Raw genomic sequence first — 288358 nt, 5'->3', positions numbered from 1 at the left:
GACACTAGCTGTTTGTCCCTGGGCAAATCACTTCACCCTATTTTCCTCAATTTCCTCATCTGCAAAATGAGCTGGAGAAGGAAATGGCAAGCCACTCTAGTATCATTGCCAAGAAAACCCTAGATGGGGTCATAAAGAGTCAGACAGGACTGAAACAACTGAACCAACAACAACAATGTGCCAGTAACTGAGTTAAGCAACAACAAAATAAAGCAAAAACTGCCCCTGCTCTCAAGAAGCTCACATTCTATTGGAAGAAACAACATGCAAACTATAAATGCAAGATATGTAAAAAGTTATGTATCAGAGATGGAATTTAAACCTTCCTCCCAGGCTATCTCCATAACCACTACAAAGACTCTCCTATAACACTTTAGGGTTTACAAAGTGCCTTGCTCATAGCAATTTGTAAGGTAGGTAATATAGGTGTAACAGGTATAATCAGGGGACCCCTTTTTCCTCCCATTGACTCTAGCCAGAGCATTTCCTGTGAAGCATGCTAGAAACGGAGCCCCTTCCAGAGCTACATTTGCCCTAGCATGTACTGGTTCAATGGTGAAAGACTTGGTTTTGGGATAGTGCAGAAATCCCTTCATCACCATGACAGCAACCAGGGCTGCAGTTTCAGAATTAGACACCGAGTCAAAAAGTACTAACTACTCACCGGACCTTAAAAAGGGTGACCTTACCCTATGATGCTCTCTTTTTCTTTCTTTCAAGATCATGTGGCATGTAAAACTCTCTCCCCACTGGGATAGGGGAATGGCACATGGCTGCTAGAATAGGGGCTCATCCAGGTGATTCGGAGTTGCTTCTGTCTGCCTTACCTGTTTAATATCTCTTTCTCTGCACAAACATGCCTGAACAGTGATCATAAGAGAGAAAATTTTGGTGAATGGCTACCTAGGGAACTCTTGGGTCCCACAGGTGGTGCCAACTAACTATGGGAGAGAGGTACCTCCTACAACTACTACAGTGTTTCTTGAAGATCTCCCCTGCCAGAAGGAGGAGCCCTATCTTTTGTCTGGCTTATCAGAAACCTTGAAGGAGCTGAGGGGAAGATGAAATGTCAGTTCAGTAGTCTCATATACTGTCTTATGATTTAATGTTTTAAAATTCAACCTCCTGGAAAGCGTGACATGAGCTGCTGCTTTATACATGTCTTTATCAATGAACTATAGTAAGTCTTTTAAGTATTTCTTTGTGTCAAGAAAATAAATAGCTGTCCAATAACTAATTTACACCATACACCAAGTACTTTTCTACTTCCCTTTTGTGGAGGTCCCAGACAGGAGCAAAACCCAAGCTTTGAGTGTTTTCCTCCACTGGGGCTCTATGGTGGTGGTCCAAAGAGCTAGTGAGTTTGAGAAAAAGAAACTGCTTTCCAGGGACCCCCCCCCAATTAAATATGATTTGATGTATGTGAGACTATGGTTAGGGACCCCTTTTGAAGAAGAAGCTGAGCACCTTGGCATCTCTGGGCATAGTGGTGGTTTTGTATATTAACCCCATTTCAGAAATGTATAAACTGAGACCAAAGGAGATGAGGTGATATGCCCAAGGTAACAAAGGAGAAAGTGGCAGAGCTAGGATTTGGAATCACCATCATATGACTCCAAGTCCAGTGCTCTTTCAGCTACACTGACTCACAATAGGCACTTATTAAATATACATTGTGACCAATATAGTCTGGTGCTCCCCAACTTTTCCTTTCTGGTGTGTTTCCTTCCCAAGTGACCATCACCTTCTTGTGTCCTCTGCCCACTTAGGATTGTCCCCTTACATCGTGGCCTGCATGTTGACCTTTCCTTTCTCCCCTCCTTATGACCATGTCCTCAGAACCATGTTCTCTTCCAGAAACTGCCCCTTTCTCTTCTCCAACATGACCCAAGCCCTCTCAATTTTGAGTGCTTTTCCTGGCATCCAATTCCAAAGATATTAGGAACACACCAGAAAAAAAAAGACTTGTTGGAAGACAGGTTTGGAAGGGAAAGATTGAAGCTAGTAAATATAGACAGTAAGCTTGGAGGTCTTAAGAAATAATTGGGGTGTATAATAGAGGGGCTGGAATAAGGCTAAGAAGAACAAAGACAGGATTTGGAATGAAGATACTAAGCCTTGAATCCTAACTCCACTAGCTATGTGACTTGAACCTCTTGGATACTGGGTTTGTTTACCTGTAAAAATAGGCATAATAACACAATAGCACTTGTACTACCTCCCTTATAGGGTTATTGTAGGGAAAGTACTTTGCAAAGCTTAAAGGGCTTTTTAAAAAAAGTAAATAACAACCTAGGGAGATCATGTATGCAAAAGTGCTTTACAGAGTATTATGCAAATGTTAGCACCACAATTTACTCTATTATTTAATAGCATTTTTACTATAATATTCAGATCCAGATGGAGACAGCCTAGGAATCTGAACTTAAGAGCCTTGGGAATAGCAATGCTTCCAGTCCAGCATCTGTAGCCATGATTTTTGGAAGATGACCCCTGAGGAGATAGAGCCTGTGGCTGCTCCAGCAAGTGCTACAGCCATAGCTAATGAAGATCAAGAAAGGAGGGTTTTCATCACCAAAGTCCTTGGCATTGTCAGAAACTGATATCATTTATCAGTGGAAGTAATGGTAAAGAAGAAACATGACCATCTGTTTTGCCACTGCACCCTGAGGACCATGGAACCTTGCTATCTGACTTGCCACCCAGAGCTTCCACAAGTGGTGTCTCTCCCATTAGGAGGTGAACTCCTTGAGAGCAGGGACTGTCTTACCATTCTCTTTTTTTCTATAGTGCTTAGCACTGTGCTTTGCATACTGTAAGTACTTAATAAATAAGTCCTTCATTCATTCAATCTGTAGGATAATAATATCTCTATCAATGAGGAAGCTTGGAAGTAAGGGTTATGATTCCCCTTAGTAGATGTTTTTGAGCAAAAACTAGATGATCACTTGACAAGTGTAGAATCATAGATTTAGAGGTGAAAGGGATTTCAAGGGTTCATATATGTAAGATCATAGCTTTAGAACTGGAAGGGACCACAAAGGCCATCCAGTCCAATGTATACCCATTTTACAGATGAGAAAACCGAGACCAAAGGGAAGGATAAGTGATTTGCCCAAGGTCACACAAATAACATATCAGAAGTGAGATTTTAATCCCTCTTATATCAAAAGCAGTGCTCTTTCCATTGGCTAGCTCTTTTCCATTCCATTTCATCAGCCAAGAAATCCATTTATCCAAATTGGTTGCAAAACAGAAATCGGAGAAAGTGTACATAAGAGAATATATACCACACAATACAGAGCAAAGAAGCTCTCCCACTGAGAGTGGGATAGCTCAGCTCAACCAAGAGAGAGTCCTAGATCTCACCTAAGGGGTAATTTCCTGAAGTCTTTAGTGTAGCAAGCTTTCTATCATATCACACTGAAGTCATTTAGTCCAACCCTTTTATTTTACAGATGAGCAGACTGAGGCCCAGAGAAGTTAAATAACTTGCCTGACATAATAAAGAGAAAGCAGCAGATCTGGGATTTATACACAGGTCCTGACTCCAAATACAGTTCATTCTCCACTTTTAAAAAATACACTTTCCTATATTTTGATTTGGGGTTTCCTTTAAGCATATGCCTTGATGTAACTGGCTGCTAACTTGCAGTAGTCAGATTCTCATATTCTGTGAAACCACAGATCAGAGCAATGAAGTGACTTGTCAAAGATTTCACAGGAAGTGGCAAGGATAGAATTCAAATCCTTCCCTCAAAAGCATTTACAAATTTTTCCTAAAACTTAATATCTCAATCTACATAGTGTACATGTGTCGGGGTGGGGGGGGAGTGAGATTAATGATAAACTGAAGCATTTTGTAATGGAAAGAAACAACATAAGAATATCTTGATTGCAGTTCTTTTTTTTCAGGGCAATGAGGGTTAAGTGACTTGCCTAGGGCCACACAGCTAGTAAGTATCAAGTGTCTGAGGCTGGATTTGAACTCAGGTCCTCCTGAATCCAGGGCTGGCGCTTTATTCACTGTGCCACCTAGCTGCCCCCCTGATTTTAGTTCTAAAACTAAAACTAAGCTGAGTGACTCTGGTTGAGTCACTTACCCTCTCTAAACCTCAGTGTAAAGTAACAATAATAACCCTTGCATAATCTCATAGAACTATTATAAGTGTAACCCCATCCCCAAAGCTCATTGGTATGAAATTCTCTACTTATTGGTGGAAATCTATCACCTATGCCTGCTTGAGGGTTGGGGTAGAGTTGGTGAGAGTGGGAAAGAAGAGAGTTCTTCAGTTTTCTCTGAACTTTTTTGAACTTGAAAGTCTTTTTAAAATTCTGCAGTCATTTTAAGGCTTCTGGCTTTCAGCTTTGATAGAGAAGAAGGAATATGTCAACTCCACTTCAGGTTGCTGACAGAAAAGATTCTGGGGAGAAACTGATGAGAAAAGCTAGTGATCTCCATCATATCCCTATCCCCAGCTTCCTACACTAGAGACTTCAGGAAATTTCCCCTTACGTGAGATCTAGGACTCTCTCTTGGTTGGGCTGAGCTATCACACTCTCAGTGGTAGAGCTTCTTTACTCTGTATTGACTGGTATATTCTCTCTCTCTTTTTTTTGTTTTGCTTTTTTTCTTACTAAGCCATTATACTAAATGTTTTTGGTTTTTTTTTTGGTGAGGCGATTGGGGTTAAGTGACTTGCCCAGGGTCACACAGCTAGTAAGTGTCAAGTGTCTGAAGCTGGATTTGAACTCAGGTCCTCCTGAATGCAAGGCCAGTGCTGGTATATTCTCTTATGCACACTTTCTCTGACTTTTGTTTTGCAACCAATTTGGATAAATGGATTTCTTGGCTAAGGGCTTTGTATGTTTACTATGGACCTGGTATTTGGCAAGAAAGGAGTAAAGCCTTGGATATAAAACTTAATGTCCTGTTTCTCCCCTTAATGAAACAGTGATCAGAAGTTAGACTGAATCTGAAAAATCAACCCCCCCCCAACAAATAATATTTAAGGGAACAGATAAACATAATTCTAGACCTGTGACCCCTCTCACTGAGGAGAGGAGAGTAGCCAAACTTCTGGATTCCATACCCTGGAAGGAATTAAAGCCTTCCTTGGAGAAAGGTTTGGGAGAGGGGGAGAAGAGGCTAGAGATGTCTACTCTGCCCCCCTTTAAGTCATATTTGTAGGGAGACAACCTTCAGCATCATAAAGAAAATGCTTAGTAAACCTGTAAAGTACTATCAAAATAGGAGATATTTTCATCCAGTAAATTACAATATGTGAAAGTAATTTGTAAAGTATTATCTAAATGTAGGGATTATTATCAAATTCTGTCTAAAAATCAGTCTTTCACTCTCTGGAACCAATCTTCCTCTCTATCTTTATTTCCTATTTCTTCCCATCAGACAGTCTAAGCTCCAGCCAAACAGAACAATACCCTGTTTTCTGAATGTGACTCATGGTTTTCTATGTTTTTGTTCATATTGTTGCCTGGGCCTGAATTGCCCTCCCTCCCACTCTTTGCCACTGAATTTCTATCTATCTTAATTCCATCGTCATTGTCTATACCACAGGAAGCCTTTCTGACCCACTCTTGTAAATAATAATCTCACATAGCACTTTGCTAATGTCCTTAGCCTATAACATAATATATTATATTTATTTAGAGTGTAAGCCTCATGAAGGCTAAGAAAAAAATCTCCAGGGCCAGATGGGTTTGTAAGTGAATTCTACCAAACATTTGAATAACCATTAATTCCAATACTGCACAAACTATTTGGGGAAAATAGGTGAAGAAGGAATCCTAAAAAATTCCTTCTATGAGACAAATATGGTGCTGATACCTAAACCAGGAAGAGCCAAAACAGAGAAAGAAAATTATAAACTAATCTCCCTAATGAATATTGATGAAAAAATTCTAAATAGAATATTATCAGAGATTGCAAAAATTTACTTCCAGGATAATATGTTGTGACCAGGTGGGATTTATACCAGGAATGCAGAGCTGGTTCAATATTAGGAAAACTATCAACATATTAGACCACATCAATAACAAAACTAACCAAAATCATATGATTATTTCAATAGATGCAGAGAAAGTTTTTGATAAAATATAGCACTCATTCCTATTAAAAACACTAGAGAGCAGAGGGATAAATGGAGCTTTCCTTAAAATAATAAACAGTATCTATCTTAAACCATCAGCAAGTATTATATGCAATGGAGATAAGTTAGAGGCATTCCCAGTAAGTTCAGGGGTGAAACAAGGATGTCCACTATCACCACTGTTATTCAGTATTGTACTAGAAATGTTAACCTTAGCAATAAGAGAAGAAAAAGAAATTGAAGGAATTAGAATAGGCAAGGTAGAAACAAAACTATCACTCTTTGCAGATGATATGATCGTATACTTAGAGAATCCTAAAGAATCAACTAAAAAACTACTTGAAACAATGAACAACTTTAACAAAGTTGCAGGATATAAAATAAATCCACACAAATCATCAGCATTTCTTTATATAACCAACAAAGTCCAGCAGCCAGAGATAGAAAGAGAAATTCCATTTAAAATAACTGTAGACTATATAAAATACTTGAGAGTCTACCTGCCAAGACAAACCCAGGAACGATATGAATACAATTACAAAACACTCTTCACACAAATAAAATCAGATCTAAACAATTGGAAAAATATAAATTGCTCATGGATAGGCCATGCTAACATAATAAAAATGTGAAGGGTTAATTATGAAATGAGGAAGATCTTCCCTGTTCACGAAAATATAGACTTGCTGAGACCCTTTTGTTTTTTTAATCAATCAGGATGATTGATAGGTTTGTTTTCTTTCTTGAAAGCCTGGCCTGCTTGCCTGGAACAAAACAGAACCTTTGCAGAAGTTCGGAAACAGATAAATGTATTCTGGTCAAAGCAGGATGTTCTTCCTATCTCACAGGCTTGGCTGGCCTTTGAGAAAGGAAGATAACATCTCTGCTGGTCAAGCAAGCAGTTGACTTAATGTCTTCTTTGTTTAAACCTGTATATAAGTCTTCACTGGGAAAGCAGTCTTTGGAATCTCACCGATGGAGAGGACGCTCTGCCTGGGACCTTTCCCAATCAGAACTCTGGAAGCTGTGAACCAAGATTCCCCAGTTAGAAATCCAGATGTTGGTGCTTCCCTGATTTGATGATGTATGTCTTTTATTACTGTAGTTGTGATTGGAATTGTTATTGTGTCTTTGTTTCTCTATTTCTATGCTTCTGAAACTTATTGTCCTTGTCTAACTCGCTATCCTATAATTAATAAAGTTCTTGTAACTCTAGAAGTGTGAGTGTGCTTATTATACCTCGAAAATCTCAAAACTTTTACAATACAAAATGACAATCCCACTCAAATTAATTTACTTATTCAGTACTATACCAATCAAACTACCAAAAAATTATTTCCTGGAGCTAGAAAAAATAATAACAAAATTCATATGCAAGAACAAAAGGTCAAGATATCAAGGGAATTAATGAAAAAAATGCAAAGTAAAGTGGCCTAGCTCTACCAGATCTACTATATTATAAAGCAGCAATCATCAAAACTATTTGGTACTGACTAAGAAATCAAGAGGAGGATCAGTGGAATATGTTAGGCACACAAAACACAGCAGTAAATGAATATAGCAATCTCCTGTTTGAGAAACCCAAAGACTCTAGCCTCCAGGATAAGAACTCACTATTTGACAAAAACTGGGAAAACTGGAAAATAGTATGGCAGAAAGTAGGCCTAGACCAACATCTTACATCATACACCAAAATAAAGTAAAAATGGATATATAAGATCTAGACATAAAGGGTGATACCACAGGCAAATTAGAAAAGGAAGGAATAGTTTACTTGTCAGAACTGTGGAAAGGGGAAGAATTTATGACCAAAGATAAGACAGAGGACATTATGGATGCAGAGAGAATCATTTTGACTACATTACATTAAAAAGGGTTTGCACAAACAAAACCAATGCAAACAAGATTAAAAGGAAAGCAGAAAACTGGGAAAAAAATTTTACAGACAGTGTTTCTGATAAAGGCCTCAGATCTAAAATGTATAGAGAGGGGGCAGCTAGGTGGCGCAGTGGATAAAGCATTGGCCCTGGATTCAGGAGGACCTGAGTTCAAATCCGACCTCAGACACTTGACACTTACTAGCTGTGTGGCCCTGGGAAAGTAACTTAACCTCATTGCCCCACCAAAAAGAAATGTATAGAGAACTGAAACAAATATACAAGAATACAAGTCATTCCCCAATAGAGAAATGGTCAAAGGATACAAACAGGCAGTTTTCAGATGATAAAATTAAAACTATCTACGATCATTTGAAAAAAATGTTCTCAATCACTTCTGATTAGAGAAATGCAAATTAAAACTACTCTGAGGGGGCAGCTAGGTAGCACAGTGGATAAAGCACCGGCCCTGGATTCAGGAGTACCTTAGTTCAAATCCGGCTTTATACACTTGATACTTACTAGCTGTGTGACCTTGACAAGTCACTTAACCCCCATTGCCCCACAAAAAAAATTTTTTTAATTTAAAAATTTTTTTAATTACTCTGAGGTACTACCTCACATCTATCCAATTAAATGTTGGAGAAGATGTGGGAAAATTGGAACACTGATGCACTGTTGGTGGAGCTGTGAATTGATCCAACCATTCTGGAGAGCAATTTGGAACCATACCCAAAAGGCTTTAAAACTGTGCATACCCTTTGACCCAGCAATACCACTACTAGTTCTATATCCAAAGAGATCATAAAAAGGGAAAAGGACCAACAGATACAAAAACATTCATAGCTGCTTTTTTGTGGTAGCAAAGAACTGGAAATTGAGGGGATGCCCATCAATTGGGGAATGGCTAAACAAGTAATGGAATACTATTGTGCTGTAAAAAATGATAAGCAGATGGATTTCAGAAAAATCTAGAAAGACTTACATGAATTGATGCTGAGTGAAATGAGCAGAACCAAGAGAACATTGCACACAATATCAACAACATTGTGGGATGATCAACTATGATCAATTTAACTCTTCTCAGCAATACAATGATTTAAGACGATGCCAAAAGACTTTAGGTGGAAAATGCTCTCCACATTCAGAAAAAAGAACTATGGAGTCTGAATGCACACTGAAGCATACTATCTTCACTTTTGTTGTTGCTTTTTTGTTATTCTTATTTATTCTTTCTTGCATTTTCCCCTTTTTTCTGATTAATGTAGAAATATGTTTAACATGATAGATATGTATAACCTATATCAAATTGCTTGTTGGCCTCAGGAGGGGAGAGTTAAGGGAGGGTGGGAGAAAAGATAGGAACACAAAAAAATACTTTTACATGTAACTGAGAAAAATTTAAAATTTTAATTTTAATTTTAAAAACTCATTATTCTATACTGTGCAGCCTATTTTTCTAGAATACAGTGAATTGGAGATGTTGCGACATATCCATCTTTTCTGGTTCCTTCCTTTTCCTGAAAACCACCAGGTTGAATCTTTTATTCTATACCACTAGTATCAAACTCAAATAGAAAATAGAAAAAGGACCATTAAATTGTACATAAGAAGGGCAGCTAGGTGGCACAATGGATAAAGCACTGGCCCTGGATTCAGGAGGACCTGAGTTCAAATCTGACCTCAGACACTTGATGCATACTAGCTGTGTGACCCTGGCCAAGTCACTTAACCCTCATTGTCCTGTCCAAAAAAAAAAACTATAAGAAAAAAATTGTACATAAGAATCCCTGTAGATTGCATATTGACTTAGAAAACCACATATTAACATTATCTATGTTCTATAATTTTTGGGGGGCGGGGCAATGCGGGTCAAGTGACTTGCCCAGGGTCACATAGCTAGTAAGTGTCAAGTGTCTGAGGCTGGACCTGAACTCAGGTACTCCTGAATCCAGGGCCGGTGCTTTACCCACTGCGCCACCTAGCTGCCCCTGTTCTATAATATTTTTATTTATATTGTTAAATGTTTTCCAAATACATTTTAATCTGGTTTGAACTGTACTCTGGAATGTTGCAGCTGTATTTGACATCTCTGTTCTAAAAGAGCACGCTTACCTGTGCAACTTGTTCATCTTGGAATAGTTCTTCACAAGTCCTACCTTCTTCTCCCATTGATGAGTTTCTCTTGAAGTCCCTTGTGGGGGGTCCTAGGCTAGCTCACTTTCATTTCTTCCCCAGACTCGTTTCTGAGTACCTTCATTCCTCCCTATCCCGTTTCAGCTTCTTTTTTGTTGCCTTCCTCAATTAGAATGTAAGCTCTTTAAGAGCAGGGACTCTTGTTTGCTTATATTTATAGAAGCAAATGTATAAGTATTCCCAGAACTTAGTACAGTGTCTGATACAGAATAAGCATGTAATAAATTCTGGTTTCCTTCTTTTCCTTCTGTAAACACAAGTTCAGAGCTCTCTCCATGGATAATTTGTCTACAGCCTAGTCTTCTCTCCAAACTTGTTTTTCTTATCTACCAGTCACCAGAATACTCTTCCAATCATCTCAATGACTAGGATCTGATTCTTTCTTTCCCATGCTATCATCTTTAGGGATTTCATTGTTCACATTGATAATACCTTTACATCTTGGTCATAAAGTAAGTTTCAAAGATCTCTTACATCTCATTTCAGTCACATACCAACAAAGAACCTTATACCATGCTATCTCATGGAAGTATACCATCTCCAAGATCCTGAGCCTTGAGATTTCCCTCACTAATCATAAACTCTGCTTCCCTCCTCACCCCCCTCCTTTCCCCCAACAGACACACTTAATTACCTCATCATCAGCAAGATCTCTGGTCCCTCAATCCCTCTGTATTCTCCCAGTTAATTTTTCACCCCCTTTGGATTCACTTGTTCCATATCTAGTCCTGATTCAGGGTTTTATCTCATTGTCTCATTTGATCCTCACAGCTCTGCTAATCAGATATAATTACCCCCATTTTAGAGAAAGGTTAATAAGATTCTGACGCTTTAAGTGACTTGCACATGGCCACATTGCTAATAAATCTTAGGAGTAGGATTTGAAACTAAGTCTCTAGTGGGGGGGGGGGCAGAATTCTGCTATACTTTACTAACCTTGAAATCATAATATTAAGCTGATTTCATTTAATACAAATTTATGTGATGTAACTTCACCCATATAGTTTCTCAGAAGTAAAAAAAAAATCACAAGCTCAGAATCTGAAGGTATCTGGGAAGTCATCTAGTTTAACCTTTACCTAAATAACTATACTCACTACACCTGTGGTGGCAAACTCGAATAGAAATGAAGTCATTAAACCATACAAAGGATCCCTGAAGGCAGTATATTGACTATATACATACATATACATATATATATATTTATGGGTGTATATATATATATGCACATACACATACACATTATCTTTATTCTATTGTATTTTTATTTATTTCATTCAATATTTCCCAATTTCATTTTAATCTAGTTCCAGGGGCACTTTGGGTGTGTTGTGGGCTGGGGGGTGGGTGTGTGACACTTCTGCTCTCCATTAATTCCAACAAGCAGCTGAATTCATTAGGCAAACTGATTGTCTCATCAAAGAGGAGGGATACCTCCTGTTCTGAGAAAGAGGAGAAGAAAAAATCAGTAATGATGCTAAGAAATTATGAATATAGGATGGGAAATCTGCCTAGTAAAATATGAAGCTAAACTATAAGTTATAAGTGATAGTAAATTTCAGCAAATCCCTTTACATTCAGTTGAATTCAATCCAATTCAATTCAACATTTAATGTCATCCATGTACAAAGCACTCTTTTACACATTGGGAATACAAGTACAAAAATGAAATGATCCCTGCCCTAACAAAGCTAACCTTTTACTAGAGAAATATAAAATAATAATTATTATAAAAAACCCTAGCATTTATATGGCACTTTAAGGTTTGCCAGTGATGCGTGTGTGTATTTTTATTTGATCCTTACAATCATAAAATGTAGGTACCTTTATTCTATTATCCCTCTTTTACAAATAAGGAAACTGAAGCACAGGGAATAGATACCTGAGGCAGGATTTGGACTCAGATTTTCTCAACGCTAAATCTAATACTCTATCCATTGTGCCACTTAGCTATCCTGTACACACACACACACACACACACACACACACACACACACACACACACACACACACACAAGCTAATATGAAGAGAGTATTGACTACTGGTATGGAATTTGGAAGCAGAATGACCAACTGAAGACCTCCAATGGTGTGAAACTCATTACCTCTCAAGGCACCACATGCTACTTTGAAATAGCCCTAATTGTTGGGGGGGGGGGAAAGCCTGCACCAGCCCTGGATTCAGGAGGACCTGAGTTCAAATCCAACCTCGGACACTTGACACTAACTAGCTGAGTGACCCTGGGTGAGTCACTTAACCCTCATTGCCCTGCCAAAAAAAGGGGGGGTGAAGACTGCATCATGACGTCTTCCAAGAAGACCTGAGTTCAAGCTGTACATCTTTCATATCAATTATGTGACCCTGGGTAAGTCCCAACCTCTCAGGAATCCCAGGAAACTCTCTTAGGCTATAAGTTGAGGATCTGCTTTTGTAGAGGGAATTTCTTCACCAGGACTTTATTCCATAGATAAAAATATAGATCTGGAATGAAGAATGTTATGAAGTTTTCCCTTATATTAAGCTTAAATTTGTTTTTCTTCATTCCCCAGAGTGACTGTCCTCAACCCTTTTTGCTCTTCCCAAACTCTTCCCTGAGCCTGCATCTTCATTACTTATAGCCTATGATTTAGCTTCATATTTCACTGAGCAGATTGAGGGAGTTACCTCATTTCTCCTTCTTATATTCATAATTTCTTAGCTTCACTACTGATTTTTTCTTTCTTCTCTACTTTCACAGAGGAGATGTCTCTGCTCCTTGATAAGGCTAATTAGTTGACCTCTACCTTCAATGCCACTCATCCTGCTTCATCAAGGATCCCTTGAGGCATCCCTTAGAGACTTTCCTTCTCATGTACCTTCAAGCTCCTCCTCTCCACTGACTCCTCCCTCCATTTCCATACAGACATGCTTAGGTCTCCTCAGTCCTAAGAAATGGATTTGCTCAAATCTACCTCATCAACTCACCACTCACACTTCTTTCTTCCCCTTGACAAATATTAAAAATTAGTTTCTAATACCCTTGCTTCCTCCCCACTAAATTTCTCCTTATCCCATTACAGTTAGACTTCCTCTCTCATTACTCCACTGAAAACTCTCTCAAAAATGACATCTTATTTACCAAAAACAATGACCTGGTTTTCAGTCCTAATTTTCTTTGAGCTTCTCTGAGCTTTTGAAACTGATTATCTCCCCTTCCTTAGCACTGGATCCATTGTCTTCTTAAACATTATCTACCTATTCATTATCTTCTGGAACATTATACTCTCCAGTTCACTATAGCTCCAACTACTACCCCTAAGATGGTTTTCATTTCTTTTTTTGTTTTGTTTTGTTTTTGCAGGGCAATGAGGGTTAAGTGACTTACCCAGGGTCACACAGCTAGTCAGTGTCAAGTGTCTAAGGTCGGATTTAAACTCAGGCCCTCCTGAATCCAGGGCTGGTGCTTTTATCCACTGTGCCAACTAGCTTCCCCCTGGTTTTCACTTTTAACTGAAGAAGATAGAAGATACATCTTATAGCTATGACCTTTCTCCCAAGTTCTATACCATCATTTTCAGCTAACTACAGAACATATCTACCTGAAAGTTCCACCAGATTCTCAAACTAAGCATGTTCAAAACCAAACTCCTTAACCTTATTTTCATTCTGGCCATTGTTTCTGTCTGGCACCACCATTCACTTAGTCACTTTGGAATTTGGGGGTTATCTTTGACTCTTCTATCTCTTTTACATTTAGATATAATCAGTTATCAAGTCCTAACAATTGCACTTCTGAAATATCTCTCATATCTCCCCTGCTCTATAGTTCTATACAATCCCACCTGACCACTTATTTGAACTATTAACCAATCAATCAATAAACATTTATTACGTGCCTACTATGTGCCAGGTATTGTGTCAAGTTTGGGGGATACAAAAAGAGACAAAAAACAGTCTCTGTCCTCAAAGAACTCACAATCTAATGGGAGAGACAATATGCAAACAAATAGACACAAAGCAAACCATATATAGGATAAAAGGAAATAATTAACAAAGGAGAGGTACTAGAATTAAAAGGGGTTGGGAAGGTTTCCAGTAAAAGAGGGGGCTTTAGTTGAAACTTAAAGAAAGTCAGGGAGGTCAGTGAGCAGATGAGAGGAGGTTGAGTATTCCATGGGGGCATTACTGCCATAGCTTCATAACAAGCCTTCTCATCATCACTGTCTTTGCCATCCAACTCATCCTTCACACCAATGACAAACTAATATTAATTATACATAGGTCTGAAACTCCATGAAATCTTTCCTCTGATACTTCATCATGGCACAGAGGCGATTTTGTATTCTTGGAGGCTGTGCCAGTGAAGCGCACATTCTGACAGTTTGTGCCGAGCCTGAAAGCTTTCTATCCACCTTTTAAAAATCCAATCCAAAATCTATCTCTTACATAAAGCCTCTGTTGATCCTTCCCACCCCCAACTCCTAGAATGGCTTCCTGCTGACTTTGCATAGACCTTTGTTTTGGATTTTTGAATTGTATTTATCATGTAATATTGTTATCTGAGTTTTCCTCACATCCTACTATTAGACTGTAATCTTAAGGGCAGGGAACTTGTCTTATCTAAATGTTGTTTTCCCTCCAGCACTGAGTACAGTGTTCTGCACACAGCAGGAGTATAATAAAAAAAACCTTTTATTAAATTTGAATAGAAGCAAGAATGGCAGAGGCATAGGTGGCTTTGTGTTGCTGACCATGGTGCTGAATAGGATGACTTAGGTTTTGTTTTGAAAACCGGTTTTGAAAGAATGACAACTCTTATTCTTCTCTCAATTATGAATAATAGAAAATGCTTCCTAACAGAGAATTGAAACTCTATGTAACTGAGGAGATTGTAAGAGAACACAGAGCTCATTCAATAAGTTTAAGGCATGTAGACCACAAGTGACTATATCCAAGATTACCGAAACAACCAGTAGATGCGATTACTAAGGTATCATGTAATTTTTGAGACAGTGGATAATGGGAAAAGTGCTACAGGGCTAGATAAGGACAAGTATTGTACTGATTTTTTACACAAGGAAGAGAATAAAATTGCAAAATATAAGTTGGTAAAACTGACTTTTATTCCTGGAAAAATTCTAAAGCAGATTGTTAAAGGGATGGTTTTTAAGAATTTAGAAAATGATCACTGAGAACAAGTATGACTTCATCAAGAACATATAATGCCATACTAACCTCACTCTCTTTTTCAATGGGTTAACTAGTCTGGTAGATCAGGGGACTACGATAGATATTTTCTCATATTATCCTTGTAAACACGATGGAGAGATGTGACCCAAATGAAAGGACAGTAAGGTTGATTTGGAACCATACCCAAAGAGCAGTAATTAATGGGCTGATTTTGCTTTAGAGAAGATATCGCCAGTACAGTCTACTGTGTTAAATTTTTTCAATGACTTGGATGATGGCTCGGACTTGTCAAATTTCCAAATTTAACAGAGTTGGAAGGGATAGCTAGCATATTAGAAAATAGGATTCAAAAGGCTAGAATGATGATCTGTCAATAATAAGATTAAATTTAATAGGGATAAATGTAAAGTTTTATACTTGAGCTCATATATTCAATTTCATAATATAATACATTGTACATATTATAATACTAATATCACAAACAATACAATATCAATAGGAAACATGTCTAAAAACCTATAGATTTTAGTGGACTGAAAACTCAAACTGAGTCAATATTGTTACAAGGCCCAAAAAGGGAATTTTTTCCTAGGTTTTATTGAGAGACAGTGCCCAGAATTGAAGCTGAACATTTTGCTGTACTCTGAAGGAAATCAGTATTTGATTCTAGATTAGTTAAATCTGATAGATAGATCAGTGACTTAGAATGAATGACACTTTGCTCCCTAGCCATCCCTAGTCAGACCACAGCAGGAGTCTTTTTTTTTGTAAATAGTATTTTATTTTTTTCTAATTACATGTAAAGATAGTTTTCAACATTTGGTTTTTTATAAGATTAGAGTTCTTCCCTCCTCTTTCACCTCCCCAGGACAGCAAACAATCTGATGTAGGTTATACATGTGCAATCATGTTAAACATATCTCCCCATTAGTCATGCTATAAAAGAAAAAAACAGAACAAAAGGGGAAAACCACAAAAACAACAAAAGTGAAAATAGTATGCCTTGATCTGCATTCAGACTCCATAGTTCTTTCTCTGGATGTGGGTAGAATTTTCCCTCATGAGTCTTTTGGAATTGTCTTAGATCATTGCATTGCTGAGAAGAGCTAAGCCTATCATAATTGATCATGGCACAATGTCACACCAGGAGTCTTATGTTCAGATATAGGTGCCATATTTTAGGAAGGATACTGACAAAATGAAACATGGACAAACAGGACAGTGAGAGGATTGGAGACCACATCAGAAGAGGATTAGCTGAAGGACCTGAGTATATTTAGTCTGAAGAAGAAAAGTATTATCTGGGGCATGATTTTTGTTGTTTAGATGTTTTAGTCATGCCCTACTCCATGACCCTATTTGGAGTTTTCTTGACAAAGATACTGAAGTGGTTTGCTATTTCCTTCTCCAGCTCATTTTACAGATGAGGAAACTGAAGCAAACAGGGTGAAGTGACTTGCCCAGGGTCACATAGCTAATAAGTGTGTGAGGCCAGCTGTCCTCAGAGACATGATAGTTGTCTTCAAGTATCTGAAGAGTTGTCATGGGAAAGAGGAGTTCAATGATTTTTGCTCAGTCCAATAGGGCAAAACAAAGGACAATGTATGGAAGTTGCAGAGATATGTTTTGGTTTAGTGTAAGGAAATTTTCCCTATCAGTTAGAGCTTATAAAAGAGTAATGTGCTGTCTCTGAAGGTGGTAGACTTTTCCTCACTAGAGCTCTTTAAGCACCTGCTGGTTGGCCATTTGTCAGTGATGGATTACTTTATCCAGAGGGGAACATACAGAGGTGATTCCCTGTTCAGGTATGGGTTAAATTAAGTGACCTCTGAAACCTTTTCTAACTCTTGAATTTCTGAAATTCAGTGACAGGTATATAAGCTACCTTTTCCACACAGTGGTGGCTACTGAGCGTTGGAGGCTGGACACTCATCCTATCCTGGAAATAAGATTCTGTACAGCACATCAGCTACTCCTAGTTATCTCTGCCAGCCCACCTTCAGCATGTTGAACATTATCAAAGACTTTAAGCTCAGGGTGCACATTCTAAGAACAGATCAATCAATGCAAGATTCATCGCCTGAAAGAATTCTGCCCATGAAGTATTTGATAATCAGCCTTCTCACTTCTAATATGAGTTAGTGACTCCTGCCCTTGTTCTGGTGCAGCTGCTACTGTAGACCCAAGGTGAGAGAGTCCTGTTTTCTGCGTACCTGGAAGAGTGAGATCATTTTGTAGTTTTCTCATAGCCTGTGTACCATTGGAAACCAGAGGGAATTAATATTTGATTCTAGGTTAATTGAACCACTGATAGATCACTGGTCTAGAAAGAATGCTACCTCATTTCCTAGACTTGTCCAAAAAACAACATTCTGAGGCCATATCTGCATCCACTAATAAAAGGACTAAACATGGGGAAAGTACCAAATATCTCAAAGAGGAGAAAGACTTAGTGCAGACATGGCTGCTTTCTTCCAATATATGAAGGACAATCACATAGAAGAATTTCACAGTTTCATGGGATTTAGAGTTAAAGGGACATTAGAGATTACCTAGACCAACTCCAGTTATTGTTTGTTTGTTTGTTTTGGCAGGGCAATGGGGGTTAAGTAACTTGCCCAGGGTCACACAGCTAGTAAGTGTCAAGTGTCTGAGGCTGGATTTGAACTCAGGTTTTCCTGAATCCAGGGCCAGCGCTTTAACCACTGTGCCATCTAGCTGCCCCCAACTCCAGTTATTAATATTCTCTACCTACTTAAATTACTTTGTATAATTTGTATTTACCTATAGGGACAGAGAGGGTTAGCCCCACATGTGTAGGAAGGCCCACATATTACAAGGGGCCTGTCTTGGAGGTGTAAGGGAGGTGGAATAAATATCTCTATCCTCATCTACACCCTGCCCCTCCCTCTATGAAAGGAAGACTTTCATTCCTGCTAGGAGGGGAAGCAGGAGGTTGGGACTTGAGGCTATCACTCTGCTCTTCTCACAGAGAGAAGGTACTGGATCAGGAGTATATCCATCTACACTCTTTTTTGTTTGTTTGTTTTGTTTTGTTTTTTAAGTGAGGCAATTGGGGTTAAGTGACTTGCCCAGGGTCACACGGCTAGTAAGTGTTAAGTGTCTGAGGCCGGATTTGAACTCAGGTACTCCTGACTCCAGGGCTGGTGCTCTATCCACTGCGCCACCTAGCTGTCCCTCATCTACACTCTTAAATATTGTTCATTTAGGAAATACAATCAAGCTTGAGCTAATTTTTGATCACTTTACCATGATGGGGAGAAGGAGGACCCCAGGCTCCATATATAAGGTTTGACACCTTCCCAACATAATACCAATTCCACAATTAACACACATGGCTAATAGCAAAGAAACCTATTTATCCAAATCAGAGCAAAACAGAAATCAGAGAAGGTAAATATAGGAAGATATATACCAGACTCTATAGAGTGAAGGTACTTTTCATTGGGAGTGAGATAACTCAGTTCGATCAAGAGCAAGGGTCCTGGATCTCATCCAACCAGAAACTCTCTGAAGTCTCTTGAGTAGCAAGCTGGGAATAGGGACAGAATAGAGACTTCCAGCTCCTTACATGTCTTCCTGGGGTCTTGGTCTCATATCTTCTCTCTCAAAGTTGGAAGCCAGGAGCACTGAAATGATGATTCCCCAAAGGGCGACTGGCTGAAAACTGAAACTCTCACCTCTCACCAACTCTACTCTGCTCCTCAAAAAGGGCAGGGCTTTCACCTCCACTAATAGAGTCCTGAACCAGTGGATCTTAGGACAGGAGTTATATACTTATCTGTGTACATATTATATGCTGCACATATATGCACACACACATACATACACAAACACATGGCAGAAGAATATAAGCTTCTTGAGGACAGTGACTGGTTCTTCATTATTTGTGTATCTCCAACATGTTACTCTGTACACTGTAGCACCTTATAATACATGTTTTTTTCATTTGTTGAGAAAATGTATGTTCAGAGAAGGGAAATGGGTTGCCCCAGATCAGATAAGCACAAGGTAGCAGAGTTACATTTCCAATATAGCACTTCTGACTCTGTTGTTTAGTTATTTCAGTTGTGTTTGACCATTTGCAGTGGAATGGTTCTTCATACCAGAGTGGCTTGCCATTTCTGTCTCCAGCTCATTTTACAGATGAGGAAATTGAGGCAGAGTTAAGTGACTTGCTAAGGTTCACACAGCTAGTAAGTATCTGAGGACATATTTGAACTCAAGAAGATGAGTCTTTCTGACTCCAGGCCCATTACTCTATCCCCTGTACCACCTAGCTGCCTCTGCCTCTGCTGCCTCTAGGTGAACTTCTATTTCTTCCACACCACATTGCCTTTCTGAGATCAGAGTTATTCACTGTTAAGAATAATTAGAACTGGGGCAGCTAGGTGGCACAGTGGATAGAGCACCGGCCCTGGAGTCAGGAGGACCTGAGTTCAAATCTGGCCTCGGACACTTGACACTTACTAGCTGTGTGACCCTGGACAAGTCACTTAACCCCCATTGCCCTGCAAAAAAAAAAAAGAATAATTAGGACTAATGGATGGAAGTTGCAGGAAGACATAGTTCTGAAAAATGTACTTGTACTTTATTAGTAAATCTGAATAATGGGAAAGTGATAGAAAAAGTATCAGAATTTGACAACAGTAGGTTTGGGTTCAAATCCTGAATCTTTTCTAGTGGCAGCCAATCTGATCTTCAGCTCCCTTATCTGCAAAATGAAAATAATAATTCTTGGTGTATGTGTGGGTGGGGCAGCTAGTTGGTACAGTAGATAGAGTTCTGGGCCTACAGACAAGAAGACCTGGGTTTAAATCTGATGTTAGATACTAGTTTGTGACCCTGGCCAAATCACTTCACGCTGTTTGCCTCAGTTTCCTCCTCTGTAAAGTAAATTGGAGAAGGAAATGCCAAACCTCCCCAGCATCTTTTTTTTTTTTTTTAGTGAGGCAATTGGGGTTAAGTGACTTGCCCAGGGTCACACAGCTAGTAAGTGTTAAGTGTCTGAGGCCGGATTTGAACTCAGGTACTCCTGACTCCAGGGCTGGTGCTCTATCCACTGCGCCACCTAGCTGCCCCCCTCTCCAGCATCTTTGCCAAGAAAACCCCAAATGAAGTTATGAAGAGTCAAACATGACTGAAAACAATTAAACAACAACAATAACGATTCTTGAACCATTTGCCTCATGTGGTTGTTAAGGAAAGTTCTATGTAAACTTTGAATTGCTATATAAAAGTGGGCTCTTATTACTTACCAAGCCCATTTGGTTGTTGTTCATTTGTTTTAGTCATGTTGGACTCTTTGTGACCCCATTGGGATTTTCTTGGCAAAGATTCTAGACTGGTTTGCCATTTCCTTTTCCAGCTCATTTTACAAATAAAGAAACTGAAGCAAGAAAGGTTAAATGACTTGCCCAGGATCATAAAGCTGAGAATCTGAGGCTGGATTTGAACTCTTCCTGTCTCCAGGTCCGGCACTCTTTCCCATCATTTGATAATTAGTTATTTATTCTACTAGCTAGTCATAGATGAATAAAAACCAGCTCTTCAGGCTGTGAGAGCTTGTGCTCCATGCTCAGTTACCTTCAGCTTGGTTGCCTCTCCCTCAGAGCTGAGAAAACTGTCTGTTTGTTTGCTCACTAGAGAATTGCAGCATGTTGCTGTAATTAACATGCCATTCTGCTCAGGAGACTAGCTGTGAAAATGGCCCTGCCTTTCCCTACCCATCTGCTTTGGTGTGTTTCTGGGCCTCCAAGGTTTGTTCCACTGACTCTAAGTGTTGATTGGGTTGATATGAAATACAGCTAGCCACGACCTCTCTGTGTTCCCCTGAGGTTTCCAACACAGTCCTTGCACTCTCCTGTCTCCCCTCTTGGCCCCTCTAGAGAGCTCCTCCAGCCTCACCACTCTTGCTATCACCTCTATGTGGTTGGCCCCCACATCTACACATCCTGCCCTCTCTTCCAGCTGTCCTCATTTATTTCAGTTGCTGTGGAGAAACTTAGAGATTTTTACAGAAGAAATGAACCAGCCAATCCTGTTAAAAAAGCAAGAGGTTTTTATTTGGTACATTTTAACTCACACAAAGGAAAGCTTCATTTCTTAACTAGAGATACCCAAGGGCATAGGAGTTGGAAAAGGGAAGAGGGAGCAGGAATAAATGAGGGTCACAGTGGAAACCAGGGGAAGGAATGCCATGGAGACTCTGGAAGGGTCAAATTAATCTATAATGATATTCTTCATCAGGAAAGTCCAGGATCTGAGTGAGATAATCTTGAAATCATGGTTGGAGAAAGAAGGGGGTCAATGGTCATGCTAGGGGCTCCCTCTGGATATAGCACCCAGGTTATGTGAGGCTCCTGTCTCTCTTCCTGATCTAAGACATGGGGATGCCTGGGTCATCTCACACAACAGGGCTACTCAGTGATACAGAAGAGAGAAGCATCTTAGAGTTAGGGTCAGAGTCTTGATTAGGCAAGTCTAATCGGTTTTCCACTGCTCATGTCAAAGGCAAGTAAGTACCTATTAAAAGAAATTAATTTTCCAGATTTAAGGGGTTCTGGGAGAGGGGGTGGGGGGACAAGGATCCAGGTAAGAGAAGGGAACATTATGTAGAACAGAGAGAGCATTACAAGAATTATGTGGCTGAAAAACTCAGATTTTTTCAGACTACTGTATTAGCCTCCAGGGCCACATCTCTAAAATCTGAAGGATATCTATATCTGGATTCCTGTTAACATATTTAACATAAGATATCTGAAATAAAGTTTGCTAATAATAATTGTTTTTCTATCTCCTATATATGATTTTTGTACTCTTTCTGCCCTTCTAAAGCAGAGGTTTTTTCCTTGGGGTACTTGAACAGATTTGGGGGGGGAACTGCGAACTTGGATGGGAAAAAATATATCATTATTTCAATATAATTGGTTTCCTTTGAAATCCTGTGAATTTTATTTTAAACCTTTAGGAACATTATTGTCAGGTTCCATGGGCTTCATCAAACCTTCAAAGGATTCCATGATACAAGAAACAGGTTAAAAAGCCCTCCTTTCCTTGGACTTCTATTTTCCCTCCTATGCTCTATGCCTTGACAATATCTCTCACTTCACTCTCACATTCACTATTGGCTTCAACTATCACCTCTTTGTAAATGATGCTCAGATCTCAACTTTCTTCCATGGGAAGAGATTGGCTTCGAAGTCAAAGAACTTGAATTCAGATCCTAGTTCAGCAACTTCCTGCATGAGTGCCCTTGAGTAAGTATCCCGAGTCTCATCTTCTGCTTGGCCAGTTCCTTTCAGAACCTCCAATTTAGGAAAGGAGGCCCAGGCCTAAGATGTTTTTTATTCCTCTTCAGGTTGCCATTTCTTCTCTTCACAGGACTTTATCTACCATGTCCCCTTGCGAAGTAGCCTAATCTCCTTCCTCTCCCCTCCCCTCCACCATGCCCTTTTCATTTTTAGCTAACTTTTATCTGTCATTTTTACCCATTAAAATAAAAGTACCTTGAGCTCAAGATCTGGCTTTCTTTCTCTTTGAATTTGCATTGCCAGCATTTAGCACAGGGCCTAGCACAAGGCAAGGCCTAAAAATGCAGATAGGTTTTATCTCTATAACTTCAGTTTTCTCCTCTAAATGAAGGAATTGGGCTACATGATCTCTAAGATCCCTTTGAAATCCTAACCCCACCAAGAGCTGTATGTATAGTGACCAACAGGACTTTTCTACCTAGATGCCCTACTGATACCTCAAACAGAAAATAAGCTATAAATCATGATCTTTTCCCCAAACAACCAGTGTTTCCTCCTGACTTAAACTCTGTCCACCTCAGTTTCCTCAATTGGGAAAAATGGGGTTGTTATAAGGATCAAATTAAGTAATATTTGTAAAACATTTACCATGGTGCCTGCCACATTTGTTGTTCAGTTGTTTTTCAGTCATATCTGACCCTTTGTGACCCCAATTGGGGTTTTCTTGGCAGAGAAAATGGAGTAGTTTGCCTTTTCCTTCTCCAGCTCATTTTATTGATGAGGAAACTGAGGCAAACAAGGTGAAATGACTTGCCCAGGGTCACAAAGCTAGTGAGTGTCTGAGACCAGATTTGTACTCAGGAAGATGAAGCTTCCTGACTACATGCCCAACACTCTATCCATTGTGCCACCTAGCTGCTCATCTGACACATAGTAGGCACTTAATAAATGTTTGTTCCCTTAACTTTTCCTTCCCCTACTAACTTACTAATTTTGGCCAACAGTGCTTTTATTATTACAATCACACACTTTTCTCTGAATCATTGATTGCCCCTTCTCCCTCAATTCAACATATCTCGCCATTTATCAGGTCCTGTCAACATTTCTTTTTTAGTGGCCTTAAGAAAGACAGAGACAATGAAGAGTATTAGAAAAGGCACTGGACAAGGAATCAGAGCAAATGGGTTCAAGTTCCAGCTCTACCATATGAGTCGCTTAACTTCCCTGAACCTCAGTTTCCTCATTTGTAAAATAGGAATGATACTTATGATATCTGACAGTATGAGTTGATGTGAGCATCAGTGATAATTATTTTAAGTTATTTCTTCACACTTCTACTGAACCACCCTAGCTCAGGTCTTCATCATCTTTTACCTAAACTATTATAGTTACCTATGAACTCGTTTCTCTGCTTCCCATCTTCCCCAATCTACTCAGTATACTCTGGTTCTATTGATTTTCTTAAAGCACAGCTTTCATGTCACTAGCCTGATCAGTAACTCCTCATTGCCAACAGGTTAAAATACAAACTCTGGGGGCAGCTAGGTGGCGCAGTGGATAGAGCACCGGCCCTGGAGTCAGGAGTACCTGTGTTCAAATCCAGCCTCAGACACTTAACACTTACTAGCTGTGTGACCCTGGGCAAGTCACTTAATCCCAATTGCCTCACTAAAAAAAAAAATACAAACTCTGGTATTCAATACCCTCCTCAGTGCTTTCCCTGTCTAGATCAACTGTAAAGACCTAACTCAAATCCCACTCCCTCTGTGGTGAAACTTTCCGTGCCTACCCAGCCCCAAATCATTTATTATGCCTCCTGTGCTATTGTCCACAAAATGGGAATAGAACTGAAGCTATGATTTCATTGGTTTGGCAAGTTTGTTGGCAGCCTGCTCCCCCATCAAACCCACCACCAACAACAACATTGCAGGGATTCCTTCCCTTTCTACTCCAACAGACCTGTTCTTTAGCCCAATGAGGAACTACCCTTTCACAAGCCTAGGGTCTGTCATACAGAAAGTACAACAGAGATGGGACTTGAACCCCACTCTTTCTGACTCAAGCCACTTTGGAGTCCATTATGGCCCACTGCCTCCGTCTATGATGTTACAATAATGAATAGCTCACATTTCAATAGTGTTTAGAGGTACTTTAAAGTGCTTTCCTAACAGAGATCCTGTGAGAAAATTGATAATGCTATAACAATGAATAGCTCCCATTTCCACAGTGTTGTCCAAACAGTTTTCCTAACCGCAACAACCCATTTATGATCACCCTTGTTTTACAGAAATGATACTTCCCAATTCCACAGCACTTTGCAATTTATAAAGGGCTTTATTCTAAACCTCTGTGAAGCAGGGGGTACTAGTATTATTGTAACTAGAGATTATTATTATTATTATAACTAGAGACTAGCCCATAAGGACCCAGTCCTTAGAGCATGCCCCAGATGCAAAAAGGACTGAGGGAGGAGCCATTGATCTTTTTTTAATGTGCACTCAGTTCAAGCTCCCCACAAGTCTTTCTGGCATTGTACCAACCCATCAGTCACTTGTGGCTGGAAGCTGGCTAACCAAGTTTCCAAGGCTTCATGAGCATGTTCTCTATAATCTACCAGGAAGGGCAAATCTAAGTATTCTCTAAGGACTGGGCCCTCATTAGCTAATTCTCCATCACATCATCATCCTTTCATTTTTTTTTTTAAATTACAGATGAAGAAAGGGAGGCCCAGAAAGATTAACTAGTTAATTTGCCTAAGGGCATTCAACCTATCATTATTCCTGATTCTAGATGCAACAATCTTCCCACTACACTACATTGCAACCCTCTGTACCCCTTGTTTGGGTGAGGGGGGAGAGATTGATTTATTTAGCCCTTAGTATGTGCCAGCCACTGTCCTTAGTGCTGAAGACACAAATATAAGTAATTGAGAAAAAACCTTCCCTCAAGGCACTTAAATTCTAATGGAAGAAAGACAATACATAAAGAGTGCTTGAACGTGACACTTACTAGCTGTGTGACCCTGGGCCAGTCACTTAACCCCAACTGCCTCACCAAAAAAAAAAAAAAAGAGTGCTTGAAGGTGTCGGGTAGAAGGGTGTTGCTGTGCTTGAAGGTGTGGGGTAGAGGGGTGTTGCTGATTATATAATGCCTCTCAAATCATAGAATACTCAGATTAGATAATATTTAGTTGCCTTTTCTCAGGTGTGGCACAGTCTAAGGTATGTAGGTGAGAATAAACAAAGAATGATCAGAGTAGAAGAAAGAGACTGGTTAGAGTGGATTATAGGGGTTTCATAGGAAATCATATTGGAAAAATAAGTTGGGGGGCAGCTAGGTGGTGCAGTGGATAAAGCACCGGCCCTGGATTCAGGAGGACCTGAGTTCAAATCCTGACACAAATACTTGACACTAGCTGTATGACCCTGGGCAAGTCACTTAACCCTCATTGCCCTGCCCCCCCCCAAAAAAAAGTTGGGGCTAGACTGTGGAGAGCCTCAAGATATAGGTGTGTGCTAGACAAAGACTGATGTGTGTGTATGAAAATCACTGTCTCTATTCCTGTAAACCATTTGAAGGACCTAAGCAAAAGATTAAATAAGACTCAAAATAGGCCTTATCCTCTGTTGCCTGCTCGTGCTTCTGCTGGAGGAGAGGAAGGAATTGGCAAAATCCAATGTGCCACAATTTGCCTAAAGAGAAGACTTTATATCCTTGCTGCCTCCCTGTGCCTTCTTTACTGCAAGAAAGAGAGCCAGGGACTTTTATTCAAGGCAGAGGGTAAATGTTCTTAGTGAATGAACTAATTCATTCATTGAACACTTCTTATTTACCTGTTGTATGCAGAGTTGCAAAAAATACCAAACTTAGATCCAGTGCAGTTGTTGCTTTCTCCCAGATTATAGTTCAGTTGGGGGAATGACACCAACACAAAACACTTCAATAAACAATAAAAAAAATACATGATAAGTGCAATAGAGAAGTATGGAACAAAGTGTTGTATGAGGTCTCAGGGGGAAGCCCATTATTCACTATGGGCCTGAGGGAATCAGGAAAGATTTCCCTAAGGAGAAGCTACTTGAGTTATACAGGAGAGGCAGGCACCAATCATTCCTTTGAAACTTCAGTGTAGTTCATGCCAACCATAAGATATATGTAACCCCAACCCACCAGAGCCAGAGATATTATTGTTTCTCTTGAATGGCCTTTCTAATGAAAGTTGAGGGTCCCTATTCACCCATCACGTGAGTCCTCTGAGTAGAGAACTGGTATTGAGAACACTTACAGGAACTAGACTATTCAGCCCCTGGGACTGAGTTTGGCATAGTCCCTCTTTATCAATTGGGTAAAAAAATATGAATTCTTCTCTTCAGGCAGATCTTTCTTTAACAGGAATCCCCCAAAGCCTGTTAGGCTAATAAATTGTTCACTGAAAAAAGAAACTGACTGATGTAAATATAGTTGCCCCAAAAAAGAATATAGGGCCCCGACTCATGAGTCCACGCATTGCATCATTTTTACTATCAACAGCATTTACTTTAAAATATATATTGCTGGGGCAGCTAGGTGGCGCAGTGGATAAAGCACCGGCCCTGGATTCAGGAGTACCTGAGTTCAAATCCAGCCTGAGACACTTGACACTTACTAGCTGTGTGACCCTGGGCAAGTCACTTAACCCCCATTGCCCCGCAAAATAAATAAATAAATAAATAAAAATAATAAAAATAAAAAATATATATATATATTGCTATCTCTTTTTTATCAATTTATTTCTCACTATATCCCTACTCTCTCCTCAATCCAAAGAATCATTCTTTATAATAAAGAATAAAATAGAAAAGATAATAGACAGGGGAAAAACAACTCAGCAAAACTAAATAATACATTAGCAAAACTTAACTCTATGTTGTGTTCCACCTCCATAATTCTTCACTCTTTGAGGGGAAGTGCCTTCTCATAACTCTCCTTTGGGACTGAGTTCGGCCTTGATAATTACACAGCATTCAGTTTCAATTTTTATTGTTATTGATCCTTCAATTTATTGTTGTAATCACTTTGTATATTGCTTTTCTAGTTCTACTTACTTCATCAGCTCATATAAGGAAAAGCAATAAGCATTTGTCACATTTGAGGCACCATGGTAAGTGCTAGAGAATAAATACAAGCTAAAAGAAAGTCTTTGCCCTCAAAGAGCTTATGTTCTAGTAGAGTAGGGGTGGGAAGACAAACTGGAAAAGGGAGCCAAAAAGGGAGCTGAGGAAGGGAGGGAGAAAGTACCTGAGGAGGTATGGTGGTGAAGTGCTGAGAGTCAGAAGCAGAGTCTGGAGGGGAATGATCTCTTCCTATGACTTCCTGTATGCTCATATTCATTATTTTTCTTGGCACTATAATATTCTATTACATTTATGGACCATAATTTGTTTAGCCATTCCTTAAATGATGGACATATACTTCATTTTGAGTTTTTTGCTACCACAAAATGTGCTTTTATAAATATTTTCATTTGTACAGGAACTTTCTATTCATGATCTCCTTGGAGCTTATGTTAAAGAGTATGAACATTCATTAGCATTAATTTGCATTGGTTTCCTTAGCACAATTCTAGATTGCATCCCAGAATGAACAGCTCCCAAAGTGCTTACTTCTTAAAGTGGACACACTTAAAAAATATATGACATCTTCTCTTTCTCATTTCCCTTTTCCCTTCACACCTTTCATGTCCCTGTACCCCATTCTCTCTTCCTTTTCCATTCCCTGGCCCTGACAAGTATTTGGAGAGCAGGTGGGTCCATCTTTTAGGTTCTTCAGAGAGCATTCTGGCTGAAAATAAAATGAGCCAGAAAGATATGATTTTGGAGAAACTTCCCAAGTTTGAACCCACTACATGTAAGGACAGAGGTTAGTATTCTGTGCTAAAGGTCATATGCCCTCAAACAGCCCTTACCTTGGGCTAGATGTAGAAAGAATATGAATAAGAGGAGAGGTGTTGCCTTGTTGGCTAGATCTTCCTGGGGGAGGGGGGCAGGTGAATATTAAAGGAGAAGCATGGAAATCCCTGAGGCCTTGAGTAGGGACCTTTTTCAATTATTTAAACTGATGCTGTGGAGATGGGGAGCAGATTCTGAGAAATGGCCTTCAACTAAAGGTAGACACTTTGACTCCCTGTAGGGCTTTCAAAAGATTTGGAGATCATCTCTTCTAAACCCCCATTTTATAGAGGAGGAAACTGAGACCTAGAGAAGGAATGGGAATTGCCCAAGGTCACAAAGAGCTACTAAGTAATCCATAAAGCCAGTGTTTGAACTTTACTCCACTGCCTGTATATCTATTGTGGTCTTTACTAGGTCCAGAGCCATTCCCCAATGTTTTGCAAGGACACACTTTCTGTAAAGGAAGTGTTGAAGAAGAAAGCTTGTTGTTCTGTTGGTGACTTGTTGTGCTACATGTTGCCCCTCCCATGCAAACAAAGCACAATGTGGTCCAGCATTAGAGTTGGAAGGGGCCCCTGAAACAATGACCATGGATCTTCCCAACTAAATTGATAGAAATGGTCTGATATATAGGTTTTGGTTTGGTTTGGTTTGGTTCCTGATCTGTGAATGGCACCTGAAGAGTATATCTGAAACTGGGGCTATCTAAAGGAAAATGCCCCTGATTTTGATAACAATATTTAGAAATTAACCAATTGTAGATAGGATCATATGAATTAGAGCTGAAAGAGACCTGAGAGTTCCTACCTCATTCCACTGTTTTCGCTCTGGGAGACTTTAGATGACTTCTGAGATCCCTCTCTATACTGTATCTATGATTCTATGTGTTGTTGTTGTTGTTATCATTGTTCAGTTGTGTCTGACTCTTGTTGACCCCATTTGGGGTTTCCTTGACAAAGATACTGGTGTGGTTTGCCATTTCCTTCTCCAGCTAATTTTACAGGAGAGGAAACCAAGACAAATGGTGTTAAGTGACTTGCCCAGGGTTATACAGCTATTAAGTGTCTGAAGCCGGATCTGAACTCACCTGAGCTCTACCATATTCCCCATCCAAACAACCTTGAAATAACACCTCAAAATCAAATTTGGAGTGGTGAAGCACTCCACAGCCCAGGAAAGCTTGAAGGTTCAGCAGGAAAGGTCTGTCTCATTGAGGTAGAAGAGAAGTATAGTTCAGCAGGGTATAATTTACCAGGACAAGACACCAGACACACCTCACCCCCAGTACTAGTAAGCAGTGAGACTGTGCCCCTGGTATAAGCCCACAGTGAGACCCTGCTCTGAGGTCAGGCCAGCAGCAAGGCCCTGCCCCCAGTACAAATAAGTAGTGAGGCCCCACCTCTAGCGCAAGCCAGCAGCTAGGCCAGAGACATACTATAAGGCAGCAGCCAGACCCCAAACCCTGGCATAAGAAGCATAGGACAGAATGTGTTGGGGGCAGAGACAAGATGGCAGAGAGAAGCCAGGAAGCTGCCTGAGCTTTCCCATGTTTCCCTCAAAAACAACATTAAATGAAGCCTCTAAACAGATTCTAGAACTACAGAACCTACAAAAGGACAGAGAGATACAATCCTCCTACTTGAGATAATTTAGAAGACTTCAGGAAAGGTCTGTCTCCCCTGGGTGAAAGGGGAGGGTGCCTCAGCCAGCACAGCTGCAGCTCAACACTGCTGAGAGTGGTGCAGCTAAGAGTGGTAAGAAGTTTGTAACAGTGTCCCCTGTGCCCCAGGAGCCAACTTCATCTTTATAAGTTTAAAAATAGGCTACAATATGAGTGAAAAACAAAAAAAGGACCTTTACCATTGACAGCTTCTATGGTGAAAGGGAAGACCAAAACTCAAACTCAGATGAGTTTGTCAAAATACCTACAAGTGAAGACTCAATTGGGAAGATGATCTTGTCTCAAGACCAAAAATCCTTCTTTGAAGAGCTAAAAAAGGCTTTTAAAAACCAAATGAGAGAGGTAGAAGAAAAAATGGAAAAAGAAATGAGAGTTACTCTGGAAAGAGAAGTACAAAAATTGACTGAAGAAAACAATTCCTTTAAACATACAATTGGCCAAATGGGAGAAAAAATTAGCCAAATAGAAAAGGAGATGCAAAGGCTTACTGATGAAAATAATGCCTTAAAAATTAAAACTGGGCAGATGGAAGCTAATGACTTCATCAGACACCAAGAATCCATCAAGCAGAATCAAAAGATTGAAAAAACAGAAGAAAATGTGAAATACCTCATTGGAGAGACAACTGACTGAGGAAATAGATCCAGGAGAGATAATCTGAGAATTATTGGACTACCTGAAAACCATGATCAGAAGAAAGTCTAGACACCATATTCCAGGAAATTATCAAGGAAAACTGCCCTGATATTGTATAAGCAGAGGATAAAATCATCATTGAAAGAATCCACCAATCACCTCCTGAAAGAGACCCCAAAGGAAAACTCCAAGGAATATTGTAGCCAAACTCCAGAATTATCAGGTAAAGGAGAAAATACTCCAAGCAGCCAGAAAGAAACAATTTAAATATCATGGAGCCACAGTCAGGATTGCACAGGACCTGGCAACTTCAACATTAAAGGATTGCTGGGCTTGGAATATGATATTCTAGAAGGCAAAGGAGCTTGGATTACAACCAATAATCAACTACCCAGCAAAACTGATAAAGATGGATATTCAATGAAATAGGAGACTTCCAAGGTTTCCTGAAAAAAAGACCAGAACTGAACAGAAAATTTGATCTCCAAATACAAGACTCAAGAGAAGTATAAAAAGAAATGATGAGCAGGAGGAGTTCAGAGATAACTGGAAGGACTTACATGAACTGATGCTGACTGAGAGGAGCAGAAGCAGGAGAACATTGCACACAGTAACAGCAACATTATGTGATGAACAATGGTGATAGACTTGGCTTTTCTCATCAGTGCAATGATCTAAAACAGATTTAAAGAACTCATGATAGAAAATGTTCTCAACATCCAGAAAAAAGAACTGTGGATTATAAACACAGATTGAACCATACTGTTTCTACTTTGGGGCTGGATTTTTACTTTCTTTTTTGAGGCTTTTCCCTTGTGCTCGGATTCTTCTTTCACAAGTTGACTAATGCCAAAATATGTTTAATGTGATTGTACATATATATAACCTATATCAGACTGCTTTCTGTCTTGGGGAGAAGGGAATGAAGGGAGGGTGGGAGAAAAATTTGGAACTAAAAATCCCATGAAAACAAATACTGAAAACTATCCTTATATGTAACAGAAAAATAATAAAATATTTTTATTTATTTTTTAAAAAAGAAAAATAAAAAATAAACAAAAAAATTTTTAAATGTAAAAAATTTTTAAAAATCAAAATATGACTAATGCAGAAATATGTTTAATGTGATTATATGTATATAAATTATCAGACTGCTTTCCATTTGGGGGAGGGGGGAAGGAAGGGAGGGGAAAAGAGATATTTGGAACTAGAAATCCTATGAAAACAAATGTTGAGAACTATACTTACATGTAACTGGAAAATAATAAAATACTTAAAAAAAAAAAGAATAAGCTTAGGACAGTGCACTCTCCACTCCAGGAGTAGAGCCCAACTTTTACATCAAGTAAAAAGTCATAAAATCGGCAGAAAAATTAACAAAAGTGAATAAAAACTGGCAATAGAAAATTATTATGGTGACAGGGAAGATCAAGCCAACATCTTAGAAGACAACAATGTCAAAATGGCCATATGCAAAGCCTCAAAGAAAAATGTGAATTGGTCCCAGGCCCAACAAGGACTCCTCAAAGAACTCAAAAAGGATTTTTAAAATCAAGTGAGAAAGGTAGAAGAAAAATTGGGAAAAGAAGGGAGAGTTATACAAGAGAATCCTGAAGAAGGAGTCAACAACTTGGTAAAGGAAGCAGAAAAAATGGGAAAAGATATAAAAAAATTCACTGAAGAAATAACTCCTTAAAAAGTAAAAATGACCAAATGGAAAAGGAGATATAAAAGCTCACTAAAGAAAATAGTTCCTTAAGTATTAGAATTTGGCAAGTGGAAGGTAATGACTCCATGACAAATCAAGAAATAATAAAATAAAATCAAAAGAATGAAATAATAGAAGAAAATGTTAAATTTCTCACTGGAAAAACAACAGACCTAGAAAATAGATTGAGGAGAGATAATTTAAGAATTATTGGACTACCTGAAAATCATGATAAAAAAAACCCCAGAACATTATATTCTAAGAAATTATCAAGGAAAATAGACCTAATATACTAGAACCAGAGGGTAACATAGAAATTGAAAGAGTCCACCAATCACCACCTAAAAGAGCTCCCAAAATGAAAACTCCCAGGAATATTATAGTCAAATTCTAGAGCTCCCAGGTCAAGGAGAAAATACTGTCAGAAAGAAACAATTCAAATATCATGAAGTCAGGATTACACAAGATTTAGCAGCTTCTACATTAAAGGACCAGAGGACTTGGAATATGATATTCCAGGAGGCAAAGGAGTGAGGATTACAATAAAGAATCACCTATCTCCCCAGTGAAACTGGGCATAGTCCTTCAGGGGGAAAATGCGTATTTATGAAATAGAGGAATTTCAAGCATTCTTAATGAAAAGACCAGAGCTGAACAGAAATTTTGATCTTCAAAAAACATAAAAATGTAAACAGGAAAGAGAAAACATAAGAGATTCAATATGGTAAAAACTGTTTATATTCCTACATGGGAAGATGATACTTGTAACTCTTAAGAACTTTATCACTATGTAATGATTGGAATGATGCCACCTGCTGGAGACTTACTATAGCAAAACTCTGCCATGAGGAGAAGGCGTCTGAGGGCTAGACATGTGACTCTTTGGCGTCAGGAAGTGACATTTGCTTGTGGGAGGAAGAGGGAGCAAGGCTGGCACTCTCACTCTTTCACCAGGACTCTTGTGGAGAGTGGAGAAGGAGAACTGTAGCTCCCCAAGACAGATAGATGAATCTAGGCCTTTTTCTCTCTCTTCACCAAATTATTATTCTCCTTAATAAATGCTTAAAAGTCCAAACTATTGCTAAAGTTTATAATTTATTGGCAACCACTCATTAGATATTTTAGACAGACTAGCCAGAATTTTAGCCCCTTACAGATGGCCCCTTACAACTATTAGAGCAATTAGGAATATACATAGACAGATTGTGTGGGTGTGCATTGAATATGAAGGGATGACATTTCAAAAAACAAAATTAAGGGGTGAGAAAGAGGATTGCACTAGGAAAAGAGTGGAAGGAGAGATTGAATGGAGCAATTTATTTCAAATTTAAAAAAGGAATAAAAGAGCTATTACAGTGGAGAGGAAGTTGGGGGTAGTAGGTAATGCTTGAACCTTACTCTCATCAGAATTGGTTCAAAGAGGGAATAATGTACACACTCAGTTGGATATAAAAATCTATCTTACTCTAAAGGAAAGTAAGAAGGGATGGGGTAAGAGAAGAAGAGGATTATTAAAAGGGGGCAGATTAGGGGAACAGTGGTCAGAAATAAAACACTTGTGAGGAGGGATGTAATGAAAGGTGTGTGAGAGAGAAGTATAAATGGGGAAATAGGATGGAGGGAAATACAGTTAGTTATCATAACTGTAAATGTGAATGTAATGAACTCATCCATAAAACAGAAGTGAATAGCAGAATGGATTAAAAACCAAGATACTATAATATGCTGTATGTAAGAAACACATTTGAAGTACAGATACACACAGAGTAAAGGTACAGGGCTGGAGCAGACTCTATTATGGTTTACCTGAAATAAGAAAAAAAAGCAGGCATAGCAATCATGATCTTATACAATACAAAAGCAAAAATAAATCTAATTAAAAGAGATAAGGAAGGAAACTGCATCTTGCTAAAAAGGTACCATAAACAATGAAGTAATAAAAATACTAAATATATATTTGCCAAATGGTATAGCATCTAAATTTTAAAGGAAATGTTAAATAAGTTATAGAAAGAAATAGACAGTAAAATGATACCAGGTAGGACCTCAATTTTCACCTCTCAGAACTAGATAAATCTAACCAAAAAATAAATCAGGAAGAAGTTAAGAAGGTGAATGAAATTTTAGAAAAGTTACTTATGATAGACCTTTGGAGAAAACTGGATGTGAATAGAAAGGAATATACCATTTTTCTCAGCAGTATATGGAACCTACACAAAAACTGACCACATATTAGGGTACAAAAGCCTCACAACCAGATGCAGAAAAGTAGAAATATGAAATACATCTTTTTCAGTTCACATTGCAATAAAGGGCAGTGGAAAGACAGAATAAGAATTAATTTGAAACTAATCTAATCCTAAAGAATAAGTGATTCAAAAAACAAATCATAGAAACCATAATTAATTTCATCAAAAAAGAATCACAAGACAACATAACAAAATTTATGAGATGCAAAGAAGTACTTAGGGGAAATTTTATATCTCTAAAGTCTTACATCAATAAAGAAGGAGCAGATCAATGGATTAGGCATGCAACTGGAAAAAAAAACTAGAAAAAGAACAAATTTCAAATCCCCACTTAAACACCAAATTGGAAATCCTGAAAATCAAAGGAAAGATTAATAAAATTGAAAGTAAGAAAAGCATTGAATAAATAAACAAATCTAGAAGCTTGTTGTATTGGGGGGGAGCAGGAACCAATAATACAGATAAACCAATGGTTAATTTAATTTTAAAAAGTAAAGAAGAAAAACAAATAACCAGTAAGAAAAATGAAAGGGGTGAATTCACCACCAATGAAGAGGAAATTAAAGCAATTATTAGAAACTACTTTGGTCAATTATATGCCAATAAATCTGATAATCTAAGCAAAATAAATGAATATTTACAAAATATAAATTGTCCAGATTAACAGAAGAATAGAATACTTAAATAATCCTATCTTAGGGAAAAAAAACAGCCATCAATTAACTACCCAAGAAAAAATCCCCAGGACCAGATGGATTCACAAGTGAATTCTACCAAACATTTAAAGAACAATTAGTCCTAACACCATATAAACTATTTGGAAAAGTAGGCAGAGTGTTACCAAATTCCTATTATGACACAAATATGGTGCTGACACCTAAACCAGGAAAAACAAAAACAGAGAAAGAAAACTATAGACCAATTTCCCTAATGAATATTGATGCAAAAATTTTACATAAAATACAAGCAAGGAGATTACAGCAATATATTACTAGGATCATACATTATGACCAGGTGAGATTTATACCAGGAATGCAGGACTGGTTCAATACTAGGATAACTATCAGTATAATTGATCATATCAATAACAAAACCAGCAGAAATCATGTGATTATCTCAATAGATACAGAAGAAGCCATTGACAAAATACAATACTTATTCCTATTAAAAACACTAGGGAGCATAAGAATAAATGGAGCATTCCTTTAAACGGGATGTAGTCTATCTTTTTTTTTTTTTTTTTTTGCGGGGCAATGGGGGTTAAGCGACTTGCCCAGGGTCACACAGCTAGTAAGTGTCAAGTGTCTGAGGCCGGATTTGAACTCAGGTACTCCTGAATCCAGGGCTGGTGCTTTATCCACTGCGCCACCTAGCTGCCCCCTGTAGTGTCTATCTTAAACCATAAGCAAGCATTATCTGTAATGGGGATAAGCTAGAAGGCTTCCCAATAAGAACAGGGTTGAAGCAAGGATGCCTATTATCAGCTCTATTATTCAATATTGTATTATAAATGCTAGCTATAGCAAAAAGAGAAGAAAAAAGAATTGAAGGAATTAGAACAAAACTGTTAATCTTTGCAGATGATATGATTGTATATTTAGAGAACCCTAAAGAATCAACTAAAAAGTCTTGTTGAAATAATTAACAATTTTAGCAAAGTTGTAGGATATAAAATTAACACATGTAAAAATCATCAGTATGTCTATATATTACCAACAAAGTCCAGCAGTAAGAAATAGAAAGTGAAATTCCATTTAAAATAACTGTAGACAATATAAAATACTTGGGAGTCTACCTGCTGAGACAAACCCAGGAACTACACATACACAATTTTATTTTAATTAAAAAAATTTTTTTTATTTTCCATTCCCACCCCCCACCCACAAGAACAAAAGCAATTCAAAATAAGTTATACATGAGTAGTCATGAAAGAATTCCCATATTAGCTAGTTGTGAGAGAAAACAGTAAAAAAATAACCCAACTTCAGATTAAGGAATTGTCAAAGAGGAAAAGAAAAAAAAATTTTAATGTGTTTCCATCTGTTTTCAGATACTATCAGTTCTTTCTCTGCAGATGGGCTGCAATCTTCATAAGTCCTTCAGGGTTATATTGGATCATTGCCTTGATGAAAATAACCACATGCTTCCCAGCAGATCATCCCCCACTATTGCTGTTATTTTGTATACAGTACATTTCACTCTGCTTCAGTTCATGTAGGTCTTTCCAGGTTTTTCTGATAGTATCCTGTTCATTATAACCTGTATATAGTACCTTAAGCTTGACAGAGATTATAAAAAGATCAAACTGTTTACATTCCTACATGGGAAGATAATCCTTCAAACTCATAACAACTATCTCAGTAAGGAATTCACAGAAGACACAGGTCTGAACTGAATATGAAGGGATGATATATGTAAAGCATTTATGTTTTGTTCTTTGTGGGGCAGAGTGGGGTGTCTTATGTCTGGGACCAGATTTGGGCTTGGGGCCTCCTGGGTCCAGGGCTGGTGCTTTGTCCACTGTGCCACCTAATTAACACATGATAACACCATTAAAATAGGGTTGAGGTGTAGGAGGAATAGACTGGGGGAGGGAGAAGGGGAGAGATGGTCTGAGGAGAGGTAGTTCACATGAAGGAAACAAGAAAAAAGCTTATGGAGGGGAGGAGAAGAGGGGGAAGGAGTTGGGGAGTGAGTGAACCTTAATATCATCAGAATTGGCTCAAAGAAGAACTAACGTACATACTCAAGTAGGTATAGTAATACACATACACAATTAAAAATAGTTTTTATGGGGCAGCTAGGTGGCACAGTGGATAAAGCACCAGCCCTGGATTCAGGAGGACATGACTTCAAATTCGGCCTCAGACACTTGACACTTACTACCTGTGTGACCCTGGGCAAGTCACTTAACCCTCACTGACCCACAATAAAATAAAATAAAAAATTTAAAAATACTTTTCACACAAATTCATATCTAAATATAAATGGAAAAATATTAATTGCTCACAAGTAGACCAAGCCAATATAACAAAAATGACAAGTCTACCTAAAATTAATATATGTATTCAGTACCATATGAATCAGACTACCAAAAATGATTTTATAGAACTATAAAAAAATAATAAAATTCATCTGGAAGAACAAAAAGTCAAGAATATCAAGGAAAACAATGGGGAAAAAACATGAAGAAAGGTGTCCTAGCCATACCAGATTTCAAGCTGTATTATAAAGCAATAACCATTAAAACAATCTGGTACTGACTAAGAAATAGATTAGGTAAACAATACACTGTTGTAAATGACCACTATTTAACAAAAATAGTGGGAAAACTAGAAAACAGTATGGCAGAAACTAGGTACAGACTAACATCTTACACAGTATAACAAAATAAAGTCAAAATGGGTACATGATTTCGACATAAAGGGTGATACTATAAGCAGATTAGGGAAGCATGGAATGGTTTACCTGCCAGATCTATGGATAAAGGACAACTTTAGGACCAAACGAGAGATAGAGAGCATTATGAAATATAAAATGGATAATTTCAATTACATTAAGAGGTTTTTGCACAAACAAAATCAATGCAATCTGTTAGAAAATAATTATTAATAATGAATTTCTTGGGAGACCCAGAGATCAATTTTAGTCTCTTCTCCTCCCCCCCCCCACCGCCTACTCCAGAGAGTCCAGGAACTTCAGCAAATCTTGTCTGAGACAAGCCCAAAGGAACAAAAGAAATGGATATTGATTATTTTGTCTAGCTCAGTGATTAAACCACACCTAGATCCTGGACATCCCCTTTACACTTCTGCAAGGGTCTCTGCCCTTATATCATCTCAGAGTTCATTTTAATTTGGACCACTTTCAGGTCATGTCAACCAATGGAATTGAATGATTCTAACCAATTAGCTTAGATCAATGTATAATGACCTGTATCAAAAGAGGATAAAATCCTTGACCACATGAGGGTCATTCTCTTGGCTCCCTAGACCCACTCCCTTGGCTCAAATGCTCTCTTGGTGTGCTCTCTTCCTCTTAGGACAGGGTAGATTTTGTAGGTCTTCTGAATTCTCCCTGAGAACATGTGCTACCTCTCTAAGAGATAACATGGGTCTGAGGCTTTTCTTCTGCTTGTGCTAACTACCACATGATCAGTTCTTTACTGGTATATGTGATATTAATTAATAAGAAGTGCTTAATGACCAAATGGGTGTGATAGCCATTAATAGCAACTAATTTATAAAATACAATAGTAGCAATAATTTTAGACAACATAAATTGAAATTAGAAGAAAAGCAGAAAACTGGGGGGGGGGTATTACATAAGTACCCCTGATAAAGGTCTCAGTTCTCAAATATGTAGAGAACTAAGCCAAACTTATTAGAATACAAGTCATTCCCCCAATCAATAAATGGTCAAAGGACATGTATAGACAGTTTTCAGACAAAGAAATCAAAGATATCTATAGTCATATTAAAAAGAAAATTCTCCAAATTACTCTTTTTTTCTTTTTTCTTTTTTTTTTTGTGGGGCAGTGGGGGTTAAGTGACTTGCCCATGGGTCACACAGCTAGTAAGTGTCAAGTTTCAAGTGTCTGAGGCCAGATTTGAACTCAGGTCGTCCTGAATCCAGGGCCAGTGATCTATTCACTGCGCCACCTAGCTGCACCCCCCCAAATTACTCTTTTTTTTTTTTTTTTAGTGAGGCAATTGGGGTTAAGTGACTTGCCCGGGGTTACACAGCTAGTAAGTGTTAAGTGTCTGAGGTCAGATTTGAACTCAGGTCCCCTTGAGTCCAGGGCTGGTACTCTATGTACTGTGTCACCTAGCTGCCCCTCAAATTATTCTTGATTAGAGAAAAACAAATTAAAAGAACTCTGAGGTACCACCTCATACCTATCAAATTGGCTAATAAAACAGAACAGGAAAATGAGAAATGTTGGAGAGAATATGGGAAAACTGGGACACTAGTGCATTGTTGGTGGAATTGTGAACTGATCCAACACACCTGGAGAAGCATTTGGAACTATGCCTAAATGACTATAAAACTATGCATATCCTTTGATTCAGCAATACCACTACTAGATCTGTATTCCAAAGAGATTAAAAATGAGTGGTGATGGAGGGAAGAGGACCAATTTGTCCAAAAATATGTATAACAGTTCTTTTTGTGGTGGCAAAGAATTGGAAATTGAGGAAATGCCCATCAATTGGGTAATGGATGAACAAGTTGTGGTATATGATTGTAATGGAATATTATTGTGCTATATGAAATGACAAGCAGGATGATTTCAGAAAAACCTGGAAAGACTTACATGAAATCATGCAGAGAGAAGTGAGCAGAACCAGAGGAACACTATACACAGTAACAGCAATATTGTAAAATGAACTACTGTGAATGATTTAGCTATTTTCAGAATATAATGATCCAAGACAATCCTAAAGGACTCATGATGGAAAATGCTATCCATCTCCAGAGAAAGAACTTATGGAGTCTGAATACAAACCAAAAAAAATACTATTTTCTCTTCCTGCCTTCCTTCTTCCTTTTCCTTCTTTCTTTCTTTCCTTCCTTCCTTCCTGAGTTTTATTGCAAAAAAGATTAATATGGAAATTTGTCTCATATGATTGCATATATATATATACACACACACACACACATATATATATATATATATATATATATATATATATATATATATATATATATATATATAAAACCTATATCATATTGCACTTAGTTTCTCAGGGAAGGGTGGGATAGAATTTGGAACTCAAAACTTTTAAAAAAAGGAATGTTAAAATTATTTTACATGTAATTATTTTATATTAATTTGCATATAAATATTATTTTAAAAATAAATCATTTAAGATTATAGGTTTAGAGCTAGAAGATATCTAAGAAGCCATTTAATACGATTTCTTTTTATAGATGAGGAAACTGAGGTTCAGGGAAGTTAAGTGACTTGCACGGGTAGCAGTCATCAGAGGTGAAATTTGAACCTACAGAGCCAGTTTTCTTTTCACTGTGTCCCTCTGCCTCTCAACTCATCCCTGAAGCAGGAATCCCTTTAAAAATGTCTCCAACAAGTGACTGATTAACCAGATGCTTCTTGAAGACTTTTCACAATGGGAATTTCATAGCCTCCTGAGGCAATCCATTTTGTTCTTGGAAATCTTTTTTTTTTTTTTTTGTAAGGAGGTTTCCCCCCTCACCCCTCTCATTTGGAAAGGAAATAGACTTCTCTGTAACTTACATCCATCGATTTTAGTTCTACCCTTTGGGCTAAGCTGCACTAGTTTAAACCTTTTTTCCTATGATAGCTCTTCCAGTTCTTGATGGCATCCCCAACAAGTTCCATCCCAATGCATTTACCGTCCTCCAAATTTGAGCTAAGTATTTAAAAAGGCAGAAAAAGAAATAATGTATTGCAATCTGTGGACATTCTAGAGCTAAATAAATAAGCTTTCAATGTCTGCCTGTCCTATCAATGTAATTTAAGACACAACATTTTATTCTAAACTTCTAAAAATCATCTCCACAAAGAAATGCCATACCCCCTATGGCCACTAATGAATAATTTTGGCCTTGATCACCAAGAGATAAAATAAGAGAAGACATGATCTAGGCCCTCTAGGAGCCCACAGTCTTTCTGGAGAGTCAAGGAAATACCCATAAATTATTGGCAAACTATCTTACCCTTGTGCCAAAGACTCTCTCATGGCACAAGAGAGGCCTTGTTCACTTTGGTAGATTTTCTCCAGTCTTGGCATCTCATATCCAGATGTAAGAAACCTAGAAAAATGTGCACATGGTACTTTCTAGGATACAGAGAATGACTTCCCATTATAATCATACAGTTTATATTAGAGAAGAACATTTACTAAAAGAAAGGGGAAAATACCCAGAAATTCTTGGATGTGGAACCATTAGTCCCAGAGGTAAATGCAAATCTCCAAGTCACTAATAATACCATGGTTGATGGCTCTTCTTACAGAGACCACTGCCCTACACACACACACACACACACACACACACACACACACACACACACACACACACACCTTGTATTTGTCTTCTATCCTCTGACATTCAAAGTTGGAGGTGGGGAAAATGTCTTTTTTCATCTTCACCCCAGCTCCATGATCCATGCAATTCTCAGATAAGGTGAAGTTAAGTCTATCCAACCTTTCAGTAGCACCTTCCCCTTACATGATAAGAGCAAGAATAAACCAAGATAGTATAGTAGAAAGAAGATGTACAACTACTACATGACAGTCCCCAACCACTACATGACTCAACTCTTTCAGCACAACTATCACCAGAAGAGGAGGAGACAGTTTGACATCTTAGTCCACAAGGTAAAGAAGGGCCTTAGTATGGTAGCTTCCTTATCCAAGGTGGGTAGACTTGCAAAGTCAGAAGCCGGGCAAAGAAAAGTCCCCCTGGGCAAAGGTCTGATATCAGGAGGAGGAGGAGGCATTTCTGAATCAGCTGTAGGGTAAAAGAAAGGCACCCAAGTGGAAAAATGGACCTCAACTTAGTAGATGGAGAGACCCTGTACTCTGTGAAAACAAAAGTTCTCTGTTAATGAGAGGACCTCAGCAAAATATGATCTCCTGAGGAGGAAGTACCTGAGACAGCTGCTGGGCAAAAGAACAATCCAGTGAAGACAAAGAGAAAGGGGCATAATTTCTTCCTTTTCTAAAAGTAAAAGCCCTCAGTGAAATTACTATGACCCTGAGATCCATGGGACAGAGATCTGTGAGAAGAAAGGCCTCAGCATCAAAAATGAGTAAACAACAACAAAAAAATTAAAGCGCTATTATGATGTCAAGGATTAACAAGAAAACCTAGAAGATAAAATAACTATAAAACCTGCAAACAAAAATGACTTGATTTCAAAATTAATTAGAATTCCTAGAAGAAATTGTTTTGTTTTGGTTTTTTGTTGTTGTTTTTTGTTGTTTTTTTAGTGAGGCAATTGGGGTTAAGTGACTTGCCCAGGGTCACACAGCTAGTAAGTGTTAAGTGTCTGAGGCTGGATTTGAACTCAGGTCTTCCTGACTCCAGGGCCGGTGCTCTATCCACTGCGCCACCTAGCCACCCCAGAAATTATGTTTTTAAAAAGTGAGTAAAAATGATATTATTAAAGAAATAGAGATGGTGAAAAGAATTGGAAAAGAAACAAGACGAGAAACTTGGAAAGAGAATTAACAGTCTAAAATCAGGGATACAAAAACTTATTCAGGTAAAGCTTCCTAAAAATTAGAATCAAATAGAAGTTATTGATTCTAGGATGTAATAAGAAATATTAAAACAAAGGCAAAGTATTGCAAAAAAAGAAAATGTAAGGTATCTCAAAGGAAAAACAACTGACATGAAAAACAACTTGAGGGGGGAATATTTAAGAATCATTGTACTACATGAATACCATAACTTTAAAAAGGCCTAGACATCATTTTTCAAGAAATCTTAAAACTGTCCAGATCTCTCACAACCAGAAAGGCAATGTGGAAACAGCAAATAATTTACTAGTCACCTCCTGAAATAAACCCCAAAATGAATAGTCTCAGGAAGCCAAAATCCAGAGCTTCCAGATCAAGAAAAAAAATCAACTTTAAGTACTCAGAAAGAAATAATCCAAGTACTAAGGAATCACAGTCAAATTACACAAGATTTAGCAGCTGAAAAGGAAAAGGAAAAGAGAACACAGAATGCAATATTCCAAAAGGCAAAATATATAGGTCTATAACCAAAATTAGTTTACCTAGAAAAGCTGAGTATAATCCTATAAGGGAAAATATGATCCTTAAATGAAAAAAAAAATTACTTTCAAGCATTCCTGATGAAATAGAGCCAAATAGAAACTTTGAAATATAAACACAGGATCCAAGAGAGATATAAGTGAGAAATGAGAAAGAACTTTGTAAGGATGAGCTGTTTATATTCTAATGGAAAAGCAATAATATTAAATATACCATTTATTCACCACAATGAAATAAAATTATATTAAATAAAGGCCTGGTGAAGGAAAGATTAAAAATTAACTGGAGAATAAATAATTAAATCCTAAAGAATTTTGGGTCAAAGAACAAAGCATGGAAATAATAATTAATTTCATTAAAGATAATGACAACAATGAGACAACATATCAAAATTTTAGTGATGCGGTCAAGGATAGCTAGATAGCTAGACAGATAGATAAGGCAGTGATTAAGTGCTTATTATGTACCAAGCTCTGTACTAAATTATAGCTAACAGTATATAAAAATAACAACAACAAAAGACAGTCCCTACTAAAAAGTTACATTCTAATGGGACAAGATGACACACAGAGAGATACCTAAAAAGAGATCAAAGTAACCAGCATTGAAATGAAGCCATCTAGAGAGTAGACTAGAAGGGCAATAAGCATTATGTCTTAGTAAATGGTTGCTTTATCTGAGTACATTTTTGTACCTCTGATTTTAAACTGTTAATTCACTTTGGTGTATGGTATGTCTTGGTATGTCTAATGATATGGTAATTCTAGGCAAGTACTCACCGAACATTGAATCAGCCTCAAGATGGAGTCATCCTCAGTGAAGTAAAGCAGTCCCCAGGGGAAAATTATTCTCTCTAAAGACTTTCTTCAAGTAAAAGAAAGAACAGATCAATGATTTGGGCATGTAACTAAAAAAGAAACAACCTAGAAAATCAACAAATTTTAAAATTCAAATTAAGCACTAAAACAGAAACCTTGACAATCAAAAAAGAGCCTAATAAGATTGAAAGCAAAAAATAAATAAATAAAACTATGAACAGTTGTTATTTTTTTAAATTAACCATTAACTAATTTGCCTAAAAGAAGAAAAAAGAAAAAGCCAAATTATCACTATCAAAAAATGAAGGGGCAACCAGGTGGCGCAGTAGATAAAGCACCATCCCTGGATTCAGGAGTACCTGAGTTCAAATCTGACCTCAGACACTTAACACTAGCTGTGTGACCCTGAGCACATCAACCTTCATTGCCCCACAAAAAGAAAGAAAGAAAGAAAGAAAGAAAGAAAGAAAGAAAGAAAGAAAGAAAGAAAGAAAGAAAGAAAGAAAGAAAATGGAAGGAAGGAAGGAAGGAAGGAAGGAAGGAAGGAAGGAAGGAAGGAAGGAAGGAAGGGAGGAAAGAAGGAAGGAAGGAAAGAAAGAAAAAAGGAGAATTCATAACAAATGAAGAAATAAGGGATATTGTTAGAAAATTGTTGCACAACTAAATAAATGCCAATAAAACCAATAATTTAATTGAAATAAGCTAACACAGAAACAGAACAAGAAATAGATAATTTAAACAACTCAATCTCAGAAAAAGAAATTGAGCAAGCCATAGATGAACTCCCAAAGGAAAATGAAAGACTGGATGTACTCACAAGAAAATTCTATGGAAAAATCAAAGAACAATTAATTCTAATATCACAAAATTGTTTGCAAAAATAAATTCCTTCTATTATACAAATATGTTATTTTGTTTTGTTTTTACTATGTAAGAGGGTTGAATCAAATACATTTTATTTAATTCTTTGAGAGGAAAACAAATGAAATGATGTAAAATGCCATTAATAAAGGTTCTTTAAAACTTGTATCTCTAGCCAGTTCAATGTTTTATACATTGCTTACATAGTAACTACTAAAAAAACTTATCTAATGCAGCTTATTAAATTTGCTGCAACAAATATATTGACCACTGTATAGTTTTCTGTGCTGGTAATGTATATAGGACTAATGGATTATTACTTTGTATTTTATATGCTTTTAATGAGATCACATCCAATACATATATTATTATCCTCAACTTTATTTTTATATTACAACAATAACTTTCCTGTTGTATAACTCAGTCAGATTTATTGTCTAGTTCAGACTCAAACTTCTTAGAATCAGCCACGTATATGACTGCTTTCACGAAATATTCCTTACAACAAAATAAAGATCAGCATGAATTGTAAATATACCTGTTCTGCTCCATTAAAGCCATCTGAAAGCTTTACAATTGTTTCATATTCTATTTCACCTTGTTTTGTGATAGAACCAGCATGAATCTTCATTATGTCTAATCTTGCTTGTTCATTTGGTAAATCAATATGTATTTTTCTATCTAATCTTCCTGATTGCACAAAGCAGGATCCAATGTGTCTGGTCTGTTTGTAGCCATGATCATTTTTGCTCTATGAAAAGTATCAAATCCATCCATCTGATTCAGTGACTCCATTAGAGTTCTCTGAATTTCTCTGTCAGCTGAAGTACCCTTAGAAAAACGATGGCCACCAATAGCATCTATTTTGTCCATGAAAATGATGCACAGCTAGTGATCCCTGGCATAATTGAATATTTCTCTGACGAAATGGGCATTTTCACCAACGCACTTGTCTACAATAGAATTAGATATAACCTTTTAAAATTTGCAATCCAGCTGGCTAGCAACAGCTTTTGCCAAGAATGTTTTTTCTTATCCCTGGTAGTCCATTTAGCAAACAACTTTTTGGAATTATTATTCCTACACACTGGAATAACTCAGGGTTTGCAAGGGGGTAATTCTCTTAATTCTCTGATTTATTAGATAGCTCTCCAATTTCAGGATAAGAAACATTCCCAAGGTCTTCATGTTATAAACCAGTGGCTCAATTTTTCTTGGCAAATACCTCATGATAGTAAGTATAATCATATCCAGAACAACTCTTGTCCCTGACTTCAGATTACTCTTGTTAAGATGACACTGACAGGGGCAGCTAGGTGGTGCAATGGATAAAGCATCAGCCCTGGATTCAGGAGGACCTGAATTCAAATGCAGCCTCAGACACTTAATACTTATTAGCTGTGTGACCCTGGGCAAGTCACTTAACCTTTATAGCCCCGCACCCCCCAAAAGATGATACTGACAGCTTATGACATTTCTTGGTCCATCTGTTGCTTTAACAATGATTTTTTCTATTATATGTTAATACCCACAATCTGTCCAACATTTTGGAAGGCCTACAGAACAAATTCAGACTTTCAGTAAGGCTTAATAAGATCTTTCAATTGTTCTCCTAACTCTCTGAAGCATCTATTAATCTTCTTGTGCTCAAGCAACTTCTTACTGTAGTTCTCAAGAAATATCTCTTCATCCATCATGTTGAGAAGACACCCTTAATCAGAGAAGTTGGAAATGGCCATGGCCATCAGGGCATGGGGAGGGCAAGGGCAGGGCAGGACATGAATATAGTCTTGATACCAAATCAGAGAAAGTGAAAGTAGAAAAAGAAAAAACTATAGATCAATATCCCTAATGAACATTAATGCAAAAAAATTAAACAAAATATCAGCAAAGAAATTATAGCAATATTTCACAAAGATTATACATTATGACCAGGATGCACTTAAATCAAGAATGCAGGATTGGTTCAATATTAGGAAAATTGTAAACATGATCAACCATATTAATAAGAACAACAAAAATTACATTATGTCAAAAGTTAGGAATAAAAAGCTCTGACAAAATACAATACCCATTTCGGTTTTTAAAACATAAGAATAAATGAACCTTTCCTTAACATGGTAAATAGTATATATCTAAAACCAGGATCTAGCATTATAAATAACAGTGATAGAATACTTTCCAATAAGATCAGAAATGAAGCAAGGATGTCCATTGTCCCCATTTCTATTTGACACAGTATTAGAAATGCTAGCGGTAACAATAAGCTAAGAAAAAAGAAATGGAAAGAATAAGCATAGGCAAAAAAGAATTTTTTTTCTTTTTGCAGATGATATGATGGGTACTTAGAGAACCCTAGGGAGTCAAATAAAATTAATTGAAGTAGTTAATAACTTCAGAAAAGCTGCAGGATATAAAATAAATCCATATAAATCACCAGCATTTCTGTATAATAATAATAATTAAACCCAGAAAGAAGATATAGAAAGATAAATTCCATTTAAAATATCTACAGAATATATAAAATCCTTTGGAGTTTACCTGTCAAGATACACACAAGGATTACAATAATACAACTTTAAAAAAAACAGCAGAAATAAAGACCTAAATAATTGGATAAATATTAATTAATCATGGGTAGTCCAAGCCAATGTAAAATAATAATAATAATACCTAAATTAATATATTTATTTAATGCCATACTAATCAAACTATCAAAGGATTAGTTTATCAAACAAGGAAAAATAATGACAAAATTAATTTGGAGGAACAAAAAGTGAAGGATTTCTTTTTTGGTAAATTTTTTATTTATTTAAAACAAATACAAAATGAGAAAAGGGGGGGGAGAACATGCCAATGTACACAACAGAACATAAGAGAGGATTAAATAGAAAACAATAAATTTCCATTTCAAGAAGACATGTAATAAATACTACACATTGTTTTCAAAGCTATCCAGATTTTCTTTTCTTCCTTCTAGATTTTCTTTTGTTTTCTGCTGTGTAGTTTTTACTTTATTTTTTCTCTCTACCTCCCCCACTCCCAGAAAAGGCTACAATTAAACTCAGATAGATAGATAGATAGAGGTAGATGGATGGATGGATATAGAAACATATACATATATGTAAGACTGTACTATGCATATTTCTAGTTGTTATTTCTTTCTCTGAAAGTAGATAGCATCTTCCTTCATACGTCTAAGTCTTTTCATGTTTATAAAAGTCAAGGATCCAAAATCATGTGGGGGGAGCAGAGTAGGAAGGTAGGGAGTCTAGCAATATCATATATTAAGCTATATTCTACAATAGTAATAATGAAAACAATTTGGTACTTCTTTTTTAAAAAAATTAGAGAGGGGGCAGCTAGGTGGCGCAATGGATAAAGCACCTGCCCTAGATTCAGGAGTACCTGAGTTCAAATCTGGCCTCAGATACTTGACACTAGCTGTGTGACCCTGGGCAAGTCACTTAACCCCTATAGCCCTGAAAAAAAAATAGAGCTCAATCAGTGTAACAGATTAGCTATGCAACAAAAAGAAGTAAATGAATCCAGGAACCTGGTATTTGACAAACTCAAGCTACTGGGTAAGGGATCACTATCTGACAAAAACTGCTGGGGAAAGGGGACAGCTGTCTAGAAGAAATTAAGTTTAGACCAATGCTTCACACCAAATACTAAGGCAAGCTCCAAATAGATACATGGCCTAGTTATAAAAGGTAATATCATAAACAAATGAGAGGAGCAAGGAAAACATCACCTTTCAAATCTCTAAATAAGGGAAGAGTTCATAACCAAACAAGGGATAGAAAGAATCACAGAAAATAAAAAGGAGAATTTTGATTGCATAAAATTTAAGAGTCTTGCATAAACAAATCCAATACAACTAAGATTAGAAGGGAAACAGTTAACTGGGGTGGGGGATCTCAACGTTAGAAGAATAAAAGTAAAAGAAGAAGAAGAAGAAGAAGAAGAAGAAGAGAAGGAGGAGGAGGAGGAGTAACTCCTCAATTGAAGAGACTTGCCAAAAAGTCAAGTCGAACTGGTGTATTTGTTTTTCATCCCATATGGCATTCAATTTCCTGTGTCTGTTCCTTTACAAAGGCAGTTTCCCATGCCTGGAATGCACAATCTCCTTACCTTTGCCTCATAGAATCCCTTGTTTCTTTCAAAGGTCAGCTCAGGTGCCATCTCTTTCAGGAGGCCTTTCTTGACCTCCCCCACCCAGCTGCTGGTTTCCCCTTAATTACCTTTTTTTTTTCTTTTTCTTTTTTTTTTTTTAGTGAGGCAATTGGGGTTAAGTGACTTGCCCAGGGTCACACGGCTAGTAAGTGTTAAGTGTCTGAGGCCAGATTTGAACTCAGGTACTCCTGACTCCAGGGCTGGTGCTCTATCCACTGAGCCACCTAGCTGCCTCCCCTTAATTACCTTTAATTTGTGTATTCCTCTTCCTAATATTAGCTTGTATTTAACTACTTTGTATACATTTGTATTTGTTAAACATATCATACTATATATTTTTATATGTACTTGTTGATCCCCCTCCCCATTAGAATGTAAACCTATTTTGAGTAGGAATCTCTTCATTCTTTGTATTTGTGCCCAACCCATAGTAGGCGCTTAATAAATACTTGTTGATTGATGTTTATTTTGTAGCTATCTGTATTGTACATTTTACTTCCCCTGATAGAATTTAAACTCTTTAAGGAACTGTTTCTTGGTACCTCCATTATATAACACAGGGCTTGGCACCCAGAAGGGGGCTATAGAAATATTCAATTAATTGATAGAAGCCACAGGGATAACACAGTGTCTTATACATAAATGTATTTTCTAGAATTAAATTTAGGATATCTACAATTGATCAGAACCAGAAACTACATTCAAGGTGTCCCCTTCACCTGATAATTCTTCCTAATGCCCTTTGAAACCAAGATTATTTGGGGATCATGAGATGTTGGATTGAACAAGAAGGAAACTCCTCAGGGGAATGTTTATTTCCTGAAAGCTTCCTCTAAATTAGTGAGAAGAAAAGGTACAAAAATAGATGTTTATCCATTTGGGAATAACTAAATTGTGGTCCATGGATATAAGGCAATATTGCCGTTCTGTTACAAAAGATAAGCATGATGAATACAGAGAAGTTTTGGAGGACTTGCATGAACTGAAAAGTAAGCAGAGCCAGAAAAACAACATACAAAATGACTACATTAGTGTAAACAGCAAGAACAGCCATCACAAATTAGTGGGAAATTAGTGTTGCAAAATTATAAAGAATAGGCTTGGTCCCAAAGAAGAGATATGAGAAAGCACTTCAGCAAAGGAACAAATATTGCTGATAACATCAGGGTTGTGCTCTCTTCCCCCTCCCCAAATGTTGATAGATTTTGCTGATTTTTCTTCTATTATCTCATTTTTTTCTCTTAAAATAATTATTTGTTATAAAAGATGGTTCCCTGAGAGGGGGAATGAATACAGGGAAAAAATCAGGGCAATGTGAAAATGAAAGATATTAATAAAAAATCTATTAACGAGAAATGAAGAGCATGTGAGAAAAGAATCTTTAGACTCCTAAAATTACAGGCATTTCTCACAGTTCTTGCAAACATCGGGCTGGGGTGGGGCAAGGTAGAGAAAGAGGTAGGGAAGGCAGAAAATGTTCAGAGAAGGGGGGCATTATTTTATAAAACTGGAGAGCTGGTTTCAAGCTCAAGTACAAAGCAACATTGTGCTCTGTGATGGGGCACTAATGGACTCTCCAAGTGAGGCTAAAAACAAAATTGTGTCTTAAAAATACTTTGCATCTAATTAAAGCCTAACCCAGCTCCATTAAGGGCACACACAGCTACTCAGGTTTGAGTCAAGAGCCACACCCCACCTGGAGACTCTCCATTATCCCAGAACTCCCACTGGTGATGGTGTTAACATCAGAGGACCCCAGATATGGGACAGATCCCCAGTGGCCATACAGTCTACCCACCCCCGGTTCCCAACCTCCAGAAAGGGCTGCATCTCTTAGTACATCATGACATTCACTATCTCTTGCTCTGAGAGAGAGCTGCAAGGACAAAGAATACTTGTCATTTTGCTATTTGTTCAATAAAAACAACCTTTTCCATTTCTATAGCACTTTCTCATTTACAAAGAATATATCTCACTGAAATAAGATATGCTCTCATTTCAGAGGATCATAAATGTGGAGCTGGACAGGACTGCAGAGGTCTCCTAGTCTTACTCCCTCATTTTAAAGCTAAAAAATCTGAGGTCCAGAAAGGTTATAATTTACCCCAGGTCACACAGGTAATAGCTTGTAGTCAGTCAATCAATAAACATTTATTAAGCATCTACTATAGGAAGCTAGGCAGCACCATGGATAGAGTGCTGGGCCTGAAGTCAGGAAGACAAATTCCCCAGTTCAAATATGGCCTCGCTTATTAGTTCTGTGAAACTGGGCAAGTCACTTCACCTGTTTGCTTTAGTTCCTCATCTGTAAAATGAGCTGGAGGAGGAAATGGCAAACCACGCCAGTATCTTTGCCAAGAATACTCTAAAATGGGGTTATGAAGAGTCATACGTGACTGAAATAACTGAATAACAACAAGCATGTCTAAGAGTTGAGGATACAAAGAAATGCAAAAGACAGTCCTGTCATCAACATGGTCACGAACTAATGGAGGAAGGCAACTTTAAAAAGAAGCTGAAAAGGGAGTCTGGGGGTGGGTGGAGAGAAAGGATACATGGAATCTCAGGGTATGATGAAGTCCTAAAGCCAGGTGGCATATGATGAGGTGTCTGCCCTGGACCCCTTCCTTAAATAGAAGATCTGGGAGGAGCTCTCTGATATCCACCCTCCACCCTCTCCATTCAGAAGGAGGGAGGGACCCATGGGGTAAGGGTGCTGAAGAAGTGTGAGTTTAGGAGTTGATATGATCTTACAGAAAGACGACCTTCTGGAGAAACTGATGGAGAGCAGGGATTCAAACTTGAGGTCTCCCCCCCTGACTCTTGAGGCACAGAGTATTGAAAGTGACTTGGACATTTCTAGTGACTGTCAGAGCCAAGTCTCAAACCCAAGTTTGATGACAAGATGCAATATTTCTTAGTACCATGTTGTTTCTTGTAACAAATGTTCAGCACTACTGGGGAAACAGAAGTACAAGACATGGTTTCTACCTTCAATATCATCTACTGGTGGAGCAGAACTAAAATGCATGAAACCATCAGAAAACAGTCAAATACTATCCTCTGAGACAGGGAATATAATTATAATAGGAGCCCTAAGAAGGAATAGATTCTGTGGTATGTAATCAATTAATTAATTATCAACAAGCATTTATTAAGCACTGTTCTAAGGGCTAAGAATGCAAAGACAAAAAATGAAATAGTCCCTCAAGGAGTTTACATTTTACCTGGAGAAATAATAAGTATATAAGTAATTGTATGCAAATATATTCATTCTGTGTGGAGAAAAGCATTGGAGCTAAATGGTATATTGGATAGATTACTAGATTTTGAGGCCAGAAGTCCTCAGTTCAAATCCAGTCTCAGATACTTCCTAGCTGTGTGATATAATTCAAATTACTTAATCTCTATCTGCTTCATTTTCCCTATCTGTAAAATGGAGATAATAATAATACATATATCTCAGGATTGTTGTGAGGATAAAATGAGATAATATTTGTAAAACACTTTACAAACCTTAAAACCCCATTATACTACCTATCATAATTATTAAGCATGCTGAACCTAGAGTTTGGAGAGATTAGGTTTCTAATCCCAGCTAATATTTGCTGTTCATTTTAGGGCAATTCAAATTTTACCTCTGAGCCTCAGTTGTCTCACCTGCAAAAGGGGGGGAAATCATATTTGTCCAACCCACCTCACAAGATTGTTGTGGGGGAAATGATTTGTGAACATTAAAGACATATATAGACATTTTTTAAATCATGTGTTATCATTGTGGGTTGGTGTATTCAGAGGTTTCTTGGAAGAGGTAGCAGAGCCTTGAAGAAACAATATGGGGTTTAGAGAGGGAGATGAAAGATGTTCATAGCCTTACATCATGCACAAAAGTGAGAATGAACAAGGTTTGTAGGAGGAACAGAGACAAGACAAGCCCAAACAGAGCAGAGGTTGTGTGGTAGGATATTGAAGTGTACAGAAAAGGGCATTGGACTGGGAATTAGAAGATCTCAAAGTCCCATTGTCTGGGCTCCAGTTCTGACCCTTAACTTTCTTAGATCTAAGCCAAATTGTTCATTCTCTCTGAGCTTCCCTTTCCCCATTTGAAAAATGGGGACAATGATGATATCAGTGTCCAGTTCCTTGGGCAGTTGTGAGTAAAATAGTTCATGAACTATAAAGTTCTATACAAAATAGATTTTGTTATTATTATTCTCAAACCAAGGGTAATCAAAATACTTTGCAATATATAAAGCATTTATATGTTTATCTCATTTAATTCTCACAATTATCCTGTGAAGTAAATGGGGCAGAATTTATTACCCTCAATTTACAAATAAGGAAACTGATGGTCAGTCCAAAGAGGGACTTGTCCAAAGTCCCATGGCTACATAGCAACAGAGATGAGGCTAGATTCCTAGCTCCCCAATTCCCAGTCCAAGTGTGCTTTCTACCCCATCATGCCATGCTTCTTTCTAAGAGTAGTGTGCTCCAGATCTTAAAGCAGGAGTATAGAAAGCCAGAACTTTTAACAAGATAGAAGGTAGAGGGGAAAGTGACTTGTCAAGAAAAGCCATCATATCCCTCGTGTGTGTGTGTGTGTGTGTGTGTGTGTGTGTGTGTCTGTGTCTGTGTCTGTGTCTGTGTCTGTGTCTGTGTGTGTGTTAGGGGTGGAGTGGAGGGGGGAGATTAACTTGATGTAACCTGAATGAAAGTGCTGAATCATTCTGCTTCTGGAGAGATGGAGGAAACTGAAGAAATCAGTTGCCCATGGCTGCAGAACTGAAACCAGACCTTGCTTGAGGTTCTTGTTTTTCTACCATTTCTTGGCTATAGGGCTATTCCCAGAAGCTGGTTCTGAAGCTCTGATTCAGATCTATCACCAAACCCTCCTCACTTTTCTGGGACTTCAACTGGGACCAATGATACCACTGCCAGCAATTTCCTGGCCCCCATTTAACTCACTAAGAGATTGCACAGAGGGGCCATTTAGTTGCATTAAGAAAACAGCCCGATATTGAGGGGGCCAAATCTTGTATAGAGGTGTTCTGTCATCAGATCAGACTAGGGATCAAGTTTAGTGATAGATACATTGTGTCCAAGGCATTTGTCATGGGCACCACCCTCAGAGTTAGGGAAAAGTCTCAGCTGGATGCAGCAAGCAGCTCGGTATGTGTTTATTTGTTCTGTCCATGTCCTTTTCTCTGACTCTGTGCTGACCATTTCCACAGCTCCGGCAGACACAACCAGTTGCAAGAGCACTTCCCACAGGGAACATCTGTTCCAGCTGACTCAGACCCTCAGAGAATGACAGAAACACACAAAAGAAAGGGAAACCTCAATTCTCATCCTCAAGGAAGACTGCTTGCAAACCTTACCCTAATTTGAATTTCTCTGCTCTGTACTCTGTTCATGCTGACTTGTGCTGAAGCCAATTACTTTCTTTTCTTTGTTAAATTATGAATTTAACGAACACCAAACAAAATGAACATTTCCATATACCAAGAACAGAAAGAGAATTCTTCTTGAAATTGTGTCTATTATATACATGTTGCTTTAGCTTTTAGGCATAAAATAAATTCAAAGATGTCTTGTTCATTTTTGTTTCCTTTCCTTCTGTTCTCTTATTGTGCATTTTTTTAAAAAAAGCTTCAGTGACTCTTTTCATTTTTTTAGCAATCCTCCCTCCTACCCCATCACCACTGAAAGAAGGAAAGAAAGAAGGAAAGAAAGAAGGAAAGAAAGAAAGAAAGAAAGAAAGAAAGAAAGAAAGAAAGAAAGAAAGAAAGAAAGAAAGAAAGAAAGAAAAAACCTTTGCATCAAATATGTATAGTCAAGTAAAAATTCCCACATTGGCCATGTTTGAAGATGTATGGCTCGTTTTTCACTCCTCTCTCTGACTCCAGATCCAAGTGATGCTTCCATGATACTGCAGTGAGGAAGCCTGGACAGGTTAAAGGTTAAAGGAAATAGAGAAAAGAAGAAAGGGGGAGAGACATAAAGGAGGGAAGGGAGTATGAGGGGTTTTGGAGCAGTGCCATATGTAGCTATTAATAACAACTTACTTGTTTAGTATCATGGGATCATCCCTTGGATCTCAAGTCAGAGTGCAGACTGAGGCATATATCTCCAAATGTGGCCAATATGGGAATTTTTTTACATATATACATATGTGTTATGATATGTATTATACATAGATGTGTATTATATGTTTATTGATTTGAAATTAAGTGGTCCATATTCTCCCCCCTTATATACATACACTCATATATATGTATATAAGGGAGGAGAATATGGATCGCTTAATTTCAAATCAATAAACATTTTAAAAGTACATATTATGCCTAAGGCAGAGGTAGTCACAGTATGGTCGATAGAGAGTTGGTCTCAGAATCTGGAAGACCTAGGTTCAAATCCTCTCTCTGACACTGACTAGCTGTTTGACACTGGGTAAGTAAGTGTCTTAACCTCTTAATACTCAAGAAAACTGCAGAGAAAGTGACTATTTACTTTAGGAGATCAAGTTTCCTCACCAAAAGTCCTTATACCAATTAAATTATAGGTTTTGACCCCAAAAAATTATGTATAAGGAACCACGCCAGATTTTGGGTCTAAAAAACATGAGTCTCTTGGCAAGCAGTTTATCTTTTATTGGGGGCAGGGGAGGAAGAGAAGATATAGGGTACAAGTAGGTAAGTATATATAATATAATTTGGGGAGGCAAAGAGTTCTAAAAAATGGGGCCTTATGAGATAACATACATTAGTAGCAGAAACAGTTGATGTAGTTGTTCTACTTTCTCTGGAAGCGTTCAGCAGCATACAAGATGGTAAGAGATCTTAGAGGTGGGAGAACCCCAGGGATAGGGTTTAGCAAGGTACAATTGAAGACCATACCACACAATGCAACAGGAGATTCAAGGGTAGAAAATAGTGTATAATTAAATTGATTAGCCACAGTGTCAAGATTGAAGGGAAGAAATTGAGGTTATAGCAGAGGTGATGGACTGGGAGAATCAGAAGGAGAGGGATTCAAGGTCATGGAGAGGACAAAAATTGGTTTTCTCCGGATTAGAGAAAGGGAGAAAAGAAAGGATAGTAAATTATAAGAAGAGAGAAATTTCAGAATTCAAGATTATCAAGATAGCACAGTTATGGGTGATGGTGAGATAAAGAGTATGACCATTGCTAAGGGTAGATGAAATGAGATGGAAATAGGAGCTGATGAGAGTGATGAGGGGGCGGAGAGAGTGCTTGGGAAGATATTAATATGTATATTGAAGTCTCCAATTATGAGGGTAGGAAAGGTGGAAAAATGACCCTGTACGGTGGTAGATGACCATGAAAAGAAACCAGACTGGGAGAGTCAAGTGGATGGTAAAGTGGAAAGTGTGTTAGATTTGGAGTTAAACAGACCTGAATTCAAATCCTGACTCAGACATTTTCTAGAAATATGACCCTGGGCAAATCCTTAACCTCCCTGAATCACAGGGTGATTTTGAGTAGCATACATGATAACACATGTAAAATGTGTTGTAACCCTTAAAGCAGTATATAAATGTTAGATGTTATTAATCATTGTATTAATATATTAACAATAATGATGCCCTAGACATTCACAAGCTGTGAGACCTTGGGCAAGTTAATTAACTTTGGTCAAAATCTCAGTTTCCTCATCTATAAAATGATGACTGAATTTGATAACTTCTTCCAGAAGATGTCATTCTAGAAGCAGGGCTGCAGCAGGGCATGTGGCAAGATGGCCATGGTAGAAAGCTGAGTAGGATGTGAAGCTTGGTCTGGAGTCCACTAGATAGAGTGGGCTAGGGATGTTTGGACTCATTCCCTCATCAATCAAGCTGTTTCAGCTGATATTCTACACATGGAATAAGAAAGATCTCAGTATCCAATCTTTGAGATCCTGTACCAGTTCCCTAGTTTCTCTGACAACCTGAGGACTAAACTGTTTTATGTATATGAGCCCCTTTCAGCACAGGTCCTCTGCATACAGGACCATTCATGACTTTTTAATGGAGCAGGGCTGTGTGATTTTTTTTAAAAAAAAAAAGGTATGGGGGTGAGGAGAGAGGGGTCACAGAGCAAGATCAAAGACAAACTTATGAAGAAGCGATGCAGTAAAGTAGAAATGTCCTTGCAGGGGCAGCTAGGTGGCGCAGTGGATAGAGCACAGGCCCTGGAGTCAGGAGTACCTGAGTTTAAATCTGGCATCAGACACTTAACACACACTTACTAGCTGTGTGACCCTGGGAAAGTCACTTAACCCCAACTGCCTCACTAAAAAAAAAAAAAAGAAAAGAAAAGAAATGTCCTTGCATGTCCCAGGGGACCAGTTCTGGTACTACTTGTGTGACCATAGAAAAGTCCCTTCCCCTCTTAAAGCTGGGACTAGCTGACCTCTGAGGTGGCTTCTAGCTCTACATGCCACATAATGACAAAGTTCTCTTTAAGCTGACCTTAGAGCTCTTTCATATTCCTTCCCAAATTCAGTGTCAACACAACCTTAATTTTGATATTCATATGAACTTGTCTCCTTATTCTGAGAGCCATTTCCATTCATACCAGTATGTGACTCACAGTCAATGTCATAGAGTCTACAAAGGTATCCTTCTGTGGAGAAAAGCAAGATGATAGATAAAATAAGATGTAGCACAATCTCAGATAAAAAGTAAAGCTAGCATCCCCTGGGATCATACTGTGCTGAGATGTTAAGTTTTCCCCCATGGATTGTATAATACTATATTTGGGTGCAAAGATGGGAAATAATGTAAAGAAGGCTGGGGACACAAAGACAAAGCAAAATAATCCCTACCTTTAATGAGATTCCATTATACTTGGAGAATAAACATGTATATAAACAAGTATTATACAAGAATTGAGGAGGGAGAGAGTATCATGGAGGATGAGGGAAGCCTTCATGGAAGAGGTGGCACCTCAAGTGGAAAGTTGAAAGAAGACAAGAATTCCTATAGACAGATGAACATGAGGAATGGCTTAGGTGAATGCCTAAAGGTGGGAGATGAACTTTGGGGTTCCAGGGAACAGCTACTAGTTTAGTATGGCTGGAACATAGTCTGTTAAGGGGAGTAATAATCATAATAACTAACATTTATATAAAGCTTTAAGGTTTACAAAGTGTTTTACAAATGTTATCTCATTTGATCCTCAAAACGACCCTGTGTTGTGCCCATCACAACTAAGGTAGGTGCTATGATTATACTGATTTTACAGATGAGGGAAATGAGGCTGAGAGAGGTTAAGTGACTTGCTCAGGGTCACATAACTAGTGTTTGAGACAAGATTTGAACTCGGGTCTTCCTGATTACAAGTCAAGTGTGCTATTCACTGAGCCACCTGTGTCAGGCATTGTACTAAATTCTGGGGATACAAAAAATGATAAAGGATAGTCCCTGCTCTCAAGGAGATTGTAGTCTAATGCATAAGCCAACATGCAAACAACTATGTACAAACAAGATAGATACAGTATAAATTGGAGATAATCTTGGCGAGAAGATAACACTGGGAAAGTTTTCTTGCAGAAGGTGATCTTTTAGGTAAAATTTGAAAAAAGCCAAGGAAGCCTGGAGGAGAAGAGGGATGAGGAGGAAGAGTGTTCCAAGAAAGTTATATGCAAAATCAATGGTGAGGAGTGGAGATAGGGAGGCAGGCAGTAGCAGATGGAGGAATAGGGGGGAATCAGGAAAGGTTTCATGATAAGGTGGCCATTGATCTGAGTCTTGAGGGAAACTACAGATTCCTAAAGATGGAAATGAAGAAGGAGAACATTCCAGGAGAAGAAACAGGCCCCTAGTAGGGAGATGGACTATTGTGTATGAGGAACAGTAAGAAGGCCAATTTGACCAAACCCTAGAGTACATGAAGGTAGGGGGGAGAAGGTAACATATAATAAGAGTCAAAAGGTAGGATAGAGTTGGGTATCATCTTGAATCACTTGAGAATGATCTGTTCCATGTAACTTTTCTGGATAATTGAAGTTCACCACTTCTAATACTGAATTAGAGTCATCTAGGTGATGTAGTAGATAATAGTACTGGGCCTGGAGTTAGAAAGACCTCAGTTCAAATCCTACCTCAGACTATGTGAGACCAGCTGTGTGACCCTGGAGAAGTTACTTAATCTCTGCCTCATTTTCCTCAACTCTAAAAAGGGGATGGGACTAGATAGAGCAGTGGATAGAACAATAGGCCTAGAGTCAGGAAAACTATCATTGTGGGTTCAAAAAGGAGGATAATAATAGCATTTCCCAGGATTGTTGTGAAGATCAAATGAGATAATATTTGTAAAGTATTTAGTAGTGTCTGGCACATGGAAGGCAATTAGTGAATGCTTATTCCCTTCCCCAGTTAAAAAAACAATTTTTCATGGAAATTTTTCTAAAAAGTCTTATAATTTCTCAACCTCCTTTTCTTGTGACCAATACAATTTGACCTTTTTTCTTGGTGACTCAGTTATAACTCTGAATATCTATGACTATTCTGGGCAGTAATCCAGTGGTAGTCTCAGAGACCATTGAGAATGGGTCCCATTGTTTGTCTCATCACTCAAGATCTCCAGACTATTATTGTTTTTTGAGTTCCTCTGTCTGTCTTTAGTCATTCTTTTTCCTCTGCTGTCAGCTGTCAGCTGAGGCAGGTTTCAATTTGATATAATGAAAGCCTTCCTAACACTCAGAACTGTTCCAAAGTGGAGTAGACTGTCTTTGGAAGTACTGAGTCCTTTGTTAGTAGAGGTCTTCAAAGGGAAGCTTCCTAATTGATTTTGCATATGTGTTGTTAAAGTTGAAATGATGGGAGCCTTGAGGACAAGAGACCAGTCTCCCCAAGAATTTGTAGAGTCTAAACATATCATGAAGAAGGAAAAGAAAGCTACTCATAGTCTTCTGTGAATTCTTGATTTCAGAGGGCTCAGAGAAAGGATAGGTAGGATCTCCTGGTATACAATTCTACAAGAAATTTAGTAATTCCTCAAGAATTAGATTCTGAAGATGAAAACAAATAATTCCAATTTAAAAGGAAAAAAAGCAATTGTCTAAGTAAGGAATCTGGAGTCTATGAACTTGGTTTTAAAATTTTTTCATAATTATTTAAATATTATTGTTTTCTTGTGTAATCCTGTGTGTATTTTGTTTATGTGGGGGGGGGGTTGTGTGTGTGTGTGTGTGTGTGTGTGTGTGTGTGTGTGTGTGTGTGTTTTAAGGGCAATGAGGGTTAAGTGACTTGCCCAGGGTCACACAGCTAGTAAGTGTCAAGTGTCTGAGGCTGGATTTGAACTCAGGTCCTCCTGAATCCAGGGCCGGTGCACCACCTAGCTGCCCCCTGTTTATGTGTTTTAAACCATTATTCTGAGAAGGGATCTATAGGATTTCACAAGAATGCCAAAGTCATTCATAACACACACACAAAAAGAGACCTAACAGACCTAGACCTGGGCTAAAAAAAAAAAAAAGATTCCTGAATGCCACATATCGGCTTAGTTTTAAAATGTTATTTATATTAATAATATATAATATTAATAATGGTATATAATGTAATTAATAATAGTATAATATTAATATATTATATATAATTTCTTCTTATTATATATAATTTTCTTCTTATATATTATATATATAATTTCTTCTTATTATTTCTTCTTATATTTTTCTTTTGTTAAATATTTCCCAATTATATTTTAACCTGGTTTAAACAACATTCAGGAATGTTGCAAACCATAAGAGGCCTATGGCCACATGTTTGACAACTCTGGTCTAAAATGACTGATATAGCTGGACAATTCAGATTTTAAAAGGACACATACAGATGACAGAAGCAAAAGCAGGTAATGGTGCATGAACACAAAAGAGTGGCGTGACTTTATAAAATGAGTGTCAGGAATGCTGAACCCCAGAATGATGGAGGCCTAGGATGCATGTAGAAGACAGTAAAAGGGGTATCTTTAGCTATGTTGAGAGCAGGAGAAGGATCAAAAATGGATAGGATAAGACTGTCGGTTGAGGACAATGTCAATAATATGATGACAAATTTAAATCAGTTTTGTCCTCCAAGGTACCTCAGGATGAAAAAAAGCAAATGTCTTCAAGTTTTCGAAAGGAAGGAAGGAAGGAAAGAAGACTATGGAGCAAACTATAGGCTCAGTAAATCAGCAAACTACATAGACTAATGAGCTTGGTCTTGATTACTGACATAATTTTTGAACATATTATTAAAGCCATGGTTTGTTAGTGTTTAGAAAAGTCAGTTGTGAAAACAAAGAGCTGACATTGCTTCACATGCAGTAAGTCATGCTAATATAAATTTAATTCTTTTTTTTTTACACAATAACTAAACTGGTAAATCAGAGGAGAGCTGTAGACATAACATGCCTGGATTTCAGCAAAGAATTGGACTATTCATGTGAACAAAATGGAGAGATATAGGAAGGAAACGAGGATTTATTAAATGCCTACCACATACCAGGCACTGAGCTAAGCACTTTACAAACACAACAATCCTGAGATATAGATGAAGTTATTATGCCCATTTTGCAGCTGAGGAAAGTGAAGCAGACAGAGCTTAAGCGACTTACCCAGGGATCACACAGCCAGTAAGTATCAGAGAAGATTTGAGCTCAGGTCTTCCTGAGTCCAGGCTCAGCACTCTATCCGCTGTACCACCAACCTGCAAATATTTGTACAATTAGGTTGATTTGAAACAGACTGGATGACTGGATCCAAGAAGTAGTCATTAACAAGTTGATATCATATGAAGGGGGTAGAAGCATCTTTTCTTGTCCAAAGCAAGCACATCTCTGCAGAAAAAAGAATGGGATAATGGAGATGGGAAGGCAGGATGTATTCTTCTTCTAGTGGTAGGGAACTGAAAACTAAGGGATTGACCATCATTTTGAAACAACTGAACAAATTGTGGTCCATAAATGTCATGGGATATTGTTGTGCTGTAAGAATTGACAAAAAGGGATGACTTCAGATAACCCTGGGAAGACTTGTGCAAACTTATATGGAGTGAAGTGAGTAGAACCAGCAAAATGACTTATACAACATGATGGTATCATTAGATAAAATTATTTGTGACAGCAACATTGTAATAACAAATAACTTTGTGAGATTTAAGAATAACCAACCACGTTCCAGTGGAATTACAGGCTACTCACCTCCTGACAGAGAGGTGATAGATACATGATACAAAATGAGACATACATTTTTGGACATGGCTCATGTGGGAATTTGCCTTGCCTGACTAAGCATATTTGTTACAAGGGTTTTGTTTTTCCTTTTGTTTTAACCAATGGAGAGGGGCGGAATGAGCGGGAGTGGGAGAAAGAGAAAAAAAATAACTTGTTATTTTAAAAAAATTAAATTTGGAAGAAAAAAATGACAAGCTGAATGTTCTGGCTTGGACTGGGCTCAGGCAAATCTTATTTTATTTGTTTAGCCTTTGGATTTTGTGCTTTAATATTATTTTATGCAACCAGGTTTTCTTTGGATTGTTTCCCTCATCCTTCACTGACATGAAAAAGATGTCAGACCTGCTGTGCTTTGTACTGTGGGTGCATCAGGCCTTATGTTTTACATATGGGAAGTTTCAGTGAGGTCCTGAGGGAAGAACCTATCTCCCTTCTCCTTCAGGCCACTGAAAGTCATCATAGGGATTCCTCTTTGGTCCATCCAGGTGGACAAATACACCGAGATTGAAAACCGATGTCTGGATCACTTAGCCTTGTTGCCATCATTGTTTTTTTCTTGCTAACACTCGCCTGAGTCAGGAAAACAGCCTGTACCAACGACCAGGGAGGAAGAGGGAGAGAGAGAGGGAGAGGGAGAGGGAGGGAGCTCCAAGCCTTGGTAGGGAATCACCCAACTCTGCTGGTTCTTCTGTCATCACAACCATCTGTCTTTCTGTTGACACTGCCAGCAGAAACCAAGAAAGCCTCCTTTCAAAAGTACCTGAAAATGCAGCAGTCCTTGCTATTTTGGAAACAGTCATTAGCCTAATGGGGGCAGAACAGAGGGCTAGAGCAAAAGCTATCTGTGGCTGTGGCTCTTTGCAATCAGGAGGCTGTTGGTGGGCTCACTTCCTGTGAGGCAATTCTTCTCATGGTCATGATGAGAATAGAATGATGTCCATCTTGGTTGCACCACCAGTGAACTCACACTCCTTTCACAAGTGCATCCCTTGTTACATGGGTAAAGAGAGAATCCCTAAATGTCTGGCCTGGAAGGGATTTCACAGAGGAGGTTAAGTGACTTGCTTAAGGTCACATGGGAATAAGTAACATATGTGGGTTTTGAATTCAGATATTCTGACTCTAGATTCATTGCTCCTTCCACCACCCCAAAACTGTCTCACCAAACTCATGTTTGGTGGCTCATCCTGCTCTCTCTCCACCAAGACCTCAAACTAATTCTACTAGGATGTTAATGGGTATTTTCCCAGATACAAGAGTTTTATTTTTAATAGTAGCCTTCTGGAGGTACTACCTTATTTCAAAGGAGTGACTAAAAGTGAAATCAAAGGGATTTCAAGAACCAAGTCAATTTGTAGGGGATGAGGCAGGCAGACCCTTCCTTATATTGTCCCCATACATCTTTCCACTATGATGTTTTGTAGGGTCAATATACTCACTGGGGGATGATTGTTTTACACTGAACAGGTCAAGTTTGCAATGCTCAGATTGAGAAAAACTAATGTGGAATAAATCATAAATTGTTAATATTGGGTATGATCCCTAATCCCAGAAAAAATCAGAGAGGTGTGAGTGTCTAATTGACTGGTCCATGGGAAAGAACAGAGGACTTTAAGACAGGAGAGAAATGGGTTCAAATACCAGCTCTTACATTTACCAACTGTAACCTTAAGCATAGCTAAAAGAAGGTTTATAGTCATGATCATAAAGAAGGTAGATAAAATCACTCAACCATCCTGACTGGGTCCACTACAAACTTACGTTACATAATGGCAACTGGGCCCTTATTGCTGTAAGGCAATCCTACTACATCTCCATAATTAACGCACTATCTCAGTCACCACAGCAACTCATCTAAATCTTTCATCCCTCCTCAGACATCCTATGGCTTCCACTACCCACACCTTTTCAGTTGAGAAACATATTTTAATGAAAAAATGAAGCTATTTGCTGACAACTCCCTCTTCTCCCCTCCTATCTCACATCATCTAGATTTCTTCTGCTGCTATTTCCTTTTTCACCTTGTGCCACATGATGAGGTAGCCCCTTCTCCTTGCCAACACCAACCCCTCTATATACACAAATGATCCCATTCCATTCTGTCTCCTTTAGCAGGTTGCCTATTTCATAATCCTAATCCTCTCATTTATCTTAAATCTCTCCTTATCTGCTGACTGTTTCCCTACTGCTCTAAACATGCCAGTCCTCTATCCTCAAAAAACCATCATTTTATCCATCTATCCCTGCTAACTCTCATCCCATATCTCTCCTGCCTTTTGTGGCTAAACACCTTTGGGAAGGCAGCATATGCTAGATGCCTCCACTTTCTCTCCTCTCATTCTCTTCTGAACTCTCTACAATCTGGCTTCTGACCGTATCATTCAACCAAAACTGAAGTCTACAAGGTTACCAAAGATCTCTTAAGTGCTAAATCCAAAGACCTTTTTTCAAATATCATCCTTCTTAACCTCTCTGCAGCTTTTGACACTGTTGATCACCCCTTGTCCTTAATGTTTTCTTTTCTCTCGGTTTTCAAGACACTACTCTCTCCTGGTCTTCCTCCTACTTATCTGGTCACTCTTCAGTCTCTTTTTCTGGATCTTCATCCAGGTCATACATCATAATGGTGGGTGTCCTACAGGGCTCTGTTCTGGGCCTTCTTTTCTTCATCCTCTATGCTATATCACTTGGTGACTTCATCATTTCCCATGGATTCAATAATCATCTCCACACTGATTCTGAAATCTTACTTATCTAGCCCTAACCTTTATGCTGACTTGCATCTCCAGTTGCCTGTTAGGCATTTCAAACTGGTCGTCCTGTAGACATCTTCAACTCAACATGTTTAAAACTGAACTCATCTTTCCCCCACCAAACAATCTCCCCCTCTTCCAAACTTCTTTATGTCAAGGGTGCTATCATTCTCCCGGTATCCTAAGCTTCAACCCTAGGTATCTCCTTCAACTCCTCCATACCTCTCACCCCCAACATCCAATTTGTTGTCAAGGTCTGTCCATTTCACCTTTGTAACACCTCTTTCTCTCCTCTGACACCTCCACCACCCTAGTGCATGCCCTTACTTCTTATAATAGCCTACTGGGGAAGCTAGGTGGCACAGTGGATAGAGTACTGGCACTGAAGTTGGGAGGACCTTAATTCAAATCTGACCTCAGACAATAGCTGTGTGACCCTGGGCAAGTCACTTAACCACAATTACCTTAAAAAAAAACATCTGGGGAGGACAGCTAGGTGGTGCAGTGGATAGAGCACTGGCCTTGGATTCAGGAGGACCTGAGTTCAAATCCGGCCTCAGACACTTGACACTTACTAGCTGTGTGACCCTGGGCAAGTCACTTAACCCTCATTGCCCCGCAAAAACAAAAACAAAAAACATCTGGGCCATCTCCAGTCATCCTGATAATATATCTTGCCATTAGACTAAGATGGATCTGGAGGAGAGGGTAAGCCTGGTGACTTTGCACAGCCCTTCCTCACTAAAATACAATTCGTTGCAAGGCATGGCATCTGTCATGGTTCTCTTCAAGAACAAAGGACAAACAACAACAACAATAACCTACTGGTAGGTCTTCCTGTCACAAGTCCCTCCCCACTCCGGTCTATCTTCCACTAAGTGGCCAATATAATTTTCCTAAAGTACAGATCCAGTCACCCCCTACTCAATAAACTCTAGTAGTTCTCTATCATCTCCAGGATCAAATATAAAATCCTCTGGCATTCAAAGTCCTTCATAACCTAGCCCTCCCTTCTAGTTTTCTTACACACACCCACACTTTCAGTGGGTGTCTCCCATACCTAGAACATTCTCCCTCCTCATCTGTACCTCCTGGCTACCTGGGCTTCTTTTAAGTGCAAGCTAAAATCCCACCTTCTCCAGGAAACCTCTCTCAATCCCTCTTCATTCTGGTGCCTTCCCTCTGTTGATTATTTCCTATTTATTCTGTATGTATCTTGTTTCTATGTTCTTATGCTTACATGTTATTTTCCTCATTAGACTGTGAGTTCCTGAAGGGCAGGGACTATCTTTTGCCTTCCTTTGTATCCTTAGTACATAGCACAGTATCTGGAACATAGGAGGCACTTAATAAATGTTTGTTGACTGATTCATACACATGCACGCGCGCGCGCACGCGCGCGCATACACACACACACACACACACACACACACACACTAAACTTATACAGGGGAGAAAGATAGGGAGAAGAGGGTGGTGAAACGAATTTCAGAGTTAGAATAGTTTTCAGTGGTCATTTAGTCCAACCCATACTTGAGAAAGCATTCTTTTCTACTATATACATGACAAGTGTACATCCATCCACTGCTTGAAGCCTCTAATGAGAGACAACCTACTCCCTCCTGAGGTTGTCCATTCTATTGTGGGCTATGGTTCTAATTATTAGGAATTTTTCCTTATATTAAAGCTATAATTGCCTCTTTGCATCTTCCAGACCCCAGGGCATTCTTCTTCTTTCCTCAATGAGTTCAGTGCTTAACTCACAGTCTTCTTCTACATCTCAACTCCTGTCCTTATACTAGGGGATTTCAACATATGCATTGATATTCCCTCAAACCCTCTAACTTTCTAGTTCCTCAGTCTACCTAATTCTTATGCCCTACTCCTTCATGACACCTCAGCAACACAAAGTGGTTATAGCCTGGATCTTGCCATCACCTTTAAGTCTTCTTTATAGGGCAGTTAGGTGGCACAGTGGATAGAGCACCAGCCCTGGATTCAGGAGGACCTGACTTCAAATCTGGCCTCAGACACTTGATACTTACTAGTTGTGTGACCCTGGGCAAGTCACTTAACCCCAATTGCCTCACCAATAAAAAAAAAAAGTCTTCTACTTTCATGTCCATGAACTCTGAAAATACTCAATCTGATCATAATATTTTATCATTCCATCTTTCCCTCTGCTTTACAGTGCCTAACCCTGTACTTTATTCTTTCAATGATCTCCAGTTTTTCCACTTCTACACTAGCTTCTCTTTCTTTTCCTATCCCTACCCATTGGTTAACCAATTCACCTCTACACCATCCTCTATACTCAAGTTTTTTGACACCTTATCCTGTCTCTAATCATATCTTGCCAAGCCCCAACATTGGATAGCACCCTCTGGTGCCTTTGCTTCTCCATACCTACTACTGAATGCATCTGGAGAAAATTACAAAACTGTTCTGATTGGATCCACTATAAATTTGTGTTACATAATCTCATAATCTTCATTAAGGCAATCCTTTTATACCTACCCAACTGAATCACTATTCAAACCACAACGATTCCAAACTTTTTTAAAATTTCACCTCAAGGCTCCAATGGTATCTTCTCCCCTTACTCTCTTAGCTAAAAATTTAGACTCATACTTCATCAAAAAAAAAAATTGAGACCACTCTTGGAGAGCTCCTCCTATCCTCCTGATTTCCTATCACTCAGATGCCTTCTGCCACTATCTCCTCCTTCACCTCTGTCTCACATGACAAGATAGCCCTTTTCTTTTCCAAAACAAAACTCTCTACATGCATGTGATATAATTCCATCCCATTTTCTTCAGCAGATGAACTCTCTATCATGGGTAGTCTCCAGGAGTATGTCCTGGGCCCTATTCTTCTCTCTCTCTCTCTACTATCTTGCTTGTTGATCTAACCAGATCTCATAGGTTTGATTATTTTCTCAATGCAGATGAAACTTGACCTGAATGTGGCCTGTCCAGAACTATCAGTTCCTAATAATTCCTGGTTACTAATCCTCTCAATGCAGCCTGAGATTATATTATTTCTTGGTTGTAATTTCATAAGATTCATTTTTTAAACAAAAACTTATTTTTTATTGAGGTGCTATACTAAATACTATGGAAAATATAAAAATGAGTCACACATACAAATAACCATAATACAACATATAGTGTAAAAAGGAATGAGAGGCACAGAGTGCTACTCAGAGGAACTCAGAGGAAGGGGAGGTTATTTCTGATAGCAAGGGAGGGTACTGGCACAAGGAGAGCTCACAGAGGAGGTAGCTTTGAAGCCCGGCCTTGAAAGACAAGTAAGACTAGCATGGGATTTGGAGGGAGAGGAGAATGATGTTGAGATTTACAGGTTCATAGGATCTAGAGTGATAAAGAACCTAGATATCATCTATCCAGGAGTTCCCAACCTTTTCTTTTTTTTAAAGAGTCCCCAGATCTCTTAGCTTCCAGTAAAACTCCATATGACCACTGTGATGTTTAAAATCTTAATTGTGGTCACCAAAAATTAAAAGGCTTCAGTACCAGTCTTTGGGCATTAAACATTTATTAGAGCATACAGATATTAAAGCATAGAGATATTTACAAAGAGTTCAGAAGGTTATGAAAAAGAAGTCCTACCTAGCCTAGAGTTCCAGCTTGGTTGGGTTCTTCCTGAAGTCCTCCTCCACAAGCCTGCTTTAATCAGGAACTCCTCAATGAGCCTGTCTTAATCAGGAACTCTTCCTCAAGCTGTTTGTGGAAGCTTTTTTATAGATCTGGAACAGAGGCGGTCCTTACACACTGCTTCAAGGTGATTGGTTGGCGTCAGATGACGCCAGATCTATAAAAAAGCTTCCACAAACAGCTTGAGGAAGAGTTCCTGATTAAGACAGGCTCGTTGAGGAGTTCCTGATTAAAGCAGGCTTGTGGAGGAGGACTTCAGGAAGAACCCAACCAAGCTGGAACTCTAGGCTAGGTAGGACTTCTTTTTCATAACCTTCTGAACTCTTTGTAAATATCTCTATGCTTTAATATCTGTATGCTCTAATGAATCTTTAATGCCCAAAGACTGGTACTGAAGCCTTTTAATTTTTGGTGACCACAATTAAGATTTTAAACATAACAGTTTTGGCAACCACGAAGGGATAGCCAGGTGTGATTACAATCCAATTAACTTGAAGTAGGCTTAATCAGCAGTCAATTACTCTCACTTGATTCAATCAGTCTTGATTAATCTCCAGGTGGGTCTTTGAGTATCTGCTAAATCCCATTATTTCATCACATTCCCCCCTTTGTTTCTTCTAGGAACAGGTGTTCCTTGATGAAACAGTAAAAAATAATTAAGTCTTTGGAAGTCTTTTCTCAGTTATCTTGTCTTCTTGGAGTGGTAAGATGTCATCAGGAGGAAGCTGGATTCTTCTTCTTGAACTGTTTGAATTGCTGCATTTTTTTACTAAACCTTAGCATAGCATTGTCACTGATCAAATTTAATACATTCCATCACACCATTATTCGACATATAAGGAAATCAGTTCTAGAATTTATCATGCATAGGCAATTATATAATAATATGAGATTAAATTGTTTCAGTAGAACACTATAGTTACTTAACAAATATTCTCTGCTCCCCTTGACAAGCTTTATGTAACTCCTCAGAGTACAAGCTACCCAGGTTTGGAATCCCTGATGTAGTCTAACCCCTTTTATTTTCCAGATAAAGGACCCCAGAGAGGTTGAATTTCAAAAGTACTAAGTAGCAAATCTGGGATTTAAAGACAAGTTCTCTGAACCCAAATCCAGTGATCTTTCCACTAAAGTACACTGCCTCAGAGACAGTTTTTTATGATAGGTATAAAGGGATAAGAATTGGCAATATATACTTGACTTTCAAGGATAACTCCTCTTTCATCAGTATTACCCAATTCAAGATTGAAGCTAGGGTAAGGTTGGTCAAGGCAGGCAGGATGATAGGTACAGAATGAGGAGAGGAAAAACAGATGTTTATTTTTTTAAATAGAGATCTTAGAGCTCTGTGGTCTTGTAGAGAAAACCTTGAGACACCATTAGAAAGAATATGGTTCCTATTAGCCAATATTATCCTAAGAAAGCTTGATTAGTGAAGGGTACTGTAGAGCACAAGGGTCAGACATACCTGTAATCATTGCTACTAGTCTCTGAGGCTAGTGGACCTCTTGAGTTCAGAAGTTCTGAGCTACAGTAGGGTTAAAGCCAATTGGGTACCATCGCAAAGAATGGTGGGTCATCAGGTTGTAAAAGGAAACCTGATGGGGCAAATCAGCTGAGATCATAAAAAAAGGAGCAGGTTAAAGTTTCAGTGATTATCAGTATTGGGATCAGGTCCTAAAGTACCCAATATACTTCTCAGTGAGATGAAGGAAAGAAAGAAGGAAGAGAGGGAAGAAATGGAGAAAGAAGAAAAAGAGAAGAGGAGGAAGAGGAAGAAGACAAGGAGAAAGAGAAGGAAGAGAAAGAGGTGGAGGAAAAGAAGCAAGAAGAAGAAATTGGATTTGTTTTGTTTTGTGTGGTAGGAGAAGAAAGAAATAATCATGAAGTATGGTCATAAGGAAAGAGAACTTTATGTTTTAATTTGTTCCATCTATTCCAGAAGAAGGACAGGAGACAAAACCTAAAAAGGGGAGCCAGAGAATCCATCAACCACTAAGTCACTTAATACTGCTTTGAAATAAGACATAGAGTCTTAACAATAAGATACATCATGTTGTAAGAATAAGTCATATGAACAGAATGCTAGAGCCAGCTCACACCTGCTTAGGAGAGCTGATTGCTAAATTTTCAGTGTGAACATTTACAACATGGACATCTGTAAACAAGACAAATTAAGGCTTTATTTTGTTAATTGTATAGACTTCAGAAAGTGATAGACAAAATGTTAATAATGCAGATTAAGTTTTAAAGTGTGTCTTGTGTACATTTTTGGAAGAGAGGTTAAATATTTTTGGAGAGTTAAACATTTACAACACTTACAAGCATACTCCTTCATATAAGGGTGGACTTCTAGCATTCTGGTGTAGTGGAAAAGAATTTTGAAGCAGAAGACCTGGGTTTGAATCCTAACTCCATTTCTTACTATGTGTGTGACTCTTGGCAAGTCACTTAAAATCTTTCTGAGCCTTAGGTTCCTCATCTGAAAAAAAAAATGGGAATAATAATATGGGCACTATCTACTTTACTTGGTTGCTCCAAGAAAAGTTTAAAGTGCTACAAAAATATGAGTTATTATATTTGAGTTGACCTAATAATTTTTTTACATTCATAATTTCCTTGACATAAACAAGTAGGAAGAAAGAACCATGATGATTCCAATGGTAGATATTTTCTTTCTGGAAGAAAATAAAATGATAAAAGTTTAAGGGTGGGAAGGGGAATCTATTGAGTCAATCACCACACCCCCACTGAATCCTGAGGCTTTTATCAGGTGACAAAAGCTCTTACTGAATAGATTAATCAAGGTGTGAGCTAGGTGTGAATAAGGTCTACATACCTCCATTGCATCAATCAATCAAAGTAATTTCAACTAGGCATGACAGGAAGTCTGTTCAGATTGGTTGAGAGATTAGTCATGGCCTGTCAGGCTTGATTAAAGCCATCAAGCTAATTTGGAATAGGGGACTGAAGCATGTCAGGCTGGAAGAAAAAGAATAGTTTCAGCCAAGCTCCTGTTAGGGGAAACAATTAAAGGGAAAGGACAATATCTTGCTGCCCCTCCTTCCAACCTTGACCAGAGAAGGAAGAGAAGGATCTTGAAAACTTTGAAGGACAAAGGATTTTGGATTTCTTTCTTTCTTTTTTTTTTTTGCAGGGCAATGGGGGTTAAGTGACTTGCCCAGGGTCACACAGCTAGTCAGTGTCAAGTGTCTGAGGCCGGATTTGAACTCAGGTACTCCTGAATCCAGGGCCGGTGCTTTATCCACTGTGCCACCTAGCTGTCCTGGGATTTGGGATTTCTTATCTGTATTCTAGTCTCAGTGATTGATGTCCCTGGAACAGTTGAAATACAGGAGTCAAGGACAAACTAGACAAGTTGAGTAAAAGAAGCTTTAAGATTTTACGATAAGCCCAGAAGTTACACCATAACCAAGGGGTACTTCATGGGTACCCTACTAAGAAGAGAAAAGAACATGTAGCAAATCAAGAACTGTGAATTACCCATTTGCAGGGGTATGCTGGTAAATCTTTCTTTCTTTCTTTCTTTCTTTCCTTCTTTCTTTCTTTCTTTCTTTCTTTCTTTCTTTCTTTCTTTCTTTCTTTCTTTCTTTCTTTCTTTCTTTCTTTCTTTTTTCAGGGCAATGAGGGTTAAGTGACTTGCCCAGGGTCACACAGCTAATAAGTGTCAAGTGTCTGAGGTCATATTTGAACTCAGGTCCTCCTGAATCCAGAGCCAGTGCTTTATCCATTATGCCACCTAGCTGCCCTACTGGTAAATGTTTAATAGAGGGGGGTCTCTAAATTTAAAAAAAAAACAAACAAACCATCATACACATGACCTACTTTTAAGTTTAATTTACATTATTAACATTTTCCATCACCTTCTTACATCTGGATATTAAAAAACAATAAACTCCATCCTGATTAATAGCTTTTACTGATTTCTAAGGTGTAAATGCCAACACTGAAAATTTAACAATTGGCTCTTTTGAGCCCTAACACACCAGTGCATTTGCCCCATGAATTCTCTAAACTTGATTCTATGTTCCCCTGGATTATGTATGTGTTGGTGGGAGAGTGGTATACATGTTTGAGGGAATGTTTTATTCCAACTGTTCTTAGTTTATCACCTAAGTAAAATACCCTTTTTTTTTTTTGGTAAGGCAATTGGGATTAAGTGACTTGCCTAGGGTCACGCAGCTAGTAATTGTTAAGTGTCTGAGGCCGAATTTGAACTCAGGTCCTCCTGAATCCAGGGCCGGTGCTGTATTCACTACACCACCTAGCTGCCCCCAAAATATCCTTTTCTAAAAGCTAATTGGGTCTGGCTGGCTAATTTAGGTCAATAGGGAGAAGCACACTGCTAGAAGCTCATCACATTAGAAAAATACCTCCTTAAATCCATTATGATTTGAAGCCTGATGGGAGATGTGGTGAGGCTCACTTTGAGAACTCAACGGCCAACGATTTCCAGTGGAAAAGATAGGCATTTGAGATATCTAATGGGCAGCTATGTGGTGCAATGGATAGATGGTTGGGTCTGGAGTCAAGGAGACCCAAGTTGAAATCCATCCTCATATACTTACTAGATGTATAACCCAGGGCAAATCACTTAATCCTGTTTGCTTCAGTATCCTCATCTGTTAAATGAATTGGAGAAGGAAATGGCAAGCCACTCTAGTATCTTTGCCAAGAAAACCCCAAATGGGGTCAGGAAGAGCTGGATGAGATAGAAATGACTGAACACTAAAACAGTTAAGTAGATGTTCTAGATTCATGGTGGTAATTCCAAGGGCTAGAGAGGTGATCAGTCTTTCCTGTCTGTTCCCTCATGTTTAGAATCAAATGCTCTCTAAATTATTTATGTGGTAAAATTTTTTAAAAAGTTATCCCCGTGCTATTAGAAGTTGAGAACAAAACCCAACACACAATTCATACATTTCTGATAGGATTTATCTAAGCATATGAACTATGACAAGAAATTAATTATTTTGGGCCACATCTTAGTAAATGAAAGAAGTCCTCAATCTATCTGGGCCAATTGGTGCTTCTGGATGGAGGAACACACCCCTCTGAGCCAATAACATTTTTTTTGCTCCAACAGTCTTCTCAAAGTTGATACAATCACAAATATCTGAATGAAGGTAGAATGACAAATCTTTGACAGCATTGTCATTTGAGAGTGGATTGCTCTAGTTTATATGGTGGGAAAAGTTCCCTCCAAGTGTCATTCCTTACCAATAAGGTTCCCTTGCTCTTAGGTATTCTTAAAGTTTTGAGAGCAATGACATCCAGGTGGCAAATGCTTGCACTTTAAGGATGGTATTTTCTTTGTCCTAATTGGCCAGGGCACTTATGGATAGTCTTTTTGCACACCTGTTGGGTGTTTCAGAGCATATGGCCTAAGCTCACATTCAAGACCCTTAGAGGTCTTAGATGTTGATGCTTCTGGTCTGGAGGGGAAACCTAAGATAGACTGGTTTTCATACAATCCATAACATTGGGAGATAACAGTTATTTCAGGATATGGAGCTTCCTCAATTTGCATACTAATAAATATCCTAGGGATAACCTTGATAAAGGTTACTGTTATCTTTGAATGGAGGCCCAGAACCTTTTTGCAAGTTAGAAGAAAAAATCTTGTTGCATTTTGACTAGCAAATTTATTAGTCTACAAGAGGAAATGCTTCAAAGAAAATAACAGTTGTTAGCTAAAAGCAGCTGGTGATGAAGTGTGGACTCAGGAAGACCTAAATTCAAATTTTGCCTCTGACACTTAACCGGCTGTATAATGTTGTACAAGCCAATTAATCTTGGTCTGCCTTGGTTTCTTCAACTGTAGAATGAGGATAATAGTAGCACCTACCTCAGAAGGTTGTTATGAGGATCTAATAAGATACTTGTAAAAACAAAGGGGCAGCTGGGTGGTGCAGTGGATAGAGCACTGGCCCTGGATTCAGGAGGACCTGAGTTCAAATGCAGCCTCAGATACTTAACACTTACTAGCTGTGTGACCCTTGGCAAGTCACTTAACCCCCAACTGCCTCACAAAACAAACAAACAAAACAACAAAAAACAAAACAAAAACCAACAGTAACAAAAACAGCACAGTACTTGGCACATAGTAGCTGCTTATTCCCTTACCCATTTGTGTAGAGCTTTGGGGTTTGCAAAGTGCTTTACAAATATGACATCATTTTATCTACACAACATCTCTGGGAGATAGGTACTACTATTATCTCCATTTTACAGTTGAGGAAACAGAGGCAGAAAGGTTGTTACTTGCCCAAGGTCAAAGCCAGTAAATGTCCTAGACTGAATCTGAACTCAGAACTTTAACCTCCAAGTCCAGCTCTCTATCTACTATTTCTTTTTTGGTTATACATGTGGAATCGTGTATAATATTTCTATATCAGTCATTTTGTACAAGAAGACTCAAATTAAAAAAAGAAGGAGGAAAGAAAGTGAAAAATAGCATGCTTCAGTCTGTATTCAGATAATGTCAGTTTTTTTCTCTGGAGGCAGATAACATGCTTCGTTATGAATCCTTTGGGGTTGTCTTTCTATCAGCTACTTTTAACAAGCAGACATAAGAATATTACAATATGACAAACTTAATACAAAAGTTTCTTTAATTTGGGAAAGGACTTTCCCCCAAAATAGAGTTCATACTTGCCCTTTCAACACACATCAAGTTGTAATAACAATAATAAAAATAAAAATACTTGCATGATGCTTTACTTAGCTGACCTTTAACAGGGAAATCATCAAACATTAGAAGCACCTCATACCATGAAGTAGATCACCCAATGATGAAGGAAAGTCAACCAGAGCCATGGTTTCATAGTGGGTTGGCTGAACAGACCCAGTGAATTGTCATTCATGGCTTGCTATCAGCTCATAAGTAGATTTCTAGTAGGGCTCATGTGCTGATTAGCATTTTTGTCAGTGACAGAGATGACATAAGCATCAATGATATGCTTCTCAAATTTTCAGATGACAAATAGAGAGGATTAACCAATATGGTTGCTGACAGAATCAGGCTGTGATATTTGTAGGAATCTAATAAGATGAAATTTAATTAGGATAAATGTTTTATACTTGAGTCAGAAAAATTAACTTTACAAAAGTAAGATGATATATTTGTCTTAGTTATCAATTCATATAAAAAATAACTGGGCAGGGCACCTAGTTGGTGCAGTGGATAGAACAGTGGCCCTGGAGTCAGGAGGACCTGAGTTCAAATCCGGCCTCAGACACTTGACACTTAGTAGCTGTGTGACCCTGGGCAAGTCACTTAACTCCAATTGCCTCACCCAAAAACCAAAAAAAAAAAAAAAAAAAAAGAACTGGAGGTTTTAGGAGACAAAGGGCTCCTGATTTTTTTTTTCAACAGTGTGATATAGCTGTAAAAAGAGCCTATGCCGGGGCAGCTAGGTGGTGCAGTGAATAAGTGATGAGAGTCATCTAAAAGTGGAATGGAATGTTTCAGAAAGGAGTGGGTTTTCTCTTATTGAAGGACTTCCAACAAAAGATAGTTGATCACTTTTCGGATATGTTGTGGAGTAGATTCTTACTCAGGAAAGGGTTGGGCTAAGTTCAAACTGAGGTTCCTTCCTAATTCTTGAAATTCTGTGATTATGAAAGTAATACTGGGCAGAGATGCCATGAGCCAAGACTGAAACAACCACAACCACAGCCACAGCATCTGCTAGGGATAAATATCAATCCTTTTCTATTATTTACAGTTACACTCATCTGTTTTGTAATTACAGGGGCACTAATACTTTGGAAATAAATGTAGTCCATGTAAACAAACTGATCACAGATTTTCCCAAATGTTTGGTTTGCAGCTTCTTTCTATTTCTAAGAGTTTTATATCCTCATGCAATTTAGTGCTTTAAGGGACCCCTTAGAAATCATTTAGTCCAAGTTGTTCATTTATAGAGCAGAAAAAACTTTCTAAAGTGGCATTTGAGAAGCACCTTGAAGGATGAACTTAGTCACATTCTTCTTTGTATTTCAGTTCTTTGCTGTATATTACTTTTCTCCTCTACTGGACTGTTTGTAACCTCAAGGGCAACAGCTGATACTAATTCATCTTTGTATCCACCAGAGTGGATATGAAAGTGACACTGGGCCTTGAACATCATAGGTCTTTTGATGATTTTTAAATTTAAAAAACGTGAATGTATCACCAGAGGCTTTGCAGAAGGAGGGGAACTGGGTTTAAGTTTCTTCTTAGAGACACTAGAATGGTAGCTTCAAAGGGGCATCTCGAGGTGATGAAAACAGTACTGTATCAGCAAGCAGAAGATATGGTTAGAAGCCTGACTCTGTCCCTTACTGTGTGACCCTGGATCACACCTCACTTTCTCTGGGCTTCAGTTTCTTCTCATCCATAAAATGAGGGACTTGAACTAGAGCAGAAGTTCTTAACAGGGTGTGTGTGTGTGTGTGTGTGTGTGTGTGTGTGTGTGCGCGCATGTGATGGACTCTTTCAACAGTTTGTTGAAGCCAATGGATCCCTTCTCAGAATGATGTTTTAAAATCTATAAGATACAATATATAAGATTACATAGAAACCTGGGGCGGCTAGGTGGCGCAGTAGATAAAGCACCGGCCCTGGATTCAGGAGTACCTGAGTTCAAATCCGGCCTCAGACACTTGACACTGACTAGCTGTGTGACCCTGGGCAAGTCACTTAACCCCCATTGCCCCGCAAAAAAACCAAAAAACCAAACCAAAACAAAAAAGATTACATAGAAACCAATCATATTGAAATATAGTTAACTATATACATGTCTATAAATGTGTATGTATGTACATATATACATGCATGTCTATATGTATCTGTGTTCATGGACCCTAGGTTAAGAAACCCTGAGTTGATCTCTAATTTTACTTGTAGTTTGACATCCTACAAATTAAAGCCTTTTTTTTTTTTCAAATCAATTGGATTTGAAACTTTATTCAGAAACTAAGGAACTTTTTTCTTTGTGGAGCTAGGGAAAGGGCAATATATCTATTTGCACTCTCCTAAGAAGACAAACCTATTTTTCAGAGTGACACGGGGAATCTGGAAAGGATAGATTTTAAATGTCTTGCCCATTTATTCCCACAAATGACACCCATTCTCTTCTTTGGGAAGTGGGAAGAAAAGGAAGCCATTCTCTGAAGACACTTTGTATTTTTTAAGGAAGGGGAGGTGGCATTGGGAAATGAATCAAGGGATCTAGGTGGTATAGAGAATAGAGTGTTATAATGAATTGCAGGCATCTTCCAACTTCCCTACAAGTCACCAGGCATTTATTCATAAAAGAACATATTTGTATAATACCTTACTATCCACAACAGGCCTGGGAACTAGATCGTGAAAGTACTATTAGATCCAATTTACAGGAAAGCAAAGGAAGGTTCACAAAGATGAACCAATTAATCCATGGTGACACTTGCAAATATCTGACAGAATCCATTCATTCGTTCATTCATTCACTCACTCACTCAATTCATTCCTTCAAGCACACACTTATTTATGAAGGCAAAAAGGCCATTTATCGAGCACCTACTAAGTGCTAGGTCCTTGGGGATAGAATGAAAAAGAGAAAGTCGCCTGACTTCTTGTACACAACGGTCTACCCCCATTCCACCTCCGGAATCTAGTAATACTAGCTAAGATATATAGCGTTTTAAGTTTTGAGGAGCACTTTAAATAGCTTATCTTATTTGATCTTCCCAACAAGCCTGTAAGGTAGGAAATAGGTAGAATGATCTCCGTTTTACAAATGAAGAAATAAGGCACAGATTGGTCACCTAGCAAACGTCTTGGGCTAGGATTTAAACCTAGAACTTCCTGACTCAAGTCCAGCGCTCTTTTGTAAGGCCCCGTGCTGGGCACTGGGGTTACAAACCTTGAACCTGAGGAGGATGGTGTACGTTCTGGAGAGCTCCCGCTGGGTGTTCCTGGCTTTCTACACTCAAGGCACCCGCCCCTCGCCCAGCTCCCGAGGCCAGGCGGCTTAGGACTTCCTGCCTGCTGCAGAGGCTCGGTGCAGAGGCTGGGGACGGGGGCGGGGCAGGGGCGGGGCAGGCGCGTACCAAGTGAGCCGGCGCTACAGGAACCACCGCCCCCAGTCGCCCCCCACTCCTCTCCCCTGCCTCTTGCTTCCTCTCTCCTTCCTCCTCCCTCCTCCCTCCTCCGCAGCCCTCAGGTGAGGAGTCGGAGGTAAGGAGGCTAAAGAAGGGAGTGGGAGGATCGTAAGGCGCGCGCTGGGGGGAGGTGTCCAGCCGTAGTGCCTCCTCCATCCCGGCCCCGCCCTCGTAATAGAATCTGGTCTGGGAAGGGTGGGGGCATGAATGACGGGCCAGTCCTAAGGCCTTTGGCTGGAGGGGCGGGTCACTGACTGGTGTTCGCTGCCTGTCCCTTCCTCCCTCCTAGTCCTGTTTCCCCTCCCTCCCGAGTCAGCGCCAAACTTCAGCGCAACGTGTTCCATCTCCTTCCTTCTCCCGTCCCTTTTGGTAGCTGCTTCTCTCCCCGATCCCCGCCCCCTCGGCCATCCCTCTAGCCCGCCCTCTCCGCCCCCCAGCCACCGCCTCCTCCTTCCCTCCCCCTTCCCCATGCGCCTCCACCTCGTTTCCTCTTTTCTCTCCGCCGGTTTCCTTTTGTTTTCCTCGGTGGCGATGAGCGCAGAGTTGGAGCGGTGGCTTGAGCGGGAGGGGGACCAGCGCTGCTAGCCTGCTAGCTGGGCGCTCAGCGGACGCCGCCTCCACGTCGCCCCTCGCAGCCCCAGGAGGAGAGTCCCGGTGCCGCGGTCAGTAAACCGGAGCCGGAGGCGGAGCAGGAGCGGGAGCCACAACTTGGGGGACCTGCTGCCTTTTGGTCAGGACCCGGTAAGGAGCTGGAAGCAAGAGGCGTGTGTGTGTGTGTGTGTGTGTGTGTGTGTGTGTGTGTGTGTGTGTGTGTGTTTTGGCTGCGCTGTTTCTGAATGTCGGCCACCCCCCTCTGTCCCTTCTTGTGGTTTCACTGGCCATGGGGCATCTTCGAAGCTAGAGGGACCCAGACCAAAATCAGCGTGTCTAAGGATCTGTCACCCCACAGCGCGCATTTCCCTGCCTGGGAACCTCGCTAATTCACTTAGCATGAAATATTGGGGATTAGTTATCTGCGTCTGTGCTTCATCCCCGTACTAGGCTGTGAGCTTCCTAAGGGCAGGGAGCATATTTTTATCTGTATACAGCTGGATTTGAATCTCGTTTCTGTCATTAACTAGCCACGTGACCTTGGGCTAGTGGTTTATCCTCTCTGGCCCTCAGTTTACCCATCTGGAAAGTGAGCATCTGTAACTGGACAATCTGTAAGGTCCCTTCCAAACTGTAACGTCCTATGATCTGAATTGGCTATCTTTCTCTGCGCCCAGTTACCGGGCTCTGCGCCCAACAGGCACTTGGTAGATGCTGGTCGAATTGAATTTTTTGAACGCCCCTCTCCCAGTGACTCCTCTAGCTTGACCTCACCCTACTGTCTTGTGCACAGTGTAGGACCTGAGACCCCTGGCCCCCCGAGAATGAATTTTCCGGGCTGGATCATCTCACCGTCTGCCTGAGGGGTGAGTCCAGGTAATCTGAGGTTGCAGCGCAGTTTGGTTGCTGACTTTGTGTGTGCAGGTCCCCTCCCCTAACCTCCCAGCCTTGAGGGAATTTCTTTGGTAGTGCTGGTGAAAGGAAGCGTGATCTTCGGATGTTGCTCCCGATTCCTTGATGGGGAGGTGGTTCCCTGAGGTCTTGCCCCGCGGTTTCCAGCGAGATGTGAACGCGGCAGGTGGAGAACTATGATTCAGAATTTCAGGCTAAGGGGAGGGGGCGCTTGACTGCAGTTTATGGGGTCGGGAGCTAGTACTGCCACCTTGCAGTCTTGTCCTTGCCTGCTGGAGCTCAGCCTCGATCCCTTGATCTCTCTGCAGCTGGGGTTGGGGGCGGGGAGGGGGGCTTTTATCTCAACTCTTTCTCCTTCCCTAGTCTCCCGCACCCCCTCCATGCTCCCATTTAGATAGTGTTGGGTAGATCTCAAATCTAAACTTCACTGACCTGTGTTTATTATTTTCATTTTTCTAAAGCCTATTTATTTTGCTTTATGGTTTGGGGATTTTCATTTTATTTTGTGTTTATTTGGTAGCTTCAGCCTCTTTAATTTAATGGGAGGACCCAGGATGTGGGAAACTTTAAGCCTTGGTTAATCTTTTACCTCCTGGTACACTTTTAGCTCAGGCTTAAAACGGAGAAACTGTCCTCTTGGATTCCCAGATCTTACCAGTGGAGGGTTGACTCTTCCTGGAGATATACATCCTCGTGGTAGGTAGCCCCCGCTACTGAGGGTCTAGTGTGTTTTTCTTGGGGGTAAATTTGAGAAGAGGCTCCCCTCCTGTCTCGAAGGCAAACTGCAGTAATTCAAAAAGCCTTCTAGCTCAACAAATGCGAATGCTCTCAGGCTTGTGAAATGTTTGAGACTTGCAGTGAATGACTGCAAGTGGTACTGCGATTGCGCAACCCTGGTTACTGGACTCAATCAGCCCTGCCTGAGCCCCTCTCAATTCAGCTTGGCCCCAGTTCTTAGTCACAGTTGAATGCCCTTCCCATTTCCTCCCATCCAGTATCAGAATCCCTTGCCCTGCATAGGACTGTTGAGCAGAAAATTTCATCTTACTTTCTGTGCTTAGAGACTTTATTTTCCTCTTCTAGTCCACTCTCCATCCCTGAAGCAGGTCAACCTCTCAACTGATCAGAAAAGGGGGCAGTGGTAGTGGTTCCGTGACACCACCTCACCGCCCATATCTTCATATTTCTTTATGTATTTGTTTTAAGTCTTCAGTTTTGAAACCTCCCACTCATAAAATTACACTCTGCTGAGTGTGTGTGCCTCAAACCATTACCACGATTAGCTCCCCCCCTCACACACACACACACACACACACACACACACACACACACACACACACAGGCTTTTGCCAATTCTGCTTCACTGTTTCCTACTGTCATTGGAAAGTAAAGCTATGGTAACGATCTGCTTCAGCTTTGAGGTGTGCCTCTCCCTCGGGAATTGCTCCTACCACCTGATGCTACCAGGGGACCTCCAGTGGCTTTCAGGGATGAGCTGTTAACCCCATTTCCACTCGCCCCCTCCCTCCCTTCAACCCAGCAATTTCAAGACTAACAGCAAAACATTGAAAACACCCAAACAAATCGTACTGGATCCAGAGAACAACAGACTCCATCTATATTTGAAACAGCTTCAAAAATGATCTGTTTGTCATCCACGTCATGACTACAAGTTGGAAACTAACAGCTTGGTTTTGCTGGAGTATCGGATTTGATTCCCAGAGTCATAAGTATCCCCATAGTAAATGGTTTCAGGGAAGCTGGAATGCTTTGTGGCTTTTGAGACTGAAAACAAAACTCTCTTCTGTTAGCTTTGTGTAATTTAACTTTCTTTGGAGTGGACTGAAAAGCTTAGATTGTAGGTGATATGTGAATCCAGTCCTTGAGTTTTCTCCTGAATTTGGTGGCAGTGACACATCTAGAATGCAACCTATTTCTGATTCCTAAAATGATTTTGCATCCTTCTAGAGAAAATTGGTCTTGCATCTGAGTCTACTTTTCAAACCCATAATCAGATAATCAGATTCAATAATAATAAATTTTTAAAATTAGCTTGTCTTTCACAGCACTGAAGACAGACCAAGGGCTTTTTTCTTGTCGAAACCAGGCTTTTGTTTCAGGCAAATCAGTATTTTGATCCCAGATCCATTTCTATTCAACTGTAGGCTCTCTTGGAAAAGAACACGTAATTATAGAGAGGGTTGGTGGTTTCAGTAGATAATGGACCAGATTGAAAATCCAGGGAGCTGTGTTCTATTCTTGGCTTTGCCACTGACTTGTGGTGTGACTTTATGCCCCTTTTCATCACTGTCCTCTGTCTGAATCAATTTTTTTCTGTCTTTATGAAACAGGAAATCAACTTTGTTGTGAGAACATTTTGAGATTATACTGACAGTTGGTCGGCTCTATGTAGGGAAAAGAACAAGCTAAGTCCCTGTAAAACATTTATCAGACCTCTCTATATCAAGGTTGACCAGGCCCCCCACTCATTCCCAGCAAGATCTTCGGTGATACGATTTTAGTAAGATACCACATGGACAGTCCTCTGAATATACTGTCACTTTGGTGGAGTTCGATGCTCAAGCAGAAATATAAGAATCTGAAATACAAAGGTTTATAGTTTCTGTTTGTGCTGGCTGATATGAATATACTTGTTGATCTAGATTTTTTTCTCTCGTTTATGCAAACTGCATCATGAGATGTTTTCTTGTCACCGGAGATATTTAATCAGAGGTTTGGTGAAGGTGTATGTGTTTAGGGCTTGGGGAGTTTGGAGATTCACACCTGTGGGCAAGAGATGACCTCTAAACTTAACTAAGGAGTCTACTTGTAGAGTACAGTGGAAATAGCAATTAGCAATCTTGGGTTCTAGTGACTTTGACTTTCTCACTGGTGCTTGTGACCTTAAATAAGTCACTTCCTTTCACTAGACCTCTATTTCCTCATGTGTAAAATGACTGGTTCGGAATAGATGATGCTTGTGATTCTAGGTCCAAGACCCACTTTCCCTTTCTTCCTCTTATTTCCTTTCCTAGAAGAGGCAGCTCTGTTTCCTCACAGTATGTCTTTCAGCAAGCCAGGTTATGAATGATTTAAGAAGCTGGGGAGACATCATTGTGGTGAGATACTGAGCTTAGGTATGAACCAATGATGAAGAAGAATCCTTGTAGAAAGATCCAGGCTCCAACAGGTAAGATATACTTTAAGCCACTCAAGTTACCTTTAGAGTGGTATGTTATTTGTATTAGAGCTGATCACTCTGAGATATACCTGAATTGTGTGTGTTTGATTGTGGAAAAAGCTTTAATTTCATGAACTGCAAGTATAGACTTGGTGAGGATTATACATTTTTAAAGTGATTTGTGAGTACTGCTTGCATTTGTGGCCTGGAAGTTATAATGTAATGAATATGGGCATGTTGTATTTTTAGGGACAAAACTCTCCCATGTCATTCATTACATTTGCCACATGTTCACATGTATGTATTTATAGCTTTGTGGATCTTTCACAATTCAATTAAAACATTTCTTAAACCTCTACTTGTGTATAGATGAAGATAGGCAGCATGGTATAGTGGAAAGGGAAGACCTGGATTCAAATCATGGCCCTGCCAGTTGCTACCTATGTTACTTTGGGCAAGTCATTCTGACCTGTTTGGTCCTTAGTTACTTTGTGTACATCTCAGAACACTATGAAAGAAACAAAACACCAACTTAAACAGTGACAATCAATGTACCAAGGACTGGAATATGTATTTCATTCAGGCAGAGAGATTAAAAAATTGACTGGCTTATACTTTGGTCCTTATGGTTGTGAGTGTGTGTGTGTGTGTGTGTGTGTGTATGTAATGATTGGAATGATGCCACCTGCTGGAGACTTACTGTAGGAAAGCTCCAACATGAGGAGAGGGCCTCTAAGGGCAGGACCATGAGGCTTTCTTTGTCTCAGGAAGTGACATTGGCTTGTGGGAGGAGGAAGGGGGAGGCTGGCGCGCTGGCTCACTTTTTTTTTTCCTGAGGACTCTGGTGGAGAAGGGAGCGAGAAATGCGCTCTCCCTTTAATAGATAGATGAATCTAGGCTTTTCTCTCTCTCTTTACTAAATTCTTATTCTCCTTAATAAATGCTTAAAAGTCTAACTTGTGCTAAAGCTTATAATTTATTGGCAACCACTCATTAGATATTTTAGACAGTATAGCTAGAATTTTAGCTCTCACATTATATATATGTATGTATGTAGTGTTTGTGTGTATATATGCATCTTTGTATCTATATGTGTATGAATATACATATATTTGAAATGTTTATTAATATATCCAAAATTTTAAATAATTTTGACCCCCAGCATCATATCATTAATTCCATTTTAAGTTTATAATCAACTAATGACCCCAGATATTTGGCATAGTAGATAGAATACCTGGCCTAGACTCAGGAAGATGAGTTCAAATCTGGCCTCAGACTTTTACTAGCTGAGTGACCCTGGTCAAGTCACTTCACCCTGTTTTCCTCAGTTTCCTCATCTGTAAAATGGGCTGGACAAGAAAATGGCAAATCATTTCAGTCTCATTGACAAGAAAACTGCAAATGGAGTCATGAAAGTCAGCCATGGCTGAACAACAACAAACTGAACACATGACCCCAATTTCTTTTACAAAAATGATTTTGGTTTTTTTTCTCAATTACATGTAAAAAGCAATTTTAAACACTCATTTAAAATTTTTTTGAGTTCCAACTTCTATCCCTCCCTCCTTGTCCCCCTGCCTTGAGAAGGCAAACAATTTGTTATAGATTTTATATGTGCAGTCATGTAAAACATTTCCACATTAGCGTGTTGCCAAAAAAAAAAAAAGATACAAAAAACCCCCAAGAAAAGAATTTTAAAATAGTATGCTTTGATCTGCATTCATACTCTGTCAGTTCATTTTCTGGAGGTGGATAGCATTTTTCAACATGAGTCCTTGGGAATTGTCTTGGATCATTGTATTGCTGAGATGTCATTGACATTGGATATTGCTGTTACTATGTACAGTATTCTCCTGGTTCTGCTCACTTTACCTTGCATCAGTTCATATACGTTTTCCCAGCTTCTTCTGAAACTATTCTGCTCATTATTTCTTATAGCACAGTAGTATTCCATCACAATCATACACCATAACTTGTTCAGCCATTCCCTAATTGATGGGCATCCCCTCAATTTCCAATTCTTTGCTACCATTTTTGTGCATATAGGTCCTTTTCCTTTTTCTTTGATCTCTTTGGGATATAGACCTAATAGTGGTATTGCTAGATCAAAGGGTGTACACAGTTTTATAGCCCTTTGGGCGTAATTCCAAATTGCTCTCCAGAATGGTTGATCAGTTTACTACTGTCAGTAGTGCATTAGTGTTCCAGTTTTTCCCATCCCTTCCTACATTTGTCATTTTCCTTTTCTGTCATATTATCCAATCTGATAGGTGTGAGGTGGTACCTCAGTTGTTTTTATTTGCATTTCCCTAATCATTAGTGATTTAGAGCATTTTTTCATATGACTGGATAGTTTTGTATGAAAACTACTTTTTCATATCCTTTGACCATTTATCAATTGGGGAATGATTCATATTCTTATAATTTAACTCAGTTCTCTATATATTTGAGAAATAAAGTCTTTATCAGAGCTTGCTATTAAATATTTTCCCCAGTTTCCTGCTTTCCTTCTAATCCTGGCTTTATTGGTTTTGTTTCTGCAAAACCTTTTTTTAATTTAATGTAATCAAAATTATCCATTCTACATCCCATAATGCTATCTCTCTTTTGTTTGATGTTTAGGCAGTTAAGCAATGAAGTGGATGGAATTATGAATTTAGGGTCAGGAACACCTGAGTTCAAATGTGACCTCGGACACTTACTGGCTAAGTAATTCTGGGCAAGTCACTTAATTTCTGTTTGCTCTAGTCTCCTCATTTGTAAAATGGGGATAATAATAGCACCTATCTCCCAGGATTGTTAGGCTAAAATGAAATAGTATTTGTAAAATGCTTTCCAGATCTTAAAGCTACATGTAAATGCTATGTGAATGTAAATCAACATCAATCATATTATTATTATTATTTTTTTTTTTATGGGATTTTTGTGGGGATAAAATAGATACAATTTGTAAAATGCTTTGCAAACAAACCTTAAAGTGCTATATAAATGTTAGCGATGATGAGGATGACGATGATGTTTGGCTAGAAAAGATCACCAGAGTGATAGAAGTATGGAAGATAGAAGTACCTTCCATAAGTTGTACAGCTGCCTCAGAATATAGAGGTCATAACATTCTTCTCCAGAATGCAGTTAGTTGAAACTACCCAGTTCACGTAATATGCTTTCAAGGATTTATGACATTACTTGCATGATAAAGTCTCCTTCAACCTGTGTTTGATAGTCATTAAAAAATATTCCACCTGTCAAAAATGTATCACTGGCTTGAAGCTATACTAAGCCTGATATTTGAAGGTAGTTAGAGAATTTTCTGAAGTTGATGTGAAAGGAATGAATTCTGTCTGTAAAGGTAGGAGAGCAAGTAGTGGTGGAAAAGTACCTAGTCTCATCAAACTGGCTCCATGTACATAATATGATAAATACCTAAATTCAGAGAGAATAAGAAGGGAATAGAATGTAAGATCCTTGGTGGCTGGAACAGTTTTTATTTGCATTCTGGTATCCCCAGTGCCATTCTGGGGAGGATCAAGGGATCATAGATTTAGAGTTGGAATGGTTTTCTGAATTTCCCATAATTGTCCCTTCTTACTGTTCAGTTATATTCTATTTTAATCATATCCTATAGTTTATTCAGCCATTCCCAATTCAAAGGGTGTTGTTGTTGAGTTGTTTCAATCGTGTCTGATTCCTGGTGACCCCATTTGGGGTTTCCTTGACAAAGATACTTGAGTGGCTTGCAGTTTCCTTCTCCAGCTCATTTTACAGAGGAGGAAACTGAGGCAAACAGGGTGAAGTGACTTACCCAGGGTCACACAGCTAGTAAGTGTCTGAGGCCAGATTTAACTCTAGCCCCTGAACTCTATTCACACTGCTACCTAGCTGCTCCAATTTGAAGGATACCCACTGCCTTTTACTTTTCAAAAGACACTGTGATGTAGTAAAAAGAGTTTTTTGAACTTAGAATCAGGGGACCTGTATTTTGAGTCCCAGCCCTGATCCTTAGTAGCTGTGAGACTGTGGACAAATCACTTAGCCTCTGTATCTCAATTTCTTCATGTGTAAATTAGGGTTTATAATACTTTTACAGTCTACTTTGTAGAGTAGTTATTTTGTAAACTTTAAAGCACTAGAAAAATATGTCATTAACAATAATGGTAGTGATGATCAAAGACTTTTTTCTTTTGTTATTTTATCTTTCAAGGAAAGGTGTAAACCAGTAGTTAAGGAAAATGAAGTATCAAAGTGAAGTGACTTTTCTAAGGCCACTTAGCTTTTGATTGACTTATAGAGATAGGGCCTCTTCCTGAGGCTGTGCCCCAGTCTAGTAATTCTTTTACTAGAATTCCAATAAACTCTTTCATTTCCAGTGCTATAATTTCCATTGGATTATTGCAAAAATGAAAATATGGTCCCTCTGTGGTAGACTCTCAGAATTTGATCTCATTTTGTCTTAGACCCTTGGGTAATGGGACTCAATCTTTTATAATTTCTTTTTGACTTTAAATTTACTTGGTATGCTCTGAGTCAGACTTTGGAGAAAAGTCATTAAGGTATCAAAACCTAATGACGGAAACTTGCAGAAAGCCAAAAGGGTATCCCTAGGAGAGCTTTTATTTTGCATTTTGGAAAGCTGCCATTTTGGAAACTATGAATCTCAAAAAAAACATTTGTGGTCATCCTTGTACTTTTCTCCATAGAACCTCTCAAAGAGACATAGAGGAGTAATGATAATTCCACACCAAATTTAGGTATGGAAATCAAACGTATTCAAATAGGTCTCAATGTAATTCATCATCAAGAATTGAACAGTGCTCATTGTTATAGAATCTTGATTTTCACCATTTTGGTGAATGGAAAGCATTTGCTGAAATTGTCATGAGCAAAGGCTCTTTGGCTAAAGTTACCCTCCCTGGTGCTGCTCTCAAAATTAATAATCCGGGGCAGCTAGGTGGTGCAGTGGATAAAGTACCAGCCCTGGATCTGGGAGGACCTGAGTTCAAATCTGGCCTCAGACACTTAACACTTACTAGCTGTGTGACCCTGGGCAAGTCACTTAACCCCAATTGCCTCACTAAAAAAAAAAAAAAAATTAATAATCCCACATAAGCATAGTTTTCCTTACACTATGAGTGGTCAGGGCCTCTGCCTTCCATTCTGTGTGTGAGGTTGCAGTTTCCAGGACACAGAATTGATCATTTTAATGGTGCCCCAGTCCACCGTTTTCCAGTTTTAGGTCCTTTGTTCATTATGACTTTGTGAACCATTTCTGTGGGAAATGTACTACAGCATTTGCTAGTCCATTTTAATGTGCTTTGTGTAATGAAGGCTTTTTCAAGAATGAGTCACTTTCTTTCCCTGGGCCTCAATTTCCTCAACTGTAATGGTAAAGGGGTGATGTGGATCTCTGAGCTCTAAATCCTGATTCTAAGTGCCAGCAGTGATGATTATGGGATGATTGCATGGCACTTTTGGAGTTTGGGTAGATAATGATATAAATAGCTCATATTTTTTGTAATTGTTTAGGGCTTATAAGGACAGGTAGGTGGCACAGTGGATAGAGTGCCAGGCCCGAAGTCAGGAAGACTCATTTTTCTGAGTTCAAATCTGGCCTCAAACTCTTACTAGCTATATGTACTAGTCACTTCACCCCGTTTGCCTCAGTTTCCTGATCTGTAAAGTGGGATAGAGAAGAAAATGACAAACAACTCCAGTATCTTTGCCAAGAAAACCACAAATGGAGTCATTGAAGAATCAGACATGACTGAAATGACTGAACAACAATAGGACTTATAATGTTTTTTGGCACAATGACCTTGTGAGATACATAGTACAAGTATTATCCCAACTTTATAGATTGAATAAATTAATGTTCTGAAAAGGAAAATGACATATTTGTGCTCACACAGGTATTAAATTACAAACTAGGATTCAAACCTACCACCTCCATGGGATTTACAGCCAAAAGGACCTTAGAGATCATCCAGCCCAGCTTCCTCATTTTGACTTTGGTGGCTCTCTGATCTCCTGGCAGTGGTGGTAACAACACTTTGTATCTATCTTTCTATCTTTAGGAGGACTTTTAGGTTTGCAAAATGTTTTACATTTGTTATCTTATTTGATCCTCACAACAAGTCTATGTGGTATGGGCTTTTATTAGCCCTGTTTTGTAGATGAGGGAACTGAAGCCAAGAGAGGTTAAGTGACTTGCCCCCAGTGAAACAGCTACTAGATATATGGAGTAGGATAGGAACCCAGTTCTTCCGGACTCCCAAGCCTAGCACTACTTTTTTTAGTTGTGCCCATCCAAACCCAACTAAACCTCTTATTCTGCATGACTCTCTCTTATCAATGTCTTCCTGTAGATTCTTTCCAGAGAACCCATCCAGTGCTAGGGTCTTTCCCTAGATCAAGGGTTCTTAACCCTTTTTGTATCATGGACTCCTTCAATGGTCTGGTGAATCAAATGGACACCTTGTGAGAATAATAGTTTTAAATAATTAAAGGAAATGTTAAATTGTAGTTAGAAATTAGTAAAAATAAAGATGCAGCTTTTTTCCTATCCAACCTCACAGACCCCTTAAAAACCTATCATTCATGAACCCCAGATTTAGAAACCCTGCTCTAGACATTATTACGAGCATGTAGGCTGCATCAGTTATCCCTTGTTCTTACTTTTCTGGTCACATATTTCTCTGATGATATCCTTCATGACATTTGTCTTCTGCAATTCTACATTAATAATACAATTTAGCTCCCTCATGGCTAACATGTGCTTCTTCATTGTTTTCATTGATGACCTAGTACTTCAGTTCTTTGTAGACTCTGGTATCTCATAACTTGCAGCCTTATAGTATGACTAGGAAAATAATGATTTTAAAGAGATGGACTTTTGTTTGCTTATTGTCGTTAAAAATACTCCCCAGTTTCCAAATACAATCTAGACTGCTGTCCTCATTTATTCATTCATCTATTTATTTATTTATTATTTATTCACTTGTTCATTCATTCATTTATCTATTCACTCATTCACTCATTTATTTATTTATTTATTTATTTATTTATTTATTTATTTATTTATTTTTTGTTTGTTTATTTTTGCTGGTGAAGAAACTGAGGTCTGGAGAGGGTGGTTGTATCTTTCCCAAACTCACAAGAGTAGGAGGTAGAAGAGCCTGGAAGTAAGATGAGGTCTTCTGATTTCAATAACAGCACTCATTCTACTACACCCTGCTGTCCCCTTCCAGGGTATATAATTTAGAGCCCACTGTCTACCTACTGACAGAAAGAAGAGAAAGACCTGTGAGGCTCCCCAATCTCTGTTCTCTGCCCTTGCCAAGGAATACCCCAACCACTGATCCTAAGGTGGTTCCCTAAAGATCCCCTAATTGTTTACTAGAAAACCAATTTCTATTAATATGACAACACTGTGTGACATTGTAATATAAAAACAATCAATGATTGTCTCAAGGATGGAAAGGATAGGAAGGTAAGACACAAGTAGCAGCCCATTTTTTGCTCATCCTTTCCTTTCTCCCTTACTCAAAAGAATAAAAATAAAAGTCAGTTACCAGACTTTTCTTTAATTACTTTTCAAACCAAAGATATTTGCCAAAGGTTAGTAAACTATAATCAGTTCTTTTTTCCCTTGAGGTATTTATAGAGGATTGTTGTCTTGTGATTTTTTATTTTACTTATTAAAATTTTTAATTTATTATGAATTACACATGAATATACATTATATTTATTATATATTATATATGTTACATTTGTTAATTTACTTTATTAGTGATAATATGCAACCTGAAGGCATCCTTAATTTTTTATTATACATAAATCTATAAAACAAAAAGCTTATGAGCTTAGAGATGAATTCTACCAACTGTAGACAATAGCTTGATTTTACTGTGACTCAATTTCCTAATTTGTAAAATCTCAAGGATTTTGTGATCTTTTTTTTAAAGAATAATAGTCTAAACCTGAAGGACTCATATTTAGGCCATTTAGTATGACCAGATATTTAATACAGAAACCTGAGTTGTATATGTTTTTCAGGTAGAGAAAAGTTCTTACCCTTTCTGAGTTACTTGCTGGTTTTACTTTTCTAGGCCTTGGTTGAGGGGAGGAGTCATCTAAAGAGAAAATTGTAGTAAAAATAGTTTTATTTTTTAAAAAGTAGTCAACATGGCTTAAAGGTCATTGTGGACCTTAGCAGAAAGATATGATTTGACCTTGAGCAATTATCTTAACTCATTTCACTTCCATTTCCTTATCTTTCAGTTTGAATTAGATGAGATTAATGTTTAAAATTTTTCCCCCAATTACTTAAAATTTTTCCCCCAATTCTTCACTTCTGTCTACATTTCTTCCAAATCAATTTCCAGTGTAATGTTTTCCCCCCACTGTTCTTTTGCCATTATTTTCACAGAGTTCTGTAGTTGTCTGTCTGGTCACTATGGATATTTCTTCTTCAGCTTATTCTGAGATTCCTTAGTTTCATGTTGACACATCTTTTCCTTTTTAACCTTTTTGTTTGTTTTATTTTGCTCATTTGATTTCTTCTTAATTCCTTCAATATGAAAAATGCCAATTTACTTTATCTTAAGAAAATTCTAGCTTTGTTTCTGATGCTATTTTTAGTCTTGCTTCAGTTGGTTTCTCTTCAAATACATTATGATTGCTTCTATTAATCTGTAATGTTTTGTTTTTGTTTTTCTCCATTTGGTTGAAGCTCATCTTTGCCAAGAGACAGCTTGATTAAAATAAAAACTCTGTCCCTTAAAACTAGCTGTCTAAGTTAGGGTAGGTTATTTAACTTTTCTGAGCCTCAGTTTCTTTATCTATTAATTGGGAATAACAATACTTTTACCACTTCCTTCATGGGAATGCAGTGAGGGAAATTCTTTGCATATATTCAACCACTATAGGAATGTGCATTCTTACTCCTGGTTTTCTTATTAATTCTTTGATTTTAAAACTGTTCTTTTGAACATTTCTGGAAGTTTTGTTTCTTTTCAGTGTTTCTCTTGATTGGGGGTGGAGGTGGGGACCTTTGAAGATATTTGCTCCCTCCTGACTTCTCATTCTGTCATAGGGTAAGGATTGAGCAACGTCAGAAAACCTGCATTCATTTCGTGTTTCCACTGTCTACTACTTGTATGACCCTGGGCAGGTCTCCTCATCTGTAAAACTAGGTGACCTATTTGTCCTTTCTGACTCTTAATCGATGAGCCTGTGATTTTCATTTATCTTGTATATGGCTTGTTCATAGATGGTTGTTTGCATATTGCATGTCCCAATGTGAGTACCTTAGGGGCAGGGCCTGGGTAATTTTTTTTTCCCTTTCTTTAGGTCCCCAACACTAAGAACAGTGCCTGTTCCATAGAAGGCACTTAATAAATATTGACTGACTGGCATTCACTTAATTACCCTTGTCCTTCTGTGCCCCTACCTGTAATAATATCCTACAGTTTAGAAAGATTTTGCTGTACGTTTTTCTCATTTGATCTGCAAACAGAAATAGGCTGGGTAGGTAGTTTTACTTCCACATTCTGGATAAGAAAATAAGCTGAAAAGATAAATAATTTGCTCAGCCACACTGCTACTGAAAGGGAGAATTGGGACTAGGAGCCAGGCCTTCTGACAGTGATTTGGTTCAGTGTTATTTCCATTGGACTAGAATATTTCTAGAACATGGGGTTCTGAAGCTTTTTATCAAGGATTCTTTCACCCATTCTCAACAGTATTTTACAATGATCAAAATAAAATAGAATTGCAAAGGAAACAAATTACACTGAAATACTGTTATTTACGTTTAAAAAAACAAATTCATAGACCCCAGGTTAAGAAACCCTGCTCTGTACTGGATTTGGTGTCAGACGGCCAGAGTTAGTGTCCTGTATTTTCTTTCTACTGGTTGGGTGATCTTGGGCAAATAGACCTTTCTGAGCCTCAGTTTCCTTTTTTTTTTTTAAAGTAAAATAGATATGATGATAGGATTACTATGAAGATGAAATGAGATAATGTACATAAGGCATTTCTTAACCTTTAAACCTGATACAAATTATTATACAACTATTATATAATTTCTTATCTTTTCTAGGGACTCACCAGCACTAACTCGCTCTTTTTCTATGAAATTGGATAGGAAACCAAATATAGGAGTGATATATTTATTCAGACCAGAGTTCAAAGAGAATTTATGTTGCTAAATTGGCCTCATGAACAAACCTCATAAGTGAGCCACAACCATGTAGTGGTTTCACTAAGGTGGCACTGAGGAGACATAGGTAAAGGTTTTCTTAATGGACAGCAGAGAGCTGAACCCAAGGGAGGAAGTGAAGAAAGTAACAGAGCAATCTACATGACTGTATTTGTTCTTTTCTACTGTTTTTGACTAGTGGATGACTGGCATTTTTTTAGCCACATCAGCTACTGGTTTCTATTCACTTAAGAGGCAGTATAGTATAGGAATAGAAAGCACACTGAACACCAGTAGAACTGAGTTCAAATACTGGCTCTGCTGCTTTCTGGCTATATCTCTCAGTATTAATGCTTATTACCTAAGCAACCAGGGGCAAATCAGTGCCTCTCCCTGGGCCTTATCTTATAAATGAGGGGGTTGGGGGTTGGGGGTTGGACCAGATGGCTTCTGAATTCCCTTCCAGACCTAGATCTATGAGCCTATGATGCTATGGTCACTTAGCCACTCTGAACCCGAGGGAAATTTGATCAGTTTACAAACTGGTACAATATCCCCACCCCACCTCACCCCACCCCCTTTACCTTACAAGGTGTTAGAACATTTTGTATACCTTAACTTGCCATAGAAATGTGAGTTGTTTCTATTATTCATAGAGAGGAGCCATAATGATTATACATTATTAATTTCCAGATTCCTTATAATCCTAGAAGGGAGTTGCATTAGGGAAGGTGCCTTATCTTATTTTACTTTTATATCTTCCTCAGCTTGGCACAGTGTTTTGTATGAGCAGGCAATTACTTAATTTTATGTAGTGCTTTTGAGAATCCTAGCACCTATTAAATAAAGGGATAAATACTTACTATTTTAAAGATAGAATAAACCTCTTTTATTTGGACAATGGCAAGGAAGATTAATATGATTCCTCAATATAACTGAGCTAGAGTATACCTTAAAAATTACTATTCAAGTCAACAAGAATTTATTAAAGTACCCACTATTGGTGAGATACTGTTCTTTATATTTTAAACTTAATACCCAGGGCGGCTATGTGGCACAGTGGATAAAGCACAAGCCCTGGATTCAGGAGTACCTGAGTTCAAATCCGACCTCAGACACTTGACACTTACCAGCTGTGTGACCCTGGGCAAGTCACTTAACCCTCATTGCCCCGCAAAAAAACCCAAAAAAACAAAAAAAACTTAACACCCAACAAAGCCAATCAAATAAGCATATAACACCCAGGATAAAATTCTTTACACCAGACCTTTTGCCTTTTAACAAGGCAGGATCAAACAAATTCACTCAAAAAATCAGATATTCTAGATGTTCCTTTTGGGGGATGCCATTGTGCTGAATTTCCCTAAGCCCTGAACATTGAAGTACCTCCAAAATATGTTCTATAATTACTCAAAAGAATTTGACCAGGGGCAGCTAGGTGGCGCAGTGGATAGAGCACCTGCCCTGGATTCAGGAGGACCTGAGTTCAAATCCAGCCTCAGACATTTGACACTTACTAGCTGTGTGACCCTGGGCAAGTCACTTAACCCCAATTGCCTCATCAAAAAACAAAAAACAAAAGCAAAAGAATTTGACCTAATCATGCAAATAGGAAAAACCAAGTGGATGAAGAATACCTAGTGTCCGGTGTATGATAAAATGTTAGGTGGACAACCTATTGAGTTTGTTCAGTCGTGTCTAGCTCTTGGTGACCCCATTTGGGGTTTTCTTTGCAAAGATACTGGAGTGGTTTGCCATTTCCTTCTCCAGCTCATTTTACAAAGGAGAAAACGGAGGCAAACAGGGTGAAGTGACTTGTCCAGAGTCATATAGCTAGTAAGAGTCTGAGGTCAGATTTGAACTCAGGAAAATGAGTCTTCCTGACTTCAGGCCTGGCACTCTATCCACTGTGCCACCTACCAGTTCCAACCTATTGAGTAAGATAGTGTATATCTTGTTCAGATGCTGCCAGTGGACAATGAGTAAGGTACTGAGTTGAACTAGAATAGAGGAATGAACAGGGTTGCCTTTGAAAAATTACTAGATTCTTTTAATGATTCTAAGCTGCTTCTTGAACCAACATTCCATCTTTTTAATAGCAAGATTCCTCTAGTTATATTATGTGGCTTTGAGTCAAATTAAACTAACTAATGAAAATGTTAAATGGAAGTTACTATTATTGGGGGGGAGGCAAGGCAATGACCGTTAAGTGACTTGCCCAGGGTAACACAGCTAGTAAGTGTCAAGTGTCTGAGGCCAGATTTGAACTCACCTCTTCCTGAATCCAGGGCTGGTGCTTTATCCACTGTGCCACCTAGCTGCCCCAGATCAGTTTTTTTTTTTTTTAATAGTTTGTTTTGGTTTGTTTTAAACAGGGCAATGAGGGTTAAGTGACTTGCTCAGGATCACACAGCTAGTGTCAAGAGTCTGAGGCTGAATTTGAACTCAGGTCCTCCTAAATCCAGGACCATTGCTCTATCCACTGCGCCACCTAGCTGCCTTCCCCCCCCCCCAAAAGGGGGGGGGGGCATGTTCCTTTTCAGGTCTGTGGAAGTTTGGACATTATGATATATTTTTTTATTTTCCAGTACCTAAGCCTGTAGTCTAATGACTAACCTCATTTTGCCCCAAAGGTCCTGCCTGGACCACTATAATGACTAGCTGAAGTTAATTCGAAATTAACACATGAATTGATTGTATGCAAATGTACCATTGAAACCTGGCTCTTAAGTACACAGTAGCCTCTAACCTTGTTTACACTATTAATTTGCTTAGCAAACCTGTCTCATAAATCCATTTAAAGGTAAACTTTAAACCCTTTTATCCTTTAACCACTTGTTTCAAATTTGTGGTCTATCAGATAGATATAGTTTCATTACATTACATGTAAAACAGGAACTTGTTAATCCATTCTCAGTAGAAGGAACTTTAACCTAGAGAGGAGAAGGCCTCGGGGGAGCATGACAGCTGTCCTCAAGTGTCTGAAAGGCTGTCCTGTGGAACTGGGATTAGACTTTTTCTACTAAAGTTTCCCTAAATGCAGAGCTAGAAGCAGTGGTGAAAGTTAAATATATGGGTTGTACATTCATCTTTTAACAAGCATTTATTATCTGGTCTTTGGAGACATTTTTGGCTACTGATATTCTTTGATAGAGGGAGTTTGTTCATAGGATGCTTCCCACATCTTGAAATTCCAGATCTTAATCGGGTACTGGTAGATAGAAAGCCAATCTTGGAATCAGTAAGGTATGGGTTTGGTTTTTGCCTCTGACAAATAATTTCTGAGTCAGTCAGTCAACATTTATTAAGCACTTACTATGTGCCAGACTTTGTGCTAAGCCCTGGGGATACAGAAAGAGGCAAAAGGAGGTTACAAGTTCTGGGAATACAAGGAGGGAAAAAAAAAATAGTCCCTGGCCTCAGGGAGCTCGCAATTTAATGGGGAAGAGAAAGTGTATGTGTGTAATTGAGGGGGAGCAGAAAAATTGATGAAATTAGTGTAAAGGGGATGTCTAGACAAAATGCTTTGAAATATTTGAGGAAGAAGAAATCACTTTCACTTGGTGAAGAAAATGGGGTGTTTAGGGAAAGCTTTTTTCCCAAGCTTTTTTATTTATTTGTTTCTAACATTCATTTTATGGTGGGGTATTTTTGTTTATTTTGTTTTTTGTTTTTTGTTTTTTGCAGGGCAATGAGCGTTAAGTGCCAAGGGTCACACAGCTAGTAAGTGTCAAGTGTCTGAGGTCAGATTTGAACTGAGGTCCTCCTGAATCCAGGGCTGGTTCTTTATCCTCTAACATTAATTTTAAAAAAAACATTTTGAGTTCCAAATTCTCTGCTTCTCTCCTGCTCTTTCCCCACCCATTAAGGCAAGATATGTGATATCAGTTATACATGTGACATCATGCAAAATATATTTCGATATTATCTGTGTTAGAAGAAAAAGCGAGACAAAGAAAGTGAAAAAAATTATGTTCCATTCTGCATTCAGGCTCAAATCAGTTATTTTTCTGGAGGTGGATAGCATTTTTTTCATCATAAATCTTTCAGAATAGTCTTGGATCATCGTATTGCTGAGAGTAGCTAAGTCATTCAGAATTGATCATCACACAATATTGCTGTTGCTTGTCTACAATGTTCTTCTGGTTTTGCTCACTTCACTTTGTATCAGTTCATATAAGTCTTCCCAGGTTTTTTTGGAAGCATCCTGTTTGTCATTTCTTATAGCACAATAGTATCCTGTAACAATCAATTGTTCAACCATTCCCCAATTGATGGGCATTCCCTCAATTTCCAATTCTTTGGTGCCACAGAAAGAGCTGCTATAAACATTTATGTAGATTTGGTCTTTTTTCCTTTTTCTGTGACCTCTTTGGGATACAAACCAAGTAGTGCTATTGCTGAATCAAAAGGTATTGATAGTTTTATAGCCCTTTATGCATAGTTCCAAATTGTTCTCCAGAATGGTTGGATCAGTTCACAACTTCAACAATACTGCATTATTCACATTCCCTTCAACATCTGTCATTTTCCTTTTCTGTCATATTACTCAATCTGATAAGTGTGAGGTGGGTGAGCATCTCTCCCATAGCTCAGTCTCTCGGGCTCGAGCTGCCTGCCTCCCTCGTCCTGCCACCGCTGCCACCACCAGGTCCCCAAAAATAGAGGAAATAAAAGAATTCTTGCTCACGGCCAGACGAAAGGATGCCAAATCTGTCAAGATCAAGAAAAACAAGGACAATGTGAAGTTTAAGGTTTGCTGCAGCAGGTACCTGTACACCTTGGTCATCACAGACAAAGAGAAGGCAGAGAAACTTAAACAGTCCTTCTCTCCTGGTTTGGCTGTGAAGGAGCCGAAGTGAAGGAATCATTCAAAGTTACACCTGTATTAAAATGTGTTTAAAAAAATGTCTTAAAAAAAGTGTGAGGTGGTACTTCATTTGTTTTAATTTGCATTTCTTTAATCGTTAGTGATTTGGAGTACTTTTTCACATGACTATAGCTTTAATTTCTTCTTTCAAAAACTGCCTACATTCCTACATGGGAAGATGGTACTTGTAACTCATAAGAACTTTCTCATTATTAGGGCAGCTGAATGGAGTATATTTTAGACAGACGACACAGGTGTGAATTGAATATGAAGGGATGATATCTTTAAAAAAAATTAAGGGGTGAGAGGAATGCACTGGGAGAAAGCAAAAGGGAGAGGTGGAATGGGGTAAAGTATCTCACATAAAAGAAGCAAGAAAAAGCTTATGGAGTGGAGGGGAATATGGAGGAGGTGTGGGGGGGAGTGAGTGAGCCTTACTCTCATCAGAATTGGCTCAAAGAGGGAATAGCATACATATTCAATTGGGTATAGTAATATATCTTGCCCTGCGGGAAAGTGGGAGGAGAAGGGGAGAAGGGGGGAGAGGTGAAGGAAGGGAGGGCATATTGGGGGATAGGGCAGTCAGAAACAAAACACTTATGAGGAGGGATAGGGTGAAAGAAGATAGAAAATAGAGTAAATATCAAGGGGAGGGAATAGGATGGAAGAAAATACAGTCAGCAATAGTAGCTGTGAAAAAAATTTGAAGCAAGCTTGTCTGATAGGCCGAGTCAAATTTCTTAAAATGAGAGCCATTCCCCAATTGATAGATGATCAAAAGACATGAAGTTTCAGATGAAATAAAGTCACCTATAGCCATATGAAAAAAAATGCTCTAACACACTATTGACTGAAGAGATTCAGTTCAAAACAATTCTGGGTACTACCTCATAACTATTGAATTGGATAATAGGACAGCAAAGGAAAATGCCAAATGTTGTGGGGGATATGGGGAAAATGAGACATTAATACACTCTTGGTAAAGTTGTGAACTGATGTCCTTTAACCATTTATCAATTGGGGACAGGGAGAGGTTCATGGATGAAGTGGCACTCTTGATTTAAACCTTGAAAGAAGAGAAGATTTCATCAGATGGAGAATGGGGTGTGTAAAGGGTGGAATGATTTCATATTAAGGATGGAAAATAATGTGAAAGAAGTTGATGGAAATAGAAAACAAAATGAGAACAGATGTTGGAGAGTAGTCTAATTTGGCTGGAATGCTATAGTAGAATTAATGAATAGGATTATCATCATCATTATTATTACTAGTACTGTGAATAGCTAACATTTATATTGTACTTACTATGTGCCAAGCACTGTGCTAAGTGCTTTACAATTATTATCTCATTTGATCCTCACAACAAATCCAGGGAGGTAATTGCTATTATTATCCCATTTTCCAGATGAGAAAACTGAGGCAAAGAGGGGTTAAGTGACTTGCCACAGAACTCAGGCCTTCCTGTTTTCTACTGCCCTACCTAGCTGCCCCTAATACTACCACTAATGTTGTTGTTGTTGTTGTTGTTGTTGTGTAGCTAGATGGTGCAGTGGATAGGGTGCCAAGCCTAGATTAAGGAAGACTTGAGTTCAAATCTGGCCTCAGACACTTACTAGCTGTGTGTCTCTGGGCAAGTCATTTAACCTTGTTTGCCTTAACTGGAGAAGGAAATGACAAAAAACACTCTAGTATCTCCGCCAAGAAAACCCCAAATGGGGTCATAAGAGTTACACATTACTGAAACAACTAAATAGCAAAATAAATAATAATAATAATAATAATAATAACTAACATTTATATCATGATTTAAGATTTGCAAAGTAATTTATGTATTTTATCTTAATGTTTCTAATAATAACCCTGTGAGTTAGGTACTTTTTTTATCCTTGTTTTATAGTCTAGGAAACTGAGGCCTAGAGAGTCTAAAGGGCTTGCTTGATCAGGTCACACAGCTAGTAAGTATCAAAGTCAAGAGCCAAACAGATTTTCCTGACTCTGGGTCCAGTGTTCTATCCATTATGCAATCTATCAGCATAAATATGAGAGCATTATAAGTTAAGGTTAGAAAGGGAGGGGGAAATAGGCTTCTTAATGAAGTCCATGACTATGATGTTAGTTCCTCTTGAATTTTCCTCTTCTTTCATCACAAAGTATTTCTCAATCTGCCCTTCACTCCTACAATAATCACCATATTGTGTCTAAGGCTAAACATTTAGAGATCTTCTTTCTCAAAATAAAATAATTCCAAATGAATTTATTTTGAGTCATAGAATAATAGGAAGTATTAGGCATCAATGCTCAGCTCAAGGTAGCTCAAGCATCATCTTCTACAAGACATCTTTTCAGATTTTCCCAGTACCTCCTCCCAAAATCCCTTTTCATTTATTTTTTACATATTTGATACTGACTTTTCAGTTATTTCTCCTCAATAAATTGTGAGGTATTGTTTAAGGGTAGGAATTGGTTTTGGATTTGTCTTTGTATCCTTCTTGTTTGGTCATTTTAAAGTTATATCCTACTCTTTGTGACTCCATTCATTCTCCAACAGGGAGGAAACTGAAGCAAAGTTAAGTGACTTTTCCAGGGTCACACAGCAAGTAAGTGTCTGAAGCCAGATTTAAACTCAGGAAGAGGAGTCTTCCTGACTCCAGGCCCAGCACTCTATCCATTAGGCCACCTAGCTGCTGCCTCTTTGTGTCTTTAGTATGTAAGATATACACAGTAAGAGCTTAATAATGCTTACTGAATTTAATTGAATCATATATTATAAATTTAAATAGGGCTGTAGGGAGTTGAACAACAACCAGAAGAATCTTAACTTTTTCGTGTATCATAGTCATCAGAATTATATATATATATATATATATATATATATATATATATATATATATATATATATATATGTATTTTTTTTTTTGGCGGGGCAATGAGGGTTAAGTGACTTGCCCAGGGTCACACAGCTAGTAAGTGTCAAGTGTCTGAGGCCGGATTTGAACTCAGGTCCTCCTGAATCCAGGGCTGGTACTTTATCCACTGTGCCACCTAGCTGCCCCCAAATAATATTTTTAAATGAATAAAATAAAATACATAGAATTAAAAAAGAAACCAATTCTATTGAAATGTTATCTTTCTCTCTCTCTCTCTATTTATATATATATATATATATGCATGTGTCTGTATAGATATATATTTCATAGATCCTACTTTAAGAATTCCAATCTAGATACTTTCTTATTTTATAGATCAGGAAGTTGAAGCTCAGAAAGTTTCAGTAACTTGCCCAGTCACCCAACTAATGAGCAGCAGAACCAGAATAGTTCCTCTTGGACCAAGAATCATTCCCAACATGTTGAAGTTGTTGCGTTTGTGTCTGGGGGAAAGTAGCCTCTCATGAGAGTTGGAAATCATTTTGGTAGTAAATTGCTTAACCTTTTCCCATGTTTCTTGTCACTCCGCTGTGGGTTTGGCTAGATCTAATGCCTGGTTTGTAAGCAGGGACTATCTGGATTTTTTGTTTAGAACTGTGCCTACTTACTGTTTGCCTGCAGTGTCTCCTGGTACCATTTTTTGGAGCGATTTTGCAGAGATTTAATTTTCTGAGCCTGAGGTGTTCAGGCAGTGGCTGAAAGGTCCAGAGAGGGGCCACTGTCAGATGAATTGGCACTGACTGAAGTGGAAAAGATTAATTTCCATCTGGATGCAGGAGACAGATGATGAAGGGTGAATGAGCAAAAAAGGCAGAATACACATATTCCTATGAGGCTTGAGTGGTCAGGAATGGCCTGGGGTAGTAGATGTGTGCTCTAGGGTTCATTTCAATGGAGTGAAGCAGAGCTGTGTGCTTGCTCCCATGCTTTTTATCATGTTTTCAGTGATATTGTTAGATGTCTTCAATAAGGATGAAAATGGCATAAAGGTCAGCTACCAAATTGACAGTGAATTATTTAATTTGGAAAGGCTACAAGCCAAGATTAAAGTGGAGGGTGAGATGGTACATGATTTTTTTGTTTGCAGAGGATTATGCACTCAATGCACCTTCTGAGCCCAAGATGCAGTAAAGCATTCTCTGCTTCCTGTGCTAATTTTGGCCTAACAATTAACACCAAGAAAACAGAGGTTCTCCACCAGCCAGCACCACACCATCCATACAAGGAAAAATTGGTTACAGCAAATTGAATGCTGTGAGAAAGCTCACTTATTTTGAGAGTACACTTTCCAGGGATGTACACCTAGATGACAATTTTGATGCATACATTGGCAGACCTAGCTTAGTGTTTGGGAGACTCCAAAAGAAAGCGTGGGAGAAAAGAGGTATTAGACTGACTACCAAACTGAAGGTCTACAGAGCTGTTGTGTTAACCTCATACTTGTATGTCTGTGAAGCCTGGACAGCATACCATCACCCTGCCAGGAGACTGAATCACTTCCACGTGCATTGTCTTAGGAAGATTCCGAAGATCACCTGGCAAGGTGAGTACTGGATACGGAGGCCCTTTCTTGAGCATGTAAACTCTACTACAGAGAGTTCACCTCTGATGGGCTGGCCACATTGGTCGAATGTCAAATGTACATTTGCCTAAAAAACTATTTATGGAGAACTCACACAAGGCAAGGGCTTGTACAGCGGTCAGAAAAAGTGATAAAAGGACACAATCAAGGTCTCTCTGAAGAACTTTGGAATTGATTGTGGGATGTGGGAGACCCTGGTAGAGCACTGTTCGTGGTGTGCTTGTGTCAGAAGGCACTGTACCCCAAGAGCAAAGTCGAATTGCAGTAGCTCAAAGAAATTCAAGATGCATAAATTTAAAGACATTTCCACTCCAAATGTTCACATGGACTATTTGTGCCCGACTTGGAGTAGGGCCTTCTGAGCTCATATTGGTCTGATCAGCCACTGTTGGACACATTGTGCTTTGATTCCAACATAATTAAGTTATTTTGGTACTCTTTGAGAATGAAGAACAACAATCAACCGCTCTCCTCTCAAGGTTGTTGTGAAAAATCAAATGGAATGATATTTGTAAAGCTCTTAGCACTGTGCCTGGCACACAGTAGGCCCTATACGTGGTTATTTCCTTCCCTTCTCTTCCCTTACTAATTTTCTGTCCAGTTTTGAGTGTGGCAGCATGAGCATAATGAGAAGGACTCCTGTCTTGTTGCCAGGGAAGACCTGAGTTCAAATCCTGCCTCTACTTGCTAGCTATATGACTATGGGTAAATTGGTTAACCTCTTTGTTCATCATTTGTAAATCGGTCATAGGGCAGCTAGGTGTTGCTGGGCCTTGAGTCCAGAAGACCTGGGTTCAAATCTGACCTCAGACAGTTACTAACTATGTGACCCCAGTCAAGTCTTTTAACCCTGTTTGCCTCAGTTTTCTCATCTGTCAAATGAGCTAGAGAAGGAAATGAAAAACCACTCTGGTATTGTTGTTAAGAAAACCCCAAATGGGGTCACAAAGAATCAAGACATGACTGAAATGACTAAACAACAACAACAACAAATTGGTTATAATTATACCTGTTGTGAAGATCAAATGAAAGTCTATAAAAAGAACTTTGCAAACCTTGAAGTCCTATCTCATATTAGCCATCTTTATTTTTTATTGTCTCTTATCAGTAGTGTTTTTACTGTAGTTTACTGGAACTTCTTGGTGCAAGGGATAGTAATCTTGTAGCAATTTCGAATACAATACAGTGTGACATATCTATGTCTTAGCAAACTCTCCTAGGGGATGGCTCTGAAATACAGTTTAGGAAAGTCTCATCTCTGCCTCAAAGCAAGCTACATTTTAGTAAGAGTTAAGGAATAGGGGATAGCTAGGTGGCACAGTGGATAAAGCATGGGCCCTGGATTCAGGAGGACCCTAGTTCAAATGTGACCTCAGACATTTGACACTTATTAGCTGTGTAACCCTGGGCAAGTCACTTAACCCTCATTGTCCCTAAATAAAAGAGTTAAGGAATAACACATTCAGATCAAATCATAGTCATTGATTATCTCAGCCTGGGAAATCATCTAAGACAAAGAGAAGGAGAAGGAATATCAAATAGAAAACCCACGGCATTGTTTTGTTACCAGAGAGTAACCAAAAAAGCAAGTAATATATTTTGTTAGTAGAATTAGGTCATTTAAAAATTTATTTTTAATGTGATTTATACAAATATGTAGATGTTGTTTATGTAACTGTAACACTGTTGACATTCAGTCTTAAAGACAAATGCAGACTGAAACAAACTAAATGAGGCATTATAGGAGCTAAACAAGTACCCCAAATGGGTCCTATGTTTCCAAGTCTAGGCTACCAGCAGAAAGCACAGATACCATGGAGCTGGAAGAGAATCCTAGAAAATATCCAGTCTGGCCCACATTTTATTGTGAAGGAAACTGAGGGCCAGAGAGATGACATGATTTACCCAACCAGTGTGAGACAGAGCTGGGGCTAGAGCATTGGGTCTTCTGACTACCACTTGAGGGCCTTCTATTCTGTACTACTGGTGAGGGGCAAAGAACAGGGCTGAGGGCAGTGGCTATGTTTAACGGCTAGTTTTTTAAGGTAAGTGAAATGTTAACAACTCTAGAGGAGTTGGGATTAGGGTATGTACCCTTTGTGTTAAAAAAAAAGCGGGGGGGCAAAACAAAAACAAGTCAGGAAAATCATTATTAGCTGCTGTTCAGAGAAACTTTCTATGTAAAGATGCCATTCTACCATCTAAGAGTAGAAAATGAAGACTGAACAGTCTTTAATTGAATGACCTTTGTCTTTATTCATAAAAAGCAAATAACTTTGAGCTCTTTGCAGTAGTAGCTACTTAGTATATATTTATTTGCATATTTTCTCACACATTAGATTGTAAATTCCTTGAGGGTAGACACTGGTTTTTTTTTTTTGCTTCTCTTTGTATCCTCAATCCTTAGCACAATGTCTAGCATATAGTAGGCTCTTAAATATTTATTGGTTGATTGCCCTCATCAATGTCTATCTGCAATTATTGTCATTGTATAGATTAAAATTGGATTAGGATAACCTATATCGGATTGCCTGCTGTCTAGGGGAGGGGAGGGGGGGGAGGGAGGGAGAAAAATTTGAAATTGGAAATCTTATATAAACAAATGCTGAAAACTATCTCTACATGAAACTGGAAAGTAATAAAATACTTTTATTTTTAAAAAAAGTAATAAAAGAGATTCAGGACAGAAAAAAAAAACTGGATTAAGGGCAGCTAGGTGGTGCAGTGGATGGAGCAATGGCCCTGGATTCAGGAGGACCTGAGTTCAAATCTGACCTCAGATGCTTGACACTAGCTGTGGGACCCTGGACAAGTCACAACTCCAATTGCCTCACCATAAAAAGAAAGAAAGAAAGAAAGAAAGAAAGAAAGAAAGAAAGAAAGAAAGAAAGAAAGAAAGAAAAGAACTGGATTAAACTAAATGAAAATTCTCACATAGAAATAAATGAAGAAGGGTAGGGCAATCTAATGATAACTGGAGTTCTTTTTTAAAAAAAACACAAAAACAACAAAAAAACCTTTCCCTCAGAGGGAAATGAGAAGCTAAGGGCAGGGAGAAAAAATGCGTGGCCTTGGATAAATTGATCAACCTCGTTGGGCCTCATCTTCATTGGTGTAATGATTGGAATGACGCTACCTGCTGGAGACTTACTGTAGAAGAGTTCCACCCATGAAGCGAAGGTCTTTGAGGGCAAGACCAGGAGTCTTTTCTTTGGCGTCAGGAAGTGACACGGGCTAGTGGGAGGAGGAAGGAAGAGACTGGTGCTCGGTCTCACTCTCCTTTCCTGAGGACGCTGGTGGAGAGTGGAGCTAGAAATGCTCTCTCCCTTTAATAGATAGATGAATGTAGGCCTTTCTCTCTCTTTACCAAATTCTTATTCTCCTTAATAAATGCTTAAAAGTCTAACTCTTGCTAAAGCTTATAATTTATTGGCAACCACTCATTAGATATTTTAGACAGTTTAGCTAGAATTTTAGCCCTTAACATTGGTAAAATGCGGGAATGAAGCCAGATGGTGGCACAGTTCTGAGATGGATAGTAGGTAAGTACTTAATAAATAATTGTGGCTACTTGGATTACTAAAATGATGCTTTCCCTCAGTTTGTGTGTCCATTTCGAGGGCATGTGGAAAGTGTACGGCCTGCTAGTCTGTTTGGTTGTTTTGATCTTGACAAATGTAGGATCTTTGATTTAAAAATTCCACAGAAGCGGCTACAACAAGTTGTGTACAAAAGATAATTCTCTACAAGAGCTTTCTTGAACTTTGATCCAGGATCGCACTTCAAAGGGAAAGAATTTTATGATAAATTATTTGCTATAGTTTATAAGAGGTTGAATGAGTCACTTGGAGCTCTTTATAGTTCTTTGGTTCTGCCAATATGGAACTTTCAGCTTTTTTCTTTTCCTCAAGTATCTCACCACCTAACCTCCCCTAATAGCCTCCTAAACAAAGTACAGAAAAACATCCAGGAGCCTGGGTGTATCAATCAGTCAATCCAACAAACAATCAGAAGTAGTATATATATGATACCTCCTTTGTCCCTCCTCCCTTCTGTTTACAAAACATTTTCACTAGCAAGGGGCAGAGTGCCAGCTCTGTCATCTCTAGGAAATTCAGATTTCTAGCAAATGCTAATTTCAACAATTTGTAACAAAACAGTTTGCTCTGTTTATGAAAGGGTTTTGATGGACAGCACCCTTGTGAGGGGAGGCCCCTTCTCCCCAAGCCATAAGAGTGTGAATGTTGGGACACAGTAGAGAATGGATATTTGAATCAAGGAAATCATAGAGTCCTTGAATAAAGCAACTGTGTCTTGGAAACATCTCCTGAATCTAGTGATTGATTTCAGGCCTCAGCTAATAAAGCTTCTGGTGGAAGCAGAGTTCACATTGAGATAATGGGCAAGAAAACACAAAAGGTTTCAAGTATCATATAGCACACTAGAATTCAGAATCTGTATTAGGTCCATTAGGGATGAAAAGGAAGTGGGAACGTAGTGTCTTATCTTTGCTATCATTCATATATGTGTGTGTGTATACATGTATGTATATATGTATATATATATACACACAAACTGTAAGAAATCCAACTATAAATAGCCATATGAAGAAAATGCTCCAAGTAACTAATAATTAGAAAAATGCAAATTAAAGCAACTCTGAGCTTCCATCTTGCATTTATCAGGTTGGCAAAGATGACAAAAAAGGGAAAATGACAATTGGAAGGACTGTGGGAAGACTGACACACTGGTGTATGGCTAGTGAAGCTGTGAATTAGTCCATAAACTGTGCATACCCTTTGATCCAACAATAACACTCTGAGGACTATACCTGAAAGAGATCAAGGAAAAAAACCCATATGTGCAAAATTATAGCAACTCAAAGAACTGGAAACTAAGAGGGTGCTCTAATTGGAGAATGTAATGGAATATTATTATTGTTCTGTAAGAAATGCTGAAAGGATAATTTTAGAGAAATCTAAGAACACTTATATGAACTGATGCAATGTGAAGTGAGCAGAACCAGGAGAATAATTACACATTAATGACAGTATTTTAAAGAAAAACAACTTAGAAAGGCTTAGTTCTGATCAATGCAGTGATCAGCATTTCAGAAGACTGATGATGAAGCATGTTACCCACCTCCTGACAGAAGGCAAAGGATTAAAGTTTCAAAATGAGGTATAGATTTTTGGATATGGCAAATGTGCAGATTTGTTTTAACTATGCTTTTTTTTTTCTTTTGCAAAGATTGTGTTTTTTCTTTTTTCTTTTCTTTAATAATTTTATTTATTAGTGATAGTGTTGCCAAACAGAAGATAAAAAGATGGTCACGAAAATGAACAGAAGAAAAGAGAGTTCAGAAGGAAACACAGACAAACAGAACAGCCTTAAGAGTAACATGTTGAATTCTGTATTATACTTTTAAAAAGCAAATTGTATGTAATAGCTATTAGTGGTTTTATTTATGTGTGTGTGTGTATGGTCTTCTTTTTTTTTCTACTTTGTCTATGGAAATTTTTGTATCTTTAGTAAATTCAGAAGAAAAACTTTTTTAGAGAAAGAAAGAAAAAAAAAGAATGACCAAAGTGATACTCACAGAGGTTAGGGTACATGAAATCCTGTAGGGGGAAAATTAGGCACCTTTTCTTATCTTGGATTGTGATACAAGCTTAGAGATCCTGGGGGGTTATCAGTTTATTAAAAAAACAAACCCTAATACTTCTTCCCTCCAAATACAGATTGTCAATTTTCATCAATTTCCTCTACATATACCATGGTCTCTAATAATGAACATCATGATAATACTTATAGTTGTCTATACCACTTGTTTGACTTTTAGTCCATATGAGCTGCATTATTTGTCTTTTGATGTGCATGTCTAACCCCACCAATGGGATTAGAAGCCTTTTCAGTTAAGAGTCTCCCGTGCCTTATGCCAATTTTGCATCCTTATTGGTTAGCACACTGCTGTGTCCATAGTAATTATGGAGACACAATTAATGCATACTTGTTGTTGCCAGTTATGAATGTTCAGTTTCTATTAATATTGAATTGCCTAATGTCACTGAGTCACAGAATTTGAGAGCTTGAAGGAATCTCATTGTTCATCTGTACAACCTATACCAGAAAAGGAACCCCCTCCACAATCTTCCCAAAAAGTGGCCATTTAGCTTTTGGCTTTCAATGAAGACCTTTAATGAGGAGGAACCTCCTACCTCTTTCGTGGGACCTCCTGACCCATTCCACATTTCTGTTAGGAAGTTTTTCCTCACATCAAACCTAAAATATATTTTAAAGCAGGCCATAGTAGCTAATGAAAATTTGGAATCCATAAGTTTCACTTCTTGATCTGTCATTAGATTCAGGCCCATAGATAGGGAAAAGGCACTGTGTGTGTGTGTGTGTGTGTGTGTGTGTGTGTGTGTGTGTGTGTTTCCATGCTGCAGAATTGCAGCCTTATTTCTCTTAGTAAAGCTGGTCTAGCCATGCTGAAAAGTCTGAGAGAGTTTCTCAGCCACATCTCTCAAAGGAAATGGGAAAACATTTACATAAAATTGCAAGGCTTCCTGGAGTGTGCTATTTCTGCCAGGTTTTTTTTTTTTAATAGTAAATTTAGGCAGGAAAAAAATTACTTTGGGGGTTCTGAGGCACCAGCTGGCTAGGAACTTGAGTATTAGATTAAAACACTTGTTCAAATATCATCCATAGAGCTCTGCTTATTTCAAAGTGTATATTTAGAATTCAGTACCCTGAAATTACATTAAACTTTGTTACCAACTTTTTATAGAATGGGGAAGACAGGAAATCTTAAAATTTAAAACTCACTATAACCTTTATTTTTTAACCCACATCTGCCTTATTCACCGGTAGCAGCTGTTTTTATCTGCACATGTCTGGGAACAGAGTTTGATAACTTGGTTGGATTCTGCAGCTTGAAGAGAATTCCTTATTGCAACTATTGGATTTTGAATTGTTAGAAAAGGGGTCCAGTTTTTTGGAACATGCTATCTGAAGTCACTGAATACCATCATTTTGCAATGGCTATTTTTTTTTTAAAGAATTGTGTAATATATTAGAGTTGGCAGGGACCTTCAAGAGGATCTAGGCTAAAGTCCTCATGAGGAAACAGGCCCAGATAAAAATGATGGGCCCAAGCTCACTTAGCTAGTGAGTGGAAGAACTGAGGCTAAAACCCAAGGTTTCTGGCTCAAAGCCTAGTGCTATTTCCCCTATACCATATTGCTTTTTCCTCGTGAATATTGCAGTCCTTTAGCCTCCAAAATATTTCCACACACCTTTATGTGAAATTGATGGCCGGATTTTGCTAGGTAAAGAAGGCATTTTAGGTAAAAGTAATACAGGGTGTGTTTGGTAGATACATAATGTTGGTCCTACTTTCCTTAAAAACTGGCCCCTCAGGGGCAGCTACGGGGCGCAGTGGATAGAGCACCAGCCCTGGAGTCAGGAGGACCTGAATTCAAATCTGGCCTCAGACACTTAATACCTACTAGCTGTGTGACCCTGGGCAAGTCACTTAACCTCAATTGCCTCACTAAAAACAAACAAACAAAAAAAACCTGGCCTTCTAAGGCTACCAGCAGACATGAAAAACAAAGGGCTAATGAGTTTTCCTTTCATAGGTAATTTTGAAAACCTCTATTAATTGAAGAACTGGAGAGGGATGAGGCTTGTCTTTATGCTGGTATGGGTTTCCAAGGGACTTCTGAGAACTAATGATTTATGTCAGCCTTGGTAGAAATGAAAGTCGGGATGCTGTAAGAGGCTTGGAAATTAGATACATTAGGGCCTAAGGATTGTTCTGAGCAACTTCTGGATTTTGACACTCCCTAGAGGACTATAGGTGGTCTAGAAGGGCAAATTGAGGTAGTGACAAAAGGAAAATTAGGGTGGGAGTCAGTATTCAGTCCTAGTTTGCCACCAACTAGTTGTGTGACCTCAGGCATGTATATCATTCCTCTCCTTGGGTCTTCCTCTGTAAAATGAGGGGATTTCACTAAATTCCCTTCTAGCTCTGACATTTACGCCTTAAGAAATTAATTCTTCATATTAATTAGTAATAGATGATGATGTTATTCCCTCATCTTTGTTTGGGTTTTATGTATGAGTATGAAAATATATGGGGCAGATAGATGGCAGAGTGGATAAAGAATACTGGGCCTGGAGTCAGGAAGACTCATCTTCTGAGTTCAAATCTGGTCTCAGACACTTATAGCTGGGTGATTCTGGGCAAGTCACTTAACTCTATTTGCCTCAGTTCCTCATCTGTAAAATGAGCTGGGGAAGGAAATGGGGTCACAAAGAATCAGACCCAACTGAAATGACTGAACTGAAATAAAACTGCCTATGATTCCAAATAGTCATTGCCTTATGCGACATAAGCTTGTGTGTGACAGAAGTACACACAGATTTGCTTACATAAGGAGAAGGAAGATGCAAACTTGAATCTCCCAGACACAGCTAGATAGAAAGCCTATGTGAAGATTACTGACTAATCTGCCAGTGACATTTTTTTATGAGCCAGGGATCAAGAAAGAATCATTTGAAGGGAAAACTATTTGTTTTTTAAAGGATTAATTCCAGGGTGTTTTAGCTATTTTTCATTGAAACCGTGAAAGAATTGTTCTTCTGGTGGGGTACTCACTGGTCAGCCCCTTATTAGAGCATGCTGCCCTTTTGGGCAGCTCTCCAACATGCTAGAGATGTGGGAAACTTGGGAAAGGTTTCATGAAGAGCCAAAAAACAAAAAGCCAACACCCAACCAACAACCCAAGCTAGACTTCATTTTCTTCCTTTATGCCTGTTTTCCTACCTCTGTGACTTTTCTTATCTAGTTTCCAATGCCTATAATCTCCCTTTCTTCCCTTAATCTTTAAAGGCCAACTTCAATGCCACCATCTCCAGGAAGTTTTGCCTGGTTAGTAATCACTTCCCCTTTGACCTTGGATAGCACTTTGTTCTGTATATCTCTAATGCATTCTACCTGTAATGTATATTATAGTAGGGTTATATAGAATCATATAGTATTCAGAATTGGAAGGGATCTTAGAGGTCATCTGCCTTGATCCCTTGACATAGAAATGAACTGAGGCTCTGGAATGGTTAGTGTACTTTGAGGGCTTATGTAACAAACTGTGAGCATTTTTTTTAAAAAGGCCTCTAGTGGGGGTGGCTAGGTGGCACAGTGGATAGAGCACTGGCCCTGGATTCAGGAGGACCTGAGTTCAAATCCAGCCTCAGACACTTGACACTTACTAGCTGTGTGACCCTGGGCAAGTCACAACCCCCATTGCCCACCAAAAATAAAAAACAAAACAAAACAAAAAGGCTTCTAGTAAGTGGGGACATTTTGACATATAGAGCCCTTTATAATCTGACTTAATCAATGCTCACCTTTCCAGGCTTATAGTTTTTCTCTCTAACACACTAAGACACAACTAAACTGGCTTACTTGCTGTTTCTTGCACTTGACTTTCCATCTCCTGTACCTTTGGTTTTACATTGGTTTTCTGTTCTGGTTGGAAAATTCTTCCTCCTCACTTCTTCCTCTTGGGACTTCTAGTTTCTTTCAAGGCTCAGCTAAATTGTCATTATTTTGGGGATACTTTTCCTGATTCTATTTACTAATATGCTGTTTCCTGCCAATAGATTGTAAGCTTCCAGAGCGCAGGGCCTGTTTGCTCTTTGTTTTTGTATTCTTGTTGCCTAAAGGTGCCTGGCATAGCGCTTAAATGCATGTTGATTGCCTTACTCTGAGTAGGTCCCCTTAATCAGTGTTTGAATAAAAGGCATTACTGACAAAATGGAAAGTGAATCTTGATCTTTGGAAAGGCTACCTGAATTTTAAATCCTAAAATAAATACACTTAGAAGCTATCTTGACATTTAATTTTAGAATGGCCCTGCAGAGTTACTTCCTAACACATTAAATAGTTTTTAGAAATTATGTGCTGAACCCTGAAGTGCATATTAGACATCTGCTTTCCAAGTGCCAGCGTGCTGAGAGCGCGATTTCTACCGTATGTGACTGCTGGACTTGTTCATAACCATTTATATAGACCACAAAATTAAGCTCAATTAGCATTTCAGTTTCACTCCTTTTTACATTTTTCAGTTTGTTTGTTTTTTCTCTCCTAAATGAGGAAGGGGCAGTTTTCACCTTCTCCCTTCTCTTCAATAGGATGTCAGTGTTGGGAAATTAAGGAGTGGGGGCTGTCGAAGCTCTGCCTAGGAAATGAATTGTTAACACTTTCATTTAAGTCACCACCAGGAAAGTGCAACCACGTGTTTGAAATCAAGGCAGAAGAGAATTGAGAGTGAAATGATACAGAGGAATGGATTTGGGCTCTTTTCCTCTTTATTTCAAAATTTTACCTGGAATTCTAGGTTCTTATTAGGCATCCCACAAATGCTTATTAAGTTTAATGAATCCAGAAGAGCAGAAGATTAAGTAGCACCTGAATTTTGCCAGGCTGTTAGCTTATATATTATGTTTTTAAAAATTGATTTTTTTTCCAGTTAACAGACATCCATTTTCTCTCACTTCTACCTCTCCTTCCCCCCATCCCCCCTCGAAAAGAAAAGAGAAAAACAAGACCCTTTTAACAAATATGCATAGATAAGCAAAAGTAATTTCTCATTGTCTGTGAATAAATATATACATGTCTCCCTCTGCACTTTGAGTCTCATCACTTCTCTGTCAGGAGTCATCATTGTCTTCTGGGATAGTGGGATCATCATCCTGATTTGAGTTCTTAAGTCCCTTAAAGTTGTTTGGTTTTGTAGTGTTGTGGTTGTATAAATAATTCTTCTGGTTTTCATTTCACTCTTCATCAGTTCATAAATTCTTCCTAGGTTTCTCTGAAACCATCTCTTTGATCATCTTACAACATAATAATATTCTTTTACATTCATATGCATAGCTTCTTCTTAATGCATACTCTTTATTTTCCAGTTCTTGTCCATGACAAAAAGAGATTCTATAAATATTTTTGTAAGTATGGGTCCTTTTCTTTTTCCTTTGATCTTCCAGATGAATTTAGTTATTTTTTCCCAGCTCTATAAAGTAATTTTTTGGTAGTTATATTGGCATGGTACTGGGAAAAAAAAGCAAATTCATATGTTCTTTTAACATTTCCTCTCTCTTCTAAATGGTCATCCTCAAAGTAAACCCCCCTTGCTTACAGCAGAACCGTCTTGGAAACAATGATAGCTCTTGCAAGGCTGGCAAAAGCAGTAACCTGGGGATGCCAAGCAGGGCTATGTGAAGGGTAGAAGTAAGCTGTAGAGTGCTAACGTCTGTCCTGATCTGACAAAGATTGTCTCTTAATAGCCCTATAACTCCTCCCTTCTATAAGGCAGTACAGGTTAGCTGCCCTTTCTTTTTTCCATGGCATAGGATCTCCATGTTCTGAGAAATTTTAAGAACCATCGCTCTACAGAACGTATGAGAGTATGAATATCAGTATGCTGGTATTCCGGACATGCTTTTTTATTCATTTTACAAACATGGGTCCTCACTTAATATCCTTGGACTTGTCCCCCAATAGAATGTAAACCGAACTATTTAATTTTTGTCTTTGCCCAGCATAGTGCCCTGTATATAGTAAGTACTTAAAAAACCAAATACTTATTGATCTATTGGTTGGTTTCCAGGTCTGTAAAGTGGTGATAATATTTGCCTCTTTTCAGCCCTTTGAAAGTCATGTTGTTTATCTGGGAAACATTGTATGAGGTAGTGAGAAAAGGTTGTTGTTTAGTTTTTCAGCTGTGTCCAATTCTTTTTTTTTTTTTTTTAACAAGGCAATGGGGTTAAGTGACTTGCCCAGGGTCACACAGCTAGCAAGTGTCAAGTGTCTGAGGCCGGATTTGAACTCAGGAACTCCTGAATCCAGGGCCGATGCTTTATCCACTGCACCACCTAGCTGCCCCCTGTGTCCAATTCTTGATGCCCCCTGCCCCCAAATTTGGTATTTTCTTGGCAAAGATACTATACTGGTCTGCCATTTCCTTCTCCAGCTCATTTTACAGATAAGGAAACTGAGGCAAACAAGGTTAAATGAATTGTCCAGGGCCACACAGCTAGCAAGTTCCTGGGGTCAGATTTGAACTCAGACCTTCCTGATTTCAAGCCTAGTGCTCTATCCACCACTCCACCTATATCATATTGGTCTGAATATAGAATACCCTTTTCCTAATTCTGACATGCACAAATTGAGTTGTGCCTGTAATCGTGCATTTTAATTAAGAAAACAACAGTGGAAGTCATGAAGATTAAGAGACCAGTGATTAAGAAAAATAATACTTCTATATTTTACAGATGTGTGAAGTTTTTTTTTTAAATCTCTGAGTATTCTGTCTACTAATATAAAAGCAGGTCCTCTTTACACTGTCATATAGTAGATACATCTTTATGAATTACTATGGTGAAAGAAATTCTTTACTTCATGGTCATCTTTCTTATCAGGAGCCTCTTTAGACTGAGCTAAACCAGTATGGATCTTGTATGAGAGGTGCACAGTCCATCACCTGAAGCTTTTCTGAGCAGCTGAGGGGTCTGCTGGAACTTAGATTCCTTTAGCGTGGCTTTCAAGAACTCAGTCATTTACATTTCACAATGAAATTGATTTTAATTGAAAGAAATGTCAAGAAAACTTTTCAGAGTAAAATTCAATTTATTTTAATGCCTTTATCTTGGACTTTTACCCCCAGAATATGCTTGTATGTGTAAATCTAACCAACCCCTTCTCTCCCACCATGACCATTCAGAGGGGCCTTATTTTAAGACAGTTGTATCTATCTATCTATCTATCTATCTATCTATCTATCTATCTATCTATCTATCTATCTATCTATCTATCTAAGACAGTTATATCACCCCACCAGTTTGGTGGGGTAAAGATAGTGCTGCCTCGTCTGAGTCTTTGTTTTCTCAGATCCCACAGTATAAATTCATGCTCTGAAGCCTTAGTCTCTTTGGCCTTCTATAGCCTATTATTTAATTCACATTGATTAACAATGCATCATTTCTCACCGAACTCTATTAAGTAGGTGCTGTGAGTATTTTCTTCATCATTTTACAAATAAGGACACTAAAATGAGGTGAATTGGACAGGGTTACACAGCCAATGTGGATCAGAGCTGCGCTTCTTAGAATCTTAGTTTGGGAGCTGAAGGGGACCTTAGTGATCCCCTTCCTTTTCCTTAATCTTACAGAGGAGGAAATTGAGGCACAAATAATTTTAAGTGTCTTGTCCAAGGTCACACAACAAATAAGTGTCTGAAGTAGAAAAGAACCCCAGGTCTTGCTAAGCTCACATCCAGTGTTCTCTTCTACTACGCCGAGCTTTCTTACATTTTAATTCTTATTAGGATTGAAGACAAGAGCTTGAAATGTGTCTTTTAAGCAAAGGATTTAATATTTTAAGAGGTTTGCTAATTGAATTGTTTAATGTGTGTTAGTCTTATCTCTACCTAAACTCCAAGCTTCCCCAGGGACCATGGTTTTTGCTTTTCTTTTAACTTACCTCCTCTTCCCAAAGCATCTCACACAGTGAAGGGCAAACAAAATCACTGCCCAGGAAATAGCCATGTGATGTGCCTTTTGAGTCCAAGGCAGAGTCCATGCTAGCACCCACCCAGTTCAGAGGATAGCTATTATTTTTCAAGTTCTAATCTACCTTCAGCCGGGATTCAATATTGGAAAACAATAACAACTGTCTTTGGAGTCAGGATATGGGTTTGAATCCTGCCTCTGCTACTTACTGCCTGTATGATCTTGAGCAAGTCACTTGCCCTCTCTGGGCTTTACTTTTCTGTAAAATGACAAGTTTGGGCTTGGATATTTCTTTTTCTTTTCTTTTAAAAATTTTTTTTTTTGTGGGGCAATGGGGGTTAAGTGACTTGCCCTGGGTCATACAGCTAGTAAGTGTCAACTGTCTGAGGCTGGATTTGAACCCAGGTACTCCTGAATCCAGGGACGGTGCTTTATCCACCTAGCCACCCCCATGGGCTTGGATATTTCTAAAGTACTTTCTAGTTGTGTGAATTTTGTCCAAGAGCCTCTACACATTTCCACATGGAGTGATTTATGTAGAACTTGCTTCACTGGATAACATTTTCTATGGGCTATATTAAATTTAATGACTTACTATGTATATATTTATCTGGGCTTTAAAGTTTACAAAGCACTTTTGGTAGGCTATGCGCTGTGAGTTTCCTGCTAGTGGAAATGGGTCCTAATGAGCCATTCCCTCTCTTTTTCTGACTTACACACCTTACTCTTCATCAATGTTATGCTTTTGGGAGATGGTGGTTATTTAGGAGCAAGAGAAAAAGTGAAAGAAATTGAGAAATGAATATTGAATTAAAAAAACCACCCTACCTATACTTAATGATTACAGAGCATTTTACAGTCACAATCTTATACAATCCTTTCAGCAGCACCTTTAAGTGGGTACTAGGATGGCCTTCATCAGGACATGGGATCATAGCTCTAGAGTCAGAAGGGATTTCAGAGACCATCTAGCCCAAACCCGTCACTTCACTGTTGGGAAAATGAAGACTCAAAGAAGTTGTGATTTGCTAAAGGACACACAGGTACTAAGAATCAGAGGCGAGGTCTGACCCCAACTCCATGGATTCCAATCAGTTCTTTTGTCCCTGTACCATGTTGTCCAAATCAAAGTCCAGCTGTTCCTGTTAATCTTGTATGACTTCTTTGCCCATGGTTCCTTTCATAATGAGTCAATCCAACATAGTAGGAGATCAAATGAGATATCTGTAAAGTGCTTGGAACAGTGCCTAGTGCATAATAGACACTTAATAAATGCTCATTCCCTTCTTTCTCTATATCTCTTTTTTTTTTTTTTTTTTAGTGAGGCAATTGGGGTTAAGTGACTTGCCCAGGGTCACACAGCTAGCAAGTGTTAAGTGTCTGAGGCCGGATTTGAACTCAGGTACTCCTGACTCCAGGGCCGGTGCTCTATCCACTGCGCCACCTAGCTGCCCCTCTCTATATCTCTTGATGTTAGATGGAGACCAACAGAGCATGTAAGCTCTCCATCGGTAATTCTTCACTCTTGATATATGTCTGGCCCACATCCTTTTCTAGTCATATGTCTCTTTAATTTAACTTTTAATATTGCTTTCCATATGTAATTCTTAATTGGTAATATTTTGTAACTTACCAATGATCACCATGCCTCTCTCTATTACCTTTTGGTTGATCAGAAACTTTAATTCACCAAAGACTGTGAAATTCCATGATTAGTAGCCAGAATGTTGATGTTTAAAACATGGAGTTTTGTTTCAAAGAGAAACTTGGGATCACTGGAATCAATGCTCACTTTCCCAGAAGCAATCCAGACTATTCTTCTCTTATTCACTTGTGGGCCAACCCATTGTCCATTCACAGTGTCTCCCTAAGGTGTATGTATAAATGGATCCATTAGCCCTGTGGGCTCTCTATACAGTTACACACCCAACAGGCATTCTTCATCCACTTGGTATTTCCATCCCTCTTGGTATGTACATATTTAAACACACACACACACACACACACACACACACACACACACACGCATACATATCAAAACTTTAATAGCTTAAAACTGAATTGACTTGAGTTTCTATGTATATGTGAACATATGCATAGAGTTAGGTAAAACTTTTTTGAATGATTATAGTTCTCATTTAAGAAGCTCTATAATGTCCTATTGCTTGATGTAATCAGAAAATAGCATAAGCTCACCCACAAACATCTGGAGGACCTTCTCATTTTGCAGATCCTCAAGGGCAGTGTGGGAAACAACTTTGGTATGTTTAACTATTTTATTCTTTGCCTGATTTTAATAATCAAGAGAGGTTATTAAAGTTCTTTTTTGTTACATCTTTGAATGAATCTTGTATGATTTTAACATATTTACATGAGACACATTATTGGAGGAGCAACCTTAAGGTGGCTTTTTGCCCCCAATGAATTGTAAACATGGTAGAACCTTGTATTGTCTGTACCTTTCAGTCAGTTGTGTGACTGTAAAGCAATCACCCACTGCTGAACATCATTTGTGAAAGAATACCTATTTTCTTCTCATGTCCTTGCAAGATGCCATTGTTGAATGTATAGATTATTCTTATAAATATTTGTATGTTGTGTATATATACATACACACATATGTATATGTATATGAATGTGTGTATGTATGTATTAGTGAGGTCTGTGATTTTTTTCCCCCTGAAGTTATTTGGTGTCCTGTCTTTCAGGTCATTTTGAGAATTGGTCCAGTAATACCTAAAAATTATGCTGCCTCCAGTATAGATCTTTTCTGTGTATACTTTGTATAGTATACCTGTTTTTTTCACTTTTGTTTTATTGCATTTCTTTTGTAGCATTTCAGAAAGTCCATATATAAAGCCTTGCTATTATTGAGGGAAGAAAGTATTAGATCATTATAGATGCATCCATCTTTATAGATCCTTTCTGTTTTTTCATCTGTTCACTGTCTTCCAGTTTTGTTCTTAAATGCTGCCAGAATTGGTTCTCTCACCAATAAACTTTTTTTTTTTTTTTTGCGGGGCAATGGGGGTTAAGTGACTTGCCCAGGGTCACACAGCTGGTAAGTGTCAAGTGTCTGAGGCTGGATTTGAACTCAGGTACTCCTGAATCCAGGGCCAGTGCTTTATCCACTGCGCCACCTAGCTGCCCCTAAACTTTTTTAATATAAACTTTTATTCTCCCCACTGTTCCCTCTCCCCCCGCCACTGCTTCTTATTGGGTTTTAAGGCAATATTGCCCTTAAGTATTATTAGTTTCATTTAACGGGAGAGGCTACTAAGTTTAGGCAATAAAGAGACTTCCTCAGTCTGACAACAATCTTTTTTAACTTATGTTTATAAATTTTATAAAGCATTTTAAAGGCTTCCAAGGTTTCACAGCTAGTAACCAAGTCAGAACTTGACTTCTAGTCCCTAAAAGAGTGCTAAGCTCTTTTTACTTCCCAATGTTATATCTTTAAAAAAAAATTAAATAAAATTCCCCATGTTATATCTTTAATTATATGTTCCATCTTGGTTGGAGTCTTTATTTTTTGGAAATTGTTGATACATTTTGTTTTCATACAGTTGATGCTTCCCAACAGATAACCAAACAAATTTTGTTAGAAAATTCAGTTCCTGAGAAGTGGTTCATTTATAGGGGAAAAAAAGAGGTTTGTGTTTTAATCTTGATAGTATAGTACTAACATTGACTACTGAAATTGACCTGAACTTTGTTGCCTGTTGTTTGGATTCCTTAACATCAATTGAATTAATGTTTTGTATGTCACTCCTCTGGTTGACATATGACCCAAGACTAGTCACCTATCAGATCCTTAGCTTGGGGGACCCTAATCTCTCTGCAATAAGAAAAAACTACACAACCATAATATTCTGCTGGAGGTAGGTAGATGGCATGATCGGTAGCCAGCTAGAGGTAGAAAGACCTGAGTTCAAATCCAGCCTCAGTCACATACATGTGACCCAGGACAGATCACTTAACTTCTGTCTCATTTTTGTCAGCTTCATTTAAATGAGGATACAATAATATTTTTTTAAGTGTCTATTTCACAGTGTTGTTGTGAGGATCAAATGAGATCATGTTTATAAGGCACTTTACAAACCTTATAGTTATATAAATGTTTGCTATTATTATTATTATTATAAGTAATAGTAGTAATACTAACAGTACTTACAACAGCAGCAATCATCATGGTTACCATCATCATAAGAGTTGATAGTTTCAAAGCCAGAAAGCTGCATTATGTGGTGGAAAGAACACTTGAGAGAGAGGTTAGGTACTCTTGTTTTAAGTCCTGGCTTTGCCAATTAGTAGCCATGTGATCACAGGCAAGCAAGCCATTTTACCTTCTGAGCTTCAGTATTCTGATCTGTAAAATGGCAACAGTAATACTTACCCCTTGCCTACTTTATGGTTTATAGACTATAACTTTAGAGCTATAAAGGCCCTCAGGGGTTATTCAGTCCTAGCAACTGACAGGATCATAAATCTAGAGAGTGAAGGGACTCCAAAGGCCATCTAATCTAGCCCCCTCACTTTGTTGTTGTTAGTCTGCATCATTTTTTAAGCATTTACAAGGCACCAGTGCTGAGTGTCAGAGTTAGAAAGAAAGGCAAACACAGTGCCTGTCCTGAAAGAGCTCAACTGCTAATGGGCAACCTCCTCATTTTATAGAAAAGTGGAGAAAACTCACTTACACACAGTTCCGCAGGTACAAAATCCTCTCCACCCCACCACCCAGGTCCTCACAGTGGTGTGGTGAGAAAAAGTCTTTTCTAAGCATTTAAAGTGCTACTTAAAATCTAGGTTACAAATGTTAGTTATTAAATTTGCTATCACATCATTTCTCTGCATCTTTCCAGGTTAAACAGATCTGTCTCTCCCTTGGTCCCATACTCAGTGATTTTCCTGCTGTCCAATAGTTCTTCATTTTAGTGAGGATTTAGCTTAATGCCAGATAGATCTACTTCATTTGGTGGCCTCAGTTTCTCCCTTCCCTTTGCATTTAATTTGTCTTATAATCAATAGTGCAACCATCAGGACTAAGATATAAACACCATTTCCCACATGTTTTATTCTTGTTCATCATTTCCTCAAAGAACATAGCAGCTAAACACAAACTCTGACAGATAAGGATCAGCTCCCTGGCTAAGGGCAGAGAAACTCAGAACTGAAGGTTGGCCACCAAGTAATGGAATATTTTAGCTCCAGCAACTTATGAAGATTGTCATCTAGAGCAATATTTGTTAGTGGAGAGAGTGTCCACCTTGATAAAATCACTAATCTTTTAAAGTACTGTAAAAGAAACATACATTGGTGCACTAACATAGTTGTAAGCAGTGTCCATATTGGATTTTGGTCCCACTTCTTTCACTTTTTATTATTTCATAAGGTATCTCCGTGTTTCTGTATTCAATTCCTATTGTCACTTTATGACAGCAGAGTCCCTTTTATCTTGATTTCCCCATCTTTTTCAACTGTCAAGCATTTTGATAGTTTCCAGTTTTTACTATTATGAGCAACGCAGCTATGGCCAGCTTGGTACAAACTGTTCTTTTAAATTAGTTCCTTGACCTATATTCCCAGTAGGAGGATCATTGAGTCAAAGGGTATGTGTGCATATTACCAGCTTGCTCTCCAGAGAGAGAGATTCCATCCACTTTGCATGGCCCCCAGCTGTGCAGCCACTCCAGGCTCTCACACTTACTACTTGTGTGACCTTAGGCCAAGACATTTCACTTACAGGGGGCTCTTTCCTCATTTGTCAAATAAAGTTTAGACTGCCTGCCTCAAAGGGATGTTAAAAGACAAAGTGGCATGTTGAAAGCTCACAGGATTTGTTGACAGGAGCTGGATTCAAAATCTGCCTCTGCCACTTCCTCCTGGTGTGACTTTGGGCAAACCATGTCACCTGTTTCTCTGTAAAATGAAGAGGTCCCTTCTTGCTATAGATCTATGGTATTGTGACCTTAAAAGCTATATAGAAAAATGTATTGCTACCCATAGCTCTGTGATGTGGAAAGGGCATCTCTCCCTCCCATGTCCCATCTTCCCATTTTGACTTTTGGAACCCCCTGTTTTATTGTTAACCAACTACTCTTAAAATTAGACCTATGTCCTTCCCCTGAATATCATTTTCTATTTTGTTTTAAATTTTCTATTTACAGATTGTTTTCCCTGATAAAATATAAGCTCCATAAGGGCAGGGACTATTATCTTTTTGTCTTTGTATCTCCAAGGTCTAGCCCTGAGGGAGAGAGGAGATAAATAAGATTCCATCCTGCTCTCAATATAGAATTGAGGTAAGAATTAAAAGTAGAAAAATCAACAAGGTCGACTTGGTTAGGGAAAGCTTCACAGGAAAAATAGAATTTAATTTGGATATTGGGGGTATGTAGGATCTAGCTAAGTAGAAGTAAAAGAGGAAGATGTTAAGGAATAAAGGGGTAGTCAGTGAGGACAGAGGCCCAGAGGCAGAAGCAGGCACTTAATATGCAAAGGATATTAAAGATTCTAGCCAAGGAGAAGAAAACACTTGGAGCAACTTGAAAGTACTATGTCCTTAAATTTAATGAGTAATAAAATTTATTGACATGGTTACTTCTGCTGATAGCTGGTCCTATGGATTCTCATCCTATATAATTTTGTGTGTGTATGAAGGTTAAGTGACTTGCCCAGGGTCACACAGCTAGCAAGTGTCAAGTGTCTGAGGCCAAATTTGACCTCAGGTCCTCCTGAATCCAGGGCCAGTGCTTTATCCACTGTGCCACCTAGCTGCCCCCCATCCTGAATAACTTTTGTCCAAGCCTTCGCATTTTATTTTTTTCTTTTATCATTCATAGCTACCAGGGCAGAACTGATCACATTTTTACAGTGTTTTTAAGATTTATAAAATAGTTTCCTCACAACATTACCCTTCAACGTTTTCTTATAACATTACCCTTTGACCTAGGCTGTGCAGGTATTGCCCACAGTAGTTGTCTGGCCATGGTCACCCAGATAAGCAGTACTGGAGTAGGTATTTAAACCCAGGCCTCTCCATTCCAACTCAAGCATTTTCTCACCAGCATTAGCTCTTCCTATTTCCATCATTGTTCTCTACATTTCCATCTCTAATTTTCCAGTCTCTCTGACAACCTGGCATAGAATGCTTTGGCTCTTTGAGAATAGTAGTAATACCCAAATGACTGTGACTTGGTGATCATGGGACCTCCATATATATTCTTTTTTTTTCCTTGAACTTCTGTATGCTTCTCTGGTTGCAGGTGTCATGGTACCTAGCCGACTCAACTCACACTAATGATCCCGCTAATAAAACCTATTCAGAAAAGGAGCTGATTATATCTACTCTGCTCTAAATTCGCCAGTTTTTGAGATAACTGTTTTCAGAATAAGTGACAATGGCAAAGGTACAAACTAATTGTGCTAATTGGGTGAATATTCCTGTTGCAACATCACAGAGAAGATACTGAGAGGCTGGCTCTAGGAATATTCATGCATCCTGAAAAGGAATTAATGCACCTGTCACACCCACACAATTGGTCTTGCAATGCTCAAAACACTTTACATTATTTAAATCTGTCCTTTTGAAATTTTCTTAAAGCTCAAACTTACTGGAAGAAGAATTCAATAATTAATTTTATTTTTATTTTTTAAAATATACTGATGTCTTTTGTTTTTGCATTGTGTAGATTTCTTTTATCCCTTTCCCCTCATCCCAGGGATATAACAACAACAAAAAAAAAGTAAGAGAAAAATTCAGCAGAAGCAATATATATATATATATATATATATATATATATATATATATATATATATATATAAATCTGACAGTCTATAAAATGTTCCAATTCTGTGGATCCCCACTTCTGCAAAGAAATGGGGAAGGGTTCCTTCTCATATTTCTTCTTTGGGGCCAAGCTTTTCTTTATTTCTTTTTTGTACTTTTTGATTGCTTTGTGGTTATTTGAATTTACATAGTTGTAGTCATTGTACATATTGTTTTCTTGGTTGTGCTTAATTAACTTTTGTGTCAGTTCATGTTAAGTCTTAACATGCTTCTTTGTATTAATATTCATTTTTTTTCATAGCACCATAATATTCCCTTACATTTATGTACTACCATTTATATAGCAATTTAATTCATAACCATATATTTGTGATTCAATAATGGCCAGTTAATTGATGGCTACGTATTTGTGATTCAGCAATTCTATATCAAACAGATGTTTGTTATGTGTGCCAGGCACTTCGCTAGGTGCTAGAGATATAGAGGCAGAAATAAAGTAGTGCTCCTTGTAGAGCTTGCCTTTTTCTGGGTGGACAAGGCTTGTACATAGATGGGTATAGGACAAGGAAAATTGAGGAAGGTGCTAACAGCTGGGGAGATCAGGGAAGTTGTGGTACAGTGGAGAGTTCTAGGTTTGGAGTCAGAGGCTTTGAGTTCAGGTCCTGGCTTTGCCACTTACTATCTGTGGGATAGTTTCCTCATTTGAGGCAGCTGGGTGGTGAGAGTATTGGGCTGGAGTCAGAAAGACCTGAGTTCAAATGTGGACCCAGATACTTACTAGTTGTGTGACTGTGGGCAAATAACAACGACTTTCTGCCTCAGTTTCTTCAACTGTAAAATAGGAATAATAATAGCAACTATCTCCCATGTTTGTTGTAAGGATCAGATGAGATATCAAATGTTTTCTTTTTTCTCTTCCTTTTTTCTTCTCTCTCTCTTTCCTTTCTTTTTTCCTTCCATCTTTTCATCCATCCATCCATCCATCTATCCATCCATCCTTCCTTCCTTTCCTTCTTTCCTTCCTTCCCTCCTAATGATCAGGTATACTTGATGACCTCTAAGAGTCTCTTCCAATTCTGTATCTGTCATCTTCATTGACCTCTCTGGAGCAGTTGCCAGCCAGGTCAAGTCTTGAAGAAAGACAGGTATTCTGAGAAGAGATGAAGAGAAGCAATGTGTTCCTGGCATGGACAATAACTTATGCAAAAACAAAAGATGGAGAATCTACCTTAGGAATTACATAGGAATCCTGTTGGCTGGAATGAAGGCATGAAGTGCAGTGATGTGAAATATGTCTGGGAAGACGGGCTGGAGCCTGATTGTGTCGAGCTTTACATGTCATTCCAACAACTTTGCCTATAGGGTGCATCTTCCCCTTTGGTGGTAGTACACACACTGTTTATTACTCAGCAGTATATGCAGGTAACATAAAACCTTAGAATCTGTGAGGTCTGCTGGTTAGTCTTTATTCCGTTAATGACACGAGAGCTAGAATTATCTCCTAGATATGAGATATACATTTTTCTCTAAGCTTTGATGCAGTAGAAAGATCACTGGGTCAGGAGACCTGGGCTGGAGCCCTAGCCCTGTCACAAGTCACTTCCCATTTTAGGACCTCACTTCTCTCATTTGTAAAATAAAAGGGTTGGATTATATGATCTCCATGGGCTCCTTAAGTGCTAAATCTCAGTGCCTTGAGCAGAGTAGGTACTCAATAAATTCTTATGGAATTGACCAAATTAAATCCTGAAGTAATGATCTTATTTTTTTTCTCTGCCTCCCCTTCATAGAATTTAGACCCAGAGGGGATTTTAGAGATTCTCTATGTTCTCCCTAAAATGTGGGACCCCAAATTGAACAATATACTTCAGATGTGGCCTAACTGGGTCAGAGAATAGTAGAAGTTATTATCTCCCTAAGAGCTGGATACCATGTTTCTTTTTTTAATTTTTAAAAAATATTTTCTTTACATACATATATAAAATCATTCTTATATACAGAGAAAGATATAGATATATGGATATATCTATCTCTGTGTCTATACATACATATACATGTATATACATATATACATACACACATGTGTATGTGTGTGTGTGTGTGTGTGTGTGTGTGTGTGTGTGTGTGTGTGTGTGTATAAACTACATTAGGCATTTTGGCTGCTTTACCTTACTGTTCAGGGCAGCCAGGTGGCATAGTAGATGAAGTACTGAACCGGGCTCAAGAAAACCTAAATTCAAATTTAGCCTCAGACACTTACTGGCTGTTTGACCCTGGGCAAGTCACTTAACCCTGTTTGCCTCAGTTTCCTCGCCTGTAAAACGAGCTGGAGAAGGAAATCAAACCACTCCAGTATCTTTGTTCAGAAAACCTCAAATGGGGTCACAAAGAGTTGGACATGACTGCAAAATGACTGAACATTGTACTGTTCATTCAAATCATAGACCTTTTGCAGTCTGTTTGGTCATGCTTTCTCCATATTGTTGATTTTTTTAAAACCCAAGAGTAAGACTTTACATTTATCTTCATTATATTTCATCTTATATTTAGACCAAAATTTAGCCTACTCAAATATAAATTTTGTTAGTTATTATTTGCTTAACAAACATTCACTTAATAGTCTTCTTAACCTAGGAAAATATTGAGTGGTTAACAATTTCCAGTCAAGTGAAGCATTCCCTCTCCTCCCCCGCCTTCTGAATTTGTGTGGGCTTCTATGTTGTCAATTTACATCTTTTATTCTTCTAAGTGTATGTGTTACTACCTGGATAGCTTATACTTGACCGGTATCAATGCTTTGTCAGGTGGGCAATCACCATTTTGATATGCTAACATCCCCTAATGAACATAATAAGCCTCAGCTAAGTAAACAATTCATTAGTCTGGGAGCAGGATGTTCAGATGCATCTTGATTTGGTGACACCAGATACACTGTAGCCAGATGATTCCCAGCAGAATTCCCAGCCAACATGGGGGCAGGCCTCACTTGCCGGGCAAGGATTGGGCACTGCAGGCTGTAGTTTTAGATATTGTTATCTCTTTCAGTCCATGGATAGTGTAACAATTTGGACAGGTGTCTAGAAAGAACCCAGTGAGTTCAGGTGACAGACCAAGTGCAAAATAAATAGTAGAATGACCTTGGATGTAAAGTTAGAGTGTTAAGATACATAGTAAGCATTCAATAAATACTTGCTACTTTAGTTTATTTTTCCCCCTGCTTCCCAGTGCACCAAATTTGGAGTCTGAAAACTGGTTTCGGATCCCAGATCTGGTATTGATTAGCAATTTCTTCTTTCTCAATGAGCCTTAGTTTCTTTATCTGTCAAATTAGAGGATTGAACTGGATCATAGATCCTGAGCTGGAAGGAACCTCAAAGGCTTTCTATCTAGTCCCATCCCCTCATTTGACAGAGTTTATCATCTTCAAAATATTTGTTCTGAGCATCCATTGGCTACTAGCTAGAGCCTGGCTGCTCAGTCTGACATTCAAGGCCTTTTAGGGCCTTGCACCACTAAATTTGTAGCCTTATTCTACAGTGGTCCCCTACTATATTCTCATCTCTAGGAGTCCTTAGCCTGAAGTCCAAAACGTTTTTTAAAAAATATTATTTTGGTAACTTTATCTCAATATAACTTTCTTCATAGTCCTATAGATGTTATTTTACACATTTAGAAACAACATTCTGAGTAGGGGTCCATAGGTTTTATCAGACTGCCAAAGGTGTCCATGACACAAAGTTAAGGATGCTTGGTTTAGTCAGATGGGGTTGCTTTCCACTCTTTGTGCAAACCTGCCTCTTTCCCTCCCTTCTTTTTTTGTTTATGCTGTTCTCAACCCCTGGAAATGTGCTACCTCCTAACTTCACCTATTGGGTAAGGGAGGGGGAGGGGGATGTTGAGTGAATGAATAAATTCACCATTTATTAAGCACTTCTTATGTGAAAAACACTAGGCTAAGTCCTGGGGATACAAATAGAAAAAAAAAAAAGACAGCCCCTGCTGTCTAGGAGTCCGCATTCTAACAGGGGAGACAGCAGAAGGTTTCAGCTGCAAGTCAGATAGAAAAATCTCATCATCCTTGGGGTGCCTGGGCAAAGTAGATGGTAATGCCTTTTCTTTAATGTCATTTCCACTGATAAAAAGGTATCAGTGTCCCATGTTGAGACGTTTGACAATGCGAAACGCCTTTGGGAGCAAGAACTTTCTTTTCTGGGTCTTCAGTAACTGTGGCTGTTGGAGCGGTTGCCAGGCTACATCTACATAGGTGTCACTTCCTAGGATGGTGGCAGAAGATGCTGGGAAAGAAGTGTTGTCATTCCCAAAGTTTTCAGGCTTAAGGTCCTGGGCTGTCTTCATCAGGGTTTATGGGGAGGTGGTGGTCAAGGTGGAGTAGCGTAGGGTGTGACTTGCCTGGCATTTGCTGCTTTCTGTCTCTCCCTAGGGGTACTTCAGAGAGGCTGGCTTGCCTGCTCTGCCAGTGGTAGTTAGTTGGTGGTGGGTGTGGATGGCTTGCTAAGGAATTCCTTTCCAGCATAATGGCTTTGAGGGCTGGGCTGGAAAGTGCTTCCCTAAGCACTAAGGTTCCTGTGCCTATTCAGAAATGAATGAACACGATGGACAAACGTCCTCAAAATATTTTGAAAAAAGAAATAAATGTTCCATCTTAGACCTCTCCACCCCCCCACCCCTAGTTTCCTTTCCTTGGAACTGACTTTAGTGTGCATTTTTTTTCTATTTGCTTCTTATAGTTTTAGTGGCCTTGTGAAGACGAGTATAGATGAAATTTGTCCATCTCTGGCCTCTATTGATCTTATACAGGACCAATGCTTGTCCAGCAGTGGCACTGGAAGGATTACAAAGCATTATCCTTCTTAGATTGACCAAGGGGGTGCTATATTGGGTTAATCCGCATTAAAGTATCATTGCCCCCTTTTGCTGAGGGGGATGGGGGCTGGGATTTGCTATTTTTGGAACAACGTTCATGTAATTTCATAAATCTCCTTATTCTCAAGAACTGAGAATAGACCATTTTAAAATTGTTTATTTGTTTTTAAGTTTGATTTTCTTCTTTCCCTAATCTTGCAATTCATGTGATGACAGCAGAATTAAAAAAAAAATGTAAACCTGTAAGCTACAAAGATGGAGGGATGCTATCTTCTGCAGTAGACAGTATTTTGCCAAGCTATTAAATTACATGATTCCTTCCCCCACCTTTCTTTCTGACTCCTGGTTCTTGTGCTTTGTATTTGGGATGGGGGTTGATGGTGAAGAAATGGCATTGTGTTTCATTCAGTTACATTCATTCATTCTGCTATGTATAGAGTAAGTCACCCACCTGACATAAAATTCAGATGCTACTGTCTTTGTGAAGTTTACATCTTAGTATGGGGAGAAGATTCTATGTAATAATAGTAGCTTCTGGGGCAGCTAGGTGGTGCAGTGGATAAAGCACTGGCCCTGGATTCAGGAGGACCTGAGTTCAAATGTGGCCTCAGACACTTGACACTAGCTGTGTGACCCTAGGCGAGTCACTTAACCCTCATTGCCCTGCCAAAATAATTAATAATAATAATAATAGTTTCCATTGAACGTTTTTTTTCCTTTTCTTTCTTTCTTTTTCTTTTTTTTTTTGGTGAGGCAATGGGGTTAAGTGACTTGCCCAGGATCACACAGCTAGTAAGTATCTAGTGTCTGAGGCTGGATTTGAACTCAGGTCCTCCTGACTCCAGAGCCAGCACTCTATCCACTGTGCCACCTACCTACCCCCATTGAACATTTTCAAGGGGCTTCCCTTATGATAACCCTGTGAGGGAATATAGTATCTTCATTTTACAGATGAGGAAACTAAGGCAAACAGGGTTAAGTGACTTGCCCAGGGTCACATAGCTAGTAAGTGTCAGAGGCCAGATTTGAACTCAGGATGATGAGTCTTACTGACTCCAGGACCAATAGTCTAACGACTGCAGTGCCACCTAGCTGGTTGTAGAATCTCTTTCCAAAAGGTCATAACTTTAGCATTAGAAGGGACCTCAGAGGCCATGTTGTCCAAGCCGCTCATTTTATGGGTGAGGAAGTTGAGGCCTAGCAAGGTTAAAAAAACTTACCCAATATTACAGAAGTAGCAAGGGCCAGAGACATGATTTGAACTGACTCTGAAGCCCCTGTACCCCTTTTGGTGTTTATAGAATTCCTTCACAAAAAGGATCTTTAAGACTAGTTGCTGTCTCACCTCTCTCTATGGTTTCCCAGCATGCAGTGAGATGATTGAATAAATGAGACCTCAGACTTCACTTCTCTGGCTTTAACCCCAGCTCCTTACTGTTTTGAGCCTGTGTTCTAAATTATTCAAACCGCTTCACCTACATAATAAATATAGACTAAATCAAATGGCCCATTCAATTTAAAACAGAGTGATGCCCCCTGAAACAGATTTATATTGGGGAATTTTTTAAGAATTGGCTGTCTTGTCAGATTTATGCAAAGGTTGGGCTTTACACTCCAGGGATCTGGATTTAAATGGAAATTTTGACCAAGCCATAGCTCCTTTGATGATGTGGGGTACATCTCTAGCACTTAGAGTGAAGAGTCACAATGGTGTTAAATGCTGCCTACATAAACAAAGCTGGAGACATTAAATAGAAATGAGTCCTTAAATTCAGAGAATTGCCTAGAGATTTTTTTTTAAGTAAAACACATTTGCATGTGTTCGACAAAGGCTTATTGCCTTTTTATAAAATTTGAAAATTACTTCATTATTATAATTTTCGAACATTCTTTTTCTGAAGGCCCTTTCAGATTTGAAATTTTTTCCATTTTGAAGCTTTTCTTCTCTCACACATGTGTTTTGCAGTCTAATATGATAGTCTGGGCCTTGAAATTAAAGACACACTTAGAGCCAGAAAATGAGTCTCTAATTTTGTAAAAAGGCAACAGTCCAGAGAGGAGAAGGGATTTGTCCAAATCACACAGCCCCATGAGAACATGGATCTTTACGCTAGTATCTTCCCTCTATTGAGTGTATCCAATTGATCCTGTGTAGATCTTTTTTTCTGCATGTTTTTTTTTTCCATGCTATCTCTTCCATTAGACTGTAAGCTCATTGAGGGCAGGGACTATCTTTGCCTTCGTTTGTATCCCCAGCTCCTATCACAGTATCTGGTACATAGTAGCTGCTTAATAAATGCTAATTGACAGACTAATCATAGCCTGTCAATCTCTGTAGCCCTGAAGTGTCTATCACACGGGATTAAATTGAATTGATTTGAATAATCACAGCATTGGAGACTATATCTTATCTAAATTTTGTGTCTCCCTCAGCAGTCTTGTTTACACTAGGTGCTTAATATTTTTTGAAATGAATGAATGGGGATGACAGAAGTTGGTGCTTACAGAGAAGGTAGACTTTTCTTTCTCTCACCAGCTGCATGATTATTTTAAAGTCTTTGAAAAGATTCATATTCTGAATTTTGTAGAATGATAACTCTTTTGTCTTATTTATTTAGGAAACTTATGGGATTAAGCCTGACTCTTTTGGGCAAACCCGTTGTTGATAGCATGTAAATATAGAATTTGGGATGCTCTTTGGTGTAGTAGAAGGAGCCCTGAACCAGGAGTTGGGAATCTTGGCTCTACCACTGATTTGCTGTGACCCCATACAAGTCCCTTCACTTTTCTGGTTGGACTAGATGATAAGCTATAATTCTGTGGCCCTTTAAACTTTACTTAAGAGCTATTTTTACATCGTGAGTAAATAGTGAAAGTGTTAACCCTTTGTATAGAAGTTGAAACTCAGAAAGATTGAAGAATTTGTCTTGAGTCACAAAGATAACAGAACCAAGTTTGGGCATTCTGGAACCAGGTCCAGCATGCTTTACACTAGGCTGTGTTCTAACTATGTTTGGGAAACTAGAGCTTTACACTAGAGCACCAAAATTTAGAGGACAAGAGCAACACTTATAATCCTTCAATAGTCTAGGAACAAGTTAATTCATCAGGTTAGCAAGAATAATTCATCTTGGAAGCTACCATTTAGTGTGTACTTCCTCCTTTGGGAGCTGCATACCAGGGAGCTTCTTCCCTATCTTGACAGACAATCTGCACCCATTCACCTTGCTGTGGCCCACCAGTAGTATTTGAGGGAACACTTCATGCTGCTTGCCATAGGCATAAAAAAATGTTAGTTACAGCTCTGACCATACAGCTTCCCCTAAATGATCTTTTAGGGCTTCTTCCAGTTCCAACATCCTCTGAGTTTAATTAAATGACTCTATGATCTCATTGATTTGGGAGTTCCTGCCAGTGATGTGGATCACAACCCATCTATGCCTGCCTATCCTTGTTGGCTCTTGTCTATGTTCTCCCCAGAGTTCAGTGGATCCACCCAGTATGTTAAAGTCCTTCCCCATTTTCTCCTGACATCACAAGGGTCCCAGAGGAGCACTTTGGTTTTCCATCTGTCTTCTATGTGACTGGCTCATCTTTTTTGTAATATAATTCCTTGATAGCATCCTAAATTTGGTCCTGTTCTTCAGAATTCCTCGTTGATTGTATGCTACAGCCTGCTCACACCTACCATCTGCCTCTCTGTTGCCTTCTGTGATACTCATCTATAATTCTCTAGAGGCAGTGGTGTTACATGCCTTGATGCCACATAGCAACACCAGTAAAATGTTAGTATAGTATTGAAAAGATGGGCTTTGGCTTTTACGGGAATCTTGGGCTTAGTAAAAGAGCTTTTTATTATTATAGAAATAGTTTGGGCCATAGCAATCCATTCTGCCTTTTTATATTGTATTTATTTAGTAGGCCGGGTGAATTATTGAAGGTTCAGGAACAGGGCAGGGATGTGAGAGAGCTCTCTATGTTAGGAATATCATTCAAGGTGAAGGATAGACTCAGGGAACACCAGTTAGAAGACTATTATAAAAGTCTTGGAGAGAGTTTGATAAGTAAGAAAGAGTCAGTGTGGTGTAGTGGAAAGAATTCTGGCTTTGGAGTGAGAGGACATCAGTTTGAATACCGAATTTGCTTCTTACTACCTATGTGACCAGGGACAAGTAACTTCATCTCTCTGCTTCTCCGTTTTCTAATGTGTAGAACAAGGCAGGTAGTTAAATGAGAGGACATCTAAGATTCTTTTCAGCTCTAAAGGATGAGATCTTGTGATCTTATGACTTGGATGCAAGCAAAATTACAGCACTAGAATTTACAAGACTTGGAGAATTTTATATATATATATATATATATATATATATATATATATATATATATATATATATATATATATATATATATATATATAATATATATATATATATATATATATATATATATATATATATATATATATATATATATGGGAGGACTGAGGGGGACAAAGAATCAAAGATGCTGTCCAGTCATTTCAGTTGTGTCTGACTCTTTGTGACCAACCCCATTTTAGGGTTTTCCTGGCAAAGACACTGGAATGGTTTGCCATTTCTTTCTCTGGCTCATTTTACAGATGAGGAAACTGAGGTAAACAGGATTGAGTGACTTCCCCGGGGTCACCCAGCTAGCAAGTGTTTGATGCCAGATTTGAACTTGGGTCTTCCCGACTCCAGGTCTGGTGGTTTATATCAAAGCTTCTTAAACCGTGGTTCTCAATAGGGTCATGTAACTGAATGTGGGGATGGCAAAAAATTTGGCAACAGTAAATGGCTATGCATACTTATTTTATATACCTATATACCCAGGGTCCCATAAAAATTTCTTGGGTGAAAAGGGGTTGGGAGTAGAAAAAAGAAGCCTTGCTTTATATCCACTGCACCACCTAGCTGCCCAGTAAGATAACTCTCATGTTAAAGGCATGGTCAACTAGAACAATGGGAATACCAGATACAGAAACAGGGAAATCAAAAGAAGAAGCAGGTTTTAGGGAGGTGATGAATTTAACCTTAGATAGCTTGAGGAACTGTCAGAACATGTAAGTGGGTATGCTCAGGAGAGTTGAAAGTAGAGTCTAGAGCTCTGGAGAAGGTCAGAGATAGAGATACAAATTTGGAAAGTCTATACAATGGTGAAGAAATGAAATTACTAAGGGAGAGGAGCTTGTGTGTGTGTGTGTGTGTGTGTAAGCATATGTATTTATATGTATATAGAGACAGAGAGAGGACAGAGTCTTGGTGACTTTCTAAATTAAAGGGCGTGAAGAGAAAGGCTCAAAACAGGAGAATGGAATGTCCTAGAACCAAGGGGGTAGAAAGTATCAGGGGGAAGAGGGTAGGAATTTGGCAGCATCAGATGGTCTAAAAGGTCAAAGGAAACTGAGAAAGAGCTATTGGATTTATTGATATATATGTCATTGGCAACCCTGGAAAGGGCTTTTTATTTGAGCAGTAGGTGAAAGGGCACAGTGCTGGGTTTGGTGCCAGGAAAATTCATCTTCCTGAGTTTAAATTTGGCTTCAGACACTAGCTGTACACCCTGGGCAAGTCACTTCACCCTGGTTTTTCCTCATCTGTAAAATGAGCTAGAGAAGGAAATGGCAAACCACTCCAGTATCTTTGTCAAGAAAACTCAAAATGGGGTCATGAAGAGTCGGACACCACTGGAAAAAAAATGACTGAACAACAACAGTAGGTTAGAAACCAGTTGGCAAAGAATTGAGGAGTGAGTAATTGGTAAGAAAATGGAAGCAGTAAGTGTAGATTTCTTTCATACTTTGGCAACTGAGTGGAGAAGCCATAACTAAGATGATAGTTTAAAGAAGTAAAATAATTGACAGAAGTTATTTTAGGAGGGGTAATACCTGATTATCTTTGTAGACAGAGGGAAATAATAATGATAATAATTTACAATTTCATAGAGTTTTAAAGTCTACAAAGAACTTTGCATATAATTTGGTTTGAGCCTTACAACAAATCTTTGATGTAGATCCTGCAGTTATTATTATCTGTCCCCATTTTACAGATGAGAAAACTGAGGCTATTCGAGGTTAAGTGATTTGACCATGGTGACACAATTAGTAAGTGCTGGAGTTGGGATCTGAGTTCAAGTCTTTCTGATTCCAGGTCCAGTGATCTCTCCAAAGAGTGTTACTCTACAAAGAAGCCTAAAAAATGAGATCAGAAACATGTCTCTAAGTTGTCCTTTCAAACTAAAAATGCCTTGTGTACTAGACACTGTTGTGAATGGGAGTGGGCTTCCTGGCTTAGCCCACAAAAGCCTTTTAAACTGGTAATCTAGTTGGCCTTACTCCTAATGGGATTAGCCTGTGTTCTGTGTCCAGGAAACAAGTGGCCACTCATTTCAGGAGGCAGGAGGAGGAAGGAGAGTTTCCTTCCCCTTTCTAGGAGGAGTTGGGCTAGCCCATGAAGTACAATTTTAAAATAAGGGAAGTCTGTCTTTGCAACGTCATGCCTCCCTCTCTGTGCCCTCCAAATGCCTGTTTCCCTTGGCCCATAGTTTCCTAAGTCCCCGACTGTCACAACCCACCCAACTCTGCCTTGCTCTTCAAAGTGTTTTCTATCTAGATTCCTATCCTTTCCCCTCCCTATACACCAATCCAAGCTTGCCTCTCCTCTGTTTAATGAGATCTTGAATGGGGTCATAGATTTAGACCTAGAAGGGACCTCAGACCTTGAACCCATTCATTTTACAGAGGAGGACACTGGATCCCAGAAAGACTAAGTGACTTACCCAAGGCCACACAGGTTGCAAATGTCAGAGGCAGGATGTAAACCCAGTTCTACTGACTCTCTCCTGTTAAAGTTTGGGGAGCAAAGTGTGGAGATTAGTGTGAACCTAAGCTCTTGAACATTCCCAGAAGTATTGCCACCACTTTACTGCAGGCTCTCATTACCTCATACCTGGATCATCACAATAGCCTGCTGGTGCCTCTGCCTGCCTCAGTTCTCTCCTCACTTTGATCCATTCCCCATTTAACCACTAAAGTGATTTTCCTAAAGCTCAGGTCTGACAAATTCCAGCTTTCAAGAACAAATCCAAAAAGGTTTCTCCCACCTTTCCAGTCTTCTTATACCTTTCTCCCTGAAACATACTCTTTGATCCAGTGACATTGGCCTCCTGTCTATTTCATGAATGAGATACTCCATCTCTCAGTTCTAGGCATTTTATCTGGCTTTCTTCCATGCCTGGAATGCTCTCCCTCCTCAACTCTGACTACTGATTTTCCTGACTTCATTTAAGTCCCAACTAAAATCCCACCTTCTGCAGAAAGCCATCCCCAACCCTTCTTAATTTCAGTGCTTTCTGTCTAAGGCAGGTAGGTGGTGAAGTGGATAGAACACTGGCCCTGAAATTGGGAGGACCTGAGTTCAAATCTCACCTTAGACACTTACTAGCTGAGTGACTCTGGGCAAGTCACTTAACCCCAATTGCCTTAAACATCCAGGGCCATCTCCAGTTGTCCTGATATGGCCCTGGAGGAAAGAATGAGGTTGGTGACTTGCACGGTCCTTCCTCACTTAAATTCATTCAGTGCAAGTCATGAAATCAACTTGATACCAAGGTCCTTTTCAGGAATGAAGGACAAACAACAACAGATAAAGCACCTTCCCTGGATTCGGGAGCACCTGAGTTCAAATCTGGCCTCAGACACTTTGCACTTACTAGCTGTATGACCTTGGTTAAGTCACTTAACCCTCATCGCCCTGCCAAAGAGAGAGACAGAGACAGAGACATTGAGGCTTATCCCAGTGTCTATGCAAACAACAACAGCTTTCCTTCTGTTGATTATTTCCTATTTATCCTGTATATGGCTTGATTTCTATATAGTTGTTTTTGTGTTGCCTTCCCCATTAGATGATAAGCTCCTTGAGGTGAGGGACTCTCTCTTGCCTTCTATCATTTCCTCAGCACTAAGCACAGTGCCTGACACATAGTAGACACTTAATAAACATTGATTGATTGATATTTGTACTTAAAAAGAAGATGCCGATTAAGCCAAATAAAATAGGAGAATTTCAGGTCGCACTAAATGCTCCAAACACTTTGAGATGCTTCTCACCTCCACCTCAAAAATGAATGGTTGGAGTTCAGTCCTTGTCTTTACAGTCCAGGGAAAGAGATTTGGGGAGATAAACCAAGGACATAAATAACTATCCCATCAAATAGAAGATGATAAGATGTATAGAAGTACCGAACCAATGCCCTGAGAGATTTGAGGAGGTATAGATGGCTTCTGCTGGGGACCAGTTAGGGAAAGTTAGCATATGGACAGCGACAAAGGCCATGGATTTGGAACGGAGGACCTATGCTGACTTTGACTGACATTTACTATGTGACCTTAGGAACATTCCTTCCTCACTCTGAGTCTCTGGATCTTCATCTGTAAAATGGAGATATTCATACTTTTATTAGCTACCTACCAGGGTTCTGGCAAAGAAAATCTGCAAACTTCTATAGAACTGTGAGCAGTTGTTCTTATTTACTCCATGTTCTGGGCTTTGAAGGAAGGAAGGATTTCAACATTCAGAAATTAGAGAAGAGGAGGGTGATAAGAAGGAAATAGAGCATTCCCAGTATAAGGCAGGATTGAACAAAAGCACAGAGATAGGTTAGAGGGGAGATGACAAAGTGTGGGAGAAATTATTTTTGGATGGGGGTGGGGCACCATCTAGACAGATTTCCCCAGACATTTGTCCTCTGCCTCTCTCCCTGCCCCAACCTCTGCTATTTGCATCTTCATCCCCACACACTGGAAACTCTAAAAGCCATCAAGATTTTTATTTCTTTCAAAGGTGAGCAGCATGAGGTAGTTCTGGAAAGAGCACTAGACTTGAAGTCATGGGACCTCAGTATGAATTGTGACTCTTATTAAGCCTCTCTAGGCCTCAAAACAAGGAGGGTTTGACTAGATCAAGTTTTCTTAAACCTAGGGTTCACACACACATATACACTGGGTCTGTTGATATATTTCAGGAGGATCCATAGACTTGAATAGGAAAGAAATTTCATCTTTATTTTCACTAACCTCTAACTGAAATTTAGAGCAGGTAGGTATTACAGTGGATAGAGTGCTAGGCCTGGAGTCAGGAACACTCATCTTCCCAAGTTCAAATCCAGCCTCAGACACTTACTGGCTGTGTCACCCTGGGCAAGTCTCTTAACCCTGTTTGCCTTAATTTCCTCATCTGTAAAATTAGCTGACAAAGGAAATGTCAAATCACTCCAGTATTTTTACCAAGAAAACCACTAATTGGGGTCACAGGGACTTGGATATGAGTGAAATGACTGAACAACAAAACTGAAATTTAATGTTTCCTTCAAATATGATTTTTTGAAAAAATTTATTCTGAGAAGGGAAACATAGGCTCCATCGCTCTGCTAAAGAAGAGCTCATGACACAAAAAGGTGGAGAATTCCCAGAGTAGTCATTCTTTAAGAACTCTAGAATCTTATGATCCCATGGAATAGAAGACCAGGAGTTCAAGTCTTGCATTTAACTAGTTATGTGACCTAGGAAAGTTATACCACTTCTCTGGCCATGAATGCCCTACACTGTAAAATGAGGAGGTTGGACTAGGTGATCTCTGACGTTGAGGACTGAGATGACCTTCAACCCTTAACACCCTGTGCATCCTAGCTCTCATAGCAACAGCATGAGGGCCCCCTTCCTGCCCAGAGTTTGGGTGGACGGAAGGATTGGGACAGCTATTTGTAGATATGGATTGTTTGTAGATTAACAAGTCTCTATAAATCCATAAAGTAGCATTTTCTGTGGAATCACAATTCTGAGTTAACTAGTTACAATTAAAGGAGGAGCTGTCTTTCCCAGACATCCAGCTTGGTTCATGGAGTAGACAAGGACCTTTATTCCTTGGTTATGTGTGTGTGAGAGAGAATGTGTGTGTGCTTGTGTGTGCATGTGTGTGCATGTGTGTGAGAGAATTCATGTGTGTGTGTGTGTGTGTGTGTATATGTGTAGAGACAGACAGACAGATGGGGTGGGGGGACTTCAGATTGTTCTTGCCTTTCCAAGGACTGTTTTCTTTGTTTGGATAAATGCCAAATTTGTCATCACAGACATTCTACCCACTCCAAGCTCCAAGAAGGACCAGCACTTCTCTCTGGAAGGCTTCATTATGGGAACTGTTTTTTTTTTGAAGATCTGCTTTAGACATTACAGGGGGGAGAAAAGAGGATGATGACTTGTGTAGCTGTCTCACACAGAGAAGAGTAATGAACCCATTTCTGGTTAACTAGGTTTTTGAGATGTCAGAGGACTTGCTGGCTGGGCTGAGAAGAGGTTTTCAGATTTTTTTTGACAACTACTCAGAGAGCTGGAGTGAACCCAAAGACCCCAAAACTTTGATCTTGAAAACTAATAGTGTCTGGCTCCCTGGGGAAGACAACTGATGCTTTTATGTTTGGTCTTTCGAAGCACGTTATTATTTCAAAATTGTAAGTGACATGATGAATGGTGTCCTTCACTTGGGCGAAGAGTATTAATTATTTAACAGGACACTGATCCGGAGATTTCCTTTTGTTATCTTGGCATGTGCATCTGCAAAACTACACATGAATTTTAACACACCTGTTTGAAGTGCTGTCAGGCACCCTGTGGTTAAAACAAGGGTTTGCTTATTTGCCAAGAAATTGCCAATGCAAATGCCTTTTTTTAAAGGATGTTTTCAAAGTTGCATGTTTCTTATGTGATTTAGTTATGATCTCCACCTGTAGGATGGCTTCTTACCTATCACTGTTTGGGCCTCAGAAATTGAATACTACAGAAAGGAGTTAAGCAATTTTAGCAGTATTCTTTTAACAGCTATTATACCATCTGGTGACTCAGAAATATTTTATAATCAAATGAGTAAGACTCTTTGCTCCCTCCCTGTTCTGTCCTTCTGTCTCCTCCATTCCCTTCTTCAAACATGTATGTGTCTGCATGTGTACACACACACACACACACACACACACACACACACACACACACACATTTTCTGCTCCCATTGAGGAAAGCCTTAGAGGTGCTAGTCAAGTAGCATTTATTGCAGATTATTAGCATTCCAGATCTAGGAAGATTTTACAGTCTTTGGAAGACTTTTGGATTGATTTATCCTGTCTTGGACATATGGGTTGATTTGTACTCCTTTTAGAACTTCTGTGTTTCTTAGATCATAGACAGCCATAGAACATAGATCTGGAAAGGATCTTAGATCCAGGCCAACCCCCTCATTTTATTAGAGAGGAAACTGAGGCCCAGAGAATTGAAGTCACTTGCCTGAGGTCATAGAGCTATATAGTAAGTGGCAGAAGAGAATCTTGAATCTAAACCCTCTGACTCTAGATCCAGAGCTCTAGGATTCCTGATTTCATCAGGGTGGGTATTTACTCCGCCAACAGTCAGTACCACCCCACCCTTGGCTTAGTAATCAGTCATTAGGAGTTGCAGTGGCAACAAAAAAAAAATTCATCTCTGGCAACCAGCCTTCTGGCAATGAGCCTCTAAACACTTAATCTGTTCTTCCCTTCCTCCAAATTAGCCCGGCTGCCTGTAATTCTACTCTTATAGTTTCACTTCTTTGTGTTTTAAATGTTTTTCCATGTTGAGGAGTCTACCATTTGATACAAATCACCTTGGGAAAAGTCAAACTTTAATTATTAAGCAAGATCTAATCCAGGTAACTACTTATCATTTTATCAGAGATTAGTCCACAGTTCTTTTAAAGCAAGGACACAGACTAATAGGTAGACAGTGACAAATACAGACATTCTCTATCTTCTGTTTTTGCTGAGGGCCCACCCAGTCATGGCACTAAGAATCATCTTGCAGATCATTGACTTGAAATATGCTATTTTTAGGATAAAGATTTCTTTTTTGCAATTTTTATAAAATTCTTGAGAGGCAGCTTAATATGGTGGATTAAGAGTCAACCTTAGGGGTTGGACTTAAATGGTACATAAGGATAACTACAGGTCACATATTGACTTAGAAAACCACATATTAACATTATTTATATTTTATTGTAGTTTTGTTTATTTTATTAAGTATTTCACAATGACATTTTAATCTGGTTCTGGCTGCACAGGGGAGTATTGGGCAATATTCTAAGACCTAAAAGGTCTTCCTAGATCTGGAATGCAATATTCTACAACAAGAGATGCTTCCTTGATCAATACCTCTCAGCCTAAGTTGCAGAGAAGGTGCTGACCTGTATTGACAAAGGGAATTTCCTATACAGATGAGTTTGCTAGTCCTGCTCTTATCCCAGTCCCCATCCTTATAAGAACTTACATTTATGTAAGCACTTTACAATTTGCAAAGCACTTCTTTCTGGGGGGAAAACAAAAGGAAAGTTATCCTGGTGTTTGTGCAGCTAGGTCCAGTAGTAGATATTGAGCCTGGCTTGGAGTCAGGAAGACCTTGAGTTCAAATCCGGCTTCAAATAATTACTAGCTGTGTCACCCTGGGCAAGTCACTTAACCCTGTTTCCCTCGGTTTCCTCATCTGTAAAATGAGCTGGAGAAGAAATGGAAAACTACTTTAGTATTTTTGCCAAGAAAACTCTAAATGGGGTCACAAAGAGTCAGACATGACTGAAATGACTAAACAACAATCTAGGTATTATACCCATATTACAGATGAGGAAACTGAATCAGGTTTATGAATTGATCTGTCTAAGGTTATGCGCATCTAATAAGTGGTAAAGTCAGGATTTCTACTCCTGACTCTATGTCTGGTCCTCTTTATCAACTGCTACTCCCTAATGAAAACATCTGTCATAATGTCTATATAGAGGGAGGATTTTGAAGGTGGAGTAGGCATTTATATCAAGTAGAACTAAATGTACTGTTGTATGTTCAAGATGATAAAAAGCTGGAGTACTTCAACATACTTTATCTCTGCTCTCTGCCCACCCCCATCCCTGTATGTCTCCACACCCCCTCCACCCCCGCCACATCCCCCACACGGATTGAAAATAGTCAGATTTTAATCCAAATGAATAAAGGCCTAGGATAATAACCTTAAGTTATGGTGCTGCTTATATTCGTGTTGAGGAGGTTACAACACAAATATGTTCCTTTTCCCCCGTCTCAGCTTGTTTCTAGGAGACTAGTGTTTATTTGGGAAAAGGGGAGAAAACCTTTTCATCCCCAGAAGAGTGGAGGAGTTTTTAGGGCGTGCCTGAATGAGGAGTTCCTAGAATTGGTTTCCAGAAATCTGACACATTCACAGGGGTACAACTTAGCCAAGGCAATTGGAGTATTAGAGAATGTTTTTAGGTTTAGTCCGAACAGATCCTCAGCAGAATTGGCGGGGCAGGGTGGGGAAGAAGGGTTTAACTTTTGTGGTTCACACTGGGGACATGCTAATATTCAAATGATGGATGCTATGGTATGTTTTTCACCATGGATTTGCTTGCTAACTCTATGATGCCTGTCTCAACCCTGACAGACGTGTGTGTAGGCCTTTAAAGTTTCCAGAGTTTTCCCATCCCTTATTTTATTTGATCATTACAAAAAGACTATTACAGAGACAGGGTAGAAATTATCACCCTAATTATAAGGAGAAGGAACCTAAAGACTAAAAAGAAGTAACTTGCTAACTTCAGGTTACAGGATGAATCCTTGGTGGCAAAGCCAGAACTATTATCCAGGTCTGCAGGCTCCCAGTCCAGAATTCTTATTGTTGGGTCTTAAATCAGGAACCACTTTTTCTCTCTTGGAAAGAGAAGAGTTTGCCAAGCTTGGTTTAGCTTGGTGCAGTCAGTGTAGAAGGATAGATAGAATAGTGGGCTTGGAGTCAGGAAGACCTGGGTTCAAATTTTGCCTTATCTACTTATTGGCCGTGTGACCCTGGCCGGGCAAGCCGCTTAAACTCTCAATTTCCTTTTCTCTAAAATCAAGGGATTGGACTTTATGGTCTCTAAAGTTCTTTCTACCTCTAAATCCATGATCCGTTTTAGATATTTTCAGTTGTAGCATGGTGCTGAGTTTCCCTAAACTCTGGCCTAGATTTGGGGAAGGGTCTAGAAATGAGATTTGTAGATTTGCGGTGTTTAGAATCCAAAAGGGACCTAAAAGATCATCTATAGACATTGTGACAATGAAGAGAGCCCTAAATTTGGAGGCTTGGGACATGGATTCAAATCCTAACTTTGACACTTAACTTGGACAAATCACTTAACTTCTTTGGATCTCTGGTTTCCTCATCTATAGAAATAAGGGGGAGTTGACTAAATGTCTTTTAGAGACTTTTGATCCATTCCTCCTAGTCCTAGTCCTGGCTCCTGCCCCTGCCCTTCATTTTATAGAAGAGGAAACAGAATGATGGAGTAGAAATGTTAACATAAGATAACTATAACTGCAACTTCTGGGGAGAAGTACTCCAGGTATAGAGTCCACTTGGGGGAAAAAGCAGCCTTGAAAACATCCATTACATTATTGCAGTAAAATATTATCTTTGGGAATCTCTGATTCTTCAGATTGTCTTAATTCTAAGAGAAGGTCACTTTGGCCTTATTTGTGCATTAGTTTATTCAGCATTTGTCAAGAGCCGAGAATGTGCAAGGCACCAGGTTCTCAGCTTCCTCATCAGTTAAAAAGGGAAGGAAGGAAGGAAGGAAAGGAGGGAGGGAGGGAGGGAGAGAGCAAGAGAGAGAGAGAGAGAAAGAAAGAAAGAAAGAAAGAAAGAAAGAAAGAAAGAAAGAAAGAAAGAAAGAAAGAAAGAAAGAAAGAAAGAAAGAAAGAAAGAAAGAAAGAAGAAGAGGGAAAGAGAGGATGACACTAAAAGTCTTTGGTATCTAGTAAGTACTGTTTGCTTAGCTATTCACCACCCCCTTCCCTATACTGTGCTGGGCCTGTGGTCCCATCCTTATAGCTGTACCTTCCATTGGTGAAAATGGAAACCTACCCAGTTATCCTTGTCCTGTGGGATTCTTTTTTATGTCCTAAAATAAATCCTCCATAGAATATCTACCCAAAGTGGTCAGCAGCTTGTTATGTTAGTTACTAGTTTGAACCCAGGATAGTACTTGGGCTGTCTAGCTGTTATTCTTTGCTTAGCTTTATGGCTGACCCACCATGTTTTTCAGCCATTCATGTCTTTGATTTTGGGGGGTGGAGGTGGGAGAATTTAGGGCTATTTCTTACATGCATATCATCATTAATAATGGGCTGCAGAATCCCTATATCCATCATGTGCCTTTAAGTCACCTGTGCTTTTTGTTCTTCTCTGGCTGTGGTATGCTATTTACAACTTTATAGCCTCACCAGAGAAGAATTTATTTTGGTCCTTTATGAAAGGGACCAGTTTGAGATTACTGAAATACTTACATTTTCCAAATGTGACCCACTCTCCATTTACCCTTCCATTCTAGGCCCTGTTCACTGCCCTAACATGCATGGCATAATAGATTTACTCAATGACATGCCCATTAAATTAGGTATCACAGTTTGGACAATAGGTGCTTTTCATCCACTTGGCTTTTCTAGCATGGATAGCTATGGCAATTTTCTGAGTGACTGTGTAGCTCATTGAGGATGTTTTGAATTATTCTGGAGCTCAGTGCAATTAGTGCAATGCCACGTGTAAACTGGAGCATCTGAAGTCAACTCTTTCAAAAAGCAGTGCAAGTTAATAATTTAAAATGTAATGTTTAAGGGCAGCTAAGTGAGGCTATGGATAGAGCACTGGGCCTGGAGTCAAGGACCTAAATTCAAATCTCGCCTCAGACACTTACTAGCTATGTGACCCTGGGGAAGTCACTTAATCCCAATTGCCTTTTTTTTTTTAAAGGCAATGTTTAAAACTCAGAAAGAGCCCATTTCATTGTTGTACAGTTCCACTTAGTACATTCTTTATCCAATGAATGTGGAATCTACCTGCTTGTAACTTTCCTCCTTTGATCCTTATTCTGTCTCATGGGACCAAGCTGTCTCTGGATCCTAGGATCCCTTAATTAGAAGTCAACTTAGAATTGAATTAAATGGAATTCTACCTGTCAGTCCTTGAGATTGAATATAAGCTCATACAGGATCTCAGCAATGGAAGGAACTTTGGTGTTCATCAAGTCTATTGCTTTCATTTTACAACTGGAGGGAAGTGATTTACTTAAGGTCATATCACTAGCAAGTACCAGATGTGGGGTCAGAACCCAGGTGTCCTCACTCTCAGTCCTATGTTCTTTGTAGTGGCTCTTAAACATTCTGCAGTAGTAGACCCCTTTACTTTACACTGTTTCCTCCATTAGAGTGTAAGTTCCTTGAAGACAGGGACTCTCTTTTGGCCCTTTTTGTATTCCTAGCTCTTAGCACAGTTTCTGACATACAGGAAGGGCTCAATAAATGCTTATTGACTGACTAATTCTGAATACAATTTTATCAGAACCCTTGTGCTGAACTTGGAGTCCTGAGTTCAAATCTTCCCTCAGATACTTTAATAGCTTCTAATGTCCCTTCCTGCCCTAAATCTATGGGTTTTTAAAATGCCTATTAGTACTGGTATTAGAGTAGTAAAGTGTCATGAGAGTAGAGGAGGCCACTGCCTCACTGTGGGATGGAAGAGACTCTGGTTTCTCAAAGGGCAAGCTAATGATGTGAAAGCTCTGCCAGGTCCTACCATAGGCTAGCAAGCATTGGATTATATACTAGTTTGTGAATTGTTTTATCTGCTGAGGTTACAGAAGCTCATCAACAGGTTGTCTGCATGAATTTTTCAGCCAGTTCAAATACTTGACCATCTAGAATGAAAAAGGATTTTTGAAAGAGTTTTCTTAAAGTTCCTTAAATATGATCATTTCCCATCACATAGCCTTCTCCTAAGTTGAAACCTTCCTTCTAATAAAGAAAACAGTTTAGGGGGCAGCTAGGTGGCACCGTGGATAGAGCACCGGCCCTGGATTCAGAAGGACGAGTTCAAATCTGGCCTCAGACACTTGACACTTATTAGCTGTGTGACCCTGGGCAAGTCACTTAACCCTCAAGTGCCCTAAAAAACAAAAAACAAACAAACAAAAAGAAAACAGTTTAGCAAAACTGAACATAGTGACCTCATCACCAGTGTATATAACAGCACGTTCTCATAGTATTCCATGTGGGAACAAGAAATGTCACTGCACTTTATCCAAGTTCATGTGCCTTTTAATTTACATTACAATATGGTTGTCATTGTGGATACATACTGTTCTCCTGGTCCTGCTTACTTCAGATCCTCCTATAAGTCTGAATTCCTCATCTCCATTGAGATAGCTAGGTAGACTAGTGGATAGAGTGCTAGGCCTGAAGTCATGAAGATCTAAATTCAAATCTGGCCTCAGACACTTACTAGCTGTGTTACCCTGGGCAAGTCACTTAAGCTCTGCCTGTTATAAAAGGGGGATAATAAAAGCACCTACCTCTCAGGCTTAATGTGAAAATCAGATGAAATAATATTTGTAAAATGCTTAGCACAGTGCCTGGTGCATTGTAGGTGCTATATAAATTCTTTTTCTCTCCCTTTCCTTCACTTCTAATGCACAATAGTATTCATTACATTTATGTGCCACACTTTATTCAGCCATTCCACAGTCAGCAAACACCACCTACTTAGTTTCCACTTGGTGGTGGTGGTTGGTGGTGGTGGTGGTGGTGATGGTTGTTTTTTCCATCATAAAACATTACTACAAATAGTTTAGTATATCCGACTTTGCTGAACTAAAAATCAGAATGTCTGATCTGACAGAATGGTTTGTTTTTTTCATGAAGAGATGGGCTATTTGAAATCAGGACTGCTTAGGAAAATTGGGAAATTGCTGTATTCGTTTCATATTTAATGGGCAAGAGCATATAGGGACAAAGGAATTCAGGAGAAGGATGGGGAAAGTAAAGAAGAGCAGTAGTGATTGGTGAAAAAAACGGAGCCCATGGGGCAGCTAGGTGGCACAGTGGATAGAGCACCAGCCCTGGAGTCAGGAGGACCTGAGTTCAAATCTGACCTCAGGCACTTAATACTAACTGTGTGACCCTGGGCAAGTCACTTAACCCCAATTGCCTCACAAAAAACCCCAAAAAACAAAAACAAGAAAAAGACGGAGCCCAGAGAGAGAGTTAATGAGGACTTTGTTAAGTGCCTACTTCATGCAAGACACAGCCCTAAGTGTTATAGATGGAAAGATGAAGATTGACAGTTTCTGCCTCCAAGGAGTATGTGGTTGAAAAGGAGAGAAAATAATGACCAAGAGAAAGAGTAGTTTGATTATAGGATCTATAGTTTGAATTGATATTCTAGTCCAACTCCTCAAGTCAAAGATGAAGAAACTAAATCCCAGGGGAGGAGAGTGGCTTGCTTACCCACAGTCACGAAGGTAATAAACAGCAGTGGTAAAATTTGAATCCAGGTCCTTTGGCTTTGAACTATGCTGCCCAACTTTCAAATGGTGGGAACCCAGCTGGAACAACAGAAGAAAAACAGAAATTGACACACAAGTTCCTCATTTTCTATAATGTTTAATTCCAATTCTGGCCTCTGAAATGCTGGTGTAAAAACTACTATTCTGGGAAAGGATGTGTCAATTGCTTTCTGAAACTACTCACTCTCCCTGTGAATTGCCTACCCAAAATGTCCGTCTCTGGCCACTACTCTCTTACTTTTGTTTTATTGTTGTTGCTGTTTAGTCATTGCTGTTTAGTGGTTTCAGTCGTGTCTGACTCTTGTTGACCCCTTTTGGGGTTTTCTTGGCAAAGATTGTACAGCAATTTGCCATTTCCTTTTCCAGTTCATTTTACAGATGAGGAAACTGAGGCAAACAGAGTTAAGTGACTTGCCCAGGGTCACACAGCTAGTATGTGTCTGAGGACAGATTTAACTCATAAAGATGAGTCTTCCTGACTCCAGGTCTGGTGCTCTATCCACTGTGCCGCCTGGCTGCCCAGATTTGGCACCAGAATGTTCAATAATTTGGAGTGCTTTGTGGCAACAGGAGATTGTTAACACAGAACAGGAAGAAAAGAATCCCATATTCTCCCCCCCTGGAGAAACTTAGCTCTTATCTTATAGATGAAGAAGCTAAAGCCAAGAGGGATGAAGTGATTTATCCAAGGTTTTACAAGGAATAGTGGAAGAGCTGAGATTTGAACCTGTCATCTGACCCTAAATTTACTGTTCTTCCACTTGCTATGTACTTCCTCTCTGCCATTGTATTTAGCGTCCCTCAGAAAAGCAACAGGGATGCAATGTGTTGCCCTTCTAATAGTGCCTCGTCCCTCCATGGCCAGTAGCTGCAGGTTCTCCCTGTATGGAGTCTGGCTTGTTTCATGGCCCTTGATACTTGGTGCTCAGAGTATACCTTTGACCAAAAAAATGGGGCTCTTCTATTCTGAAAAGTCATTTTTTTTTTTCGGATAGAACACACAAATTCAGACACACACTCTCCCCCTATTTCCAGCCATGTAGAACCCCTTCCCCTTCCACCATTTCTCTCTCTGTCTCTAATGTTTCCCCTACCCTCTGCCCTCTCATAAACACACACCTTTCCCCAGCCTTCTTCTTCTTTTTTTTTTTTTAGTGAGGCAATTAAGGTTAAGTGACTTGCCCAGGGTCACACAGCTAGTAAATGTTAAGTGTCTGAGGTCAGATTTGAACTCAGGTCCTCCTGACTCCAGGGCCGGTGCTCTATCTACTCCGCCACCTAGTTGCCCCCCCCCAGCCTTATTCTTACAGAGCCTTTCCCCCATCTGCCAAATCACCCCAACTTTCACATATATACCCTCCCTCACCTTCCTGTTCTCCCCTCTTCATTGCTGGCACAGGGTTGGCATTTAATAACTATTGTTGATTAGAATGGAATATTCACGGAAAGAGGAAACTCTCTGTAAATATTTCTATTAACTCTTATGTCTGCAGTAAAAAGCATGGCTGGCTGCCCAAGTGAAAGGATTGTAAACCTCACCATCAGTTCTATCATCTTGTTCCTCAGATGTGCATTGAGGAAATGGGATCACATCAGAAGTGTGGAGCCAGGAGTCAAGAGACCAGCGTTGTAGCCTTGAGGCTACAACTTGATTTTAGTGAAGCCATTCAACTCCTCAGATTCCTCATCTCTATCAAGGAAGGAGTTGAGAGCCTATAGAGTAACTGGGAACCATCGAATGAGTTTTTGTCTTTGAAAGTGCTTCATAAACTGAGCAGGGTTGTATGTAAACAGCACATTATATTTGTATTTTTATATACCCTTATTGAAGTCCTTTGTTGTTTTTCTTCAATAATTTTTCAGTTGTGAACAACTCTTTGTGATCCCATCCAGCTCATTATACAAATGAGAAAACTGAGGCAAACAGAGTTAAGTGACTTGTCTAGGGTTACATTGCTAGTAAGTGGATTTGAACTCATCAAAATGAGTCTTCCTGATTCCAAGGCCGGTGCTGGATCCACTATGCCACCTAGCTGCCCACTGAAGTCCTGCTCTTAACCTACCTCATCATTTGGAGGTGAAGTTGGGTTCCTGGAAACTCTTCCAGCAGAGTGGAAACTCTGGCCATCTGGGAAAGGCTTCATATACAGGCAATGTCATAGATTTCATGTATGTTGTCCAAGGACCAAGCTAGCCAAGGTCAGAATGAGAAGGTTGGTTCTTAGATGATAAATAATTTTGGCCACAGCAGCTCAGAAAGACTAAGAAAGGAGGAATTGCAATGAGTATTGGTAAAGGGCACATACACAGAGTGATGAAATAATATGCCTTTAGAAGCATTATCAGCATTATAGCCTACAGTACAGTAGAATAGTATGAGGGTAACCCTGCCATGATACCAAGCAGTGCCAAAAGCTGACTGAGAGCTTCATGTCTAAAGATTGGAGAGAAGCCCAGAAGAAAGTCATATTAGAGCATCGGAAAATAAGTTCAGTAAGACAAGGATAATGGACCCAGGGTTATGTATCCTAGAGAACACAGACTCGAGACACAAAGTATTATAGATTGGTAGAGCTGGAAGAGAGTGTAGAAAGCATCTAGTTCAAATTCTTTATTTTACAAATTAGGAAACTGAGGCTAAAAGAGGAAATGACTTACCCACATTTCAGATAGCTAACTGGTAGCAGAACAGGGAGTGAAACTCAGGTCTCTTGCATAATAGTCTAGTGCTTTGTCTTTTTTCCCCCACTATACCATGGCATCATATCCCATGAGACTGCTATTTTGTTGTATTTTAATTCTTTTATCTGTAATGGTTTTTCTCTCTTTTTCTTTACTATCAGGCTCTGCTGTCATTTTGCCTACCCAAGTTGTCTCCTCCTCCAGCTGCTGATTTTATGTTTCTACTCAACTGTGGGCTGAGAAGCTAGGTAGCGTATAGATGGAGTATATCATCTCAGAGGAAGGGCCTGAGGGAATGGTCTATGCATTTTATCACTATTGTGGCAATTCAGAGACCTTTTTTTTTTTTTCTTAACCGCATCTTTCTAGGTTCCCCTCTCTGTCCCCTAGGACAGAGAGGATTCTAGATGTAAAATTAGAAGGGTCCTTAGAAGACATCTAGTCAAATCCCTTCTTTTTACGGATGAGGAAACTGAGGCCCAGAAAGTATAAGTTATTAAATAGCAGAGCCAGTATTTGAACCCCCAAACTTTGAGCCTAATCCAGCATGCTTTCTGTTACGTCTCTCTGTCATTCCGTTAGCTGATATATGGGGGGAATTTATGAGGTTACCTCCGTATATATCTTGGCTATATAATTTTTTGTATGTTGTCTCTTTTATTAGAATGTAAACTCTGTGGGGGCAAGAATTATTTTCGCCTTTCTTTGTATCCCCAATATTTAGCACAGTTCTTCATCAGTAAAGGCTTAATAGATGCTTGATTGATTGATTGATCATAAGGAAGCAAACTGAATAAAATACCCTCATGAGAACTAGTTTATGAATGATAAAAAATTATGAAGGTTTGGCCACATTGGAAATATTTGGAAAAGTCCATCTTGCTTTCTAACCTCATTTTATTTTAATTTCTTTCCACCAGATATTAAGCATCAATAGTGTGAGGTTCATTGTCCTCAAGCCCAGCTCAAATACCACTTTCTCCGTGTGGGTCTCTATGATAGCCCGCAATGTCCTTCCCCTGAGGCTCCACATATTGCTTTGTTTATCCCACTCTTTAGTGGGCTTACCATGAAATATTGTGTTGTACTGTTATCTGTGTTTGTGTCTTTGCTCCACGAGGATGAAGTTGGTGTCTTTCCCAATATAAGCTGCTTCCTGTTTCACTGAGTACCTAGGTCAATGCTCAGCAGGTAGCTGGTACAAAGCATGAATGAAAAGGTAGAAACTAAATAATCTCCCCTCTTTAAAAATGCCATTGTAATAGAACAGATAAGACATATACAAATAACTATAATGCAAGTTACAATGGGATAAGGAGGTAGAAGGGATCCAATAATAATAATAATAAGAGCTAGCATTTATGTAGCACTTTTTTTTTTTTTTTGCAAAGTGCTTTATAGATATTATCTGGTGTAGTCCTCACAACAACCCTGGGATGTAGGTACTCATATTATCCCCATTTTACAGATGATGAAACTGAGGCAGACAGAAGTTAAGTGACTTGCAGTTAATAAATAGCTGAAGCAGGATTTGAACTTGAAGTCCTCCTGAGTCCCAGTATAATGGTCTTTCCCAGGTCCAGGAGAGAAGTTTGAGAGAATTTGCCTGGAGAAGGTAGCATTTAAACTGGGGTTTCAAAAATAAATAAATCAATCAACAAACTGGGGTTTCAAGTAAGAAAAGGATTGGAGGTGAGAGATGAAGATCCACTTTAGGAGTATGGGGTGGTCTATGTGAGCACATGCCTGGAAGCGAGTGTAGCAGTAATGTAGGAAAAGTTTTGGCTGGACCTTAGAGGGTACAAAGGAGAGTAGTGTGAAGTAAAGCTGGAAAGACATGCTGGCCCGTCTCTCTTAGACCACACACAGAACATTCTGCTTGCATACAGTATCATACAGTAATTTTCTGTGGCTACATCTTGCTAGCTCAGAAGTCTCATGAAGGCAAGGAAGGACCTTATCCTTAACAACCATGTATCTTATCCAGTTGTATTACACAGTGCCTTGCATCCAAAAAGTGCTTAATAAATGTGCATGTATGGAGGCCAGAATTGTGTTGTGTTGTTGGGGTGCTCTTGTAAATAATCTTGAATGCCGTGCTAAAGAGTTTATATTTATAAATATAAATGTCATTATAGATTATTATATAGATAAATTACAGATAGTGGGAAACCACTGAAGATTTTTGATCCTTGGGAGTACCATGATTAGGGTAATGCATTCACATAATTCCTCTGGTGGCTATTTGGAGGATGAATTAGAGAGACCAAGACAAATATACCAGTTAGGACACTATTCCAACAGTCTTAAACTAGGGTGGTAGCTATTGGAAGGGACAGATTGTCTGAGACATTTGGGAGGTAAAGTGAAGTCAACTTGGCAACTGGGGGTGGGGAGAGAGGGAAGAATCAAGAAAACTGAGCTGAATCATTTGACGAAACAAGCAACTAGAGCCCCAATGCCTTCCCGTCAGCCTTCAAAGATATGAGCATTGTGACCAGACTAAAATCTAGTGGAAAAAACCCTGGACCCTTGGCCTTCCTCCATACAGAGGAGCTGTTCCCTGCTTACTTTACTGGGCTCTAACAAGATTAGGTTCTTAGTTTGCCCAGACTTCTGAAGATAAGTGCCCTGTCTATGTACAAAATTTGCTATGCAGATAAAGAATGGTCTTTATATCTATACACTAAAGGACATCACTACAGGCGGTCTTTGAAACAAGCTCTTATGGTTTCCTCTTTTTGGCAGGAGTGGGGATATAACCAGAGAGACTTATTATAATGTTGATTTTTACTTAAGCCTTTTGAAACCGTGTTCCTCTTCTGTGGAAGGAGTGTGTGTGTGTGTGTGTGTGTGTGTGTGTGTTTGCAAGGACTTGGAAGAAGAAAAAAATCAGTCATTTCAAATTAATTTGCTGCAGTAATTGCACTTAGCTTGTTTGTCTCCATTGATTTGCTCTATGCTTTTGCCAGCGTAGCCTATAACTGGAGATTGAACAGAGCTGCGATGGTAATTACCACCCAGAATGCTTTTATATACAGAGGCACAAATCAGATTCTTCTCATGCAGTCCAGTGAATCTAGCCTTTTGGTTTTTTTTAAAAGAAAGAAAAGAAAGTGTCCCCTCCCTGCCTTCAAATTCAATTACAAACCCCAGGGTTCTTGATACTGGGTGACCTTGGGGAAGTTGCTCAAGCCTCAGTTTTCTCATCTGCAAAATGGGGAATAGAGCATTGTACTGTGTCTTATTTTCATAGGGTTGTTGTGAAGAAAGTATTTTGCAGACCTTAAAGTCTAATAGAAATGTGAGTTACTATTTTACCCAGCTCAGAGGATTTATGTGAGAACAGTGTTCCATAAACTTCAAATCACAATATAAATGTTAAGTATTGTTGTAACTTAAGATATCACTTTTCCTGTAAAAGCTTGCCTTTGAGGGAAGAGCTGTGCTACATGAAATGTTCACTCCCTGCCCAGGAATAAACTTTCCAAGCATCCAGACCAGGCCTACCCACTTGGACCATTAGAAGCAAGGCGGGTGCTGGTCCTATTTCTGCTGGTTTTGTTGTGGCTTTGTTATTCTCCTAGTTTTGTTGTCCTGGATCTGCCATTAACCAGCTGTTTGACCATAGGCAACTCATTTCAGCTCTGCGAGACTCAGTTTCCTCAGCTGTAAAATGAGTATTAATAACATTTCTGTTGAACTTATGTGTTTGTGGGAATCCATAACTCGTGGTTATACTGCACATTCATATTTGCTAAGGACTTTGCCAACAATTCTGAAAGTGGGCCATATTTATATCATTCCCAATTTACAGATGAGCAAATCTCAGAGGTTGAGTTATTTACTCAAGATCACACAACTAGATAGGTAGGTAGGTAGGTAGGTGGGTAGGTAAGTAGGTAGGTGGATAGGTAGGTAGAGAGAGAGAGAGAGAGAGAGAGAGAGAGAGAGAGAGAGAGAGAGAGAGAGAGAGAGAGAGAGAGAGAGAGAGAGCATTTATTGTTTGCTCTTGTACCAGTTGCTATGCCTAAAGCTAGAGATACAAATAATAGGTAGTGTTTATATAATGCTTTAAAGTTTGCAAAATGCTTTATAAATATTATCTCATCTGAGCCTCACAACAACCCTGGGAGGTAGGTGTTACTGTTGTCCCTGTTTAACAGATTAGGAAACTGAGGCAGACAGATTAAGTGACTTGCCTTCAAGGTAGAAGATAATACCTAAAGGGCTGTGATGAGGCATCTGGGGGAGATGGTGAGAAGGAATGTTAGACAATTGCTACGGAGGAAGAAGTTTAGGAGGAAGAAGCAAAGACATCCAAAGAGAAGTGGAGCATGCATTGCTGGGGCCCCTCCTAAAATAGTGGTTCAGACTGACAGTCAGTCATCAGTTAGAAGAGAGAGGCCTCAAGGTGGATTTCTCCAGGGTGACAAAGTACTTTCTGCCGGGAAAACATTGTGCTAAGTACTGGGAATACAAATATAAAATGAAAGCCAGGCCTCTCTAGATTCAAGTCCAGTGCTCTTGTCTCTACATTATACTGACTTTCCAGGTGAGATAATGTATGAGAAAGTGTTACATGTTATTCCCCCTTCCCTAGTAGAATATCCTTGGGGCAGATCCTTTTTTGGTCTTTGTTGTCCTAAACTCTATGTGCCTTGCACATAGTAGGCATGCATATTTGTTGAATTAATATCATTTTTCATTTCTCTTTTTCTGTTTTTTCTTCATTCTTCTGTCATATATAAAATTAGGTTAACAATAGCACCTGTCCCCCAGGGTTGTTGTGAAGATAAAATGGGATAATAATTGTAAAGCACTAGGCACAGTGTCTGTGCACATTTTGTTGTTTCCTTGTGTCCAACTCTTTGTGACCCATTTGGGGTTTTCTTGACAAGATACTGGAGGGGTTTGCCTTTTCCTTCTATAGCTCATTTTACAGATGAGGAAACTGAAGCAAACAGGGTGAAGAGACTTGCCCAGGGTCACACAGCTGCATTTGAATCCAAGGTCTTCCTGACTCTAGGTCAGGCACTCTTAACCACTGCACCACCTAGCTGCCCATTATCTATTGTTCCAGACAAGGAAACTGAATAAATTTCCTTATTATTATATTATATTATGTATTTTATATTATTATATATTATATTATTCCAAGTTAAGTGACTTGCCCAGGTCACATACCTAGTAAGCATCTGATACTAGATTTGAATTCACAAAGTACCCTATTAGGTCCTAAGGGATACAACAATAGACAAAATAACCCATGTTTCTGTAGTCTTGTGTAGCAGATAGTGTGCAGCTTTCCTGGAAGACCTGGGTTCAAGTCCTGCCTGTCCCATGCCGGCTGTGTGAGCCCTGAGCAAAGCAAATCACCAAGACTATCCCAGAGGGTGTCACTCTGCCTTGGGAAAGGGAGCTTCCACTTGGGGAGTTCACTTTATCAAGAAAATCACAGGCCCAGCCTGTGACTGTGCCTTAAGCATCCTGCTAGAGAACAGTAGCTATTGTGTGGCTTTTGGAAGAGCCCTTGAGGCTCTTGGAGTCTTACCCATAAGTGTGTGCGTTGAGTATCACTGAGCCAGGCATGAATAGAAGGACAGGGAGGTGCTATGAGCCACCCCTTGTGGACAGGGATCCTTAATGATGTGTTGGAAAGAAGCCAGAACTTGGAGTTCTTAGGGCCTGGGTTCAGATCCTGACTCTGCTACTTACTCCCTGTACATCAACTCATAGGACCAAAGGATCATAGAATGAGAGATAAATGACTTAGTTATCCCAGAGTTACTTCCAGGCAGTAAATTATAAAGAAAGTCTTTGCTCCCGGGTTATCCAATTCCAAATGCAGCCTGTAACTGTTCTGGACTAGCCACTTCATCTATTTGAGCTTATCTACCCTGTCCAGTGCCAAGCATGCAGCAAGTCCCCAATAAATGCTTAGAAACTACTAAGGGGACTAATGAACTTTCCTGGGTTGCGTTGTCACACAACTCCCATTCTAATGTGTTTGTCTCAGTCTGTTGCTTCAGTCTATGTTCTAAATGAGCTGTGTGTGGACTGTTTCTGCACTCAAAGCCTGGCTGCCTTTGTAGATGATTGCATGGGGGTCTCTTTAAGGGAAAAAAAGAAACAGGAATTTTTGTTCTAAAAATCTGGTCTGCTCTTACTCTCATCTGCTTTCCTTTGCTATCATAGCATCTCAGAGTTGGAAGAAGCTTCAGAGGCCTTCTCATCCAGCCACTAACAAGTGGTCATTCAGCTTCAAATTGTAGATCCATAGGGATGAAGAATCCACTACCTCCTAAGGTGGCTCATCCTATTGCCCACTCCTTCCCTACCAGTTCACAGTTAGGGTATTTGCCCACATGTTGTACCAAAATCTGTCTCCCTGTAACCTCCTCTATCTGTTGGTCCTGGTTCTCCCTTTTAGGACCAAGGTAAAGCAGCTAGATGGTGCACTGAATAGAGCACTAACCCTGGAGTCAGGAAGACCTGGGTTCAAATCCAGCCTCAAACACTCACTGGCTGTGTGACCCTAGGCAAGTCACTTCCCTCTTTTACCTCAGTTTCTTCGTGTGTAAAATGAGCTGGAGGAGGAAATGGCAGATCACTCCAGTGCTTCTGCCAAGGAAACCCCAAATAGGATCATGAAGACTCAGACACAAGTGAAAAATGACTAACCGGATTCTAATCCCTCTTCTACACGATGGCCCTTCTAACATTCATTGACACCAATCCCAGCCCCATTAAGTCTTTTCATAGGATCATAGATTTAAAGCTTATAGCTTAACGCTTTAAAGCTTTAATGACCTTATAAGGTCATTGAATCCAGTCCCTTCATTTTTACAGATGAAAAAGATGAAGCCCAGTTAAGTAACTTGGCCAGGGTCACATAGCTCATAGGTATCCAAGGTAAGGTTGGAATTTGGGTCTTCCTAATTCCAAGTCTTCCACTCAGTCTACTGGATGGCTGCCTTTTCTATGTCAGACTTGGTTCTGTTTAGGACATACTTCCTCAGTGTCATCATCTGAACCTGTTTTTGTGTGTAACAGAATCTAAGCCAGAGGTTGAAATGACAATAGTGTCACAGTATTCATTCCCATTATCTCCACACACCAGTGGCTTGGTGACAGACCAGCTTGAGGTCTCCAAATGAGATCTGTTGGGAATGTAGCATAATAGATTAGAAGGGAACACTGGATTTAGAGCCAGAGGACATGGGTTCAAATTCTGTCTCTGTCCTTGACCATTTGTCTGACTTCGAGCCATTCACTTCTCTCTGGGCCTCAATTTACTCATCTAAAAAACCAGTAGACGAGATGATTTCTTAGGCTCCTCTTAGCTCTAAATCCTCTGAGGCCTTCAGAAAGCATCATTTAGAATTAGGGAGTTAGCATCATCAAGTAATTTATGTACCAGTCTTTCAGCAGAGGTGACTGATTTTAGTCCCTTGGGTTCCTGCCTAGTTATGAGTTGAACCAGTTGAGCTTTTTAACAGCAGTAGAAACTGAGGACACAGACTGAGGTCCCACAATTTGTTGTTCTTCTTCACATCCTGATCAGTGACCACTCTGGGCATTTTAGGCAGACAGATGGTACAGACGGCTAGGTGGTGCAGTGGATAGACTGCTGGGCCTAGAGTCAGGAAGACTCATCTTCATGAGTTCAAATGTGGCCTCAGACACTTACTAGATGTGGGACTGTGAGCAAATCACTTAACCCTGTTTGCCTCTGCTTCCGTATCTGTAAGATGGCAAACCATTGCAGTATCTGCCAGGAAAACCCTCAATGGGATCACCAAGAGTCAGACATGAAATGATCAAACAGCAAACCAACAACAAAAACAAAAGAGATGAGGGGCAGCTAGGTGGCGCAGTGGATAGAGCAACGGCCCTGGAGTCAGGAGTACCTGAGTTCAAATCCGGCCTCAGACACTTAACACTTACTAGCTGTGTGACCCTGGGCAAGTCACTTAACCCCAATTGCCTCACCAAAAAAAACAAAACAAAAAAAACAAAAGAGACAGTGACCTCTTGTTTGCAAACAACACATCGTCTTTTCCTTTCAAAAGAAAGGGTTGTTAGAACTTTTACAACTATGAAGGCATTTAAACAAAATAAAATTGATGACAGGAGCTATTGTGGAAGAAAAAGGGCACCGGCCTGGGTTTTAGGGAATCTGGGTACTAGTCCTGGCTTTGCTGCTTTCTCAGTGTGTGATCTAGAACAAGTCTCTTCCCTTCAATAGGCCTCAGTTTCCTCGTCTGTAAAATAAGAGCAGTAGATGAGATGATCTAGAAGGTCCCTTCCAGTTCTTACATTCTCGGCTCTTTGCTCTGATACTATTTTCTAAGGTCCTTCCTCCTTTTGATATTTTATGTTTTAAGGTCCCTCCCAGTTATGACATTCTGTGTCCTTAGGCCCCTTCCAGCCCTGACATTCTGGGCTTCCGTGAAATTCCTGGCCAGCCCTTGAATCATTTGCTTTGTGGAAAGGGCGGTTACTTATTTCAGTCTCTGTGAATATACAGCGTACGAATACACTCATTCAGTCTACACTAGCACTCATTCCATCTACACACTCGGCTTTTTCAGGAAAGAACATTGCTTGTTGGTATTTCCACAGTTTAAGTTTTCCCTTTAAGTTTGCTTTTTAACTGTTTCCTCATCACAGGCTTAGCCAGTGTGGGAACTGAACTCTGGAGCTGTCCTATTGGCTTTCTGCTCCATACTTGTAAAATAAGGATATTTAGGAGCAGGGAGTGTCATCAAAATTCCTAAGCAACCTTGTCACAAGTGCTTTTGACTTAATTAAAGCTTTTTATCATTTATTGCTACTTATTGTGAACCTAGAAGTATTTGCTGGAAAATATTATTTTATTGCCCTCTCATACCGTTCAGGGAAAAGTAGGCTGAATCCTTCCAAATAGTAAGTGGCTTTTCCTCCATAATTACCAGTGAATTATCTTCAAGTTGTAACTTCTCCCCCCTCCTTGGATATCTGCACATCCCTGTGCCACTCTTCTAGTTTCAAAACAATTTTCTGGGTTATTTGAGCTGAGCCAGCTGGTAAATTCCAAGGGTGTGGCTTTGGATTGAAAGCTATTTTCTCAGTCACTTGCTTTTGTGGGTAGTTTTTGTTGTTGTTTTGGGGTAGGGTTTTTTTTTTGCCATTTCAAAAAAATTTAAAACAAGCAAAAAAAGGACAAGAAATTGTAAGGAATCAGAATTTGAGCAGTCACTTGCATTTGTGGGTAGTTTTTGTTGTTGTTTTGGGGTAGGGTTTTTTTTTTGCCATTTCAAAAAAATTTAAAACAAGCAAAAAAAGGACAAGAAATTGTAAGGAATCAGAATTTGAGCAGTCACTTGCGTTTGTGGGTAGTTTTTGTTGTTATTTTGGGGTAGGTTTTTTTTTGCATTTCAAAAAAAATTAAAACTAGCAAAAAAAAGGACAAGAAATTGTAAGGAATCAGAATTTGAGAGCAGGAAGGGACTTTAGAGTTCAATCTTGTATAGTCCCCCCCCCCTTTGTTAACCAAACAGCAATAGGGATTTAAAAACAGAAAGAATAACAATTTTCATTAAAAAACAAATCTACATAAGCTTTAGCTATGACCCTGGCTATTGGGTCAGAGATGAGATAACAACAAACCTTCCTGGGAAAATCATCTCTCTTGCCTTTAATATATCAACATGCGTTTATTAAGCCTTCTCTGTGTGTCATGTACCATGCTAAGCTCTGGAAATACAAAGACAAAAATGAAACAATACCCGTCCTCAAGAAACTTACGTTCTGTTTTCAGGGAGGCAACATCTACATGTGTGGCAGCCTCTATGGAGCCATTTCCTCCGTCTCAATCTTAACCCAATTGTCACTTTTGACTGCGGGTTAGATCTCCGGGGGTTGGCTACTCCCTGTTTCAACAGTAGTCCCTACTTCTTTTTTCTTTAATCATTTTTTTTTACATAATAAACATTTTTTTAAAGTTTTGAGTTCCAAATTCTATCCCTCCTTCCCTCCCTTCCTTTCCCCTTCCCTGAGGTAGTAAGCCATCAGATATAGGTTATACATGTGTAATTATGTAAAAACATTACCATATTAGTCATTTTTTATAAGAAAACTTGAATAAAAGAAAAGATGAAAGTGAAAAACAGCATGCTTCAATCTGTGTTCAATCAAAATCAGTTCTCTCTTTGGAGATGGATAATATTCTTCATCATTAGTACTTTGGGATTGTCTTGGATCATTGTATTGCTGTGAATAGTTAAGTCATTTACAGTTCTTCATCAAACAATATTCCTGTCTCTGCACAATGTTCTCTTGGTTATGCTCACTTCACTATACATCAGTTCATACAAGTCTTTCCAGGCCTTTCTGAAATCATCCTGCTTGTTGTTTCTTATAGCACAATAATATTCCATCATACTCATATACCACCACTTTTTTAGCAATTAATTCCCCAATGGATGGGCATCCCTTTGATCTCCAATTCTTAGCCACTACAAAAAGAGCTATTATAAATATTTTTGTACAAATAGGAATTTTCTCTTTTTGGGGATGTCTTTGGGTATAAACCTAGCAATGGCATTGCTGGATCAAAGGGTATGCAGTTTGATATAACTTGGGCATAATTGAATCCCAACTTCTAAAACTATAGCTCATGAGCTGCATAGGGTACACATGTGGTGCAGACAATTTATGCCTCCAATACTGAAGCACCCTGATGTCCCTTTTCTCCTCATAGTGACTTCAAATAGCTCCCCATTGGTATCAGTGTCTTTACTGGGAAGGTTGGTCAGCTGGCCTCCCTGGATCTGTTTTTCTCTATAGCTCAACTTCCCATAGCCAAGTTTTGATTCTTTCTTGACTCCATAGTTAGTTCTCTTTTCTTCTTAGGGGTTCCATTCCTTGGAGATGCCTCTACTAAGGGAAGGTAAAGAGTGATCCCTTCTTTAAAACTAGGTTCTTAAAAAAAATTTTTTTCATGTAAAACTAGGTTCTTTTTCTGTAGCTCAGGTTCCTCTACACTAGCCTTTATCACCTTCCATAAAGGTCTCTTGACTGGGCTGTGTCTTCAGAACTGGCAAGGATACTTTTTAAAGGCCAGTCAGTTCCAAGCAACCCTTCTAATTCCATCGGGCTTGATTAGAGTCTTTGGACTCCTTCACATCTCAAAAAAGAGCAACAATGAACACAGATCTTTATTCTTCATTTAGCACCATAATCTGTATTTCTGTTACCTGCCCATTACATTCTGTGATTACGTTAATTGGGTTGGGGTGAAAGAATCAATTGATAGGAAGAGATCTTGTCCAAATTCGTCATGCGTAGTTTGCAGAATGTTAACAAAATAAACATAAGGTAATGTTGAGGCGGTGGGGTGGAGGGGAGCTCTAGCCTGTAAACTCTGGGACTAGGGACCATTATCTAAGCTTCCTAGCTCCCCTAGTGTAGTGCCCTATGCATAGTAACTGGTGATGCTTGAATTCAAATTTGGGAAGTATGGTGAAATCATGTTTAGTTTAGGTCCTCTCTTTTTTCTTCTACAATAATCTTCAAAATCATCCCATGGCTTATGAAAAACAGGTCATTTTGATAAATTCTAATTGTACGAGGTAGAATCATAAAAGTTGGAATAGTAAGCTGGGAAAGAGAAAAGCTAGACATTTTCCCATCTCTGCACTGTTACACGACAGTGATGCCCAGAGGCCACATTTTTGCTTGTCTCCCAGACGTAAATCAAGCTTACTTATCCCAAATAAAGCTTCAAATTAACTCACATGGAAAATATCAAGAAGGCCTTAACTATTTGTTACTGTCCATAGCATAATACATTTAGAGCTAGGAAGGTCCCAAAAGATCATAGAATCTAGGCCTGGAAGGGACCTCAGAATCCTTCAAAACTTTGATTTCAAGTTATGATTCATCTTTTTTACAGATAAGGAAACTGAGACCTGAGGAGATTAAGTGATTTGTCCAAGGTCACACAGATAACAAATGAGAGAGCCAAGCTTCAAACCAAGATGCTTTGATACCAAATCCAGTATTATTTCCACTAAGCTGTGTCTAAACGGGGATAGTCTCACCCAAGTAGTGTTTTAGAATAGCTCAGCCAATTTTTAGGTACTTAGGGGATTTTAGGTACTTAAGGGATGTTTTCACTAAGTCGTAGACTTGAAAGAAAGGATCTTTAAACTCATCTAGTTCAGTCACTTTATTTCACAGATGAGAAGGAGACAAAGGCCTAGAAAAGCCCAATGTCCCAGCAAAATAGTAATAGAAGGGATGAAGACCCAGTCCAAAGCTCTTGCACTACACCTGACTGCTATTTTACATAGCCCTCCTACACCATATAGTTATATATTTGGCAAATGCACAGGTGAAATACTTTCAAAAGAATCATTATTAATCTTAGAATCAGTTTGCTCTCTACTTCATCTAGAATTCAGAGGTTCCTAACCTAAGGTTCACAGATTTTTTTTTAATGCTTTAAAAAGCTATCCAATAGGGGGTAGCTGGGTGGCTCAGTGGATAAAGCACTAGCCTTGGATTCAGGAGGACCTGAGTTCAAATTTGGCTTCAAACACTTGAGACTAACTAACTGTGTGACCATGGGCAAGTCACTTAACCCTCATTGCTCCCCCTTCCCCCCCCCCAAAAAAAAACACCTATTCAGTATAATTGGTCTTCTTTGTAATCCTAAGTATTTTCTTTTATGCATTTAAAATGTTTTCCTGAGATGGAATTCCTAGTCTTCACTAGATTGCCAGAGAAATCCAAGTAAAAAATAAGTCCAGGTTGCCAGAGGATGCCCCCACCAAAGGTTAAGAACCCCTGATCTAGATCCAAGAGCTGGTTGACCACAGCCCTGATATTTTAGTTTTCATTTACAGTCAATCAAAACCTTCTCTGTGCTCAGTCTTGTGATAATTGCTTTGGAGAGACTACAAAAGAAGTATTGGATAAGGTGCCTTCCCAAGGAGATTGTAACTTAGATCAAGCAAGACATCTGCATTTAAAAAAAAAAAAAAGATTCAACAGTCTAAGAGCTAGAATTGTGTGGTCAGCAAAATCCTTAGTACTTTAATAATCCCCCGGGGATTTCTTGGACTTTAAGGTGGCAGAAAGACTTTTTAGAGGAGACAAGCAGAATGATCTTAAAGGTTGATTATGTAAGTTCATAGAAAATACACAAGTTGTTTTGATTCTCACTTAAAGACTCAACTGGAGTCATGATTCAGAGCATATAGCATTAACAAGGAGTCTTGGTGTTGACAAGACAGGCTCCTGTGCCAAAGAAGAGATTTAGGAAAAGTATCACAGAATTTCCTCCCTGTGAACCTGCTCACCCTCTTCCATGTTCATGTGCTGATGACAGTGTGTCTACACAGGGTTCCCAGATAGAGTTACTGCCTTGTCTGATTAGTGTGTTGAAAAGCATTTTATTTGAACATAAATGGATAAATGTAAATAGGCTTTCACTGGGGTTCAAAAATAGATTTCACAAGTACAAGATGAAGGAGGTTTGGCTAAACAACAATTTGTCTGAAAAAGACCTGGAGATTTGGGTGGAAGGCAAGCTCAGTATCTGTCAATATGAGTATGATGTGGCAGCTGAAAAAAGTTAATGAGGTCTTGGTGGCATTAAGTAAGGTATGTTGTAGCTTCCAGGAATAAGGAGGTGATAATCCTACTCTATTCTGCCCTGATCAACAACATTATTATCATCTCCTGCAAATCATTGTCATCTTTGTGTTTATACCCTGCTTTGAGGTTTGCAGTGTCATTTACAAATATTATCTCATTTTGTCCTCACACTGACCCTGAGAAGCAGGTGCTATTAATATCCTTATTTTGCATATAGGGAAACTGAGGCAGACAGAGGTTAAGTGATTTGCCCAGGATCACACAGCTAGTGTTTGAGGTAAGATTTGGACTCGGGTCTGCCAGACTCAAGGTCCAGTGTTCTATTCACTGAACTTCTTCTAGTTGTTCCTAAGACATCAGGAGTTCAGTTTTAAGCATCATTGTTTAGAAGGGACATCGATAAGCTGGAAAACTTCTAGAAGCAATCAGAATGGTAAAGGACCTTGAGTTTATGTAACATGAGGATAGCTGAAGTAAATGGTGATGTTTTTCCTGGAGAAGAGATTTAGGAAGGGACATGATAGCTGTCTTCAAGTACTTAAAAGGCTTTCATGTGGAAGATGGATTCATCTTGCTCTGCTTGGCACTAGAAAACAGAAGTAGGAATGACAGCGGAAACTGCAAAGAGGCGAATTGAGACTTGATTTCATGAAAAATGATCCTAACAACTTGAGCTGTCCACACATAGAATAGGCTGCCTCAGGAGGTAGTAAGTTCCCCTTCATTAAGCAATACCTTAAGTCATTAAGCAATGGCTAGATGAAGGCTTATTGAGGAATAGCGATGTAGGGTGTGTGTGTGTGTGTGTGTGTGTGTGTGTGTGTGTGTGTGTGTGTGTGTGTTGGACCAGGTGGCCACTGAAGTCCCTTCTGACTCTTAAGTTTCTAGGATTCTATGAATTTGACGTATTTGTATGCACCCACCAATCATGCCTGTGGTCACAGCCCTTTCCCTGGAACATGTGATCGAATGCTTTTGGCATATTTTTTAAATGAAAAAGTTTATTTTCTTCGTAATTCCTAATTTCATGAAAAGAAATGATAAGTAGTGTAACGATTGGAATAACGCCACCTGCTGGAGACTTACTGTAGAAGAGTTCTGCCCATGAAGCGAAGGTCTTTGAGGGCAAGACCAGGAGTCTTTTCTTTGGCGTCAGGAAGTGATGCGGGCTAGTGGGAGGAGGAAAGAAGAGACTGGCGCTCAGTCTCGCTCTCTTTCCTGAGGACACTGGTGGAGAGGGGAGCTAGAAATGTGCTCTCCCTTTAATAGATAGGAATCTAGGCCTTTTCTTCTCTCTTTACCAAACTCTTATTCTCCTTAATAAATGCTTAAAAGTCTAACTCTTGCTAAAGCTTATAATTTATTGGCGACCACTCATTAGATATTTTAGACAGTTTAGCTAGAATTTTAGCCCTTAACAGAAGTAAACCCCCAAACTTTAAGTAAGTATATTATCAGTTCATATTTGTTGTTGTGATATTTCATGATAAGGAATGATAAGTTAGTAGACCCCTAAATTTTAAGTAAGGACATTATCAGCTCACATTTGTTATTGTTCATCTTTCGTTTGGAAGAGGACCCATGACATCAAGAGGGTGTTATCTTGACTTGTGAATAAATTGGATATGAGTAGGACAGAGTTTAGAAAAGTCATTAGCCTTATTCTCTCCTCCAGGGCCATCCAAGTCTAATGGCAAGACAAAGGACAAGATGACTAGCAATGGCCCAGGGTGAAGTGAGTGACCTTGGCCTTTCTGAATTAAGGTCTTTCCCAGGTGTTAGTTTGTCTGAGGCCACACCCATTAAATGACTAAGGCTTTTATCCTACAGTTCAAGGAACAAGGGGGAAAGGAATGGGGAGGAAAGAGTGAGGGGGTGCCTATGGTGTGGGAGACAGGAGAGAATATTTGGTTAAATGTAGGGACCCTAAAATAAATGAGGGGGAAAAGGAAAAGAAAAAAGTTATAATCCAACTGTGTACCTACAATTTTACAAGTTTTAGTAGTTTGGAACTACACTAAGGGGGGGAAGCTAGGTGGTTCAGTGGACCTGAATTCAAATCCAGCCTCAGACACTTGACATGTACTAGTTATGTGACCCTGGGCAAGTCACTTAACCCTCATTGCCCCGAAAGGAGAAAAAAAAAAGACTTTTGGAACACTGTGGGGGGGGGGTCAATAATTGATTATTAGATAAGGTAGGTGGTGTAAGTGTCACTAGGTTCATCAGAGAACAAAGGTGCCCATTTCATAAATTAGGAAGAGTGATGAGAGCAGCCATCACTGAGCTCTAGGATCCCATCCCCCAGTCTTTCCTCTTTTGCTCTGTTCTCTGATTAACAGTTGACTCTTCTTGCTGAGGCTAACACCACTATTTATTCATGCCCTTTATCCCCTCCTCCCCAGGCTTTGTAGATTTTCCCCCTCAGACATTCCCTCTTACTCATGTTCAGTCTCCCTTTGACTTGCTTCCTTCTGTGCTGCCTTCAAACAGACCCACCCAACTCCCCCCTCCATCCTTTAAACCAAACCAAACCTTCATTTGACCCAACCACCCCTTCAAGCTGTTATCCTGTTACTCTCTTTCCATTCACAGCCAAATTACAGAAGTTGTAGACACTGCCCAAATTCTCCCTTCTCACCTCCTCCTCCTACTCATTTCCCTTCCCTTTTGCAGTCTGACTTTTGACCCCATTACTTGACTGAAACTGCTCTCTCTGAAGTTGCCAGTGATCTCGTAATTGCTAAATCTGATCTTTTCTCAGTCCTCATCCTCCTTTGACTTTTGGAAGCTTTTAACACTGTGAACTATCCCCTCTCCTAGATATTCTCTCATCCCTTGACTTCTATGACACTGCCCTTCTCTTAGTTCTTCTGCCCCCTTTAGTAGATCATTGTTCATATTCTGCCTTCTAAATCCATTAGTCCCCTAAGGTTCTGTCCTAAACCCACTTCTCCTTTTTTCAATATACTCTTAGTGATCTCATTAGTGCCCATGGGTTCATTTATTATCACTTTAAAGATGACTCTCCAATCCAGAAGGCCAACATAATCCTGAATTCCAGTCATACAGCGCCAGCTATTTTCAACAGTCCACTATGTATCTCGTCCTGAATATCCCATAGGCAGACTTAGTATATACAAAATGGATCTAATTATCTTCTTCCATACTACTCCAAAATTCCATTTTTATTCCGTTGACTGGACACTATCATCCTTCTAGTCACTTAGGTTCACAGCCTGAGTCATCTTTAGGACTTTTTTTACCTTATCCCCTACATCCATTCATTTGCCAACTTGGATTGAGTCTACCTCCATAACTTCCCTCTCCTTTTCTCTACTCACACAGCTATCATCTTAGCATAAGCACTTATTGCCTCTAACCTAGACTATTGATGTGGTCTCCTAACTGGTCTCTATATTTCTAGTCTCTCCACTCCATTCCCTTTTCCACACAACTACTGAATTAATATTCCCAGAATAGAGATCTAGCAGTGTCACTCCCCTGCTCAGGAATCTTGTGGCTTTCTATTGCTTCTAGGATAAAATTCAAATTCCTTTACCTACCATTGAACATCTACCGCTGCCTGGCTCCCACCTACCTTTCAGGTCTTATTTCATAGTACCTTAATCTCCATGCCTTTGCACAGTCTGTCTCCTATACCTAGAATTTCCTCCCTCTTCATCCTTGTCTCTAAGAATCCTTATTTTCCCTCAGGGTCCAGCTGAAATGCCACAACCTTGGCCTCCTGACTTCCTTAATTGTTAGGGCTCTGTCCCTTCTCAAATGATCTTATATTTGTTATCTGTTATATAAGTTGTATCCCGTGGTTCAGGGGTTCTCAATGTGTTTTGTGTCATTGACCCCTCTGACAGTCTGGCGAAGGTTATAGACCTCAAGATAATTTTAAATGCATAAAATAAAATATGTAGGATTGACAAAGGAGGCCTCCCCCTCTTCATATGTTGAATTACTATTTGTTCTTTGAAGATTTACTCAGATCCCACTCACTGAACCTTAACTGATTTGCCAGCTCATAGCCTTTCTTCTCAGACCTCATATAATGCTTGGGGTTTGTTTTATTTTGTTTTGTTTTACCTCTCCCGTGCACATATTATGTTTAAACTATAAACCCCATGAGGGCAAAATCATATCTCTCTTTCATACCTCCCTTATACCTAGTAAATACAAAATAAATATTTGCTGAAGTAAAATGAAAGTGATATCTTTCTTATAAAGTATTATTATACTACTTTTTAGTATATTTTTAATATATGCTTTTTTTTGTTTGTTTTGGGTTTTTTTGCAGGGCAATGAGGGTTAAGTGACTTGCCCAGGGTCACACAGCTACTAAGTGTCTGAGGCCGGATTTAAACTCAGGTCCTCCTGACTCCAGGGCTGGTGCTCTATCCACTGTGCCACCTAGCTGCCCCTTAATGTATACTTTTATACTTTTTTCCTCCATGAAATCAGGCCTATCCTGGAAAACCAGGTCTTATGGTCATCATAGACCTGGGAGGTCCATGAATTTCTATTTCTAATTGTGCCATGGATTGGCCCCATACTTGTTTCCTTGATTTGGGATTATTTAGTCCTTCCATCTGGAACTAGAAGCAATGGCCTTCGAGTCAAGCAGGAAAACTCTAGGAGGAAGAGTGTTTCTATTCCTTTCCTTTTTTTTTTTTTTTTTTGGCAGAGCAATGAGGGTTAAGTGACTTGCCCAAGGTCACACAGCTAGTTAAATGTCAAGTGTCTGAGGCCAGATTTGAACTCAGGTCCTCCTGAATCCAGGATCGGTGCTTTATCCACTGCACCACCTAGCTGCCCCCTATTCCTTTCCTAGTATGTAAACATGTATTGGACATGGGCCTTGGTGAACTGTTACTGAGCCTGGCCAGCCAGCCATGTGCAGTGAAGGAAAGCAGACTCCAGAGTTGAAAGTTAAAGAGGCTAGAATGGCATGGAATGTGAATCCATGGAAGATAAATCACCAGCAAGATGTGTGTGTAGCTGTAGAAGAGTCCAGTCAGATAACGGGGGTAGGAAAGGCCCTTCTTTGTGTCTCAGGGGGTGTGTCTAACTTCGTCTCTTCCTATAAATCAGATAAAATGGAGGGGCTATCTCCATGGAAAGCAGAACACTGGGATTTTTCCATGGAAAATCTGCCCCCTTCTTTTCTGTAAGCTCTGATCCTGCCTCTCTCTTCTTGATTGAACTTTCTTTTCTCCCCAGGTCTTCAATACATTCAAGCCAGTGGTCAGTTATTAAGCCCCTACTGTGTTTACAGCACTGTGCTGGGCTCTGGAGGGGAGAGAGGAAATTTACAAAAGGTTGGTGTTTGCCCTCCTGGCAAAAGGGAAATTAATTGCAATACAAAGAGGGACAGTACACAGTCTTATGTCATAAATACTTTTCGAGAAGTCCAAGACCAGGGCAGCTAGGTGGCACAATGGATAAAGCACCAGCTTTGGATTCAGGAGGACCTGAGTTCAAATCTGGCCTGAGACACTTGACACTTACTAGCCGTGTGACCCTGAGCAAGTCACTTAACCCTCATTGCCCCGCCGCCCCCCCCAAAAAAAAAGAAAGAAAGAAAGAAAGAGAAGTCCAAGACCACTAAGTACTATATGAAATCTGAAAAGCAAAGTTGTGACCTGTGTGGGGTTCAGGGAAAGTTTCAGGGACTCCTTTGAGTCAGGCTTTAAGGTGAAGAAGGAGAGGGAAGACGGTCCACAAATAGGGAACAGTGTAAACCAAGTCAGGGAAATGCAGGCTATATTTGGGGTGGGGACAGAATAGTCCATTTTGGCTAGATTGTAGATTACATGGAGGGGAACAATGTTACTTAAAGCTAGAAAGTGAGGGAGGGCATCAGCTTGTAGAGGGCCACAGTTTCTTTTTCTGGCTGGGACCAAAGGGATCCCAGGACTATAGATTGAGAGCTGGAAGGACCTCAGAATGGGCCCATAGAGGTTAAATGACTTGTCCAAGGTTTGCACATGCAGTAAGAATCAAAGATGATATCTGAACCCTCCAGAGCTAGTACTATTTCCAATGTACTGTGCTTAACTCCAAGTATTCCCTTTTTTCTGTTTCAACACTATCCCCCAAATCCATATATGTGTGTATGTGCATATATATGTGCATATATGTATATATACACACACATACATAGATTCAAAGTACTTTCAGTCGACAAGCATTTACTATGAGCCAGGCACTATGCTTTGTGTAGGGGGTGCAAAGAAAGACACGACAATCTTGAAATAGATAGTATGAAGATGACTAACACCTGGTGAGTATAGGTAAGTATAGGTTTTGGGACTGCAACCCCGGGCCACCTGACTCCAACCAGTCCCTATGCTTTTCCTGATGTGTCATACTCCCAAGAAAGAAAGAAAGAAAGAAAGAAAGAAAGAAAGAAAGAAAGAAAGAAGGAAGGAAGGAAGGAAGGAAGGAAGGAAGGAAGGAAGGAAGGAAGGAAGGAAGGAAGGAAGGAAGGAAGGAAGGAAGGAAGGAAGGAAGGAAGGAAGGAAGGAAGGAAGGAAGGAAGGAAGGAAGGAAGGAAAGACATAAATTTAAAATAAATTTTTAAAAAAGTCTTTCGGCCTCAGACATTTGACACTTACTAGCTGTGTGACCCTGGGCAAGTCACTTAACCCCAGTTGCCTCACCACCACTACCACCACCACCCCGCAAAAAAGTCTGTCTCTCAAGCAACTTTCACTTTCCACTGTGAACCCCAGAACCCCAACTAATTTACAGTGTGAAGATTTCATGAGTTTGTATCCCCATAGTCAAGTCCTCCATCTCTTATCAGCTACATAGTAGGTTGTGGATGTGACTGCCCCCCACCCCCAATCCCCTTCAGTAGGTCAAAAGAGATGGCTTCTGATTATGGAGTCTTCATTCTATAGTGCTATGCACAGTGTCTGCCTGTGGATGCTTGAGGATAATGTGGTGGTTTCTTTTTTTCTTAAATTCTCACGATTTTTTTTTTCCTGTGGCCAGATGGTTTCTGTTTATGAGTCTATAATTGGTAGGTGAGTCTAAACGGCTGGTTATCAAATTGATGGTGAAAGAACTGGGCAAGCTATATAAGCACACAGTGTCAGAGCTAGAAGGAGTCTCAGAGACCATCTAGTTCAGGAATATTTAACCTGGGAGCCAGGTACTGGTTTTTAAAAAATGTTTTTATATTTATCACATATATTATCTTTTGGGGGGGGGCAGGGCAATGAGGGTTAAGTGACTTGCCCAGGGTCACACAGCTAGTTAAGTGCCAAGTATCTGAGGGCAGATTTGAACTCAGGGAATCCCGAATCCAGGACTGGTGCTTTATCCACCGCGCCACCTAGCTGCCCTACATATATTATCTTAATATAATTGGCTTCCTTTGTAACCTTATGTGTTTTATGCATTTAAAATTATTCTGAAAAGGGGTTTGTAGGCTTCATCAGACTGCCAAAGGGATCCATGAAAAAAAAGTTGAAAAAAACTCCTGAATTCTAGTTCAACCCTTACCTAAGTGGGAATCCCCTTTATAACATCCCCTGATTATCCAGCCTCCAGGAGTGTATATTCCACCAACTTTTAAGATAGTCAGGGCTATGTCTATGTAGCCTATCAAGACAAAAAGTGAGAAATTCAACCCATCAAAATGTCTCTATCTACACACCACTACATGTTCAGGGACTTTGAAACAACTGGATGATGGACTGAATTTTTCACTTTTTATCCAGATGTTTAGGCATCATGTTGACTTAGCCTCAGCTTTGGTTAATCTCTCTTCATCTTGAGAAAAGGAGGGGAAAAAAGGATTGCAGTGATCTCAGCCTCGAGAGTTGGCCAGCTGTACCATCACAGTGTATCTTGTGGGGAAAATAATTTGTTCTACTTAATGTTTATTAACCCCATTCATGGCTGTGGAGAAGTGTGTTTTAATGGGCAGAGGACTAAACAAAAGGATCAAGAGACCTGGTCTCAGCTCTGTAACTGACTCACTCTGGGACCTTGGGCAAATCACTCTGGGCTTTATCTACTTTCTCTTTTTTTGTTTGATTTTGGTTTTGGTTTTGGGTTTTTTTGGCAGGGCAATGATGGTTAAGTGACTTGCCCAGGGTCACACAGCTAGTAAGTGTCAAGTGTCTGAGACTGGACCTGAACTCAGCTCCTCCTGAATCCAGGGCCAGTGCTTTATCCACTGTGCCACCTAGCTGCCCTCCATACCCCAATTTTTGCAATTATTCCTGAGTACTGAAATGAGAGATGAGCAGATATCCCATGAAATGATGTTTCTAATTGCACTATCCTTTCTCTTAGCTCCAGATTCTTTTTTTTTTCTTCTGGTTTTTCATTCCAGGGAGAATGCTGAGATTGGTAGAGTTCCTTCCCCCCATTATACACCCCATTACAAGAGCACTTAGAGTGAAGTTCACTCTAAGGGAGTTCCTTCCTTCCTTCCTTCCTTCCTTCCTTCCTTCCTTCCTTCCTTCCTTCCTTCCTTCCTTCCTTCCTTCCTTCCTTCCTTCCTTCCTTCCTTCCTTCCTTCCTTCCTTCCTTCCTTCCTTCCTTCCTTCTTTCTTTCTTTCTTTCTTTCTTTCTTTCTTTCTTTCTTTCTAGGGAGTATGATCACTTTAATACATTTACAAATGTATACGTGCACATATATGGTACCCAAGACCTGCATAGATGGGCCTGTGAAGACAGTTGGATCTCTGGCACACACCTGTCACTGTGGGCTTACTCCTTGCAGAAGAACATGTATCTATCCTATTCCCAAAGGGAGGTCTCGTTCTCCCCAGCCAAACTGCTCACTGAGTGTTTAAAAATTGGAATTGTGTTTGTGAATATTTAACCTAGCTCTAGGTCTTACCCATAGTATATACATTTAATAAGTGGTTATTTAGTTGAATAGAATTGAATCCTGATCTAGCATAACCTCTAAAGACAGGACCTCAAAGGATAGATTTGGCAACAGAGTTCTATTGGAGGTTGCTGAGGGAAATTTTTCAAAATATATTAAATTTGTTGAGTATTTTTCCAGCTTTTTAAATGTTGCTTTCAAATTGGGACTTAAGGATAACTTTAGCCTCCAAGCTAATTGCTACTTGTAGATGAAGGTTTATCTGGTTTTTAGGACAGACAGAACAACCGTGTTTCATGAGAATGGCTAGTGATATCAATTTATGTTCTGCCCCACCCCATTTTCCTCCCCCTACTTAAGATGATTACCTTCAGAGATGCAACATCCATGGATCCATACCTCCCAGCTAAACTTGTCAAGGAAATCATAGAATGGTAGAGCACAAAAGGGACGGAGAGGTCATCTAGTCTAACCATCTCATTTTATAGGTGTTATAGGACTCATCACTCCGATTTGAACCCCAGGTCCTCTGATTATACATTTAGCACTCTTTCCACCTCCCCCTGACTTCCTTTCTACCCAATTAACATTCATTAAACCCTGTGAATATTTCCTTCACCACCTCAGGCCACACACTGGTCTCTACATTCTCTGAACTTCTGCAATATGTCTTTTCCGTACCCTTTCTGTGGCCTTTGTACCTAAAGGAATAACAAGCTTAATGTCCTTAATTGGTTACCTTAGGTGAATCTGTGGAAGAGGAGCAGGTGAGGACTGTTTCCAATGAGGTGGAATCTCTTCCTCTCTCCACATAGTGACTTTATATATAGTAAGGTTGGACTAAAAATGAATTGATGTATTTGCAAAATGGTTGAGTTGTGTGGGCTATGTCTCTGCAAATGAACACTGATCAGCGTTTAGGTCTGCACTGTGCTAATTGCTGGGTCTACAAATAGAGAAGCAAGATAGTCCCCACTTTCCAAGGAGCTTTCATTCTAACTGGGAGTGATAATACATAAAGGAGAGTTCAGCTGTTTGGTGAATGGAGATGTCATCGGAGCTTATAGTGGCACTGTAGGGAGAATGACAAAGCTCAGGGGTGCTTAGGGTCCTTTGGAAGGTCATATGAGGGTTCCTGGGGGCCTGGAGGGGAGAAATTCCGTGGACTAGAAGGTCTAGTGATAGGGCAGATGATCAGACTCAGTGGTGCTTAGGGTGCAAAATTGTGCCCCCATTTTGCTGGAATGTTTGTAATCTGTGGCTCCCTGCTTATCCAATTGGTGTAAGTGACCAGGTCAGGGCAGCTAGATGGTACAGTGGATAGAGCACTGGCCCTGGAGTCAGGAGGACCTGAGTTCAAATCTGGCCTCAGGCACTTAACACTTACTAGCTGTGTGACCCTGGGCAAGTCACTTAACCCCAATTGCCTCACTAAAAAAAAAAGTAAGTGACCAGGTCTGCCCCACAAGGGGTGAGTAGGTGAAAGGGCACAGACCATAACTGTTAGGAAGGGTGAGGTGAGGGGTTAAACTGGAACAGGGGCTCTGGGTTTACACTTGAGTAACTGGGAATGGGAGGGGACAGTATCCAATTGGGAAAAGAAAGGGGTAAAGATTCCCCAAAGTTCTTGCAATACTGTATTTGTGGTGTTCCTCACTCTCCCCCATTATAAAGGTACTGATTTACATATATGCATATGTATATTGTATGTATATATTTAAATATATGTATGGGTGTATATATCCTTTAATACATTTACAAAGTGTTCTTAAAATTGCCTGGTAAGATAGGTATAGTGATTATTATGCCAACTTTACACATAAGGAAACTGTGGTTCAGAAAGATCAGTTAGCCAATTAAGATTTATTAAGCACCTACTATGTACTAGGCACTGTGGTACACTGGGTGTACAAAGAAAGGCAAAAGACAGTCCTTGCTTTTGAGGGACTGACAGAGCATCAAAGCTGGTAGGAAGAAGAGGTGGAATTGGACTGAGGGTAGGAACCCCAATTTGTATAAGCCTCAGTACCTAGGCAAAGGGCTTGAACATAGCATAAGCTCAATGAGCATTTTTTTACTTGTATATTTAAAATTAGACAGTATTTCTAAGCTTTTCCCATTTGGGACCCCACGCAGAAAGTTTTATAAGACTTAAAAAGTAGTCTCCCTTGTCACCAGTATTTCCTAAATGGCATTTGGGGAATTATATTCTTTAAAAAAAATTATAGTCATAAAAAAGGGAAAGATTTAATTGATTTTTATCTTTCAAAATTCTTGTCACAAGTGTTTTTTAGTCAGTGTCTCTGCTGGGAGCACTGTAATCTTGTGATTTTCCACAAGCTCCATCATCAGTCAAAGGAGGCTAATGACTTAGTGGTGATTGCAGGAACTGGCCTGAGTCTCTGGTACCACTTGCAAGCAGATTCCCAAATTGTCAATGTGGTGCTAATCTGGAAGCATTGTGGCTCTGCCATTATCATGTGCCCCAACCCTGCTGTTTGTCCCACTCCAGGGCCTTTTTCAGACCCAGAAAAGCATTTAAAAGGCAGGTGAAGATTAAGCCTCTTTCAGGCTCAGCTCCTCTTGGGCTTGGGAACCCACATCCTTCCTGCTGATAAGGAGGTATGTAGATGAATCTTTTAAAGGCCTAAGATGCATTTGGCTTGATTTTCTATATCCTGTTCTTGGCTTTTAGAAATTGTTCATGCTGGGCAACTACCTCATTCCATTGGGCTAAAGAAGTCGTCACATCATTATCATCTTCCTCATCACTGCCATCATCATCACTTACAACCATAGAACCAACTACAAAGTACTTTTCTCAAAACCATCCTGTGAGGTAGGTAGTTCAAGTATTATTGACACCATTTTATGAATATGGAAACTGAGTCTCTGAGAGGGGCAATGACTTGTACACAGTTGGTAAGCTAGTTAAGTGTTGTAGGTGAGACTCATACTCATGTTTTATAATGACTAAGGTCAGCACTTTTCCCATAATACCTTAGTGTGGCTGTGAGTAGAACAAAGTATACATTCCATATAGTCTTGCACATCTGTCATTTCAACCAGATAAGTAATCAGTAGCTTCAAAAAGGAAGGATGGGGGAATTAAGGGAGGATCAACTAATCAGGTTTCATCTTTCCTGGAGAAGACATTTCCTTTCTTCAGTCTTCATTTTCTTCATCTATAAGGAGAAGGGGTTAAACTAGATGAAGCCTAAAGCCTATTATAGCCCCCACATTCTATGATTTTATAACCTGGCCCTCACCACCCTACCAAGACCAACTCCTGCCTGTTTTACAACATCCACTTAAATTCAACCTCTTCCATAAAAAGCTTTCCCTGACTACTCTAGACTTAAATGGTCTCTTTCATGCACTCCTATCGCATTCATTTTGTGAACCACAAAATTTAGTGCTTAATTATAGATCATCTTGTTCTCTGATTGTTTAATGTATGCAAGTTTTGATTCCCTAATAAGATCTCTTCCTGATAACATTTTTATCTGAGGTAGAGAACTATACCTTCTCTCTTTCAAAGCTTTTAGAGCTATTAGAATAATACTGTGCACATCATAAGCACATAATAAAGACTTGCTAACTTGGCTTGTTAACTTAAAAAAAAGTGTTGGATTAATTGAAGATTCAAATGGCTCACTCAGAGCACAAGGATTTAGGCTTAATTTTTATCACTAGACTAAAGATTTCTTCAGAGTTAGCCATAACCCCATGATCTTTGTATTATAACCTCTCAAATGATTGGGCCCATTTCTCTTCTCCCTCTGTACTGTTTCTCTTCGTCATCTCATTAGTACCCATGGATTCATTTATCATTTCTACACTGATGATTCTCAAATCTACTTATCTACCACTAACCTCTCTGTTGATCTCTATTTCTAAATCTTCAACTGTCGATCAGACATCTCAAAGTAGATATCTCACAGGCATCTAAAACTCATCATGTCCAAAATGGAACTCATCTTTCCCTCCCTTCCCAAACCTTACCCCTTCTAAACTTCACTATTAGTGTTTTTATCTTAATAGTATTTTATTTTTTCCCAATTACATGCAAAGATAGTTTTTAGCATTCATTTTTTGTAAGATTCTGAGTCCAAATTTTTCTCCCTCTCTCCCTTCCCTCTCCCTCCCTAAGACAGCAAGCAAGCTGATATAGATTATACAGTACAATCATGTTAAACATATTTCCACATTAGTCATGTTGCTTCACTATTGTTGGTGATCATCATGCTCCCAGTTTCCAAGGACAGTCTCCATTTATAACCTGGTTGTCATCCTAGATTCCTCACTCTCACTTCCCACATTAGAGATGTTGCACACCTTGATAACATCACTCATATGCCCCTTCTCTCCTCTGGCACCACCATCACCTTGGTACAAGCCCTCATCACTTCACACTGGGACTGTTGTAAAAGCATTCTGGTTGGTCTCCCTGCCACAAGTTTCCTTCCATTCAGCTGTCAAAGTGATCTTCCTACAGTGCAGGTCTGACCATGTCACTTCCCTTCATAATCAACTCTGGTGGCTCCCTGTCAGTTCCTGGATCAAATATAAAATCCTTTGCTTGGCATTTAAAACTCTTCATAACCTGCCCCCACGTTCTTTCCATTCTTCTTACATCATATATTCCCCTCCATACTCACTCGAACACATTCTTCAATCCAATAAAACTGGTCTCCTTCCTTTTCCTTCAACAAGATCTCCTGACTGAGCAATTTCACTGGCTGTCCCCCCATTCATGGAATTCTCTTCCTCCTCCTCACCACCTCCTGGTTTCTTTTGGGTCTCGGCTGAAATCCCTGAAAGGTTAAGTTACTTACCCAGGGTCAAGTAACAGCTTGTATATTTCAGAAGAACTTGTATCTGGGTCTTCCTAGGTCTCTGTGTACTGCATCGCACTGCTTATGTTAGGAGAAAAAAGACCTAGAAAGGCACATTGGAATCAAATTGTAAAGGGCCCTGAATAAGAATTTGGACTTTATTTACTCTTGCAAGGGCTCCAGCGTCTCAATATGATATTAGCCAAAGAACTTAGAATTCTCATATTCTGAATTTTGTGGTAAAGTAGAAATTGAGTTATCAAGGATTTTGAATGACCTCTTTTTGTTGACAACCAATAAGTCTAGCCTGACAAGTTCCCCTTGCTAACCTTTAAGAGGCCCAGCTAATTTTAATTTTTTAAAATGCAAAAGAAAACTATTAACTAACCTAAGCTGCCCTCTGAATGTCCTTGAAGTCTATCTACTCCTTCAAATATGTTCCAAAACATTTTGGAACAAACAAACTTTCTGCTTCTCTATTTATATAACCCTTATCTCAATGCCTAGGCACGTACCTAGTCTATTATCTTCCTGAAAATATTGGGTTAGGCCCCAGGGGCAGGAAGAAATCTAGTTACCCTACCTAGTTTCTTAATCAGGGTAGGACTACTGTATTGTCTTAACAGTATTAGATCTTCTCCTTGGATTAATTACAATGGAATGAAACTTCAAGAACCACCTCGCCATCTGTTTTTATTCTTAATTTTCTCCTGCCCCTTCCACTGACCAGTGACTAATCTCCATTTTTGTCCTCAGGAAAAATAATAATAAAAGTTTCAATTTGTAATAGCACTTGCAGATTTATAAAAACAGTTTCCATACCACAACACCATGAGGATAAGTAATACAAATATCATCCTCATATTACACATCAGGAAATGAGAGCTTAAAGTTTTTGCCTGTATTTCAGCTCCTGTTCTTCAATTTCTTCAGATCCCACTTTAAGAGAAAAAATTGTGTTGGGTCTTAAGTTTGGAATAGAGATGAGTCAAACAATCCATTTTCCATGTCCATGCCTTTGCATATCTTGTCTGCCACCTCCACCCCGCCCCCCATCCAGATCTGACGTTTATTCCTTCCCCTTGATTTCAGATCCCTAGTTTCCTTCAAAGACCACTTTAAATGCTTCTAACACAGCATGAACTAGTGGAAAGAGGTCTAGACAAGTCACTTTGCTTCAATTCCCTCATCTGTAAAAAGAGGGACTAAATGGACTAAAGCATTTTCTAGCTCTGGCATCCTATGATGAAGTCAGAGGCTCTGGATTCTAATCCTGGGCCTATTCCTAATTTGCTCTCAGTTAAGTCTGTTTTACTTCCCACCTGTAGGTTCTGGTTTCTTAGAAATGAGGCAGTTGAATTGATGATCCTCAAGTTCCTTCCCACCATTAGCTTTCCATGGTTCTTTGCATTAAGAGCTCTTATTTTTCATGTGAATAAGTTTATCCAATTCTTTTGGGGTAGAGGGGGTGAGATATGGACAGCATAGGGGGAAAAGGGAAAGCTCTGGGAAGACTGGGAAAACAGGACAAGAGTGGGCCTCAGTGATGATATCCCTGATAGAAGAGAATCCATGCAAGAGAAGGAATATAATAATGGACCTTATTGAATGTTAAATTCACTTCTAAATAATGTTTTGTAGCTGGGTCTTATAGTGGAGACAACTAGATGGTATAGTGGATAGTGTTAGGTTTAGAATGAGTAACACCTGAATTCAAATAATGCTTCATTCATGTGCTACCCAGAGCAAATTATGACCTCTTTGGGCCTCAGTTTTCTCATCTGTAAAAAGGGATATTAATAGCACCTAACTTACAGAGCTGGCTCAAGCTGCTTTTATATATGTTACATATATAAAATGCTTAATAACCCTTTGTAAACTCACTCCCAATACAGTGTTTAATCTGAAATCTGAAAACAAATTCTATGCTCTTAGAGTTAGCTTTGGCCCAGAAGGAAGCTAAGCCCAAACTGAGGCTTTTCCTGGTTTTCTCTAGCTGCCAATCATTCCTACCCCATACCCCTGCAAATTATTTTGTATTTTTTCTACATATTTTATATGTGCAAGGGTCTGCCCCAGTGAAACTTTAGCAAAAGTTGAAGGTAGGCGTGCATTCAGAGGCATCAAAAGGTAAAGGAGAAAGCCTTCAGATGGAAATAGATGTTCTTCACCTTCCCTCAAATAAAACAGCCAGCAAGACAATGGCATAGATTTCAGGGAATAAACCATATTCACATCTGTGTCCCTAGCCACTCATTTATGTAAAATTCCAAAGGGAGTAAGAGAGGTGAAAATGACTGAACTGAAACTAATCATTCCAAGGCAACAGGGACTTTTGAATCAGACAGAATTTGTGGAAAACCTAAGAGTCTTTGCCCTACTTGAAAGAATTCAGTGAAACCTCAGCTAAAGAGAGCCTGGTTCCCCTAGCACAGCCTGTAGCCAAAGGTGGGATGAGAACTGCCTCTACCCAGAAAAAGTGACCTCAGAAGATCAATGGGTTCACCCCTGCAGCATAGAAGTCATGAACTGAGAAGAACATGACAGTCAAGCCCCCTGCCCGGCCCTGTCCAGCAGCTGATAAGAAACCAGTACAAGTGACCTGCTTCACCCATCCAAGCAGCAAATTAGTCCTTCTGGCAGAGAATGCACTCTAGAAAGAAGCTGGTCTTCTGGTCTAGCAGAGACACTGCTAGACCATCAAATGCAAAGAGCCATCTCAGCTTAACAGCTGAGCTACCTGTAGCAGACTTGGTGAGGACACTAGCGAAAGAAGGGACATCGAGGTGCACAGATACCTTACTACCAGTTTACGCCTACTCTTTCCCATCTTGGATGCTGTATCTATTTATGGGAGAATGTGCCCCTAGAATTGGGGAAAATGCTTTTTTACTACTGTTTTTGTTATTTTTTTTTGTTGTTCAGTTGTTTTAATTGTGTCCAACTCTTGATGACCCCATTTGGGATTTTCTTGGCAAAGATACTGGAATGGTTTGCCATTTCCTTCTCCAACTCATTTGATAGATGAGGAAACTAAGGCAAATAGGGTAAAGTAACTTGCCCAGGGTCACACAGTAAGTGTCTGAGGCCAAATCTGAATTCAGGTCTTCCTAATTCCAGGTCGAGTGTTCTATTAACTGCACCTCCTAGCTGCCCTTTGCTATTCTATTTGAATAAATGCCTTTGCTAACTTAGTCTGCCTACTGATTAAAGGGAAGCAAACTGGTAGGTGCTCATGAGCTTACATTTAAAAGAATAGACACCCACAGGGTTACCTCTAGTACCCAAGGAGCTGTATCAGCCGCCCCTCTACAGACCCAAGCTGCTATTGGGCAAGTGAACCATAAGGGGATATATTTATCTGTGTGTGTTATTTTATCTTATGGTTCCTACCTTCATGGAACCTGCATTGTTTTCTTTTTGCCTCTGTGTCTTTTGTGCTTCACCCAGTGCAAGGAATGTTTCATATAGTAGGCACTTAATAAGTGCTTGTTTCTTGATTTACTGGATTTGCAGAAAATCATTCCTATCTATCTCGCAAATGGTTGGTCAACAGCATAGTTTTTGTTACATTTTGGCACCATGGTTTGAAACCTTTTTGGATAAGGGCTTTCTTTTCTTCTCAACTTTCTCAGCATATCTTCTGAAGAGTTCATTGAACTGACATATGAGAACCCTGAAGAGCTCTTGTATCCTAAGTGACTACTGTTCTAAATTCCCCACTCTAACCCACCCCCACTCAAGTGCAAACTTGGAAGAGATCTTACTGATAAAATTATGAATTCCCTAACAGTAAAGTGTTTTGTTTTTTTGTCCAGAGTCTTATTAACAAGAAGCAATTTAGTCAGGATATGTGACACCCTTGATATTCAAAATAAGTTTTCTGGGCAGCCTTAGTAACTTGATTTCAGATTGGCTGTTGGTTCTGTGATTGCTAAGAAAAATATCCTTAAAGATAACCAGGTAACTTACTTCAGCCAGCAAGGTCAACCTCCTTTGTTTAACAGCCCAATGATTAAGTTGTTTTGTTTTTCAATCCTTAGAAAATCAAAGAAGGATGATCTTTTTTTTTTTGCCACTGTGATTCATGGAGACCTGACTCCTAAGACATATGATGGGTTATAATCTGAAAGGGTCAGTGAAGTATTGACCATACCGACAAAATGTTAGATCATTTAAAATATTGAAATAAGAAGAGCAAATGACCACTGTTTGAACTTTTTTCTAATGAGGAAAGGCATTTTTTGTTTGCTTTTTTAAATACATTTTTACTAATGACTTTCATTTATTCACCACATACATTTCCTAAGGTCCCTTCCCACTTTAAATCTATTCTCCTATCCTATCTCCAGTGTTTCCCTTCCCCTCTTTCAAAGAGCCATTCTTCTCCTTCTTCTCCTTCTTCTTCTTCTTCTCCTCCTCCTCCTTCTTCTTCTTCTTCTTCTTCTCCTTCTTCTCCTTCTCCTTCTCCTTCTCCTTCTCCTTCTCCTTCTCCTTCTCCTTCTCCTTCTCCTTCTTCTTCTTCTTCTTCTTCTTCTTCTTCTTCTTCTTCTTCTTTTTGGTGAGGCAATTGGGATTAAGTGACTTGCCCAGGGTCACACAGCTAGTAAGTGTTAAGTGTCTGAGACCAGATTTGAACTCAAGTACTCCTGAATCCAGGGCCGGTGCTCTATCCACTGTACCACCTAGCTGCCCCAAGCCATTCTTCTTATTACAGATTTAAAAAGATGGAAAAAAACAAAACTAATAAACATATCTAAAAAGTTTGTTATATGCAGTATATCTACCTTATCCACAGTTCCACACTTTTGCAAAGAGGGTTGTCTTCTCATCTCTTTTGTTTGGGGCCAAGCTTGGTCATCATTAATAAATCATTCAGTCTACATTTAGTAAGTGCCTACTATATTGGGCACTGTGCTCAATGCTATGTTGGTCTTGCTTACTTCAGTTTGAGTCAATTCATATGTCTTCCCTAACTTCTCTGTATCCATCATTTCTAGCATATAGCACAGTAATATTCTGTTACATCCATATACCACAATTTAGCCGTCACTCAATCAACAGATATCTTTGTTTCCAGTTTTTTGCTAACACAAAAAGTGTAGATATATAAATATTTTAAGGGCTGCTAGGTGGAGTGACAGAGTTCCAGGCCTTCAGTCAGGAAGACCTGAGTTCAAATCCAGCCTCAGATACTTACTAGCTGTGTGGCTGGGCAAATCATTTATCCCTGTTTGCCGCAGTTTCCTCATCTATAAAAAGAACTAGAGAAGGAAATGGGAAAACACTCCAGTATCTTTGCCAAGAAAACCCCAAAAGGGGTCATTAAGAGTCAGACATGACTAAATATGAATAAACAACAATAAATACTTTGGTGACTATGTAGCCTTTTTTTTGGTCATTGACTTCTTTTAGTAGTGGCATAAAAGAATATGAACATTTTAGCCATTCTTAATGCAGAATTCCTAATTGCTTTCCGGATGATTAAAACAATTCACTGCTACCAACAATGTATTAGTGTGCACATCAGAGACAGAGTATTTTCTCTACCTGCCCAAAATTTGCTTAGAGATGAAATGCACACTTCCCTCTCTATATGATAGATGTACTATTCCAGAAACATTGTGCATGTTTAATTATTATGAATTAAATCCTATTTTCTCACTGACTTGTGATAACAAAAATGGTTTATCTCCAGTTGTGATTCAGTCTAAAAAACATTCTTTAAGTGCTGCCTGTGAGCAAAGCTTTGTGCCAGATGCTTTTAAGGCCTACAAGGATGAATGCGTCCCATTGGCTCCAGAGAGACACAATTAATCGGGTTTGTGCCGTACGAAATTATAGTGGCAGATTGGTATCTTCAGAAGGGAGTATCTTGTGGTGTAGTGGGGCAAGAGCAGTGGATGGGCCTGAAATGTGATTGGTGGAAGCTTGAAAAACTAATTATTCACTTTACAATGAGACAGAGGGAGGAGGGACTTCAGTAGAGAGGAAGAAAGAGAGACCTAGAGAGAGGAAGTGACTGAACTTCAGTCTAGGGAAAAAAGGTTCACTGACCCCTACTATAGGAGACAGTGGGAAGGACAGGAGGAAGACAATTAGACTGATACACTGGAAAACACCCTGGAATTGGTGTCAGAAAATCTGGGTTCAAACTGCAAACTTGCCGATTACTCACTGTGTGATCTTCTATAAGCTGCTTCACGTCTGACACTCAGTTTCCTCTTCCCCCTCCATAATTTATCAGCCTCAGGCCTTTTGGGCCATGTGTTGCCCTGTAGTAGAAAGAATGTAGGATTTAGGGACTAGAGTCTGAAGACCACAGTTGCATGGAATTATAGGATTTAGAGCTCAAAGGAAAGTTCAGAAGCCAATTAGTCCAATCCCCTCATATTACAGATGAGGAAATCGATGAGGAAATTACCTAGCAGTCAGTACCATACCTGTGACTAGAACCCAAGTCTGATAATGCCATGCTCTTTTTCCTATATATCCTATTTATTATGAAGTTTCAAAATTCTGGTAGCTACTTTGCCTGAAGCATAGTAAAGATAAGTGTAGGCTTCTTATTCTTATTTGAGGTTGCTTTGAAGGTAATATTTGTGTGATTTATTTGCATAAATAGATAACCTTTTTTTGTTGTCTCTGGTTTGGGGAAACAAAAGATCATGTTGCCACTAGCTCTTTGTTTTTTCTTCCATATTAAAACACACACACACAAAATATGTTTAGATGTAAATGGGGTAAAGTGAAGAGGAAAAATGTCCCGTGTATCAGCTCAAGGTTGGATATCTCCTTTTTAGGACCATCATATTTTGTAGGAGTTTTGGCCTCAAAGACACCTTAAAGATTATAGATTTTCTGGACCAAACCTTCATTTTACATCTGAAAAAATTGATAAATGACTTGCCTGGGGCCACATAGCTTATAAGTGATGGAATAGGTCTGGAGTTCAGGTCTTCTTATTCTAAGTCGGGTATGCATTTTTTTCAATCTTAAGTATTTTATTATTTTCCAGCTCCATGTAAAAAGATAGTTTTCAACATTTGTTTTTATAAGATTTTGAGTTCCAAATTTTTCTCCCTTCTTACCTTTCCTCCTTTCTCTGCTCCCTCCCCAAGACAGCAAGCAATCTGTTATAGGTTATATATGTACAATCACATTAAACATATTTCTGCATTAATCATGGTGTGAAAGAAGAATCAGAATAAAAGGGAGAAACCTCAAAAAAGAAAAACAAAAACAAAAAAATAGAAACATTATGGTTCAATCTGCATTCAGATTCTACAGTTCTTTTTTCTTTCTAAATGTGGAGAGCATTTTCCATCATGTGTCCTTTGGAATTGTCTTAGATCATTGTATTGCTGAGAAGAGCTAAGTCTGTCACAGTTGATCATTGCCCAATGTTACTGTTGGTGTGTACAATGTTCTCCTTTTTCTGCTTACTTCACTCAACATCAGTTCATGTAAGTCTTTCCAGGTGTTTCTGAAATCTACCTGCTCATCATTTCTTATAGCATAATAGTGTTCCATTATATTCATATACCACAACTTGTTCATCCATCCCCAACTGATGGGCATTCCTTCGATTTCCAATTCTTTGCCACCACAAAGAGAGTTGCTATAAATATTTTTGTACATGTGGGTCATTTCCTCTTTTTTATGATCTCTTTGGAATACAGACCTAGTAGTGGTATTACTAAGTCAAATGGTATGCACGGCCCCATAGCCCTTTGAGCATAGTTCCAAATTGCTCTCCAGAATGGTTGGATCAGTTTACAACTCCATCAACAATGCATTAAGTTCCAGTTTTTCCACAGCTTCTCCAACATTTATTATTTTCCTTTTTGTCATATTAGCCAATCTGATAGGTCTGAGGTGGTACCTCAGAATTGTTTTAATTTGCATTTCTCTGATCAATAGTGATTTAGAGCATTTTTTATATGGCAATAGATAGCTTTGATTTCATCATCCGAAAACTGCCTGTTCATTTTCTTAGACCATTTCTCAATTGGGGAATGACTTGCATTCTTATAAATTTGATTTAGTTCCCTATATATTTTAGAAATGAGGCCTTTATCAGCAACACTAAAAGTTGTTTCCCAGCTTTCTGTTTTCCTTCTAATTTTGGTTGTATTGCTTCTGTTTGTACAAACCCTTTTTAATTTAATGTAATCAAAATCATCCATTTTGCATTTCCTAGTATTCTCTATCTCTTGTTTGGTCATAAATTCTTCTCTTTGGGGGCTGCCAGGGGGCACAATTTCCCAATTACATTTTAATTTGGGTAGTTTTGCTATTGCATGAGGCTAGGAGCTTGACTCCTCTGGTGTAGACCACAATCTAATCCAACCCTTTTGATCTTGTGCACTTATTGCCCATTTCTTTTCATAAATCCTCCTATAGAAAATCTACCTGATGCTTTCCTCTGGTTAGGGTATCCATCTGTTATCACATACTCTTAAAACATGACCAGCCCATCTGCTTCCTTTTCTGGGCATGATGTCCATCCGTGATGGTGTCTTTTACACCACTTTCCACCAGTCTTTATTTGGAATATACTATAGCCTCTTTTTTTTTTTTTTTTTTTTTTGCAGGGCAGTGAGGGTTAAGTGACTTGCCCAGGGTCACATAGCTAGTAAGTGTCAAGTGTCTGAGGCTGGATTTGAACTCAGGTCTTCCTGAATCCAGGGCCAGTGCTTTATCCACTGGGCCACCTAGCTGCCCCCCCTATAGCCTCCTTCTTACCCACCATTCTTCTCTCCACTGCCCTTTGAGTCACCTGCCACTTTGATCATTCAGACATTGTAGTTTTCCATGATTTGGAGCCATTTTGTTTCACTGGAAAAATATTGATGTTTTAAAAAAAAAGATAGATGGTGGCAACAAGCAGCTTGAGCTCATTCAAAGCACCATGTAATTTCTCAAGTGCATCTATTCCTCCTACTCAGTTCCTGGTCCCAAATCAGTGCCCATATACAATGCCTATAAAAGTGCTGACTATTTCAATGCATTGACCATCCATTTGTATGTCATAATCTGAGCAATAAGCATTTTTTTATCCCCTTTGTTCTTCCATTGTGGGTAGCTTAAGCTTTTCAAAGACCATGGTGCGTGGCCAGTGGATAGAGCACGGGCCCTGGAGTCAGTAGTACCTGAGTTCAAATCCGGCCTCAGACACTTAACACTTACTAGCTGTGTGACCCTGGGCAAGTCACTTAACCCCAATTGCCTCACTAAAAAACAAAACAAAACAAAACAAAGACCATGGTGCGTAATGTCATTCACAAATGGGAGTATCTGACAAATCTCTCTGTCAATTGAGGATCCATTCTCCATTTGGTTTTAGCATTGGCTATACGTCTTGGCATTGGTGAACATTTTGGTGAGCATCTCTACCAATTTTATGCTTTCCTGGGTATTGATAATTGAAGTATTGTTCCACAAAGTTATCTTTATGGTCATATCTGTTACTAAATCTTACATGATTTTAGCATATGTATGAGAAACACCTTATTGGTCTATATAATCATTCATTCATTACCTTCTTTATGTCAGGTTTTTTTTTTTAGGCATTAGAGATATAAAGTAGGAATAAAATCCTTTTTCTCAAGGAATTTACAATCTGGAGAAAGGGAAATATATCCACAGATAAGAAAATACAAAGTATAAACAAAGTAATTTTGTTCAGAAAGCAGAATGTAGAGTCAGAATTCCTTAATAATGATATCCATGAACATAGCAGGATCTTGTATCCTTTACACTTGTAAGTCAGTCATGTGACCATGAAAGTATGGTCTGTTGTAGTAAATAATTTGTGAAAGCCCGGATGTTCTTTTCTAATTTTCATCAGGAATATCTTTAATATTTCCATAGACCATTTTCATAAGGCATTAACATGGTATAATGGAACAAGTTTCTAGACAGTGTCAGAAGAGAATCAGGTTTGAATCCATATCCCACTCTAGTTGTATGTCCAAGGACAAGTTCACTTAATTGCCTTGATGAGTATAATGAGGGGCTCAGTGGATAGCGAGCCTGCCTGTGGTCAGAAGGATCTAGGTTCAAGTGCTACCTCTGAGTTATGTTGGCCCTGTGATATTGCGGAAAGTCATTTAACCTTCAGGCAGGCCCTCCCTGACTGCTCCCTCCCCACCCCCCCAAGCAGCTCTCTAGCTAGAAATTGTACAACAGTTGCTACCAGCATTACTAGCATCAATTTCCTGTCTACGAATTTCCTATATCGAAGAAATAAAGATAAAATAATAATATCATATGTAATAACATAATAATAATGGTTTTACATATGTATGCGTTTGTGTCTAATGGTGGGCATCCCTAGGATGGGGGGGTAGAAAATTACATGATAACTTTTTTATATATTTAAGAATAGAAAGTTGTACATAATAGATTTACAGTTTCATGTACAAACATCTTTTTTCTTCTAGTCTACTATGTTATGGAAATGCTTGTTTTATTTCTTAAGTTCAGAATAAAATAAATAAAATTTTAAAAATAATAATGGTAAATTACATTTTCATAGGGCCTTGAGATTTACTTCCATTCCTCAAAGTAGCCCTTCTACCTTGAAGATTCCAGATGCCACGTAGACACATAATATTTCATTGCCATGAGCAAACCTTAAGGATTTTAATTTGAATGAATGCCTAGAGCACTGAGATTTAAAGAATTAGTTCTATGGTAGTTGGGTAAAATGTTCATTTGTAGCTTTCACTTTGCAGTATTAAAAAGAAATGAAAGTTAGCTCTCAGAAAGTGTCTAAGTAAGTGCCTCATGGAGGCCTGTTCTCCCTTGTGCCCTGGATGTATAAGGATAGTGACTAATTTAGCCTCTTACGTCTGTGTTCTGTGGGCTTAGTCCTTGAGTGAATTTAGCCTGCCTGGGTGCTCCTGCAGGTGCCCTGTGAGAACTTGTAGAAATTAGCTTAATTGTATTTATATAAGATGATGAAAGCCTGGGGGAGGGGTTTTAAATTGCCTCCCTTAAGTCCTCCGAAGCTTCATTGTGATTCAGAGGTGACCCTGGGTTCTCCAATGCAAGTTCTAGCAGGTCCTACTGAACTGGAAAGTCTTTGGGTTGGGGCCCAGGGACATACTGTGTGCCTGTTATCCAAATTATCCTAAGTAAATGCTGAGGAGCTCATCACAAGCATCTTGGCCAATCATTCCATCATTCCATCAAGATCTGACAACTGAAACTCATGGAGGGGTTGAAGTCTGCACTGTTGGAGGTAGTACCAAAACTGGTGAATCATGAGTCTTTAGAAATATCTTTAATTGGCCAACCCCTCTATTTCTTTATAGCTGAGCCATCCTGACTGTAAATGTGCCCTGAATGCCAATAGAGTCAAGATCCATTTAGGCTGATTTAGTAGAGTTAAAAGAGTCTTGGTTTGGATTCAGAGAACATGGGTTCAAACCTCAACCCTGCTTCAAGGTCTGTGTGACATTGGGAAGACATTTCATTTCTTGGTCCTTGATTTCCCTAACAAAAGTATCGCCAAGAATTGTGTTGAGGGCTCCCACCAGAGCAATGTAACAGTAAGTCCATTAGTGATCTTGGGGTTTTATTATACCCTTGTCAAAACAAAGGAGTTGGACTTGATAATGTCTAAGGATTCCTTCTAGCTATTAGTTGTGGGATTTAAAAGTTTTCATTGAGTTGGGCTTGTTATTTTTTTAACTTTTCCTCTTTACAAGTGCCCAGGAGGCCTGGTGTCCTCAACTTGTTCCTGTTGTTAAGACTGATGTCCATAATGCTTGTGCCTAGCTGGTGCTGTTGACTGTGGTTTCCACAACAAATGAGTCATGAGGTTTTTTACTTCTTCCTGTTTTCCAATAGTGCCCAAACTGAAACTCAGAGGACTTTTCCGGAATGCTTGGAACTCACTTTCCTAGGACTTCTTCCTGTTTAACTATACTGTATGGAATATTTCTTTAGAAGTAAGAAAAATTCTTTCTTCTAGTGTTTTATAGGCTACCCCTTGGGCAATGTAAAGGATGTTTTCTTCCTATACTGGAAAATGCCAATAAAAGGAATGTTAACAAGCCATTCCCTTGGGCATGAAAGGTGATAAATTGGATTTTGTATCTACATAAATGTGGCTGCCTAAAGAGACAGTGTTGAGAACCCAATGGTCAGCCTTCCAAGTTTCCCCTGCATTTGTGATGTAAGTTCTCATTTTGGGATGAAAAGAGAGCTTTCATATTTGGTTATGGTACTTTGAATAGCAAAAGGCAACCCACTAGCCCACCCTGTGCCTTCCAAGGATAACAAAGCACATTATAGCCATGATACCAGCCCCAAACTGTCCTCTTCTGACATTCTCAGCTTCCCGCTGGAAAAACTACAACTACAGCAACAATAATAGTGATAGACTCTTGGATTCAGGAAGACCTGAGTACATATTGTACTTCTAACACTGATTCTATCTATGACAGGACAAGTCACTTAACCACTGTAAGCCTCAGTTTCCTCATTTATAAAATGAGGGTAATAATATTCCAATATCTAAGTCAAAGGGCTATTATGGAGCTCAGATGAGATGTTGTATATCAAGTACTTTGCAAGTCTTCAAGTACTAATATAAATATCAGATACTATATTATTGCTACTATATCGTGCCCCCCCCCCCCAAACTGGGAATTAATTAAACAGAATGAGACAGTGGTAAAAACATGAGGCCTAGAGTAAGGAAAAGCTGTGTTTAAATCTGGCCTCAGAAACTTACTAGCTGTGTGATCCTGGGCAAGTATATCATTAAGCCTCTCTTTGTCCCAGTTTCCTCATCTGTAAAATGGGGATAATAAAAATACCTACTTCCTAGTGTTGTTTTGAGGATCAAATGGGATAATAATTATAAAATATTTAGCACAGTGTCTGTCACATAGTAAGCAATATATAAATGTTACTTGTTATTGAATAGAATCAAATGGTATAAAAGTTGAGCCTGAAGAATGTTCATCAATAAATGTCTATTACATACGCCTCTTGTTGTTTGATCATATCCAACTCTTCATGATCCAATTTAGTGTTTTCTTGACAAAGATACTGGAGTCAGTTGCCCTTTCCTTCTCTAGCTCCTTTTACATATAACGAACTGAGGCAAAAAGGATAAAGTGATTTGCCCAGGGTTATACAACTAGTAAGTGTCTGAGGCTAGATTTAAACTCAGGAAAATGAGTCTTCCTGACTCCAGACCCAGTACTCTATATACTGCACCACCTAACTACATTATAAATGCCTACTACATACAAGATTCTGTATTTTACTCTCTAGGAGATACATTGGAGAATAGGACACAGGTCTTTGCCCTCCACAAGAGCTTAGGTCTTAATAAAGAAAAAGAAAACAAGTATCTATGACATCCTTATAATGCAGAACAAGTTCACATTGGATTTAGAGTCAGATGGTATTGGTTTTTTGTTGTTGTTTTTTTGGTTTGGGGGTGAGGCAATTGGGGTTAAGTAACTTGCCCAGGGTCACACAGCTAGTAAGTGTCAAGTGTCTGAAGTTGTATTTGAACTCAGGTTCCCCTGACTCCAGGGCTGGTGCTCTATACACTGCACCTCCTAGCTGCCCCAGATGATATTGGTTTTAATCCTAGGTCTGCCACCTGCTTACTACCTGTGTGACCATCATCAAGTGACCTCCACTCTATGATACTAATGATGACTGGCATTTGGGTTTTTTTTAGGATTGAAAAGTAGTTTATATGCATTTGTTGACTTGATCCTTGCAATATCCTATGATGTATAGGTATTACAGATATTATTAACCACATTTTGCAGATAAGGAAGTTAGACTTAGGTTATATGATTCACCCTTGGTCATCCCACTAGTAAGTGTCAGAGGAAGGATTTAAACCCAGATCTCTCCTGACTCATAGTACAACACGCTTCCTACGACGTCATGCTGTCTCTTGGATTGTCAGATCTTTAAGGTTGATTCCAGATGAAAAAATTTTAAAAGCCTAGGATCCAAATAAGTAACTTGTAAGTTACATAATAAGTAATTAAGTCAGAACATTTTTTGAAGAATTGAAAAGTGAGCTATCACTGGTAGTCATGGAAGGTTTCTTAGAGGAAGTAGTACTTAAACCAGCCCTGGCATTCTAAAGTCTGGAGAGATTTAGGGTATGCCTAACTTTTAAGGACCTGGATCATCATTCAAAAAAAAAAAGATTCATAAAAACAGAATAGAAGCTACAAAAAGAGACATCATTTTAATGTATTTTTAAATATAAATTAATTTTCAATTCTTTTTTCTCTGCAAAAGAACATTATGGGGCAGCTAGGTGGTGCAGTGGATAGAGCACTGGCCCTGGAGTCAGGAGGACCTGAGTTCAAATTCGGCCTCATACACTTAACACTCACTAGCTGTGTGACCCTGGGCAAGTCACTTAACCCCAATTGCCTCACTTTAAAAAAAAAAAAAAAAGAACATTTAAACAGTTTCCCTTGCTTCACTGTGACATAGTCACTATACTGAATTACACTGTCACAATTGATGTGGGAAACAAGGGCAAAACTGTTCAAATGCTCTCAGAGATCATAGGCTTTAGATTTAGACTAGACATTATAGGTCATCTAGTCTAACCCTTTCATTTGAGAGGTGATGAAGCTGAAGCCCAGGGAGGGAGATTTGTCCAGGGTCAAGCAGCTAATAAAGAGCAAAGCTGTGATTTGAACCCAGGTCCTCTGACTTGAAATGCACTTCTTTCTTCAATCTACACTCCTGTCCTGTAGTTGAACAGCTTGTACTTTACCACCTAAACTCCTCTATCTTTATCTCTCTCTCTCTCTCTTTCTGTGTGTGTGTGTGTGTGTCTGCCCACCCTCTCCTCTCTCTCTTTTCCTCCCCCACCTCCTTTAATCTTGAGGCTTTCTTCACTGCTTCTCTGCTTGGCCCTCCGTCAGACCCTGAAAACTTGGTGAGATTTAGAAAGTATTTATCTAGGAAGGGTGGAAATAAATAAAGGTCAGGGAAATAGAGGGATATAAACAAATAAGGGCAATTGGGGGGGGTTGTTTTATCAGAGGATAATAGGATTCAGAGCTAGAAAAAACTATAATGATCATCTAGACAACAGGGATAGGGACTGGATTAGTGATTTTGTGTGTATGTGTGTGTGTGAGAGAGAGAGAAAGAGAGAGAGAGAGAGGCAGGCTGTGGTAAAAGGCTAGGAATCTTAATACAAAAAAATAGCAAGATAGGGACAGCTAGGGTCACAGTGGATAAAAAACTGGCCCTGGATTCAGGAGGTCCTGAGTTCAAATCCAGCCTCAGACACTCAACACTTACCAGCTGTGTGACCCTGGGCAAATCACTTAACCCTCATTGCTCCGCAAAAAAAAAAAAAAAAAAAAAAAAAAAAAAAGCAAGATAGCCCCTCAAGGAGATAGAAGTGGGGAGATAACTGGGTACCAATGCCAGGGCACAGTTCAAAAGGAGTTTGGGAAGCCATGGGCTCCTCAAATTAGGTATAGAGTAAGCAAGCCTGGCATGGGTGCTCCTTCCTTAAAATGGAAGTTCCAGATGAATTTACCACCAGAGCATAAGGTTTTTGTCCTTCGTGCTATTATGTTGTGGTCAAGGTACAGTGTGTCTGACTGTGGCTGATCAGGCCAATATGAGCTCAGAAGGCTCGACCACAGGGCAGGCACAAATAGTCCATATGAACATTTGGAGTGGAGATGTCTCCAGATTTGTGCCACTGCAGTTCTACTTCACTCATACAGAACCCAGTGCCTTTTTTGATGCAGGCATGCCATGCTGGGCAGTCCTGTGCCAATGTCTCCCATGGCTCACAATCAATTCCAGAGTTCTTCAGAGAGACCTTGAGAGTGTCCTTATATCGCTTTTTCTGACCTCTGTGTGAGCCCTTACCTTGTGCGAGTTCTTCATAAAATAGTCTTTTAGGCAAATGTACATTTGGCATTTGAATCATATGGTAGCCCGTCAGAGTTGCACTCTGTGTAGTAGAGTTTGCATGCTTGGCAGTTCAGTTCAAGAAAGGACTTCAGTGTGCAGTACTTACCTTGCCAGGTGATCTTCAGAATCTTCTTAGGATAATTCATGTGGAAGTAGTTCAATTTCCTAGCATGACACTGGTATACCGTCCAGGTTTCACAGACATAGAACAATGAGGTCAGCACAACAACTCTGTAGATCTTCAGTTTGGTAGGCAGCCTAATCTGTCTTCTCTCCCAGACTTTCCTTTGAAACCTCCCCAAACACTAAGCTAGCTCTAACAGCGTGTGCATCAACCTCATCATCCCTGGAAAGAATACTGCCAAAGTAAGTGGACTTATCCACAGCATTCAGTGTTTTTCCATTTGCTGTAACCTATGTGTCTGTATGGATGGTGAGGTACTGGCTGGTAAGAGAATCTCTGTTTTCATGGTCTTAACCGTCAGACCAAAACTAGCACAAGCGGCAGAGAATTCATCCATACTCTGTTGCACCTTTGCCCCAGAGGCTGCACTGAGTGCACAATTCATCTGCGAACAAAAAGTTGCACACAAACTCTCCCTCCGCTTTAGTCCTGGCTAAAAGGCCTGTTGCCCTTTCAAGTTAAATAATTTAATGTCAGTGCAGTAGCTAACCTTGATGCCATTTTCATCCTCATTGAAGGCAGCTGACAACATCACTGAAAACATCATGCTAAGACTATACGTAAAATTTCCAGATGAAAATACTCCATCTATCAGCACAGGTCTGCACCTTCTCAAAAACGTCAGTGTTTTAGAGTTGCTCCAGGCACAGAGACCTTAAGTGACTTGACCATGTCCTGCCCAGTACACACAACCAGGATATGTTAGAGTCAGAACCTGAACCTAGATCTTCCTGGCTTCAAGGATGACTTTCTCCCCTATGCTATGCAGCCTCTTTTTGAACACCTTCATTTTACAAATGAATTACCTAAGGCTCAAAAAGGGGAAGAAATTTTCTCAAGGTCATGTTGGTAGTGAGTGGCAGATCCAGAATTCAAATCTATATCTTCATTGGGTGCAATTTCTCTGTGAAAATACTTTCCCTGGGGGGGCAGCGAGGTGGCACAGACCCTGGATTCAGGAGGACCTGAGTTCAAATCCAGCCTCAGACACTTGAATACTTAACTAGCTGTGACCCTGGGCAAGTCACTTAAACCTCATTGCCCCAAAGAAAGGAAGGAAGAAAGGAAAGGAAGGAAAGGAAGGAAGGAAAGGAAGGAAAGGAAGGAAGGAAGGAAGGAAGGAAGGAAGGAAGGAAGGAAGGAAGGAAGGAAGGAAGGAAGGAAGGAAGGAAGGAAGGAAGAAAGAAAGAAAGAAAGAAAGAAAGAAAGAAAGAAAGAAAGAAAGAAAGAAAGAAAGAAAGAAAGAAAGAAACAAAGAAAGAAAGAACAAAGAAAGAAATAAAGAAAGAAAGAAAGAAAGAAAGAAAGAAAGAAAGAAAGAAAGAGAAAGAAAGAAAGAAATACTTTTCCTGGAATGGATCCACCTTGTCTCCCTTGGGCCAAGATGGCTGCTTAGGTTTTCTTGGGGATGAACTTAATTGATTCTATTGTTAAGCACAAAGCTTGAAAGGAGGCCTGAAAAGATTGAAAAACAGGCTTTTGTCATGCAGTACAACACCAAAATCCTGTGCTTTGCTCTCTATGGAGTAATAGTTAATTAGATTCAGTGAGCCTCTGCTGATGGGCTTTGGGGCCTTTATACTGTGGTTCCTGAAGCAGTAACCCAGATTCTTCCTCATTTGTGGGGTAATGAATAATTTACTCCTGTTTTTTAAATGACTGATTCCTTTTACAAATACTGGAGATTGGGCCCCTTAGGTTTTGTAAACCATTTATTGAGAAAGCCTTTGCCCAAGAACCTCTCTTTCACCTTTACACCCCTTTTGAGAGTGACACTTTTGGCCTCTTCTTGGCAGGCTGCTTTCCAAGTGCAGGCTCACAAGTTTGCCCTGCTTTTGTGATGTGAGTCCTCAACTTGAAAGGAAAAGATAGCTTTCATGCCTGGCTGAGGTGCCTTGGGGAACAAAGGTCACACTACTAGCCTACTCTGGGGGCTCTAAGAATGACAAAAATCTTTAGACAATTCTGAGAGTCTACCTAGAAATAATGATAGCTAGCATTTGGTTTTTAGTTTCTTGAAGGTTTACAAAGCACTTTATTCAATTCAGTTCAATTCAATAAATCTTTGAGTGCCTACTATGTGCTAGATACCAGGCTAAGCACTGGAGATAAAAATAAGGAAAAAAACCAGTCCTTGTCCTCACTCGAGGAGCTTTACCATCTAATGGGGGAACACAATGCACAAAAGTAATCTGGAAGGGGGGGTGGCACCAAGGGATACTTGGGAGTGGTGGGGGTTCTGTGAAGTTGAAACCAAGCAAAACTGCAGATGGAAAGTGGGTGGAGTGAGCTGGAAGTCCAATTTCTGTCCCTTATAAAGGAAGGTTTGGGGAGGAATTAAGTGTTCCACCCTCAAGTCAGAGGGGAGAGGAGGCTGAGGAAGGTGGGAAGGTGTTGAGTATTCAAGGCTGAGTTAACTGCATAGTGATGAGATCTAAAGGTGTCAGTTTATCCTGGGAGGGGCACATTGTTCCATAGAGTTGAAACCAAGCAGAAGTATAGATGGAATATATTTTATGTATTTTTATATGATCTCTTTATATGATCTCTACAATATTTTTTTTTGTGGGTCAATGGGGGTTAAGTGACTTACCTGAGGTCACACAGCTAGTGAGTGTCAAGTGTCTGAGGCCGGATTTGAACTCAGGTCCTCCTGAATCCAGGGCTGGTGCTTTATCCACTATGCCACCTAGCTGCCCCCCACAATAATCTTTTGAGGTAGGTGCCATTATAAGTCACTCACACACATTTTACAGGTGAGGAAACGAAGTATTAGAAAGATGAAGGACTTGTCCAGGTTGTATAACTATTAAGTTTCTGAGGCTAGATTTGAACTGAAGTCTTCCTGATGTCAGGTCCAGCTTTCTGTCTACTGCACCAAAGAGGCAGAAAGCCCTTTCACTGTATTTTTCACTGCCTTGTCATTATCACTCTCCTACCCAAGAACCTCTGATAGCAACTCCTTGCAATAGCAAAGCTGTCTAGTATTAAAGGTCTGCCATAAGCAGGTTCCATCATACCTAGCTTATCTCATTTCCTAGTACTTGCCACCACAAAACTTCTAGCCCTATCAGGTTATTCTCTTTATTATGCCCTATAGATGCCATGTCGGTTTTGTCTTCTCTGATTATGTCGCCACTTCTGCTTGAAATGTTTCCCCCCCTCCTCTTTGCCTACCTTTCGCTTGTTAAGGCTTAATTTAATTGTTACCTTCTCCAGGACACTTTTTCAAATTCCTTGAGCCCATACAGAATTCTTTCATTCTTTGAATTCCAGTAACACTTATCATCTGTGTCATAGTTTAGCTTTATACTGTTTTCTCTTAGCTCCTTGAGGATAACCATAGTATATTAAGTTCCTACACCATGAAGCTGGACACCAAAGAGATAGTAAATACTCACTGAATGAAGGGCAGGCCAATGATAGATGTTTACCAGTTTGCCACCATGGTCTCTGCTTGAACTCTCCAAATATCTAATTTTTTTGTAATTGCTCTTTGATCCTTAAAAATACTTTCCTCTGAAGATGCCATGTGTTGACACTTTCAGTTTTTAGGTTGGACACTCTAAGAGTTATATAATGAAATATACTGTGTGGGGGGAGGGACTATTAAGAAAATTGGATTCCCAGGATTTTAGGTTCAAAATCTAGATTTGCATAACATAACCTATACCCTCGTGTTGAACTTAACCAGTCCATTTGGCATCTGGAAGTAAATGTTGGACATCTTGAAATATGAACTGTTTTCATTGCTACACATCAGTCAATGAGCATTTACTAAGCACCTACTATGTCTTACGAACTGTACTATGCTTAGGATAAAAAGACAGAATTAAAATAGTTCCTAGTCTCAAGGGGTTTACGTTATATTGGGGAAAACATTAATGACCTGGAGCACATACAACTAGAATGGTAAAGCTATCGAAGATGAATCCACATGAGGATTATTTGAAGAAAATGGAAATATTTAGTTTAGAGAAGAGAAAACTTATGAGGAACATGATAGCTATCTTTGAGTATTTGAAGGACTATCATATAGAAGGAGGATTAGATATTGTGTTGTCTTGGCTCGGCTCCATGGGGCAGAAATAGGAGTAATAGATAGAAAATGCAGAGAGGAAGAGTGTGACTTGATATATGGAAAAACTTCCATTATTAGAGCTGTTCAAAAGTTGAATAGGCTGCCTTGTGCAGTACTGCGCTCCTAATTCCTAGAAGTAATTTGGGTATATCTGTAGTAGGAGTATAGGACAAGTGTTACCAATTTAACCATACTACTAAATAAAACTGCAGAGTAATCTCCCTGGTTTTGGTACTACCTTCCAAGGGCATGTTGAAAATTGAAATGAGTTTACTCACTCCAATAACAATGGACCACAGGGGAGTGCCCACTGAGAAAGAAAGCAAAGTCAGTGAAAAGAGACAGATTTGACTTGAGGGTCCCTTGCTGTGTAGGCTGGGTGTGACTGGTGGGTCTGACTCACAAAAAAGCTGTTAACACTCTGCTGGGAAATGGTCTTCCAGTAACTAGTCTGGTAGAAAAGCAGCAGATGGCAGTAGCAGCTCAGCAGAGAAGCCACAGGTAGCTGAAGAAGCAAACTTACTGTCTTAAAATGGATAGAAGTGGGTTGAGAAAAAAAATTAAATATAAAAATAAAACATCTTTGATAAATCCCTGGAATACTTAAAATATATAAAAAATAGAAATCCTAGATGGATTCCAAAGAGTGGAGCACTCTGCACACACCGCCACCATCCCCATTACACCTGAAAGATATACCCTTGTTTAAGTTGCTCTCTAGGCCCTATATGTTCAAAACTGCTCATGAGTATACATTAAGTATCTCCCTTTTACCAGACCAACCAGAGGGGCACTTGAGTGTGTGTTTCTTTCTCTCTCTATGTCTCTCTCTCTCTCTCTCTCTCTCTCTCTCTCTCTCTCTCTCTCTCTCTCTCTCTGTCTCTCTCTCTCTCTCTCTCTGTGTCTCTCTCTCTGTTTCTCTCTCTCTCTGTCTCTCTGTCTCTCTCTCTCTCCCAACTGTCTTTCTATTTGTCTGTGTGTCTGATAATAGTACCTACCTTGCAGAGTTGTTGTGAGGATCAAATAAGATAATATTTGTAAGAAGTACTTAACACAGTACCTCGTATATTGTAGGTACTATATGAATGCTCTTTTTTCTTAACTTCTACCTCTTTCTCTATCTCTTTCTCTTCCCCTCTCCTCATCTCTCCATCCTTCTTTTCCTCTCCCCTCCCTTCCTCTCTTCATCTAGCCTGGATGAGTCATATTCCTAGGGTTGAATCCCAGCCAGAACACTTCCTGCCCCTGCAGTGGCATTTTGCTACTCCTCAGCAAAGCTGCTGATGTCATCTGATGGGCTGCTCCTGTTATCTTCTCCTCCTCTGCTACACTGTTGCTACTGTCTCTTCTAAACACATGAATCTTAATAGTTCTTTTGTGAGTTAGCTCCTAATCTCAAAGTTTTTCCAAGTTGTTGTTTTTTTATTTTTATCAGACCAATATCTTCCCAACTGATGAAGCAACGGCTCCTTAAGTAAAATCTGTCTTATTGAATGACTCTTTTCTCACCAGTGCGGGGAGGGAGGGAGAGAAGGAGAGTAGAGGAGAAGAGGGAGAGAAAGAAAAGGGGGAGGGAGACAGACAGAGAGGAGAAACATAGAGAAGAGAGAAAGAGGAAAGGGATAGAGATAAAGATCAATAATCTTTCACCTCATCTTCATACCTCAAGCCAAACAAGAATCCTTCATGCTGTTTTCTCTCAAAAACCTGTAGCAAATCCAATGCCCTCTGCCCTGCGACTGGACCTCATGTTTTACTCTTCCAGTAGGAATGTGACCTTGCTCTGCAGTATTTACAGACTTTTTCTCCTCCATTATGAAAGATGGTTGAGAGTGTGGGATATGTTCCAAATTGGTATTTTTATTTTTCCTCCTGTCTCTAAAATCACTTCCTTCCTAAGAAATGTGGAGGGGGAAATGTGGTGGACTGTCCCTACGAAGATGTACAGTGGAGCAAAGCAGTTAGTATAGTGGAAAGAACACTGGATTTCCAATCAGGAGACCCAAGGCTGAAACCTGACCAAGCCCTTGACTCTCTGGGTGACCTTGAGGCAAGCTCTTTTCTCCTCTCCAAGCCCCAGTTTCCCTTTCTGTCAGAAGTGGATATTGCACTAAATTTCTGGAGTGTTCCCCCTACTTCTAAGACCTAAAAGCCTCAGAATAAGTTGGTGTCCCCAAGAACAGGAAAACTAGCACTGAGGTGGAATGAATTGAGAAGCACACTGCCTGCCAGCCAGCAGAGAAAGCCAGGAACTTGGGTGGGTTTTTTTTTGTTGTTGTTGTTGTTGGGGGTTTTTTTCCCCAAAGGAGCCCTAGGGACAGAGAAGCAAAGTATAATTAATTCAACTTAGAATATGGTAAGGACACAGGTGCTCTGGCATGTTGCTCCTGCAGAAAGAATTGTCAACAGGCTTTTCAGGTTTTAGAGAGGCAGTGTGGTAAAGTGGTAACATCCCTCCTTGTATTATTTGGATCTTGTATCCTCTATTTGCTTGCAATGAGAATTTGTTCAACCTAATTAACCTCTGTGTGCCTCAGTTTCCTCATCTATAAAATGAAGGGGTTAGACTAGCTGATCTATAATAGGGGTGCTTAGCAAGCATTTATTGAGCACAGCAAGCATATATTAAGTGCCATGTACCAGACACTTTCCTAAGCATTCATCCTCATAACAATGGGGAGAGGGGGGCAGGGAATGAATGCTATTATTGTCTCCATTTTATAGATAAGGAAACTGAGACTGACACAGGGTCTGTGCCCAGGGTCACACTTCTAGTGTCTGAGGCCATATTTAAACTAAGGTCTTTTTGACCCCAAGTCCAGTGCTTTACCTCCACCCCACTTAGCTGCTCCTGATCTTTTTGTGTGTGTCGTGGACCCCTTTCAGTCTGGTGAAGCCTGTGGATCCCTTCTGAGGATAAACTTTTTTAAATGCATAAAAAATAAAACACACAGAATTAGAAAGGAAATTTATTATATTGAAATGCAACTATCAGTTTTTTTAAATAAGTTCACAGAACCCAGATGAAGGACCCCTACTCTATTAGGTACCTTCTTTTTCTGAAATTGTGTTCTGAAGCACTTTTCAGCCCTGATAATCTGGGGTGTCAGGTCCTTTTTAGCTCCAGTTCCTACCATTTTCCATTGATGTGCCAGAATTTTCTTTGATTGTAAGAAGGGAGACTTTCTTCTGTACCAAAGGGAAATTATTTTGGGCATTTTGCTGTTTTCATTTTAAATAAAATGGCAATGATATCCTATCAAATGAAACCCACTCCAATGGCTAGGGGTTGGCAAAGAAATGAATGTTTATTCTCCTCATAGCCCTATTCCTCTTCAGATAATTTTGTGGAAACAGAGGATTTGTAATGACTAGTTTGCTCAAATCTCTGCGTAGGGTTTGATTCATTTTCAAAACTTCACAATATAGTTAGGATAGGAATAGGGACTGGATATGTGATTTCATAGGTATGAGGATTGATTGCGGGGCAGCTAGGTGGTGCAGTGAATAAAACACCGGCCCTGAAGTCAAGAGTACCTGAGTTCAAATCCGGCCTCAGACACTTAACACTTACTAGCTGTGTGACCCTGAGCAAGTCACTTAACCCCAATTGCCTCACTTAAAAAAAAAAAAAAAGGATTGATTGGAACTCTCATGGGAGGAAAGTCCCCTATATCAGATAAATATAGGTTGGCACCTTTCCTACAACTTATACTTCTAGAGACTTACCTAGATGTACTAGTATACTGTTGGTGGAGCTGTGAATTGGTTCAGCCATTCCTGAAAGCAATTTGGGACCATGCCCCAAAAGTCACTAAACTGTACATACCCTTAAATTACCACCACAATGTCTATACCCCAAAGAAGTCAAAGAAAGAGGAAAAGTACAGTTATCCCTTTTACGTTGTGACTTTTCCCATTGTGGTGTCAGCATAAGTGGGAATTTGGGGAGAGTTTTGTGAAAACTGCAGATGACACAGAAAAAGTTTAGAAATTCAGAAATGCATAAAATATATGTATAGTGTTGTATAATATAAATATATTTTATCTTTTAATACCATAATAATTCAGACTTCTCTGGTACAAAGAAAGGGCCAAAGAATTTTACACGGATTTTTCAGATCGCAGGGGCACTGTAAATGGGGAAGGGATAACTGTAAATGCAATTGTTGCTTACAAAGTTATTGTTCTGGGTTGTTGTTGTTGTTTGTCCTCTGTTCTTAAAGAGGACCATGATGCTGAGGTGATGTCATTACTTGAAGTAAATTGGATTTAAGTGAGGCTAGGCTGTGCAAAGTCATCAGCCTCACTCTTTCCTCCAATGCCATCTGGGTCCAGTGGCAAGATATAGATCAGGACAACTGGAGATGGCCTGGGATACAGTGGAAGATCTTGGGCTTTTGAAATTAAGGTCTCTCCCAAGTCTCAGTTTGCCATTGTTTGGCCTCTTGATGGGTTAGAGTAATTATAAATAGCAATTGGGCTGTGTACAAATTGGTAGAATCAAGAGGGTGGTAGTAGGCTCCCCCAAACCCTGAGACTCATTCCCTGATTCTTGATAGGGAAATCCAAGAAAATGTCACCATGAGTCATTTTTTTTTAAATCCAGGTAAGCCTAGGGAGACAGGTATATGAACAGTAGAAATAGATTTTAACTGGAATACACAGCACGGAGTACTGTAGCTCCCAAGGAGAGGCTTTACACCAGGACAAGATGAGATTGCAGACCTATACTGGGCACTGCAAGGGGAGGTGCCATATGGCAGCTTCATTACCCAGTTCTGGGTCACAGATCCAGGGTGAACTGAGGAGGAGACCTCTGATCAGAGGTGGAATTTCAGGATAAGGAGCAGTGGTAGGCCCTAGTCAGTGTACCAGGAGAAGAACAAGTTTAAAAGCTAACAACATCTATGTAGCTCAGACCCCAGGAGCAGAGCAAGGTTTCAATTCTAGCTTCTAGCCCAGTATGACACCTACAGAGAAATAACCAGGGCAAGAATCACAAACCAAAGCAAACCCTTCCTTTCTGTCACTTTGAGCTTCCCAGTTTGTTAATAATGGCTGACTCCAACAGCAATCTACTGTTGCTAAGACCCAAACCCAGGTCAGGAACTTGCAGAGCTCAGACTTTGTCCTGGATCAGACTACCTTGGGAGAACTGAAAGGCTAAGCTGTCATTGAGCTTCTGAAATAATGCAATACTCAATATCCTCCAAGAAAGCATCAGCAGGACCAGGTCAGACCTTCTCTCTAGAAATGCACAGAGCCCAGTTCTAACACCAAGTCCAAGGTTGGAAGTAGGGTGCAAGAATCATCAAGTAAAAAAATAATCCCACTATAAAAAGCTATATGATAACAGGGATACTAAAAACAAACTCAGAAGAAAGGTTCAAAAACATCTATAGGCAAAGATACAATGAAAAGCACAGCTTGGGCACAAATTCAACTAAAATTCCTGGACAAGTTGAAGCAAACATTTTTCTTAAAAGAGTTTTAAAATTTTCATAAAAGAAATGAGGGCATTAGAATGTTAAAATTTGAAAAGAAATGAGAGCTATGGAAGAAAGATTGGAAAGAAAATTAACAGCTTGCTATGAGATTTCACTCAAGCAATAAGCTTCCCTGAAAATTCAAATGGACCACGTAGAAATCAATGACTATGAAACAACAAGAAATAATAAAACCAAGTCAAAAGACTGAAAAAAAAAATGTAAGGTATCTCCTACTGAAAATAACGGACTTGGAAAACAGATCAAGCAGATAGGACCAGATTGGGAATCAGCTAGCAATTAAATTTGACTAGTATTTAGAGTACATCAAGGGGACTAAAGTGGAATATATATTGGAGCCAGGTCATGATAACACCTAAATGTCAGGCTAAGGAGTTTTCATTTTATCCTAGAAAGAATAGGGAGTCATTGGATGTTTTTGAGAGATAAATGCATAGTGAGCCCTTTAAATTAGAAAATGTGTTTTGATAAATGCGTGAAATAAAGGATGGATTGGCAAGAGATTAGAGGCAGGACCAACAAAGGCAGATGATCTCTAAGGTCCCTTCTAGCTGTGACGTTCTATATCACCCTGTGCCCAGCCCAAACAGATGTAACTCGAGGGGTTGTATGCATAGGTGAAGCCCGCCCCCCCCAAATAGTATTAGCTGAAATGGGTCTGCATTCACTGCTCCATTTCTCCAGAGGACTCCTCAGCTATTTCATTGTTTTCCTGTTGGCAAAAAGATTTGTTGGCTCTTCCTCCATTTTAATCCCATGTGAGAGAAGAAGCCTTGAAATTATCCAAAGGAAAAGCTCAGAGTAGAGCTTGGAGGTTTAGGCAGCTCTCTGTATTAGAAGCAAAAGAAGGAAGGAGTGGGAAGAAGACCATTATGCTTAAAATAGTGGCCAGAAGCTTAGGAGATTCCAAGAATTCTGTTAATATACAACTATTTCATTGGCTCCACTGTCTGCCAAAAAGTCTTGAATGAATGGGGTTTTATGTCTCATTCAAATCCAGCAATTTTGGCCGCAGCCCAATCCCTGTAGGCCCTTTGGGGAAGGCTGGCTGATCTGGGTGCTCGAAGAGGCCCCAGTGCTTCACTGTTCTCGTTTTCTTTTGAGAGATATCACAGTATAACAAAGAACACTGGGCTCAGAATTAAAAGATGAGTTTGAATTTCCTGTGTGGCTGTGAGCAAGCCTCTTCTTCATCTGTAAAATGAGGATTTGGGGCAGCTAGGTGGCTCAGTGGAGAGGTTGTTATCAGCTCCAGAGTCAGGAGGACCCGTGTTCAAATCCAGCCTCAGATACTTCCTGGCAGTGTGACCCTGCACATCACTTAACCTTGTTTGCCTTACTGCCTCATCTATAAAATGAACTGGAGAAGGAAATGGCAAACCACTCCAGTGTCTTTGTAAAGAAAACCCCAAATGAAAAAAAAAGAAAAGAAAAAACCCAAGAAAACCTCAAATGGAGTCACGACGAGTTGGGCATGACTGAAATGATTCAACAACAAAATGAGGATTATTATACTTATAACCTGGGAGGCATAGTGAGCTCTAGTGTTGGCCTGAAGTCATGAGTTCAGATCCATTTTCGTGAACCAGGACAAATCACTTAACCTCAGTCTGCCTCAGTTGCCTCATCTGTAAAATAAGGATAATAAAAGCACCTACCTCCCAGGGTTGTTGTAAAGGATCAAATGAGATAATATCTATAAAATGCTTAACACGGTATACTTAATAAATGCTTATTTCCTTTCTTTCTTTTTTTTTTTTTTTTTGGTGAGGCAGTTGGGGTTAAGTGACTTGCCCAGGGTCACACAGCTAATAAGTGTCAAGTGTCTGAGACTGGATTTGAACTCGGGTCCTCCTGACTCCAGTGCTGGTGCTCTATCCACTACGCCACCTAGCTGCTCCGTAAATGCTTATTTCTTTCCTTTTTTTATAACATTTTATATTATTTATGTCATAATGATGTTGTGAGGAGTTGTTATTCATCATCATCACCATTATTATTCCACTACTAGCAAGTTCAGTCTTTACAAAGAGCAACTTCAGTATCTCATCATGGCATGGAGGTGATCTTAGGTTCTTAAAGATGTAAAGGGGTCCGTGTGAATATATGTATTTTTTATATTTACATATTTATTTACGTATGTGTGTGCATACATGTGCACACACACTCAGTACAAGCTCAGGCAGATTCTACCATGCTGGAAAGGCTTCAAGTATGGCCCTGGGAATGGACCAGTGCTACTTTCCAAGGACCAGCCTTGCTGATTGTAGAACAGCATCTCACCAGCAAGTTGGCCACCTGGTAATGAAATGCTTTTTTGGCCAAAGTAAACTATGAAACAGGGAAAAATAAAATATGTCCCTTGGTCCTCTGTGGTCAACAGGGTTGGGGAGGAAGAGGATAAAGAGCAAAAATTATAAGGTTTTAGTCTGTCAAACTTTAATTTTGACTATCAATACTTTAAATGTGAAATTTTTATCTAGAATATATTGCTAGAGGAGCTGAATCATATCAGCTGAGATTTTTATTCTATAGGAAACCAAAAGAAGTGGGGTACCTAGGTGACTCAGTGGATGGTACTCCAGGCCTGGAGTCAGGAAGACCCAAATTCAAATCAGGCCTCAGACACTTACTAGCTGTGTGACACTGGACAAGTCATTTACCCCTGTTTGCCTCAGTTTCCTCATCTGTAAAATGATCTGGAGAAGGAAATGGCACACCACTCCAGTGTCTTTGTCAAGAAAACCCCAGATAGGGTTATGACTTAAAAAAACTGAACACCACCACCTGGATTGGATCAAGTAATTATAGAGGAAATCTGTGCTGGAGGTTATATGATTGTGAATGCAGCAAGAGACCAATTTAACATGATATATAAAGGTGGGAGAGACTCCAAAGGCATGGAAAAAAATCTCGAGCCTTATTGATTCCACAAAAAGATGACCAAAAACATCAACAGCTATTGGCCCATATGGACCTTGAGAGACCATGATTTCTATTCCTTGACTTTAAAGCAGGCAAACATCAACACCACCTTTACTACTAATTCTTGTATAAAAATCAATTTTCTGAGTTACCTACAGTGATCTTTCAGAACTCTGCTTATTTGGCTGCTAAGGAGGAGGCAGTATGGAAAAAACCAAACAAACAGCCACCTCTTGCTTGGAAGTCAGAAAACCTGAACTCTAGTTCTGGATGTGGTCATAGCTGTATAATTTTGGACCGGTATCTATACCCTTTTGGGTGTTGGTTTTCTTCTCTATATAGCTGAGGGAGTTAGGCTGGGTGATGTCAAAGGTCTCTCTGCTGTGACCATTTGGAGCTCCAACAATCAGTCTAGGGGTTCTGAGGTCCAAGGGTGAAGACAAAATACTCCAAGTTCTTTCACCTGCTTTCTTTCATACTTTTCCTGTTTTAGTTCCTATAATGTAGGAGAGGAGGAAAAAGCTCAGGTTTCTCATTAGTTCAGTCAAGGAGCTAATTTCTTACAAAAAGCCAGGAGGGAAGGAAATTTTTTTTTAAATAAATGTATTCTAGCTGTGTGACCCTAGGCAAGTCACTTAACCCTCATCACCCCACAAAAACAAACAAACAAAATGTTATTTGGAGAAGAAATCCAGATATTCCAGGAATGATTAATCAGCAAAGGCATTTAGCCCTGGTGCCACACAGGGAATGACACCTATATAGGGATTCACCTATATATTATTCTGCCTATTTATTGGCAGAATTTTATAGTTGCATCACTAATGGTATATGGAGGAAGGGAGTGAAGGAATTTTAAATATGTCCATTTTGTTCCCTGATAGGATAAAATGACCATGGGAGAGGAGTTTGAGATTAAAGGAAGGTTACAAAAGATCTATATCTTATATAAAGCCTTACATACCTGCCCCACCCCCCATCTCTGTTTCAAAACAATGGATGATCAAAAGTTGACCTGGAATGAAGTCTGGCTATATGTAGATTCGATTTTCAGTTTATACATCAGTTATATTAAAGTCCCTTTTCCAGCCTAGCCCAGTCAAAGTTGGGGGTTTGTTTGTTTGTTTGTTTGTTTGTTTATAAGTTTATGATTAGCTTTTTTCTGAAGTAGGGGTAAGTGCAAAGTTCTATACTTGGGATCAAAGAATCAATTTTACAAATACAAGATGGGGAAATTCAACAGCTGAAAATGGAGCTAAGGGTTTTAGTGACTGCAAGATCAAAATTAAAATACAACAAAACAGCCACAAAGAAGTGTTAATACAGTCCTAGGGGGATCTGAGAGAGACATATTATTTATTCAAAAGGAGAGAAGAGATAGTCCCAATATACTCTGTTCTAGTTAGAGCACTTCTGTAATATTTTATTCGATTTTGGTCACCACATTTTAAAGGACATTGACAAGCTGGGGTAACTGGAATGGTGAGGCTATTGGGGATCATATTTACAATGTAAATCACTTGAAGGAAATGAAGATGTTTACTCTGAAGAAAAAGAAGAGTTGGGGGAACATGAGAAGCATCACAATACACCAGGAAGAGCACTGGATTTGAAGTCCAAGGCCCAGAGTTTGAAATCCTGCTTTGCAGCCTACTTTCTGTGTAGCTTTGGCCAAGTTATATAACCCCTGTGTGCCTCAGTCTGCTCATCTGTAAACTGGCATAGGTAAGACTAAATACCCACCGGTGTCCCTTCTAGTTTTAAACCCATAATCTTCTGTCAAGTTCTGCCTTCTACAAGAAGCCTTTCCTTCTTCAGCTTAATGCAAGGGCCTTCTCTTAATTACCTCCAATTTAACCTGTACATATTTGTACATAGTTGTCTTCCCGATTAAACTGTGAGCTCCTTGAGAGCAGAGACTGTCTTTTGCCCTGCTTTGTATCCCCAACACTTAGCACAGAGCCTGGCTCAGAGCAGGAGCTGTATAAATGCTTAATGACTGATAAAAAATAGTAAAAGTCTTCATTTAAAACACAGCCTCCAAACGATCGTAATCCTCAGATCACCTCTCTCTGACTTTGGACTGTAATGTGTGAGTGTTTATATGTATATGTCTACATCTACACATATGCATTCATATTTATATATACACATGTATTCATATTTATATTTATGTCTCCCCCCCAACCCTCAACAGACTTATCCTCCTAATTAGATTTGGCTTGGGGTAATATTAAAACAGTTTGTCATTTCCTGAGTGTACACCCACACTCCAGACTGGGGCTGAAATAAGGAGGAAGGGGGCCCAAGAGCAGGAGGAGATGAGAAACCTCACCTGGAATTCCAGATCTATTGCTCATATGGCAGAGTTGTCTGCATAAAATGGTACAGTGCATGCAGGTATCTTTCCGGTACCCCACTATGACTTCAATTTGGAGAGAAAAAGACCTACGTTTAAATCCCAGTTTTGCTAGGTACCATCTGTGTAAACTTGGGTGTCTCACTTAATCTCTCTGGGCCTCAGTATTGGCTTCTGAAAATGGGGAGGTAAGAATACCTCCATAGGTGGCCGTGAGGACCAAATGAGATAATGTAATAGATAATACTTGGGTGATATATATAAATGAAACATTTCCAGAGTTCATGGATCTGGGCCTTCATTGGCATGGATGGTTCCTCTATACTTTAGGGGATAGTTTTACTGAGTTACTCTGGCCAAAAATTCATTACCTTGGGGCAAGCCTGGTTATGAGTCTCTTTACATTTTACTATGATGTCTCAGAGATGTCAGACATGCAGTTTGTTTCCAGGCCTACACTTGAAGCCTTTATAGTTTGGCAGAACCTGTCAGAGCTTGTGTTTTGCTGGCATAGCCTTTGAGAGCCCAAGGTCCCATCCACCGCTAATGAGGCATCTGATGAGGATATTAGTAAAGGAGAGATGTGCAATTGAGCTATTATTAATTAACTAAACTTCTAATAGCCACCTTAAAGATTGGTTCAGAACAGCCCCCCATTTGTCAGAATAGCCTGGCTGCCTTCTTCCCTTATCACACGGAATTTTCAGCAGCTCATCATCTGTGATCCAAGGAAGGTGGCACCTTTATGGAGGTATCAAAGGCTTTCTTTATTGCACCTACCTCTCTCTTCCCATTCATTGCCCTCAGTTTAGGACTCCCTGCCTCCCCATCCCCCTGAATTACCTAGTACTGGCCTTTGTATCTATCTGCTCATTTCCCATTCCCAGCTAAATCTTATCCTATCTGCGTGAATTGTAGGTAAGTATGGCCTCTTTTCTAAAATAGTTTGCATTCAAAGCTTTATCTTTTTTTTGAGAGAGAAGAGTGATACTTGATTAAAGGTATTTAACAGGTAGTAGTGGGGTTTAGGGTTTTGGGGGAGGGTTGGGGGGAGAAGAGGGGAGATGACACATTACTTTAATCCTTAGTATTTTGTTTTTGTATTTGTTTTAAAGTATACAAGAAGAATCATCAAATGAGAATCAGAGCTTGGTGACCCTGTAGCTGTCCTTTTGTGGAGAGCTGGAGAATTGTGTTTGCTAGACTTATTTTGCATTTTTTGTTCTCCTAGAGGAAAAGGCTGGGGTAATTTGTAAGACAATTGTGAGACAGAAATCGGGAGCAACCAGTCGGAACGCAACATAATTATTTCTGTGTAATGACTTCTCCTTGATTCAGTCCAGAGCAACGACTGTAATCTTTATCTGTCACAGGAAAGCTGGTTATTCGGGAACCCCTGTGGTTTAGGGATGGAGCTTCTAGGAAATTTGCAATTCGAGTTAATCTCATGTTCCCAAGAAGCCAAGGAGAACAGGTTAGCTAAGGTGTCCGTGATGATGGGAGCCTCTTCCTCCTTAGAATTGTTCAGTTTCAAAGCTGGAAACATCCATTGGTTATCACTGAGTCAAGTGCTCTGATTTTACAGGGGAAGGAACTGAGGCCAAAGGAGGGGAAGGGACCTGGCCTATGGCACAGAACTAAATAGTGGCAGAGTCCTGAGGGCTGGTAGCCAGGTGCCTTGATTTAGCATCACAGAATTTAAGAGTTAGAGGAGATTCCCAGAAGCCATCTAGTAAAACCAACAACAACAACAACAACCATTTACTACAACATTCTCCACAAATGGTCATCCATCCTCTGCTTGAAGACTCCTAATCCAATGAAGTCACAGGATTCGGACTCGGGTCTTCTGAGTCAAAATGCAGTGGGAAAGATGTGTTGTTGTTGTTTTGGAGGCAATCAAGGTTAAGTAACTTGCCCAGGGTCACACAGCTAGTTAAGTGTCTGAGGCCACATTGTGAACTCAAGTCCCCTTCACACCAGGGCTGGGAAAAGGTGTGAAGAAAAAGTGATTCGTAGTATAGTGATTAACGTCTCGTCCTTAAAGAATGTGCCCTGGGTTGTAAACTCTGCATGTAGCCAACCTGATTTTGGAATTTGGTTGTCATCATATAGGTCCATGCATTGCTAGATAAGAGAGCTGGTCTCAGTGTCACATGGATTTATGTCCACCTCTGAATTGACTGACTACATGACCCTGAGGATGAGTCATTCAATTTCTCAGCACCTCAGTCTACTCTCTAAGGCTGTGACTCTCAAAAGTTCTTACTCACAGTACAGTTTTCTTTCCTGTCTGCACTGAACATTTAGGTTGGCAACTTTACTGGAGAGTCAGGAAACTGATATATAATAATTTCCCTTCAATAAGAGCTCTTTTCCCCCCTTTTTTAGTTCTTTGTGAATTCAAGGTCTAACATATTTTAAAGTTAAATTGATGTAATTGATGTAGTTGTTTTTAGGAATGTTGCACTTAGGGAAAGGGAATAAATATTTATTTATAGAGCACCTACTATGTGCACTGTGCTAGGTGCTTTTTATAAATTATCTCATTTGATCCACACAATAACCTTGCGAGAGAGATGTTGGCAACAGACTGGCTGATTTTGGAAAAACAATTTCATTTAATAAACATTTATTAAGTGGCTTTTGTTGTTGCTGTTGTTCAATTGTTTCAGTCATGTCCAACTCTTCTTGACCCCAGCTGGGGTTTTCTTGGCAAAGATACTGAACTGGTTTGCTGTTTCCTCTTCCAGCTCATTTTACAGATGAAAAAACCAAGGCAAACAAGGTTAAGTGACTTGCCCAGAGTAACATAGCTAGTAAGTATATGAAGCCAAATTTTAACTCAGGAAGATGAATCTTCCTGATTTCAGAGCCAGTACTATATCCACTGTGCCACTTAGCTGCCCTTATTAAGTGCCTACTATGTGCCAAGCCCTGTTCAGAGCTAGGAGCAACCTGAACGAACCCAAAAGAGTTCATCACTAGAAGGTCAGTCACTGGGTGAATTTCTATGCCTAAGAAAATTCATGATTATCTATTAAGGAGTTGGGGCTGGGGCTGCAATTTGTAATGTAAAAGGAGCACCCTAATGCAAGCATGATGTAAGTCTGAGGAAGCAAAGTTTTTTGGTGGCTGGCCTAAAGATCTTCCCTGAGGACTCCCAGTGGCATTGTCTGTGCATAGCACCAAGCAGAACTCTGCAGAGAAAGCCAAGCCAGTGTGTTTGGCCCCTGGTGTACTCAATGTTTAACGTGAGAATTTAAATGGAACATTTTCTTAAAAAGGAATCCTTATAGTATACAAGTATGCTCTTTGAGTTCTGGTATAAAGAAATATTTGAGCTTATAGAGGAAAGAGCATTGACCAGAATTCTAGTCTTAGCTTTGATAGTAACTGGCTCAGTACTTGGGCAAAGTCAGAATCTTCAGGTTGGAAGGAGCTTAGAAGCCATCTACTCCAGTTGCTACTTGAATAGGAATTCCCTCTACAAAATCTCCAACAAGTGGTTATCCACATTTGGCCTGATGACCTCCCAGAAGCGAGAGCCCACTACTTCCCAAGGCAGCCCACTGCATTTCTAGACAGCTGAAATTGTGAAGAAATTGTTCCTTACCTGGAGCCTAAATCTGTCTGCATCTTCTACGCACTCTTCTTAGTTCTTCTCACTGGAACCAAGCAGAACAAACCTACTCCCATCTTCTACTTGACTGGCCCTAGAAAAGTTGAAGGTTTGTTGTTGTTGTTGAGTCATTCCAGTTGTGTCCGACTCTCCGGGACTGCTTTTGGGGTTTTCTTGGTAAAGACACTGGAGTTTCTAGCTCATTTTATTGATGAAGAAACTGAGGCAAACAAGGTTTAAGAGACTCATAGGTGTCTACAAAGTTTTCTCTTCTTTGGGTTAAGTAACCTCAGTTCCTTCAACAGATCCTGGTACAGAGGGATTTTGATGCCCTTGACTATCATACTTCCTCTTCTCTACACTCTGTCACAGATGACTTAACCTTTCTGGAACCTACTTATCTATAAAACAGGAGAAATCATGCCTGCTTGGCCTGCCTCTAAGAACTGTTAGGTGGATCAGATGAGATAACATTTGTGAAAGTGTTTCAAACTCCTCTAAGATGTTATATATACTCAGAAGAGATTATTGTTAGCTTTAGTTTACTTTAAAGAATTTTGAAAGGTATTAAATACAATGCAAATGTAAAGTTCAGTTACTCTGAGTATTTCTACATAATAATGGACTGGATGTGTATCATTTGGGCCTCATGACAATCCTGTGAATAGATGCCACAAACTTTATCTGTTTGACAGGTTAAGAAGATGGAGGCCCAGAGATGGAAATTATCACATCTGTTCTGCCCCTTTGCCTAGGTGTGTCAGGGTCCTTCACTGGGCTCTTTTCTCTCTGTGCTCCCTCCTGCTCATCTCATCAGCTTTCATGGGTTGGTTCAATAGAAGATTCCCAACTGTATCCAGGCCTCACCTTTCTCCTTATCCCCAGGCCCACACATCCAGCTATCTGTTGTACATGTCCACCTGTCAAAGCTACTTTCATAATAATATTAAGATATTTAATTTCTAATACTATAAATTTTTATAGCGATAACTCACATAAAAACTCTTTGTGGATGGGGTCCTCAATAATTTTTAAGAATATAAATGGGTTTTAAGTCCCAAAAGTTTGAGAACTGCCTTCTGAACAAACAGACCTACCTGGTGTTCTCTCTGCTCCTAACTCTGGGCCTTTGCAAAAACTGTCCCCCTAAACCATGAATAATAATAAACATTTAACTTTCAAAGCTGTCTTGGTTGTTTATGATTTATTCCAGCCCTCTTCTCATTTGGGGGGAGGACCCAATCAATAATCCTTTTCTTCTTCCCACTTAGACCCATTGAAAAAAAAAACTTATACCAAATATGCATGATTAAGAAAAAAAATCATGCACTGCTCATGTCCAAAAAAAGTAAGTTTCATTGTGTATCTTGAGTCCATGACGTTTCTATCAGCAGGAGATTATCTGCTTCATCATTAGCTCTCTCGAATCTTGGTTGGTCATTGCATTGTTCAGAATCTGGAAGAAATCTTAGAGATCTGCCCAATCTGATTCATTTTATAGTTGAGGCAAGCCCAGGAAAATTAAGTGACTTACCCAGTGCCCCACACATGGTGAGTAATAGAGTTATGATCAAACCCATGTCCTCCAACTCCATCCTCAGGCTCCTAACTCCTAGTCTAGGAAATTCTATAGCATCTCTCATTCCCTGAAATTCTGAGCACTTGGCTTTTGGAATTCAGGGCAGAATTTCAGCCTGTTTTTATTCATTACCATCAGTATAATTTGCTACATGTGTGTTTTTAAGTTTCAAATGCCTTCCCAAGCCCATGTATTAGAATTAAGGGAATGAGACCCTTAAGAAGAAAGGAAGGGGAAGCCCATTGCCATTCTTCAGATATGTCCTTTCCATGGTCTGCAAAGCTAATTGAAAGAAAACATTCAAGTGCTAGCATGGGTCTTCCATCACCTCATCCCTAATACTGGGTCTTGGGAAGGAAATGGAGTGGATAAGAGATTTCATGGGGTTTCATTCTTTTATTAAACAAATCCTTTTTGAGTGCCCGTTGTATGCAAAGCACTCCTCTGAATGTATTTTTGTTATTGGGTTTTTGTTTTTTCAGTCCTGACTCTTTGTGATCCCATTTGGGGTTTTCTGGAGTGTTTTGCCATTTCCTTGTCCAACTCATATTACAGATGAGGAAACTGAAGCAAACAGGGTTAAGTGACTTATCCAGGGTCACATAGTTTAGTGTCTGAGACCAGATTTGAACTCAGGAAGATGAGACTTCCTGACTACAGGTCCTGGCACTCGATCCACTATGACACCTCACTGCCCTCTGAATGTATGGGGAGAGGGAAGAAAGAAGGAAATACACATCAGAGCCACTCCCTTCAAGAAACTTACAGGTGATGTTTTTCATGACGACATATGTATAACCTATATCAATGGGAGGAAGCAGGGAGAAAATTTAGAACTTAACTTTTTTTTTCAAATGTTAAAAAATGTATACATGCTAAGTGGAAAAAATAAAATATTTTAAAGTAAAAAAAAAGAAGAAAGCAACTTATTGACTATTTAGGGAGTTTGGTTATAGTATGTAGGCGGTACAGTGGCTTGAGTACTAAACCTAGAGTCAGGAAGACTTGAATTCAAATTTGGCCTCTGATACGTAACAAACTATGATCCTGGGCCAGTCACTAAACCTCTGTTTGCCTATCTATAAAATGGAAATATTAATTGCTCCTACCTCCTAAGGTTGTTGAAAGAATCAAATGAGACATTTGTAAAGGGCTTAGCATAGTGGCTGGTATATAGTAAGCACTATATAAATGTTAGCTATTCATAGTCGTGTCAAGAACACTGCACATAAAGTAAAAAGGACTAGATTTGAGTCCTATCTTTTATAACTTAACTTAGAAAAATCACTTGACTTCTGGACCTCAGTTTTCTCCTTTATAAAATGAGGCATTTGGATTAGATCAGGGAATTTTAACCTGAAGTCCATGCCTTTTTTTTTAGAAACATATTTTATATTAATTTTGATGTTCAACATAATTTCCTTTGTAATCTCTTATATTTTATCCTATGCATTTAGAAACATGATTCTGGGAAGGGCCCATTGGTTTCACTAGAGTGGCAAGTTATTAAACCAAAAATAGTAAAGAACCCTTGGATTAGATTATCTCTAAAGTCCTTTCCAGCTATGCCAACAAGTCTAATAATTATAATACTACAAGGCAGAACAGTTGGTGCTGTGAAAGGAGTGCAAAGGAAGTGTTATGAGAGTTCATTTTACAGTTAGAGCAGGCAGAGGTGAAGTGACTTTTCCAAGGTCACACAGCTATTAAGTGTCTGAGGTCACACTTGAACTCAAGACTTCCTGACTGCAGATTCTGCTCTAGCCACTGCACTGGTCTCATGATAAGAGCTCATGATTTACCAACAGGGTTTTTGCGTATTTTTTTTTAACTTCCATTGACAGTTTTGCGTTTGTTCCACACATCCCTTCCCCCACTCTCCCTCTCTCACCCACCACCTTCCTTGTTACTATGCAGGGCACTTTCAGAAATCGAGGCTGGCTGCTCCTTTTCTCAGAAGGCAGCTTCTGATCACAGCCTGCTGGAGCCACCTGCTAGAAACATCTAGCAATTAAAAGCTGGGCCTGAAGCCAAGATCTGTGATTTTTATTTATTTCAGTATAGGGGTGGCAGAGTCTCCACAGCCTAGCAGACTGATTTAATAAAAAGCTAGCAGATTCAAAAGGAAGCTTGCAGCCTCATACGTACACTTGGGGCTTCTGCTCCGGAGTCTTGTTAAGCATACATAGGTGGGTGAGTGACAGCAGGTGTCTCTCTTCTTTTTCAGGGGCATGGTCTAGTGGTCTGTCCTCAGGACTTGGAGTTTGGAAGCCCGAAAATTCTCGTCTCAATTCTGATTCTGAATTCTGCTGGCCTTGGGTAAGTTATCCCATGGTGACTGGATTTGGATGGGGAGAAGGGTCAAGAGTAGAGGTGGAGAAGGGAAGATACATGAGAAGGAGTTTAGGTTTGGTGACATTTCAGGTTCTTTTCAGCTCTGAATTTATGATCCTATAATGCAGCGAATCCTGGAGATGTGATAACATTTGAAGAGAACTCTATTTCCCTTCCCTGGGGAAATAGTTATTGACTTACTAATAATAATTTAAGTCCCTTACATTAGTCCAACAGAGTGCTTTCATGTACACCATCTCCTTTGATTCTCACAACAATGCTGTGAAATAGATGGGGCCATGTTATTACTTCCATTTTACAGATGAGGAGACTGAGTCTCAGAGATTTGAAGTGACTTGCCCTAGAGCCGATGTAGTGGGGTAAGAAGAGAATTAGCTCTAGAGTCAAAGGACCTAGGTTCAAATTCTGCCTCTGCCACTTTCTGACAGGTAACAAATCACCTATCTCTCTCGGTCTATTTCCTCATTTTTAAAATGTTGGTGTTGCCCTAGATGGTGTCTGAAGTCTCTTCCAGTTCTGAATCTACTATGCTATCTACATAATCTACATGAGAAGTAAGTGGTAGCACCAGGACCTGTACCCAAGTCCAGCCCACAGTGGTACCTCTCTCCCCTTCTACCAGATACTAAAATGGCCAGAGGCCTGTTAAAAAGATTGTCAGTATCAGGTTCTATCTCCAAATTCCCTGGGATTTATAGAGCCACTTACTCTTTCTCCTTAGGTAGCTAGATGGTATAGTGGATAAAGTGTTACACCAAGAGTCAGGAAGGCATGAATTCAAATCAGGTCTCAAATACTTATTAGCAATGTGTCCCTGGGCAAGTCACTTAACCTCTGCCTCAGTTTCTTCATCTGTAAAGTGGGAATAATAAGTGCACCTACCTTCCAGGGTTATTGTGAAGATCAAATAAGATAATATCTGTAAAGCATTTTGTAAGCCATAAAGCACAATATAAATGCTAATTATTATTTTTAGTCTTTCAAGCAGCCTTACTGAGACCAGAAGATAGCCAATGTTACAGTCTTCTTTAGTAACTAAAAAGAACAGCCATTAACCTGTTTACCTGTTTCCTTTTCTAGGGAGTTTATAACTTTCTGTAAATGACCTAGTAAAATTTAATGTGTTCCTCTAGTCGGCCTGGATTTATTCAGGGGCTGCCTTAGAATATCAGGCTGCTCCATATCAGCTTGGGCTGCTTGAGAGGATAGAACGAGAATTTTTAAAAAATTGTCATGGAGGGGCAGGTAGGTGGCACAGTGGTTAGAGCATTGGCCCTGGAATCAGGAGGACCTGAGTTCAAATCTGGCCTCAGACACTTAACACTTGCTAGCTGTGTGACCCTGGGCAAGTCACTTAACCCCAACTGCCTCAACAACAACAACAAAAAAGTCATGGAAATGTTATATTTTAAATAAATAGCGGTGGCATTTAGATGAGCGTTCTTTCCACTGCTGCTACCCAACTCTCCCCTTATTTCTGTCCTAAATAGTTGTTGTCTATAAATCTTCTATAGGAATTTGTTTGCTTGACTATGCATGTTACAAGGAAGTGAGGAAAGAAAATAGATTTTCATTCATTGAAAACATGAAATTTGGACAGCTAGGTGGCGCAGGGGATAGAACACCAGTTATGGAGTCAGGAGGACCTGAGTTCAAATCCGGATTCAGGCACTTGACACTTACTAGCTGTGTGACCTTGGGCAAGTCACTTAACCCCAATTGTCTCACCACCACCACCACCACCACCCCCGCCTCCCAAAAAAAGAAAGAAAGAAAGAAAAAAGAAAACATGAAGTTAATTTCTAAAAAATCCCCTACCATGGACCTACCCAATGGGCTGGAGGCTTTCTTTTCATCCTTTTGCTGTTTTGTGAATGCCTGTAAAACAGCTTAGGACATATGCTATCCTTCATTTCACAGCATGAGTGGCCCTTTATCTTTTTCCAGTCTTTTGTAAATAGTTATCATATAGATAAATGATAGAGATGGATGGGTGGATGGACTGATGGATAGATGGATAGTCAGACAGACAGATATTACCTGTCCATGATGATGTCCTTTATATTACTTCTCATAAGTAAGACACTATTGTTTATGACAGGAAAAGGAAGGGAAGGGAATACAAAAAAATTTTTATTAAGCACCTACTGAATGCCAGCCAGTATGCTAAGTGCCTTACAAATACCGTTTTATTTGATACAACAACTCTAGGAGGTAAGTGCTGGTAACATACTGATTTTACAGTTGAGAAAATTGCGACGGACAGAGGTTATGAGACTGGCCCAGGGTCACACAGCTAGTAAGTGTCTGAAGCCAGAGTTGAATTCAGGTCAGTTTCCTATCCAGTGTACCACATAGCTGCCTGCTTATACTCATCATGAGTCTTTCCATTGCCCTTTGGGAGATCTGCAATTTTGAGTCTTCTAAATCATACCATAATTATAGTATCACTAGGAGAATGTTGCTTTTGAAAAGATGTACTTTGGCAAAAGTGAGCAGTGCATGGAATCATATTGAAAAAGGCTCTACCATTTCCTAATTGAGATCTATTTGCTTTCCTCCTATTCAGTTCCAGGCTAAGCTCATTATCAATCAGTGCCCATCCCAGTTCATTATCCATTTGCAGTTCCTGTCCCAGCCATAGGGACTGAAGGCCTAACTCTCTCAAAAACCAGTTCAGCTATGCTTCATAGTCTGAACAATACAGCCTCCATGTCTACCTGTGGGGTGTTTTTTCCCCCTGTATGAATGGCAAGGCTTATTTCTTAAATGACAGTGGATTTAGGCAAATAGTCAACAACAGAAATGTTTCCATTTCCATCCGTATTTAAAAAGAATCAGAAATAACAACGGTATAATATATGAAATTAGATACATTAGGAACGGAAGTTGGCGAGAAGGGACGTTCCTTTTTGCCATTATCTCATTATGGGTCAAGGTGAAGCAAATACAATAAATGTTCTGCCTATCAGTGATAACCCTTGTTCAGTTCTACCAGACTGTGAGTTCCCTGAGGCCAGGGACCCTGTCGTAGCTGAGTATATTTCTCCCAGTTCTGAGGACTGGTTGCACTGTTAGTACTCAGTCATTTTCTAAAGAACTGAATTATTGATTTCCACCAAAATATTTACAGCAGAGCTTTTTTTGTAGCGACAAAGAACTAGAAACAAAGTAGATGCCTATCAACTGGGAAATGACTAAACAAAATTGTGCTGCATGAATGTAATGGAATATTACTGTGTTGTAAGAAACAGTGAATAAGAAGAAAAATAGGGAGTCGTGAGATGCCAAAGTGAAGGAAGAATAACTGGAGAGACATTATCCATAATAACAACAACAATATAAATGGAGTTAATTGAATTGGTGTTCATTTGTTAACATGATCTCAATGCACTTGTGGGGAAGATGCCCCAAACAAGGTGAAAATGAAAGGGTTGTTTATTTGGAGATGAAAGAAAAGACCTAAATTTAGGAATAACAGCTTCAGACCAAGGGAAATTTTTTTTTAATTATAACATCCTCCAACTCCCCAAGGGGAAACTCTGCTCACCAAATAGCCCTTAGAATCAGCAGAGGTCCAAAGGGACGAAGCTCAGAACAGATCTACCATTCTAAGCCAGAGAGGAAAGTAGGGAAATAGGAACACTGAACACCTAAAAAGGACCGTGGAGGATTGTAGAAACCAAGTTAATTTGGGTTCTGCTATTAAGATTAGGGATATGGACTGCTCCTGTGATTTCATTGGTAAAGGGAACCGTCCCCCCTCCAGTGTGGGTCAGCACCTTCTCTGCAACTTACACACTTGGAGTAGAGGTTCTTAACCTAGGGTCAGTTGACACCAAAGGAGTCTGTGGATAGATTTCAGGAGGTCTGTGAACTTGAATGGGGGGAAATGTACATTTTTATTTTCTTTGTAATCCTATTAAGTTAATTAAATTTAATTGAAATTTAAAAACCATATTCTGAGAAGGGGTCTACAGTCATCACTAGACTGACTACCAAAGGGGTCCGAGACATGAAAAAAGTGAAGAACCCCTGACTAGAGAGTTGCCCACAGTACTGAGAAGTGGTGATCGCCGGGGTTCACAGCTGGTGTGTGGCTAAAAGAGGACTTCAGCACAGTTCCTTCTGGTTCCAGAGCTGGCTTACTGCCCACTATGCCAGACTTCCTCTCACTCCATTATTAAAATGGACAAAATTCTTGTTCTGCTGTGATGAAGGAATGAATTTTCATGAACTATAAGTCAAGCTAAGGGAAAAGGGAGTGAGACTCTTCTATTATTCTGAACCTTTTTGAATATAAGACCCTTTATAACTCAACACATTTTCAGACTCCCTTGGGAGTATCTATTGATTGAGAAAATGCATACTGACAAGGGTCTATGAATTTAATGAGTTTAATAGTCATAATAGCTCTATGTACATTTGATAGATCATGATACACCTATCTGTGACATTTTTTTTAACCTATAGAAGGCATATTTACATATTTGGGGATCCTCAGGCCAATTATTGGGGAAATCACTGATTGAGTTTAGGTCCTTAATTTTACATATGAAAAAACTGAGGCCCAGAGAGGTGAGGTGCTTCTCCTAGGGTCACCCAGCAAGCAAGTGGCAGTGCTGAGTCTAGAACCCATGCTTTTGGTGGCCTTTGCATCCATATGCAATCCTGCAGCAATATCCAAGCCTTGTGGCAAAAACAAACAAACACTATAAGCTTCTTTTGGTGAAAGGAAAGAAAAAGACATCTGGGAATGGGGAGGAAGCCAAATGAAAAATGCTTGTCTTTGTCATTAATAGTTTGTGCAGCATCCCCAGGACTTGTGATTTGTGATGCAGTAGCTGGGCTAGGGGTTAAGAAAACGACAATTCTAGTCCCAGGTCCCTATCTTGGGAAAGTTACTTCCCCTCACTGGGCCTCAGTCTCTTTATCTGTGAAAGGGAGAGGTCAGGCTAGATGGCCTCTGAGGTCTCGTCCAGCTCTAAGTCTATGATCCTATGATCTATAAAATGAGGAGGAGGGTGGATGCATATGCCCCTTAGATCCCCTCCAATTCAAATGTTCTAGGGTTCTCTTGGGTAGGGGGGGCTGAGTTGGCCCAATCTCTCTCCTCCCTCAGCCTTAATCAGGCTTTAAAGCAGTAGACTAGATGGAACAGGGGCATAGCCTCCCCTGGCAAATGTTCAGCTGCCACAACAGGACCCTGGATACTTAATGTGTTGGTATTTTCTCTCTCATTTAGTTTCTTTTCATCAAAGGTTTTTAAGAATGCATTTTATATGTTTTGTCATGCCCTGAGCCCTCAGTGGGACTGGAGGTTAAAGAGGAGGCTTCTCTTGGCACAGCAAGCAGATAATATGTGTTTGTTTAGATTACTAGCAGATTTATCACTCTTCATAACATGATGGGGTGGCATGGGCAGTGTCCCGTTTTAAAAAAAAAAAAAAGCTGAATCCAAAGTTGATCGACTTCTGGCTCCAACTCCAAGTAATTTTATGACCTTGGATAAGTCATCTCTCTGGCTTTCAGTTTACTCATCTGTAAAATGAGATAATAAATCTTACACTTCCCACTACTCAGTTTTCATAAAGAAGGGACTCATAACCCTTAAAGTTCTAAAGAACTAGAAATAGTTAATACTACCATTATCTGAGTAACATTTATAAAGACTGATTCTTCTTTTAGAGCTCAGCTACAAGGCTAAAAGACTAGTGTGGGGAAGAAGGGGGAGGATGGGAAGGATGTGTGTGTTTGTGTGTGTGTGTGTGTGTGTGTGCACACATGTGCGCACACGCACTTAGTTGCATGTTTTAAGTGTCTCACCTTAATTTTTTAGGGTTCATTTCTGGGTGGTTCCTACCCCAGGGGCATTGCCAAAAGTGGATTGGCAGGGCAGGAAATGTGCTGCTAGTACTAGGGTCTTGGAGCAGGAAGATCTGGGGGCTGGGCTGATGACAAATTACCAGTTCCATTTTTGGACACCATGCAGCTGTATGATTATCTCAGTAGGTCACAAACAACAGCCGTCTGTGCAGAATTCATAGCTAATTGCTTTTGTGCTGTCCCCTTTTCGCAGTCGGGTTACCTCTGATTCTGGGTTTCCAGGAAAGCATGTGTTCTCTCCCTGTTCTCAGAACTTGTTCATATCGAGCTTTCAGCCCAGTGTGACTGAGTCCCAGTGATGGGGATGATTCCGTTTCTTGAATTAGTTTTTTCCATGCTTCGTTATACAGTACATCTGGAATGTGCCTGGCATGGGGGTTTCCTGGGCCACCATTTCTTTCCCATTCTCTTCCCTGCCTCATTGACTATCAGAGCTGGGAGGAACCTTCAAGGTCATCTTGTCCAGTGCCCAGGTGAGCAGCCTGAGATCCAGAGAGGTGACTCTTACAAGGTCACACAGCTTGATAGTCACAGAGCAAAGACTAAAGCTCTAGTCTCTTGTCTCTTGAGTTCATGTTCTTATCACTACATCACAGTGTCTTTCCACTTCAATAGTTATTTTTCCATCTCTTGTCCATAAGACCAACTACTGGCTCCTAGGTTTGATAGCCGCGACAAGCTCAGGGTTCTGCCCCAGTATTTCTGTTTGTGGTATATTTTTGTAGTGTGTGTAGGAGGTTCTGTGTACATGATGTTTTCCACAATAATTTAGTTCTTTTTGTGTAGACCTGCTAGCTGGAGATGAAGGAGAGACCAAAAAAAAAAAAAAAGTGACAGTATATAAAGAGCCCAGATTGAGTCTGAAGGTCTTGGTTCTAGCACTAGCTAGATGACCCCTCTTTTTTGATCCTCACCTCCCTCCTAAAATGTAAAATGTGGATATTAGACTATGTGATCTCCAAGGGATCTTCTTGCTTTGAATTCTGTTCTGTAATATGTGTCTACTATTACTGTAATCTGATATTGTTGAAGTGTATTGGCCTTGTTTTTCTAAACCATCCAAACATTTCTTGTTTTTCTAAACCATCTGAACATTTCATTGAGTGCTTACAGTGTGCAGGGACCATGCGCTAGCCTCTAGAAAGAAGACTCCATTTCATCCTTCATGGATCTCATAGTCTGACAACAGTGGATGCAAAGAACTGTAATACAAGGTAGGACATGGTAGGCATATGAAAAAGCTACCAAAATGAATAACTCTCTGATCCTGTAGTGCTGCAATTGAATAAAGAACTTTCAAGTTTATAGAGTGTTCTAGATGATTAGAGAAGGAATAGAGAACATTTAATTGGGAAATCAAGAAAGGCTTTATAAAAGAGGTGACATTTAACCTGGGCCTTAAAGGTTTTCTTTAAAAACCCAAATTCTATTGATATTATATCGTGTGTGTATATATATACATACACATACACACACACACACACATATATATATATATATATATATATATATATATATATACAGATACATCCTACACACATTTATATGAATTTGGGTAGACTTATTGGAAGGGCATACACACAACTTTATACATATGTGTATGTATGTATGTATGTATGTATGTATGTGTATATGTATGTGTGGGTCTGTTAGCTTACTTAGTCTACTACCAAATACTATACTACTTTGGGGGGGGCGGTGTATGTGTATGTAGAGAGAGAGTGTGTTGGAACAGTTTTGTGTTTATGTATATACACCTACAACTTAGTAATACTTTATATATATGGGACAGTTGTATATACATATATATATATGTACCTATGCATATATACATATATTTATATACTATTTATACTTTATAGATAGATATATCTATAAAGCATACATAGGGATAATATATGTATGTACATATATAAAGTACACTTAGTATGTACCTTTATAACATTTAATATATTATATTAATAGAGGGTATTAATAATGCTTTATTAAGATATTTATTTATATCTATAAATGTATATAACTGTCCCATATATAAAGTATACTAAGTAATATATAATATATACCCACATATGCACACACATAGAGATCAGGGTCAATGCTCAATTACCCTACTCAAAGATAGAGCAGACAGGCTTAATGAGCATGTAGTTTTGCTCAGTATTTCTCTTTGTGAGATATTTTTGTATAGATGCTGTTTTCCACGATAATTTAATTCCCTTGGTTGTGTCCTTCCTTTGTTTTGTGCAAGGCAGTGGAAAGAGCCTTGGTTCTGGGGTCAGAAGATCTAGGTGAAAATCCTGCTTCTGGTGCTTATTACCCATGTTATCTTGGGCAAACTTCGCTAGGCCTCAGTTTCCTGATCAATAAAATGAAGGGGCTAGACTAGATAGCCTTCTGTGCTTTTCAGCTCTAAATCTGTGGTCCTAAATTTCTCTGAAAACTTTGTATTTATCATCTCTTACAGCGCAATAATATTCCATAACATTCTTAGGCCACAGCCTGTTCAGTCTCTTGCTCAGTCTTTCTGCAACCAGGAAGCACCTCGTCTGTTTCGAGTTTTTTACTGCCATAAAAAGTATTGCTATAAATATTTTCTTCTGTCTATGAACTCCTTGGTGTATATGCCTGATTGGGGCTTTTCTAGGTCAGAAGGTAGGAACAGTTTAGTGGCCTCTCTATTGGCATTCCTTAGGTGATTTCACAGAGAACTTTCAGTTCTAGAATTTTATAACAGCTGATGAGTTTAATTTGGGGCATTTTCAGTTTGTTCACATTCATAAAGAATAACAACAATAGCTAATGTTGACAGAGAACTTTAGTTCTGCAAAGCACTTAACATACATAATGTTATCAGCCAGCCCCCCCCATTGTGTACATGACAGATGGGAGGTAAACCCTGGGAAAGCTGTTGCCTCTGCAGCAACTAGTGAAACTCGGGCTGTGTTTCTGGCACTAAGCAGACTGGGAGAAGTAACCATCAAGTTTTCTACAAATCCCCTCCCTGAGGGACAGGGATCTTTGCACAGTGTCTGGCACATTACAGGGGCTTAATGTTTATTGAGTTGACTTTGGTGTGGAGGAATCATGGCTTTCTCCAATTCAGTAATCATCCCATGGATTCAATTATCATCTCTGCTGAAGATTGTCAAATCTACTTCTTCAGCACCTAACCTCTCTGCTGACCTAGAATACTTTTACATCTCCAACCTTCTAACAGACATCTCAAACTGCATGTCCTATAGACATTTCAACTTCAACTCAATGCATGCAAAATGGAACTCATTTTCTTTTCCCCAAAACCTTTCTCCCCTCCACATTTCCCTATTATTGTCAAGGGCACCAGCATTCTCCTAGTCCCCCAGGCTCACAGCCAAGATGTCATAAACTCTACTCTCTCTCTCATCGCCGCCCCCCAATGTCCCATCTGCTGCCAAGACCTGTCAGTGTTACCTACATAATATCTCTTACACATGCTCCCTTCACTCCCCTGACACTGCCACTATCCTGATACAAGCCCTTATCATCTCATATCTGAACTATTGCAATTGCATGCTGGTTAGTCTCTCTGCTTCATTTCTCTCTCCATTCCAATCCATCCTCCATTCAGCTGTCAAAGTCTTCTTCCTTAAGTGCAGGTCTGACCTCATCACCCCTCAAATCAGCAAACTCCAGTGGCTCCTTATCTGCCTTCATGATCAAATACAAAATTATTTTGCATTTCAAGCCCATCATAAGCTCCCCCTCCACTTTTTTGGGGAGGAGGAGGTAGAACAGGCATTTATTAAATACCTACTATATGCCAGGCATTACGTTAAGTGCTTTACAAAATAATTTCCTGCCCCCTACATACACTCTCAAATCCAGTGAAACCGGTATCCATGCTTTTGCTCATAGAGTAAGACACTCCAATTCCTGATGCCAGGTCACTTCATTGGTTGTTCCCCATGCATGGAATGCTGTCCTTCCTCATTTCTACCTCCTAGATTCTCTGGCTACCTTCAAGTCTCAGCTGAAAAAACAAAAAAACAACTTAATTCTAATACCTTCCCTCATGTTGATTATTTCCTCTATATCCTATATGTTGCTTGTTTGTACTTGGCTATTTGCATGTTACCTCTGTTATTAGTGTAAGCTCCTTGAGAGAAAGAACTGTCTTTTGCCTTAAAAAAAAAAATCTGGGGGCTTAGCATAGTGCCTGGAACACAGCAGGCATTTAATAAATGCTTATTGAATGAATTAATGCATGATTGATTGGGGTGTCCTCATTAAGTCCACTACCAATATGGTGAGTCCAAGGAGCAGTAGGTTACCAAAACTGCCTGAATAGGAGTAAATGAGCCCAGGTCTGAAAAATGGAATAGGTACAATATAATAATTAATAATAATAATGTTGCATTTATTAAGTGCTTTAAGGTTTGTAAAGCATTAACCCTGTGAGATAGGTGCTATTATTATAACTGGTTTACAAATGAGGAAACTGAAGCAAACCAGTTAAGTAACTTGGGCAGCATCACAAAGCTAATAAGAGCCTGAGGCCAGATTTGATCTCAGACCTTCCTGACTCTAGATCCAGTGCTTTATGTATGTACTGTACCACCTAGCTGCCCAGCTTCTCTATGGGAGAGAGGTCTGTCAGTGACCAATGCACCTCTGGCCTAGGATGATGAAACAATCAGAGAGACAGGAGAGGAAAAAAGGAGATAGAGGAGACAGAGGCAAGAAGGGAAAAAAAGAAAAAGAAAAAAAATTATAACCCACACATGACCATATTTTTTCTTGTCCCCATTCCTTCACTTTAACCATACTGGCTGACTGATTTACTTCCCCACTGCATTCCACCAACACTGCTCGACTGTTTTCCCTGGGTGAGTTAAGTACTCTAGCTGAGAAATGCTTCTGTCATAGCATTTGACTCTCAACCCAGAACCAGTTCCCTTGCAATGCCAGCAGAATTATTCTCCTCTGTTCAGGAGAATAGACTGGCTTCACACTCAGGTCCATTGTTCTATGCTTTCTTTCTATTTTAAATTTTATTTTCCTCAATGAAGGAGCCAGATGTGTAGCTGTAGCTGTGACCCCTTTGCCAGTCTTGGGCAGTTCTTTTACGTAATGTTTTCCAACTTCATAGCTATGATGATTGGCATTCTAAGCAGGAAAAGTACCTGTGAGAAGTGTAGAGAGATGAGAATAAGAGTAGGAAATTATTCAGAGTATAGACTACAAAATCCACCTGTACTGCTTGGAAATCATTATGAGAATTCTACAAAGAAATTGACCAAAATGTTCATACCCTTTGACCCAGATATTCCACTGCTAGGCATGACCAAAGAGGCCAGTGACAGAAAAAAAAAGACCTCACAAAAACCAAAATATTTATAGTAATACTTTTTTGTGGTAGCAAAGAACAGGAAACAAAGTAGTTGCCCATTAATTAGGGAAAGGCTTTGAATATTGTGATTAAATTTGTTAAGCTGCTTATAGCTCTTTTATGATCAAATAAAATCAAATATCACTAAGACCATTTAGAATATATATTTTGTTGTTTCCATTGTCCTTTTTATAGTCATCGCATATAGTGGTTTTTTTTTTTAATTTTTTTAAATTTTTATTTTTTGCAGGGCAATGGGGGTTAAGTGACTTGCCCAGGGTCACACAGCTAGTAAGTGTAAAGTGTCTGCGGCTGGATTTGAACTCGGGTACTCCTGAATCCAGGGCCAGTGCTTTATCCACTGCTCCACCTATCTGCCCCTATCATCGCATTTAGTTTTTCTGGCTCTGCTCACTTCATTTTGCATTGTTCATCTAAATCTTTCTGCGCTTCTTTGTAAGCATCTTCTTGATTTCTTATATCACAATAATATTCCAGTTTGTTTCGAGGGAGTGATATGGATGATGAACAAGCAAAGGAGATAGAGAAGGACTCATTATAGGGAGGAAGAGAACTAGGAGAGAAAGAAAGAAGGAGTATCCAGTAGGAAGGGGAGCAGATCATGCAGAGAGGGAGAAAAGAATGAGGACTGAAAAAAAGGGCCATTGGATTGTCAATTAAGAGATCACTGGCAGCTTTGGAGAGAGCAATCTCAGCTGAGTGATGAGGTCAAAAGTCATATTGTGAAGGGTTGAGAAATAAATGAAAAGAGAGGAAGTAAAGGAAGTGAATATAGGACAGCCTCTTTCTACCTTGGCATATTTATTTTGGCCCCTGGGAAATTTCTTTAAAAAAAAAAAAAGAGGAAAATGGAATGGTTTCCCAAAGTATACACATTTCTTAAGTGTGTGCATTTTATTTTAAGGACCATTCTATTTTCAGAACAGTTTGTGTCTGAGATAAAAAAGAAATAAGAAATAATTTATCAATTTCCTACTATATGCAAGTGCCATGCTAGGTAATGAGGGCGGTAATGCAAAGATTAGATAAGATAAGACCCCTGCTCCTGAGGAACTCAGGAGCTTAGCAAGGAGAGAAGAAATAAACAATTGTGATCCACAGTATTACTAGACAAGTGCATCAGAGAAATACCAAAGTGTTCTGTGAGATCTGATCTGAGCTAGAAAGGTTACCAATAAGGAGCATGAGGTAGCTGGAATCACTAAAGGTTTAATTTTGTTTTAAAATGCACGTTAAAGCTGGCTAAGAGCTCAGTTGCAGGCAAAGAAGAAGAAAGTGGGTAAATTCCAGCCTTAAGGAGCAGGATAAGCAAAGGCACATGGGAGAAAGATTGTCAAGTGTGTTTGGTAGATATAACTAGAGAGAAAGTAAATGAGAGGTGCCTTTTGTACCTGTTCTGTTTTCTGAGCTCAGTCCTGTTTCATTCACACTTCTCAAACGTACATTCTCCCTTTTCTTTTTCTGTAAGTCAGGGCCTTAAAAAGGGATAACAACAACAGTAACAACTAGCACTTATATAACACTTTTATGTGTGCAAAGCACTTTATGTGTTATCTCATTTGATCCTCAAAGCACTTTGCGGTATCTCATTTGAGCATCACAATAACCCTGTGAGGTAAATGCTATTATTATGCCCATTTTACAAATGAGGAAACTGGGACAGCTGGAGGTTAAGTGACTTGCCCAGGGTCACATAGCTAGAAAGTGTCAAGTCTTCCTAAGTTCAAGTCCAGCATTCTTTCCCCAGTGCCACCCAGCTGCCTCTGAAGAATATGACCATTTTCATATCTTGGGACCCAGGTTGTGGCCAGGGTGGGTATAGTTACTGAAAAGGTCTGGTTGCATTTTATATTCTCTCTTGGTTATGCCTACCTGGTGCAGTGTGTTAGTTATCCTTTGGGAGAAAAATAGTTACTCATATCTGGGACCCAAGTGTCATCCCAGAATTCTATACTTGATTCTCCTGCTTGACATGCACTCCCTTCAAAAGTTAGTGTACTTCAGTACTTGAGTCATGCCAGGGATGGGCACAGGTGGATCGGAAAGAATTCACTTAAAAGGTTGGAGAAGACTAGACTTCTGCCAAATCTCAGCTTTAAACCTCTGATCCCATGATGATCCCTAACAAGCACTGTGTCTGGGGCAGCCTGGGTCAGGTTCTTAGAAAATTAACTGGGAGGGGCAGCTAGGTGGCACAGTGGATAAAGCACCGGCCCTGGATTCAGGAGGACCTGAGTTCAAATCCGGCCTCAAACACTTGACACATACTAGCTGTGTGACCCTGGGTAAGTCACTTAACCCCAATTGCCTCACCAAAAAAAAAAACCACAAAAAAAAAAAAGAAAGAAAGAAACAAAATTAACTGCGTGATAGCTTTTTCTTTATCATACAAAATGACTGTATTCTATCCCTTTCCTACTTGAAACACGTCTGAGCTTTTCCATATTTGGAAATTCAATGGGTTTCCAGGCCCAGGATCTCATGTGGAAGCAGTGTAGTACAGGAGAAAGAGGCCTGCTTTGGGGTAAAGAAGATGTAGGGTAGAGGCTCATCTCTGCCACTTATTTAGCTGTGTGATGTCAGCCAATAAACGTTTATTAAGAGCTTAGTATGTGCCAGGCATTGTGCTAATCACAAAGAAAGGCAAAAAAAAGTCCCTGCTTTCAAGGAGCTCACAATCTAATGGGGGAGATGACGTATAAACAATGATGTACAAACAGGATATACACAGGATTAACTGGAAATAATCAGCAGAGGGAAGATACTAGAATTAAAGGAGTTTGGAAGGGGCTTCCTATAAAAGGTGGATTTTAGCTGGGACTTGAAGGAAGTTGAGGGGTGGAGATGAGAGAGAACTTTCCCAGCTTGGGGGACAGCCAGTGCATAAGCATAGAGAGGGAGGAGAAATGGAGTGTTGGGTGTTAAGAATGACAAACGGGGCAGCTAGGTGGCGGAGTGGATAGAGCACCGGCCCTGGAATCAGGAGTACCTGAGTTCAAATCCGGCCTCAGACACTTAACACTTACTAGTTGTGTGACCCTGGGCAAGTCACTTAACCCCAATTGCCTCACTAAAAAAAAAAAAAAAGAATGACAAACAGACTAGGATGACTGGACCATAGAGTGTATGGAAGGGGCTTATATGTAATCAGTCTAGAAAGGAAGGTTGGAGCCAATTTGTGAAGGCTTTCAAATGCCAAACAAAAGGGGTAGAAACAATAAGATTTGGTATCATATTGGATGTGTGTCAAGGATGACACTGAGCTTGCAGACCTCGGTGACTAGAAGAATGGTGGGGGTTATCAAGAGAATTGGGAGGGGCAGCTAGGTGGCGCAGTGGATAGAGCACTGGCCCTGGGTTCAGGAGGACCCGAGTTCAAATCCGACCTCAGACACTTTACACACTTACTAGCTGTGTGACCCTGGCAAGTCACTTATCCCCAATTGCCTTACCAAAAAAAACCAAAACAAACAAACAAACAAAAGAGAATTGGGAAAGTTTCATGGAAGGGTAGGAGAAAAAAGAGAAAAAAAGGGCTCAAGACAGAGTATTGGGTGATATCTACAATTATGAAGCCTGATATGGATGATCCAGCAAAGGAGAATGAAAAGGAGCAGTCAGGTATGTTGAAAGAAAACATAGGTGCCATTGAAACTCAAAGAGGGGAAAGTACTCAGGAAAAGAGGGTGGTCAGTATTTCCAGGTGCTACAGAGAGGTCAAGAAAAATAAGAATTGATAAAAGGCCATCAGAGTTGGTGATTAAAAGATCACTGGTAACTTTGGAAAGGACAGTTTCAGTTGAGTGATGAGGTTAGAAGCCATATTGCTGAGGCTTTGGAAAAGAGTGAGAGAAGAGGGAAGTATAAGCAGCGAGCGTAAACAATTTCTTCTAAGAATTTATCTGAGAAGGTGCAAAAAGGTACATGATAACAGCTGGCAGAGATAGTAAAATCTGTTACGAGATTTTTTAAGGATGGAAGTGACATTGATGTAGGGATAAGAGAAGAAACCAGTAGATAGTTAGGTACTATAAGTTGGGGTCAAGAATGATTGGTGGGAGCAGTATGCTGGAAAAGAAAGGACTTCCCAAGGTCACTTCCAAATCTAAAATTATGTGATTCAATGTATGGGGGTGTAGGTATAGGCATTTAGGGATCATAAGCAAGGAAAAGGAAGAAAGCAGGAAAAGATCTTAAATAGGAAAGCTGCCTAGGCACCAAGACTTCACACTACTTCAAAAATCGGCCACAAAGGAAACTTAGAAATCATCATTTTGCTGATGGGTTCAGTGACTGGCCCAAGGTGACACCCAGGTGACATATACTTGTCCTTGTTATTGGCCAAAGGCATAAAAAGAGGTGTATGATTTGGCCATTTTGCAAATGACATCAAGCTGGGAGGGATAGATAACCTCTTGGGTAACAGGGTAACAGAATCTCAAAAAACCCTCTCAGCTTGCTAGAGCAATAGACCAAATCTAACAAGCTTCCATTTAATAGGGATAAATGTAACTTTATAGTTAGGCTTTAAAAAGCCAACTTCACAGTCAAATAAATGATATGGGGAATATGGCTAGCCAATAGTTTCTATGGAAAAGAGGCATAGGTTATGGTGACTGCAAGCTCCCATATTATGATATGTCAACCGAGAAAGTTCATAGGTACAGATTAAGGGAGGCCAAAGCACACTGGAAAGTTCTCAGTTCCATATTTTAGGAAGAAAACAAACTGGAGAACACCCAGAAGGACTGGTAAGAGTACAGGAGGCCAGGTGCAAACAAGAGTTCTAGATCTTTTTTGTGTGGCAAACCCCTTTGGTAGTCTGGCAAAAGCCCATGGACCTTCTCAGAATATTTTTTTTTAATCATAATTGAAGGAAATGCTAAATGTCCAGTAGATGTTAGTGAAAATAAAGATAGGTTAAGAATCCTCGCTCCATAAGAGGGTCAACCGAAGGAATTTGGAAGCAGAAGAGATTTAGGAAGTTCATGATAAATGAATGGGAGGGTTGTTGTGTGGAAGAGGAATTCAAATTTTTTCTCCTTGGATCCAAAGGGTGGAACGAAGAGCAATGGGTGGGACTTTATAAAGACACGATGTTTGAACTGGGAAGGACGGAACAAAAATGTTTAACAAGGAATTGAAACCCAGGATAAGTGAGGAGATAGGAAGAAATCACCTTACTGCTCTCAGTAAGTCCAGATCACCAGCCTGATTGAATTACAACCCAATGTCCTAAAAGAACTTGATAGATTGCTGAACCATCTTCAGTGACCTTTGAAAGATGATGGAAAATAGGAAAGATTCTTAGCATCAGAGAAGTACAAATGTACCGATTTTCAAGAAAAGGATGGAACTTGGAATCTGCAAATAAAATGATGGGTTAGGAACATTTAGAAAGGGAAGCCATGATAGCTAAGAATCAGTATGTCTTCATCAAGAAAGGGACATGCCAGGTTAATGTCATGACCTTCTCCTCCTTTTTTTTTCTAGATGGGTAGATTAAGGGCATGACATGGGCATTTATTGGATTTCAGTAAGTCCTTTGACAACAAATCTCATGGTATTGTTCTCTCTCTCTCTCTCCCTCTCTCTCTCTCTCTCTCTCTCTCTCTCTCCCTCTCCCTCTTCCTCTCCCTCTCTCCCTCCCTCCCTCTCCCTCCCTTCCTCTTTTTCTCCCTCCCTCCATCTCTGTCTCTCTCTGACAAATGAAGGTATGTGGGCTACAAATAGCTCTAATAATATCACCTCCATATCCCATCCCACCATACCTCTGCTCAAAAGTCTTGGATTATTCTAGATAAACCTTCTTAGCCCGGCATTTAAGACCTTCCATAGTCTCTCGGTCTCCATTTTCCCCACTTTATTTCTCATTTATCCCCTTCATATACTCAGTCACATCTTTATCTTTCCTTTCTTGTCTCCATGCCTTTTCACAAGTGGTCCCCCGCATCTTGAACTCTATCTTCACATCATAGGATTCAGAGATTCGGTCAAGGCTTAATTTAGGTGCCATCTCCTGAAGAAAACCTTTCTTATTCCCCCAGTTTTTGCTGTTCTTCCATCCCAAAGTACTTTGAATTGACTTGTCTGTATACAGGCTAAATCTTCCTGTAACAAGAGTATGTAAGCTCCCTGAGGGCTAATACTGCTTTGTTTTTGTCTTTGTATGCCCGGTACTTTGCATATAGTAGGTGCTTCATAATTGCTTGGCTTGAAAGTTAGAGATAGATTTTAGGCTCATTGTAAGGAAAATGTTCCTAATAGAACAGTTGAAATATGGAAAGGGCCACCTCAGGAGGCAGTAGGTCCCCCTCAGTGGAGATTTTAAACAGAGGCCAGATAACACCCCCCTCCCCCATCTCCTCCTTACCCCTTGCTGCACCCGTTAGGAAAATTTCTTGTTCTGGTGTGAGTTGGTCTAGATGACCTTTGAGGTCCCTTCACATGCTGAAATTCTGGGATCCTGAGAATTTGGCAGTTGTGAAACTTGCTGACCACATCATTACTCAGCAGTTGGGTCTTTTGATGCATCATTTCATGGTCACATTTTTAAAAATCCATAAAAGAGTTGCCAAGTATGGGCTTCATCTGTTGCCTTCTATGAGACATTGTTGTGTTGCCATGGCAGCATGAAATCTTTCCTTCTCCAGGGCCTGTCTCCTCTGGGTCAGGTTAGCTGTGAGATGAGCTCTTCCATGAACCAACCAAGGAGTGGAATGGCAAGGGCTCTGGACGGGGAGTAAAGAGACTTGTGTTGTCATCCTCACTCTGCCTTGTGACCTTGAGGAAGTCATTTACAGCACTTTGACTAGATTTCTTCATCCATGAAATAAGGAGGTTTAATTAGCTCATTACTAAGGTCCTCTCCAACAACACTTTAGAACTACAAATATATTTGACACTCAGTAGCTCTATGACCCTGAGCGAGTCAGTTAACTTCTATGAGACTCAGTTTCCTTAACTATAAAATGGAGATGACACCTCCACTGCCTTCCTCATAGGTTTGTTGTTAGGGGAGCATTTTGAAAAAAAACAACACATGATAGAGATGGAAGTTATTGGTGTGATTTTCTTTTGTTAGTGGGCTTATGTGATTTAGAGGTAGAAGGGGCATTAGAAATCATCTGTTTTGACACACTCCTTTTACAGAAAAGGACATGGAAGAAATGACTTGCCCAAAGTCATACAGCTCATGAGCTGGTGGTTAGTCCAGCTTCCCCTAAGTGCTTTCTTCTTCCCTTTCCTACATTCCTCCCTCTGGAACTGGTTTAGGTAGAAATCAGGCATAGACTCTAAAGCTGATTCTTATTAGGTCTTAGGGAATATTTGGTACATCTTCTTCCAGCTAGGTCTTCCCATAGGGCAGCTAGGTGGTTCAGTGAATAGACCACTGGCCCTGAAGTAGGGAGGACCTGAGTTCAAATCTCACCTCAGACTAGCTGTGTGACCCTGGCCGAGTCACTTAACCCCAATTGCCTTTAAACACCCAAGGCCATCTCCAGTCTTCCTGATCTATATCTTGACACTGGGCCCAGATGTTTCTGGAGGAAAGAGTAAGGTTGGTGACCTTGCACAGCTCTACTTCACTTCAATTCACTGCAAGTCATGATATCATCCCAATGCTATAGTCCTCTTTAAGAACAAAGGATAAACAACAACACATTTTCCCATATTATTCTCCAAAGATACTAGAGTGAAAAAAAAAGTATTGGTTAGTTTCAACTAATTTTTATAAAAGTGCCCATTCTGTGCCAACCACTGTGAGATATACTGAAGAAACATGAGAAATTTCTTTTAGAGCTTGGAGAGATAGAGAATAGTCTGAAAACAAGCAGTGAACATTCCATTTCTTTGCTTATAAAATGAGAAATGTGGACTAGGTGATCTCAAAGGTCTATTGCAGCTCTAAAAACTGGGACAAGAGAGAAAGATGCTAAGCTATGGCAGAAGGACTCAACTAATTAATCAAAAAGCATTTATTAAGTTCCTACTGTGTACAATGCAATTGTTTTTAAGTGATACAGAAGCAAAACCAAAACAATCCTTGTCCTCAAAGAACTTACATTCTCCTGGGGAGAAGCAATACGTACACAGGTACAAAAGAGTTCAAATCTCACCTCAGACTAGCTCTGGGACCCTGGCCGAGGTGCTTGGGGCAGCCTATGAACTCCCATCAGCTTCATTTTTGGATAACCAGACTGCCTCCTCTGGCAGTTGCTGGTGTTTGAAATGCATACTGCCTTTGGAAATCAAATGACTGTGGTGACATGCGTGCCATGGAGTGGCATCTATTCTCTGGAAGAAAGTGTCCTTTGTATCCCTTGCTGCTCAGTATATATGTTTACACACTGGTATCTCTGCTGTATGGATATTTTTCTCCATAGTTAATTGCTGTTTTAATTGTGTTGTAGCCCACAAGCTGTATTTTCTCCTAGGTTGGTATTACTCAGATGTGAGTACAGTTTGTTAAATTATAAAATCTTTGTGTCCTATTCGAATCTTGGTTTAATTTTATTTAATATATTAGAAAATAGAATACTCTGGGAATTGCAATCTGTTCTTCTTTCAGGAAATGCCATGCTTTTGCCCTCCCTTATTCCCACACTCCCCACTCTAGCCAGGTCTTTCCAGAAGGCGTATAAATGCCCCTGGGATTGGTATCACATCAGACACCTTTCTGACTGCTACTACACTGAACCTCTTGTCCAGTTAGATTTCTTGGCTGGCTTCTGACTTCTTGTTGCTAAGTCTCTTTCCTGAGGTTTTTGTTTTGGTTCCTAACCAGCTGTTATCCAAACTTACAGACCTCTTGGCTCCTTGATTCCACTCCCACCTTATCCCTTGGTATTATGCTACTTCATCTACCTGACACCGATTCAGAGCTTTTCCTGACCTACCTTATGCACCTAGGTATAGCCTACCCTTTCCCAGCTCCCCAAGTAATAGCTGCAACCAGCCATTATACATACCTGCTGTGACACGTTCATAGAAACATGGAAGTCACATAGGGATGTATTTTTTTTCCTTTAGAAAAATAATCCATGCATGAACTCTGTGATCTCATATATTTCCCTCTGCCTTCTTTTTTAAAATTAGAATCTATGAGGAAGAACTTGTCCTCTTGAGAATTTTTCATTTCCTTTCTCCCTCTTTCTCCAGAGGCTCACTTATGCTCTTTCAACTAACTCACCTTAACTCCATTGGGAATGCAGTTCAAAGTTTTCTTTTTCAGAAGGACTCAAGTCAAGTGAGTTTCTTGACTTTCATGCAGGGTATATAAGGAACGAACCTATTCACTACTTTCAAGATGAGAAATGGAAAGTTGGTGATGAGCTCAACTTTTTAGTCTATAACTCCAACTATTAACCATAGCCAAATGTATTATTGAGGAGGATGGGGTAAGGCAAGGAAACATTTGGCTTATTTTGGGCTCCTGAAACATTCCCTGACCTTTTAATTATAGTGTATCATGTACACATAAATATGGTGGCATATCATTATAGAATGTTAGTGCTGGAAGAGACCTTAGAACTGATGGAGTTGGCCCATTTATTTTATAAAAGAGAACAAAAGCTACCCATAAGGATAAAGTGACTGAATTAGTGAATCCAATTTAGCCTTAGTGAATTGAAACCCAGGACAAGTGAAAGGCTATTTCTCCTGTAGTGTGTTGACTATCAGAGTCAGGGCTCCCTTGCTTTGTGTAGTACATGGAAGTTTCTAGAAAATGTATTTTTCACAAATTTTTTTGGAAAGTCCTAAATTAAAAGAAGCCCAAGCAGTGAGCAAGAAATTTTAAGTTCAGAAGACACAGTAGGGCAAAATATAAGCTTGTGGAAGCAGTGTTCTGTCCAGATGATAGCAGACATATACCATGATAGATTACCATGACTAGCTAGCGTTGGTGAGATCCTGGCCATTGAAAGCAAGGGGTTAACTGTACATTCCTGGGAATTAGACAAAATCATTAGCATTCAGCTAGGTTGCTTAATGACTATGAGGTAAACAATTTTGATAGTATCATCTTAGCTAAATTATATAGTCTGACGTGTTTCCAAATCTTCAAAAATGGCTCCCAAAGCTAGTTTGTTTTCTTTAGAATAAAGGAAATACCCCTGATTGTTAATTATGGAGTTATTCTTCACCAATTTCTTAATTAAAGAAGGCATGCATAGACCAAGAGTTTTTTATTGGGGTCCATAAACTTGTTTGTTTAATACTTTGATGACTGTATTTCTGTAGAACTGGTTTCCCCTTGTAACCCAATGGATTTTGGTTTATGTATTTAAAGTCAAGATTCTAAGAAGGGGTCTGTAGGCTTCACAAGATTACCTGACAAAGGGATGCTTGCCCCACAAAAGGTAAAGTCAGCTCTCACAGCTAAAAATCTATAAAGAAGGATTGGGCCAAATCCTAAAGATCCTGTTTATAACTGCACCATGAAAATTGTAAACTGGTTGTTTGTTTTTTTAAAAAAGATTTAAACTTTTGGGGCAGCTAGGTGGCGCAGTGGATAAAGCACAGGCCCTAGATTCAGGAGGACCCGTGTTCAAATCCAGCCTCAGACACTTGACACTTACTAGCTGTGTAACCCTGGGCAAGTCACTTAACCCTCATTGCCTCAAAAAAAAAAAAAAGATTTAAACTTTTTAAAGTAAAAATCTTGATGGCATCTATCACTTACAAAATAGTATCTTGAATTGAATTGACAGGTATATTCACTTGAATGGAAGGCATGTAGAGTTGCCACATAATTGTGAAATTCAAACTCCCTTATATAATAATGAATTTAATACTAGAAGCGACTTTAAGGTTTATCTAGTCCCAGAGACTAACTTTTCCAAGATCATATAGGTATCACAGCTGGGATTCAAACCCAGTTCCCTTGACTCAAAACCTTATATAAAATACCTCAGGCCCAGTGTAAATAAATGTATACAGCTAAGTAGAGACAGGAGGTAGCCATGTCTTCCCAACATAGGATGAAACATTGATGGTTCCAATTCTGAAAATGTATCCCTGGAGTCTGGAGTCAATTACCTTCACTTCGCAGCAAGGACTTGAAGAATGCCATATAAAAGATTGTTTTCATGGGTTCAGTCTTTCACCTAAACTGGCCACATTACTCAAGGAGAAATGTGTATTAAAGCTGTAAGCATAGCTCATCCCAACAGGGCTGTGTTTCTTTGGATCCCTTGATAATGGTGCTCATCAAAAATTCTTCTTTTTCATACAGAGGATTAGTGAAAATCTTGGTTGGAGTCAACACTATTCCTCGGATCTGGAATGTTCTCTGCTCTACCTATTTAAATGCTACTCATCCACTGAAGGGCATCAGAATACCTATTTTTCCATGAATCCTTCTCTGAATATTCCTATCCATTGTGTATTTTTCCCCCTTTCTGAATCCTACATCCTTTAATGATGATGGTGGTGGTAGTAGTAGTAGTAGTAGTAGTAGTAGTAGTAGTAGTAGTATATATTATAATAATACCTGGCATTTATATAGCACTTTGAGGTTTGCAAAATGCTTTACAAATAGTATCTCATTTGATCCTCACAACAACCCCTCAAAGTAAATGCTATTGTTGTTCCCATTTTCCAGATACAGAAATTTAGACAGAATAAGTGACTTGCTCAGCATCACAAAACTAATAAGTGCCCAAGGAAGGATTTGAACTCAGGTCTTCATGACTACAAGTCCTTACAGTCTCTCCTAACCAATTCGGCACCTAATTATTTTATGGGGTTTTTTTGGTCTTGGTTTCTTGGCATTTCCGTGACTAAACCATACACTATAAATACCCTGTATATGTTTTGTATCACCCCCCACACCCCACTCCACTCCCTAAGATAGAGTTAGGCCTATAGTTGGTGCTTAGTGAAAACTAATTCATTAATCATTGATTGAAGATTTTCAAAGACTTCCACAAGACCGTTATTAAGGGATCTAGAATAGGAGCAGGGCCTGTTTCATAGCAGTCATCTGGAGCATCTTCAAGTACACTAAGTCCATGGACTTGACTGGACATTCGTATGTTCATGATCTGACATTTGCCAGAGCCTTCTACTACAGGGACTCAGGGGAAAAAGCCAAATTGGCAGTGGGGTAATGTTTGGACTGCACTGCTACATGTAGGAGAAATGCTTTTCTAAACCTTTTTTAGCTCTAGTGTTCTAAAGTAAGCAGATCTGGATTGCTCTGAAAAATACATTTAGATCGTCATCTTGCCAAGAGATATGATAGAACCTGGAAGAATTGCTTGTCTGATTCAGCAGGGCAGGAAAATGGGTGTCTGACTTTTCCTAACACCCATCAGCTTGAATGAATGAATGGTAAAGAATGAAAATGGTAAATGTTGGAATGGTTGTGGGAAGACAGGCAATAACTCAACAAGTATTCATTAAGTACCTATAATGTGCCAAGCACATGAATGCAGTGGAGGTAGAGCTGTGAAGTGGTCCAATAGCTGTGAAAAATAATGTGGAATCTGATTCCCCCCCCCAAAAAAAAATCACTAAACCATAATTAGTCTTTGATCTAGCTATACCACTACTAGAGGTATCCCAAGGAGAGCTAAGGCAGATGAAAAGGACCCATGTGTACAGAAATTTTGGAGCAGCAAAGAACTGGAAACAAAGTATCTTCCTATCGATTAAGGAATAGCTAAAGAAATTATAGTCTATGAATATAATGGAATATTATTGCACCATAAGAAATTGTGAAAATGAAGAATTCAGAGAAACTTAGAAAGGTTTGTATCAACTAATGCAGAGTCAAATAAGCAGATCAAGAGAATAATTTACACAATGATAATCACAGTAATACAAAGTTCCTTGAAGGACTTCAGAACTCCATTTGTTACAGTGCCCGGTTATAACATTGGAAGATGGTAAAATTAATAAAAGGGACTGATAGTGAAGCATGCTACTCCACCTCACAGCAGAGAGGTGGTGAACCAGAGGGAAGGAATGAGGCATATGTTTCCAGATGTGGTCAGTATGTTGATTACTTTTGCTTGACTATACTTGTTACAAAGGAGAGCTATGTGGAGTGTGTGGGAGAGGGGTCAACGAGGAGGAGGAAGTAGAGAATGACTGTAATATAGGGGGAAAATAATATCAAAAAAGCATTTTTAAGAAAGGAAAAGAGAGGCCTGATTACAAGGAAGGAATATCCTGAAACCCTTGTTTTCTAAATTCCTCTTTTCTCTTCTTGCCTATATGTTTTTGCTCCCTTTGTGATATTGAGACAAACACAGTTGGGGTTAGCTTTTTCTCTCTCTGCTGTCCCCTTCTCCACACATGGAGATTTTAAGGCAAATGTAAAAAAGAGGGATGGATAACCAATTTCTATTGAAATCTTTCTTCTTTTTAAGGGCTTCTGCCTGTTCCCCCTCCCCTCCTTATTCCTTCCCATTTATCTTTCCTCAACTGTTTCTAAGTTTGGAGTGGCCATCAAGCTTCCGAAAAATAGATTTGATGAAAGCATTTTAGAGCAAGAGAATGAAATGTCAATTGGGAACCATCAGTAGGCCTTTCTGTCATGATTAACAGGCTATTTGAGCACTTTATTCTGCAAGACCATCAAAATCAGAGAGACGGGAGGCCTATTGAATCACAGATAGGAGCTGGTGTGTTAGCAAGGCTTTAATTTTGAGGTGACTGAAAATTTTGGCTTTGTTGTTTTTAAATAGGGTTCTCTAAATTCAAGCTTTATGATAATAGTTCAACAACTGTACATAGGAGCTAAGCAACAGAGAGAGGCATATAAGATGTAGAAACTACTTGGCATATTGGTAAAAACACTGGTCTTGGGCTCAGAAGAACTGGGTTCAAGTCCTACTTTCCCATTTACTAGCTGTATGACCAATGGTAAGTCGATGAATCTTTCTGATCCTCAGTTTCCTCATCTGAAAGCTGGGAGATAATATTACTTGCATTATCTGACTTGTAGGGTTGTTATAAAGAAAGTGCTTTGTAAATAGTCAATTCTACATAAATGTGAATTGTTGCTTTTTACTGTAAGTACCTCTAAAATTTCTCTCATTCCCTCTATGTGTGTTGGGTTAGAATTTTTTTGTTTGTTTTTGCTCTCATAAATAAATTAATTATAAATTTATAACCAGTTATAAATTGATTTGGAGTCTATTTGAATGGACCGGGAGTCAAATCCTGAGTTCTAGTGCCAATACTATCCCTAACTAGCTGTGTAACTTTGAGGAAGTCATTCTTCATCATCTGTTTAAAAAAAAAAGTGTTGAGCTAGGTGATCTCTTAGACATTCATTTTTCCATGTTCTAAGGTTTCTTGTAGTTCTAATAGTCATTGTTCTGTTTTCTAAAGTCCCTTCAAGTTCTGATATTCTGTATTCTAAGGAACCTTCCAGCTTTTCAATAAAGATTTTAAAGCAAATTATAAGATGGATTTTTCTCTAAATAGCATATGCATCATATCCCCTCCCCTCTCCCCTGCTAACAGCCATATACACACTCCCCTTTCCTCGGGGTGCTGTCTTCTCATATCTGAAAGTAATACATTCTGGGAAGTAGAAATTCGTAATTTATTCCTAATGACTATATTAGGGTAATAATTTCTTTGATAAATTGAACTGCATTTTTTTATTGCAGAAATACTTGTTGTCTGGAGTCAAATTCCACTAGTAAGTTGAGAAATGTGGAGGTTCAACCCAGTTTTTGTTCATTAGCTTGTTTAATTAATGAATGGCAGAGTGAATGGTGAAAGGCACCCATCTTGTGTCTCTCACTATCTCTTCTCTTGGCAAGGTTTTCTGACTCATGTCTCAGAAACTCCAGGAGAGATTGAAAATGAGATACTTATTATTAAATATTTCATCCAGGCCCTTTGTTAAATGCACACAGCCTGTTCCCTCTGGGTGATTGGGAGTGAATGGGAGGCTGTCTGGTTTATTTGGCATGCATGGATTCCATTAATGGCCCCATAAAAATTAGAGTAGGTCGTCCATCTCACAAAGCTGCCCTGGTAAAGAGATTTCAATATAGCTTAGGAGATAATTCTAAAATGAACTCAGTCTGAAAAATCAGCAACAAAATTCATCATGGAGCCCAGAAAACTAATCGTGGATCTTAGAACTGGAAGGACCTACAGGAGATCATCCTGTACCATCCACTGCTTTTGGGCCAGTGTATCTGGCATGCATGGACTCCATTAACATCGAAGCATTATTATCACCAGTTAAAGATGAGGCCAATAAAACCCAGAAGACCTGAGTGATCTTCCCAAGGCCACACAGCAAATAAATGGTGTATAGAAGTGAGAGGGAATAAAACCCCCTGCTCTCCTGCTTTTGTCTAGTATAACCTATTATTTTTCAAAGTGAAAGTCTCAATGACTCTGAAGTTTGGAAACCCCTCGCCAAATTGATCTTTCTAAAATAATCCTTTGGGAATTTTTTTGGGGGGTTAATAGCTTGGTTTTGATTTTTATGATGACATTCCACTGTTCAAAAGCTTTCAGTGGCTCCAGATTATCTGCAAGATAAAAGTCCAGATTCCTTAGTCTGGCATTCAAACCCTTATCTAGATCCAGTCTACCTTTTTTGGCTCTATCTCTGAATACTTCTTTCCCTTTCTCTTCGCTCCAGCCAAATTGATCTATTCTCTTCTCCCTCTTCTCATGCCATTTTTCTCACCTAGAATACCCTGACCCTTATTTTCTACAGTGTCAACATGGTGGGAATTTAGAACACTGAGGTTTGAATCATAGTTCTGCTTTTTACTGTGTGACCTTGGACAATTAAATTCAGCACCACAAATATTATTAAATGCCCAGTATGTGCCCATGCTAGGCACTGGGAATACAAAACAAAAATAGTCTTTGGCCTCAAAGATCTTGGGGTGTTGGGCAGAGAGGGGGAAATAAGACAAGTACACACATAAGTAGATAAAGGTGACTTGAGGTAGGAGAGAGGACTAGCCTAGCATCTGGGGTAATCAGGAAAGGATTCTCAGAGAAGATGGCTCTTAAGCCAAGCTTTGAAAGACACTAAGAATTCTAAGAGGCAGAGGTAAGGCTATTTCAGGCAAAAGAAACAGCCTGTGTAAAAGCATGGAGATGAGAGTTGGACCATAGAAAATTCAGGTAATATCTAGGACATTAGTTTGACCTTTAACACATAGTACATGAATGGGAGTAATTTGAAATCACTGGGAAGGTAGGATGCTGTCCTACTGTGGAGAACTTTGAATAGTAGGCTGAAAGTTTATATTTTATCCTAGGAATAAAAAGTAGCTACGTCAGATTTTTTGAGTAGAGGACAGACATAGCCAGACCTATGTCTGAAAAAAATCATTTTGGCATATACATGGGGGTTGGATTGAAGAGGAAAGACTAGAAGCAGGGAGACAAATTATGAGGCTTTCGAAATAGATTAGACAAGTGGTAATGAGGGCCTAAACTAGGATTGTGGCCATATGAATAGAAAGTAGGGGATGGGTGGCTTTAAGATACATTATGAGGCTAGAATCAACAAGATTTGGCAACTAATTGGCTATAGGCTATAGGGGTCGGGGGTAGAGGAGTAATGAGGGTTAGGAAGAATCAAGTCAGGAACTATATAAATGTTAGCTATCATCAGTTAGGCCAGTCCACCAATAAGCATTTAAGTACTTGCTATGTCCCAGTCAATAAAGTTGGTGATGGGAACAAAAACCACTACCTTCGTAGAGTTTCCATTCTCATGGGAAAAACAACTTGTACAAATATCCATATAAGCAGAATAGACACAGAATGAATACAAGGTAGTTTGATCAGGGAAGGCTTCTTCTAGAAGGTAATACTGTAGGCAGCTAAGTGGTACAATGGATAGAGTGTCTTGCCTGGAATCAAGAAGACTCATCTTCCTGAATTCAAATAGGACCTCAGACACTTAGTAGCTCACGATCCTGGGCAAGTCACTTAACCCTATTTGCCTCAGTTTCCTCATCTGTAAGATGAGCTGAAGAAGAAAATGGCAAACCACTCCAGTATCTCTGCCAAGAAAACTATAAATGGGTCACAGAAAGTTGGACACGACTGAAGTGACTGAATATTGAATAATACAGTATTGTCAGAGGCAGAGGTGAGGAGGAAGAGCATTCCAGACATTGGGAGAAAACCATTGCAAAGGCATGAGGAGGGACATGGAGTGTCAAATGTGAGAAACTGCTATTGGGACCCAATATAGCTGTCTTAATTACGGCATAGATAGGAAGGAGTTATCTATAAGAATGGAAAGGTAGGAAGGAGCCAGGTTGTAAAGAGACTTAAATGCCAAACAGAAGTTATTTCTTACATTGCCTCCTTATGATTCATTTAACTTGATTTGAACCTGGAAGGGAACTTATTTAGTCCAACACCTTCATTTCGCAGATGAGGAAATTGAAAACCATAGAAGTTAAGACACTTATTCAGGGTTGCACTGTTAATAAGTGACAGATTTCCTTACTTCCTTCCTTCTTTTCTTTTCTTTCTCTCGGCAATCAGGGTTAAGTGACTTGCTCAGGGTCACATAGCTAGTAAGTATCTGAGGCTAGATTTGAACTCAGCTCTCTGGTCTCCTCACCATCCTATCAATCATCCTTTTCTGGACACACTGTGACTTGTGCCAAAACCCATCCTAAAATATGACATGGAGAACTAAATACAACACTTTAGGAATTTATGGTCTGACCAGTTCAGAAGACAGTAGGACTGAATTGAACATATTCAGCACTTATTCTCTCTGTCTCTCTCTCTCTCTCTTTCTCTCTCTGTCTCTCTCTGTCTCTCTCTCTCTCTCTCTCTCTCTCTCACACACACACACACACACACACACACACACACACAAATAGTACTTTATTTTTTCTGATTACATGTAAAGATAGCTTACAACATTCATTTTTCCTGGAATTTTTATTTATTGATTGATTTTTGCAGGGCAATGGGAGTTAAGTGATTTGCCCAGGATCACACAGCTAATAAGTGTCGAGTGTCTGAGGCCGGATTTGAACTCAGGTACTCCTGAATCCAGGGCCGGTGCTTTATCCACTGCACCACCTACCTGCCCCCAACAATCATTTTTTTATAAGATTTTAAGTACCAAATTTTTCTCCCTTCCTTTCATCTTCCCCAAGACAGCAAACAATCTGATATTGGTTATATATATATATATGCAATCATGTTAAACATATTTCTGGGAATTTGCTTAATTCAGTCATGGGGTGCATTCCCTTTCTTAACTGCCACACAGATCAGTGGTCCTCTGAAACTTAAACTGAAGCAGGTTTACCAGACCCTGGGCATTATAGGGAATACAGTGATAAATATGACACAATGCCTACCCTCAGGAAAATTATCTTCAAGTTATGGGTTAAGACATAGCTATAATTCTGGGCATGATATGAAAACCATAGTAGCAATGTAGATGTGATAGGTTGGAGCTCCAAAAATGAGAGAGATTATGTCCAAGGAGAAGGATCAGGGCCTTTGAGACTGATGGCAGCACATGAGAAAAAGTCGTGTGTGCAGTACTGATTACACTGTAGGATCTCCATCGTTATTGAGTTTGGTTCCACTCTTTGTATGATAGACTTTCTATGATAGTGACAAAATCTAAAACTAGGACTCAGAGAGAGCAGCTAATAGAAGGATTTATTAACCTGGAGTCTATGAGCATATTTTTTGTTGTTGTTAGATAACTGTATTTCACTATGATTGGTTCCCTTTGTAATTCTATGCATTTTGTTTAGAAACATTATTCTGAGGTGTTCACCCTGTCTATCAAAGGGATTCATGACACACAACAAAGTTAAGGACCAGTGGACTATTCCAAACCCCACCCATTTTCCAAAGGAGTAAAGCTGGAGCCCTTACAGAAGGCAAGTTAGCTTAGCCGAAACAGGAAGGAACCCTGAGAAATAGACAGGAGGCTACATATAAGTAAGTCAACTCACAACCACCTCCCCTCAGACCGCAGTGGATCTAGCCCACAAGCCTGAACCCAAGAGCTTTAGAAATGGCAGTGCCTCCCTCACCCGCACCACCAACCCTGCTTAACCCTCCCCTTTTCCCCTCACCAATCACTGAGAGGACAGTCACTGTGGAGATGTGATTCCTTACCACCAGCCACAACTATTAGCCACCTGCTACCCAAAGCCCTTCAGTCTAAGAGCCCAAGGAGTGGCAGGTCCACTTAGTCTGTTTCCTGCCCAGCCCCCATAGTCATCATCTGAGGAGGCAACTTTTGGGGAGAAGGGGCCAACCATCTCTACCAACTGCTGGCCAGCTATTACCTTGGGGCAGACAACCCAATGTAGCTGGAATATCAAGGTGTCCTAAGGGAGAGACAGGAGATGGCATTTGCCAGACAAATCAAACCACAACCACTTCTTCAATCCTCACCTAACTTCAGACCTAAATGAATATAGCCCAGGATGAGGACCCTGAATCCAAAAATCTGGGCAATGATACTAATTCTAGCCCAGCCCCCACAGCCATCATCTGGGGAAGCAACCTCCATGGAGATGCTGCCTGGCAACTGCTTCTGTGGGCTCTGTAGCCACAGCTACTGAAGATTCTTGCAGACAAAACCCTTAGCACTGTCATCTGGTTCTGCATAAGAAACTGATAGTATTTTATCAATGAAAATGATAGTAAAGAAGTGGCATTACCATCTGCTTTGCCACTGAACCCTTGGGACCATGGGATCTTTTCCATATGACTTGCATCTGACACCTTCCATTGTTGTCTACTCATTAGAATGTGAGCTGCTTGAGAGCAGGGACTGTCTGGATTTTCTATTTGCATTACCAAGACTTAGCACAGTGCTTTGCATATAATAAATGCTTTTTCTTCATTCATAAGGAAATGGAATCTCAGTTAGTCAACAGGCATTTGTTAAGGACTTACTATGCTAAGCACTGGGGATACAAAGAAAGACAACAAATAGATTCTTTTTTTTTTTTTTAGTGAGGCAATTAGGGTTAAGTGACTTGCCCAGGGTCACACAGCTAGTAAGTGTTAAGTGTCTGAGACAGGATTTGAACTCAGGTACTCCTGACTCCAGGGCCGGCGCTCTATCCACTGTACCATCTAGCTGCCCCTAACAAATAGATTCTTTTTTTTTTTTTTTTTTTTTTTTTTTTTTTTTTTTTTTTTAGGCAATGGGGGTTAAGTGACTTGCCCACAGTCACACAGCTAGTAAGTGTCAAGTGTCCGAGGCCGGACTTGAACCCAGGCACTCCTGAATCCAGGGCCGGTGCCTCAACCACTGTGCCATCTAGCTGCCCCTAACAAATAGATTCTTAACCCTCACAAGGAGGTCACATTCTAATGGTGGAGGCAACATTCAGGAGAAAAAACTATCTATAGAAGATACACATAGAGTAAGCAAAAGGTATTAGCACTGTAGGAGCTTGAGGGACTTGGAAAGGCCTCCTTGCAGAAGCTGGTATTCAAACTAAGTCCTGAATCTGAAGGAGACAAAGGTGAAGGAGTCATCCAGGCATGGTTGAGAGAAGGTATGAAGCAGGGAAGTAGAAGATCATGTTTAAGGAATAGAAAGAAGGTCAAGGTCACTGGATCATAGAGTACATAGAAGGGAATAAAGAGAAAAAGATAGCAAATATAGGAAGGGGTCCATTGTGGAGACTTTAAAAGCCAGAGCATTTTGTATTTAATCTTGGAGGTAATACAGAGCCACTGGAATTTATCATGTAGGGCAATGAAATGGTCAGATCTGTACTTTAGGAACTAAGTACCTTGAGGCAGGGAGAGCTCACCGCAGGCCATTGCAGCAGTCAAGGTGTGATGAGAGGAAGGCCTACAACAGGATGATTTTACTCTGTAGGAAAGAGAAAGGGACACATAGGAGAGATGTACAAGTTGAAAAAGGTAGACAGGACTTAGCAACAGATTAGTTATACAAGGCAAGTTCTGGTGAGGAGTCAAATATGACAGCTAGGTTCCAAGCCTAGGTGACTAGGAGGTGTGGTGCCCTCAACAAAAGGGAAGTTAAGGAGAGGAGAAGACTTAGAGGGAAAAACAATTAGTTCTCTTTGGAGCATGTTGACTTTGAGACATCTATGGTATATCCAGTTAAAGATGTCCAAGAGAAAGTTAGTGAATAATATAAGAATGGAGCCTGAGCTTAGGGCTGGATACAGAGACTTGGGAATCATGAGGTGATAACTGAACCAATGGAAGCTGATGAAATCACCAAACAAGAATGGTATGGGGCAGGGGGGGGGCGGGGAAGCTAGGTGGCACAGTGGATAGAGCACCAGCCCTGGAGTCAGGAGTACCTGAGTTCAAATCCGGCCTCAGACACTTAACACTTACTAGCTGTGTGACCCTGGGCAAGTCACTTAACCCCAATTGCCTCACTTTAAAAAAAAAAGAATGATATAGGGGAAAAAGAAGAGGACTGAGGATAGAGCCTTGGGGGATACCTACTTATGGTGAGTGTGACCTAGATAAAGATTCAAAGCAGACTGAGAAGGAAGGAGTTAAACAGGTATGAGAAGACAGACCCAAGAGAATACAGCATCACAAAAACCTAAAGAGGAGAGAGTATCCAGGAGAAGAGGTTGATTAAAGGTTGCAGAGTGATCAAAGAGAATCAGGATTAAGAGGAGAGAAATGACTTGCCTATGGTCACAAGTACTTGTAGAAGTTGGATTCAAACCCAGGGTCTTTGATTCTAGATTCAATACTCTTTCCCCTGGACCACAGTTTTTTTCTTTCTATTTACATTGTTTCAGTCATTGTATATATTGGTTTCTTTATATTCCCTCATTCTACATCAGTTCATGTCAATCTCTTCATGTTTCTTTGTATTCATTTTCACTACCTTTCACAGCAAAGCAATATCCCGTTACATTCACATGCCACAATTTGTTTAGATGTTCACCAAATGAGAAGCATCTACTTTGTTTCCAATGATTTGCCATCACGATGAGTGCTGCTATAAATATTTTGATATATATGGGAGTCATCTTATTAATGGCTTCCTTGAGGAATAAGCCTCATAATTTCCATAATCTTTCAAATATAACTAATAGCAGCTCAGTAATCATATCTATCCATTTTTTCACTATCCCAGGGTCACATTCTCCCACTGATGCATTAATGTTCATGGGGGAGAGGGATGACACACTTAGAAGAACCTATAGGGAAGCACATAAGTAGGAAAACCGCTATGTACATGATTCTTAACTCTTGACTCTTATGTACTTTATCCCTTCAGGAACAACTTATACAACATAAATCCATGACTTTTATGCTCTGGGTGAAGATGTTTAGGAACAAAGCCTAAAATCAGATATTTTAAAATATATTTTGTTAGGTTTTTTGTTTTTTGTTTTTAAAAAGAGCCACCACAAGGGGCAGCTAGGTGGTGCAGTGGAGAAAGCACTGGCCCTGGATTCAAGAGGACCTGAGTTCAAATCCAACCTCAGACACTTGACACTTACTAGCTGTGTGACGCTGGGCAAGTCACTTAACCCCCATTGCCCCACCAAAAAAATAAATAAATAAAAGAGCCACCACAGAATAAAAGACTGGTTATAACTACCTTTGGAAATCTGTATAGACAAAGGTACTCTTTGTGCAGGATATGAGGTCTTAATGGCCTAGCCTTCCAGTCTGAGACAGAGCTCCTCAGTGGCACAGTGGATAGAGTGCCAAACCTGGAGTCAGGAAGACTCATCTTCCTGAGTTCAGATCTGCTCTCAGACACTTACTAGCTAGCTTACTAGCTCTGTGACCTTGGGCAAGTCACTTTATTCTGCCTCAGTTTCCTCATCTGTAAAATGAGCTAGAAAAATAAATGGCAAACCACTCTAGTAGCTTTGCCGAAAAAAAAAAAATGGGATCATGAAGAGTCAGACACAACTGAAAAGACTGAGCAAGCCAGTCTGAGGCATCCTTCCATCCTGGCCCTATTGTCCTTTCTCTGCCTGGCTTGGGACCAGAGCTAAAGAGATGAATGTGTGAGCAGTCAAAAATATCCATGTGACCCTGGATGGGCACTAGATGAGTTCTTTTTATCTATTCCTTGAGAGATGGTTCTATATATAGGTAAGAGGACTGGATTTGGAAGTCATGGGATTATAGATTTTAGAACCGGAAGGGACCTAAAAGACAACATATTCCAACCCCCTAATTTTACAGAATAGGGAGTCTGAGGCCCAGAGGGAAGTGACTTGCCCAAGGTCACACAGATAGTAAGTAGCAGAAACAGATTTGAACTGGGATTTTCTGACTCCCTTTCCAGCATTCTTTCCATGACTCCATGCTGTCAGAAGTCTAGGCAAATGTGGGATCTTAGGCAAGTGACTACTTCCCTGGGCTTTAGTTTCTCTCTCCCCTCACCTCCATCCCCATAAAATAAGGGGATTTTATTAGACGAGATTGAAGGTCCCCTTCTAGTTATAAAATACTATAATGCAGTCATTCTGTATACCTCCTGCTTCTTCTCATTAGCCAAGTGATGGAGAGTCAACTGTGAAAATAGAATGCAAAGGCACTTGGAGAGCCTAAATCTAAACGGTTTGTGTTTATAATCTTATGCTTTCTTCAATCTGGGACGCTAATGGGAGGTAGATGGAAGAACATTAATCTCCCAAGGTAGAAGAAAATCCACTCAGCCTATTATTTTCCGGGAGTTGTGCACCTTGCTTTGCACTCTAACTAATCTGGTACCTTCCTCTCCATAAACACATGTTTGGGAGAAAAGGAAGCTGCATAGCCCTGGCTTCGTAAAATGCTGGGTAAAAAAAAGAAACCTGACAAATGCATTTTGAAGGCAAATTGATCTGTGTGTTCAGGGTAGTGATTTGGTTTCCTGCAAGAATGAGTGTATTATAAAATGAACTAAGCTCTTGGCACTGGGCAAGTCTTGGACAAATGGTACTCCGTTGGTGTAAAAGCATGAAATTCTGGGTACGGCCCCTCAGAGGGATGTTTAACACAGGTTTGGACAATACAGCAGAGACTTCTGCTCCAGTCTGCAGACTCAAACTCTTCCAGTAGGTCCTGCCTTTATAAATAAAAGAAAATTGGTTCTGTGTCTATACTACTCCTTAAGATTTATAGAACACCTTCCTCACAACAACCCTATGAGATAGGTGAACTAAATCTTTTTATCTATCTTTACCCATGAGAAAACTTAAGCTCAGAGAGGTTATAACCAAGAACTGGCTTTTTAAATTATTTGTTTTCATTTAACAAGCGTTTATTTTCTTTCCTACCCACTCCCTTCACACTGGAGAAAACAAAAGGGAAACCTTTGTAACAAATGTCCATAGTCTAGTAAAACAAATTCCCAAACAGTCATATCCAAAAATGTATGTCTCATGCTTCACCTTGAGCTCATTACCTCTGTCAGCATACTGATAGCATCCTTTATCATCAGGACTTTGGAACCACATTTGGGCATTGCATTTATCAGTCATTAAGGCTTTCAATCTACATTTTAGGACTTCTGAAAAATGTTCTTCACAGCAGTCCTGTGAGGTGGGGAGTACACATAGAATGAGCCTGTGATTTAGGTCCTAAACTATACGATATGAATACAAATATATACGTTTTCAAAGCCCCATCAGTAATAACACATTTCTGTTTTACAGATTAGAAAACATGTCAGTGTGGGTATGGTTTATTATGATTATCATAGCTTTAATTATTGTCATATCATATCTATTAATAATTATGATGATGGCTAGCAAAGAAATTTCTGAGGAAAAGAGGACCCATAACAAAGCCTTGGGGTGGTAAATCTAGGCCTAGGGGGACATAACATGGATGATGATCTAGCAAAGCAGCCAGGGAGAAGTCACTCAGAGGGAGAACCAGTAGAAAGCAGTGTCATGAAAACCCAGGGGGGAAAGAATATCCAGAAGAGGGTATTCAATAATTTGAAATGCTGCAGAGAGATCAAAAAAGATGAGGAGTGAGAGGAGACCATTAGATATGACAATTAAGAGAGAAATGGAGCACACAGTAAGTGCTTAATAAGTGCTTATTTCCTTCAAAAAAGGAGATAAATGGTAAAGACAAAAATGTTAAAAAGGAAAGTGGGTAGAATGCCTCTATCATTCTTGTACAGGATATACATATGATGGGCTTACTTGATGGACTGTCCAGCTACATACATGTCATGATCTAGAAAAATAATAGCTTTTTCATCCACTTTGTTTTTTTCTATGTGGATGGTTAGACAAATCTCTTTCTCACTGTTTTGGATTCTAATGAGCCTTTGTGGTGCTCTGAAAATCTTGATTCATTTAGCAAAAACTTCATGCTTCATTACTTCAGAGTTCTGTTATTTTCTTGGTGGTTGGTACAAAACAGATCTCAGCCCCACTAAAATTTAGTAAGTGCTTTTCAAGAGTTGCTGACAAATTCTTCACCCAACAGACAACTTGGTAATGAGCCTCTATGAATTTAACTGGATAACAAACATGCAGCCCTATTCTCAAAACTTGTTTAGTTCAGTAGAACTTGCCAGAAGTTGTGTTCCATTGACATAGCCTTCAGAACCCAGGATCCTCTTCACACCACAATGAGACATCAGAGGCAGAGATACTCTAGTTATCCACTATTGGGTTCTTAATTCTTCCCTACCCATAAGGTACACTACTGGAATGTATTAAAATGTACTGGATGAAAAGCTACCCTGCTCATACAGTTCTCAGTGGAGATTGTCTAGGATCTGCCTGAATTCTGAGGTTTGATGATAGATTCATAAATGTTAGAATCGGAAGGCACATTAGAGATCATCGATTCCAAATATCTCTTTTAATACATAAGGAAATTGGCAGCCAGAGGAAGGGAGGTGAATTGCCCAAGGTCTTCTAGCTAATAAGTTTTTTAGAGTTGGAAACTAGAACTCAGGCCTCATCTCCCAAGTGAGATTCCTTCCTTCTCACACCCTAATGCCTCTGCTAGGGGATGTGACAAGCAGAACCAGCTGAACAACTGGAATCCCAGGGAATGCTGAGAGCATTAAGTCCAAATTCCCTGAAACTGGGAAATTGTGTTTGTTTAAATAATAAAGCCAGTACAGGGAGTCAAACACGAATGACTGACAGAACAAGAACCCCAGGGCTGAAATGCTGGTAGCTGCCTCTTTCACAGAAGCAGCTAATGGCAACACACTCTCTCTAGGACTCAGCCTGCTATATGTCATTAATGAACAGGAGCTAGTGTTATTTTTGCCCTAGAGCAGAATGAAGATTGATAGGGGCTGGACAAAAGAAGAATAAATGGACTGACTGTAGGAAAATTAGAAAGAGTGCAAGAGACTGGCAGGTTCTCTGGTTTTCAGTTGTTTTGGACTGGCATTTGGGTCCCTAGGTTTTAATATGTAAAATGGGTGTTTGAAGTCCAGATAAAAGTGTATTTGATTCTTATCTAATTGACTTAGATCCCCTTGGGTTTGCCCAGCCACTTTAGTAGCATACTTTGCTAAAACTGCTCAAACCGTCTGTTTATATTACATCTTTGTGTACTGTACTGTGCCAAAATGGAAAACGGAGATTCTCCCCTACATACGCCATGCCTGTGTTTTGTAAATATTTGTCTCTGCTTTAGTCTTTCTGTGTATGAGGTTATGACTTGAGGATGGAACAATAAAATCATAACTTGGCATTCAAAGTCCCCCACCATCAAGCTTGAACCCCTGTCTTTGACCTGACTTTCTCAAAATTCCTTTCACGTGGTCAGTCTACACTGGCCAAACTAGACTTTGTGTTCCCTGGATGCACACTCTGTCCTTTCCAATCTTGATCCTTTTGTTCATGCCATTCCCTATATATAGAATGGTGTCTCCATTCCACCTCCTCCTCATCTTCTCCTCCTTTGAAATGCTGCCTGTTCTTCAAGGTCTGGCTCAAATACTGCCCCTTCCATCTCCCCTTTCCTGATTCTGCCAGAACTTACATTCCACTGGCACAGCCTTTGATAATTAATTATAATAATAATATCATTTATATGGCACTTTAAAGTTATTTTTATCATAAAAGTATTTTATTATTTTCCAATTACATGTAGAAATAGTTTTCAACATTTATTTTTATAAGATTTCCAGTTCCAAATTTTTCTCCCTCCCTCCCCTTTCTCCCCCCTCCCCAAGATAGCAAGCAATCTGATATAGGTTATATATGTACAATCACATTAAACATATTTCTGCATTAGTCATGCTGTGAAAGAAGAATCAGAACAAAAGGAAAAAAACCTAAAAAAAAAAAGTAGAAACAGCATGGCCCAATCTGCATCTAGATTCCACAGTTCTTTTTTCTGGATGTGGAGAGCATATTCCATCATGAGTCCTTTGGAACTATCTTGGACCATTGTATTGCTGAGAAGATTAAGTCTATCACAGTTGATCAACACACAATGTTGTTGATGCTGTGTACAATGTTCTGGTTCTACTCATCTCACTCAGCATCAGTTCATGAGGTGGGGGAGGGACAGGGAATGGAAAGCCTATGGGCAAAGTTCATCACTGTTGAGAGGGGATCAGAGATGGCATCCTAGAGGAGGTAGAATTTGAGTTGGGCCTTAAAAAATGAGTAGCAATTTAGTGGCCAAAAGGAGGAGGGAAGGCTATTCTGGGCCTAGAGAGCCCAGAAAGACATGGAGGTTAAGTGAACACAGACCATGCCAAGAGTCAAGAGAGCAGACCACTTTGTCAGGAGTGGAGAATGTGTGGAGAAGAACTATAAAAGATAAGGCTGGAAAGGGAGGTCTTAGGTTGTTCAAACCTTGGATACCTTGAATGTTTAGTTTTTAAACCTTAGGAAACGATTGATAAGTTTCAAGGAAATGAATGATACAATCAAATCTTTGCATAAAGAATGGTAGCTTTGTAGAAGTTAGATGGGGAAAGAAAATGTTGGCTGGAAGACATATTAGGAGGCTATTATAATAGATCAGGTGGGTGGTATCAAAGGCCTGTACTAAAACTGGAGCAATAAGACAAGAGAAGAAGAATGGATTTGAAAGATACTACTCATATTGTAATGCTGATCAATTGTCAAAGATTTAGCTACTCTAATCAGTACATTGATCCAAGACAGAACGCATGATGAAAAATGCTAGAATTAATGGAGTCTCAGTGCAAAATGAAGTATAATTTTTCACTTTCTCTATTTTTCTTGCTTTCTTTTTTGCAACCTGGCTAATATTGAAATATGTTTTACATGTATAATATTATTTCATATGATTTCACATATATAATAAATATCATTACCTTCTCAATGGTTGGAGGAGGGAAAGAATTCAGAACACAAAATTTTAAAAGAATGTCAAAAATAAATAATAGATTATTTTTTTTAAAGGAAAGAAAGCTATTGCTGAGATGCACTCTAGAGCTTGGTAACTGACTAAGGGGTAAGGTAAAGGGAAGAGACTAAACAAACAAAAAGGTCGTGAATATATTAGAGGGAAAACTCTCACTTGAGTAGTTTGGGATTCTGTGTTAGTCCATCCTAGTGTCAAAAGGTGAAAAATCTGGATGCCATAAAAACTGACTAAAGGCAGCATTTGATAATTGAACACGGTTCCATGTTTTCCAGGTTTTAAGTTACCTGGGAGGACAGAATGGGGAAGCAAAATAGCAAGCTCCGTCCTGAGGTGCTCCAGGATCTCCGGGAGAACACTGAATTCACAGACCATGAGCTGCAGGAGTGGTACAAAGGGTTTCTAAAGGACTGTCCCACTGGCCACTTGACTGTCGATGAGTTCAAAAAGATATACGCCAACTTCTTCCCCTACGGCGACGCATCAAAATTCGCAGAACATGTCTTCCGCACCTTCGACACAAATGGTGATGGGACGATTGACTTCAGGGAATTCATCATTGCCCTGAGTGTCACCTCACGGGGGAAGCTGGAACAGAAACTGAAGTGGGCATTTAGCATGTATGACCTTGATGGTAATGGCTATATAAGCCGTGGAGAGATGCTTGAAATTGTCCAGGTGAGAACTCAAGGGCCCTCACGTGCTATGTCTGGAAGAGGAATAAGAGATCATCTAGGATAGATAGCCTCTTTGGTCTATAGAGGATACTGAGGCCCAGAAAGATGACTTGTTCAAAGTCATACAGCAATGAATGGCTGAGCTGGGACTAGACCCCAGGGCTCTTAAATTCCTTATGTGTGGGGTTAATTTAAACTGACATCAACTTAACCTATTTCCTAAGGAAGATTGAAGGAGGTCTTTCTATTGAAAATTTTACAGATGATATTTGCATGGACCTGGCTTCTACTATAGTATAATAAAAAGAGGGCTGGCCTTGGGATCAGAGAGTACCAGTCCCAAAGCTGGTTCTATGACACCAGCCTAGTCATTTCACTTTACAGAGCCTCTGTAATGTTTGCAGCCCCTACCTCAATTATTTCAAAGAAAGAACTTTGTAAAGTTCAAAGTGCTTTTAGAAATGTGAGTTATTATAATATATGAAATAGGGCAACTAGGTGGCACAGTGGATAAAGCACTGGCCTCAGATTCAGTAGGACTTGAGTTCAAATCCAGCCTTAGACACTTGACACTTACTAGCTGTGTGACCCTGGGCAAGTCACTTAACCCTCATTGCCCCACCAAAAAAAAACCACAAACAAAAACAAAAGGGGCAGCTAGGTGGTGCAGTGGATAGAGCACCAGCCCTGGATTCAGGAGGACCTGAGTTCAAATCCAGCCTCAGGCACTTGACACTTACTAGCTGTATGACCCTGGGCAAGTCACCTAACCCTCATTGCCCCACCAAAAAAAAAAAAAAGTAGGGGACTATAATATATGAAGTGATTTGCATGTAATAAAGAACTTTAGCTCTCACTTTAAAACATTATATAAATATGATGCTGACGATTTTAATGATGATGATGCCTGGAGGCAGAGAGCTGGACTTACTGGTTTCTAAATGTTCCTTCTGCCTTTGAGACCTGACAGCCCTAGAGAAACCATGAAACATTGCTTCCTTCCTACCAAGCCTTATCTGGAACACATGACCCTTCTTTGCTTCCCCTTCAGCTAGACTTGGGTGATTGCAGCAGCTTCATGATGGATTGTATGGTATAAACACATGAAAATTGGGAAAGCTATAATAATAATAATAATAATAGGAATTATAATTATAATAATCACATGAAGGCTAAGAAGGCTTTGATAACATCTTTATATAGTGCTTTAAATTTTACCAAGGATTTCATACACATCATCTTATTTGGACCACAGAAGAACCCTATGAGGTACCTGTGATAGCTAGTTTTATACCCACTTTACAGGTGAGGAAACTGAGGCTCAGAAAGGTACCATGACTGGTTCATAGTTGCTTAGTTAATAAGTGTTTAAAAAAAACAATATCAAACAACTTTCTCATCTCCTGTTTGTGGCTTGCTTCCCTAACCCAAGATCCTATACCCTTAAGTTTTTCTTTCTTTTTTTTTTTTTTTTGAGGCAATTGGGGTTAAGTGACTTGCTCAGGGTCACACAGCTAGTAAGTGTCAAGTGTCTGAGGCTGGATTTGAACTCAGGTCCTCCTGAATCCACGGCCAGTACTCTATCCACTGCGCCACCTAGCTGCCCTACCCTTAAGTTATTTCTCCCTAGGATCCAAGCATAATGTTATAGTAAAATTAATGTGGGATAGAGTGAAGTGCCTGGGCTCAGGTGCCAATTTTGGCAGCTTTGTAACATTGTACAAGTCTCCAGGCTTCCCTGAGCCTGTTTCCCCACCTGTAAAATGGGTGTAATCATACTCAAACTTTTTCTTCACAATATCCTCATGGAGTTGTGAAGATCAAGTAAAGAAACAGATGGAAGCCTTAAAATATTATACAAGCATAAGCTATTACAGGGTTCTGTATTGGCTCCAGGGGCTGCATGGGTTGGCTGTATGGTGGGACAAGCCCTAATATTGAGAAAAACCATTGCCTTAGGACAGGTATTGGCAGTCTCTCAGAAGCAGCATGCCAAGTCCTTTTTCATTCACCACACCCTTGGGATTGGCAAGGAGGTGATTGAGCCCTGGGTAGATGCATAATAATACCCCGAGAAAATAGTCTTAGTCCCAGAGAAGCTGATGTGACTGGTCAGAAGGTAGGGAAGGACTAGGGAGTGTTATTAAAATACAAATGACCCCTAGGAGGTGTCATCCCTAAATCATCATTGAATATTTACTAAAAAATACTATATATAATATATCACAGTATGGGTGATATATCACCACCAACTCCTGCTGATTTAGTCATCTGTCAACTCCTTAGCAGGGATAGTTAGCTAAAAGCAAGAATGAGGCACAGGATAGGAGCTGTTAGACACCTAGGCACCAGGAAGAAGATAAGGAATTAAAACATGAGAAAGAACCTTAGCTGTCATAATCAATCCATTCTTCCCATTTTACAGAGAAGAAAACTAAAACCCAGATATGATTAGTGAGTTGCATCCAGCTAGTTACTGACAGGCAGGGCTCAGAAAGTGCCAAAGACAAACTCCACCTACCTCCCAGTTTTGTTTAGGACTGATCTTACTCCAGAGCCTATTAATGACATGCCACCTTCAGCTCACGTGCTACAGATTGTCCACCCTTTCATTGAGAGAAGGAAGAGGAGAAGTAATAACAAGAAGAACAGTCATTGGTTTTTACATACTGCTCTATAATTAGCAAAACGGTTTCTAGATTATGACAGGAATACAATTAAATTTAGAAATCTTAATTTCTGGGTTTCAGATGAAATCCATTTCCTATCATGGACTCATCTGTCTTCTATGCATGGAAAGGGTTGAGATAAGAGACCTGGACTAATGGAACCTATTCGGAGTCAAAGAATATCATGGGGGAATGATGCATGGAACATAGTAGGCTACCATTTCCCTACATCTCTGGGTAGAAAAGGATGGAAAAGTATCACCACTGTGAAAGGGCATTTTCATACCCTCCAGGCCAGATCAGTGGCTAAGCTAACCTGATGCACCACTTCCTCAACCAGGTTGAGTTTAACATGCAGAGAGAACCAATTGTGGGGCATCTTTATTTTAAGGTATATGCCTCAACTGCCATCTATCTGGTTCTTGCATGTAAACATAAGATGGGAAAAAGAAGCCCTATTTTCTGTGGATTCATTTGTATGTTACAGCCTAGCTTATATGTAAAAACTGACCCATTTTCACATAGATACTTCTATCAGCAGAAGACTCAGTTGTCACTGCCAACCATTGAGTTTGTTGGCTCTGAATCTAGGTGTGTAGGAAAAACGGGTCTGCACAAGTGGAACTTAGTTCAGCAATGTTCCACTGTTATATCAGCATCAGAATCCCAAGATTTGAAAAGCTGATCAGTATCTTCAAATGGTTTTCAATGTGCCATGTTTATCATGATGTACATAATTATGAATGGCTATGATGCTTCTTTCATAAAAGAACAATCATTAAGAATTGACTTTGTGCAGAACTCTGTGCTAAGCACTGATGGAGATACTAAATTAGATAAGACATTGTTCTTCCCCACATGGAGCTTAAAGTCTAGAGGATAGCTAAATACACAGAATTACTGGACAAGTGCATTGGGTAGTTACAAAGCCAAGTACTATATGAGGTTACAGGGGAAAGTGGTTATAAACCTTAGATATGGCTCTCAGAAGAATTTTAGAGACCCTCAAATTTGCTTGTACATGGCTATGAAAGCCCTAATTATTCTAGCCCCTTTCCTCATATGATGAGTCCTATCCATGCTCTCAACTATCTGGCAACTAACTAATTCCTATTGTGGTGTTAGTGACCTGATAGGGAAGGCTTTAGTTAATGATAACCTAAGGCTCTGGCTGTAGCTTTAGGCTTCCCTGAGCCTCAGCTAGTCACACCAGAGACCCTAATATAAGTGAGTAATGAATTGGGAAAATTTCTCAGTTATAGTTTTGCTTCCCAACCTTTGCTTTTACCGTGCATCATCAGAATGGTGTGGGTGGAAGGGAGGCTGTCAAGGTGGCAGGGTTTAGCTAGCTTTTCTTTTCTTTTCTTTTCTTTTCTTTTCTTTTCTTTTCTTTTCTTTTCTTTTTTTCAATCTGGGGAAGGCTGCATAAGGCCCCAGTTGATCTGCCCGTCTACTGTGTTTGCAGAGTAATGAGCTTAGATCTTTGCTCCCCCTCCTGGAGCTTCTCGAAGTCTCTTAAAAACTCCTTCCTTGTATCCCTCCAGGCCATATACAAAATGGTATCCTCAGTAATGAAAATGCCAGAAGATGAGTCTACTCCTGAGAAGCGAACAGACAAAATTTTCCGGCAGATGGACACGAACAATGATGGTAAGGCTATGGGGCTGTCTCTGGGATTGGTGTTGTTAGAAACCAAAATGAGTTCATCCATACCATTGATTTCCCCATCTCCTCCCCCAATCCTCCAGTCTAAAGTCAGACCCCTTGGTTGGGGGCCAGGGGTGGGAGATTACAGTAACTGAATCATCTACAGGCAGCAGAAAAATATATAATAATGGAAGAAAAAGCCAGGCCTGTGCCTGAAGTCACCTTTGAGGCTGATTAAAAACGCCTTTTCCTATTCTCAGTTGAAACCTGGGTAACTTGGTAATTTTCCACAGCAAGCTGTCCCCTGAAGCCATCTTTGCTTGTTTTCCCATCTTCAAGTCGTGGGCCCCACTATTCCCTAATAAACACCTTCAGTCACTCAGCCCAGTTTTAAAAACACATGGTATGCTCTGCGCTGTGTGGATTGGAACAATGTGTTCCACATTCTAATTTATCCTCTGAGGCTGAGAACTTCCTTCTTAGGACTCAGAGGAATTACAAGCATAGATAGGAAAGGCTGAGAGAATGAGATCCAGAAGACCTTGAGCAGTATCGACCTCCTCCTCCCTCCATACTCCCAGATGTCCCTTTGTTATAAGGGACAAGAGGGAGGAGCTTGTTTATTTCAGAGTCTCAGGCCCAGAAGGGCCCTCAGAAGTCAGTTAGTCCAACCTGTTGTTGAGCAAGTCACCTCTATCCCATCCTACAAGCACTCATCCAATCTCTGCTCGTAGAACTCCAGGGATTGGGAACTACAAAGGATCATGGACTTCAAACTGGACACAGGGCTTCTTAAACTTTTTTCACTCAGGACCACTTTTCTCCTGAGAAACTTTTGCGTGACCCCAGGCATATAGGTATATAAAACAGGTATACATAATCTTTTACTGTTGCCAAATTTTTGTGACATTCCCCCCCCCCCATATTCAGTTATGCAACCCCATATGGGGTTTAAGAAGCTTTGGTCTAGAACATGAGTACTTAACCCGAGGTTCATGAGCTTGTTTGTTTTAAAAATACTTTGATAGCTATATTTCAACAAAATTGGTTTCCTTTGTAATCCTAAAGTTTATTTTGTGCATTTTAAACTATTATTCTGAGAAAAGGGGCCTCTGAACTTCATTAAACTGACAAAAGGGTCCATCGTGCACAAAAATGACTAAGAATTCCTGCTCTAGTCATACTGCATCTGCCATTTTACAAATGAAGAAACTGAGTGATTAACCCAATGTCCCATAGGTAGTAAGGAGACAAGTTGGGATTTGAATATACGGGTCTTTTGACTCCAAATCAATACCTATATCATACTTCCTACCTTCCAACGCTGGGGCAGTGGATAGAGCACCATTCCTGAAGTCAAGAAAATTCATCCTCCTGAGTTCAAATCTGGCCTCAGATATTTACTAGTTATACAACCCTGGGCAAGTCACTTTACCCCTATTTGCCTCAGTTTCCTCATCTTTAAAATGAGCTGGAGAAAGAAATGGCAAACCACTACAGTATCTTTGCCAAGAAAACCCCAAATGAGTTCGTGGAGAATAAGACATGACTGAACAACAACTTCCCAATTCAGGCCATTTCATTTTGGATCAGTTTATGAAAAGAAGTTATTTTCTTATTTTTACCTATAGCTATTGGGACAATATGGGATTTAAAAACCTCTTATTCTGTGGAGTGAACAAAAATAAAAATAATCATCTTCTTACTTCCCACTAAAAAAAAACTGCCAAGGTCTAATGGTAGTGTTTTAATTCTGAAGACCATCCCAAAGAGATGATCCTCAGAACGTTGGATGAGTCATCACCTCTCAGCACTCTTCTTTTCCTCATCTGAAAAATGAGAGGGTTAGACCAGATGACCTCTAAGGTCCTTTTGATTAACAACCAATATTTATTAAGTGCCACTGAGCTAGGTAGTAAGGAAGATGGATGTTTTAGATTATATGATGTTAGAGTTTGGGAAGGACATTGGAGGTCATCTAGTACAAACATCTCATTTTCGAGATGGGAAAACCAAGGCCCAGAGAAAGGAAGTGACTTCAAACCCATATCTTCCATCTCCAAATCCAATGTTGTTTTCCTACAATCCTTGGCCTTTTTGTACTTTGAACCTAGGAGTTAGGGGGCTAAGCTATAAACACACAGAACAATAGTCATATAATTGGATTACAAGATAAATGGAGGCAGGAGGAAGGAAGGGAATAAGTATTTATCTATTACCAGGCACTACGCTTAACACTTATACAGATATTATCTCATTTGACTTTTATAGTAACCCTGTAAGGAAGGTGCTGTTATTACCCTTATTTTTCAGTTAAGGAAACTGAGGCAAACAGAGGTTGACTTTCCCCAGGGTGACACAACTAGTAAATATCTGCAGCCAGATTTATTTTTGGTTTTTTTGTTTGTTTGCTTTCGGTTTTTTTGCAGGGCAATGGGGGTTAAGTGACTTGCCCGGGGTCACACAGCTAGTGTCAAGTGTCTGAGGCTGGATTTGAACTCAGGTACTCCTGAATCCAGGGCCAGTGCTTTATCCACTGCGCCCCTCTGCAGCCAGATTTAAACTCAAGGCTTACTGATTTCCAGGTCTGGCATTCTCTCCACTGGGCTAGAGAGCTGCAAAACAAAGGGTTATATGAGGTCTGAAGGGTTGGGTCACTCCATTGAGGGGGGGGAGGGGCATTGGCTCGAACATTTTAGGATTCCCTAACTTTAATTTAAAATAATGGAAGTTGGGGCATCTAAGTGGCACAGTGGATAGAGCACCAGCCACCTCAGACACTTAACAATTACTAGCTGTGTGACCCTAGGCAAGTCACTTAACCCCAATTGCCTCACAAAAAAAAAAAAAAGAGTGATAAAATAATGGAAGTGGTGACTAAGGTAATTTGAGTATATGCTGGTAGAAAGAGACCTGGCTGGCTGGTTTAAAAGATGGGCTGTTTGTTAAAGCAGGCATTCAGTGTACCTAGCCCTCCCCTTTTTAACCCCATACCTGGAAAACAAATGGCTCTGTCCCAGTTCACCAGTTGGTTGGTATTACTCATGACCCACAGAGTTTATGTGCTCTGACCCCAGTACATTTATTGCATCAGGGAGAGTTGGACCTGCTTTTCAATCTCCCACCCTTTCCTACCTTCCTGAGAAGATAATAGAGACATTGATTGCATTGAAGCCTTCTTAAATGTTTAACCAATTCTTTGAGTCTCCTTTAAAAGGGCCACTTGGGCTAGGCAGTGCCCAGACCCCCAGGGCATGAGATTTTATCATCATCTGTCATAATCACTGGCACTCCAGGAAGCATCCAGGCACAATGGGGTAAGCAGACAGCTAAAGAGACAGTCAGGAAGCTCAGTCACTAGATTCCAGTCCCATCTCTGGCTCTCGAGTGACATCACGCCTACAGATGAGTGTCTAATTACTGACTGGGACAATAACACCAGTTCTCAAGAGCACGGGGGTGGAGTGACAGAAGGGAGCAATGGAAAGCCGTAATAACACCTAATTGCCAGGTGAAAGGAAAAGAATCTCCCTGCTTTTCTATAGGTGGGGCACAGGACAATCCCATAAACACAGGGCCTGAGAAGGCCCATTCCTCCCACCCTAGGCTGTGCTGTATAGCCTGAGGGTAGAAAATGTTGAATCGGGCAAGGTTTCCTCCTTTCACAAATAAGTTTCTGGCTTTGTTTGTTTAGTCTGGAGATGAGGACAAGAGGCATTGCTTGGGGGGAGGGGGGGCGGGGGTGTAGGAATAGCACGGGCCTTGGTTTCTAGTCCCAGATACTCAAATTCACTAGTTCTGGGACCTTAGAGGAATCACTTGTCCTGTGGACCTTAGTTTCCCCATCTGGAAAATGGGGGAGGGGGGAGGTCAATAGTATTGGAGGTTCCTGCCAGCTCTGACCTTCTAGATTAATCTAGATGTTCTGCTCTAAATGTATGCTAGAGCAGAAGAAGTTCTGGATTTGGAAGCAACGGAGGTGGACTTAAATCCTGGATCTGCTTCCCACCTGAGTGACCTTGGGCACACAAAGGAGTCAGAAGTAAATAGACCTGCCCTGAGACAAGGGAGCTAAAGCATTTTGCAAGCCTTAAAATGCTTAGGGGGGACATGTCCATGATTTTTGTTTCTACTTTACGGTCTTTCAGGCCTTTTCCAGCTATAAATTCTATGATCTTATAAGTGTCCCTAGGTAGCCAGCCAGATTCCTGTGCTCACCAAGGACAGAATAATAAATGAAGGAGATTATACTCTCAAGAGAGTAGATTTAAGGGGAGGATTTCCTAACTTAACAAACTATTAGACGTTGAAATAAATTGCCCAAAGAAGTTGAGTCTTTTCCTCCCTGAATGTGATGATGATGATGACAATGGTTAAAATGGTGATGATGTGATCACAGCTTCCATGTATATAGCAATCCACCATCACCGAGCGCTTTAACAGCTCTAGAAAGAGTGCCATATTTGGAGTCAGAGCACTTGACTTTAAATCTTAATTCAGCTATTTAATGATAGCGAGCATTTATATAGCTCTTTAAGGTTTACAAAGTATTCTATGAGCATTTTCTCATTTCATCCCCACAATATCCCTGAGCAGTAGATACTATTATGATTCCTATTTCATAGATGAGGAAACTGAGGCAAACAAGGTAAAGTGACTTGCCCAGGGTCACACAGCTAGTAAGTATCTGAGGCCAGATTTGAACTCAGGAAGATGAGTCCTCCTGACTCCAGGCCCAGCTCTCTAAAGAGCCACCTAGCTGTCAGATTTTGATACACATATCTGCATATGTATATATATATAGATCTATATACACATATATACATATATATGTATGTGTATACATATCTATGTGTGTATACATACATGTATAGATCTATAGAGATATGATGAATGGATGTATCTATAGAGATATATGTATATATAGGTAGATCTATGGATATGAATATAGTAGATGGAAGGTAATCTCAGAAAGAAGGTAAATTAGCATTATGGAGAGACCAGGAGGGGCTTCTGGAGGAAGGTCGAATTTTAGCTTGAACTTGAAAGAAGCCAGAGAAGCCAAGAGATGGGGCTGAGTAGGGAAAGATTTCCAGATATAGGAGACAGCAGGTCTCCAAGGTGAGAAGATGGAATATCTCATATGAGGAACAGCAAGGAGGCCAATGTCACTGGATTTCAGAGTTGGTGGATGGAAGTAAAGTGTAAGAAGATAGATAGGAAAAGCAGAAAGGGCCTAGGATATGAAAGCCAAACAGATATTCTATTTGATCCTGAGGGTAATGGGGAACCACTGGAGTTTATTAGTGACTTCCTCTCTTTAAACCTTAATTATCCCAATCTATAAAATGAAGAAGTTGGGATATGTGATCTTTCATTCTATGATTCTGTAGCTCAGTGGTAGAGGCCAGAGCAGGAAAATAGGCACCTATCCCAGAGACAGGAGGCTCGCTTTGGTATAATAATAGTTCCCATCAGTGAGAAACTAATTCAGATTGTTGCCTAAGTGCTGTTTTCTCCAGTTTGGGTTGTTGTACGTTTAGGGTTTATGCCCTTTTTTTAAAGTTACCAGTTTCTTGAAATTTTGAGAAATAGAGCAGATTCTTACAATGATTTACAAGGTCCTTTAGCATGTGCTGTAGTTACCATATTGAACTTTCATACTATATACAATGGTACTTCATCATGAAAAATGAAGAACTTTAAAAAAAAAAAAAGAGTGAGTCAGAGAGAGACACAGAGAGAGAGAAAGAGAGAATTATATTTCTATTTCCAGGAAGTCAAAGGATTAGATTTGAAAAGTGAGTTTATCAGCTTTGGGGAGGATAAGTGTCTTCTTTGAAGCAGCATGTTTGTTTGATCAGCACTTTTGTTTGGTTTCTTTCTTTTTCTTTTTCTTATTCTTTTCTTTCTTTTTTGTCTTCATTTGTTCCACCTCAGGCAAGCTGTCACTGGAAGAATTCATTAAAGGTGCCAAGAGCGATCCTTCCATTGTCCGGTTGTTACAGTGTGACCCAAGCAGCGCAAGTCAGTTCTAACCCACATCTGGACAGTTGCAAAGAACCACTGGCTTGTCATTCCAGCTTTGCTTACAGAAATGGATGCCTTCTCAAACCATTCCTCTGCTGTTCTCGGATAAGGTCCCTTGGTCCAGTGGTTTCCCTCCATGTGGCGGCATGACCAGCCACAACTCCCCCATCATCCACGCCAGGGCCAAAGTCCTTTGGTCATCCAAATTTATTTTCAGTTTTCCTTCCGTCATCCTGATTCCTTTACAGAGTCCTAATGTCACTTAGAGATATGTTTCATGCAGATGGCAAAGAGGGCTCGGGCCCCAGGGGTGGGGGACATCTCCCCACACTTGGGGAATCTGTATGAATACACTCTAATAACCATGAGAAGAGCTGAGATAGGACTTTATAAAATAGAGCCACGGCTAGCTAATTTATTTTGCTTTGAAAATGACTGTTTGAAGAGTTGGGAGCTAAACACAGACAGAACGAACCCTTTCCTGTGCATGATTTTATTCCTTTTCTTCTTGTTGGGGAAAAAAAAATGGCTTGCACTTATCCGATGATGGTCTTCGCTTTCTTTTAACATAAATTATATATATGGTGAAGTACAGTTTCATGGTAAGGTCACCTATTTAATGCATCTGATAGCTTTTCCAGCTTTTTCTCCCTTAGTGGCCTGTGATTAACCCAATGCTGATTGTTTTGTGGTATTTATGCATCTGCAACTTGCCGTCTTTCACAGAAGAAATGCATGTTTAGCCGTTAATGTGGCTACTCCACTGTCTGATACCTGAATGCACATATTTGTTCAAGGTTCGTTTTTACTGTTGGTTGGTCCAAGCGTGTCCTGTATTAAAATCATGAAATAAAAGGAATGATCTGAAGCTTGCATTTTTCCATCAAAGTTCCCTCTGGGGCATGTGGCTTCCAGTGGTCACCATCCCATGAGGGGCAGTTATTCTACTCACCCTGCTCTTTGTAAACATTGCTCCCCCCATATCCCTTGCACTGTCACTGTGTTGATCAATCTAATGCATTCCAGTGTTATTTAATATCTGCCTAATGCCAAGAGATATTAATTGAAATAAAACAATGACTTTTCTCGTCAGCTCTTTCTCTGTCCAATTTTAATCAGCACAGTAGTTGAGGAGGCAAGCTGCTTAGCTGGGCCCAGGGCTAATGTGAACGGGGATAGTGCAGGCATAAAAACCCCCCTTCTGGTGCCTTTTTGGCACCTATAGGTGACTTTGTGTTCTTGAAAGCTACACCATTGGAGTCCTACCTCTCGTAGATTCTACTAAGCTGGAGAATGAGCTCAAGCCCAAGCCAGGTGATAGATTATGTGTCTGACATTCAAAGGCCAGTCTACTAGCTAAGTTTAGAAAGGCTCATCATTAGATTGGTTGCTCAGTGATATATTTTTCAGCCAAGCAATTCTCAAAGACAGAGAAGTTCACTCTTGCAGCTGTACAGAGAGTGACAGGACTAATAAATTCCCACATCCTTAAAAGTATTCCAGTAAGGTGGTATATCTTGAGGGTTGGGGTGCCCATCCCAAAGGCTTTTCCATCATGGAAAATATGTGCTCCCTTGGCCATGTTCTGTGAGGAAAAAAATATTCAACCTTTTGCTGAGTTGGATATTTTGCTACTAAAAGATCAGATAGCACACTTTGAAATTCAATAGGGTCTGGGTAAATTCTGTTGCCTATTGCATGAAATAATTTAAAAATATGAATGCAGAGACCCAGTCAATAATGTCCAAGAGGGGAGGATTGAAGAAAAGTATACTCCCTAAACATAAAATTAAGGATGGCTACCTGTGTATGAATACAGTGAAAACAAATCCTCAGGTTTCTAGTGAATTTTATGTGAGGTGTAGCCAAACAAAATATTGAAAGATCCTGATTGGACCCTTCCTTCAGGAGAGACCCCGGGACCCAAAGACCGAGCCGAGACCACCAATCTGATGCAAACAACACGAGGTTTATTGAACACAGGTACCTGCGGGCGACCAGGCCGCTTGGGGAACTGGCGCGCCGGGGTTCCTGTGCGATTCCTTTTTATGGGGTTGGTGAGGCAGAAGCGCACGTACAGAAGCAGAAGCATAGTTACGGGATTTTCATTGGCTCGTCCAAATGAAGCCATCCGTTTGGGTGTGGGCTTCATCAAGTGAGGTCATCTGTTTGGGTGTGGGCTTCAGTCCTGACACCGGGCCTAACCGCAAGCCTCGTGACCCTATTTATCAGTATCTCTTGTACTCTGTATTTTTCCACTGGGGAGCGGGCCGGGGGGGAAAGGGTCTTTTCAATATTCTACCAGAAAGCCTCCTTGGAGGAAGGTCCCACTAATACACAACTCCCTCTTGCCACCTATGGACTGAAGGGGTTCAAGGAGCAATAACACCAGTGCTCTGTGCATCCCCTGAGCAGCTGAGAGCCCAGCTCAGCCAAGTTCCTGAAGGTAAGTGTCAGCTTCACACATCTGGTTTAGCCCCTTCCCTAGTATAAGAATCTCCTCTTACAGCCTCCCTGACTAGACCTCTAACTAGTGGTTCTTAACTTGGAGTCTGAACTTGTTACTTAAATATTTTGATAACTGTTATTTCAACATAGTTGTGTTCCTTTGTAATCCTGGGTATTCTAATTTATGCATCTTAATAACATAATTCTGAGTAGGGGCCCATAGGCTTTACTTTTTTTTTTTTTGCAGGGCAATGGGGGTTAAGTGACTTGCCCAGGGTCACACAGCTAGCAAGTGTCAAGTGTCTGAGGCCGGATTTGAACTCAGGTACTCCTGAATCCAGGGCCAGTGCTTTATCCACTGTGCCACCTACCCACCCCCCCCACAGGCTTTACCAGTGCCAAAGCGAGCCAATGACACAAAAGATCTAACCCCTCCCTGAAGAATTCCAACAGCAGGAGGCCCACTCCCTACTCCACTGGGTTCCAGTCCCAACCATGAGACTTGCCAGTTATGTGACCATGAACAAATCACTTTCCTTTCCTGGGCCTTGGTTTTCCTCAGTCAAATGAGAAGGTTGAAGTCATTGATCCCTAACTGTTAGACTATGAAATTTCATGCCTAGTTCCTCTGACTCCAAATTGAATAATCTTTCTGCTACCCTGTGAGAATCACTGGCTCTCCTTAGGGCAAAAGCCACTCTAGAATAAAGAGGGCATGGGGGAAGGAGAGGAGCATTTGAAATCTGCAAGCATTCTTGATTCTAGGAATTCATATTCTGATAGATTTCCCCAGGTAGGAACAGGAGAGGGAGGGAAAAAGAGGAACAATACAAGAAGATCCAACGTAGGAAGTCATTCCCATTCCTAGCTACCCAGAGCTTCAAGTAAAGGGATCTAGGAAGACTAAGGACAGTATCTAATCCATGAATTTTTCTGGTCTCTTTGCTTTGATAATATCAAAACAGATTAAATCATTTCAATGAGAAAAACAAGGAAAGAACAATGGAATTAAAGGGTGCCAGCATTACAGGGGGCAGGTAAGGTGTTACAGTGGATAGTGTGTAATTTAAATTTCGGGGGAGAAACTGACTAAAATCACTGATAAACGAGTTTAGGTTTTTAAGGGTTTATTGAAAGATAGTAAAAGAAAGAGAAAGATTGAGAACAGATTTCTCATAGCCTGAAATCCTCACCTTCCTAAACTCCCCTGTGAAATTCCCTGGCACCACGATGTCTTGCAGCCAAAGAGCTCTCTCGACCGCTTCCTCCTTCCTGTTCTTTCCCCCCCCCCCCCCAAATGGGAGGTTCTTCAAGCTGATTGGTTCCCTGGGCCCGAAGGTGGTCAAAGTTCAAAGTTGTTAGCTTCTGAGAACAATTACTTTCTTAAGTACCCTTAAGTACCAGCCAGATGTACTTAACTAGAAGTCAGTCAGTAATCCATTCAGGAGTCAAAGCAATCCAATCAGTTTAAATTAATCTCCAGGTGGGCCCCTGAGTATCTGCTAAATCTCATCTATCACATTCCATTATCTTGACACAATAGGATACTGGGACTGAAGTCAACAAAACTCATCTTTCTGAGTTCAAATCCAGCCTCAGATACTTGTGAGCTATATGGCCCTAGGTAAATGAATTAACCCTGTTTGCCTCAGTTTCTTCATCTGTCAAATAAACTGGAGAAGGAAATGGCATGCCACTCCAGTATCTTTCCCAAGAAAACTCCAAAATAGGGTCATGAAGAGTCAGACATGACTGAACAATAACAAAAGTATTTCAGACCTCATCCCAAAGTGCACCTGAGATAGCTAATGGGCTTGTTTGTCGCTCAAAATTTAAAAAAAAAAAAAAGAAAGAAAAGAAAAGAAAAGTATGACATTTTCCAAAAAAAGGTGGTTTCACCTTCCAGGTGACCCATTGATTCTACCTGCACAATAATCTGTTCTTTTACCTACCTGGAACTATTCCCTGCCTTATTGTTTCTCTTTATTTTCTGCTTCTTCTAACCCTGTTTCTCATCCTCTTATCTCTTCCTCTTGTATTATTAGTGGGCTCATAGGATACACAATTGGAAAAGGCCTCAGAGATCAACATCTCCAAACACCCTTGTTTTACAGAGGAGGATTCCAAGACCCACAGAGGGGGCATGAATATTGCCTAAGGTGACACAGATGATAGGTAAGTAGCAGAACTGGAATTCACACCCAGTTCTTCTGACTCCAAATTCAATGATTTTCCTGCTACCTGATGTGTCAAAGAACTAAGATCTGAGAGAATCACTGGCTCTCCCTAGGGCAAAACCCACTCTAGAATAAAGAGGAAATGGGGGAGGGAGAGGAGCATTTGAAATCTGCAAGCATTCTTGATTCTAGGAATTCATATTCTTTTTTTTTTTTTTTGGTGGGGCAATGGGGGTTGACTTGCTCAGGATCACACAGCTAGTAAGTGTTAAGTGTCTGAGGCCGGATTTGAACTCAGGTCCTCCTGACTCCAGGGCTGGTGCTCTACCCACTGCGCCACCTAGCTGCCCCCAGAATTCATATTCTGATATATTTCCCCAGGTAGGAAAGAGAGAGGGAGGGAACAAGGGAAATGATAGAAGACCCAAAGTCTAAAAAGCTGCCCTATGAAGCTCTGCTTCTATCTAGGACCCCAGCCCCTTCCCACTTTGGCCCTAGCTGTCCATACCTCTTTATAACTGGGACAAGCTCACTTCTGGTTGCCATTTGCACTGCCCACAGACACATGGTAGCTAAAGCCAAACTCAGGACCTCAAACTCCAAATTCAGAGCTCTTTCCACATTCTGTAAAATAAGACTGTGCAAGATGACCTCCAAGGTAATTTCCCCGCTTTCAATTAATATCCTATAATCAATCAGCAAATATTGTCTTGGCCTGACTATAGCCCTCAATTGTCCAGCCCAAATTAATTGCCCATCACATTCCTTGACAAACTCGTTTTACAGAAATTGGCCTATGGGTCTCTCCTCATAATAAAGTTTTTAAATAATTGAAGGAAATGCTAAATTTCAGTTCAATGTTAGCGAAAATAAAGATGTCATTTCTGCCCCCCCCATAGAAGTTCTATCTGTGGACCTCTATAGGGAGAACCCCTGAATTAAGAGGTCAGAGGAGTGAGCAATCATGGCAAGCTCAAGAAAGGCTTCCCCAGAAGAGAAAAGAAGGCCCTTGAGGAGAACAGAAGTCACTCCAGGCAGGAGGAACAGAGTGAACAAGTCTACTGAGGTAGAAATGTGTAAAATGTTTTTCTAGGAACACTGAGTAGGACACCCTGGCTGAAGCCAGATTATAGAAGATCCTAAATTCTAGGCATAGGAGTTCAGATTTGATGATAGAGGCAGTGAAGCATTAAGAACAAGGGTGAGGGAGCAGCTAGGTGGCACAGTGGATAAAGCACTGGCCCTGGATTCAGGAGGACCTGAGTTCAAATCCAGCCTCAGACACTTGACACTAGCTGTGTGACCATGGGCAAGTCACAACCCTCATTGCCCCACCAAAAAAAAAAATTAAAAAAAAAAGAACAAGGATGAAAAATGTCAAAACCTTGACTTCACATCCCTAGTGTGGTGAGATCAGTAAACCTCTGTGTTAAATTTGTGGTCCCAGAGGTGAGGGTCAGGGGAAGTAGAGGAGCAAAGAGGCTGGCATCGCCTACTCCTGACAACAAAGTTAATTGCTATGCAATGCCTTAGGTCATTTAGAGTGATTTGGGCCTGGAGTTATGAAGACCTGAGTTCAAATCTTGCCTCAGATGTTTACTAGTGGTGCAATCCTGGGCAAGTCACTTAACCACTGTTTGCCTCAGCTTCTTCATCTATAAAATAGGCATACTAATAGCACCTACTTCCCAGGGTGGTTGTGAGGATCAAGTGAGATAATTGTAACCCACTTAGCATAGTGCCTGGTATGTAGCAAAAGCTATGCGTATATGCATATGAATATATGTATATGTATGAATGTATGTGTGTATGTGTGTATTTATATCTGTGTATGTGTAGATGCTGTTATTATGTATTATATAAAACAACCTATACTATATAAAAATATATCCACTATTATTATGACCTTTCATTTCCCTGAGCCTTAATTGTCTCTCCTGTCAAATGAAGAGTCACAGAATAATAGGATTGGGAGCTGAAAGGTTCCCGGGTATCAGCTCTACCCTTTGTAGTCCACCTTCTTCATTTTACAGATGAAAAAACAGGCCAAGGGAGGAAAGTACTTTGCCCCAAATTCCACAGATGGGATTGTGTTGGCCTAGATGATCTCAAGGGGTCTCTTCTAGTTCTAGATCTTGTCGTAGAGGGAGCAGAAATAAAATACAAGGGCCTAGGGGTATTGGGGAAGCCTTGGTCAAGATGCACCAAGTTTGACCCACATTCTTCTGCTCCCTCCAGATGTGGCTCCAGCTGCCTCATACAAACCACCTGTATCCCAAGCCCCTGTGCAACCAGTCAAAGAGAAGCTGACTAGTGGGCCCCAGATTTCTCTCCCAGAAAAAAGCAGAAGGGAGAAAAGGAGCCTACTTCCATTGAGGAAACATGGAAATTTGGGGAGACCTGAAAGGTAATGAGTGTCGGTGGATTTTAAGGGCATTTCTCTCTACCATGAGCAGAACTTGGAGATGTGTATCAGGAAGACAACAGGGGAAACTGTTGGGGATCGTTTCTTGCCCTGCACTTAACTTCCTCCACTGGAGATGGATAAGATGTTAGTGAAGGTTCCTAAAGATGCATGTGACACTTGAATTTCTGTTTAAGGTTTACAAAGTACTCTCCTAACAACAAACCTATAAAGTAGTAGAAGTGTCATCATCCCCATTCTACAGATGAGGAAACTGAGGATGAGATATTTTATCTGCCTTATCCCAAATCATGCAACTAATTAACGTCAAAGCCTCCTTAGGACTCAAACTCAGACCTTTGGATTCTAAAGCTCTTTGCTCTATATCTTATTTTAAAATATTCATTAGAATGTAAGCTCTTTGAGAATAGAGATTGTGTCATTATTTGTACCCTCAGTTCTTAGCACAGTACCTGGAACATAGTAGGTACTTAATAAATGTTTATGGAGTGATTAATTGATTGATAATGGGTAACATTGTGGGGCAGTGGGAAAAGCACTCACCTTAGAGTGTGATCTGGGTTTAGCATCCAGCATGGCTGCTTACTAGCTCTAGCAAAGTCTCTAGAACTCAGTTTCCTCATCTCTAAAATGGGGTAATGATATTTCTATGCTCTACCCACCTGGTTCTTGTGAGAAACAAATGATATAAGGAATGAATGAATGAATGAATGAATGAATGAATGAATGAATGAATGAATGAATGAATGAATGAGTAAATGAAAAATCATGTATTAAGCATTTGTTATATGCCCGGCTTTGTGCCCAGTGCTGGGGAATACAAATAAAAGCAAGAAAGATCATCCCTGCCCTCAAGGAGCTTACATTCTAAAAGGGGAATATGATACACATAGTTGAGGAGTGGCCAGGAGGGGGACCATGTTGGATAGTTAAGTCAGAAGGAACAATGTTTAAATTATAGGGCCATTGATTGCCGTGTCTTTTCCAGGAATGGTCGTGTTGAGTTGATTACTGTTCTCGATGGGAGAGTTGGAAAGCAAAAAGGGGAGTTGAGGGGCTGCACCATCCTCCTTTAATGGGTGAACCTCACTCTACAGGAAGGACCAAAACTCGGGTCCAATGAGGTCTCTTCCTTCTTCCCTCTCCTTCCTTCTCTTTTGGCCTCTCCTTTTCTTCATGTGAGGGAGCAGAACAGAGCAGAGCAGGTCAGGATGTACTCCTCTCTCCCTCCCACTCCCAAGCTTGTGTTCTGACCCTGAAGTGCCCTGTCTGCCTCACCAGGGCAAGGGCAGCTGAGCAGACATAATGGGATGTTTTCAGCACCCATTGTCAGTGATCTGCCCATCAGTCAGCAGGGTTCTGTTCAGTTTCCATGAAACTTGTCTAAGAGGTTTTATTTGGGTGTTTTCCAGTAATGCTATCCCGAGGGGAGTATAGCTATCTCCCCAGCTCCCTGTGAGGGTAGCTGCCATCTGGGAGCCAGACAGCTCTGACCCTGATCAAATGGCATATCATGGGAGGTGTCTGATATGGTCCCTTGTCCTGCTCACTCTCTGTACCACGTCCACTTCAAATTGAGGGGAAAAAGCAAGCCCTTTATTGGAACTTGATACCTATGGGTCTTTCCTTGGTAAGTTTTTGCTGTTCCTTTATTTGAAAGAAAAAGGCAGGGCAGGTTCCCACTATCTAAATTAATAACAGATCAATAATAATAGCTAACATTTATATAATACTTTAAGGTTTGCAAAGCACTTTACAAGTATCAGCTCATTTGATCCTCATACAAACCATGGGAGGCAGGTACTTTTTTTTTTTTATCCCCAGTTTACAGATGAAGAAATGGAGGCAGACAGAAGTCAAGTAATTTATCCAGGGTCACACAGCTAGTACATGTCTGAGGTAGCATTTGAACACTGGGTTTCCTGATTTCAGGTCACTGCACCATCCAGCTGCCTCGATATATATTTATATAGCATTGCCCATGTATCATCTCACTGGATCCTCCCAACAGCCCTGTGTGGCAGGTGGCATAAGAATTACAAGCTCCCATTTTACAAATAAGGAAACTGAGGGCAGCTAGGTGGCGCAGTGGATAGAGCACTGGCCCTGGAGTCAGGAGGACCTGAATTCAAATCCGGCCTCAGACACTTGACACTTACTAGCTGTGTGACCCTGGGCAAGTCACTTAACCCCAATTGCCTCACCAAAAACAAAAACAAAAAACAAATAAGGAAACTGAGACCTGTGAAATGACTTGCCCAGGGTTACCCAGGATGCACGTTGCAGAACTGAGATTAAAACCCAAGTAGCTAGTTTTGCTGAAATATTTTTTTATTTCAGAAGGGAGGGAACATTCAAACTGGGGGACTCTGGGAGAGGGGACAAAAGAAGGATACAGTGTGAAATGTAGGTGATATTAAAACAAAACAATCAAGTTTTTAAAAAAGGTTGTTTTCCAAATCCTGTTCCCCCCCTACCTTTCCAGACATTTCCTATGACTTATCCCCTTTCTGTACTTCACATTCCAGCTAAACTAGCCTTCTAGCTGCTGCTAGAACTCAATCATGTCATCTCTTCTCTCTCTGCTCAGGCTGTCCCCCATGGCTTTAATATATCCCATTCTCACTTCTGCCTCTTAGTTTCCTTTAAGGCTTAGCCCAGGTGCTCTCTCTCCCATGAAGCCTTTGCTGATTCCCCTAGTTAGTACTCCCTCCTGAAATTACCTCGTGTTTACCTATTAATGTGTATGCTGTATTACACACACTCACTCACTCACACATTGAGCTGGCTAGCAAAGGATGACACATAATTTTGTGCTTTCCTCTGCCCTCTGGTGCCCAGCCTTAACACTGTGCCTTCCATGAGCAAGCCCTGCATCTTTCAGCCTCACATTTCTGATGTGAGGGCACTTTTCTATTGCCATTCACTTCTACTTTGTGGGATAGTCAGAGAAAGAATCATTAAACTCATTTTGTAGATAGGGAAAACAGTTTCGGATAAGCAAAGAAACTTTTGGCAGCGCCCCCCAGGGACCGTTGTTTAATCTGTTTTGTTCAGTCTGTTTTCAGTCATGTTCCACCTCTTAGTGATCCCAGGTCCCCCAGTAAGTAAGTGCTAAAGCCAGTATTTGGAATCCAGTTCTTCTGACTTCCAGTCCAATATTCCTTTTGCTGGACCATGACACCTCTCAATTAAAGCAAAGGCTGATCATGAAGGGCCAGGCTTTTCCTCCACTGTTCCAGGGGGGTAGAGATGAGTCCCCTCACTGCCTCTATACATGATAGGCTCATCCTCACCTTCACATACCCTGTGCCCCCAAATAAAATGCCTTTCTTTCCACTTGTTACCTAGAAATGTAAGCTCCACCCATCCTTCAAAGCCTACCTTGCTCAAGTCCAATTTCTTCCATGAAGACCTTCCTTAGGACAGATAATCACAAAAATAACAGTAGCAATAATCATAACAATCTTATATTTCATATTATTTTCAATATAAAGCATACAAAATCTTCAATTTTATACCATTTCAATATTCACAAGGCACTTTAAGCCCATGATTTTATTTGAACCCTATGATAACCATGTGATATTGTTCCTACAGATTCGATCATACAGATTTTGCAGATGAGGAAACTGAGGCTTAACTGAGGTTAAGTCATTGACCTATGGTCACATAGCTAATCAGTTTGGGAGGTAGGCTCCTGACTCCACATTGCCCCTGAGGGTACACATCATATTCTTTTTTTTTTTTTTAGTGAGGCAATTGGGGTTAAGTGACTTGCCCAGGGTCACACAGCTAGTGAGTGTTAAGTGTCTGAGGCCGGATCTGAACTCAGGTACTCCTGACTCCAGGGCCGGTGCTCTATCCACTGCGCCATCTAGCTGCCCCCTACACATCATATTCTACAGGCTTCAGTCTCCGCAAAGGCAAAATGAAGGGGTTGAACCAGGTGACTACCAGGGCACATTCCAACTTTAAATCCATGCTTCTTCTTCTATATGCTTCTTGCCACTGAGCAGGACCTGAGCTGGCACTTGGAAATTGAGATCATAAGTTTGGATATGATAGGTTAAAGGAAACAAACTGAGGCCAAGGAGCAGAGAAAGAATTTGAACTCAGAGCCTATGGATCCAAATTTGGCAGTCTTTCCCCAACTTCAAAACGCCTCCTACTTTTTGGTTGGTTGGTTGATTGAATAGTTATAATAATTCTTCATTTTCTATCAGGCTTTAAAATGTACAAAGATGTTTTCCACATATTACTCCATTTGTGCTTCAAAATAGATCTTCTGGTACAAGTATAAATATTTTACAGAGTAGGAAACTTAGATCCAGAGAGGGAAAAGTACCTTTGCCAAAGGCTACACAGCAAAGAAGCAATGAAGCTGGGATTCGAACTCAGTTCACTCAATTCTCTTTCTATTACATTCAGGTAGTCTCTTCAGACCACCATTTTGAGAAGGTCAGAAACCTATGAAATGGCCCTGCCTCCCAATTCTCCTTCCTCATTCAGCATCATCCACAGCAACATCTACTGGTACCTTAGAATTTACCTTCTCTCCTGTCATCTAGGTTTCTTCCAGCTAGCTTCCTTCTCCATTCATACACTGTGGCTCTAGAGTTAGACTACCTGAGTTCAAAGCCTCCATCTTACACTTAGTGCCTATGTGAACCTTAGGCAAGTCATTCAAGCCTCTTGGGCCTCCAAGTCCTCATCTATAAAATAAAGGCACTGGACCAGGTGGTTTCTCTGTTTCCTTCCATCTCTAAATCTGTGAAGTGTGCCAACTGTTTTCACCAAAAAACTTATCTCAATGGAGCTCTCTCTGATGAGATTTGGAAGTAGTGTAGTCATGGATAGATTGTTGGACTTGGAGTCAAGAGGACCTGAGTTCAAATCTGGCCTCAGACACTAGCCATGTGACCTTGAACAAGTCAAAGAACCCTCAGAGGTTATCTAGTCCAATAACACTTTTTACTTACCCAAATCATGTAGGCATTAAGTGTCAGAGACAGGATTGGAATCCTGGTGCTCTGAGTCCTGGAGCCAGTTTGTTGTTCAGTTGTGTCCAACTCTTTGTGACCCCATTTGGGATTTTCTTGGCAAAGATACTGGAGTGGTTTGCTATTTCCTCATCCAGTTCCTTTTACATATGGGGAAACTGAGGCAAACAGGGTTAAAGTGATTTGCTCAGGGTCACACAGCTCATAAATGCTTAAGGCTTGATTTGAACTCAGGTCCTCTTGACTCTAGGGTCATCATTCTATCCACTGTGCCACCTAGCTGGCCTTCCTGGAGCAAGTCTTCTTATATAAACACAGTATAGTAAACATACTAGGCATTCATAATGTTACCTCGACCAGACCTTGAGATGTCCAGTGTAGTGAAAAGATCCCTTGATTTGGAGTCAGGGAAGTAGATTTAAATCCTAGCTCTACCAATGACTGTGTAAGCTTGGGCAAATTAGTCAACTTTTCCTCTGTAAAGTGAGGTATACTTATCTGTAAATTTAGGAAGTAGTGTTATTAGCAGTATGATGTAGTAGTAGAATTTTCATTGGAATCCTAGGTTCAAATCACGACTCCAGCATTTATAAGTTGTGTTAAACAGGCAAGCTATTTAATTTCTATGAGTCTGTTTCCTTATCTGTAAAATGGGGGTGCATGTGGGTGAATGTTTAACAACTGGCTCTCTGGGAAAATGCATGCATGACATAAATTTAATCTGCATTATTGACATTTTCTCCATCACTCCATCACTTTCTTAAGTCTAGCTAATCAACAAAACAATAAAACAAGCCCTGGTTTGTATTGTTCTGCTGTGTAAATACTGAAAATTTAACAGGTAAGAGCTACTGCACACCTCTGGCCAGATAGATATTACCTGCCTCACATAGTTTTTTGGGGGGGAAAAAAACCAAAAAACCAAAAACCTTTTAAAACCCTAAATTGCTTTAAGGTCTCTTTCAACTCTAAGAAACCCTGTCATTTGATGTTCTCAGATTCCAGAAATCAAGGAATCACTTAACATGAGATTGTCCTGCCATCTAGTGGTAGCAAATGGCAGTGCTGCTGATCTCATGAACCAAGTGGTAAGGAGTCCCACTAGTAGCTGGGGATGATACTATTGCACTTTATACTTTGCAAAGTGCCTTTCTCAATATGCCCTTAGGAAATAATTAACTAGAGCATTGTTCAAACCCCACATCTATAACTTCCTGTGTGACTTCGGACAAAGTATTTCAATTGAATTAACTAGGCCTCATTTCCTTATCTGTAAATGAGAAGTTTGAACAAGATAGGAGCTCTCAGGTGCCTTCTATTTTTTTTCCCCTTGGTAAGGCAATTGGGGTTAAGTGACTTGCCCAGGGTCACACAGCTAATGTCAAGTGTCTGAGGCTGGATTTGAACTCAGGTCCTCCTGAATCCAGGGCCAGTGCTCTATCCTTGCCCTCTAGCTCTAGATTGAAGATCTTAGGAGTCTGTGGACAATTATATAACAAAATGCTCTCTTCACATTAATGTCGTGCTTTTCTAAGCTTGTACAGGTCATTTAAACCCCCTCATTTAACAAATGAGGAAACTGAGACCCAGAAAAGTGATTTTCCCAGTGTCACACAATGAGACAAGATTCAAACTCAGACCCTCTGACTCTAACATTATTTGTAACATGTTGCTTCCCCACAAGACCTGAAAACTACAATTTGCCACCCCCAAATTTTAATGCTATAGTGGCATTAACTCCCTCACAAACCTAAATACATGTATGTATACTGTACTTTACAATTTGTAAAGGACTGTTCAAATATCCTATTACAGCTTTTTCTAAATTAAGATCCCTCCCAACTCTATTGCCCACCTACATCTTTTAGGATAATTATATTTGGGAGAAATTTTATTTGGAAAAGACTGCAAAGGCTACCCAGTGAATTCAAAGTTCATTAATGAGAGTGAATTTCCCTAGGCAGTGACTTTTAATTGCTTCTTCTCTCCCAGCCACCTTCCCCTTTGTCTTTCAAAGCAATGTTCATTGAGGGCAATTGTACCTTCAACTTAGTACTTGATGGAATTAACCAAACCCAAACAAGAGAACAAGTCAGTCACTAAGACTGACTCTAACTCCTAATAGAAATCTAGACTTGGAGTAAATTAGTAGCAAATGCCCTACAATAATACCATGTATTTCAGTGTAAATAATGATTGACTTAGTCCTAGAACTGGACAAGTGAATGCTAAGTGGTTTGGGATTATACATTGAGGGAAGAACATAGTTTTCTTTGATGTAAGTGCATGGAGTACCTATTGATAATACATTTGAATATCCATGATCTCATTTGATCTTCACAGGATACCGATTAAAGGTGAAAGTAGCATGAACTGGAGAAAGCATAGAAAAGTCACTGCTGCTTTCTCAGAGCCTCCATTTTCTCACCTGTAAAGTTGAAATTATCTTCTCTGCACTGCCTACCTCACAGGACAATTTTAAGAACAGCATCATGTAAGTTCTTAAGCGCTTTACAAATGGAAGCTAATATTCCTATAACAGCTATTCTAATTGCTGATAGCATGTCCCTGTTGGAAAGGGAGTTTGGGTGTATTTCTAACAAGGGGTTTTCTTCCACAAGCACAAACTGTACCCCTAAGCCCATGTGTCTTCCAAATTGGAGCCACTGATCAGGAAACAAAGTAGAGGGTTGATAAGCAGACAGGACCATTTCCAATGACATAGCTTTTAGCTTCTTGGTGTTTTATTCTTACTAATGGTGCCATGGAAAGGACATTAGGCTTAGTGTCTGGAAACCTGGAAATCTTGTCCAGGTTCTGCCACGAATTCTTCATATCTTAGGCAAATCCTCTGAGCCTCCCTCAGTTGAACCTCAGTTTCATTCTGTGTCCTCAGATTACTAGCTTTAACTTTTCATGATTCTTGGAGCTGTACAATTTTTTTTTAAAGTGAGGCAATTGGGGTTAAGTGACTTGCCCAGGGTCACACAGCTAGTAAAGTGTTGTATCTGAGGCCGGATTTGAACTCGGGTACTCCTGACTCCAGGGCCAGTGCTCTATCCACTGTGCCACCTAGCTGCCCCTTTGATTCCCATTTTTAATTCTTTGGTTTGGTTTTTTGTGACAAGTATGCATAACTAAGTCTGAATAAGATCTCTAATGAGCTAGGTGGATCCTAGGGATAATCTAGTGCATGCTCACAGGAGCCAGAAGATCCATGTGTACTTGGTAATCCCAGATGTTTTCATTTTAGAAAATAGGATCTTAAAATCTTCAACTAAACCCAACCTTAAGTAGCAGAGCCACGGTTCATGTTCAAATCCTAATTTCAAATCCAGTGCTTTCTTTCCACATTATCTCTGCATCCACACAAACTCCCTTTAACTTGTTCTAAAACCAGTTTTAACACCTTCATTGCATAGCTTTTATAAGGTTTTATTCATAACATTAAAGAATGGTTGCTAATGGATGAATGGATTCTTCTCCATTATGGGCTGGACGCAGAAGCTTGTTAACTTCTTAGTGATGACCTGGGCAGAGCTTCCCACAGGTGGCAAAAATCAAAGCAATCTAAACTTATTGAAGACTATTCCTTCCTGCTCTGGGGGGCCTGATTTCACTCCTGGTCCAAGGGACCAGGAAACCTCCAAAGCAGCTCTTATGAGCTCTTCATTTTGCTCCATCACTTGCTTGTTCTCCATCTTCATGTGTGAGCTTTTTTATGAGAAGTCCCACTATGGAAACTCCACCCTCAGAAGTTAAATGTGCTATTGCAGCTTTTTCCAAATTAAGATCCCTCCCAGCTCTCATGTGTGCCCATCTATATCTTTTATGGGAGAGATTTGGAAGAGACTGGAATGAATACTCACCGAGTTTAAAGTTCATTAGTGAGTGGATTTCCATAGGCAGTGACTTTTTTTTGGTGAGGCAATTGGGGTTAAGTGACTTGCCCAGGCAGGGCCACACAGCTAGTAAGTGTCAAGTGTCTGAGTCCAGATTTGAATTCAGGTCCTCCTGACTCCAGGGCCGGTGCTCTATCCACTGCTCCAGCAGTACTTTTAATTGCTTCTTCTCTTCCTACTCCACCATCCCACCCCCCTTTAATAATTTCTTAAATAATTGAGGGCAACTGTACTTGTTAATTTGTCATGGAATTAACCAAAATCAAACCACTGGAAGAGAGCAAGGATGCCTTCTCTCACCCCTAGTGGAAATCTAGTGGCAAATACCATACAATAAGGAATACCATGTACTTCAATGTGAATATTGGCTAATTCCTAGAACCAGACAAGTGAATGTTAATTTGTTTGGGGCTATATATTGGGAAAAAGGAACACCTCTCTGCTGTAAATGCAAAGAGGCCCTATTGAGACATTCCTTTAGGTACTGACATTTGCCTCCATTTCTGCTTTCTGCTCCCCTTAGGAAGGCAGACCCTGCTGTTCAGTCATTTCAGTTGTGTCTGACAAGTCACCCTGGTTTGGGGTTTTCTTAGCAAAGATACCGGAGTGGTTTGACATTTCCTTTTATCAGATGAGAAAACTGAGGCAGAGGGTTAAATTACATACCCAGGGGGCAACAGATAAAGCACCAGTCCTGGATTCAGGAGTTCAAATCTGACTTCAAACACTTGACACTAGCTGTGTGACCCTGGGCAAGTCACTAAACTCTCATTGCCTTGCACAATGTTTTTTTTTTTTTAATTACGTACCCAAAATCATGCAGCCAGTGCCGAGGTTAGATTTGAACTCAGGTCTTCCTGACTCCAGCCCCAGTATACTGGGCCATCTAGCATTCAAGAAGCAGACCATATACCTCAGTTAACTCAGCTACCTGAATAACTCACTTGCCCTAATCTAGTCATACAGTGAGTCAGGATAAAGTAAAGGTTTAAAAAAGTTCTTTTTAAGTGGTTCTCTCTCTAAGTCCACAAGCTGGGAGAAAACATTGGTAGAAGTGCATTTAAACCGTTTCAGTACCTCAATTGGCTTATTACTCAGATGCATAGGGACAAAATGTGAAAGGGCTACTAAGAGATGAAATGTAAAAGGGCTACCACCAGATCTCATGGGAGTAGCAGTGTTACCCAATAGTTTATGCAACCCAAATTGAGATTACTTTCTGGTCTACTTATGAAGCATAAATTCTCAAGAAGTCAATATTTGTACCTTTGAATTGTTAACACCTGTGCTAATACACACAAGTAGGAGTCAAAAATGGACATGCATATGGCTAGCTAGGTTCTGATAAACTTTCCTTTCTTCATGTTGTATGAATAGATGTTCTCTTGAAGTGGGGCTTCCTCCCTTACTATACTTCAAAGACCAGGCCCTTCAACAACATTGTTAAAATTCTGCTCAGATAACACACCTCATATGAGCATTTAATTACCCAGCTAAGAGGCAGCAAAGCTAAATAGTGCCAGACCAAGAGTCTAGGACTTAGGCACAAGGAAACAAGTTCAGTTTCCTTCTATATAAAATACTTGACTGTAGACTTTCACAAGGTTGTGAGGAATCGTTTTTGTAAGCCTTAAAGCCCTACAGAAATTGTGGTTAATTTACCACTCAACATTAAAGACTATAATTCGCTAGTTTTTGTTTTTATTGGGCCCAAGGATGAATTTTGGAAACTGATTTAGATTCTTGTGTAGAGAAGGTCCAGAATTATCATGAGTCATAGGAAATAAATATAAGATGCAATGAAGGGTAAACACCTACAAACACCAAAAAAAAAAAATTATTGCTATTGAATTTATTGAGTTGTCACTATTGACAAACATTTTACATTCCTAATTCAATTTGCAACTGTACCTTGTCCCAGTAGCAAGGATGAAAAGAATGGAGGAGAAAAAATAAGAGTTTAAGGTCTAAGGCGGCAATGACATGCCATCATGCATCTTTTTGCTTTGACTCATATTATCTTAGCTAAACAAAGATGTCCTATCACCTCAAAAAATAAGTATGCAAGGGCATTAAATAGCCATTAGATAACAGCCAACTGGCTTAGGACATTGTTTTGACCTCTATAGCTACAAGTAAATGACTGTTTAGTAGCAGAAAAGGCTTGAGCATCTCAATTATTGTCAGTCCTTTTACTTTAACCTTCTACCTGAAGGCCTTCTTTTCTAGCCATTACTTTCAAAAAAGGAAGGACAGAATTTGCATCTTAAGTACAGGACCTTAATATAGTAAATAGAAATACCTTGGATCCTGACAGACATTACAATGGGAGTTCAGAATGTATACTTCCACTACCCCTATTACCGCACCCCCCCCCCCCAACTAGAAGAAATCCTTGGCTAAAACCTTAAACTGAAAAGAAACTGAATTTGATCTATGTATTTATGGTTACTTGTCTTAATGGCATAATATGCAAACCAGTTTTGAATGACCATAAGAATTTCCCAATACCTAATTATTTCAATATACTTTTATTTTAAAACAGGTCACAACACTAAGCTCAATCCCATTCTGCCACTGTACAAGCTACAAATGCTTGCTTAGCAGCTGAGGGGCAATCTTTAGAAGCATATTTGAAAAGTGAATAAAAATCCATATAAAACAAATATTCAAATAGTTTCCATAGGAACACAGATAAGTGTGACCCCATCTCTTAGTCTTCCATATTGTTGCATTTGTGCCAAACCCTATTCTTAAAACATACTTAAAAACTCTAGCAGGAATTAAGTTAATGGTCCCCCCAAATGCTCTAATTCAAGCTAAACTTGCAATTAATGGCTACAAACAGCACCTATACATTAATACTAGCTGAAGTACAAGTTGTTGAGTGATGTTCCATTCCACTTTCCCAAGCACAAGACAATGGCAAAGTGTTGATATCCTGATCCTCTACTTCTGCTGGAAAACCTTGGTTCTTGAGTTGTTGCATGCATTGCCTGAGAGACACAGAAGTAGCATATTAAAAAGTCATACTAAGTCCCGTTTTTTGTTGAGTTATTTCAATTGTGTCCCACTCTTCATGAACCCATCTGAGGTTTTCTTGGAAAAGATACTAGAATCATTTGCCATTTTCTCCAATTCATTTTACAGATGAGGAAACAAGGGCAAATAAACAAGGTTAAGCCCAGGATCACACAGTAAGTGTCTGAGGCTGGATTTGAACTCGGGTCTTACTGACTCCAGGCCCAGCACTCTATATCCACTGTAGCACTTAGCTGTCCCATAAGTCTCATAAGACTAAGTATTTAAAAGTATTGACAATATGACTTTACAATTCCCATTACTGTGGCAAACAATAGCAATGTAAATCACTCTTAATGCAGTCATTTCTTTAATACCAGATCTTTCCAAGAAGAGCACTTATGAATTTACATGAATACAAATCCTGAAAGGTGTCTGTATCTACTTACCCATTTTATATAAATATATTGCCAATCATACTATTATGTCATAAAATCAACTAACCATGCTGGCCCAGACATCACATAATAGATAGTGGGTCTCTGGAATCCATTGAAAGTAGAAGCAGCAGCAACAGTATAAGCACCCATGTTTTCAAACAGCATCCAATCTCCCACATGCATTTCTGGTAAATCACAGCGGTCGACAATTCGATCAAGGCCATCACAGGTTGGTCCCCATATGCTAGAAGAGTAATACTTCTCATCTGGTTTGGGTCTCTGAAAAAACATTTAAAGATTTAAGTTATACCACTTTACCAAAGACCTTTACTTGTCTTGTTTCTTAAAGGGACTCTTCTTACCTTTTGTAGAATAGGTTTAACATGTGCATGATCAAACAGGATGCAATTAAATGAGCCATACACTCCATCATTTACATAGTACATAAAGGTTTGGTCATTTGCCTCATCTTCATCTTAAAAAAAGGGAAGGAGAGAATCCCAATGAGTTTTTTTGTATCAGTAAATAAATTTATTTATTTATTTATCACTCTAGACTGCTACGTACCATCAGAACCTGTCTGTTCCTTTAACACAAGTTTTTTGGCAATGATGTTAACTGCAAGAGTGAAAGCTGAGGCAACGTAGTATCTGCCTGGTTCAGCTATGATTTTCACTCCAGAGTCAGAAGGAAAATACTTGTCCAATGCTGGATTGATTACACTTGTGATCTGGGTAAGAGAATAAACCATGAAATATTTATAGGCAAATCCTGAGACAGCATTTACTGATGGCAGTTTTGCAGGGGTTGATTCTCCATGGCATATCAGAATAAGGGTCACTACTAATTAACACAAATACTAAACTCCAGAACACAAAGCACATATTATATACTTATATTCTTATTACTCTTTTCCCAAAGACCCTTATATAATGCGCAGGATTTTTTAAAGTGTTAAGTGATTGTAAAACACCATTTTTTAAAGTTCTAACTTTTTATCAATATCAATAATTACTTTAAAAACTAATACTAATTAAATTTCTATACAAAATACTAGAAATGTTTTGGCTACAAACCACAGAATTTAGTCATGCATATTGAAAGCTAAATTACAAAAAATACAGAAATGGAGTTAAGTAAAAATGAAATTTTGGAAATTTTTAATCATAAGATCACTTAAGAATAAATTAATAGCCAGGCAAATTTTGAAAATTCTCTTCCAGATCCATGAATTTTAACTACCAAGAAATCCTGAAGTTTTAAAAAAAAACTTAAGAATTAAGTACCTCTTCAAACTTAAGCTTTACATCTTCAGAACCAGGAAAGCCACCACCGATATCAAGAAGATACATGTTGAAACCAAACTCCACCTACAGGTCAAGGAAATTAAACTGTCAGATAACACAGCTCATATGCAGTATACCAACCACAGAAATTTAACTTTAAAAAAAAAAAACATCACAAGATGTCGATTACTTACCCCCATGTCAAAGACACAGCGGGCA

At 39.6% G+C, this 288358-nt stretch overlaps 4 protein-coding genes and 1 pseudogene across 5 annotated transcripts in view; 2 read left to right on the top strand and 3 right to left on the bottom strand.

The window, feature by feature from the left end:
• Positions 1–45701: 45701 nt before the first annotated feature.
• Positions 45702–46978, bottom strand: LOC122739175 (annotated as a pseudogene).
• Positions 46979–62102: 15124 nt separating this feature from the next.
• Positions 62103–79670, bottom strand: LOC122739174 (methyl-CpG-binding domain protein 2-like). Its single transcript, XM_043981013.1, has 3 exons — positions 79598–79670; positions 79025–79319; positions 62103–62154 (listed from the first exon to the last, which is right to left on the bottom strand). Exons 1-3 carry the CDS (start codon positions 79668–79670, stop codon positions 62127–62129), a joined length of 396 nt encoding a protein of 131 aa, XP_043836948.1. The 3' UTR covers positions 62103–62126.
• HPCAL1 (hippocalcin like 1) lies at positions 79218–268529 on the top strand. 2 transcript variants are annotated; one of them, XM_043985412.1, is made up of 7 exons: positions 79218–79338; positions 79804–80003; positions 176120–176263; positions 216704–216795; positions 256690–257092; positions 261305–261410; positions 267348–268529. In XM_043985412.1, the coding sequence occupies exons 5-7, from the start codon at positions 256715–256717 to the stop codon at positions 267443–267445; spliced, it is 582 nt and encodes a 193-aa protein (XP_043841347.1). In that variant the 5' UTR covers positions 79218–79338; positions 79804–80003; positions 176120–176263; positions 216704–216795; positions 256690–256714; the 3' UTR covers positions 267446–268529. The 2 variants fall into 2 exon arrangements, with proteins under 2 accessions (XP_043841347.1, XP_043841345.1); XM_043985410.1 differs by lacking the exons at positions 79218–79338; positions 176120–176263 and having other exon boundaries at positions 79487–80003.
• Positions 98701–99009, top strand: LOC122739173 (60S ribosomal protein L38-like; the record flags this gene model as incomplete). Its single annotated transcript, XM_043981012.1, has 1 exon — positions 98701–99009. A coding segment is annotated over one exon (309 nt), but the record flags the coding sequence as incomplete, so codon positions are not given.
• Positions 268530–285229: 16700 nt separating the features above from the next.
• ODC1 (ornithine decarboxylase 1) overlaps positions 285230–288358 on the bottom strand; it is a 9321-nt gene continuing 6192 nt past the window's right edge. Inside the window, exons 7-12 of the mRNA XM_043988916.1 lie at positions 288334–288358; positions 288140–288223; positions 287421–287583; positions 287216–287328; positions 286918–287132; positions 285230–286388 (exon numbers count right to left, since the gene is read on the bottom strand). The exon at positions 288334–288358 is cut by the window's right edge and continues 57 nt beyond it. Of these exons, the coding sequence (XP_043844851.1) occupies positions 286244–286388; positions 286918–287132; positions 287216–287328; positions 287421–287583; positions 288140–288223; positions 288334–288358 (745 nt within the window). The 3' untranslated portion in view covers positions 285230–286243. The remainder of the gene's footprint in view (positions 286389–286917; positions 287133–287215; positions 287329–287420; positions 287584–288139; positions 288224–288333) is intronic.

This window comes from Dromiciops gliroides, chromosome 2, assembly GCF_019393635.1.
Source record: "Dromiciops gliroides isolate mDroGli1 chromosome 2, mDroGli1.pri, whole genome shotgun sequence".
NCBI classification, from domain to species: domain Eukaryota; kingdom Metazoa; phylum Chordata; class Mammalia; order Microbiotheria; family Microbiotheriidae; genus Dromiciops; species Dromiciops gliroides.
This window is presented reverse-complemented; position numbering and strand designations above follow the sequence as displayed.

What these genes read in the sequence shown, in the direction of transcription:
- LOC122739174 (XM_043981013.1), bottom strand. Translation starts at nt 79,670, where the DNA reads ATGGCCGAGGGGGCGGGGATCGGGGAGAGAAGCAGCTACCAAAAGGGA. An exon ending in GAAGGAAGGAGATGGAACAC is followed by an intron (nt 79,320 to 79,597) that starts GTTGCGCTGAAG and finishes TCCTCACCTGAG; the next exon opens with GGCTGCGGAGGAGGGAGGAG. An exon ending in CCATCCTCCTCAGGTTCAAG is followed by an intron (nt 62,155 to 79,024) that starts GTTTGTAACCCC and finishes AAATATTTGCAG; the next exon opens with GTTGGTGGTACAGCGGATAG.
- HPCAL1 (XM_043985412.1), top strand. Translation starts at nt 256,715, where the DNA reads ATGGGGAAGCAAAATAGCAAGCTCCGTCCTGAGGTGCTCCAGGATCTC. An exon ending in AGATGCTTGAAATTGTCCAG is followed by an intron (nt 257,093 to 261,304) that starts GTGAGAACTCAA and finishes GTATCCCTCCAG; the next exon opens with GCCATATACAAAATGGTATC. An exon ending in GATGGACACGAACAATGATG is followed by an intron (nt 261,411 to 267,347) that starts GTAAGGCTATGG and finishes GTTCCACCTCAG; the next exon opens with GCAAGCTGTCACTGGAAGAA.